Source organism: Argiope bruennichi, chromosome 3 (assembly GCF_947563725.1).
Source record: "Argiope bruennichi chromosome 3, qqArgBrue1.1, whole genome shotgun sequence".
Lineage (NCBI taxonomy): Eukaryota > Metazoa > Arthropoda > Arachnida > Araneae > Araneidae > Argiope > Argiope bruennichi.
Window position 1 is genome coordinate 9,583,007 of NC_079153.1, and position 288,358 is coordinate 9,871,364.

Here is a 288,358-nt window from a genome sequence, read left to right on the forward strand (position 1 = left end):
TGTAAATTTTAATCATTAAACACAAATTATATCTAAGGAAAACTATCTGACTATATCTAAAAAGTCAGTAATAAAGAAAATAAAGATATTTTTAAAGAAATTATTCAAAATCAAATTTCTTTAATTACTTTTTAAGTAAAATTCTTTGATTACGCTTTTGAAATATTTTAAAAACAGCTGTCTTGATATCTTCTTTACAATGAAAGTTTAATAAATGTGAAAAATGAATTTACCAGTTGATTAAGAAACAAGTGAAATATAGGAAGTATAATGGGAAATGTTATGTTTATTCTTTTTATTATAAATAAATAGATAACAAAAATATGAAAAAGGGCGAAATATGAATCAACGGATATATAATTTAGAATATGAAATATTTTTTCTGCTTGTTAATATCTATCTGAAAATGACAGTAATCAAATAAAAATGATTGGCATATTGTTGGTAGTAAATTTTTAAAGATATTAAAAAGGAATTTGATCTAAAAGTAAAAAAAATAAATAAATAAAGCAAAATTTCCTAGTTAAATAAAAAAAATAATTAGTTTGAGATTCAATGGAATGTATTCATGTGAAGTTTCAATCAAAGGGTTGAGGCAAGTAATTATTATGTCTTATCACTTAATTAACTATTCTCAACATGAATTTAAATTTGTGTATGTATTTTATCTTCTTTTGCTATTTTATTCAAAATTCCTTTAAGAAATAGAAACAATTGTTGTTCATTGTTTGTGTATAATTTTGTAAATTAGCAAGATATATTTACATAAAAAAATTCTCAATTTTTCATTTAAAAAAACTTGAAAATCTTAGGTTGAAAAATTCCAAGAAAATTGTTAACTGCATCACACTTCTTACATTTTTCTTAACACGATAAAAGTATTTCTTGAAAAGAATGAAAATGAGGGCTAAAAAAATTTAGTTCCTTGGGAAAAATTTTATTTATTGAATAATTTATAGGAGCAAAGGTAAATGTAAATAATGCATAATATCCATAAGGAATTCAATAAAAACTCCTATACACTTAAAATTATACTTATTTCTTGCCACATTAAACTTCCAGAAAGTTCAATTCAGCCATTCAGACTTAAGGTAACAAGTGTAAAGGAACTAGTAATATAAGTTATCAAATTGGAAACCACAATTTTTTCAAGTGTATCTCAGTATGCTGGCCTTGGAAGTTTAAATTAATTTACTAAAAATAAAGGGATGCTCAATTTAATGAACATTAATACTTCTAATATAAACAGAACCTATTATTTAATAAACTTGACAAGTTTCAGGAACCACTTTCACAAGAATCTAAATTTATAATAGAATTTCAATAATTATAACATCAGACAGAATATGAAGAAAAAATATTTGTTTCAAACGGTGAATAATTTTCTTCATACTGCAAGCAGAAAATGTAGAAAGTGCAGAAAATACAAAATTTAGATTTGCATTTCACACTTTGCTATTTTCTGTGTGCATGAATTGATCACATTCATTTTTTTTTTCAGAAGGGTTTGGAAGTATATTTAAAGAAATGTGATTTAAACCAGAAGTGTTAAAATGTAGATATATTTCAAGATGGATTTTTATTTTAGTATAATGTTTCACAGAAAATTTTTCAAACCGCCCAATCGCGTCAGTTCGATTCATCTTATTATTCCTAAGATACTAAGGAAAGAGTGAAATTCGTACCAGAAGGATAAATTAGAATAATGTATAGAAATTCGGAATTTTTAGTTTTCGCATTAAAGAAAACGACTTTCCTTTCTTTTTGATCCAATTCTTTAGAGGAAGAAAAATGGCAATGATTGTTCTTGGAAATCGTAAACGTAATCCTCCTTTGAACAATGCACACAGTTTTGAGAGGATTTGAGTTTAAATGAGAGACAAATTGTTGAACTTATCATTAGTTTTTTTTCTTTCTTTTTTTTATTATTATTATTCAAGAAGGAATAGGTTGAAGACTACTGATTTTATTCTTTTGGATATTGTTGGTAAAGTTAGAGATTCCAAAAAACTTTATTTGTAGCTTTTTCTGATGAATTTTAAAACCAGAAGGTATATTGTATTTCTGCATAAACACACCCTGTCTTAAAATGTTTCCCTTTTTACCTTATTTTTTTCATGAAATTTCTGCATTTCATTTTCTTGCGACACAGACAGAGACAATTACATTAAACAATAAGGTAGCTGCGTGAGCTGAAAAGGAATACTGTATTTCTCCATTAACAATGTTAATTTGTTTTAAAATATTTCATTATTTATCTTTTTTTTAAAAAAAGTTCTGCATATTTTTACATTTCATTTACTTACGCCGATTATATTAAAAAAAGTCAGTTGCATAAACTTGCACACATATTTTTAAAAATTTAAGGATACCAGACATCTATGAGATCTTTGTTTCAAAAAAATATCATTTTTTTCTCTCTCAAATGATTGATTATTTTCCAGCTTAAAAACTAAAATTTAAACTACTTAAACTTGTAGAAATGAAATCCACTAACCAAAACACATGCAAATGTAACTATATTGCGAATTTTGGATGACATCATTTGAGTTATTTTTAATGCTAAGAATTATCTTTTCAAAATATTGTTTTTCACGTAATTATTTTGAAGGTGCATCAAATTCAGAAGTTTTTGTCTCCAGATCTGCATTCATCTTTAGATCTAATAATTTCCCAAATAATATTTTAAAATATTACATGAGTTTTCACAATTGCTCATAAGTGAGAATTTGAATAGTGTTAAAGTTCAATAAATGTAGTTCTATATTATAAAATCTTATTTATATCTTGGAATTTCTAATTGCACTCTAATATAAGAGGGCACTTTTTGGGCACTTTAATATAAAGATGTTTACATTTTATTTGCAGGTTTTTACTCTTAAACATATAATAAGCATCCTTCGAGGACTATTCGTTTACAATATTTTAGTATAAATTTATCTACATCAAAAATAGTAAAATATACTCTCTAAATTCTGCTACAATTATGTATTTTCTAAATTCTATCTTATTACATATAATTTTTTACATATTATTAATATTGTTAGAAGTAATACGAAATGGTAAGATGTTGCGGTATCTGCTTGATTTGCCTTGTCTATGAATGTTCATGTACGAATTTTTGTGAACTACAGCATATCCCTTTTTGTATTGATTAAACATTTGTAACTCGAGTATCATCTATGTTTGGTAAATTACATCTGATCATAAACTTTTGCACTTCTAATAGTTGATGATTGTGCAATACAATAGTCACGTGATTGTTTCAAACAGGTTTAAACTGGTTTTTCACCAAAAAAAATTCTGGCCTCGAGGGGAAAAAAATCGATTCATTTTGAGTTAATCAAAAACCATCGCTTTTTTAAATGTTGCTGATTGCGAAATATGAATCATGTGAGAACATGATGCATTTCTGTCCGATTGTTACCACGTTATTTGAAAAAAAATATTTTCACATGTTAACTTGAACTTTTTCCACAGAAGAATTAAATTTCTTTTTCTACGTTTTCTACTTTATTTGAATTAGAAGAATTGGAAACTAAAGTTTTAAAATGAAAAAAAAAAAAAAGATTAGTACTTACTTTAATATATCCAAACGCTAAGTAAAATTGATAAAGGATGTAATAAAATCTCTTTTATTACGGAAAAATTAAAGTAATAAATAAGGAAACGCTATCTTTAATATATTTTTTCTCTTACCAAATATTATGTTCCTTATTTCTCGATCGAGATATAAATGACACTTGAAACATTATGAAGTAAATAAATATGACTAAGTGGCAGCAGTTTCGAATTAAAAAGAAGAAATAAATAATATCCAAACCGCAATGCAGCTCTGATTCTTTTGTAGTTCAGAGGGAAGAAACATTTAGCGAGAAAGCAAGATCTCGTATAAAGTCAAGGGCCTCTCGTGTTTCTAGCCATTTAATTTTTTAATGATTTTTTTTCATTGAAATATATTTGATAATTAAGTATCATTGGACAAAGTGGATTGTGTTTTCTATTGCTTTTGCTTTTAAATTATTATTACTTAAAATAATTTAATGCATTAAAATTCTCACTACGATATATAATATTATATTTTATTATTTAATCGTTCGTACTTTACATCTTAAAATATATATATATTTTTCCATTTTGTAGAAATGCTATATTCGACTGGAAGTGTAAAAGTATTCCGCTGCTATGAACACTGTTTGAATTCACTCATCTCCTAAGTGAGATCTAAATTTTATGACGACAAAAAATTCTATTGTATAGAGCCTGTATAAAAACATTTGAATTTTTTAATTGTGTGTACTAAACTTGTAAACTTGTAAATTAAACTTATTTACATGATTGACAGATTATGATTATAATAATATTCATGATTCGAACAGTTAGAAAGGCACAGTCAGAAACAATTGCAATTAATTATGTCTCTCCGTTTAGGGGTGTTAGGTAAATGAATGACCTGTGACGAATTTCAATATAGGTAACGACCAGAAGTTTGAGTTAACTTATAAATATTCATGCTATTGAGAAGAATATTATAAAATGGAGCATTGTCTTGCGATATTGAATGAAATCACTCTTCACCATTCTGTAACAATTTCGAATATTGTATAATTCTAAAGGAATAATTATTATTTTATAAATAATTCATTGGATGGTCATCAACAGACCTCTACTTAAATAAAATGACTATTTTTTTTCTAATTCGTGCAAACCAAAAAAGAAAAAAAATCTACAGAAAGCCTTTTTTGAAAAATTGTGAGAGGGAGTACTAACATATAGCCAATAAACTATTCAGCCAATTTTTTCCATACATCAGACAAATGCAATCTAACTTATAAAATAAACTATTTTAAATACAATTAATTTATTCTGATAATTATGCAGTTTCAATCAATTACGCTTGATTGAACTCTCATTACAATCGAATAAGTATCATTTGAAAATTATTTATATGATATATATTATTTTAAATTTTTTCTTTAAAATTATTTTTGAGATTTTAAATGAATACATAATTCTGTTAAAAAAAATTTTATACTCATTAAACTCTATGATGACAAATATATTTATTTTAGCGACATAGAAAATGATAAATAGGACTTGGCTTTGCTATAAATCATCGCTTCAAACTAAAATATCTAAAATATATTTTCATTAAAAATGAGGAATTTGTTCATCACTTTAAGAACTCATCGTCTGGCCTATAATATTAATCTATCTAATTATTTCGCCTATAACTATTCATCTTTAGTTCTTTATCCATAATGAATCAAATAAAATTATTTGATTCATTATGGAAATAGAATTAAAGATGAATATTTTTTATCTGTAGTTTTTAAATTTTGAAACCATATATGGTTTCTAAAAACAGCTTTTAATAATTGTTATGGAGAAAAAAAATAACTAAAAGTGCCAAATAATATTATTTTTATCATATAACCATGGATTATTTTCTCTATTATTCTTCATTAAAGATAATAAGGAACTGAATCTTGTTATTAATAACTTGAAGTATCGATATCTAATATAGTCCAATTTTAAAAAAAATCTATAGCTGAGATTTATTTTTTGTAGTTACTTTATGTTTAAGAGCCATATAAATATTGATATACATGCTATATAATAAGATTTTATTTTCAGGGCTAGGTTTTATATTTCATTTGTAAAATAAGAATTAAGTAAAAACTGTTTTCTTTCTCGAACTTTGTTCGTTTAAGTGGATTATCTCCTAGATTCCAATGAATTCTGTAGATAACAGCAGTTCATGATTTAAAATTCACTGAAAGCAAACATTTAATTTATTACAGCAGCTATTTCATGTTTTTCTCTCTTCAATTCACTAATTAAACAAAATGTGGGTTTATTTTCTTTCTATGTAAATTGCAGTTCACCGAAATTTTTTTAATTTATTTGCCTTTTGTCAAGATGATAATTAACTCAAAAGGCATTCATCTATGTATACTAATTGTTTGAATGCAACACGTTTGTGTATTAATTGAAAAGAAAGTGTTTCAATGAAAATTGATACATTTTTATAAATTTGTAAGTACATTAAAAGCAATTAAAAAAATTTAGATAAAAAAAATCTTAATGTAATATTTATTTCAAAGCATTTCATTGTTGATATATCTAAAAACTGCACAACAAGATTTCATGGAGAGCGAAAATTCAATAAATAAAAGTAAGAAAACATAATTTTAAGTGAAAATATTTCTTCAAAGTAAATAAAGCTTTATTTATTTAAATAAATCTTCTCATCTTGAGTGGGATTCTTGCATCCACCCGATGCGTTTGCGGCTGTCTATTCAATAAAAAGACGCAACGCTTGCTAAAAAACAGAACAGAATAACTTATTTTAAAAACAACAAGACATACACACATGGAAACAGTTGCTAGGCAACGGCACTATTTAAAGACAACAAAACATATATACATAGAAACAGTCGCTATGCAGTGGTCCAATTGGAAACAATTATTCAATTCATTTCAGTTCCCAACACATATTCACTTGAAAGTCAAAATTCATCCGCATCAATTTACTATATTCATTGTTCTTAATAAAATTATGTTAAGAATAGTCAACTGGTAAAGCATCAGATAAATTAAACCATTTACAAAAACGAGATACTATACTCACTAAAATTTTGCAATTTGATTTCACAAGACAGAATAACACAGTAAAACACATTTGACATCAGTTTTATAGCATATTTTCATCACATCCTTTAATTGAGGATAAAAAGCTTCCTGTATGGTGGTTGTTTCTCGCCCCCCCCCCTCCTGTGGGTACACGAAAAGGTTGGAGTCTGGCTCCTTCCACCGATGATGAGGCATACTTCCTTAAGTAAAGGTTGCACTGCGACCGATGATGACCTTAGGGATCAATCAGAGTTCTGGCCAGTATTGCTATTTCGGTGTATCGGTCATTCAAGTTTTGCTGCTTGCTATGCGGCAAGTGAGAGTAGTCAATTTGTGATTATAAATCCCAACTCCAAAAAGGCATAGAATACTGAAATGGACAGAGTAGTTTTGTTGCACAGCATTTAGACAACAAGAAATGAAACCAGGGTTCCACATTCCTAGATTTACTCGAAATATTTTTTGAAAATTGAGTGCACTGTTTTCCTAGCATTGATGAATATGCTTCAATGAATATATATATATATATATATATATATATATATATATATATAGATAGATAGATAGATATTAGTTACCTATTTAAATAGTGTATATAACAAGTGCTATATTAATATGAGCTACATAAAATTAATACCTCGTATTAGTATAGTATTATTTTACAAGTATCTTCTAAAAATCTTAATTCAGGCGATTTATAGGTAGACGCTAGGTTAAATGTTTCACATAACCCCATTCGCATAGAATATCTTACACTATCACCTATTATGTTTCAGTTTTGTCTTAATATTTCATCGCAGAACACAATATTAAATTATTGATTCAAAATATACATTCGAGTTTCGACTTCATTGCAGAAAATCGAAACGTCCGTTTCTATAAACGCAGATAGAGTTTCGGAGTTCTGCTTAGTGGATATAAACCAAAATGTTAAAACAGATGTAAAAGGTAACGAAATTGAATATTGCTGTCAGTTGTAACTTCATATATTTGTGAATCTCTTATACTTCCAAGGTATACAAGGCTAGGATGATAAACACTGATGATTATGGATTAAAGCATGAGTGACGATTTTCGCGAACATTAGAGCATCCAATTTCAGTCTATTTGGACCTGTGTGATAAATATTTTCCACATATTATATTTAAGAATTCTTCAGAGATTCAGTGAACGGACAAAGAGTGAAAGAGAAAAGTCCTTATTTTTTTTTACTCTTCTCTGCTTAAATGAAGAAAAGTATGTTGGCAAATCATTCTTACAATTAATGCTGATTCTTGATGTATGTAACTTCAAAAGATGTATGCTTTCTTCGTAAAGGATATTTCAAATAAAGGGATATAAATAATTATTTTATAAGACATTCGAATTCTTATTAAAATATCAAAAAAGAAAGATGATAAATGAATGGCTATGAATGGTGTTATTTGTATAAGGAATACACAAAATTTTTTACACACTTAAAGAGAAAACCAGACATGTTGAAACACGTCATTTTTACAATAGTACATGACATAGGAAGCAAAGAGAGGAAGGGGGGAAAGGGTGTATGTTAAGGAATGCTCTTTGTCATTGAATTAGTAAAAGAAAAAGGGGCATGCGAGATATTGTAGTACATAAATTTAATGAAATACAAATTTACATGCCACAATAATCCTGCTGCATGAATATTAACATTAGGAATATCTGATTACGGCCTATCTGATACGATAAAGACGAATATTACATTGTATGTATATTAAACTTTGTTTTATTTAGTGCATAACCAGATGTGGTTTTTGTGACCTTAAAATTCAATCAATTATCAAAAAAGAAATCTTTGGAGTGTTCTAAATAAGTATTCAGAAGAATTTCTGATGGAAATAAAGCGCATTTCGATTGTTATTTTTGGTTTGGTTGGTTATATATCAAATGTAAATTTGTATTTCATTAAATTAGAACTATATACATTCTTCCTGTTCTTCTGAATTCACTGACAAAGTGTATCTTATAGCGTCTCTTTCTTCGCATTTCAAAACGCATGCTCTGTTGTAGGAATGACGAAATTCTTTTTGCGATGTCCTTCCCTACAGGTAACGATATTCATACTATATATTTTATTATAACCATAAGATCAGCAGAATATGCTTGCAAATACTATACGTATTGAGAAAACATCACAGATGTAGAACATGATTTCGACATTTTGAATCATGTTCATGTTTTTGAAAAAAATTAAGAGGATATATATAAATGAATACACGAAACTCACAATCTGTTACTTTATATTTCTGTTTTATTCATGTATATACGAGTACAGCTTTTGAAATATAAAAGCATGATAATTAAAGAGAAGCCATTTTTTGCTAAGATTTTTAAATATTCTGCTTTTATGAAATGAAAATTTTAATTTTCGTTGGTAAAGCTAAAATCTTCTAAAGAAGAAGAAGCACATATGATTGATAAAACATTAAAAAAAAAGGATAATATTAGTTGCAAGTTGAAGATGATTCAAATCATTTAAATCATAAATATTCTGTCTTATTATGTTTAATCTTTTAAACAATATACCATAAATAGTATTTTACGTAAAATTATATTTTAGTATAAAGAAGTCTGAATAATTCAAATGAAGTTGATAATATTTGATGTTATTTAACTCATTTCAAATTATAGTTCCCAAAACATTCGCAGTCGTATTTAGAAGTAACATATTTAAGAAAAATCTCGAAATATATTTTTTTATTTAAGAAAATTCATTAACAAAACGAAGAGATAAATTGCATTTTAAATATATAAAGTGCCAAAAATTTTAAGAAATCCTACACGCTTATTCATTGTACATTAAATATTTCAATCAAAACTTTTGTTTCCACATCATAACTTAAGAACCATCTATATAATTTTCATTTTTAATTCTAGTAAAAAAAAAGTTAATTGTATTGAAAAAAAAGGTAAAATGATATTTTCAAGCTTTATTTTTAAAGCACTTATTGCTAAAAATTTCCACATCATATTGATAATAATTTTTGTTTCAATAGAAGAAACAACTCAAAAAATGCTATACAATTCTCAGAATGTTAACTTCACACACTAACAATTACTTTATATCATTGAGTCCGATCTCGACTTTTATCTATGCAGCTCTTCAAAAAAGCGGTTTCTTTTAAAAATAATTCAAAGGAAAAGAATAGATGCCGTGACATCTATAACACCATCGGAAAGTAAATAGAAGCACGGAAATTGGCTCTCTGATATGGAATGTCACAAATTCTTATAAATTGGCCCAAGAATCATGTTATGTCAAAAACATTCCATTCGAAGAACGGATTTCCTTAAATGCATCACTTGATTTGCAGCAAATAACACTATCTCTGTTCTTCAGTCTCAGCAATGCGTCGACAGTTGCTTTGGATATATTTATAAGTATTTCTCAATCCTTCTTCCTCATGTTGCTCATCCTTCTTAAATCTTTTTGAAAATTTAATGAATTTTCAGAATGAAATGAGTGATCGGGTTGCAGGAAAAAAAGTCTTTAAGGCGAAAGTCACGGATTTACAGGAGTGTTGGTGGAATTTTTATTTGGCTTTACAACTCCGTCAAAAATTTTTCTCAGAAACACAGTCTAAATTCAAGGTTTCATCTGTTTACTATATTCTTTTTAGAATACCTGTCAAAATATTTCTTCCTGCCGTATTTTCTCAATTTTTTTGTTCAAAATTTCATTTTAACATCTACTTTCTTTTTTTCTCTTTCTGTTGATTTCTACTGCATGTATGTGTTTTAAGACTCGATTTGGATACATAATTGTGATTATTTGTATCACACCATTTAATTGTGAAAGACATATTTGGTTTCATTTTTTGCTATAATTTGGCAAATTAAATTTTCCAGAGGTTTATTTTATCAATTGATTCTAAGGTAATCGGATGCATTGTTTTAAACATAAAGTATTATCATTTAGTAAGTCTTGCAAATTCTAAATTTTAAATCTGATTGATATCTGACAATACTTTGAAATATGATACATATATCCCATATATCGGGAAATATGTTCCATGAGTTTAGGTTCCTTTTTCTTTTTTTTTCTATTAAGTTTTAAAGCAACTGCATATTTATTATATTTATGCAGCTGTTTTCCTTGAGCAAATAATAATAGACAAGATGATTTCATTCCATAATTCTTAAGAAACTTAAAAATTTTTCAAGTTTTGCTTGTTATAAAAACTGCAAAGTTACTAGGTAGTTACCAGAATGATCCAATTCGATAATAAGACTTTTAAATTTGATTTAAAATTAACAGAGTGAATTTATAAAACAGTTTAATTTTTATCAGGCTTAATATGTAAAATTAACTTAAATATGTTCTCATTTATTGAAATTACAACATCTTTTTATGTAAAAATAAAAATAAATATTAACTTTTTTCTGGAAAATAAAGATAAATCGTTTCAAAAATGAGTTACACATTTTAGAATACTGTTAACAATTCTCAATATATAAATTATTTAGTAAATATTATATGTCATCAAAATAATCTTTTGCCCAACAGTAGCTGTTTTAGACTCATTAGCATGGTGGAGTATTAATATAATACATGTTCATTACAAAATTACAAAATTTAAATTGTGTCAAATGTTTATTATAGAGAAAAAAACTCAGTTATGTTTTCAAATATTTTGAGAATCGATAATCCAATGTTCTCATTTTTTTCTCAGACGAAATAATTATTATGTGCGTGTTTGCATGGTTTTTTCTCAGGTTCTGAAACACTCCACTTTCTTGCGCATGCGTCAGGAGGAGTTTATTTCGTCAAAAAAGAGACGAGAAGAAAGATGAAAGGGGAAAGTGTTTACAATGAGCAACAGGGATGAATTCAGATTATTGGCGGAGTTAAAATGCGTAATAAATGCTTGCGTACCAACCCTTTGATACGGGCAATCGTCGAATAATTCTAGTCTTGGGATACTGAAAAAAATAATACACAACTTACAAATCCTGAAATAGTGTTGTATTTTTGGGTGAAGAAAGAAAATACGAGTACTATCGAAAAAAATTTTCAAAACGAAAAAGGAACATTTGTCTGATTTGCGTTGTATTTACCTACAGAACTTCTAAATGAAATACTAAGTGCCCTTATCTAAAATCAGCCTGCGAAGCTAAAACAGGCTGTTTGTCATCTTTATATATATATATATATACTTGAAATGGAATTCAAAACTGATAAAAACATCACACACCATTCAATGTACAATAAATCACTTTAAATAAGTTCCAAAACATTGAAAGCCAAGGAAAATCAAAATGCTTGAATAATGTCAGATTCTTTTATAAAGATATTCTCTTTTACTCCACACATTTAACGAGCAATAAAACTCAAATTGCACGAAAGGAGAAGACAAGTCATTTAACAAAAGAATAATTTATTTTAACCTATTTTTTCCCCTTTTCGATATATCTTCTCACTTGATGCTAAATCTTTTAAAAGGATTTTATTTTTTTATGAACATAAATTTAAATCGGAATAAAATGCTTTAAATGAATTTTATATATTGTGATTCTGACAAAAGTCAAATCCATTTGTTAAGGCACTGGTTGTGAAAGGTTGGGTATGCAATTAGAATGCTCAAAATATAAATAAAAAAAATTTAAATATCCTTTTTCACTTCTTAATGCAATCACATGATTATTGAATAATACTAATAAAATAATCGCTTTAGGAAGTAAATAATTAATCTATTTTTAGATATTTTATACACTTTATATAATATTAAAAATGTATTTGACATCTGTGTGTTGAGTCAAAATTAGTAATAATCATTCTATGGTAATAATCATGCAATAGTAATAATCATTCTATATTTTTTCAAATTATAAAATTTTGAAATTCTCAGAATTGTCTAACCGTCAGAGATTTTATAAATATCTTACTTTCTTAGTTTCAGTTATGATATAAAGGTTCAGTTTATAAAATTATTTTGCAGGAATTTTAAAAAAAATGTGAATGTAATTGCATGGTTTCGAAACAGTAAAAAAATCATATCAAATTTCAATTCGATAAATATAGAACTTCGTTACATTATTTGTTACTGAAGACTTCTTTAAAAAAATTAAACTTAGACACTTTCAAAAACGCAAAGTAATTTCAGAGGAAAAAGAATGAAAAAATATTTTCCCAGATGTTCTTTGTTCTTTAAGAGTCATATTTTAATGCATTAGAAATGGTGAAATGCTGCTACTTTTAATAACCATCTTCTTCATAATCTTCCTTTATATGCTCTTGGGAAAAACATCGTGTGCTTAAGGTATGTCATATAAGTACCTACTATATAATGTTAAAAAAGTTATAAAAAATTACTCATTAAGAAATAATTTGAAAATCATGTTACCCGCAAAATATTGGCCCTTATATTTTTCTTAATACCTATTAATTGTCATTTTACTAATTTTCAATAATATATATATAAAATTCTGATGTGTGTGCTCTTGGATTGCAACTTAATTCATTCGATATTAAACCTTAAAGTATGTGCCTACCTTCGATGATTTTGAAAAAAATATTTAAATTTTCAACAAGCAAAAGATGTTTTTATTTAAAATGGAGCATAAAACTTAAAATTTAAATGCAATTTGCATGAACATAATATTAATTTTGGAAATATTAGTAGTTTTTAGTCAAATTTCAGTGAAAAATTACATTAAAATTATTGAAATCTTTAAATTAACTTTAATTAAACTTTCTATTAAAAATTTTGATAAATATATTTCAATTCAATTTCATACAGTACATAAATAACGCCCTTACCTGTGTTATGAACTAAAATATTTGCAAAATTTTGAAAAGTTTTTGAAATATTTTAAATTTTGTATCAAAATTCACTTTTCTTCACAAGAAAAGCAATAAAATTTAAAAGAAATGAAGATAGAGATTAAATTTTATTTCATAAAACAGATAATATATATTTAAACATTTTCCTAAAATTTGAATTCAATATCTTAAATTTTTTTTCATGATGTTTAGTGTAAAGCAAAATATTGAAAGTGACAGTTTTTCAGAAAACACATTTAAAGATTTCAATATACTATACAAAATTTTCTCCCATTTTTCATTCTTAAAATTCACCGTACTTGTGTGCCAAACCCTCTTCAAATTCATTTTGATAATTTTTTTTTAGCTTTCAGCTTTTTTAAGGTCCGTTTAGTAGAGGGCAATGGTTGGTGTTTCGATTTCTAAATGCGCTCATAATCGATTCCTATATATATCTTTAAAGTCAGGGGATTAATTGGAATTTATAAATGTTTAAAAATAATTATTAGTTCTATATAACCATAATTAAACAATATGGCTGGCGTATATGCACCTAAAAGTGTTCTTTTCTACAAAATGTTGTTTAGGTAATACTGGCCACAAGATGTTGTTGGAACTTTCATTATTATTCTGTGTCATACCATGTAAGTATTTTTTTAATAATTCTCATCACAGAGTTCTAAATATGAGGATTTTATCACTTTGATGACAATACTAGGGAGACGTGGTAATTTTTCTGAATATTTTTTTTCTTTGCTCACAGCTCATTGATATCGACACCAGCTGTCGCTCCTTTCTGGACACTGCCTATGCATTAAGATTCTACTGCCAGAACAGCAGTGAAAGATAAAAGCTATAACAGCAGATTGCATTTTTTCAATATCTCCATCATTACTACGGAAGCAATTCCATTGTAGTTTTGAAGTTTATCGATAAATTTATCGGTTAATTTGTCTTTTCCACCGAGTCCTTCGGTTTTCTTTTTTTAATTTCTTACGTCGTGACTCTACTCTTTTTGGTACGTGTCCTCTACATTAAAGTCAGTCAGGTTTAGAGTCACCAACACCAAACTACTCGATGTATTGTACTTTCTATATGTACCTTTCTATACTGATCGTTCGAAATTTCTATAAGCACCAACCGCTTCTATATTTCCCGATGACCCTTTATAATTAGAATATTCATGTTTGCAAGAAATATTCCTTTCACACACTCTGCAGTATTGGGTCATCGCTTCTAAATCAAATATTTTCCCAATATCCATGGAAATAGCTGAGACACAGCCATTTAGTGACATACGGCGTCTCCGTTGCCATGTGCCATCTACAAAAATTCCTCAGATTGTGCTTTTTATTTTCAAATTTTGCACTTTTGCACTTCTTTAGATGCAGATTTCAGGTTTTTCTCACAATGGTACTTCAATGATTCTAACAGTTTCATTCCATCAGCTATAAAAGCCTGTTTAGAAGCATATGGCAAATTTAATGTGGCTAGCAATTTCTTCCCAAAAGAAAATCCTCTGCCAATCAATCTTAATGCCAATTCCAATAAAGTATTCAAAGATGATCTTTTACTCATTTTGGGGGTTGGCGTGAATTCAGTCATAAATCCACATTTACAAGATACTGTAAAATTTGAGTAAAGACCTTCTGTAGAGTCTTCAGTAAGTTTCCCATCAGTTTCAATATAATAGTCAACTTCAGTATTCAAACTTGAATAAAAAAATTGCTGCCAGATTTAAAAAAATAATTTTAAAAATGTAAAAAGAAAACTTTGATTTAAAAGGATGTTGGCATTTATATCGCTTAAAAGTTACAAAATAGTCGGGTAAATGTATTGTTTACAGTTTAGTGTTACTTTAAATTCCCACTTCCGGTGGAAAAAAGATCAACTTCCAGTTTATTAATTAGGCTGTAACTTCTCTGCTAATTAACGTAAGAACAAAAATAAGACAGTTTTGTATCTCAAATGTATAGATTATAAAATGAACACATAAAAAAAAAATTCGACGATTTTCACAGAAACATGGATTTTAGGGTAGGAACATAACTTAAACACAATTATCGCATTGTCGAATCTGCAGCACTGTTTTTAATAACAAATTAATATATATAACTGATTTCATAATATAAGCGAAATATCCTTCAACTCAATTGGAGCTTTCCTTTTAACCAATAAAAGTAAAACTTCTACACCAACCACTATTGGCAAAAAAAAAAAAAAAATAAATAATAATAATAATAATAATAATAATTAACAACAAAACCAATGTTAATGAAAAATAAACACAATGGAAAATATGTAATAAACAGATTATACATTAAGTTCTTTGATTTAATCTTAAAATTTTAATCATTGTCAAAAATTTGAGACATAATTTAGTGAATAACTTAATCAAAAGAAAATATATAAGTTTTGAGTAGAACAAAAATAATTTGAATGGCATCAGTTGTCCAGAAAATATTTTCCCTGCTGAAGCATATGGGAACAATATATAAAAAGGAAATTAATAATGCACATAATTTAAAAATAATTCATTATGTTAAGTATATTTTAAATTCTGAAATAAAACGCAATTCTCAAATAAGAAATTAAAATTTGAATTTTCTGAATATTTTTCTCTTAATATCATTTATCTTACATTCTTTTAGAAATATTTTTAGAGAAAACATCCTTAAAAATGAAGCTACATTTTTTCGTTAACATAAATTAATATAGATTATAATTCTTATTCGATAAATTCTTAGACTGTTGACTTAAGATTTAAGATTTCATGTATGATAATTTTCCTTTTTTATAGAGAACTTTGTTTGAATAAATATGCTAAGAAAATGTTTTCAGATTCTTCCCACGCAATTTTAACAACTTGCGTAAGCTGAACTACATTACACCATATAACAAAAATAACTTAAGTAAACGTTTTAAGACTCTTCTCATGTAATTTTAATAAATCTCAAAATTTAATGTTTTATCTTTTGGAATTACAATAGGATACAGTACAGGATATCTGAAGAAAATTTAAAAGCTCGAAAGCCCCAAAATTTAATAGTTAAAAAAAGATAAGAATTTCAACCCTACATTAATTCAGACTGGGACAACAGATTCATCTGTCAATGGAAGTTATCATTTATGCCATATTAGCTAAATTTTATAATTATTATCCCAAAGGCCATTAAAAAAGTAATGCTCATAATATTTATTATATTTATTACATAATAAGATAGCTATATTATTTAAGTGTTTTAAATCAAATTATTCAGTTTAAAGCAAAACATCAAGAAATATATAGCAAATAATAGAAGCAAATAATTCATTACATGAAAAAATGTATTCACATTGTGTCCAGGGATAATACGAATTCGATATATTTTTCCTCGAAAACAATTTTTTTTCTCATACAGAAGAGAGACAAACTTTGAACAGTACGAGGAAATAGATTTTCTTTTTCAATATCTGAAATTATAAGTTTTAATTATAGAAAGTAACAAAAAAAAGAAAGGAAAAAGCGAGTCTTCTTTCTAAATCTTAAATGCACCTCTACATTTCAAAACAGTTTGTCTCGCAGTAGGAAGTGAATAAAGAAACGCTTATATGGTATGCATCACGGTACTGCATACATGTTAAGCATAATTTTAATCCAAACTCCAATTTATTTGGGAGGCAAATCCAGCATTATAACTGTTAAATTTAACGATTAATTAAATAACTGTTAAATTTAACGATTTTATTTAGTTGCACTTATTTTTTTATGAGAAATCAAACGAAGATTGATTTTTTTACCGCTAGGATGAAAATATTGCTTTATCACATGACGCATCTGAGCCGTTTATTTTGAAAATGGGGCAAGTCCATTTTTTGTTATTGCGAGATATTTAAAGGTTTGCGTTTCAATAAATTAAAAAATATGGGTAAGAATTAATAGATATATTTTTTATTTTTTGTGATACCAGATAATGTAAGTTTCTAATTCAATAGTGTTTACAATGCTGATTTAAAAAAAGAAAAGTTTTATTATAACTAAATGGACTTGCTCCACTTTCAAAATTAATAAATTATTGTAACCGTACATTTAATTGGGAAATATTTCACTTGCATCAGTCTTTTTTTAATAATAAAAACAAAATACTATTCAAGTTTTTATAAATATTTAATAATTTGATAAAAAGTGAAACAAAACAAAGAATATTTTTGTAGAAAATATAACATAACAAAAAAAGCAATTCAGTTTTATTAAGAATTTCAATGAAATTATACATTTTCAGTTTATACCCAGGTATAATTAAATTGAATTTTATTCAGGATTTAACATTTTAAAATGTTCATGATGAACGGGTGGTATGTATGGTAATAAATCCATCATATCCTTGTATTTTTCAGATGTAATAAATCTCTTTTTTTATATATATATACAAGATAATTTTATATTTCTGAAATAACTTGGAATTATTTACCTTCCTCGTTGTGTTGACGAATCGATAATTTTAAATTCAAAATCTCGTTCTATCGAAGTTTTGTTGAACATTTTGTATGGTGCACGCCTTGTAAATCTGATCCAGCATATAATTAATCAATTCACTGTTTCTCCATCGGTATTTTTCTTTTTTTAAAATAACCGCTTTTTCCAGTGGTTGGGTTGAAAATAAATTTCCATGTTTAATTTCTATTAAAAATTTATTATGTTTTTGACAATTTTGTATCATTTTATAATAATCCTGGGGTATATGCAAGGAAATGGTATCTGGATTGAAAAGTTACTCGATGGTTCCACTCCAAAATTACTATCATTCAGTAGAAATGAATGTCCTGACAATAAAAATTTGTGATCAATGATATTTATTTCATTGTCACTGGACTGAATAATAGGTGATGGAAGTAAACATATTATTATCGACACACATAATTAAGATATACTTTTTATTATTTATGAAATACTGTACAACTACCGATTTTCAATATCAAAAATAAATAACTTGAGATTTCAGACATAATGACAAACGGCCATAATTGCTTTACTTTACAGCAACCGGAGCAAACTTTTGCCGTAATATATTTGTTCAAATATAATTTCAATCTAAGATGGACTTACAACATTATCAAAATAAACAGATTTTTAATACTGTTAAGAGTTAAAGCTTCCATCTCCCAAATACTAGAATCTAATTTTTTTTTTTTTTTTTACTATAAAATTTTACGCATAAAAAGATCATAACATGTTTTATCTGTAAGTGCCATTATCTCCATTTTTTTTCAAAACTGGACTTGTCCCACTTTCAAAATAAACTGCTCATTTTATAAATGCAAGAACAGTGAGTATAACTTTTAATAAGTATTTGCTTTAAAAAAACTAATGAAAATTAAAAAAACCTCCATTGAAATGAGCTGCTGTCATATCCTGTCAATTCAATTTTAAAGCAAAGTTGATTTCGTAAGTTAAACTATTATAGTTTTGATGGTAATACATCAGTCTTCAATCTTTATTCGCTGTTTCTTTCCGAAATACGAACAAAAAATGATGAGGGTTTTGGAAAAATGCTGTTTAGATATTTTGCAGCAAGCTATATATATATATATATATATATATATATATATATATCACTTTAGGAGCTGATAAACTTTTTACAGATTATAACCGATACATGGTAAATGCTATAAAGCATTTTAATTAAATGATTTTATTTAAAATAAGAAAGTTTTCCTATATTGGATTTATTCGAATTGAATTCTGAATTAATTAACATAGGCACACTGACAAAAACACCAATTATGATATAACTTCCAATAATTAAAATATAGATTTTGAAGTTATTGATGAATGTTTTCATTCAATTATCTTGCAGTTTTTTCCGATAGGATATTAAGATTCTTTGATTCAATCTTTCTAAATAATTTTTTCTCACTAATTTTCGTAATTTCGCCTTTTTATAACAAAACTTTCCCATATAAAAAGCATTTTTTTTAAAAAATATTTCAAAATCAAATTAATAATAATTTTTCATGAATTATGGCATGTATAATCAATAATTACCATGTCTGCAATGCATCCTACTGTTAAAGTGAAATGCCCAAAAAGAAACATTAGCACTTTTCATGCAGTTACAAAAAAAAATGATATCAACATTATCTTTCTCATTCAATTAAAATATTCTTTGTTTGATTTTTTTCGAAAAAATGAGCACAAATAAATAAATATAATAAATTTACTTCTTAACATATCTTTATTCAGGCTCTAATGATAAAAGAACCGTTTTCATACAAACATTATTGGCATTAAAAACCTGTCTTTCATGTGCATAAAAGTTCCGGAAATTCTAATTAATGTGAGGTATAATCAATACATAATTCAGTTGAACAGACTGCCAGAAGATCGCGAAACCTTAAAAAAATTTAAATACTTTTTCAAAAATTAAATATATGGGTAATTAGTTGTATTAACATTTTAATATCCATTGAACTAATTATTAAAAAAACGTTTTTTTCAATATAATATAATAAAATATAATAATAGAGTTATATTATTCGTAGCAAAGAAATATAAATTTGGAAATTAGGAAGAACGATATACCAAAGGATTGATTTTATTTTTCTATGCAGATCAATTTGCTCGTTAACAGACTTTCACGGAAAAAAATATTTAAAAAATTTAGATAGGATTACACATTACTTAATAATGAGAGTAATTATTTTGAGTAATTGCTTTACTTCTTTATTTCAATTTCATTTAAGAGTAGTAATTTCCATAAAATATAATTTTAAATCGAAATATTTAATTAGAGAAATGCTTTAAGTCTTATTTTATAATTTACATTATTTATTTTCACTTTTCTTAATCATATGACTCTTTGAAATAAAAATTGTCCCCTAATAAAAACTGAAATGAAGAATATAGTGAGTTTACAAAAATAAATGATATTTTGGAAAATTTTATGGAAGTTTAGAAAATGTTTTTAGAATTTAAAAATTAGACCGTTCTATTAATACGTCCTTAAAAAACCTGTTAAGTCACTGAAAAAATCATAATATTCATTCTATACAGGACCTATTTAAAATTCTTATTCAAATTCAATCATGATATATATGTATTACTGTTTCAAAAACGGAATAATTCTTTTAGTAACTAGATGAATTTTTATGAGGATTAATTTTCTATTAAATCAGTGAAATCAAAATTATATACCAGCTGTTGTAAGGATATATTCCGAATCGTAAAATTTGAAAAAGATGGTTAGTTTATTTTAAAGGTAATTTTAAGATAAAAAGAAGATTTTGTGAAAAATATATGTAAATATAATTAACACTACTTCACTTATCATTCTATTTAATAATTTTGTTCTACTTATGTGGCTTAAATGGTTAATTTCCTATTTCATGCGTGATTCAATCAATTTTATTTTCGAATGTTTTTTTTTAAATATATATCTTTTTCCTTGGAAAATGTTGAAACAAAATCACATCAAAGGTTACCCTAATTTCAACATAACGAGTTTTGGCAAACCTTCATTTCTCTCAATTAATCAATTCATATTCCTCCTAAAATGAGCAGCTTCCAGTAACAAATGGTACCCGTTGATTTTGGTAATGGTACCAATACCTCTCACCCGTTCATTTTGCATACGTAAGATAATACTAAGTTAAGTTGGGAAGATCTCTTTCATAGAAACATTCCATTTCGTCGATACCCGGAATTAAATATTTATAAAGGAAGTTTGACGAATGATGTGGATCAATTCAATTGATTGGAAGTGAGATATTACTTAGGAGTTCAATATAAATTCTTCGATTAAAAAGTAAGGAATATTTACCATTACATTCTCGAATAGCAGCCTTAGAAATGGACATCAAAACCCATTCTCTGATTAAACAGATCTGGAACGAAAAAAAGCTTAGAAACCAATACCTGATCTGATAAAGTTTTGAACTCTCATTTCAGAAAGAAAAAAAAATTAGCAGAACGTACTTTTTATTTCTGCAAATTGGGAATTTGGATTTTTATATACAGTAATCGGTTTTGTTATTATTAAGGAAAGGAATGAGCATACAGTGTCATAAGTAGTCATTACTGGTCAAAATTGGTGATTTTTCTCTCTCTGGTGCGAAAAAAAGAGAAATACTTATTTAGTACCATAATTTTCTGAAGATAATTGATTGGTTTACCCAGGCAAACTCCCTGGATTGGTGGATATTTTTTTAATATATAATATATCGTTAGTGAATGGAAGCTCCCTTTTGGCTGCTCAAAAAGAAGAATCAAAGAAGTCCGTCTACGTAATGGCAGCAAGTATTCTTCAGATAACTGAAATAATCTTACTTGCATTTAGATGTTGGAATAACCAAAGATGGGAAATTATGCTGGAATTTAGTGAATAAGAAACTGAAATGCTTGATTAGCTTTCAGTTGGCAATAAAGGTAATTTTACGAGACAAAGCATTGTGGTAATTTTTGATAGTGGAATAGTGTTTGTTGTGTTTAATTAGGTTTTGAAGAATGTTAAAATCCAATTCTTTAATTTGAGTTTCACAACTAGCAAACTGCTGCTATTGAAACTTGTTCTGTTCACCCTGTTAATTAAGATATTTTTCATTTTCATTAATATAAAAAATTCAGATTTGAATGCTTTTAACCTGATTAAATTTCTAATTCAATGTACATTATGTGACTTTTTGGAAAGATTCTCTTTCGCAAGTTCTAGCAAATATATAATGTGATATAATTTAACATTTTCCCTTAGATAATGGAGTCAAATTTTAGAAATATCGGCAATTGTTTTTATTACTTTTATTACTTACAAACATGTTGTTGTGTTTATCTTGCATTAATGCGAAACGTTATAAGATATTGAGCATTTTCGGGAAGAATATATTTTATACAGTATGGACTTATTGTAAATTCAATATGTTGGTAATTTAAAAAAAATTATAAATGTAAGGTGTATATATATATAATATATTTATTGATTTGAGTTTAAGAAAAGTCAGTTTAATTGCTAGTTATTCTTCAATAGTTACTCTTAAATTGCTCTCTAATAATAATTATAGTTACTTTTAAACATCTCAAATTGAATAATATTTTTAATTTGTGAAAAAAAAATGAACAATAAAATTTGACCTCAAGGCAAAAAAATACGAATGAAATATTCGTAATCAATTATATTTTCTTGAATTTTAGTTATTAGGTAGTTAAACGATTATAATTGTAAATTATTGTCAGAAAATATTAGTATACGAACAATTTAAAATGAGACTGCTTGAACTTAATGACTAAAATTCAAAATATCGGATGTTGAACAATTCTAAAGAATTTATTTAAAATTATTATTACAACATATTGAATGTTTTAAAAATTATATCATAGAAATAATTTTTTAGTTACAATAAAATATTTATTAGAGCTGTAGTACAACATTTGAGTCATCTTGTGAAAGCTCTAATACAATAAAAACTGTATTAGAGCTTTGAAGTAATTTTGTTTACCAAAATTTAACATTAAAATGAACAAAAATATTTTGGGACAAAAAAAATCAATTAAAAAACGATTAAAAGGAATGTTGGAATGTTTCAGTAATGCTGATTTTACTTCATTTCTGCTTTTCTGACTCTAAGAAATGAAGAGTATATTCTTCAATTTAATTGATATTACTCAGTCCTTAAACTAATTAAATAAACTATTTAAGTAATGTTTTCTACAAACTCAAGTGCCAGAATGAAGAGCTTATTATTTGAAAAGTGCTTTTTATTTGGAAGAATTACCTAATTTATACAATTAAGCTCAATAATTAATTAATTTATACTCAATTATATTTATACAATACAATTTATACTCAATGGAAATCAAATAATTAAAATCGTATGTTAAGTTTCATGAGTACAGAAGAATATATACTTTGCCATACAATTAAGAGGTATCTCTCTTTTCTATTATCTTAAATAGTTTTAAGAATTTACTTTTTTATGAATTTATTGTACATTAAATATCTCCTATTATACTGTCTGAAAAATTCTTTCTTTATCTCATTATTTAAAATTAACATTTTCATTTATTCAACTTAATGTGTTTCAATTTTAATTTCTTTTAAAGTGTTTATTAACAAATGCCAGCACAGCCTTCACGTTTTGTTTAGAAATAACATTTATAATTATTTGTAGAAATGAAATAAACTAATCTTCTTCACAAATATAGCATTTTTGGATGGATTATTTACTCATTTGTTATGTTTTCATGAAATGTTTACTTGTTAGTTTTAACTTTAATTTGAATACATTTCAGTTAATTACGACAAAATTATACTGTTTTCTGCATAAATTGATATCAGAATTAACTAACTTTTGACTTCTTTGAATAATAAGCTTTTAATTGAATTGCTTTTAAGTTATCTAATTACCATTTAAATACATCACAGTAAGGATGTACATGACAAAGTTCCGTTTGTTTCTTTTATCATTACATTGCTTTATCTGGATACATTGTTGCATATATCTCCTTCCACAGAAGTCAAACAGAATACTTTAAGTTTTATGTTCATTTTGTTTCTTAATAATGGGTGAATGTTTTTTTTTCTTACCATTTTTCATTGAAAACCTTTTGAGTATTGGATTTTTTGGAACATTTGAAATGAACTCTAAACTGTTAATAAAAGATTTCAAATATTTGGAGTTAAAAGAATATGATACTTTCTTATATTTCGTGTTAAGAAAAATATAGAGAAAAGGCTTCGTTATACCTTAAATTCCAGTGATTACTAATTTGTGCTAACATTTTCAATTAATTCAGTTTTCAGAAAATGGAGATAAACTCGTTCTAAATGTCTTTTCTTTTTCAGCCTTTCCGTAGTCACTATTATAAAAATTGAAATTGCTTTTGGGGATAATTTACAAATAAGTAACTAATTAAATAGCTGACATTCAAATTTTGAAATTTCTGCAAAATTTAACAATTTTATATAAATAAATTTGTTAAGACACAAATGTTTTTATGATATTTTAACTTTTTTTGAGAATTACAGGTGTTTTTTGTCTTTCGTATTATCCATTTATAAATTAATTAAAAATTTAAAATAAATTTATAATAATTTATAAATTTAAAAATTATAAATTAAAATATAAATAAAATATACTATACATTATAAATTAAAATATAAATAAAATATATTATAAATTATAAATCAAAACAAATTTACACAATTTATAAATTTAAAACAGTTTATAAATTAATAATATTTTTGGGAATTGGTCAGCATATCATCAAATAGTTTGCTTCTTAATAGGAACTAACTAAATTACATTTCTGTAAATAATGCAATTTCAGTCATAACTTAAAAATAAAAGAATAGTTAAACTATAGTCATTGGTAATTAAAAAGGAAAAGAAAAAATATATATTTTAGGAATATTATATCGAACGTAAATTGATACATGAAATATAAGCAAATGATATTGAATATAAAGCATGGTTCTTTTCACTTACTCATATATTCCTTTTTAATTAAGAACATCATTTATGATATTTGTTTTTTGAATATGGCAGATGTTGTCCCTGTACGACTTTAAAATCTGTACCTCGATGCATAATGGAACATTAAATCATCAAAATCCTGCTTCTTCTTTGTTGAGTCTTTAATTACCTTACAAATAACATAATTTTATCTATTATTTTGTAATAATCATTGAATTTAATAAAAGACATCACGATATAGAATCCGACAAATAACAATCTTTTTGCTGATTTAATCTATAAGTTTCTATGGCTTGAATCTGGGGATGAATTAACCTTCCCATTTATTTAAAATTTTCTTCAGAAAAATTTATTTTCAATTTCTTATAACTATCTTCTAATCTAAAAATTCGGTCAATATTTATTGCATCTTAGAAGAAAATCTATAATTTTCCACATTACCTACATTTATCTAATGATTTTTTTTAGTAAATTAATGTATATTTTAAGTTTTGATTTTTTCCAATTTTAATTAAGTCAGGATATTTACAGAATTATACTATATGCATATATACATATAATATGCATAGAAAAGAAGCATTTCTAAATAGGTACATTAATCTGAAATGCGTATATTTGCATTAAATACATCGATGCCAATCAAAGATGTATTTAACTTTCAAGATTACTACGGAAGGTAAATTTGTGAGATTCGAAAATGAATAAAGATTCAAACATTTTAAAAGTCATAAAGATGTTCATAAATGTCATAAAATCCGGCGATCACATTTCGGTATCATCCTATTCATAATTGACATTTGAATTATTAACTCAAAACGCACTTACGATTTCTTTTCCAAAGAGAAAACTGAACTTTTACTCCCGATAAAAGCAATCCGCTTTGATCAGTTTCGAGTAAACGTAAGTCAAAATGACGAGATCGCGGTAGAAGTTATCAAAATTAAATATTGCTTTCAGCTGCTTAAACTGAAGTGAAGTCATGTACACGAATGTCAGGATGATGAACACCAGAATTATGTTCCAAAACAGGAATGGCAGCTCCCATGGAAAGTTTCAAAATTCAATTTCAGCTTATTTCGAACACTATGTTATAAGTTTTCGACTCTTGATGTTTGAGAATACCAGAGAGAGAGATAGAGGAAGCCTTCATACTTTCCGTTCCACCTCTTCTCGACTTAAACGTTGAATTTAAAACCAGTGAAGGATTTTTCGCAGTTGAAATGTGATTCCAGGTTGTTTCCTTAGTAATACGACTATTTTTATTTATGTGAATCTTGAAAAGGTGAATTCTTCTCCCGGGAAAGGGAACAAAAACAGAAGAAATATAAAAGAATATTGCTCCTAGCTGTACTGGTTTATATTAAAATCAAGCGAAAGAATTCTTAGACCAGAGAGTTTTATTCAAATGTTTCTGTATTGACATTTGGAGTTAAATATATAAAACAATCTATAAATAGGAAATAATTGAAGGAATTATAGGTTTCTGGAAAAAAATTTAGATGTCATTTACAGTCTGACTTTTGAAAATTCTGATTATTGTATACATGTATTGAAGGAAAAAACAGTTCATAGATATTATTATAGAATAACAAAAATATAGATATTTAGAATGCTCCAATTTCTAATGTTTATGATCAAGAATCACTGTACCTTGCGCATATTCTAATAGGAACATAGATCATAAATGAAACACTTGATTTCAATAAATATTTTCCTCCCTATTTTTTTTTTCATTGCCAACAATCGGTAATTCTCTTGTTTCTTTATAAATATTTTCTTCCTAATATCTTTTCTCACTGAGCTCAGACCTCCCAAAACCTCTTGAGAATTTGTTCGAATATAATGAGTGATATGACAGAACGGAGAAAGGCTTAAGGGGGAATGTCACAGATTCTTGGGATGCACGCAGAATTTTCAGTGGCTTTTCCTTGTTGGGTGAATTGCTCCTTGTGAAAATCCAGAGAAGTCAAAATTTCGGTCCCCAGTGACCTTTCTTCTTCTTCTTTTTACTTTCAGCATGAAGTACTGGGGGAGGATTATCTATTTAAAAAGTTTTTCTTTTCATTTTCGTTTGTTTTTATTTAAATTTGGTTTCCACCTTTTTATTCTCTCTATGAAAGGAGATTTTATTCTGTGCTTGATTTTACACTTTTATTTTCATTGAGATTACGAAATTTTTTCCCCTTCATTTTATTTTGGTTGTTACCCACATCTTATCAATTTTATATCTGTTTTTCATTGTATAATTAGCATTTAGGTATAGGGAATGTCCATTTTCAAATAAAATAACTAAGTAAAACTTATAAAGGTATAATTTAAATCTGCAATAATTATTTTAAAATTTGTGCTAACAGCCCCATTTATATTAGTTGAGGCTCTACATTTGAAGCCATTTCTTTAAGAACCTGCATATGTACCAAATATGTAAGATTTGATATTCTCTTTATTATGAACTATTTAAGAGTTTTCATTGAATGGGATAATATGTAAATTGAAGTTAAATTTTAAGCATGTATTCTAATTTAAAAACTTACCTGTTTAATTTTCTGATATCGAATGAAATATCTTATTTAGAAATGTATTGATGCTTTAATTAAAATGATTTCATAAAATTTTTAAGATATTCATGAATTAAATTTTTTTGCATTTAAATATAATAAATTTAATTGGCAATTTCGGTTCATGCGTCCAATTCCCAAATGAAGGATATGTAAAATTTCAGTATTTTATTATAAAATTTGTTATAGATATTAAAATATATTTATAAATTCTGGCATAAACACATGGGCATGAGTTAGCAAAGCGGAAAGATCAGCGGATGATCGTTTATAAATGATCATATTGAGATTACGACAGAAAATAACGATTGCTAAATAATTATTTAACAACTTATTGGTACACAATAATCTAAGCATTATTTAAATAATAATTTAATTCAAAAGCAACAAATGTTTTCCATCCATGATAGTACAGAGTTACAATTATCTGATAACATTTTTGTGCTCTTAATGAGATTCTTGCTCGGTGGAGTCACAGAAACCATCTTGAATATACGTTGTAATTATACTTTAGTCAAGGAAGTGGCAAATAAATAATTGTACATAAATGATCCCACAAATAAAATCGCATAGGTGTTAAATTAGGCTATCCGATTGTTCCACCTAAGTTAGTGCACTTATATGAAAACTCGCTATTTTATCACCGATTCACAACCGTAGAACGGTGATTCTAAGATATATCCTTGTGAAATAAAAAAAAAATGTATGACATTTTTATCATCAGTACAGGTCTGGAATCATCTAGCAAGTGACTGGATTACTCTTTCGGAGATTTCAGGTGTTTCACGCACAGTTTTTGACAACGACTGAAACTTTAGCAATACGGTCGTCATCAGAGTCATTGTAGAATCGGTGAAATTTCATTTTCCCTGCTTGTTTTTATTTACAATTAATTGTTCGGCATACACTTTCCGTTTCAGGCCCCACTTTTCTATACAAAAATACCTCTGAATATATACTTAGCCTTAAACTTTGACATGAATTCAGATATATATATATATATATTATTTGAATATATAAAATGCGTTATATTACTACATATAATAAATCCACTTTATGGTACAAACCATATTAAATCTATTCATTTATAAAATTAATTTATATATTCATTTATAAAAATCTATTTTATCTATTTCATTTATAAAAATAATTCATTTATATAAATTCAAAATTCTAATAGATTAATCATTCACTTTCAATAAAATATTTAAATTGAATATCATTATCCCTTCCATTTTATCATGTTTTGTCTTTGTAATTTATTTCAAATTTCAAAGGAATTATCCTGACTGACAGATGTCTGATGACATGGTATGAACTTGAACTTCAAATTTGGGGCATGAAATATGCGCATCCACCAGATGGCTGGATAATATTGAAAAAACTATCTGAAGTGGATATGACGCTGGAGGGATATTGCGCTGGATATGGTCAGATACGATAAACTTGGTGAAAGGGCTTTGGCCTGTAACAAGCTGTTCTGTTTGAGAAAAAGAAGATTTTGTTCAGTTATCTAAGCAATTTATTTCATTTTTTAAAAATATTTTTAATTAATCGAATCGATTTTTCTATATTTACCACAAAATATTCTTTTTGAAGCTATGAAGACATATAATTAATATATTGTGAAGAAAAATCTTTATCTTTTTCATTATACTAAACAGGACTCTCTCACAAGAAAATAATACATAGATTGCAGGATGTTGTAAAATGACTGGAAAGCCCTGCTTCTCAGCAATTATAGACATTTTTAGCATTTCTAAAGCCGATTTCTTCTACCCACTCTACACGCTAACAGGCTAACTGAAATATTACATCTCAGATGAGCTGGAATATACTCCTTATACTTCACTTTCTTCTGGTTCTAAAAATTTATATAAATTCTTTTTCATCGGAATTTTTCATAGTCTCCTGCTGTATATAAATTCTGATTGAGTATAATTGATAAAATATTTTTTTTAATTGAACGTTTAAAGTTTTTATTGCCAATATTGGTTTGCAGCTTTATATCGCATCATACGTATTGTTTATCTTTCTATGTTTTATCAGACGCTTTTTTTCAAGATATGCATATGCCAATAATAATCAACTCTGAAAAATAAATAAGAAATAGTAAAGTGTTAAATGTATGGAAATATTGTTTAAGATTCAATTTTGAAAGATACTCGCTCAAATCTGGTAAGACTATAAATCAATCCTATGTAAAACTTAAAACCATCATTCAAGCATACATATTAGCAATAACTTGATGTTTTGTGAAAGGATTGAAAAATGTTCATCAGTTATGAGGATAATTTTCGATAAATTAGCGTTGTTAAAGTAAAATTGAAAAATAAAATCAATTACTTTATGATTTAATTTTTTAAAAAATCAAAGGGTACAGTATCATAAAATTAATAAGGCTGATGTATGAAATCAAAACATAAAAAAATGAAAAATACAGAAAATTCAATATTAATATAAAAAAATCGTAAATAAATAAATTTCATAAAGAATAAATGCAAGAATTTTAAAATCTGAAAGCTTACATTTATTAATGCTCATCCCAAAAAATATGAATCAATTTAAAATCACTTCTAGTCTATATTAATTACTTATTCATAACCTTAGTGAGGACACGTGCATAAATATGTTATATTGGTTCTCAACAGCAGCAACCTCAAATATTTTTTAAGTCAATTATGCAATTCATGGGTGTGTATTTTGAATTTTTAAGCAGGAACGCATAAATGAAAAATACAGATGTGTTTTATTTCCTATTAAAATGCCTTCATTTTAATTATATTTTTATTTATTCGATTTGACAAACATAAAATTCAAAAATGCATCGGCAAAATACGTTTACTTAAATAATATGGAATACTTTTTTTTATCTATATTATTTTTTAGCCTATATTATTTAGAAGATCAATTCAATCCCATGTCAAAAAATAAGAATTCAATCGCTACAGAGATATAAAAGTATTAAATCGAAAAGTAAGGAATCGATTTCCACAGCCATTCAACTAAATGAATCAAGTGACTCGATTAAAGTTAGCAGCAGAACAAAGGCGATCGTGTTGAAGAAAACTTGAGTTTTCTCATTTAATGAATGATGGCGGAACAGAAGGCCTAACAAAAGGGTTCACTCATTGCAGCAGGAGACTTTGGAAGCATGGATGGCAGCGAGATCTTTAGCAAAGTTTAAAAGTAAAGGCTGTTAATTATGACGCTTTTCCGTCATCATCATTTATAGTCCTGTCCACAAGCTCGGTCTACCCAGCAGAGAATGACTTACAGGCAACTAGAGGACCATTTTCCCAACTAATAGTGTTTTAAAATCCCCAAGTGCCAGAACTGTCCATACATCGTCCAAAATTGCCAGATCCCTTAAGGTGATACATTTTGGTATTTGGGATATGGGGGAAGGTGGATTTAAATTGAGCGATTGAAGCTGTTTAGTAAAATTACGATGAAAAATGAAGATTAGTTGAACTTGGATGGAATATCGGGCAGTAAATTTCCGTCGCTTAATATGCTGGTCGTTACGGCATAACTTAATCTTTTGAGGTTGCTACAGACTTGGCTGAAGCAGATTGAGAAGAGGTGTTGATATTTCACTCTATTTTTAAATCTTCTGAAACGGAATAAAGAATTGATCTTAAATGTAAGCTATTATAGAATTAGTATATTCATTATCCTAACTCAATTCTTTTTAGATAAAAGTTTCATAAATGAAAGATGTGTATAAAATCTTTTCCCAATGATTTATTATAATTAATTAATACACATCTCCTTATTTTTATAGTTTACTTATTATGATTGTTATTATCCTCATTATTTTTTCAATTTACTGCAGAAATGGAATTATATTAAAGCTATGGTCTAATCTATTGTTTGAAATATGAAACAAAATAAACTTATTACTACTTATATAAGTTTTTTTTGTAGTATATCACTCATATTGAACTAAATAAAAATGACAATTCTATTGAAACATTAATGTTCAGAATCAGGCCTATAGAATCATATTTGTACCTACGACTGAAATGAAGATATTGTATTGAAAATGAGTTTTATGTTTTATTTTTATTCTCGCACATCTACCCTTATATATATATATATATATATATATATATATATATATATATATATATATATATATATATATATATTTGAATATTCGAATTTGTTTCACTCTGTCCCTTCATTTACAATACAATTTCTCACTTCATATTTTTATAATGTCCCTTGGTGACTTGTAAGCTAACTCCATGATATTTCTAAACAAAACCAATTATCTATCTCCTTGTTACCTTGATAAAACTTCCATAAATTCTAAGAAAAAATGCTCAATTTCAAAATATATCCATGGAATTATAAATAATTTTCTCAAGCACTCTGTATTATTAATTTTCTCATTCAACATTTATCCTGTTGTATTGTTTTTTTCTTAATTAAAAAAAATTATTTTTTCATAAGAGATGTTATATTTAATTATGACTTTCATTAAGATATGATAAATAAAGCTGTGGCTTATTAATATGTGTTAATAACTTTCCCTTGGCATCTCTGCAATAATGCGCATTGTTAATTGGATAAGACATCTAATAAATGACTAAAATTTAAACTTTTGTTTAATAGAGTTGAAGAGAACTAAAAAGTCATTTTGTACTCGAAATATGAAAGATTAAAGAGGACATATGAAAATGTTTTCCACTCTTTGTAAATAAGTGTGTGATAAATTTTGGGGTCTCTTTCAAACATCTTCTTCATATCTCTCTTTTCTCACATTCAAATTGAAAAAAGTAAAATTAAAAGTTCTACTGAAAGAATTTTTTATTTTGCTCCAAAAAAACAACAACGTTAGAAACATTTTAATATTTATTTATTTTCTTGTTGTTCATTTCCTTTATATTTGAAAATATGTAAGAAAAGGATTTAAAAATTAACTTTTAATTAAAATTATCAAAATTAGATATTATTTTATATATATTGTTCTCAGTTCGAAAAGCAATTTTGTATTAACAAAAATATATATTCTATATAACTTATATTTTTATTTGTCCTCATTCAAAAGCTTCTTTCTAGGCAAAATTTATAACTTTCTTTCTAAATTTTTTTCCAAACTTCAAAAGGCTTTATTTTAATTAAACTAACCACTCTGATACTAAATAAATAGTTTTGAATCAAAAAACAATAAATTTAATCATGGTTTCAAAAACATTCATATTTACTCAGCACAGAAAATGACAAAACACAAGAAACAAACAGTCAAATATAGCATTAAAGTAAAGTTAATTAACAATTCGATCTTGACACACGCACTTATAAAGTTGGAAACCCACGGGGAATGAAACATGAAAAAAGGGATGTATAAAAGATTTTCAATTTCAGTTTGAAACAAAATTAACTCAACATTTTATCACAATAAAAGCTTAGAAAGTTGCAAAACAAAAAATCATAGAAGACTAAATAACTTTGGTATTTTTTGTATGTATATTCTGATAATTAAACAGAGAGTATATTTCTTTCCAAAAAAAGATTTTTTTTTATTTACAAATAAAAACTTTTATTCCCTTAACTTTTAAGTGATCTATTTATTTTATACTGTCAACTTTCAGGTAAAAGCCGATTCAGCGGGTTAAATGGTTGCTAAACATTTCAATTAAATAATTTGTGCTGTTAGATTTTAATATTTTTTTCCAGCAAAGTATTTTTAAACTTCGAATTTTAATAAATAGGCAAATCGTTCAATTAACAAAAATTCTTATTCTTATTCATTACTAGCCGCCTTTGGCAACCAGCCGGTTCGCCAATCTTAATGTTCGTTAAAATTTTAATAATTAAATATTTTATGCAATTCCTACTTTAATGGCTTCTTCATCGAAATATTTTAAAACTTCACATTTTGATAGTTCATATAATTTACTCATAATATTATAAACGCCTTCAGTCATAACGTAATATGCATCTCTCTAATTTTCTGTTAGCTCCTGTAGAATTTATACTTTAAATTTAAGTGGAAAGGACTAATCTGCAACTAATATAATAATAATTTTTACTGAAGCAAAGTATTTTTTTGTAATATGATTACTGAAACAGTTACTGAGCGTTTAAACTTTATGGGCACTAAAGAATATCTTTCTTAATTTATGTAATATTTCAAGAATTTGTCAACAAAATTTTCTCAGATTCATCATGACCAGATCGATTCATTAACAATGTTTAATTTTAAATGCATCAAACACTAAGAAAATAAAACAAATCGTTTAAAATAATCGGTTGAAAATAGGTTAAAAAAAACTACTTAAAAAACGATGTACTTAATAAGCATATACAAAAAATATATACCTAACATAAATACAATTACAAAAGCATGCAACTAACCTAAAAATTATTTAAATCATCCGTTGATAATGGTTGTCATGTCAACAATCAGAACACATTGCGAATGCATGAATTTTGAACTCCAGTTACGGTAACGCAAATGCGTGAGTTTTTCTACGAAAGTTGGGGTAACACTATGCAGATTAGAAATTTTAATTTCCTTTATTCTGTTTTATTTTAATTCAGGAATACTTCAGAATGAATCTGGAAGATCGATTAATTAACAATGTTTATTTTAAATGCATCAAACATTAAGAAAATAAACAGAATCGTTTGAAATAATCGGTCGAAAATTGTTAGCCCTAGCCTCATTACTGTTGGGGAAAAAAACTGAAGCCTTACTCATTTGGAGTTGGGGAAAATAAAAGGATTTTTTGGTGGGAAAGTTAATTTTTAATTAATAAAATAAATTCTAATTAAAAATTTTAAAAAAGGGACCCCAGGTGCACATTTCCAACCTCTAAGGTATACATCTACCAAATTTGGTAGCTGTAGGTCAAATGGTCTTTTCTGTAGAGCGCCAACACACACATTGAGCTTTATATATAAGTATAGATTATTCCTTTAATGCGAAAAGTAAAAATACCAAATTTCTAAATATTTTTCTAATTTATCTTTCTTGTACGAATTTTACACTTTTCCTGGTGCCTTAGGAATAATAGAAAAAATAGAATTGCCGCAATTGAACGGTTTAAAAAATTTTCTGAGCAACATTATAATAAAATAAAAATCGTCTAAAATATTTCTACACTTTAACATTTCTGGTTTAAGTCACACACCTGTAAATAAGCTTTCAAACCCTTCTTAAAAAAGAAAATTGTGATCAGTTCATGCCCAAGGAAAATCTAAAAGTGAGAAATGTAAATCTAAATTTTTTATTTCTAGTACATTTTATATTTGCTGCTTTCAACATGAAGAAAAAATTTTATATAGACTGAAATTTTTTTGTTTTACATTTTCTCTGATGACATAATTCTTGATATTCCAATATAATTTTTGTCAGAACGGTTTATGGTATTTTTAAAATTTAATTAATATCATTTTTATTTTGCATTAGACATTTTAATATTCTTTAAATTAAGCATCCGTTTTTGGAGAAAAACAGGTGATAATTTGGTAAAGAATCCTGTATTCATTAAATGCGTTTCATTAATAATAATCACACCGGTCACCGAATCTTTTTTCGAAGCTTCTGCGTCCCATAAAAAAAATGTCTTTACCCCGAATAAAATGTAAATTCCCGAGGTCTGCATATAGATCGATATTTGAAAAATTTAATTTTCCAACCTAAAACTCTCTATTGCCGCCTCCTTGAAACTCGTGACTATATTGCTAAATTGTATTTTCTTGAAGTCTACTGATTCAGAAAATATGCATAATTTCAATTGTAGTAGAATTTTTATTGAATACCTGATAGATATTATCCATTATTTATATTTCCTTTTGCTAGAATTGCTTCTATTTATTAGAGGAGTTTTGAATAAAATAATGAATAGAAATTAAGTTTTAATATATATCAAGAAGAATTAGTTAAGTGATCAGATTTAGTAACTTTTTGATCTACCCTTCGACTGAAACTTCACTTAAATTCTTTCCATTGAATCTGAAGCTGATTTTTTTTTTTTTTTTTGATGTGAGACTTTTTTTATTTTCTTCCATTTTAAATATTTTTTTAATATTCTCTACCAATAATATATATATTATTTTCAGTTGATTTTTGTCATTTTCAGATGTTCAGATTCCTATCAAGTTTCCCACATTTCATTTGCTTCTTAATCAAATGATAAATTCATATATTAGGCTTATTTAACTTTATTTTAAACAGGTTGTCAACACACATGTCTTTAATATAATTCGAAAGAGTAGTCACTGAATTTCATTAAAAACGAAATTAAAGAATTTATTCAACAAATATCTACATTTACTCTTTTACTGACTTTCGAAGAAACGGGTGTTCTAAGATACAGATTGAATGTAACGATTGAAATTCAGAGTAAGAGATTTTCTTAGAGAAATAAATAGAATATTCCATTCACATTTAAGAAATTTATTTAATGTAATTTTGGTTTTTGTAATATAATAACGGTCTTAAAAATAATTATAAAATTCAAATTTCTAAGAAGAAAACACACCCGTTTGATGATTTCTGAAAAAATAATTTAAAGAGAAATAATGATTTGCCTAAGACTTAAATTTTTTTTATCAATTTTTAATTTTATCTAGTATTTTTAAATACCGGTTCTGTTATAAATCAAATATCAAGAGCTTAAAATTTGTAAAAAAAATTGGAAAAAAAATGGAAATATTTAAAATAGGCGTTTAAAAATTTTTCTTAGATTTTAGTTTGGGAACAGTGAAGAGAAGTCAGTTTTTAGTTTCAAAAAGAATTTTTAAAAAATCTGGTTGCAATACAACAATATCTCAAGGTGTCGCAATAAACTTAAAATTTTTAAGAAAAATTGAAAAATTATAAACTTTGATATAACATTTTTATGAATTTTCCGTTCATATAATGTTTCAAAAGATGATTTTTAAATACATATATAAGCATTACAATTGAAAAATTATTAATTACAAAGTACAATAATAAGAAATATTTTTTATATCTAATTTTGGGATTTTTACTTCTGTATCCTTAATGATTAAAAATATTACAACTGCAAAATGTTTGTTTCTACTTCATTACCACAATAAAATGGTTTTTTTAAATTAAATTTTGGCATATTCACACGCGAGTCAAATTTTCCTCTTAGGTACCCTCATCTTGCTATTGAACAACAAAAATTTTGAGCCGATACAGAAACCGTTTCACAGTTCTTTCCACTGCTCGCATGTGACAAGGAAGCCGGGGAAAGTCGGAAACCGAGTCCCCTATATTATTTGGTTCAGTTTCAGATGCCCTATGTATAAAATCTTTGAGAAAATCACTAGAAACATCTTTTAGCAAGGAAGGAGGGGGGGGGGAGGTCAGTTACATCATTTTCAAGTCATGAGATGATGTCGATGTAATCCTTTGCATTGAAACTTCTTGACTCTGTTTTTACTTTTTGTTCTTACTTTTAAAACACATCTTAAAGCAAGTTCTCTTTAAATTTTACGTTCGTCACTTAGTATGGACCAAAAGATAATTTCTAAAGCAGCAAAGTACTCATTTCTTTAAATAATCTTATCAATAACGTTCTTGAGATCGCCAGAGAGATAGCGTGAATATGAGATAAGGTTAAAAAGATGTTTGGAACCATAAATACATGAAAATTTAACTTATTATTGGTTGCCACTTTTTGTAAAGAACACTGTTGTTCTTCAGCGTTTTCATTGTAGCCAGTAATCGTTTCTGATGCACTAGTATTTTTTGTCCGTTCTTGATTAAACTTAACTATTATCTGCAATTCTTTACTCTTTCTTGCTTCTTTCTTACTCAAAGCGCTTGTGGTTGCAATATCATTATTAACTATAGCCATTTTCCTGTTAGAGCGTTGATCGTTTAGAACCTCTTATTCCATAACTGGCACATTTTTTTTCCTTTTATACAAGCCAGCAATATCAAATAAACGTCTAGCTTCTTCTCTAAATTCTGAGAGGTTGGAATCAACTTATCTGAACATTTTCTGCTTTTAGACTTTAGTAAATTCCTGCATTTGTATCATAAGCTTTTAACATTTGTGAATTTCTTTTGCTAGAAACAACGGGAATAGGAGCTCTTGACCATATTTATTCTATTATTGGAACAAATATGTCACCTATTTCGCTTACAGAGGATCCTTCTCTGAAGTAATTTGAGGCTATATCTAATATAACAGTTGCACCAGATACATAATTAGTGTGTTCAACTTCAAGAAAATTACTAAATTTTTCGAAAATAGAACACTCCGATATTTGTCTTGTATTCACTAATTAAGATTGAGCCATTTTTACTCACAGAAAATGAATTATATAATACATGGAGAGGTGACGCCAACTCAAATGAACTCGGCAAAGCAATTGATTTGAAACGGACGCAGACAAATCTCTACTTTACCTAAATAACAACCGGTCTGGCAACGACTCAGTGTCATACCAATGCTGTAGTAAAACTGTTTTTATGCTTTTATTCGTATGGCAACGCCTGTTTAAAGCTTTCTATTTCATAATCAAGGCACGCAAAAATCCTTAAAAAGTTGTAGAAAATGTGTTTTTGTTGCGTCACCTCAAAATGCACTCTAATATTTTTATTTGCAATTTTTATTTATTTTATCTATACCAAAAGTTAACTTTTCCGCGCTATTATAAATTAGAAATCAAACGATGATATTTCGTTAAAAAAATTTTAAAATGTAGCAAAAATATCAATTTTATGAAACTTTAACTTTTTTGTGGCACCTCAAGACCTACTCCAATATTTTTCAAATTTATAATTTATTTTATCTATACCAAAATTCAACTTTTTCGTGCTATTACAAATTAAAAAACAAAAAGTGATTTTTTCGTTCCACTATAATGGCGAGTCTAAAAGCTTATATGCGTATGTTTTTGTACGAATTTTGGTGAACCACCTGCATATCCCTTCTTTGTATTGATCAAATTTTTCAGCATTGGGTATCAATTAAATTTGATAATCTACATCTAATCATAAAAATGTATTACTTTAAATATATTACTTTAAATGTATTACTTTAATGTATTACTTTAAATGTATTACTTTATGTATTATTTTACATGTATTACTTTATGTATTATTTTAAATTATATATTACTTATGTATTAATTTAAATGTATTACTTATTATATTTGAAAAAGGTAATAGAGCTTTCCGATTGTTTACCCAGAATGCTAAAGTAGCGAAACTAATTGATGAATAAAATTATCCAAATTATTTCAGTTATTAACCCCTCGAATTGTAATTCAATTTCAGTCTGAACTTTCCAGGTAGATGTAAGATACAGAGAAATAAGGAGTTTACATTTTATATGCCATTAATGCACGCAATCAACGAAAATAAAATTCTTCTTTACTAACCGCTATAACTATAATAATTACTTGATATTGAATAATTACTTGATATATATATATATATATATATATATATATATATATATATATATATATATATATATATATATATATATATGTGTGTGTGTGTGTGTGTGTGTGTGTGTGTGTGCGTGCGTGCGTGCTTGCATGTATTTTCTTTTTTAATTTTCTACTTTTCTAGCTGGGGAAAAAAAAACCCTTCGTTTTTCTGATATTTGACTTTTGCATAATACATTAGTCACGTGATTGTTTTACAGCGGTTTAGATGGTTTTTCAGGAAAAAAAATTCAGCCCTGGAGAAAAAAATATTTAGAATTCAATTCATTTTTAATTGGTCAAAAATTATTGCTTATTTAAATGTTGGTGGTTTAGAAATATGAGTCATATGAGGACAAAAAGTTTTTTTTGTCCTATTGGTACCCTGTAACTTAAAAAATAATGTTCTCAGAAGATAATTTGAAATTTGTGATGGCAGATTTCAATGTTTTTCTTCTTTTTCGATTTCATTTCATTCAAAAGAACTGGAAACAAAAGTTTTAAAATGAAAAAAGAAAAGAATTGTACTTAATTTAAGATATGAAAACACTCTGCAAACTTGCTTAAGAAGGTAATAAAATATCTTTTATTGCGGAAAAATTAAAGTAGTAAATAAGAAAACTCAGCTTCTAATATTTTTTTTCTTACCACATTTTATTCTTTGTACTTATTGAAAGGGAAATAAATGACACCTGAAATGTTATAGAGAAATTAAATCTGAAAGAATGTTTAAGAGTCATTTTCGAATTAGAAAGAAGAATTAAATAATATCCAAACCTCAATGCAACTCATATTCTTTCAGAGCATAAAAAGAGACCACGTGGGTCTCTTCAGAGAGAAAAAAAAACATTTAGCTAGAAAGCAAGAACTTGTGTTTCTAGCCCATTTAATTTTTTAATGATTTTTTTCATGGAAATATTTTTGATGATTAAATATCATTGGTTAAAATAGGTTGTGTTTTCTCCTGCTTTGTTTTAAAATTTTGATTACATAAAATTCGCTTTAAAAAGTTGTATCATGCACTAAAAGTCTCACTGTGATAAACAATATTATGTTTTATTATTTAATCTTTTGTTTTTCTACATGTTTGAAAATATTTTCTTCTTTTTGTAGAAATGGTATTTTCGACTGTAAGAGTAAATCATATCTGATAAATCCTCTGATATGAGCATTGTTGGAATTCATGCTGCTCTAGAGTGAGATTTAAATTTTATGATGACAAATATTTCTACAGAATATTGCCTTGATGAACCATTTGAAAATTTTTATTAAATGTAAAAGTTTTATCTACACAGCTGACAGTTTTTATCTACACAGTTTATTATGGTATTCAATGACTCGAGTAGTTAGAAATGCGCTGCCAGAGACAATTGCAATTAATTATGTCCCCCCATTTAGGGATGTTACGTGAATAAATGACCTGTGACGAATTGCAATATTGGTAATGATCAGAAGTTTTAGTTAACTTATAAATATTCATGATATTGAGTTGCATATTATAAAATTGAGTATAGTCATGCGATATTGAACGAAACCACACAGCACAGTTCTGTAACAATTTCGAATGTTGTATAATTCTAAATTAATAATTATTATTTCACAGTTAATGCATTGGATGATCATCTTCTTAAATGAAATGTTTATTTTTTAATTCGTTAAAAATAATTACGGAAAGCCTTTTTTGTAAAATGGTGAGAGAAATTACTGATGTATAACCACTAAACATATCTAGCCAATAATCATATCTATTCCATTTCTATGTACTTTAAGCAAATGCAATCTAAATCATAAAAAAAGCTATTTTAAAACACAAATTTTTAAATACAATTGATTTATTATAGTAATTATGAAATTTTAACCAATTTTGTTTGATCATATATATATATATATATATATTAAAATTATCAACTAAATTTTTTTTCGTATTTCCATTGAATACCTAATTCTTTAAAAAAGTTACACTTATTAAATTCTATGATTATAAATATATTTATTTAAACGCCATAGAAAATGATAAGAAAATCGGATATGCTTTGTTAGCTAAATTAAAATCTAAAATACATTTTTATATTAAAAAATTAAAGAATTTGGTCGTCATTTTGCTTATTATATTACTCATATTTTATTTGCTTCATTAAGGGTAAAGAGCTAAAGATGAATACTATTTTTCTGTAGGTTTCTTAAGTTTTGAAACCACATACAGTTTTTACAAACAGCTTTTAATAATTCTATGGAGAAAAAATCTAATTAAAAGTGCCAAATAATAATCTTTTTATCATATAACTATGAATTAATTGTTCAGTTATTTATCATTGAAGATAATAAGAAAATGTATATTGTAATTAGCCTAATAACTTGAAGTATCGATATCTTCATATAGTCCAGTTAAAAAAAAATCTGCAGCTAAGATTTGTCGCTAGTAGTTGCTCGTATGTTTAAGAGCCATATAATACTGATTTTGATATGATTTTATTCCCAGGCCGAGGTTTTAAGCATAGTTTACAAAAATCAATATTAAGAAAAAATTGTTTTCTTTCTCAAACTTTGTTAGCTTAAGTGGATTATCTCTTAGATTCCAATGAATTCTAAAGAAAATAGCAGTTCAGGATTTGAAATTCACTGAAAGCAATCTTTAAATTTATTACAGTATCTATTTTATGTTTTTCCTTTTATTTCACTCTATTCAATTCACTAATTCAACTAAAATGTGGATTTATTTTCTTTCTTATGCAAATTGCAGTTGATCTAAAATTGTTTTAAATTATTTGGCTTCCATCAAGAGGATAATTAACTCAAAAGACGTTCACCTATGCGTATTAATTGTTTGAATGCTACACGTTTGTGTATCAATTAAAAAGAATGTGCTTTCAATAAAAATTAATAGATTTTAATATTTTTTTAAGTATTTAGAAAAATAAAATTGGTTTTATTTTTTAAATTTTAGAATTAAAAGATATCTTAATGTGATATCTATTTTCAAGCATTACACTGTTAATATAAGGTAGTGAATGTCTAAAAATAGCAACAAAAAAAAGATTTAGTCGAAGGCGAAAATTCCCCAAATAAAAGTAGGGAAGAAAACTAAATGACATTTCACTAAAGTCATCATCACATATCATCACATAAAATCATATCAAAATCAGTATAGTCAGTCTTCATATAGTCACTTTATCCACATAAATTCAATATATTAGCTGTTCTTAATAAAATTATGTTAAGAATAATTAACTGGTAAAATATATGGTAAATTAAAAAAAAACACCAAAAAACGGGGATTCTACATGGATGCATTACAGTTTTGAGATTTGAGTTCACTGGGCAATATAACATAATAAACTATAATTCGTTTGCCAGCATGTTTTCATCACATCCTATAACTGAGGATGAAAAACTTTCGGTACTGTGGTTAGTTCTCTCCACCACTGTGGGTGCATGAAAAGGTATGAATCCGGTACTTCCCATTGATGACGGGACGTATTTCCTTAGGGATTGGTTGTACCTTGGCCTGTGATGGCCTTTAGGACTCAACCACAGTTCCCAAAAGTGTTGCTGTTTCAGCAGTCCGGTCATTCAAGTTTTTCAGTATGCATTGCGGCAGGACGGAGTTGTCAATTAGTAATTGTGAATACCCATTTCAAAGGGAGTATTAAAAAAAATCGAACCACAGTTCCATATTCCTAGACTAGATATTTCCGTAATGTTCCTTGAAAATTAACTGTATATATATATATATATATATATACACTTGATTGGGGATAATAGTATAACAAGTGCTATGCTGATATGAAGTACATAAAATGTATATCTCATATTATTATAGAATTATTTAACAAATATCTTCCAAAAATCTTAATTCAACTGGTTTATAGATGGAAGCTAGGTTTATTTCTTAGAAAGAAATTTAATGTTTCACATAACCCCGTTCATATCGAATATCTTACAATATCACCGAATATGTTTTAGTTTTGCCTTAATATTTTATCGCAGAATTGACATCTTAAATTATTGATTCAAAATAAACATAAGACTTTCGGTACTGTGGTTAGTTCGTTCTCTCCACCACTGTGGGTGCATGAAAAGGTATGAATCCGGTACTTCCCATTGATGACGGGACGTATTTCCTTAGGGATTGGTTGTACCTTGGCCTGTGATGGCCTTTAGGACTCAACCACAGTTCCCAAAAGTGTTGCTGTTTCAGCAGTCCGGTCATTCAAGTTTTTCAGTATGCATTGCGGCAGGACGGAGTTGTCAATTAGTAATTGTGAATACCCATTTCAAAGGGAGTATTAAAAAAAATCGAACCACAGTTCCATATTCCTAGACTAGATATTTCCGTAATGTTCCTTGAAAATTAACTGTATATATATATATATATATATATATATATATATATATATATATATATATATATATATATATATATATATATATATATATATATATATATACACTTGATTGGGGATAATAGTATAACAAGTGCTATGCTGATATGAAGTACATAAAATGTATATCTCATATTAGTATAGAATTATTTAACAAATATCTTCCAAAAATCTTAATTCAACTGGTTTATAGATGGAAGCTAGTTTTATTTCTTAGAAAGAAATTTAATGTTTCACATAACCCCGTTCATATCGAATATCTTACAATATCACCGAATATGTTTTAGTTTTGCCTTAATATTTTATCGCAGAATTGACATCTTAAATTATTGATTCAAAATAAACATAAGACTTTTCATTGCAGAAAATTGAAACGCCCGTTCCTATAAACGCAAATAGAGTTTCTGAGTTCTGCTCAGTACATTTAAACCAAAATGACAAAACAGATGTAAAAGGGAACGAAATTGAATATTGTTGTCAGTTGTAACTTCATATGTTTGTGAATCTCTTATACTTCCATGTATACAAATGTTAGGATGATAAACACGGAGAATTATGTATTAAAGCAAGAGTGACGGTTTCGCGAATGTTAGAGAATCCAATTTCAGTCTATTTCGCCCGATGTGTTGTATATTTTTGACATATTATATTTAAGTATACTTCAGAGAAGGAACAAATGAACAAAGATAGAGAAAGAGAAAGACAAAAATCCACATTTTTTCACTCTTCTCTATTTAAATCAAGCAAAATGCATTGGAGAATCATTCTTACAATCGATTATGATTTTTTAAGTATGAAAGATTTTTGATGGATGAAACTTCAAAAGAGGATTTCTTGCTTTGTAAGTGATATCTAAAATAAAGAAATATGAAAAATTATTTTATAAGATATTGGAATTCTTATTAAAATCCCGAAAAAGAAAATTGATAAATATATGGCTAGAAAGGGTGCTATATATATTTATTAAAATATTAATTATTAATCTAATTGAAATATGACATGATTTTTTTCAGTTTGGAAGTTATGAAATTACATTCCCAAATTTTCATAATTTCTTCTAAATAATTTTATAAATTGGACATTTATATCATATCTCAAACAAATGCATTGAGATATTTAGGAAATGCCTGACGATTGGCGAATTCTAAGAATTTCAAAATTTTATAATATCAAATAATTTTCTTTTTTATGTAAAATTTACACACATGAAAAATCAAACGAGCTTATTAAAATTAATTCTGTCTCACAATACATCTCTCCAATATATTTGTAATATCATTTAGAAGTCATAAGATGTATCAAAAATTGTTTAACTATTACCTTCTTATGCATATTTCCTTTGGTATAATATCATAATCATGTGATAGATTTAAGAAATAAAGAAAACATTTAAAAATATTTTTATCTATACTTTTAGCATTCTAACTGCGATCCCAACCTCTCACAACCAATGTCTCAACAAATGGTTTACCCTTTTGTCAGAATCATCGCATATGAAATTCGGTGAAAGCATTTTAGTATGATTGAAATCTGTGTTTTTTAAAAAAAACTAAAAACCTTTTAAAATATTTAGCACTAAGTGAGAAGATGTATTGAAAAGGAAAAGAAAATAGGTTGAAATAAATTATTCGTTTAGTGGATGCTTTTCTTCTCCTTTCGGGAAATTGCGTTTTATTGCTCGCCAAATGTGTCGAAGAAAATTGATTGTCCTACATAAAATAATCTGGTAATATTCAAGCATTTTGATTTCCTCTGGATTTCAATTTTTTTGGAACTTATTTATATTGATTTGTCGTAGATTGAATTTTGTGTGATGCTTTTACGAATTTCATTTCAAGTATATGTATTTAAAGATGAAAAACATTTTATATTTGCCTCACAAGTTGATTTGAAAAAATAAAACTTAATATTTCATTGAGAGGCTCTTTTGATAAATGGAGTAGAAATCATGCAAATTCCCGTTTTTCTGTTCCTTTTTTTTAAAATCGAGATTACTCTAAATTTTTTTCAAAAGCCAAATGTTCAATAAATCTAAACATATTTAATTATTTTCAGTTCTGTATTGTTCGTTTCAGAGTCACGTGACTAAAACTCTTCGATGCCTACACTTCTCAATGGGTTCTTAGACTTTCTAATTCTTTTTTATTATCCTTTTTAATTTCGCCAATAACATGAGTTCATCCTTATTGCTCATTGTGAACAGTTTTACCTTTCGTCTTTCTTCTCACATCGTTTTTGACAAAATAAACTCCTCCTGATGCATGCGCAAAAAAGCGAAGAGTTTCTGAATCCAAGAATAAACAGGACTGAATAACGCAAGAATTATTTCATTTGAGAAAAATGAGCAGAATGGAATATCAATTGCCAAAAAAATTGAAAACATTATGGAGCTTTTTTATTCTATAATAAATAGTTCACAGAATTTAAATTTTGCAATTTTAGTCCTTTAACCTATATTGTATTAATACCCCACTATTCTGATGAGTCTAAAAGATCTATTAATAGATAAAACATTAATTTTTGCGATATTAAATATTTACTAAATCATTTATACATTGAAAATTATTAAGAATAATCGAAAATATTTAATTCAGTTCAGATATGATTTATTTTTATTTTCCTAAAAAATAATCAATATATATATATATATATATATATATATATATATATATATATATATATATATATATATATATATATATATATATATATATATATATATATATATATATATATATATATATATATATTCATAGAGAATACTATAATTATAATAATTGAAAACATATCTATTTAAATTCAGAGATCATGCCTGATAAAATTTTAAGAATTCACCCTGTTAACTTTAAATCGAATGCAAAAATCTTATAATCGAACTAGATCATGGTAGTAAGCATCGAGTAACTTTAAAAATGAGCAAAATTTAAAACTCTTTTAAGTATTTTAAGAATAAGGAAACTAATCATATTCCATATTATTATTTCCTCAAGAAAAATACCAACATAACTGTAATAAAAGCGTACTTCTATTATAAACAAATGAAAAAACAAAGTAAGTTGAATGCATAAAACATGTTTTCCTATATATGGCATATATGTGCCATATTTAAATGATTTGTCAGATATCAAACATGTTTAAAATTTAGAAATAACAATACATTTTATAAATGCTTAGCCAATACTAAATGCTAATATTTTATGTTTAAAACAATAAAAATGGTATCCAATACCATTAGAATCAATTCATAAAATAAACGTAAAATTTAATTTTACAAATAATAGCAAACACTGGGACCAAATCTGTCATTTACGGTTAAAAGGTGTGGAACAAATATTTAGAATTATATATGCAAATGGAATATTCAAATCTTAGCATGCAGTAACAATTGTCATAAAGGGAGAAAATAACGAAGGTAAGAGAGATGTTAAAATGAAATTTTGAACAAAAAATAAAATTATAAATACAGTAGAAATACATTTTTGAAAGGTATTCTATTCTTTCAGACATTTTGTGTCTGTGAATTTGGAGTGTATATCGGAGAAAAATTTGTAACGCAATTGTAAAGCCAAATAAAAATTCTACCACATTCATATAAATCAGTGGCTTTCTTTCTAAAGTCATTCTTTTCTGCAAAACTATTACTCATTTCATTCTCGTAAATACTGAAAAGATTTAAGAAGGATGAGCAACATGAGGAAGAAGGACTGAGAAATACTCACTAAAAATACCCAAAGCAACTGTCGACGCATTGCTGAGACTGAAGAACAGAGATAGTGGTATTTGCTGCAAATCAAGTGATGCATTTAAGGAAGTCCGTTCTTCGAATGGAATGTTTTTGACATAACATGATTCTTTGGCCAATTTATAAGAATTTGTGACATTCCATATCAGAGAGCCAATTTCCGTGCTTCTATTTACCTTCCGATGGTGTTATAGATGTCACGGCATCTATTCTTTTCCTTTGAATTATTTTTAAAAGAAACCGGTTTTCGGAAGAGCTACAAAGACAAAAGTCGAGATCGGACTCAATGATATAAACCATCAGCTATTATATGAAGTTAATGTTCTGAGAATTTTATAGCATTGTTTGAGTTGTTTCTTTTATTCAAATCAAAATGAGTATCAATATGATGTGGGAATTTTAGCAATAAGTGATTTAAAAATAAAGCTTCAAAATTTCGTTTTACCTTTTTTTCCATTATAATAAAGTTTTCCTCTGTTTTCTTTGGTAGAATTAAAAATGAAAATTATCCGATTGGTTCTTAAGTTATGAAGTGGAAGCAAAATTTTTGATCGGAATATTTAACATACTATGAATGAGCATGTAGTAGCTTTTAACATGTTTGGCACTTGGTATATTTGATATGTAATTTTTCTCTTGGTTTTATCATTGAATCTTAGTAAATAAAAAATGATTTTCTAGATTAGTTTTAATTATATTTATGATTCTAAAGAGGATCTAGAATGTTTTAGAAACTATAATTCCAAAATCAATAAATAGTATCAAAATAGCATCAAAAGGAACTAAAAGATTCAAAATACCTTTATTTGAATTATTCAGACATTATTACGTTAACATATCATTTTATGTAATATATTACATATAGCAAATCGTTGAATAGCTTAAAAATAATAAGACGGATTATTTAGGATTTCAATGATTTGAAATATTTTCAATTTGTGACTAATATTAAATTATTTTTAATTCTATTTTTTATTTCATCACTCATATTTGCTACTTTTTCCTTAGCCGACTTTAATTTTACCAATAAAAATAAAATCCGTAATTTTGTAAAAGCTAAATATTAAAAAAAATAATCATAATAATAGCATTACTTTACTCATTAGCGTGCTTTCATACATTCAAAGCTTGTATTAATATATATATAACTAAACCAGAAAAGACAGAATACAATATAAAATAATAATTATTATCTAGATCTGTATAGAATCTATTTTTTCCACAGATATCAAACTTTTGAAATAATGTTCTATATCTATAATATTTTCCTTATATTTATGATATTTGAAACATATTATTCTGGTTATCTTATGTATATAATAAATAATCTAGTACGATCATTGTCTAAAGGTGAATTGTAGAGAGAAATTACTCCTTCCTGCAATACAGCATGCAATCTGAAGCTTAAAGAAATGAATGTTATAAGAAATTATTTAAGAGTGAATTCAGTGAGAAAAAAAGGATGTATATAGCTCAGATTTAATGACATGCAAATTTATATCAGATATACAACCTAGTTTTACAAAATCGATGTGTATTATTTCAGGCAGAAATTTTTCTGAATGTTTATTTAGACCAGTACAAAGATTTTTAAAAGTAAATTTCCAATGTATTATCTGTATCATACCAATGACCGTCTAATCCTTTTAAAAATTTTAAACAAAACGGTAAAAAAAATGGTAATAATTTGAAAAATAAAAAAGGATTGATAATAAAAATAGACGATATTATTAAAATAAACAATAATTTTACATGGGATGATTGCTGATCATTCATGAAATAATTTATTTTATTTACACAACTTTTTTGCATTAATTGTAACTAATGATTTTTTAAAAAAAATAAATGAATTCAGATGCTTTCTGAAACACTAATTAAATTCAGAGAAAAAAAAGATTTTTCCCAAGTGGTATTTAATAATCATACTATTTAAATACTTTAGAAATCGGAATAAAACGTTTTTGCAATAATTAATGTTAGTGGAATAATGTTTGTTTGGATTTAATCAGGTACTGAAATGTGTTAGGATTTAATTCTTTATTTTGAATTTCAGGGTGGACAAACTACTGCTTATTATTGAAATAGCATTTAATTTACATTAAAAGTTATCAAATTTTTCATTTTTATTCATTTGGAAATTTCAGTTGTGAATTTTTGTAACCTGATTAAATTAGACCTGAAGAATCTTATATTTTAAAATTTATTTTGTCATTTATAGATTTAAATGAAAAATAATTTTTAAAATATTCATTTGCAGCAATCCGTTGCCTATCAAGTGGAAAAGAAATTAAAATATATTTACGTAATATAATATGATTAATTAATAATATTTTAAAAATTGTTAATAATGTACATGATATTAATTTATAAGCTTTTCTTTTGGAGAGATGTTATTTCGCAGCTTTTAGGAAATCTGTCATGTGCTTGATATTAGTATTTTTCCCAAGGTAATAGAGTCAATTATTAGAAATATTGGCAATTGTTTTTTATTTCTTAACATACAAACATGTCGTTTTGCACCATCTTGCAATAGCGCAAAACTTTTTACAATATTGAAGAATTTCGAACAGAATATATTTTATATGGCTTTGGGCACTTGGGTTATATTTAATTAAATGTATTATTAATTTAGAAAAAAAACTATAACAATAAGTTCTTAATATTGTAAAAGATGAAAGAAAAGCGTCAAATTAATTCATAATTGTTCTAAAACTGATCTCTCAAATTGACCTCTACTGCATATATACAAACAATTTAAGATGAGACTATTTCAATATAGTAAATGCAATTTAAAATATTGAATTATGAACAGTTTTAAAGATTTATGCTTTATTTCAACAAAGTCATTAAAGCATATTCAGATTTTAAAGATTATTTGATAGAAATAATTTCTTAGTTATAATAAAAGCCGTATTAGAGCTATAAGACAGATTTTGAGTCATTTTGTAAACGCTCTAATATAACAAAATGCTGAATTAAAGCTTTAGAGTAGTCCTGCTCATAAAAGTTTCACAATAAAGCGAACAAAAATATTTCAAGACAAAAAAGATTAACTGCAAAATAAATAAATAAAATTGCAATTTGTAAGTCTGTTATATCATTATTTTATATCATTTCTTGATCTTCTGACTCTAAGAATTGAAGAGATGTTGTTCCATTTAATTGATTTTCCTTAGTCATTAAACTAAATAAATAAACTAATTAAATTTTGTTTTCTACAAACTCAAATCTCAAAAAAAAAGAAAACTATTATTTGAAAGATACTTTTGAATTGGAAGTATTATCTGATTTCTACAATAACGCATTTCAATGGAAATCAATAGTTAAAATCGTATGTCAAGTTTCATGAATACAGAACAATATATACTTTGCTTTAGCAAATCAGAATACTTTGTCTTCGTTATTATCGTAATTAGTTCTAAGAATTTGCTATTTTATGAATTTATCGTACATTGAATATCTGTTATTATATAGCCTGAAAAATTATTTCTTTTTCTCACAATGACATTTATTCTACTTATCTACTTTATTTTAGATTTTATTTAAAGATTAACAAAATTACCAACACATCTTTTGTTTTGTTTAGTAACACCAATAATAATTATCTACAAATAGAAAATAATCCACTTCACTAACATAGCATTTTTAGGTGGATTATGTCCTCGATTTTCTCATTAAATTAAATGTTTAGTAATCAGATTTAAATTTAATTCAGATAAATTCTTATTTCATTAAGACAAAATTCTATTGTTTTCTCTCTAAATTGATATCAAAATTAACTAATTTTTGAATTTTTGGGCAATAAGTTTTAAAATGAATTGCTTTTAATTTATCTAATTAGCATTTGAATATATTTCGTTAAGGATGCACTTGACAAAGTTCCTTTTGTTTCATTTATCATTATACTCCTTTATCTTGATACAATACCTCCTTTCACAGAAGTCAAATAGAATATTTCAAGTTTTACGTTCAGTTTGATTTTTAATAATGAATGAATGGTTTCTATTTCTTGCTATTTTCCATTAAAAACCATTTGAGTATTAATTTTTTTAACACTTGAAAAGAACTTTAAACAGCTAATACAAGATTTCAAATATTTGAAGTTAAGAGAAAATGATACTTACTGACATATTTTAACTGCATAAAGAAAAGTAAGAGAAAAAAGCCTCGTTATGTCTTACATTCCAGTGATTATTGAATTAGTTCGGATATTTCCATTTTATTCAATTTTCCGAATATAGAGAGGAAAATAGAGAGATAAAAGATATATAAATATCTTTTATTTTCAAGCATTTCGAAATCATTATAATGAAAATTAGATATTGTTTCTTGAGATAATCTATAGATACGGGAGGAAATTAAATAGTTGACACACAAATTTCATTTAAAATTTTAGTAAAAATTAAAAAATTTATAAAACTAAATGTGTTAAGAACCAAATGTTTTCATGACACTTTTTGCTTGTATGAGGTTTTCTGATTTCTTTCCCTTTCGTATTAGACATTTATAAATTGAAAATAAATTTAAAGCAATCTATAAATTCATTTATAAATTTAAAATAAATTTAAAAAAATTATAAATTAATTTATAAATATTTATTTATAAATCAATAAACTATTCGAGAATCGATTAGAATATCAATAAATAAAGCGTTTGCTGGTTGGCAGCAATCTGTAAAGTACATTTCTATAGATAAGGCAATTTCAATCAGAAGTTAAAAACACAAGGTTAACAAGAGTCATTAAAAATTAGTAATTAAAACGAAATAAAAATGTTATATCTTAGGAATGTAAGATCAAGCGTCAATTAATTATTGAAATATAAGTATAGAATATTTAATCTAAAGCATGGATTTCCTCAATTAATCATACGTTATGTTTTATTTAATAATATCGTTTATAATATTTGTTTTTTGATTGGTGCAGATGTTGTGCCTGTAAGGCTTTAAGCTTTGTACTCGGTTGCACAATGTAGCATTAAATCATCAAGATCCTACTTCTTTTATTATGCTTAGTCGCTGAATTACCTTACAGATAACATGATTTTTATAATAATGCTTCAATAATCAGTGAATTTAATAACAAACTTAGCTATAAAGAATTTACCAAATACATATTTTATTTTTCTGATTTTTTTATGAGTTTCTATGACTTGACAATGAAGATCAGTTAACCTTCCCATTTATTTAAAATGTTCTGCATAACAATTTATTTTCAATTTCATTATAACTTTCTAATCTAAAAATTCGATCAATATCATCATTGAAGTTTATTTTAGAATGAAAGTTATAATTTTCATCATAACTATAATTTTTTAACGATTATTTTAATAAATTGATATATATTTTCAATTTTAATTATTTCATTTTTTATTTCAGTATGGAAAATTTACTTCATTGTTTATATACATATAATATGCATAGAATAGAAGCATTTCTAAATAGGTACATCAATCCTAAATGCGAATATTTGTATAGAAGAGAATTGATACCAATCTAAGATTTATTTAACTTTCAAGATATCTGAGGAAGGTAAATTTGAACGATTCAAAAATGCATGAAGATTAAAACTTTCTAAAGTAACTCTCAAAAGAGAAATATCATAAAATCCGGCGATCGTATTTCGGTATCATCCTATTCATAATTGACATTTGAATTATTAACTCAAAACGCACTTAAGATTTCCTTTTCCAAAGAGAAAACTGAACTTCTATTCCCGATAAAAGCAATCCGCTTTGATCAGTTTCGAGTAAATATAAGTCGAAATGACGAGATCGCGGTAGAAGTTATCAAAATTAAATATTGCTTTCAGCTGACACGATCTCTTAAACTGAAGTGAAGTCATGTATACGAATGTCAGGATGATGAACACCAGAATCATGTTCCAAAACAGGAATGACAGCTTCCACGGAAAGTTTCAAAATTGAATTTCAGCTTACTTCGCCCACTATGTTATAAGTTTTCGACACTTGATGCTTGGGATACCAGAGAGAGAGAGGAAACCTTCATACTTTCCATTCCACCTCTTTCTCGACTTAAATGTTGAATTTAAAGCCATTGAAGGATTTGTCCCAGTTGAAACGTGGTTCCAGTTTGTTTCCTTAGTAATACGACAATTTTTATTTCTGTGAATCTTGAAAAGGTGAATTCTTTTCCTGGGAAAAGAAATGAAAATAGAAAGATATAAAAGAATATTGCTTCTAGCTGTACCGGCTTATATTAAAATGTCGAAAACAATTCTTAAACTAGAGATTTTTATTTAAATGTTCCCATACTGACCTTTGGAGTTTAAAAGCTATATCAATATACAATTAGGAATTAACTGTAGGAATTATAGGCTCCAGGAAAAAAAAGTTATATGTCATTTACAATTCTAAATTTTGAAAATTCTGATTACTGTCTATATATCTGTGGTAAACCATTTAACATTGTTTCGGAATAATTTCCTGCAAAAAGCAGTGAATAGATATAAAAAATAATTTGAAATAATTGTCCACGTATTTAAATAATACTAAGCTCAAATTTGAGTGTTTTGTGAAAAAATATGCATCTATTTAAACACATATACTAAGTTGTGCAAATCAAATGTGACGGAAAATTTATGATTTAAAATGTATTACCCCATGGAATCAAAAGCTGGTTCTTATGGAATATAAATATTTAAATAATAGTATATTTCACCACAACTTATTCTTAGTGAAAGAAATCAAAACAGTTTTTTTTTCTTCTTTTAAAAGTCATTTAAGAGAAAAATAATATTTAATATATTTATAAAAATCATCTGAAAATATAGAAAACAAGTGTAAAAACTGATAAAAAAATTATATGATCGGATTGCTCTGAATTCCAATAATTATAGCCGAAGAATAGCGTTATATCGCATAATTTCCATTCAAGAACGGAGTTGAATAATTTACGATTGGAAATAAGATGTATATATTTTTGGTGTTGTTTATAATGGCACCTGCCATGGACAAGCTTACTGACGAAGTTAGCGATTTTAAGCCAAGGGAGCGTCTCTTGTCTTAGTAGCGTCAACTAGGGCCAAGAGTACGTCTTAGTTACTCACGCATCACATTCGCTTGCACAACCCTTTTTTACAGAGGGACACATTCACACATCTCACAGGTAGAACAGATGAAGAACAACCATGCCCGAACTCGGACTCGAACCCAGGACACCCAGCTCACGGGGAAGACGCGGCGGATATATTATTGATAATATTGATCTTTGGATCAATGTATATATATATATTTATATATTATAGAATGACAAAAATATATATATTTAGACAACTTCAATTTCTAATGATTAGGATCAAGAATCACCGTACGTTCCGCATACTCCATTAGGAACATGAACCATAAATGAAACACTTGATTTTAATAAATATTTTCCTCCCTATTTTCCATTGTCATTTTATATACATTTTTCTCTCTAAAATCTTTTCTCACTGAGCTCAAATTTCTCATAATCCCTTGAGCATTTGTCCGAATATTATGAGTGATGTCACAGAAGGGAAAATAACTTTATGGGGAATGTCACGGATTGTTGGGATGCACATGGAATTTCCAGAGGATTTTCCTTAATGGGTGAATCGCTCCTCACCGAAATCCAGAATCAAAATTTTGGTCCCCAGTTAGTTGTTTTTTTCTCTTTACTTTCGGCATGAAGTGTGAAGAGAGGATTATATACAAAAAATTTTTTTGTTTGTTTTTGTTTAAATTTGATTTCCTCCTTTTTATTCCCTCTGTGAGAGGAATTTTTATTCTGTGCTTGATTATATATTTCTTTTTCATTGAGATTACGAATTTTCCGCCTTCATTTTCTTTTAGTTTTTACTCATATTTTATGAATTTGATATATCTTCTTCATTTTATAATTAGCATTTAGGCATAGGGAATGGCCATTTTCAAATAAAATGACTAAGCAAAACTTATAGAAGTAAAATTTAAATCCGTAGTAATTATTTTAAAACTTTTGTAAGCAGACGTATTTAATATTAATTGAGGCTTTACATTCGAAGCCATTTTCTTTAAGCAGCATACATATTTGCAAAAGATGTCCTCTTTGTCATTAACTATTTCTGAGCTTCCATTACATTAGACAATACCTAAATTCAAATGAAACGTTATTTAATTTTTAAGCAAATAGTGTGATTTCTAAATTTATCTGCTTTACTGAATAGTTTTTCTGGTATCAGAGGAAATATCTTATTTATAAATGTATTGATGTTTTAATTCAAAGAAAAGTTACAAGAATTTTTGGGATATTTATAAATTCAAAAATGATTTTATTTAAAAATAATATTTTTAATAAGCAATTTTAATTCATGTGTCCCATTCTCAAATAAATGATATGTAAACTTTCAGCTTTTTATCATAAAATCCGGAGAGCGGAAAAATCAGCGGATCATCGTTTTTCAGGAATCATATAGGAATTACGAAAGAAAGTAATGATTGCTAAATAAATAATTATTTTACTACTTATAGATGCAAAAGAATTTAAACATTGAAGTAATAACTTAATTCAAAGGTTACAAAGTTTTCTATCTATGATAGTACAGAGTTGCAATTATCTGATAACACTTTTGAACTCTTGATCAAGTTCTTGTTCGGTGGAGTCACGACTACCATCTTAAATGATCTTTTGCAATTAACTTTAGTCAAGGGAGGTGTCAAATAAACAGTTGTATGTAAATGACGCCACAAATAAAATTAGTGATTAATATGACTGGAGCGTCACATTAACCCTTTGCACTCCTATGGCTCCTCTCAGTTACCATTCAAGACGGTGTATCATTTTCAGGTTTTATGTATTTATTTAAAATTTTGATTGTCAGTAATACCTACAGGGTGGTAAAAAGATGCAAATTATTTTTTTGTAAGAATTCCAATTAAAACATAATTATGCATAGAATTACTTTTCGGAGTGCAAAGGGTTAACAGCATATTCTATACTGTTTTTTAGCAACTATAGAAACTTCATTTATCATTTCCTCTAACCACTCTACACATTAAAAGATTGGCTGAAATATCAAGATATTTATGCCTAAAGATGCCCCGGAATCTACACTTTATTCTGCCCTATCTTTTCGTTTTAAAAATAATTACATTCTTTGTTAATAGACCGATTCATAGACTCCTACTGAATATAAATTTCTGATTGGCTGTAATTCATAAATGATTCTTTTGGACCTGTACATTAAATTTTTTTACTATTAATAGTGGATTCTAAGTCGTATCGTACGTATTGTCAATAAAAATAAACTGAGAAATCCGAAATATGAAAGTATTAAACGCCTGAAAATATTAAGCAAAATTCCTTTTGAAAAGTATTGGTCTAATCTGGTAGGATTATAAATCAGTACAATATAAATCCTCAAACATCATTCAGGCATACGTATTAACCCTTAACTGGGGAGGTGCGGTCGGTTAGACAGCTAATAATAGACTTTTGATCATCCTTATTCTATTTTTAGCTCAATTGAATCGACTAACCCTGCAGCTTCCTGTTTCTTTACTTCCACTACATATATACTATTTTAAAAAGCGAATGCTTTTTAAAATATTTCAGGTATTTCTTTGAACGATGTCTGTAAGACCATGCCTATCTTTTAATGTTCCAGTATTGTACAAGGCTTAGCAGATAACTCTAAAACTTAGTCCTCGAAATATCATCCAATATACTGATCCTCTTATGAAGAAGAGCTCCAGAGACTTTTAAATGAAGCAAAAAGTGATTTTATTGATGAGGTTAATTGTATAGAAGATTTTTTTCGATGAAAATTTGCATCGACTGATTGTGATATATATGTTCAAATATAATTAATTTTCCTAGTGATAATGTATTAAAAAATTAAGTTATATTAATATACCAAGTGAAATATCTACAGTATGTATAGACTGATTTTTATACTAATTCTTAACCTATATATTTAAAATGCATCGGAAATCGTGCTACGAAAGTCACACAAGCCAATTAAAAAAAAGTAAAATTTAGTCATTGTGAATTTTTTATTTATTTTTTTTTCATATAATTGTTGAATTTTCCATTAATTTTTTTTCTATATACCTTTATATACTGGAAAAATACATATGATTTAAAAAGTAAAAGGTAATATGTTTCTTCATGAGCATTATTTATTGTAACATCCAATTTGAAAAGAAAATGTATGCTCCAACGCAATTTTTTTTTTTTTTTTTACAATGTTAATATATTTTGAAAAATTTCTAAAACATATTTATATATCAAGAAAATTATTTGCAGAATACATTGCCAGATTTTCATAAAAATATATTAATTAGAAAATTTAATTTGAAATTAAAGAAAATGCGGTTTCGCTATCGCATCTTCCCAGTTAAGGGGTAGAAAATATAAAACAATAAAAATCAATAGATCGCATCTCCCCACTTAAGGGAGAAAAATAAAATATCAAACAATAAATTTAATTTAAATTATTAATAAAAATATTGAAAAATATTAACAATACATTTCTAAAAAATTGTGTTGTTAAAGTGAAAAATAAAAATAAAATTAAATATAAGAGGATATATTTTCAAAGAAAAATCAAAGGTTACAGTATCATAAAATTGATAATGAACGCATTGAAAAAAAGAAAACAAAAATAGAGCTCACTATTAATGCAAAAAACCGTAAATAAGTGGATCTTATAAAAAATGAAAGAAAGAATATTAAAATCTGTATTGCATTAGGAGTTTGTATATATTATTGCTCACCGTAAAACATATGGATGAATTTAACATCTCTTCTATATTAATCAGGCATATACGTCCCTAGTGGAGACACGTGTCTTATATGCTACATTGTCTGTCCTCAGCAGTAACCTCATACATTGTCTACATCAATCATGCTATTCCTATGTGTGTATTTTGAATTTTTAAGCAGAAACGCACAAATGAAAAATGCAAATGTGTTTTCTTTCGTATTAAAATGTCTTTGTTTTAATTATATTATTTATTCTATTTGACTAATATAAAATTCAAGAATGCACCGTCAAAATATGTTTAATTAACAATCTCACTTAAATAACCTGGAATATATTTTTTTTTAATCTTCAACCTCTATTATCTAGATGATAACTTCAATCCCATGACATAAAAATAAGAATTCAATCTCATACAGAAATATAAAAGTACTGAATCGAAAAGTAAGAAATCGATTTCCACAGCCATTCAACTAAATGAATCAATTGGGTCGGTTAAAATTAATAGCAGAACAAAGGCGATCGTGTTGGAGAAAACTTGAGTTTTCTCATTTAATGAATGATGGCGGAACAGAAGGCCTAACAAAAGGGCTCACTCATTACAGCAGGAGATTTTGGAAGTATCGATGGTAGCGACATCTTTAGCAAAGTTTAAAAGTAAAGGCTGTTAATTATGACGCTTTTCCGTCATCATCATTTATACTCCTGTCCGCAAGCTCGGTCTACCCAGTAGAGAATGACTTACAGGCAACTAGAGGACCATTTTCTCAACTAATAGTGTTTTAAAATCCCCAAGTGCCAGAACTGTCCATACATCGTCCAAAATTGCCAGGAAGTGTAAAACTAAAGGAGACCTATTGATACATTTTGGATTGGAGAGACGGGAGTAGGGGGAATTAAAATTAAGCGATTGAAGCTGTTTAGGGAAATTACGATGAAAAATGAAGGTTAGTTGAACTTGGATGGGATATCGGGCAGTAAATTTCCGTCGCTTAATATGCTGGTCGTTATGGCATAACTTAATCTTATGAGGTTGCTACTGAACTGGTTGAAGCAGGTTGAGAAGAGATGTTGATATTTCACTCCGCTTTTAAATATTCTGAAACGAAATGGAGAACTGCTGAAGTTCTGCGGAAGTATAAAAAACTCTCCTTTATGTGTAAGTTAAGATATATTTAGTGTATTCATTATCCTAACTCAGTTCTTTTTAGATAATGATTTCAAAAATAAAAGATGTACATAAAATGTATATAAATGTAAATCTTGGCACAATGATTAATTACAATTAATTGATAGAAGTCTAACTATTGCCATGATTCATTAATTGTAATTTTTATTATCCTAGCGTATTATTATTTTCAATTTATTGTAGAAGTAGGGTTATTTTCTCTTTCTTGTCTTAATCCATTGTTTTGAAATTTAAAACAAAGTATTCTACTAATTATATAAGTTTCTTTATATTATATCACTGATATTGAATTAAATAAAGATAACAATTTTATTAAATCATTAATATTCTAAAACATTTATTCTATGGATCTATATAATGATATTTGTTCATATAACCGAAATGAAGATACTGTATTGAAGAAGATTTTTATGGTTTATTTTTGTTCTCCTTCTTCTACCTTTATTTGGATATATTTGGATTTGAATTTATTTGGCCTTCTCTGTTGATTTACGATACAATTTTTCACTGTGTTCTTTTATAATGTCCTTTGGGGATTTGTAAACTAAGTGTATGATATTTCTATACAAAACTATGCATCTCCTTGATAAAACTTCCATAAATTCCAAGAAAAATGGATAATTCCAAAATATATTTATCGAAATATAAATATTTTTCTCAAACACTCTCGATTACTATCTTTGAGGGTGATATAAATTTTATCGTGTTGTATTTTTCGTTGTTTAGATTTTTTAAAAAATTGCTTTTTCAGAAGATATTTTACATTTAATAATTAATTTCGTAAAGAGACAATAAATATAGTGATGGCTTGTTAAAATGTGATAATTACTTTGCCATAGCATCTCTGCAATAATGCGTGTTGAGACATCTAATAAATGACTAAAATCTAAACTTTTGTTTAATAAAGTTGAAGAGAATTAAAAAGTCATCTTGTACTCGAAATATGAAAGACTTAAGAGGACATATGAAAGTGTCTTCCTCTTGCAGTGAGTAACTGAGTGATAAGTTTTGGAATCTCTTTCAAACATCTTCTTGATATCTCTCTACTCTAACATTCAATTTGAAAAAAGCAAAATTAAAAGTTCTACTGAAAAAAGATTTAATTTTACTCTACGGAAAACATTAAAAACATATTAATAATATATTTTTTTTTATTTTCCTGTTTAGTTCCTCTTTTTCTGAAAATATGTAACAAAAAGCTTTAAATTAAAATTAGCTAGAGGAAATTTTCTTTTATATATTTTATTCATAGTGTGAGGGCGCTGCGGATGATTAGAACCAGAAAACGAACTGAAGGGAAGAGTGTGGAGAAGAAGGACGGAGGGAGAGACGGTGCCGAGAGAGGAGAGAGATGGATGTTCGGAGTTCTATGATGTTCTCGTCCTAAATTTTGTAATAGTGTTCATATATGTTATGTTTCGTCCTACGTCAATTAAATGTTGTCAAAAAATTTAAATATGGTGTCATGCCAATTATTTTCGTTTACATTTATTTACTAAAAGGGCAGTCTTTGCCTTATTAATTTTTCTAATGAGAAATAAGAATTAATAAAGCTCGGGAGCGCCGACACATAGTTCGAAAAGAAATTTTGTATTAAATAAATAAAAATATATGGTCTATATTATTTATATTTTTATTTGTTCTCATTCAAAAGTTTCTTTTCAGGCAAAATTTATATAAACTTTCTTTCTATTTTTTTTTCAAACTTAAAAATTCTTTCTTTTGATTAAATTAACCAACCCGATACTAAATAAATGGTTTAGATTCTAAATGCAATAAATTTAATCATGGTTTCTAAAATATTCATATTTACTTAGCACAGAAAATGGCAAAACAACAGAAAAGAAGGAATAAGTTAATTAACCATTCGACCTTGACACACACACTTATAAATTAGGAAACCCACCGGGAAGGAAACATTATGAAAAAAGGTATGCATAAAAGGTTTTCAATTTCAGTTTGAAACAAAATTAACTCAACATTTTATTACAGCAAAAGCTTCGAAAGTTGCAAAAAATTAACAGAAGTCTGAATAACTTTTGTTATTCTTTTGTGTATATATATTCTAATCTTTAACCCGAAAGCATATTTTTTTAAAAAATAGATGTTTTTTAAATTTACAAATAAAACGTTTTTATTCTCTTGATGTTTTAAGTAACGTATTTATTTTATATTATCTGCTTTTAGCGCACTCTCGGTTCCCCGTGTGAAATGGTTGCTAAACATTTCAATTAAATATTTTACATTGTCTGATTTTAATGTTTTTCCAGAAAAATATTTTTAAACTATGCAAAGTGTTGAACTTATTATTTTAAAAATACACAATTCGTACAACTTTAAAAATTCATTGAAATTATATTCATTGATCTGATTCACGTAATTTTCTGTCTTCTACTCCTTAATAATTTTAAGAGAAAATTATTAAATTAAAAAACATAATTCTTTACAGAAACTAAACAAATTAGGTTTGTTAAAAATATTGGAATAGAAAGTAGATTCGTTCAGCATTGAAATTTTAAAATCTTCCATCATTGCCTGAAGTTAAACCTGAATCGCAAGTACAACAAAATTTCGAAGGTTTTGTTCAAACCATAGTTTAAACAGAAAATAAATCATAACTGGAAAATAAACAGTATATTGTTATTTTCGTCTTCAACAATGAAAATAATATAACTATTTTTAGAAATTAATGGAGAAAATCTCTAATCAAAAATTACTATTATTGGAAAGACATTTTTTTTTTGTCGCTTAAGATAGGCCAAAATGCCAACATTACTTTCGGTATTGTGATCAAAATTTTGTTTACTTTATAATTAATCAAAATTCCAAAAAAAGAAATCGCTCTTAATAAAATATAATTCTAAGTTTAACGGAACGTCTTACAATGTGCCGACGCCATACAACCATTCTATCGCTTAAATGTAGCAGAGAGATCATTGTAACAATATTTATGAATGGAAAAACTGTAGAGCATATCATATTCTACTTGCAATCAAGAATTCCTTTTCATACCACGAGAAACATCCCTAGGCTTTAATTCCACCATACTTTAATCCCCAGACTCCACCTCTTCTAAACTTTAATATAGGCACAAAGCATTCTGGTAAAAAGAGTTCTGTTTGTATACCCAAACTCAGACTCTGCTATCCGACTGGCAGAGATTAAACCTTGTCCCCAATCCAGAGAACCTGTTTCCACTCATCTACGGACCGATTTCCACGTGCTTTGCACCACCTCAACGGAGTAGCGCAACTGCATTTTGTAGTCAAAGGCTTATGGGCAGCAGCTCGATCATGGAAACCAAGCAAATGTGCTTCCTTGCGCATGGTATTATCGAAACAACAGTCCCGGATGCTTGTTAGAATTCCTTGAATGTATTGGCCATCAGTTTATTGCGATTTTTCCAAATTCCTTTGGGTTGCACTCGTAGGTCTCCATCTCTTAGTTTCATGGGTCTGCCGGGTTGAAGCACATTTCAGCAATCACTACTCACCTTCCATTTCTGAATCACAAAAATCACTGTATATTTTGGAATGTTTAAATCATTAAATATGTCTCTTAAATATTGGATATCATTCTATGCTATCCTGTCGGATAGCATAGAATTTCTTTCTTTGTAATAATTATAATTATAAATATAAGAATTATAAATATAAATATAAGAAATATAATATTATATAATTCTTTCTTTATAATAATTATAATATTTTATAGTTACATAATATTTTTATAATTTCTTTCTGAAAATATTCTTTTTGTGAAAAATGCTTTACATCAAAAATATTTAAGAGTTTTTTTATACCAAAAGTATTGAAAGTTTTCGTTATCAAATAAATTCATTTTTCGTGTATGGGTGCAGAAAATGTGTAATATAAAATTATTTTTTCTATATCCATAGAATAAGCAAACACTCTTCTTGGCATAAAATACAATATATGTAAAAAAAAAAAAAAAATCTTTTTTTGCATACAATCGTTTTCTTTACCCCATACATACCAAATACACATCAGGCAAAAAGAAAACTCTAGGATTTCCAGGCAAACATACGGTTTTCCAGCGCTTTTACGAGAGCACTGACTTAGTCTTTCTTAAGTGATGAAGAAGGATTTTCCTCAAGACAAAAAGAAAATGGCGATAACACTTCAAGTCATCACTCTAAAGATTTTTTTCTAGCTACAATCCCTTCATACTGTTTTTCAAAAATAATAATAAACCGATGCCTTTTACGTCTTTCCTTTACAGAATTCGATGAAATATCGAATATGCGAAGGTCAAGGGGAATACAATTGTTGGGATATTGTAGTGAAATACATAAATTTTTTTTCTCAGAATTTAGCGATGATTATTTTACTTTGCATGTCGTTTTTAAAAGGAATGTAAGTTCTAATATATATTTTTTCATTCATGAAATATTTTTTAGCCTGTATCTCAGGGAATTTTAATTTTCGTCTTGGTTTTGATGTCCCAAAACCAATAGCGTGACAACCGCTATATATCTTGTCAAAAAAGATATATGGCGATTCTCGCCCGATTGACAATTTTTAAATTCTTATTTCATAATCGGCAAACATTATCAATTTTATAAATCTTATAACTTTAAATGAGCAATTCTTACTTATAAATAAATTTATATCGTGCATCTCAGAAACTATTCTCACAATTTGGATCAAATTTTATATTTAGATAAGCTTTTATTTTTTTACCTCATCTATATAGTTGTCTTTCTTGAAAAAACGCAATTTTAGACACACAAAGGACAATTTTATAATTATCTATAACAGCAATTTATTTATCTGCTCTCATGCTGACAACGTAGTATCTCGTAAATAATTGTGGTACTTGTATTGTTGGCATAGGATGTTAACTTACTGGCACCTCAAAATTTTGTGAAATGACGCTATACATTGTCCGAATGCAAATGCGTTCGACTCATCCAATAGCAACAAGGCCATTATTATGTTCACAAATTCGAACAACATGTTAAACTAAGTACATTCAAGTTTTTTTTTTATTTAAATTGACAGTTATGTAGGTAAGATTCAAAAATATTCATTTGTAATAGTATATGATTTGTATCGAAATATTTTCTACGAAATAATACGATTTGACAGCAAAAAAAGTGCCCCTTGGAGTTTGGTTTTCTGGTATTCATATTTAATATGTATTTTCAGTTAGAGCATTTGTGATTATTTTTTTCGAAAATGGTGTGATGGTTCGAGGTACTAATAAATCATAGACATTAGTTCGAAGGCATGAACAAAAAACTACCGAAATGCATCCAGTAATTGTATTTGAGAACTAACTTTGTAGATTTGTCAAGTATTTTAATAAATGAATATTTGACTTATAACACAGCCAATAGTAAAATAATAATAAAATTTAAACACTTCACCAAGTCAAAATTTCTCTTAATTTTTTTTCCAGAAATCATCAAAAGGTTTCGCTTTCTTCACACAAATTGAAATTTTCTGATTATTTTTAAGATCGTTATTTTATTACAAAAAGCAACGATGCAAACAATACATTTCTTAAATATGAATATAAAAAAGAAATAAGTCATTCAATTATTTTATCTAAAAATTATCTCTTACTATGAATTTTAAAAGTAAAATTCAAAATATATCTTTAAAAAAAATAAAAACGTTTCTTTTGTTAGTAATAAAGAAAAATGAAATATAAGTTAAAGAAACTATTTAAATATAATTTTTAATTGCACATACAATAAAATTCAGTAATTACTCTTTGAATTGTAGAAGATCAATATATAGTTGTAAAAAAATTTTTCACTTTTTCATTAAAAGAAACTCCAAACGAATTGCTAACTACATCACAGTGATTACATTTGTCTTATTAAATTAACAATTTTCCTATAAAGGAATAAAAATATAAAACATATAAATTCAGAAGAAAAATTTAATTTATTGGTTCATTTATAGGAACAAAAGGAAATGTAAATAACGGATAATTATCCATTAGAAATTCAATAAAACCTCCAATTCAATTAAAATCATACTTATATCTTGACGCAATAAACTTCTAGAAAATTCATTTCAGCCATTTAGACTTAAGGTAACTAGTGTAAAGGAATCAATAACAGAAGGTATCAAGTTGGGAATCTCATTTTATCATATGTCTGTCAATACGCAGACATCGGGAATCTAAAACTGATTCGAAAGTAGAAAGACATTATCGCTCAAGTTAACGAACATTGAAACATCTAATAGAAAAATAAAAAAAAACTTGCTATTCAAGAAACTTGACAAGAACCCTTCACAGAAAATTCTTAAATTTATAATGGAATATCAAGAATTATGTCATCAAAGAAAATATAAAGCCAAAAATATTTGTTTCAAACGGTGAAGAATAGTTGTGCATTCTGGAAGCAACAATTGTAGAATGTGCCGAATATGCAAAATTTAGATTTACATTGCCCATTTTACGATTATCGTGAGCGTATGATTTGTTCGCATTCAAACTTTATTTTCCTTAAGAAGAGCATATAAAAATATTTAAAGAAATTTGACTTAAACCAGAAGTGTTAAAATGTAGAAATATTTGGTATTTTTATTTTAGTATAACGTTTCACAGAAAATTTTTCAGACCGTTCAATTGCGGCAATTCTATTTTTCTTATTGTTCGTAAGGTGCCAGTAAGGAGTAAAATGCGTACCAGAAAGATAAATTTGAATAATATTTAGAATTGAGGAATTTTTAGCTTTAGCATTAAATTAAACGAGTTTCCTTTCTTCTCGGTCCAATTCTTTAGAGGAAGAAAAATGACAATGATTGTTCTCGGAAATCGTAAACGTAATCCCCCTTTGAGCAATGCACATAGTTTTGGGAGGATTTGAGTTTTAATGAAGGTCGAATTATTGAAATTCTCATTTTCTTTTCTTTTCTTCCTTTTTTTAATTCAAGAAGGAAAAGGCTGAAGGCTACTGATTTTATTTCTTTTGATATTCTTGGTATAGTTAGCGATTCTGAAAAATTTTGTTGGTAGCCCTCTCTGATGAGTGTGGAAACCAAAAGGAATATTGTATTGCTGCATAAACACTGTAGATTTGTCTTAAAATGTTTCATTATGTTTTTCGTGACATTTTTGCATATTTTTGCATTTTATTTACTTGCGACAAATATAATGAACAAAAAGATAATTGTATTAACTTGAAAACATATTTTTAAAAATTTAATGATACCAATTTATTAAGAAAATGGTGTTTGAAAAACATTTCAAATTTTAATTTTTCCCCAAAATGGTTGTTTTTCTGTTTAAAAATTAAAATATAAACTATTTAAACTTGCTAAAATGAATACCACTTACCAAAACACACGAAAATGACAATATATTGCAAATTTTGAGAGATATCAATTGAGGCATTTTAATATAAAATATATATTATTGAAATACAGGGGTTTTTCTTCAACATATTGCTTTTTACAAAACTGTTCTGAATGTGCATCAAATGCACCAGGTTTTTTTTTCTTTTCTTTTTTTACCAGATCTACTTGGAAGCTCTGATTTAATAATTTTCCAAATAAATATTTTAAAATATTACATGAGTTTTCGCAATTGCTTTTAGTTGAATAATGCTGGAGTACAATCTATAGAATTTTATGTTATAAAACTTTCTTTATATCAAGATTGGTTTTTCTTATTTGCTGCACTCTTATATAATATTTTAAAATTCTATTCACACTTGGTTTTATTCAAAGAAAAATAATGAGCAGTCTTCGGGGACCATCTGTTCGTTTATGACATTTTTAGCATAAATTTATCTACTTCAAGAATATTTTTAATCTTTCAATGGATCGGTGGAAAAAAATACAGATTATATAAAAAAAAATATTATAGACAAATATCCTAAAAAATATATTATAAACATGCTCACAAATATATTACAGATAGATATCGTCAAAAAGATATTATAGACTTATAAAAACGTACTACCTTAAATTATACTTAGAGAGTATACTTAAGGCATTCTAATTTTTTAACTATTTTGGTAAAGTAGCGAAACTAAATAAAGAATAAAATTGTCAAAATTATTTCCGTTATTAACCCTTTGAACTGCAATTTATTTTCAGTTCAAAGTTGATTAGGTGGGCAATTTAATTTTCTTATTTTTGACAGAAGTAATTGAAATAAAAATTAAATGTTTTCTTTCATAGAATAATAAATACATTTATAACAATCTTCACTTGCTATTCATTTCTGGCTAGAAGGAATGAGCTCAGCTCATTTTAGTTCAAGGGATTAAGTTCAAAAATGTGTTAAAAAATGTAGCATCACTGAAAAATGGAGAACGTTGGCCAGCAACCAGCACTAATGACGTATTTAGAAGTTCATAAGCATTCTCCATAGAGCATGTACAGTGAGTGTATCGTTTTCAATCTCTTCCAAATGGAAGGCGAAGGACAAAAAGGAAACCATTGAAACCTGAGCTTCTATATGAATTAAAATTGGTGAAATCGGTTGGATGGTTTTGGTTAAGGGTTACTTATTTTTTCATTTACTTTAGACATATAGTTAGATTATTAGAAATTCAATTACTTATACTGTGCTTACATTTTAATCATTTGATCAAGGCTCATTAAATTGCATGTTACCATCATGTGCAGAGCCTGGTATGTTCCACTATTCCCCTTCATTTAATAAGCTGTTAAGATGACGGAAATTCATTACAGTATATAATATTTTTTTCAAATATCTATCAAAGATTCAAAAACTAAATATATATCCATGAATTTTGATTAATAAGTTTTAACAGAAAATAGATTTATAAAAATTTAAAATTGTGTGAATTTACATTTTATATATTATTAATGAGTCTCAAATGATGAAAAATTATTCTTCATTGTTAATTATTATCACTATAATAATTGTTTGTTATTGAATCATTATTTATTTCCTTTCAGACCTTAAAAAAATGTTCTTTTATATTTTCAAGATGGCTGAGCTAAATCTTTTTAAAGTTCTAGAATTTCAAATTATTAATTTGAAGGAGTTAAATTTAGAAAAAAAGATAATTCATCATAATGAGTTGTTTCCCTTTTCATGAAATCAAAAACATCATAAATAAATTAGACTAAATGTTTTGGTGTGTATATTTATTTCTCAGATTCTATTCAAAACCTCTGAAATGGTTTCTTTATTTTAGCATGGTTTAGAATAATCGAAAAAAGAATGTAATCAATATCACAGTTTAAAATTTTCAATAAGCAATGAAAAAAATCCCACAGAATGATTAGAAAAAGTAAAAACAGCTATAATAATGATTGGAAAGAAGAAGTAAAAAAAAAAAAAGATAAAGCAAGAAACAATTTTAGAGGATCAAAAAAAAAAAAAAAAAAACTTGACATCCTAATAAAGGATTTGTAATAGAAGACACTTTTTTTTTTCTAATCAGACAGATAGAAAGGGAAACGTAAACACTTTAAAACAAATTCTTGCACACAACGCGCGATATTTGTTTTTTATGTAATGTCAATTTGACTGAAGTTGCGAATCAGAGTACACTTCTACCATTTTTTGCAAGACCTTCACCAACTCTACCTCCTCTAATTCTGAAGAAATTAGAACAAGACTATTGACCAGCACAGCAAGAGGATTGTTGAGGATTTTGAAGGACTTTTCTAAACCTCCTCGAGAGACTTAGACTGCTTTTCTAACTAGACCTAAATCGTATTTCAAAAGCGAGATAGAAATGTTTTTTAATATATCCACAAATAAATCGATGGTGAAAACACAGCTGCCATGAATAACACATTATAACGAAGGGCTTCTGCTAAAGAAATTTCGCAGCCCATGAAAAATGGCTACCTCTTAGCATAGGATAATTGAGTTCGAAAATGAAAGACTTTACTGAAGTGCTCAAAGAGGTTTTTCGATAGCTAGTTAGTTTACGAAATTCAATACTCTTTGATGCCTCGTTGAGATCACATCTCTTTACGATTCTTTATTGAACAGTATTTATTTATATTTTTTTCTTAATTATACTTAAAGAAACAAGTTAAAAAAATGTTAAAATATCGTTTTTTTTTTGTTTTTGATATGTGTGGTTTATCATGTTTAATTTGAATAGTGGAAAATCTTTTTTGTACAAAATTGCAAAATTTAAATTCTTTGGGGGTGATATATTACTTTATTTTTTGTATATTGTGATTCTAATACGCATGATCATTGTTATTAATTATTTACTCTTAAACGCCATGCAGGGGAATTTTTTAGTTTGACATTATTTGGATAGTAAATTTTGCTTAATCAATAATAGCGCACAGTTAAATAATTTCCAAACAATCATTTGATAACTAAGAAGGTCGACACATAAGATAATTTTCATTTTATTGACTATTTATATTTATCAAATTTGTGTTAGTGACCCTATTCGTTAATTATTTTTAGCTAATTTAAAAATACTTCCGAAATTCCACTGTTCCAATTACACATGATTTAAAATGTTATCTATGTTATAATCGCGTACCTATATCTACTGCAATTATTATACACTTTTATTATTTTAAAAATATTTTTTTCATGTTACAGTATAATTATCTTGGTTGCAAATATGCTAAAAGCTAAATTATATTATAATGAGACAAGATTTTCTAACGATAATTTATGATTACTTTTATGTCATGTATAGAAAAAAGGGTCATTAATCAATTTCTCAATTTTATTTAGAGATTGAAAAGGAACAAAAGTAAAAGAAATGTAGCATATTCATTCATTTTTCTAGCTCTTCTATGATTTGATGAGTATCCTTATGATAGTCGCAAATATATAGTAAATAATTAAAGTGTTTGGGAAGAATAATCGGAAGATGCATATAAAGTAATTTATAATCGTTCTTTCACGTTTTGACAAGTCAACATATTACTGAATCCAGATTAACACGTACATATCATTTATTCCTCTATGCATTTTCTACTTCCTCGAATATGAAGCATAGACTTGATAGACAAATATAACAAGATTACTACAAAACGAAGTGAGCTAGATGGTTGATATTCGGTACACATATTTAACATCTATAATATAGACATCAATAAAATTTGGAGCCAAATTGATTTCTTCGTGTACTAAGTAAATCTCATGAAATATTCCTTCTTCATCTATCTTGACAGGATTGCAATTTCCAGTACTGTCTCTAAGTACTCCATTATGGAAGTAAACCTTGAAATTCATATGCAGAAAAAGGAAAAGATGCGGAATTTTATTTCTTATAGCAGACACAAATCTAACTAAAGTGGTCACAGTTCCTCTTTCGGTGGAAGTTATTTTTGCAATTAGTTTCAATCCCCTCTGAGCTATCACTAGGTAAGTTTTTTAAATAGTTGAGATTCATGTCTCATCCATGTTCCATAGGACATAAATTATATTTGTGATAACACTTAATCAAAAGTTTAAAAAAATTGCTGTAACGTTTGTTTTATTAAATGATGTAGCTTTACTGAGGTCCGTTGTTTCATGTCTTCTAACGGGTATTGAAGAATTTCTTTTTAAAAATAAATTGAACAGTCCTTGCCTCTTGTCAATTTTCCTCTTATGAATCAGACACTTGTTTCAAGGAAATAGCAAATTGGTAAGAACATTTGCATACTTCCATCGGACTGAATCCGCAATAAATATTTACTGTGCATTTTATGTATTCTGTTAGATATGATTCCTTCTGACAGGCGCCACCAGCTTTTAAAGCTTTTTAAAATTTAGGGACCTCAAAGATATACCATACTTTCCAACACCCTTTTTATTTAACAGCTTTTTTTTATGAAATTTGTTTAGGAAACATTTAACGCCTCCACAATGACATCCCAGAGAGCGAAGCTTGGTTTGCCGTTCTTTTTCCGTTTCGAACTCTGGCTGTGAAAAAGAATATTGGATAATACCGTCATGATCCAAAACATAGAGTCAAACTGTCCTTTAGTACCAATGTACTGCTCCTGGATTCAAGCTGACACGCGCTGTCACCGTATTTTTATTTTGAGCAAAATTCTTTTTCGGAAATGCTAAGCCATACCAATATTGAAAATACATCCATGAATGTCTTAATATTAAATATATAAAGCAAATAATATTCATTGCCAATATTGTTTTCTCTAGAAGAAAGTCAAGTGAGTTACACATATTTACTTTTCAAAGAAAAAGCAAAATTTTAAATCTAAAATTTGTGGATTCATTTGAAACTAGTTAAAAATTTCTGAGCATATGAAGTCATACTTCCTGTTCACTTTGTTCTGATTTCAACTGCCATCTAACGGCTTTAAACTAAGTCATTAGCAAACCAAGGTGGAAACACGCCTTTACACTAAAGAACATATCTCCTCGGCTTTTACGAGAAAGTAAAGATTAAATTCTTAAATATGAACAGGGAAAAGTGTTGATAAGATCAATTACTTTACTTCTGCATTAATCAATAATCTTCAATCAGAGTTCCTGCAACTTTCAATTTATAATCGCAATAAATTCTAGAATATTATATATATATAATATTACATTTTTTTCTAATATAATTATAAAATATATTTGTATAAAATAATGATATATATTTTTTATATAAATTAAATTCATAATTTTTAACTATTAAGTTTTAACAGAACAAATTATTTTCAAGACAAGACACAGGCATAGTTGGAGAAATATGTTAAACTAAACCCTTAATTGAAACTGATTTCAATTTTAATAATAAACCGTAGTTTATTATCTTAAAATATTACACATGCTTTTCAGCTTTAATAATCCTTTATTCCACTGTAAAAAGTTAATGCGTTTATCAGAACCCTAAATTCTACTATAACTGTCTTTCCCTTATAACAACAGCATCAGATAGTCAGAAGTTTGCTCTTTAAATTTATTTACTGAAGTCTGTTTGCCTTAAAACATATTGGATATATTTTTATTTTTATTCTAAACATTGAATTTAACGTTCCATTGAATGTTGATCACTCTTAAATAAAAGCTCATCTGTAGCTTATTAAAATGATCTGAGATAACATCATATTTACTTTATAAGTTTAGCACTTGTGAGGCACATCGGCAAAATGCTACTATAAACTAGGAGAATCCTTCTAGAATATGATGTCTTCCTAAGAATTTAAGATTTCCATAGGTGTATATCTAGGTCTTTACGTAGGGAGAGACCTGTGACTGGAAACGGGGCATCGTTATTGGAGACTAAATGATTCTCCAAATCGAAATGTATTAGGATTTACCGAAGCTACTATGTATGAATCAATATGGGTATAATGTGATCTTCCATCTTGGATTAAGATTGAAATAGGAGCAGGATAAATAAGCACATGGAAGAGGATTTTCACTATGTATAAATGAAATGGCTTTAGCACATTTTGAAATCGTCATTCTAAATTGTTAACTCATATACATCAGAAAATGCATCAGTAATTCCAGATGCGCCTTCGCGCAGTTTCAACAATATTATTATATAGGGTGATGGAGGGATTTAATAAGTCCTTTCAATTCAATAGCTAGGGAAGTTACACGTACTAAAACAAAGTGACTAAGCTGGATTTATTGAGACGGGTTGAAGCCTCCCTGGTGGCGAAATAAGTAAGAAAGAGTAACCAAAAAAAACCCCAAAGGGAATTAGGCACAAAGTTCATTAAGAAAATGTACAGTGCATCGTAAGAAAAAAACACTGGAAAACATTTCATCGATTTATCTGTAAAATCGGCATATATATTTGCGATCCAAATTATAAACTATTTGGGACTTGTAAAAGGGTTCGTTCAACATTGAAAAGAATGCAGTCTTATTCTGTCATAAGCACATTTTTTTTAAATCTACCCAAATGTTTTTGTGTAACTAAATATTGTATTTTTAAGACCCAAATTTGCAAAATGAGAATTTTCAGTTTGCTAAGAGCCTCTTTAAAAATACCTCTGTTCTAGACTTTTATATAGACATCTCTATAGATTTTTAGTGACTATTTTTTTCATAATAAGAAGAAATCCATGCAATAGAAAATAAACAAATCGAAGAAAACTGAAAACAATCCTCTCCATCGGATAAAATCAAATCAAAATATAAATTTCTATAAAATGACTCTTAAAATCTTTTAATGCACTTTAAATTCGATATCCTACATAATTTGAGACAAGGCGGTTGCCCCCATTCTCTTAATTTTCGTTAGGAGTAAAGAGGAAGTTGTAAGAGAATCTGTATTATTTTATTCTTTCTGTTCCAGCATTCACCTTGTTATACTAATCTAGCTTCTTTCTGCTTAACTAAATTTCATATTCTCTTTATTTCGTTGCTAATGAAAGAAATGATACGCTCTGCTTTAATGAAAAAAAAAAATGCTTAAAAACTAAGTCTTGCAGTTTTATACTTTAATTGCTTTTCAAAGATGTAAAATCAAGTTTTATTGCCTTTGCTGATAGTATGATGAAGATAAGACAAATCTTAACATTTTTTCCAATTGAAATAAACCTTTTGTATTGTTTTCTATTAAATGAAACGATACATAAATTAATTCAACTGCCTCAGAGATTATTCAGAAAAATCCAGTAGATTTCTTAAATTCTAAAATCCAACATTCTAATTATAAATAGTTTACTATTTAAAATTTATTGGGTTCTTTCAGTGATGGCAACAAACTCTTTATGAGCCTTAAGGAATAATCTAATCTTGGAATTAATATTACTTTTTTATGCATTTTAATTTCATTCGATATAAGTGGGCATTCACAAATAAGATCTTACAAATATATTATTCAGACTTTCATGCAGGCCAGTTCAAGCAAAATTATCTTTCCAAAATAAAGCATAAGCATACGCAGTCTGATTTACAACAGAAGTAAAAATAGAATGTATTGTTCATATCTTAAATGATCTAGTTAGGACATTCAAAGAACAATTCTGAATTGTGTTACCCATAAAGAATTTTTAGGTATTCTCTAAGCAATCAATCCAAGCACAGTACTGTTGCAATATATCTCATTTTTTCTTCATGTTAAGAGAATACTGCTTCACAGTGTGATATGTTATGAGCCTAAGAATTTAGTTTCAAACCATCTTTCCACCATTTCTTTGTTTTAATAAAGTAAAAATGAGCAATTTGATTTCATTAAAAAAAACTCTTTTTTCATCTATAAAATTATAATGCTCATTTTAGATTTAAAAAAATACATATTTTGAATGTTGTAATTATTCTAGAACATCAAGCCAAAATCGTCAGTCAAGGAATCATGCAGGGAAATATGGCATTTGAGTAGGTCAAAACGATTTTGATCAGTTCAATACTAAAGTAAAATTTAAAATTTGCTACCGTAAATGAGAAATAGATTAACTTTCTGGTAGCTTTTAAGGTTATGTTAACCATAGCATTAAGATTATGTTTATTTTCTGCATTATTCTAAGCAAATACATGAAAATCTTTAGTAAATAACCCGGAAATATTAGCAGATACGATGCATGACAGAAGTTGGTGCATAGTCGTTCAATCTAACGGCTATTGAATAAAATTTGATGGCAGAACTTAGAACTTTCTCAGACTCTAGTTCTTTAGCAATGCCATGCCATAACTACTTATATCAGATGTCAGTAATAAATAATATACACATGGGGGATAGGATATATTTTATTTGAAAAACCCATAAATTGCGAATTAAAATTATATTAATTTTGATTATTTACTTAAATGTTTAATGATTACTTACTTAAATGATTTGATTACTTACTTCTCACACTTTCGTTCAAAACAAGAGACATTTTTTTCACGTTTTTAAGAACCGTTAAATAAACGTGAAAATGGCAAATTCATTCTTTCATAGTGCCATGTTTCCTTTCCAAGCATTTTAGAAACTGTATTAGAAAGTTCAGCAATTACTGTAAGTTTATATTTTTAAATGATGTTGAGGATTTTTTCTCATAAGCAGTAATCTGAAATAAAATTTCGTCTAGTTATTATTTGATTTTTATTTTCAACCTATGTTTACCATCCTATGGAGAAAAGAGCTGCATTTTCTGAATTTTGAAAGGATATATCGCCAGCATGATTGAAGTACTTTATTTTATATTTGCAAGTACCCTAGATGATAATATTATATCTGATATCAATGCTTATCATGAAGCCGACAGACGTTTAACAATGCTGACATCATATATTATTTCTGCGTTTTACATCATCTACTCTTTGACAATCATAACACAATATTGCTTATATTTTAAGTTTAGTTTTATGATTTTGTTCTCTCATTTTTTAGCCCAGCAATCATTATGAGAAATACGTCGTAAAGATAAAAAGAAACAAAATTGTTGATTTGGGGTATTCAGTTATGATTAAGGATTAATAAGATATATTTATTTTAGTAGCACAATGATAAGAATACGAAAACAATTTATTATTTATATGTTAGTTGAACATGTAAACAACATGTTATACAGTCACATGAGCGCATTTTTCGCCTGTGAATAACGTCTATTTTATTGCAAATATTAAAATGTCAGCATTTTTGTTTATTTCACTAAGAATATCAATGAGTAATATTTGTAATTTAGAATCGTTTCCATTTAGACATTTCATTACTCTTCTTGATTGAGCATATTCAGAATGCTTTTCGAAAAAGTATACTTTGAATTATACCTGAGTCTTTTTGATTGTTTGCCCGTATATATGTTTCTTTCTTAGCACATGCATGTTTATATATTTATCTAAAACATATGAATATGAAGTTTTTTCAAAGGACAAGTTATATTTTCTTAACAATTCTAAGAAGAGCATACAAAACATCGCGCTTTGAGGGAGAATTTTGAATATCTTAATCGTTTTATTGCATTGAATTAAATAATTAATACTTTATTTATTGTACACAGATTTATTTGCCTGCTATTGTATGTTTAAATTCTTGAATATGTGAATTAAGAAAAAATTACGATAATATTTATATTTTAAGATAAAATTAAATGTAAATAGTACAAAGTTCCAAAAATGAAATAATTTCTAATGTTATTATATTATAATAAAGTATATTTATTTTAGAAGAATTATTACCATTTTCTAGATAAATCTTTAACATTAGATAGATGTAATACTCTTTATTGAGATCAACTCTATGATTTATACCTCTAATATCGTGAATCTAGGATTTATAGTATATTGGTCGGGAAAAGAAAACTCGTTGCTTTCGTATTTCTAAATAGGGTTTCTTTTCTAAATGTCATCCCATATTAAATCCATAATGATCTTTGCGCTAATCACATTATCGACATTAAGAAAATTAAATCTTTTTATGTCTCTTGTGCTCACACAAACCATCCAGCTGTGTTCAGTATTGTTATATATATATATATATATATATATATATATATATATATATATATATATATATATATATATATATATATATATATATATGGAGAAGCACGCATTATTTACAAGCAGGAGCGACGAGCAACACACAACTCAGAAAGAAATGAGGAAAAAGCTCTTGAACATTTTATCCCTGGTCTTATAAAATCTGAGATATTGATAGGAAAATATTTCACCATTGTACTTATATACAATGAGATTTCGATAGGGATTTTCGCTACAGGCGCCGGCAAGGCAGGGGAAACACAGGAATCTTTTAAAAAAGAAGTTGTCTCGTCAGTGATATTTTGTCCCTTCACTCGGAGTGTGGAAAAGTTAGGCTTTTAGCCCATTCAGTAATTTTACAAAGCTTCTCTTGAATTATTTAATTAGTGAAAGTAGAATTGGATCAGGAAATAAGAATATATTTTAGAATGAAGTTACTATGGGCTAAATTAAGATAAAAACTTGGAAATAAATTAAATTGAAATTAAAGTTAAAAAATCATTATATACATATATTATATATATAAGGAATGCTGCTTTAAGCCAAATTATATAATAGGTAATTCATAAAATGAATTTCAAAAACAATGAAAAAAAATTTCAAAAACAATTAAATTAATGTTTTATAATAACTATATGCTTGTGTAATATATGGATTTTATCGAGTTTTCTTTTTGGTTAAAAAAGATTAAAGACATCTCAAAGAAAGCTATTATATATTTATATATTAAAGATCTTAAAATTTTCCAATTCAATGGACTTGTGAATTCATTACATTTATGAATGAAATATAGTCAACTATTTATTTTGCCTTTTCTTTTACAGTATTATTTTAAAACAATTAATTAGAATTAGACTTTTGGAAATTAATTAAAAGCTTCTACTTGTTTTCATAAATATTTGTAGATCGAATCCAAATCTAATTTTTAATCGCAAAATCTGAATTAAAAGTCTAGCATTTTAAAATATTTAAAGGAACTTTAATTTATAAAAATTTAAATAAAAATTGAATGGATTGCGAATAATCTTGATATAATGCGAACCCATTTGGAATTAAAAAAATCTTGTAAAATAAACCAGACAATAATAAAAATGAATGTGTGTGTGTGACTGAATGCGTTCAGTTTGCTTATAAAATGAACTCGGCTGTACACATTCAATGCAAGTCAGGGTTTCAATGAAAAGGCTAGTTCTAAAATTAAGAGGGAAAAAATGGCACAGGCCTCCGTAAGCAAGACGTATTATCCCTGGAAACCACAAAGAAAACCTCGCACAAAAACTGGTCAGAAGTATGGAAAAATGATGCAAGTCAATACATTTGCCTTTTAATATCTCGGCAAATTTTATAGGTAGAAGCCAAAAAATTTGTTTCCTTGTCGATAAATTGAGGAAAAATGTTTTAATCATTAACATTTTTCCTCCGTGAGGGGGTCTATGAAAATTGTTTTTGTGAATATATATATATTGTATATGTATGTATGTAATGATATTTTAAACTTTAATTTCAACTTAATTAATTCCCAAGATTCTATCTTAATTTAGCCCATAGTAACTTCATTCTAAAATATTCTCTTATTTCGTGATCCAATTCCACTGTCTCTACCTAATTAATTCAAGAGAAGCTTTGTTAAATTGTTGAATCAGCTAAAATCTAACTTTCCCACACTGCGCTTGAAGAGATAAAATACCGCTGATCAGGCAAATTCTTTTTTTAAATCTCCCTGTGTTTCCCCTGCCTTGTCCACGCGTGTAACGAAAATCTCTATTGAAATCTCATAATACATTAGCACTGTAAAGAAATATTTTCCCTAACAAAATCATAGGTTATATAAGACCAGGGATAAAATGTCCAAGAACTTTTCCTCATTCCTTTTCTGTGTCGTTCTGTGTGCTCATTGCTTGTACATACGCCTGCTTCTTCAAAATGAAATAAAACGACGTCACGAAATTAAAAGTACCTTCACTGTCTTCAAACTGCATTCTGCTTTACATAAAATAATGCTTACATATTAAAAAGCCGACAGGATTCCAAATATTATATATATATATATATATATATATATATATATATATATATATATATATATATATATATATATATATATATATATATATATATATATATATATATATATATATATATATACAGTAGACTCCCGATTATCCGCGGGCGGGTTATCCGAGGTGCGGATCATCCACGCCTGCCGCACAAAGTTTTTTTTTTTTTTTTTACTGATTTTTTCAAAAAGGTGCAGTTTTACAGTTATGCCTTTGTAATTACATAATACATTACAGTATTAAAACAGTGCATATGTATTAATTTTTCTGTGCATCCTTGACGCCTCTCGTAAGTACAAAGCACTTTTCTGTTTTCATTAACAAAATGCATTTTAGGTTAGTTTTGAGTGATATACTAAAATATTAAGCGTTAGTTAAACATTTCCTGCTGTTTATTGTACGTTTTATTGTACATAAAACGATTTTTCAAAGTTGGAATGACTGTTTTCTTTTTTGCTATACCCGTTTTTAGCTTTTTTCGGATTATCCGCGATTTTTGTTATCAGCGGCGGCCGTGCCACCCAATTCCGCGGATAATCGGGAGTGTACTGTATATATATATATATATATATATATATATATATATATATATATATATATATATATATATATATATATATATATATATATATATATATATATATATATATATATATATATATATATATATATATATATATGTATATGTATGTATGTACACTCATGTCCAAAATTAAGGTCACAAACATAAAATCTGAGAAAAAGGAAAACGTATACCACGAAATTTGACACAGAGGTTTACTACAAGAACATAGACACATAACAACATGGAAAAAATTTTAGTTGGGAATTAAGAAACAGGGTATATCAAAAAGTGTTACATTATGAATCACAGATAAAGCATTTAATTGTGAAAAGCCTGTCTAATATGGAGTGTGACCACCGTGCATTGATATACAGTCTTCTCAACGAGCTTTCATACTGTTTATGAGGTTGTCGATAAATGCTTGGGGCAACAAAGCCCATTCTTCCAAAAGCGCGGCTTTTAACTCTTGGAGGGTATTAGGAGGGTGCTTACGAAGTGCAATGGCTCCTCCCAGACCATTCCAAACATGTTCAATAAGATTGTGATCCGGAGACCTCGGGGATCAGTCCATATGTCAACTTCCTCAGGAAAATAATCAACGATCTGGGCTCTGTGTGGACGCGCGTTAGCGTCCATAAACATGAAGTCTGGGTCAAACGCTCCCCGGAACAACATCACATAGGCTTCAAGGATCTCATCTCTATAGAGATGTGCATTGACAGTACCCGCATCGAAGACGTGCAGTGGTGTACAACTGCCCAACATTATGCCACCCCAGACAAGGATTCCTCTGCCATCAAATCTGTCGATTTCTTTTACGTAGGAGGGATGATAGCGAGCTCCTCGCTCTCTCCAGATGAAGATTCGACGAGTGTCACTCTGTATGGTAAATCTCGACTCATCACTGAAAAGAACACGCCCCCATTCTTGCTGTGCCCAAGACTACTGTGTTAGGCACCACAAGAACCGGGCTTTTCTGTTAGATGCAGTCAAAGGGACGCACTCAACTGGTCGCCGGGCATAAAGGACCCTCTCTGCTAGACGTCTGTATACTGTTTGTCTGGAAATTCTTATTCCAGACGCAGCAGAAAGGTCAAGAGCAAGTTGAGAAGCCGTTGTCAGCCAATGCCGTCGTGCACTTTATGCCAAATAGCGATCCTGTGCAGGCGTCTTTTCTCTGTGACGGCCTTGGCCGGCATTCCTGGGTACAATACCACTTAATTCGAATTGATTCCACAACCTGGATACCACTTTCGGTGTCACTTGTAATCATCGAGCCACCTCCGCTTGAGACTGTCCAGCAAGCCTGCCAACGGCTCTCCATCTCATTGAATCATCTAAACGATTCTGAGAATTCATTCTCACTGGAAAAATGTTAATTTTTTTGTTTTAATTCAATATTCACAAAATTGCAGACAAAACTCCCAGATGCCTAAATAGCCTAATTTCAGTAGTTCCTCAAAACCTAATGCTAAGCAACATTTTTTCCCACAACAAAGATAATGTCATGTTGCCGGTCCTTCACAATATATAAAGTATAATTTGTTTTGATTACTAAAGATATACAAACTGCTATATTAAAATTTACATCAGATGTAATTCTTTTTTCAATTAAACACTAAATTCCACTTTCATTTGTGTCCCACACTTCTTCGCTACCTAATTCTTGTATTTTCCTTTGTCCATCCGAGATTAGGGAAAGGTGTTTACTTTCCTACTTACATAAAGTGAAATAGAAATGTTATTTTCATTTTTTACGTGCATTTTCGATAAATTAGATAATTTTAACTGTCCATAGAAACTCTAATGACTAATCATACTTGCAATAAATATTTATATTTATATCCATAGAATTCCTTTAGAAAAAAACTTTCACTTTTAGCCCCCAATCGAAATTCCTGTGCTTGATTATTGGCGTATATTCGATTGTTAACATGGTAATAATTATCATCGCATTTCAATTGTTATCGAACAAAAAAATATTTCAACAGTCACTTTTGTTGTTATTGTCAACAGCAATGTAACTGTTTAAATACTCACCAAAATTACAAGAACCAAACAATGTAGCAGAAGGAACAATGAAAGCATACACTGTTGCTTTCTATTAAAATTCATTTACTGTTTTGCAACCGATCGTTGAGTGTTTTTTTCTTGTTCTGAGCAATGCTTAGTGCGTTTCTTGACTGTTTCACTGTGGCTACGGCCGTCGGTGGATTCATTGTTTTTGTGACAATTTGGGAATGGATAAAATATTCCCTATTTCCCCGCTTACCATCTTCTGGGGATTTTGTTTCTGATCCTGATTTGGATTCAAATGCGGTAGTACTATCTCCACCGCCTAAACCACGAGTTGCCGTGGCGCGTTCGTAAGCCGTGTTCCGATTTTGCCAGGCATTGGACATTTGAGCTGAACTGGCTAATACTCAAGTGCAGAAAGCTGATGCACCGGTAGTGAAATCATACACGGTTTATAAAATATGCTGTGGATTGAACTTGCCGGCCCGATTGATTCCCATTGGTGTCCCAGTTGTGGAGTCATATGCCATCTGTCAACTTTGCTTGGCTCTGGATTTGCCGGTGGAATACCGACAGCTCTAAGAGGCAGTTTTCCGAATACTGTTTTTGGCTGATGCAAAGATTCTGTGTCGCCAAATGTTCAAAGACTGCTCCGGATACTGATTCAAAAACTGTCACGTGCTTCTGGAAGCTGTTTAATATCATTTTCAACATCAAAAACTGTCTTCGGCTGTCATATAAAGTTATGAAACAAGCATGTTATCAACATCTTAATGCTCAATGCTCAAAAAAAAACTTTTGCCGGCTGCAGCGATGAAGGGAGGGTCGGTGGGTGGGGAACGAAAGTAGCCCACCTCCACGTGGTGTTCCCCGGGCAACGGTGCAGTTCACTGGAACTGCAACGGCTAAGAGGCTACTCAAACGTGTAATAACAATAAAGATCCTTTATTTCGTCTTTTAAAACTGCTTAGATATCATTTTTTAATTCTTTTTCATTATCTTGAATTTTTTTTATAGGAAACCAATAATTAATACTTGAACATTAATTTCTGCATTTTTAACATGATAATGTTTATGCATACTTTCTACAAATAATTCGAGCGATATGTATATCATTAAGCATTATTCAAAACTTCACTGTAAGTCGAATATTTCATCTCAAGCTGGAAAATTCAGAAGAAGGGATGTGGGCTTACATATACCAGATTACTCGAATCACCTGACAACATAAAAAGCAGAGGCAGTGGTCATTGCAAATCCCACTCACGCGTTCTCTAATAAAGCTGATATTCATCTCACCCTGCATAATTACGTGCAACTTTAATTAAGAAATATATATCATTGGTGTTAATTTAACATTTGTACTGAATATAATGCGGGGAGATATATTTTCGACGTCCCCCCCCCCCTGTTTTTGACGTATTGTAACCACAATTTGACACTCGTTAATTATTGCGCTAAAATGCATACAAAAATACATAGAAATAGACAGTCAACCCTTTGAAAGATTTGGGTAGATAACATTTTAGATACTAAATATGCGTACCAAATTTTATACATCTGGCTATTTATGCTTTTTAGTTGTTACCAAGCTCGTTTGCACTCGGTGCAGCTGGAATGATACTTTTCCTTTGAAGGGATTACTTTCAAAATTTTATAAATATCTACAAATGTAGAGTTATGAAAATTTGAATATGACTAACTTATAAAATTACAAGATCATAGGCTAATTCATTGAACAACTTTAAGATGGTACGCAAATCAATGCCCAGACTTTCTCTAAGACTGATTGACGTAAAATTAGGAATTTTACATCAATCAGTTTTAGATTTGATTGTTCTAAGCACTTATTCAAAACTTCGTAAATGGGTTAGATGTGTTCGCAGAAGAAAGAAAATATTATTTTTAGTTTCTGTTTAAATTTTACAGTGTCAAGAATATTTCATTCCATAATTCCTTAAGATTAAAGATTTACGAAAGATAAAATGCTGGCTTCCTAACATTTTCAGCAGTATACTTATTGACTGAAAGGGAATAATATATTATTTTTTACATTATTTAAATCCATAAAACTAAAACTGTATTTTTATGGTGAATAAAAAAAATTTTTACTGATTTTTTTTTGAGAATTTGCATAAATCATAAAAAAAAAATATTCTTTAATAGAAATAAGATTTAAATGCTGAATGAATCTATTTTCTATTTTCATATTTTTTTAAATGTTTAGATTCAACAAAAAATCTTTTAAGATAAATTGAAAATTTATCACTCCCTTTCTATCGCAAAGTTCACATTTTACAGGAATTGACAAAAAATTAGAAAAGTTCTTAGTAGTCTTAACACAACGAGATATGGCTTCTATAATAGTGAGTTATATGACTATCAAAATTTTAAACTTACATATATTTTACCGAAGGAAATAATTATAAAATATTTAATTGAATATAATTTATATAAAATATTTAAATGAACATTTTAGCTACCATGAGCACAGCGATCCAGCTGGTCTCCGAAGGTCATTAGTTAATAATAAACATGAATACGTGTTTGTATGTGAAAGAGTAGAAAGACAAAAATGGATTTTTTTAACTGCATAGGAATGTCTTTTATTTTATATCTAGCTGATATCAAGCTCATTGTCAAATGGTGTGGTTAGTATAGAATTGATATTTAAATAAATTAATCAATTAACTGACAAGTTCTGAAAATATTTTTTAAAAAAGAAGTGTATTGCTTTCGATATCATCTGAATGTACAAAAATTCATATCTCTGGAACTCGAGGGAGTGAATTAAAAATGTATTAACAATTTCCTAACATGAAGCAATTTAAGTAGAAAAATGCCATGCTGTTAATGTAACAGTCTCTTTTCTTCATACCATGGGCCTTGGCGCATCTCTGGCTCTTGTGTCATAAAAATCCAATCCAAACAAACCCTTTCATTCAGTTATTTTATGAAAGGACAATTTCAAAACTTCAAGGAACATTTTTGTAGAGGATAGAAACATGGAAAACTCTTAATTCAAAACTTGAAAGTTTGAAATTATTTTACTCCAAAAAGATCTTCCACTTAATTTTGAAACTGGAGACCTACAATCTCAAAGCTAAGGCTTCACCATGAGGCCACCACACTTTTGGTAAACTAGGAACAATGAAAATGTAAGTGTACATCGCGCTGCTTTTGTCTGCGAGTCAAGTAATTAATTTTAAACTACTAAATAGTAAATATTGAAAACAATTGGCTCGAAAACTGTTCACTATGACGAGCCCATTATTTGACTGACTTGCATACTTATTTATTTGAGTAGATTAGATATTAGAAGGAAATGATTGTTTTATCACGTTTCTTCCATATTTTGATATCGATGACTCATATCTACGAACTCGTTCGAAAAAATCACCCTCCGTACACCATGTTCCTCGCTTGTACGAATCCAATCAAAATGACTGTAGTAAGGAGTGTCATTCTAAATATACATTTTAAAATATGCCTCAATATCCAGCTCAAATAAATTCATAAGCCAAAAAGTGAAATAAAAGGATAATTTATAGAAGTCTATATTTTTCAAAAGATGCAAGACTGCTCGCTGTGATAAACCGTGACTCCTTCAATAGCGAGCGCACACACACATCAAATAGATGCAGTCCATACTTGTAGTCTTCTCTGTACATTTACTGCCTCCAAATGGATATACGTATCCTTGTATCCTTGTTTAGGAATGTTCGAACAGGATGAATAAAATCTACCAAACATCAGAATTCGTAGATTAATTGATAACAACATCAAATTTTGAACCGAAATTCTCGATTGAAAAAAGACTAAAATGAACATTTCGTTATCCTTAGTTGAAGATGAAACTACGCACAAAAAGTCTGTCATTTTGTGGATGTAAGCGATAAAGTCGAAGCGAGTATAGTATCTCTAGTTCATCTTATGACATAAAATTATACATAAAAGTTAAATATCAATGTTATGATTCTATAGAGCATCATAACATTGTCATTGTAATATCCATGCCAGTAGTCTGTCAACTTCGAAATTAATCAAATAAAAGGGATTTATTATTTCCTACACCTGAAGGTGATACGTCCAATTAGAAATTAGAAGAGAACAAATATTTTTGGGAATTCAGAATTTAATGGATATACGAACCTGTAATTTGCATCATGATAATGCTTTAAGACTGATTCGCCTAGATTTATATTGTAAAGTTAGCTCTTAATTTTATGTATGTACAAAATTAATAACGTCGCAAAACTTCCAAGTAATAAATCCAGTTTGTAAATTAAAAATGAATATCGCTGTAAAGCATGTTTTTAAGTACTCATAAAATGCATTGAAATTAGAAAAGTAAATGGTTTTGAATTAAAACTGATGGTATTAAAAGGCTTTCATTTTTTTTATTTTAAAGCGATTCAGAATCAGGATTTGTGCATTAATATGTTCCGATGAAAATGAAAAAAAAAATTAAAATATTGATTAATATTAGACTATTTTGGAACGGTGAATTTTATGACTTGCTATCATGAACGAATGCATAACATATTATAAGATCGCTTTTAGTTAAAATAAAACAAAATGCAAGATTAAAGTTCATAGGAAATTATATGCATGTCTGAAATACAAACGCAGTGTCTGCGACCATGATATTTTATGTTTCACTGTAGAACAAACTTTATGAATCATATTTGCTCATATTACACCCTCCCCTTCAATTACAAATTATATTTGCTCGAGGTGCAATGCTGTTCATCCCTTTCTAGCCTCATAAAATCTCATATATGAACTTTTTTCACTAGCTGCTGTTGGAAACGAGGGCACTGATTGTGCAGGAGATGAATCTTGGGATAGACTTGAAGATCTGGCGTCTGAAAGTGAAACAGGTGACGAATCTTTTAGAAGATATGTCAGGTCTCTTGTTATGTTATAAGGTAATTGCCTAGGAGGTGGGCGTATGGAAACGGTTATTTCGGATGATAGCTATAGAAATAAGAATGAGTAGCAGTGCGCTTTGCTTTTATCCTTTCATGGGATCTTTGATCTGTAATCCAAACAATTTGTCTTGGTTCAATTTCTTGAATGACTTTGTTATGTGATATTTGTCATAATGTCATAATTTACTCTTTATTTAAATAATTTTTTGATATCTGCTGTCTCTGGAATTTTCAATATTAAATTTTGTTTTGTCATAAGCATATTATTAATTTACAATCCATCAGGAGTTCGGCAGGACTGAATCCATTTTCTAAAGGTGTTCTCAAAACTAGCATCATTATATAAGGATCATCAACCCATTTTATAAAATGATTTCGTGATCATGTTTTTAACAATGGAACCAATGAATCTACTCTTATGAGAATATTTAAAATTTGATTTTACAACAGTCAAACCACGTTTTTTAGAAAACAACCTATAAATTATAATTGTCTCGGCAGTTGTTGAGAATTGAGATCCGCCATCACTTCAAACCATTTCTGCCATTTCACAATTAGAAAATATGGACTTCACGTGATTAATAAAAGTTTGTGCGTTTTGATTTTCTTGCAGTGCCGTTTTAAAGAATATGGGTAACATTGTAATAACATTGCATGACATTATAAACATGCATAACATTGCCTTGAGTAAAGCTTGGAATACTTTGCATAACATAAGTGGCATAGTTACGAAGTATAAATCTTTGATGTGAATCTAGCATTTTACTGAATCTATCAGGCAAATTTTGTTAACTTAGTAGGTATTAAATTAGACTAAAAAGTATCAAAACATTTCTTTATTTTCTCAAAGAACAAACTAACTTTTAGTTGCCAACTGGGCAACTAAAATATTATATGTAAAATATGTATGTAATTATTAAATATGTTGGACGCTTTTTTGCCGACCATTTAAAACCAAAATTTGACACGGAATTATAGTTCTAGTCACAAGGTAACTTACCGATTTAAGTCACTGCGTTTGTGAGTTATCACATTTATATGTTTGTGAATGCACAGAACGACAGAAAGTCACCCTCCCCCTGAAATGATTTTGTTCCAAATTTGATACGAATGAACCTTTTGGATGTTAAACCTCTTTAAAATTTTACCTATCTTGCTGTTTGTGTTTTGTATTTATTGAACTCACTTGTACTTGAACAGACCGACAGCCAGAATTTCTCGGAATAGATTTCGTTCTACATTTCACTGAAAAATTGAGTCGTAAATCCATATACACATTTTTTTTCATCGAGCTCAAAGCGTTTTTGAGTTATAGTGTTTACATGATGCTCAAAATTTGAGCAACAAATTTGGTGTAAAGACCATATGCCAAGTTTCATTCGACTAGCGCAAAGCGTTTTAAGTTACCTATGACAGTGACAAATAGATATTGTATTTCCTGAACTTAGGGAGATCTGTAACGTATAAACTAGTCAAAATTTCAAGTTAAATTTTTTGATAATTACAATAGTTCTTCGTATACGAGAAAGTAAAAAAGAGCCATTTGTCATCATCTCGAAACTTAAAGTTTGGCAATTTACCTTTCTCGGTGTTAATCATTATCTCAACTTATTCAAAACATGTGGCTTTGAATACTTACTCAATTATTCTTTTATTTTTTTATTTAATATTTTTGCGTCGTACCAGTTTAATGAATGCTCCAGATTTTCACATTATTTGTAGATCTATTTTTTCTCCGTTTTTGTATAGATATAAAACTATACACATTAAAATAAAATTTTAAAAAATGGTAGAAAAAAAAAGAGAGAATATGATGATTATGGAAGAATAAGAAAAGAGTCAAAACACCCTCTCAATTCCAGCCGGGCGGATTGGGGTTGTTTGAGAATTTACCCTATAACGTCGAAGTGGGTTGGTTTGGGGCGGCTGCTAGCCGTTTTAGGGGAGATGGGTATTAAAAGCGGCTACTCTACTAAACATTCCAGGTGGTGCTCGTTATCTTCAACAATCGCGGCTTTTTCACAGTAGTTTCCCCTGTGCCTTAGGGCGGTAGGGGTTGAGGAGGGATTCAGTAAATAGGTTGTGGGAGTATATTTTGAAAGGGTTTTAGTTTGTATTTTCATGTGTTGTTAGTTCCAAATTGGAAAGATCTTATAGCCATTAATTAAAAATTTTCCACTGAAGTGCTCTGTTAACGATGAATAATATATAAGGATACCGACAAGTTGTTTATTTTTCGGAAAAGCATCAGACGCTCTTTTCAGTATTAAGACTATTGTAATGATATAAACACAAACTATTGCATTATCACTGCGGCCTATTCACACCGCACTTTTCTCACAAAATGTGTGGCGCCTCTTGTTACTGTAGATGGAAGTCGTTTTACACTCCAAGCGTCTTATTCTGTCATCAAAGGACTGTGAAATTTCTGAGGGCAAGTACAAACTACCGCTTTCAAAATAGCAATAAAAGACCAGAAAATTGGGAGTATTCTTTATTGCCCCTTCACAGAGGGAGATAAGTTATATAAATACTGAGCTCCTCTTCCAAATGCTATTCTGAAAATTTATCTTCAGTTGTGAATTGCTACTCTTTATTTTTCGTACTGTGAATCTGGTTTTTGGATTTTCAGAATAATTTTTGTATTGAAACGCTTATTATTTCTTCATTATGAGTAAAAGAAATCGTGAACACATTGAAGAAGACATTAAAGCAATTTTACTTGCTTCTGATGAAAGTGACTGTGATGTATCACCGAAGATGAAGGTTGGTCAAAAAATAATACTTTAGCTCATCTCTCGTTTACTCTAAACAAAGAAGCAGGAGTTGAAACTAACGAGGATTAGATGAACGAGAGAGATGGAGATGAGGAATCAAAAAATGTTATATAATTTACTTTTTATCAAAAATTTGCAAATGATTCCCTCATGCGTAAATATGTAGAAATTAAATATGAAGCTTTCGTTTAAAAATTTATCTTGACTTAACAATACTATAGAAAACTTCACATAACGTTTTAAAATCAGAAATTCATCCTGACAGTTTATACTAAAAAAGTAATATTTATGATGAATGTAATATGTGTTTATAATTTTTATATGTGTTTATAATAATTATGTTAATATAATATTTATGATGAATGTAATAAATGTGTTAAATCCTCATATTTATGTGTAATAATGATGAATGTTTTAGTAAAATGTTCAGGCTGAAAACTGAAGGAATGTATTTTCAAAATATATTTCGCTGAGTAATTTTTTCCCCAAATTTTATTTCATAAATGTTTGTATTCAGTATTAAATAAAGTTTAAAAAATAAGTTATCACATCTATCGATTTGTTCCGATAGATGAGATATATAACGTTTGACGTAATATATTCCCTTGGTTAGACAAAAATTTTAAAAGTTATATTTTAAAAGATTAGTAAATATCAGATTAGTAAAAAGATTTGTAAAAATTTTAAGTTATATTTTAAAAGATTAATAAAAATGAGTGGCAAAATAAAGATATGTTTAAAATGTATATTTACTATATATTTTATATAATATGTATATTATAAAATGTAAAATGCTAAAGATAATTAAAAAAAATCCTAGCTAAGTGTTAAAGGAGCGTATTATTTTCGAAACGTCAACAAATGTTTTTATTTTGGTATTAAATGAAGATTTAAAACCTTATCTCGTCTATCAATGAATTGCATTGACATCTATACTATGTAAAAAAAATGGACTAATTGCATTGATATGTGCACAATGTATGTTCTGTAGAATATAAATTTTTACTAGGTAAAAAAAAAGTTTACATGCTAATATATGACATATTATTTAATTTTGGCAAAAGAAAAAAAAATATGTAACGGCCTAATGAAAATTAGATGAAAAGATGTTTTGAAATTGCTAGCAGAGCCAGTTTTTATTTAAATGGTTTGGAAGCCTAACATAAAACTTGAAATTAAAAAAAAAACAAAAAAAAAACATATTTTTCAATTATAGAAAAAATTTCATATTTTTTGTAAAAAAAAATGCCCCACAAATACGAGAGCGAAAACACACTAACAAATATAAATACATTAGAATACAACTCTTGAGCTGATAGAAAATGATTCTCGTTGTCGAAAACCGCACGGCAATTATTCAAAGTAGAGCGTTGACAGCTTTATTACTTCGGAGGGGGGGGGGGGGTAACTGCCCCTCAGCTTGGAAGAGTCCATGTCTTCCAGAGACACGCTGAGAAAGTCTGGATGTACAAGGGAGTGCCGCTTGAAAAGTGCTTAAATGTTAAAGAGTTAAATGGGATTAGAATTCTCAAAAATATGCCATGTGGCTTAAAGCTTTTATTGTAGAAAATTTCAAAATGCATTTTTTTCTGAATTACGGATAGAGGCATAACTATACATGATTAATTATTTAAAGAACAAACGCATATGCATATAGGCAAATGCATACACTTTTTTATTAATAAAATAACGAATTCATTCATAAAGCTAAAGAGAAGTTTGTTAACTCCGATTTATAGCAGTGAAAATTTCACAAAAATCTCAAAGGCAGGAACATTTTAAAATTAAAATGAGAAATTTTACTATCTACTAATTTTTTTAGTAAATTAATTTATTAAAATGCTTTCAATGCAATTAGATATGATAATATCCTTTTTTTTTTACCAAGAAATAAATCAACGTTTAGGGAGAAAATATTTTTAATTTAGGGTGCTAATATTTTTTTTAAACTATTCTCATTAGAAATTGAAGGCACTTGTTTTCAGAAATTATTTTATATCGCATATAAAGTACAGATATAAAGGAGAATGGTATACATTTATTATTCTATTTGCACAATGAACTCTGCTACTTTCTAGAAATATTACACTATATTAAAAATAAAGCAGACAATTAAAATAGTCGAATTAGTTTGACAAAATAATGTGAAAATTAATTAAAAATTGCAGCATTATTAAGAACCGAAGTTTTTAAAAAAAATCAAGCAGAGAATAGAAATCTTTTCAGAGAAAACAAACTTCGAAATGTAGGTAGAAAATACTTGATAGACTTTATATCTGATAGAATGAACAGATATAAAGCTGAATGGTGCATATTTAATGTACTATTTAAATAATGGACTCTACTATTATTTAAAAAAAATATTTCTCTGTTTAAAAATAAAACAGACAATTAAAACAGGCGAATAAATTAAAAAAAATGAATATGAAAGACCACTAAAAATTGAAGCAGTATTAAGAACCAAAGCTGGAAAAAATTAACCAGAGAATAGAAATCTTTTCAGAGAAAACAAACTTTGAAAAGTAGGTAGAAAATACTTGACAGACTGTGATCATTCTGTCAGATTGAAGCTGAGAAGGAAAAAAAAAAAAAAAAAAAGGTACCGGAGAAAGAGAATTTAGCTTATGATTTCGGCAAGGAATTTTCTCAACTCAATGGATTCAAAATTCCGTAGGTATCCCAGCAATCCGTGACTTTCTCCTTAAAGCTATTTTTTCCTCCTGATAGATCACTCATTTTATTCGGGTAAATGCTCACGAAGCTGAGGGAAGGAGTCGATTTATTCAGGGGGGAGGGAGAGAAAGGAAGGTGGCAGATGATGAGAAACATTTATGAACGAAAGACGGAAAAATTGTTGTCACAGTCGAAGAATAGGGATGGAGGTATTTACTTCAAATCAGGTGATTCATTTATAAAAGTCCGTGCTTCGAATGGAATGTGTGAGGAATAACGCGATTCTTGGGCCTATTGATCAGAATTTCGGACATTCCAGATACTAAAGCTCTTTTTCCGTCTTTCTTATTCTTTTCAGTGATTGTAAAGATGTCACCGAGACTTTTTTGTTCTCCTGATTTATTTTTGGATGAAGCCAATTTTACGGACAACGACGAAGGCAATGGTCTGAATCAGTATCAACTGTATGATTTAGAGGCTTTTCTTAAAGGTTAGTGTTAATGGAAACTTTTCCGATATTTCTGGTGTTAAATTTCCAGAAGTCGAAAAATTCATCAAAAAGTAAAGAATGGTAAGAATAATGATGTCAAAATGTAAATTTCCACTGTATCAGAAATAATATATATATGCAAAAATTAATCTGGACGAACGAGAAGATGAAAACTGGAATCATTAATTTGAGTTGCAGATTCGGAATCGAAGATTTAGATTGCATACTATTAATAAACATATTTAGAGGTTCCATTACAACTGATAGAACCATCAAATTATTTCAAATTGAAAGTTTCACTGTAATTTAGTGATCCATGGACTTAACATACTAATGTACCCAGTGTGAAGATTGCTCAAAAATGGTTTAAAGATCAATGACTAAAGCGAACAACTGAAAAAAAGAGTTTATGCAAATAAATGTGCTTAAATAACGCTGAGTTCATAACGTTGTGACTGGGAACAAAAGTTAATAATAATTAAAGGAATGCGAATTATATGTACCATGCATTTTAGATTTTTTGGGAAAGTTAAAATACAGTACACTCCCGAGTATCCGGTTCATGATTATTCGGCTTCCGTACTATCCGTATTATCTCTCCTTTATCGTAATTAAGTCAACAGAGTTTTCATTTAAAATTTTTAACTTCTGCCTTGAATATCAAACCTCTGCATTTACTATCATTTTTAAACTAAGGAACGAATGCACATAAGCCTTTTTCTTGATTGAACTACGTTTTTTAAAAGTAAATAACACATTTTTAAAGCAGAGATACACATACACAGCTTTTTATTTGACATAACCGAATTTTGCTACTTTGAAACGTTTTATAAAGATACAGCTGTTTTTAATTCATTTTGATGTGAGATGAACATTTGATTCCTGGTGTTTAAACTCATTATGAGAATATCGGACTGCAATAATTAGAACTCCTCTTTTAGATTTTAATTTAAACTCAATACTTCAAAGCTGAATGTCTTGTTATTACTAGAATTTTATTCACATTCTCAAAAGGAAGATTCTTTTTCCAAATCCTGTAAAAAAAAAAATGAATTTCATTTAGAGGAAACAAGCAGGAAGTATATTTTAGCAACAAGAAATCCTTTAAGGACATAAAACTGAACATTTTAAGTCGAGAAGAGTAGAAATAGCAATATGATGTCTTCCGTTTTCTCTGACTTCCTGAAACATCAAGTGTCGTATGTGTACCGTTCTGAACGAAATGGCAATAAATTGAATTTTGAAAGTTTAAGCCGGAAATGTCATTTCTGGTTTGAAACAAAATTCTCGGTGCTTATCATTTTGTTATTCCTTGCCTTCAAAGTTTAAGAGATTATGTCTGCTGAAAACTATATTCAATTTTTAGTTACCATTTTGGTTTGCGTGCAGCTTTCGGAAGATATCTAGTATTTACTATGTGCTTCAAAATTAAAAAAAAATATTAAATTTTACATTTTTGTCTTATGAATGTAATAATAAAATATGAACCTTATTTCTTGAAATATTGTTGGTTTATGAATTACTAGGACGTGTTTCAGTTTTCAGTGATTTTTAAATTACAAAGAAATCAAGCTTTTTTAGAACTTATAAGGTGGCTACTAAAAATTTAAAATTTTAAAAAACTCATCTATTCTAAATTTTTAGTCATTTTTATTTATTTTTCGTAAGCATTAGAATCTCATTTGAAGATTAAAACCGGGATTATACCGGATTCCAGTAAAATATCTATATTTCTTACTATCGTTCACCAGTGTCACCTTTGAGGCGTTACCCAAGGCTTCCAATTTTATGCGGAAGAAGAAGAATGGTTTCTTTATTTGAAAGTACGCAAGGGAGATGCAAGGAGATAAATCCCACTACATTTCAATACCATTACAAATACAGTAAACAAATATACAAAAATAGCACTGAAGAAAACAGGAAATTGTTGTTCATTTTCTTCTACAATGTATCAGCCTTTTTTAAAGAAAACATAAGCTTCTTAGATCACTGAGGCCTCATCTGCACATACAATAATCATTGCTCCCAGTTGCCCTTTCTGCAATTACATCTTCAAATAAAAAAATTTTACTAATAGGAAAAACATCACAAGGTGCTGCAGAAAAACCTGGACAAGCAATTTTTAATATATATTTATTAAAAATAAATTAATTAACAAAATATATTAAATAACAATAAGAGCAGACTTTTATTAATAAATAAATTTAATTTGTTTTAAAATGGCCGCTTTTTGTGATGCAAAGGCGCAAACGTTTATTAAAATTTTCAGCTATCGACCCCAAGTCTTTAGTCCAAGTCAACCTTTAATCTATCTCATTACCACCGATGTGATAGCTTTAGAGAGTCTAAACTTTTGTGTGGCTTATTGTAAGCCGTAGACTCCAAAATAGATCATAGAATGTAGTAATCCATGGTATTAAGATTCGGCAAGTATTGTGCCCACTCTCCAGATTATATCATGTCCATAAAATGCACCTTGCACCAATCTTGTGTCTTTTCGGCCTTATGAACTGGTGGAGAGTCTTGTTCAGACGTCCAGTTTGCATTGTCGAAGTGGGTTTTGGCCCACGGAAGCACAACTGCTTTGAGATGTCCCTAAATATACTTTTGATTTATTTTACACCCTTATTCACAAAAACCAGACGTTTTGCCGCTTGCGCAAATTCGCACTAGACCATGATTGACTATGGAAAGTCCCACAAATGCTAGGGTATTTGGAACCTCTACAAACCAAATCTTACCGTCCTGGGAATTACAAGCTTCTTGAACGGCACATAGCTTTTCGTTAGTGAAAAGGAATCTCTCCCAGCACTGACTTGCGCCCCGTCTCAAAAATATTTGGCATCTTTGGAACAGCACGAAAAGGTGAAACTTTTAAACCTGTAAGGTTTCAGTTCAATATCTATTTTTGCCATTCGCCTCTCTGATTGGTCAATTATTCTCAGTTCACAATCAGTCGTCCTCATGGAAACGCTCGGATTTCGATGAACTTCTTTTTTGATGGTCTTGTGGTTATGAAAACGTTCGCCATAAATTTTCTTCTACTTTCTGGGCTTCGACCTCCATTGCTAAGATTTTTGAAATGGCGTATTGCATAAGACACTGTTTGCAATGGCACATTAAGCAAAAGAAGGATTTAATATTGTCGTTTTTCTCGCTTAAACAAAAATAGCAGATCTTTTGCTTGACATTATAAAACTGCTAAAAAAAACAAAACAACCCGTAGACCAAGAGATATATCATAAAATATTTTATAATTGAAGTGGTAGACAAAAAGTAATTTCACACAATTAAAAAGAAATGAGTTAAAATCTATTCTATTATGCAATGATTTTGTCCGAGGTTTTTTGCAGCACCTTGTATTATAAATGGAAATTTATTCCAGTCATTTTTATTCCTTTGAAATTTCTAGTTACATTTTTGTAAAGTTAAAGTAAATGAAACTTGTTTTCCAGTTTTGTGAAAATTTGAGCTTTTACTATAAATAAGATTGAGGAGCACCCGGTTAAATTAACTTTTAACTTTCAAGCAATATAATAATTTAGAAATAGCTTTTCCAGAGACTTTGGCGAATAATCTGAAAACTATTGTTCCATTATCAGGAAAAGAGGGCCGCATATATCCATGATTGACTGAGAAATTATTATTCGTGTTTTCACTCATAATATATTGAACTTGTCATCATACATGGATGATTGCGTAGAATAAGAAAGCAATATGAATGATTAAATATTTCGAGAAGAATAGCAGTTTACTTGAACTAATTTAGAGAAATATTAGTAGCTTATTGGTATAATTATTGTAGCAATCCTGAAATGAAGATAAAAAGTTTAATAATGCAGTATCTGTATCGTTTTAAGAAAAAGGTGAATTAACCATTTTGACGTGGACCTATGTTAGTCTGTTATCTCGATTTTATGTGTGAATATTTCTATCATACAAATCACAACGAAATATGCTTCGTAAATATTCACATTGTGTACATTTATTTTGGCGTCGTGATTGTAACATCCTACTTCTGATGCATGCAAAGTTTGAAAAGAGACTGCCATTCACGTGCCGTCTAAATAGTTTGATCACATTTAAAAAAAACGAAGTCAATAAAACATATTCTTTGAGTTAATTCCAAAGTGGGCGTTAATATAACTAAATTAAACTTAAATATTTTGACCTCGATTTAAATTTGTAAAATAGCCTCGAATAATAATTTAACACTGATATTTTATAATAGTATTATTGTATTTTTATTTTATCATTTTCGATCACTGTCTTCGATGTTTTCAAAGCAAATAGTGGAATAAATAAAATCACTGGACACATATAACATACACTGGTCCTATATACAAAGCATCTAAAAAGATAAAAGAAATTTCGAGAATAAAAAAAAGCAGCTAATTGGAATAGTTCAAAACTTGATCAGTTGGACCAATAAACGTGATATTTCATATCATTTCATTCCATGCACGGTCTTCCTTAAATGATCCACATGGTTTGCAGTACAGGCATATTTAAATTTTTTTCTCAATTTTTTTTTTCGAATGATTTAATTATTTTTATATATCTACTAGTATTATTTAAAATTACGAAAGTTATATGACCACATTCAGTATTACGATATCTTTCTTAAAATTTCTCTAGAGTTGCTTCGAAAAGAAATATAAATATAATTTAAACTCAAGGGTATCTTTTTTGCTTTCGTAAAACATTACTTTTCTATTTTCGGAACGAATCTTTCATACTCAAATATTTCAATAAAACTCACTCGATATAGAATCCGAGATTACTTCAGATACGAATACCATAAAGCAATTCGTTTATATTGTTCTATTTATATTTCCATTTTGAAGAAAGAGACTTTCAGCTATAAATATCACAGAGCATTTGAGAATTCTGTTGTAGAAGAAATATTAGAAGTGCACATCAACGGAGGAACATTCCTCATTGTTTTAAAGTCAAAAACTGAAATTGAGAATAGTCACAATGTGAATTTGAAATATCCATTATCTTCCAGTAACCTTAATGGGAAAAATGAAAAATATAAAACATGGTAGATGATTTAGGCTGAAATTGAAATATGAACTGCTTCGCGGAAAGTGTCACATTTTGTGAAAAACCCGTCCAGTTATATGAAATTTTGAAGTTTTGGTATTTAAGAAATCATATCAGACGAAAGAATATTAATTATGTTTAACACTATTTCGAAAATACATGACATTTACAGGAAGGAATACTGCAATTATTCATTTAAAAATTCATCTATGAAGTGCGTTTTTAAACAATAACCTGGTATGCTTATTATGATTTGTGTTATTTTGATAACATTTCATTGTTACCAAAACATTTCTAATTTTCTTTGAATCTCAGTATTCTCTCAATGATTGTGGATCTTAAATATTTAGAGGCAAAATAGTAAAATTTAAGGATAAAATATGTGTTTTGCAATCGAGATTATATAAAGTAAATTTAATCATACAGTAAAACAGAACCTTCAGTGTTTACATTTAGTGCTGAAATATGCAACGAAACATATAATCCGCAGTTAAAATTTCTTTGTTGTTTGCTGATTTAGAAACTGGATGAAACTGGAAAGAAACCGCTAAATATATTGATCAGCATGTCATAAAATAACATTATATTAAAATACAAATTTTTTGGTGTTTTATTAATTTTATTTCTAAACTTTTTACACCTACAGGGATAGAAAATAAAGCTTAAATTGTGGAGCCAGGGCGTTCTAGTAAATTCATCAAAATTCCTAATTTTGTGCATGTTTTCAAAATTAGTCTGAAGTAAGAAGAAGATTGTACCTTAAATAAATTTGTATCTATTTGTTGAGTTATTAAATTATTCAGAAAAAATTAAAACATAAAATGGTTTAAAATTAATTAGCAACCTAATTCCAAAGGCCTCTTGTTTAAAATATTTACATAGAAATGCAATGTAGATAGCAAAACTTATATTGTAGGAATATTCCTCCAAAGAAAATCACAAGTTTATCATTTATAGAGGGGAATACATATAGCATATTCTTCAAATAAAATCAAACTATTCACTTGTTTTCATAACACAAATCCATCTTTCTTCAATCAGTCAATCGAATACCGATTATTTCTAAACCATTTACACATTGTAATAAAGTGAATTAATTTTGGAAAAATTTGGATCTTAACATAATATTTCTTTTTAAAGATAAATTTTTAATAACAATGAATGTAATTTTTATTTTTACAAGAACATAATAAAATTCGCCAATGCCATATTTTAGTAACATAGTATATATATATATATATATATATATATATATATATATATATATATATATATATATATATATATATATATATATATATATATATATATATATATATATATATATATATATATATATATATATATATATAATTTCTGTAATGCATTAATATCCTTCATTAAAAATAATTTAATTAGTACTGATAAAATATTTCAAAGTATACAAGTGAACTATCAGAAGAATTTAAAAAGATTTTTCTCAGAATGTGAAAGTAAAAAAATGATTGAAATGATCTTTTATTAAAATTGTGTGAAAAAATTATAAAATCAAGCATTTTGGAATCTGGATTGCTTAACAATCAGCGATGTCTTCAACAGCTTAATTATTTTGATTTTCATTAGCAAGCCATTGTCGATTCATATCACATTTAATAAATGTAGATAATGCCACAAGTTTTCATGCAGTTAAGTGAAAATGTGGTCTATATTATTTAGAAAACTCAATTATATTATTTCAATTATTTAAAAAAAATAGTATTCTTGTGTATAATTAAATGACAATGAATTATCACTACTAACACCATATCTACCTACCAAAATTTCTACTAATATCATATATATCTATCGAAATCTCTACTGATACGGTTAGATGAAATTCCGAGATAAGTTTAATGCGCTTATGTGTCTGAGACAGTTAAGTCCCAGATCGTCTAGCTGATCAAAATTGTATATTCAGCAGATACAAAGTGTAGTTCTCATCCGACGTATTTATCTCACATAATGATCTACAAAGCCTTCATAACAGAAATTATCTAGAGGATTTGAAGTTTCTAATTCCCGATGTTCTTATCGATTTCTGTACAGTTTTCAGATATGATGATTCCAGAAATGAATGATAATTTCTTTTGCAGGTGTAGAAAGCAAGAAAACGTGTATAATTATCTACTCTTCATCATGTAACGTTTGTGTACACTGTTCGTAGAATAGGCTAGATACAGTTATTCAGCAAATGATAGTAAATTACAGCAATTTTACTTAATAAGTGTTACATATTGCAATGGACAAACATAATGCATATGTATCCTCTTTGTCACTTTATCAACAGATGAAACGCTGTGCAGCAAAATTTAAAGCATACGAATAAAATTGTTCCATTTACAATATTTTAAATAATATTCATAGTGCATATACAATTTAATCAGTATTTTCAATTCTAGTTATTTTAACCATGATCTCACATTTAAAAAGTAATTTAAGAAAAACTTTTTTCAAAATCGAATTTTCTGAGCTTTCGAAAAAAACATCTTTATTCTTTTTTTTTAATGTTTTAGTCTTATACATTTTATAATTCCTGGTAAAAAAGAATTTAGAATTAAAATACGTAAACAAATTCGACAAATTCATTACTCTGACTGAGTAATTGAGTACCGTTCCTATAGTACGGAACCAAAAATTAATGAAATTATTCTATTGATTGATAATTATTACCACACAGATCGGTATAAATAGGCGTGGCTAATTTGACAGAGCATCCGTTTTTTCACTAGTTATTCTATGGTTTGTGTCCCAACTACGATATTTTATCCAAACACTGGGATTTTTTTTATTTAAAATGTTATCTATTGCTCATTTAAGATTCGGAAGGTTCTATATCACTCTTAAATATTCAAATTGGATTGTTCTCGTTCTACATTCTATATGTGTTTAAAAGCTGAGTCCCATCATTGATGGGTAAGTTGTCAGTCTCGTCCTGTTGCGAGTTGCTTCGTTCTAATAAATCTAATTGTTTGTTTCAACACACACAGACGTTCTTTTTAACTTCTTTTTTTATTTTTTAGTCTTATAATTTTATATATCCTAGTAAAAAAGAATGTAGAATAAAAAAAATATTGGACACATTTATTACCAGTGCGAAACGAAAATTTAACGAAACAATGCGATTGAAGGATAATTTTATTATGAAGATACTGAAGTCGTTCTATAGTTTTCTAAAATATAAAAAAATAATAAAATACAAAATGCAAAAAAAAAAAAAATCCTAAACAGCGTTTTAAAGTCAGAATAAAAACAATTTACATAAAAAATTTCGCCTTAACGAATAGGAAGCAAGTCAAACAAGAATATATATGTATTTAATTAAATAATACAAAATCAAAATTCTAATCTTTTCTCACGCAATTCTACTGTGATGCATGCTTATTTTGATTAAATGGAATTCCACGTTGTGTCCCCTTGTTCTATTTCCGCCATCTACTTTCTTTCAGATTTCTGATGTCTTGAGCGATATTGTTGTCAATAAAGGTGTCAATACAGTTTTATATTGTTACGAATCTGTAATGCTGCTTCCCCGCATAGTTGGTTCCACCATCGGAAAGAATGTTTTACAGTCATCGGTACTGGGCGGAGTCCGGTGTCGATTTGGAGGGTCCCGGAGCTTGGCGACAAACTTGGTGACCATTTGGCGACTTGGCGACTTTGGCGCCAAAATAGATTATACCCGAAACATCGAGAATTTTTCCGATCCGTCCAGTAGGAACGGACGTTCCTGATTGGTTAGAGGCGTCTAGCCCCGCCTTCTGATCCTACTGATCCATAAGCGGAGCAGCGACGGAGTGAAGCTAGTGCTGAACTAAGCTGTGCGCTACTTTCTGTTTGTCTTGTTATATGCTGCTGTGTATGCTGTTATTGCTGCACGTCTCGGCTGAAGATAATCGTCTTCTGTGCTGTATATAGTTGTTGTCATTGTGTCGTCCTATGTGTCTTCGTGTAAATAAACGTCGTTGTTTTATCTTCTACTGCCGACTGGTGATTGAGCGTTTTTCACACCATATAACATCCACTATCCAAACGAACCCCGGAAATTCCGTAACAATATTGTAATAGCAATTGCGTGATGGACAGAAACTCTTGCAAGAGATACTAAAACATTTCATTCGTATAATAGATAATCAATACCAAGAAAGAATAGCATTTGTTAAAATATAATTATTATATTTTTAAAAGTGTCAAGATATTTGTGTAAAGTGTCAAGATATTTATGTAAATATTATAGACTATAAAGATTTTAGATATATATTATAGATATCAATTAAACCAAATTTATTTGATATTTTCTATTATTAAAGATTTAATTTTACACAATTGTGAAGTACAATTAATAAACAATTCTATTATAGTAGCTTTAGCGAAAAGAAAAAAAAACATACAGATCATGGTTTTATATAAAAGATATTTGATAAATAATTTTTGTGGAATTTTAAACTTTTAGATAAACAATGAAAGAAACTCAAATGGAAAAACTGGGTTCTCATTAATATAAGGAATTAAAATATTTCAATTAGTTTATAATGTGCTCTTTTAACTAATAAATTATAGAAAAACTTTCTAAGTTTGAACTCATTCGTTACTTTTCGTTTCTTTACTTTTAAACATTTCAAAATGAATAAAAAAAATTGAAATATTATAAATTGTCTTTTCAAAAATTTAAAGAATTCATGTACAGGTTTTTATTTTTTTTAAATATGATAATTTTATGAATGAACATTGTTTTGTATTTAAAAAAATACAAATTTTCTTTTCAAAAGTTTTAGATTAAAATATAATACTGAAGCGCAGGCAATACACAAGGATGATTTGCAACGCAACTAAAACGCAAAAGACATTATTGTAATTTTTAAAATATAAAATAAATCTAAAGTACTTTCCAATAAATTCTTGCTCATGCATAATATTCAATCAAAAGTATGCTTTAACTTTATAAAGAGAAAAATAAGATTAGTTTAAGAGAAAGGAGCTATATGCGATAATTTTAGAACATATTCAAGATCAAAAATTAATTTTCAATCACCATTACCGTTTAAATATAAAAAAATTATTAAATATTCAATTTGAAAAGACTAATTATTTCATTGCAATTATTTATTGTCTTAAAATAACTCTCAACAAACGATATTTTAAAATCAATAATAGGATAATAATGACTTATTGTTCGAATTCCTTTCAAAAGATATTAAAAGTGAAGGGAAACACTAGATACAAACTGATTGAAAGAGAGTTCCATTTGGTCAGATTAATTCCTAGAATTCTAGTGCGTAATAAGCTTATAAAATAAATCAGTTTTAAAAATAAACGGCTTTGAAATATGAAGAAAGGTATCTCGCATATGTACGGATATAATAAATTCTTTAATATCCTTGAAATCCAACAGAAGTGTTTAATTGCATCATTTAAGTAGCTAAAACGCTTTTTTAGTGATCGGATATAATTTCAAAATTATCGAGAATCTTTTTAAAAAAATGATCAATTTGTAATCTTGAACCATAAATTTATTTAATCTGAAAAAATATTCTTAGTTTTGCAGATTAATTCTTTAAAAATACAAGTAAGGAATAATTATATAATTATTAAATTTGTATTAAAGGGATCGAGTTTTGGATTTGAAATTTTATATACAGTCTTGGTTTCTTCGAAAGCGTTTCCTCGAAATAAATTCAAACGACATCATTCAACTTATAAAACAAACACCATGACTTTGGAAGAAAATAATCATTGTGCATGTTAGATAATGTAAGGAAAACTATGTATAAAGCATTTCATTGGAGGACAGAGATAACATATATGGGAAAATGTATAATATCTGTAAAAAAGTGTAATATTTTTCTTCAAGCCTATTCATAAATTTTTTTCTTAAATCAAATATTTGAAACGAAATAGCGAAATCAATTTGGGGTTTTGCTTTTCTATTTGAAGGATTTATTTTAAGATATTATTAAAATCCAAGGCAATCGTCTCATGACAAATTTCAGCGATCAAACCTATTGAGATTTTTCTATAATTTTCACAATAAAAGAAATATGGTTCATAATTAAAATAAGAATTTTCTGGGATTCAATTCTAAAACATAGATTCACAATTCTTGTCATATATATATATATATATATATATATATATATATATATATATATATATATATATATATATATATATATATATATATATATATATATATAAAGGAAGAAAAAGACAAGAGGCCTGTAGAAAAGAGGCAATTTATATGGAGAAATGTGTAATATATGAAAATAAGGGTCATATTTTCCTTTAGGTCTTTTCCTAATTTTTTTTTCTTAAATCGAATATTTCAAACCAAATAGGGAGAGAAAATTGGGATTTTACTTTTTGCTTTTCTATTTGAAAGATTTATTTTAAAATGCTAATACACACACACACACACACACACACACACACACACACACACACACACACACACATATATATATATATATATATATATATATATATATATATATATATATATATATATATATATATTACTTTAATCAGTTTTCAACAAATTTAATATATATTAAAAAGCACTGTTATCTTTATTAAGATTTCCGAAAATAAATTCAACACAGAGCATGCAGTTCAAACCAAATTCAAAACCTGAATAAGGCATTATCGTAAATGCACTGACATATGTAATTCAACAATAATATTCACTTTATTCCTCTGCTCAAAGCTAATGGGCATATCGGAGACCCATCTGCTAATTTCGAACACAATGGTCCATTCTTAGTTATTCGAGTTTGAAATAATTAGAGAATTACGTTTTGAAGCCCCTTTCGGAAGTTTGTATGCACGAGAATATGACGATAGCAATTCCTTCCTTTATAATCTCCGACGTAATGCTGTTTTCAATGGTACCCACTTCTATGTAACAGCTCATTTCCAACTAACTGAATAGAACTCAGAGCATCCACAAAATTTCCATTATAAATCTTAAAACTCGAAAATTCACCTCGGCGGAATGTCTCTGTAAAACAGGAGAGCCATTACAAACGATGAGGTTTTCCGAAGAATTCAAGGTTTATATCAGCATGTGTATATATATATATATTCCATTTTTAGGTGCAGAAGAGAACGATATGAAAATTCCAGTAATCTACAAGTGAAAAGAATAAAGTTAGTTTATAGTAATAAAAAAATTAGAACTAATATTTACATAATATATTCATTAAGAAAAATTAACAATAAAACATGATTTATTCCTGTATTAAATAAAGTTAACATTATGTATACAGGATGGTTTAAATTAAACCGATAGGTAGGCACTTTTGTAGGGGATATGTGAGCAATTTCACCCACATTTCACATGCATTGTTTTTTTGAATATGAGATTTTGCTTTCTGATCGAAAAGGATAGTTCTTGCTCTAGACACAAGGAAAAGAAATGGAGCTGTGAAGCAAGCCGTTTTCATGTTTCTTAAAGTGTCTAGTAATAATGTTCACTATATGGAATAAATATTAACTATAGAAAAGTATTTTAACATGCAATCACATGAAATTAGACAGTTTAATAAATAACTGATTTGTGGAATAAATTTATTGCTTTTGCTCGTGAAGCCATGCTATTATAGATATTGCTCGATTTATCCTTTGTCTCATTTGTCTTGAAATTGTATTTGAGGCGCAATTCATTCTACCTCAGAATGCAAATTTTTTGACTGGAGGCGCCATAGAGCGAAATTCTGTCTACGCGTGGAACATTGGCTTTATTTAATCATCATTCTTCGATTTGATTTAAAGATGCCTTATCCTTTTTAAAATAATTATTTGGTACTTAGGGAAGAAACAAAATATCCCAAATGTTTTATTTATTCCTAAAATAAATTAATTAATCCGTTAATAAGCCATGAATCAAATTAATTTCATTTACCAATTATTTATCAGCAAATAATCCATGACATTTATTCGGATGCATAGAAGTCATATTAATTTTTGGAAACTTTTCTGCCTCCTTATAATTTAACGTCACATACAAAAAGCACGAAATCTACAAAAATGCGATTGTATCATTGAGCATTTGACAATTCCCCTTCTAATCGTAGACATCTTAGAAAAGAAACAAATCAATCATTTTATTATTATAGTAAGACAAAAGAAATAATAATATCACTAGAACAATTTTTATCATCTATTAATGAGGAGTTTTTTTATGAATTTTATTTATAAATAAAAAAAAAATAAAAGAAAAAGAAAAATGGACATTAACCAAACTTTACAAATTTGAGCAGAATCCAGCTCCTTTGACTAGAATCTAATTACAATATAGATTTTCATCAAAAGAAGATAATGCTTTTTAAGATACAAAAGAAATTTGATAGGCTCCACAGTTCGATCAGTCTCGATTTCTTTAACTATCTCTATTTTGTGAGCTTCAAAAGAATGAAATCAAGTTATGCTAGAAATCATACTCTTTTCTGTTTCTATTTCGTCTCCTCTTTGCTTCCTACCCCCCCTTTTTGTGCTTTTTCTTTATTCCAAATAGAGGGAATTTTTAGTTCTAAAAGAAACAAATAATACATTGAATATAATAACAAATAATGTTAAAAATAATACATTAAAATAATTCAGTTTATTATTATAATTGTATTTTTCAGTATGAATGTAGTAAGGATCAGTAGGAATGGATTTCTTTCGCATTTAACTAAGAATACCAGGAAGTGAGAGTTAATACTCGATAGTTTATTATTTGTCTGAATTAATTATTTCATTCCAGTTTTAATGAAATGAATTCAATTAAAATTAAATTAAATCTTTGAAAATGATTAGAAGGGATTCAGACAAACTTCACGTACTCAAATTTATAATTGCCTATTACACAAATAATGAAATATATCGCAATTTATTGTGTGTTTTCACAGATCAAAAACTAATTTACCATGCTTAGATTAAGCATCATTTATCTGACATATGTAATTAAATAAATTTTTAACCAAATTTTGAAATAAATCTCAGATTTCGCTAAATAAATTTCTTCTTTGAATTTGAGTTCGTATTATGAAAGATTTTAATTGAAACGTCATTAAACCTAAAACAGCAATCATTGTTGCTTTTTATTTGGATAAAAAAGATTTTAAATTGCTGTGCTTATCTTGTTTGATAAATAATATAACGTGCACTAATTCAACAAAACTTCCACTTAAATGAGATAAAATAAAAACTCGGTAAAGCAAATTTTAAATTAAATCCAGAATAGAAATCTGCACAAGAATATTTCGATTAGAAAAAAAAGTTATAAATTGGTTAAAGAAAAAAAAATGTTGAAAGGATAGTTGAGAGATTAGTTTTCACTGTAATCTTTTATTCATTTGTTTGACACTTTTACTTAAATATAAATATATCAAAAGAAAAAAATAAAACTCACTTGACAACCAAAAATGAGACTACGAATTTCATCGAAGAACTTTATGTTTGGAAAATCATCCAAACTCTGGTTGAAAATTCAACCTAAAGTTTTGAGGGCATTCCTGCAATCCGTTGACATTCACTTTAATGCCTTTCTTCTGTATATTAGGAACTTCATTATCAATTCATTACTCTCTTTTTCAATTCCTACAATTAGTTTACAATCTCCCTATATATATTTATATATCTTGTTCAAATTTTCTTCGTTAATAAATTAATTTTTATTCATTCACTCAAGTTCAAATACATTTTTTTAAACTTGTAGTGGATGACACATGATGTTAATACAGCTTTTTCAAATATTAATTCGTTAAATAAATTTAGTAATTTCTTAATACATTGAATAGAGTTTTAGCAGTTGATAATGAAAATTGCAATCAACAGGCAGTAAGTAGCTCAATCGGTAAAATGCAAGGACTTTAGTATTTTTCACGTCAAGGTGAAGAATGCGAGTTAAATTCTTGCAAAAATCAATAAGTTTTTGATGCTTTATATTTTTTCATAATTATTTAATAAAAAGTAACTGAAACAAAATTTTTCTTTCTTGACCTTAGGAATTAAATTAATTTTTTTTATATTCCTTGTTATTTAGGTAAATATCTATCGGCGTACTATCGATGGGAGGGTCGAATGTAAAGAAAAACCAATAATAATAATAAGTAATTACTGAAATATGTATAAGAAAACGAAACTGTCTTCACACTGCCGGAAAAAAACATATACTTATATCTAATTAATATGCATGATTAATATTATAATGTAAGAGAAAATTTAGATTCAAAATTGCTGTTTAATGTAATGTAAAGAAAGGCAGACCTCCGTCATCATATGAGCAAGAAAAGTCATTTTCTTTTGAAATGCATCAGAAAAGCAAATGTTTCATGGAAATCCCTTATATATGTTTGTCTGCATTGTGTTTGTGGAGTTTGTATATGTAGAAGTGGGAGAAGAAAACGACTCGAGACGCATTCAATGGGAGTTTCTTCTTATTCTGTTTTCCTTTTAAGTGGTTATAATTCTTGAGTCTCTGTTTGTATTTCAAAAACGGTTTGTTGAAGAGAAAGAGAAACTGTATCTTTTTGAAATTTCAATATTGTTGGTGTTGTTTCTCTTCCTTGGGGAAGTTCTTTCATGTAGGTTTTATATGTTGACAAACATGTTTAAAGAAAGTTGTTATTTTATACTCTTTCATACTGGAAAAAAAATAATACCTTTAAAAACATCGAAATATTTTGAATTGAAAAATGCACTTTCGAAAATATTTAGAATGGGAAAAAACTCACATGATATAAAAATGAGTTTTATTTTGAATATATATGATAGTTAAAAACATTCCACTCGCAGAAAACAAAATTATATTAATGGCATATCACGATTTCTGAAAAAAAAATGAAAAAGATTATTTTAAAGAAAAATGAAATCCTAAGGAATGTTGCAGATCAAAGAATCTTGTAAACAAGATTTGAAATATGTATTTAAAAATGAATTTAATAATTCCAAATTTAAGTTATAAAAATTTGGTGGGATAACTGAATAAAATTTTAAATAGAACACTTTGTCGTTCTGAATTTTTCTGTGCTTATAGATTATCTAACAATAGGTATTTAGAAAACCTATGCAAATGAGGATACCTGCACGCCTTCTGATTTTAAATATCTTGTAGGAAAAAGCATTGGCAATAGTCTCATGCAAGATGCTACAAATTTCAGAGCTGCCTGACTTCGAGAAATGAGTATTTGAGCCGTTTTTTTTGAAAATAAGGCAAGACCATTTTATTTTTTTTTATCATTGCGAAATATTTAAATGTTTGCACTTCAATAAATTTTAAAATATTGGCAAGAATTAATAAATATATATTTTTTTGTATTTTGTGGTACCAGATAATGTAAGTTTATAATCCAATAGTATTTGCAGTGCTGACTAATAAAATAAGAGTTTTATTATAACTATATGGACTTGCCTCACTTTTAAAATTAAGGAATTATTGTAAACGTTCATTTAATTGGGAAATATTTCAGTTGCATCAGCCTTTTTTTTAAAATAAAAACAAAATACAACTCAAAAATTTATAATTATTTATTCATTTGATAAAAAGTGAAACAAAATGATGAATATTCTTGTAGAAAATATAACATAACTAAAAACAATTCAGTTTTGTTAGGAATTTCAATGAAATTATACATTTTCAGTTTATACCCAGGTATAATTAAATTGAATTTTATTCAGTATTTAACATCTTAAAAGGTTTATGACGAACAGGAGGTATATATGGTAATAAATCCATCATGTCCTTGCATTTTTCAGATGTAGTAGATCTCTGTTTTTCATACATAAAAGATAATTTTATATTTCTGAAATTACTTGGTCTTTCTCGTTGTGGTGGCAAATCGATAATTTTCAATTCAGAATCTCGTTCTATCGAAGTTTGTAGAACACTTTGTATGGTGCATCTCTTGTAAATCTGATTCAGCATATAGTTAAACAATTCACGGTTTCTCCATCGGTATTTTTATTTCTTTTTAAAACCAATTTCTTCAGAGGTTGTGTTTAAAATAAATATCTGCGTTTCTTTTCATGTATTAACATTTATTATGTTTTCGACAATTCCGTATTACTTTATAGTAATCTTGGGGAATATACAAGGAACTGGTTCTCCGGATTGCCAGTTCTACCACTCCAAAAGCACGACCGTTCAGTAAAATTGACAACATGTGTGATCAATGATATTTATTTCATTGCCACTGGACTGAACAATCGGTGTTGGAAGTAAACATATTATTATCGAAACACAAAATTAAGATATACTTTTTATTATTTATGAAATACTGTATAACCACCGATTTTCAATATCAAAGATTGATAAATAGAAACAGCCTAGATTTCAGACATGATATCAAACGGCCACATTTGCTTCACCATACAGTAAGCGGAGCTAAATTTTGCAGTAATATATTCGGTCAAAAATAATTTCAATCTAAGATGGAATTGCACCACTTTCAAAATAAACAGATTTTCAATACTGTTAAAAGCTAAAACTTCCACGTCCAAAATACTAAAATCTGATTTTTTTTTTTAACTTTAAATTGTTTTCTCATAAAAAGATCATAATAAGTTTTATCTATAACTTATTTCCATTTTTTTCAAAAATGGACTGGTTCCATTTTCAAAATAAACGGCTCAGTTTGACGGATATCATATTAATGATCGATACTTAAGAGGCATAATGCATTGGGCCTATAATAAAGTTTGGTAGAAGTGGGATTATAGTTTGGGGTTATTTATCGTGGTATGGACTGGGACCATTGATTCCAATTTTGGTTGGCTCAACGCCGACTCCTACTCCACTATTTTAAACAACAATGTGCTTTCTAAGCTATAGCAATTTTACGAGTTGGTTCATTGTTATTTTGAGTTTGACAACGAAACTTGTGAAGTTCGAGTTTCATCATGTATTGGTATCATGAAAATGACCGACTGAACTGGTCTGTCCATAGTTCACACTTGAATCCTACAGAATTTTTTTAGCAGAATTAAAAGAGTTGTATCACCGAATAAAAGGGCGAGCAACCATTCAGAATCGGTGAAAAAACTTATGTCTTTTGAAAGTCGAATGCTAGTATCACAGTCCATTATCCAAACACTTGTGGAAAGGTTTAGGTTATAATTGGCTGAGATGGAGGCTTTGCCAACTACTTAATATGAATAAATTGTGTTTATCTCTTTTATGACAAGTGTCCAATTACTTATTGGTAGATAGTGTATTTGGATGCATTAATAAGACAGCGATGACTAGTGATACGGTCTCGGCAAGAGACCGAAAAGTTCTAAGGTCGCGACCTACTACTACTTCCATCTATTTTGCCACCTGGTGAACTCTAAATGTGATGTGGTAACTAAGTTTAGAGAAAGGATGCCTGTTTAAATAGTGTCACAATATTAAATATGAAAAGGGATATATTTTGTAGTTTTTAGTGCAACTTTTTTATATTTAACATTTATAAAGCGCATTACGTATTGAATGTTTTATATGCATAACAGTTCTTTCTATTCTGAGATTTGTGATCTATTTTTTATTTAATAAATTTCAAGCACATTTTTTGAGTTATATATGTTTAAAGGTTTATCGCATTTGGACCAATAGAATGAATCCTAGAAACCTCCGAAGCGGGGAAATTTTTCTTGATAATCCTCTACTTGCATTAACCTTTAACTGGGGAGGTGCGATCTACGAGACCGCATTTCATTTACACTCAAATTAAATTTCCTAATGAATGTATTAGTATGAAAAATTGCCAATATATTTTACAAATATTTTTCTTTATATATAAATAGGTTTTAGAAATTTTTCAAAATATATTATCATTGAAGAAAGTAAATGCGTTGGAACATACATTTTCTTCTCAAATGACATGTTACAATAAATAATATTCTTGAAAGGGCATATTACTTTTTACTTTTTAAATCATATTTATTTTTATAATATATGAAGGTATATAGAAGACAACATAATGTAAAATTCAACAATTATATGAAAAATAAAAAAAAATGACAATGGGTAAAATTGGCCCTTTTTTTTATCGGCTTGTGTGACTTTCATAGCATGGTTTTCTAGGGCATTTTAAACATACAGGTTAAGAACTAGTATAAAAATCACTCTAAAAATTCTGTATATATAAATATTGGTATATTAATATATTTTATAATTTTTTCAAAATACATTATCACTAGAAAAATTAATTATTTTTGAACATGCATATCAAAATCAGATGAATCCGAACTTGAGTTGAATCCGAACGTAAACACTCTTCTGTACAATTATCCTTATCACTAAAATCGCTTTTGTGATTCATTTAAAAGTGTCTGGAGCACTCCTTCATAATAGGATCAGTAAACTAGATGATATTTCGGGGCCCAAGTTTTAGCGCCATCTGCTAAGCCTTGTTTATAACTGGAATACTAACAGGGAGATGCGGTCTTAGAGACCGCGCTCGAAGAAGTAACTGAATTATTTTAAAAAGCATCTGCTGAAATCGGTTGAAAAAGTGCACGTGTATTGAAGGTCACAAAACAGGAAGCTACAGGGTCAATCCATTCAATTGAGCTAAATATAGAATAGGGGGTGACAGAAAATCCATCGTTAGCGATCTCACAGACCGCACGTCCCCAGTTACGGGTTAATATCTTTTCATGTTCCATAAATGTAGGGTTCAATCCTAGTCAACTAAAATTTAACTATGCGTCAGTTAAATAAATAAAGGCTAAAATTCTAAGTAATTCCACAATATTTTCAAAGATTAGAGAAATTTAGAAATTAATACGCATATTTAAATGTAATACTGCAACAACTCTGAAGTAAATACATTGCTACTAAAGTTTATGATATTTCATTTTTACTTTCTCGTACAAGAACAGAAAATATAGCAATTATGAAAAAATCCGAGCTTTAAAATTTGACACATTTTCACATTTAACGGTTCCCTAAATACAGAAAAAAATTTGCAGAAATTTTTTTGTCTGTCTGTGAAAATGACAGCTCAAAATCATTTTGAGCTCGATGGATGAAATTTGATATAAAGATTTTACATCAAATTTGTTGATTTTTATCAAATTTTGAATGAAATTTGTTCAGAGGAATTATGTTTGTGCAGGTAATTGAATGCAATAGAACATGCTAATTCGACAACATAAAGAATTAGACACTGAACATAGAGTTTGGTACCCTCGCTGAATACTTAAATAAAGTTTAACAATTCGTAACAATTTGAAATTTGCCAAATGATTAACCGTCTGTCAATCTGTACTTTCGCATACATGTAAACGTAATAATTCAAAAGCAAACCGCTAAAACAATTAAAATTTTATAATCTTATGCCAATTTTTTGGTTTTAATTGGCAGGAAAAAAGAGTCAAAAATACAATTTGAAATTCTCTCACTTTGTGTATGAAGCACATACTAGCGATTACTCACCAGAATTCGTATGCTTGCATTTGTAAAAAACTAGATCCGAATCGAAATTCGATATTTCATAAATACTTTTCTTTAATACTATGAAATTAATATACAAATCTCAAATTTCTTGAATATAGAACGAAATGCAGAATGCATATGTGTGGGATTTCGAAAATAAAAAATCTAAGCACTGATGATAGCATACATTTCCCATTCGAGGTGGAGGGTATGTGGATAACACATGTATTAAATATTATGTTAGAAAATTTTGAAAATCATTCCAGGTGTTTGTACAAAGAAAATAACATTATTCCCTTTAAAATATAAGGGATTCTTAGATTTCTAAGGAAATATTTCTTGAAATATCAAGAACACGGAAATGATAATGAAATTGAATATTACTTTCCTAACATGAAAGGTAGATTATTTGCAATGTGAATAATATTTGAAAATCAGAGTGATAGTTCCATTGGAATGATTCAGAATTCAGTCTGAGGCTATTGAGCTTTCCTCTCTATATATTTTCAACATGAGATATTTAAATACATGGGAAATATCTGAAGCCGCATACATCTCTTTTCAACTTATATGTTGAGTTTTAAGAAAATAAAAATTTTGCAATCTTGATAACCATTTTCAATTTGTTTTCTCAGCAACTAGACATTTTTGATCTGTGAAATTTGGAAAGAGGCATCTCTCCTTTGGGATTGGAAATAGAAATGCAACAATTTTAAAGAATCTTGCTCTTGAGTATTCGGGTTTATACTGAAATCTACAGAAACCATTTAAAATCTTGAAATTTGTTATAAAATATATTAGAATCAAATCCAAGCTTTCAAAAGAATAGAAGTATAGGATAGGTAATTGATTGTGATATTTGGAAATATGTGAGTGCAAATGTAGAAGTTCTAAAATAAATCTTCAGTTTTAGCATGATTTTGGTCACAAGTAAAGGAAGAAAAGTATTAAAAGTTTTGTTTTTAAAGATATTTGCACAAAGGACATATCTTGAATAGTAAGACTTGTATGCAGACATTTCTGATATTTTAAACATCACTTTAAAAAGGTTTTTGAATGAAATGTAAAAACTGATTATATAAACAACAAAGAAAAAAAATACTTAATTAAATATCATAAACAGTTCATATTGAAATATAAGCTTAGCAATAATATTTAAGTATCTTAACTATTGAAAGCAAAAGAAACAAAACAAATCAAACGACTTGCTATTTGCAATTATAAAATTTTAAATAAAAATTTTATGTTTTATGTATGTTTTAAATAAAAATTTACCCTGTTAGTGCTTAAAAATAATGATCTAATACATTATTAATACCATTCCTATCTGATCGGTTTCTAAATTTTTGACACATTCTTATTCATGATAAAATCTAGCTTTGAATTTAACTCTATTTTAAGTAAGTACTATTTTAATAAAGAATTTAACTGATAATTAACTACTAATTTAAATAAGAAACTGAAATTTTTTTTTTTCGATCACAGTGATTATACAATATACCGTATGGGCATACTATAACCTTGTTGACATACTAACTCAGAATGGCTTCAACTTCATCAAAAGCTCATAGATTTCAAAATCATTAAAAATCAAAATTATAAATTGCGTTCCTATAGATTTCTGTTAGCCAGTAAGCTATTAAAGTACAAAAATCCGAACGCTATTATTTTACCTTGTAAACATAACCACTAAAGCTTGTTTTTTGCTCTCTTTTCAATTTTTTGAAAACAATTTTTTAAAATTTTTTTTTTACATTCAGTCATTTTTGTAAGATTATTGTTAGTTTAAAAAAGTTAACATTATATTTTGACAAAATTATTTCATAAAAATATCTGCATATGTCATGATGCTAATATTCTATTTGTTTTCATATTTTTTTCAAGAAAAAAAAAAACTAGATTTTGCATAAAATGTTTAAAAAAATTGTAAAGTACCCATCATTATCATTTGTGTTTACTACAGTAGTTCTTATATCAGGAACTGAAAGTACGGCAATATATTTCAGATAGTTTGATTTTTAGATTTAGATAAATGAACGTGATTCCGATTCATTTAATTGATTTAAAACTAAACTTCCAATCCCAATACATATGATAAAGCGAAAATTAATCGGTATATTTTTATAAAATATTTTTTTTCTCTGAGTCGAAAATAAGAATTAGTAGATTTTAAAAAAATGTTGGAGAATCAGAAGTAAACGAAGTGTTTTCAATAATGTAAATATACAATCAGATAACTAGAAAGTTGATTCATACTACACTAAACTTATGGTTTAGTATGTTTCAGGACAATAGACAATTTTTGTTTAAGTTTCTTTTTTCTATTATTTAATTATATTTTCAAACAATTTCATGAAAGATATTATAATAAATTGAGTGAAACGTAATTCTTATCTAGCATGTTTCATCTAGAGTTTTCAATTGAATAAATGTACTATCTTGAGTTCTGAAAATTCAAATCAAACACCCGAGAAGATAGGATAAACATTAACATTTAATGATATTGTATTCTACTTTATCCTGTTTGGATCAGTACTTTCGATCTTCTTCCAAAATTTCTTTCTTTCAAAAATGGCTCAGTAGAAAAATAAAATCACGAAGATACATGTATAAAATAACAGAAAAATATAAGAGAGGCGTGATTCTGCGAAGAAAAGAAGATTCAGATGCAAGGAATATCTATTATAATCTGTTATAATTTTTGCTCTATTATAATCGCCGCATTCGAATCACGGACTTTCATAAATGAATCACTTGATGTGCAGAAATATATCAATCCTTTTTCTTCAACCGTTACTGGGTATCGAAAATTCTTCCATTCCTCCTTCCTATGTATTTCCCGATTATGTAATCTTCCTATCAATAGCTCATTCCTTTCCATATTCCTATGAGCGTTTAGTAAAATGAAATGAGTAATCTGGGAACAAGAAAAACAGTTTTTAAGGAGAAGGTCAAAAATTGATGGAATGAATGTAGAATTGGTGTAAAAATTTTACCACGCAAACTTCAGTTAGATTTCCTAACCAATTGATTTTATTTTTCTTTCATTCTCTTCACCTATTTTAGAGAAAAAATTTGAATAAAAGATTACAATTCGGAAAGGATATTCTATTTTTCTATTTCCATTTTTATTTTCTTGCTTTTATTTAGAAGGTTATTTATCAGTTCCATTTTTCCCTTTTTATTATTTCAGAAAGCATTTTATCTCATGTTTGATTTTAATAATTTTTTTAAAATTCATAGATTGATATGCTATTCATTCCTTTGTGACATTACATATGCATATATATATATATATATATATATATATATATATATATATATATATCGATTATTTTTTAATTTTATTTGGCAAAAGCATAATCAAAACTTTCAAAACATTAACATTTTACTTTTGTTTTGTATTGCAAAATTTTATATTATAGGTTTTAGATAGGTTGAAGAATACAGATACAAATATATTTGGCAGTTTAAACTTTTTAGACTTATCTTGACAATTTTCTACATTTGAAACTTTAAAGGAAACCGTTTGTTTCCATTAAAATTCAAGTTCATGATTTGTAAATAAAATGTAGAAATATGCGAATTCCAAAATTATATATTTTTGAAAACATATTTATATACAGTTATGAAAATAGTTAACAGTTGAAGAATATTAAAATATTTTAAATTTCGTTTTCTAATAAAATTTTCAAACACATTTGTTTTAAAAATAAAATTTGTCCAGATAATAATTTTGCGTTGATAATATAATAAAATAAGAATATTTCATTTTTTTCTTGAAAATTAAACACGTGTTCTTCATCCTTATCTGTAATCCTTATTTGTAATAATTAAAAATAAAAAAAATAATGTCTTAATCTTTATGTGTTATAAAAATTTAAAAAAAATGTAATAAAACGGCTTTTTTATCCTCCTCTGTAATTTATATATTTTGATATGAAGTAATTAAATATTTATCAACATGTAATTTTAAGCAAATTCTAGGAAGAATTTTAATAATGCAGACAGTATTCAAAAGTAAAACATTTGGTGAATAAAAGCCAAGAGAACATTTTCCATTCATTTTTGAACAGTATTGTTTTCATTTCCAAAAGAAAAATAGAATATAATTTATTCATTTTGAGTTTACACTTCAGGTAACATGTTTAAGCTATTTTGCTCAGATTCGAATAACAATATTTTGCTTTATTCTAGAAATTACACAAATACTTTGTTAAAACACACACACACACACACACACACACACACACACACACACACACACACACACACACACACACACACACACACACATATATATATATATATATATATATGGTAAAAGTATATCTCACATAAAGTTATATACAGATATGCTGTAATATTTTCAGTAAAATTGAGCTAATACTAAAAATTTACACAGTAAATATTTTCTTTCGCCGTCGTAAATATTATAAAACTGAAGCTAACTAGCAAGGAATATATTTTTATTTAGATTCTTTAATCAAAATATAACTATATCATTTCCTTTCCGAAAATTCAATTCATATAATGATAACTATATTTACTTCGTATATATATTTTTCATTCTTGTCAGCATATTAAGTAAACTTAGAAACCTTTTAAATAACCGTTTAGTTTTTCAGTCTGGTAGGAAGAAAATGCGTTTTTTGTTCATGCTACTAAACAAAACAAAAATGTCATAATTTTTTTTATAAAAATTACATATACTTATTTTATGACATAATTCAAAAAATACATAAATTTATCAATGTAGGATTATTTCTATACATACAAGGTCATATAATGTGTAATTCTAAGATTCTATTGGGTTATAATTTCTTCGTGCGTGAGCCAAGATAACTTCTTCATCTAGAAATGCATCTACCATTCTCTGATTAAGATATTTATAGAATTTTTATGTTCTGTAGCAAACATTACTTTTCATGCAGAATATAATTATATTTTCCCTTTCCTCCGAAGATATTCTACATGTATAAATACAAAATAAAGCTCGAAAGTAAATTAAAATAAGCCTGTATTACAAAAATTATATAGATGTTTGGAAATGGAATTAAAAAAGAATCGAAGCACAGAAAGTATATGATATATTAATTAAAGTACGGGTATTCTAGCGCACACGAATTTATAAAAGGAGAAAATGACAAATTTCATTTTGGCAAAATAAATGAGTTTCAGAAAAAAATTATGATAAATGGTATCTAGACACAACAAAAAAAGTATAGAGAGAAGGTTGAAATTATTTCTTATTGCTTGAAATCAAACATATAGTATCAGAAGCATTCGACAGTAACGTTGTGGAATCAAAGAGGCATTAAAATGAATTCAAAAATTAGTAAAAGTTAAAAGTTCTTAAAAAGCACATTTTTATCCATGTACTAAAATGTAATAAAAAAGCAAAAATTATAAGTGTAGGGATCTGATAAATATACTCTTATAACTTCGGACTAATGACACTATTCGTAATATCTTTTGTTTAATTTTTTTAATTAATATATAAAAACTCTCTTGTTTTTGAAATTCTATGGAGCTTAAGCTTTGAGTCCTTATGGATAGTTTATCCATGACTTGACTTTCAGATTTGTGATAGAGAATTATTTTCAATATTTTAGTTATCTTACAAAATAACTCTTCATAAAATCATTTTTTCCTTAATAAAATTGCTCCTAATTACCATTTAATGTGTTTCATTGTTATTATCATTACAAAATTATCTAATGATTTTTTTAATTTCCTTTCTGGCTCTCTGATATTAAATGAAAACTAAATAAAATAACCATTCAATTCGTTATTTGTTTCTAAAATTTTACTAGCATTAGGAATATATAACATAATGGAATTTAAAAATAAAACCTATGATTATTTTGTTGCTGTTTACAAAATCTCTTTGTTAATCAAATGACACCATTTTATTTATATAAAAGAAAAAAGGAGTAAAAAAAGAAAAGAAAGAAGAAATCGAAAAAAAAAAAATCTTTAAAAAGTAAAACACAGAGAATAAATGTTTACGGAAGAATATTTCGAAATCATATAAAATTTAAAATTATAAGTTTTACATCCAGAAATATTCTAATATGTAGAAGTCATTCAATAAAATACTTCTTCGTTATAATTGTTAAGAATTTGATGAAAAGTTCTGTTAGCGGCCATTGAAATGAACGGCCGATTCAGCAAAAAAAAGAATGCATATGCAGATATCAGGATCAGGACGTTACAGCAAACGGAAGGGCACATCAAATTATACAATTCATGCACATAGAATGAAGAAAGAAAGTCATATTTCCAAATGTCCATTTCAAGTTAGAAGGAAAATCATATGCTTAAAACTGTTACAAAAAACTATATCAGGATACCTTTATATGAGGTATATGAGATTGATTGGAAAACTGTAATAGTTTGAAGAAAGTTGTTAAGGGCTTAGGACGGACAAAAGTGAATGTTCGGGCTTTGAAAGTATTACAAAGTATTGGTACACCTTTGATAATGATTAGTGATGAATGACGAAGGAAAAAAAATCAACAAATACATTTATATCGCCGTATTGGAGAAACGACACTTAAACCAGTGAGTGCATAATATCATTCAACATTTGCCTGTGAACGAAGCAACTGTACGAAGAATGCCCTGGTTTACTTAAGACAGACTACCAGGTTTATAATAACCAGGCAAGTTACCTTTTCAACAAGTGTTCGAAATGAGGGATGCCATGAAATGTTCGAAATGCGAGAACACCGGTGGTGCTGTTTTCAAAGGTGTATCGAACACAAAGGGATCTCATTTATGGAATTTTTTCTGTTTTATTGTTTTTGCTGCACAAACGATTCATAACATCATTTGTAGGAATGATTTTCATACCACTTCCATCAGGATGATAAGTCATTTAGAGGGGGGGGGGTTCAGGTATGCTTGTGTTGAGAAGCAGAATGATGATTGGAATTAAATTTTTGATTTGTGTTTATAAACGTATGAATAAAGGCACTTTCATATCTTCTGGAAAGTGAATTTAATTATTATGTTTTTAATTTTACTGAGAATGTTTGTTGTGCTTTGGGAATAACTCTGGCAGCAAGGTCGATTATTTGAAGCCCACAAATGCTCATGAAAGAATGTATAATTCTAGCATCATTGAATAATATACTTTTGAGTATGAACAAACTATGGCACACAACAGTTGCAGTTTATATTTTTATATATGTGAAACATCCAGTTCTTATCCACATTATTTCTTGATATTTTAGGCAATGAAAAGCAAATTTCGACTTTCGAAAACCAGGAAAGCCATTTGCATCGGAATGGATTAAAAAATGTATCGCTCACATCTGTGAGTAGTCTTTTTCGCACTTTATGGTGTTTCTTTATGAATATGAAAAAAGCTAGGGACATCTTAACATAATTCAAATTGTTTCTCATGATAAAATGCAAAAGAAGTAATGCTTAATAAATTGATGCAACTTGAAAAAAAGCCCGTTATTCATTTAATATGTTCAAACAAACATGTTAAGATACTGCTAATGTGATGTTTCTACTGTAGGATCGAATAGTAATTTCGTTTCTGAATATTTGTGTTTTATGCACTTGTTAACCTTTTTTGTTCACCAGTTATTATTTGAACTACCAAATTTTACTAAACTCAAAGAATCTCATTTAACAATGACATAGAAAAATAAAATATTTCAAACATTCCTGCCTTAATCAAGTCGAATTATTCCAAATTTTTGTCACCTATATTCTTCAACGAATTATCTTATTTAGGTGTATAAATCAAAAATCCAATGAGAAATTTAAATAGCAATAATCAAAAAGGTCAAAAATTAAAAATGGATTTTAATAATTTTGAGATTAAATGATTAGATTGCAGAAGCGAAATACAATTTACAGCAGAAAAGGCAAATAGGCTTGAGCAAATTTGAACATTCTCATTTATTAAAAGGTACTGGCACAGACGCTCCAAAAAACGAATCGCTCAATACATTTGGACATTTTGAAACCTTAAATGATACAAACATCTTGGTAAAATTTAAAAATAAAAGATGATTTTAAATTAAGATGCTTTTACGACATCAGTTTTAATACTCCCTTCACAAGTTCCTCCAATCCATTAGATTAGATGTTTTAGAATGCAAATGTTTTGGCAAAATGTTTAGAATATGTTTTAAATGTAAAAAATATTATTATTTGTAATATTTTTCAAAATTAAAAAAAATGTGGATAATAATAATAAATTGCGTTCAATTAAATGAAAAGATAATTAGACATACTGTATTAAAAAAGTCAATAAAAGTTAAATTTTTTAAAAAAATATATAATTTTACTAAATAAAGCTTATTACCTATTCGTAATTTATTAATTGCTAATGGCGAAAAAGTAATGACATTCTAATTTTTTTAGATTCGAATCTGATTTTCGAACCTTAGAAACCAATTTGTCGATTTCATTTTTGAATAAATAAAAGTTATAATCTTTTAGTCTTCTTGCACTGTTATAAGTGATGGAAGGTCATATTCAATCTGACAGAAATTCATATGTAACATGGTTCCTAAAATGTTTCACGCATTTCAGTTTGCAATGTCATGTCCTTATCCAAATAAAGACGCTCAGTTTTTCTTTACAGTATTCCCCCGTTTTCTTCCAAGATACATGCCTATGAAAACATTAAATTCTAGAGAAGAATTTTTCTCATGTAATGACTTCGGGTTCTCGAATTGAGATTTATAATGGAAATTCGGTGGGTATTTTGGATCTATTAAGTTCGTCGGAAATGAGCTGCTACTTAGGAGCGGGCAGATTTCTGGTCTACATTTCTTGAGTAGAAAGGAAATAATTATTTCATTCATATCCCTTTGCACTAAGATTTTGAGCAAATCTATGACGATTTAAATGATTAATAAAAGATTGATAATTTTAGGAAGAACATCGGTCCTTAATTTATTCATTATTTTTGGGAGAATATAAAATATTACAAGCTTGATCTTAGATTTTTATGATAATAACGAAAATCAATTCCGATGGGAGATTTTTCAAATTTGTTAATAGAAATAATACGGAAATTAAAATGATTAAATTAGTAAATTAAAAGTGCAGATAATATATAAACATAGCAGAAGATATATGTTCCCATTAGATTTCTGAATATTATGTGAGCAAAATTAATATTTTAAAAATTTCATATGTGATCGGAGTTCTTTATCGGGCACTCATAATTCCGAATTAAAAAGTAACAAAGCATTATAAAAGTATTAAAATAAAATCACATCAAATTTAAATGTAAATTCAAATTCATAAATTTAAATTTAAATTCATGTTGAAAAGGTCTTGAAAATTGATCTATATGTGAAAGTCTCAGTAATTAAAATGTTATATATCATGGCTTCTGATATTAGAGTTAATTAGGTTTATATATAGTTTATTGGTTTATATATATATGGTTTAAATCCTATTATAGTCTGAATATTATTATGGGGGATATAGATTTAATTAAGAAAAAATATTTCTATCTAACAAAGCAATGCTAAGTAAGAATATAATTTTAAGTTCCACTGAAGAAAAAAAAATCAAGAAGAAAAATCTGGCATGTTCTAATTTAATTTAAAGCGAATACCCTTTGATTACACCGCATTTTTTTATTTCATTCGTTTATTAGTTCTTATTTCTTCTATTCCTTGCTATATTTTTGATTAAATGAAATTTCTTGCCCTTCAACATTAATGTCTTCAATGTATTCATATAGTTTTTTTTCAGTAATTTAACATAATTCATTTTCAAGAAAGTATGTAATTGTATGATTCCTATTGTATGACCTATTCCTATTGTTTAAATTGTATATGACAGCATTAAGTCTGAAATAAATACAAGAGTTGTAAATTTCGCACTATAAGTTGTAACAGTATGCCTACAATTTATGAGCTCAAGTCAAAATAAATGTAAAAAAGTATCATTTTAGATAATGATAAAACTAAAACTAAACTAACTTTAAAAAAATTTATTTGAAACGCTAAATAAATTTTTTTATAAATAATAAATAAATATAACAACAAAACTTTTAAGTTAATTGAAAAATTAGCGTTTTTCAAAATTATTTATTGCATCTCAATTTCACAAATTGATCTGGTATAAAGTAAATTTATTTTTATAGTTCCTTATGAATAAAAAATTACATTCTTCTCATGTATTAAAAATAATATTTTTTTATGACTCTGCCATTGAAATTAATTAAAACTTAGAGAAAGGTTTTCAGAAGCTGGCTATACTTCCTCTTTCTATACTTGATAAACGAAAACATAAAACGGATGATAGTCCTCCAGCTGTTATGATAAAATAAATGTCGCTTATTTCTGCAAAACATATTACTGTGGCTGGCAAAACATCGCAGTATGTTTTTTATTTGATTGATATTTTACTGCTGTTTTCTTAGAAAATAAATTCTTAACCATAACTAGAAAAACTGAGACAACATTTTTATTTACATTAAATATCAAAAATTGTGATGTGATGAGAACTCAAAAACAGAGTTCTGGAATAAAGTTTCATACCGTTCTTAGTGACTTCCCATTCTGAAATCAATAACGTTTACTTCCTAAAAGAAAACTGAAACCATTCCGATTCCTGGTGGGTTTCATTTCGTGCAATTGAAAATATTAAATATGAGTGTTTCAATGTACATCAGATTATAGTTTTGATTCAGATGTCAGGATCTTGCTTGAAATCAAGTATTACTTTCCGGTGAATATCTCTAAGTAATATATATTTTTCCATAAAGCTCCCATATTGATATTTTATTCCAGATATATGTTTTTGAAAATGGCACGTCTCACATGAATATATATATATATATATATATATATATATATATATATATATATATATATATATTTGATATTTGAGAATAATATTGAAGAAAAAAAAACATTCTATTTTCCAAATGTTTGCAGAAAAAAAAAAAAAACCTATAAAAATGGCATTTTGTCATCTATGAAAAAATGGCATATGTCTTTGTGATAATTATTTTTCATGCATATAATCGTAATCACGAAATCTGTTACCAAATTTTATATGAGGAGTCGTTTCCGTCACCATGGAAAAGACAGTGAATTAATTGGACAGTGGATATATTTTTCCTTTATTTGGAAGTGTATCAAGTTTTTCAATTCTTCCATATTTTTCCATCATATTACCCTGATCAAATGGAGACGATGTACCGTATCAGTGGTGCTTCTTTTAAATGACATATTTTAAAGTTGCAATTGATAGGAATATTTTTTCACTGTAAAAGGAAACGGTGGTATGATAATTTTAAGAAATATTTCCCTACCAAACTCTCTATATGATTCAATTGAAGAATAATGGAGCATTCAAGAAGCAATTCTGGCCACGGAATCTACATATAATAAATTTATTTTTAATAAAATCTCAGCTTGAAGAAATGTAGATTAAAAATTTCACACAATCTTTAAGTTTACATTTAATGGATTTAAAAAAAAATTAATGGTACATAAATCGAAGTGCGTATTTAATTAATTCTATTTTATATTATATCTTCGTATTTTATTTCATAAAAAGCAGATGATTTATCAATGTAATTTCTTTTAATGTAACTACTGGTAACTTTTCATTTAACATTTTGATATAACGGTACTTTGAGGCTTTTTTAAGGGCTGAATAATAATACATCTTCATCGACCATTTAATTACGCTAAGCCTTGTAATTAAGTGGTAAAACAGGAGTTGTATATTTTGGAAAGGTTTTCTTGTACTGTATGGAACAGCAGATTTTTGTAAAATGAGCCCAAATGTGTAAAGTTGTTCTGAGGTTAATTCAGTACTCATTATCATAAAATTTTCATTGAATTATAAGTGCCAAACAGTACCAGATTTCGAGGCATGAGAGTGTCTCTAGGGTCTCTAGTACTTGTTCGAAAAACCGCTGCTGCATATATATCTGATGCTTTTTCAACAGCTGCATTTATGTTAGACGTCTTGAGTTTTCATTTTTATATAGTATATAATTTTTACGGAGATGCTTTGTAGCATAAATGATTTTGTCAATTCTTTCAAATCCACCAATTCTACAAAGCAATTTGTTGTTAAATTTTAATTCAAAAAAATGTTTAACTTAAGTACATTATCAAAATGTATTATTATCCAAATTTTATTTTATTCAGAGTATTCTACAAAGTCCTCTAAATTTAGCAAGTTATATCTTACTAGTACTGTATTAAAAATAATCAATGTTATTTTTATGCCGGTGAAAATTTTAAACACATAAAAATGCCATTTTTTTATTTACCAAAGTGCTGTTCACTTCCAAATCTACGGTCTCTATCTTTTGGATAGTTGTACCCTCAGAGAGATGAAATTCAGCGATTGAAATGTGTATTCTCAGAATTCTTCTTTGGAATATTTTTCTTTTAGTTATTTCATTTGTTTTATGCTGAATTACGTTTTTGCATTCAATAAAACTATTTTGTTTCAGTTTGTGCCTTGTATAATACTTCCAAATGTTGCTTAGATAGATTTTCCCCATCTCCACATTATTTTTGTGAAATCAAAGTCAACCGGAAATCAAACAATCGAAGGCTTTCAAATTTGAAATCATACAATGCACACATTAAATTATAAAACATGTAATTACATCTTAAAACGAGATTTATAATTTAAAAACACCAAATTAAATTAGTTTTATCTATTCTGATCTACAGAAATTTGAGTTAATTTAATGAGTGTATTTAGTATTTTTTTGAGTTCATTGATTTTTCATTAACAAAAAATAGGGAAAAAACTTTTAAGGAACAGTTAATTAAATGGCTTGTCTTATATCCATATACTTCGCTAATCTACAAAAACAGATAATAAATTCTACATTGCCTACAGTGGAAAACACAAATAAAGAAGTAAGATAGTTGAATTTTATTATCAAAGATTAATATTGTTTCGGCATTTTTTTAATGTGGATCCAATTGCATTTTGTATGTTGAAAAGCAAATAGAAACAATTAATTATAATAGCCAAGCAAGCTCGGCGATGGAATATTTAGAGAGAACAAAGAAAAAAAAAGCAAATTTTGATCGAAACATAACTTTCATTCTCTTGCGGTTGAAACTTAAGACAAAGAAACGAGATTGCGATCGAGTTCTTGAAGATATTAAATTTTTTATGCATTGCAAATAATTTAAGAAGTTTTTTTTTGTTGGAATGGATATGGTAATTAAATTCAGCTATGTTTCAGGTTTTTTTTCTTTATTATTTTTTATTGTTTCAAATCATAAGAACGCAACAATAAGCAAACTTATCAGCATATCTGGAAAATTATTTTTTACACTCTTTTTTTATTCATAACTCCAGTAATAGGATTAGTCCTATATATTATCCAAGACCCACTATTCAGATTGAAAAAAAAATAATTCTGCATAGACAAATACAGTTTCGGAGAATTATCCTAGTTCTAAATATGATTAAAATAGGATGATACAGAATTTTATCGGAATATTTGAATTGTTTGCTGCAATTCAGATTTCATCCGATTTTTGGTGGACTATTTGATCGTGTTTGAATATTTTCCATTTTTAACTATGCGAAACAAAACATATTTAGTTCGGATGATGCAATTTTGAAATCAAAATATCCATTTTGGATATAATTTATTAAATGAATGAATTAGTTAGGGGCTTCGGTTTCTCATATAAATGTTCATATTCATCCTTCGAATGAAAGATAATGTTATTATCAACGGGATGTCAAAAATATACATGAGATTATTAATGTTTAGTACATGTTTGAAAACATAAGATGCCTGAGGTACACATATGTGTCGAACCGAAGGAACATTTTCTGTTTTAAATCAATTGAAATTTTGAAGTAATTAAAATATTTTACAATCACAAATGATTTAATTTGATTTCCGAGTCACACACGTTGCCTGTGAATTTTCAAGTATGAATTTTGGAATTAATTTTAAATTAAATTTGGAATTAACTAAATTTGGAAATAATTTTAAATAAAATTTGGAAATAATTTTAAATTAAATTTGGAATTAACTAAATTTGGAAATAATTTTAAATAAAATTTGGAAATAATTTTAAATTAAATTTGGAATTAACTAAATTTGGAAATAATTTTAAATAAAATTTGGAAATAATTTTAAATAAAATTTGAAAATAATTTTAAATTAAATTTGGAAATAATTTTAAATTAAATTTGGAAATAATTTTAAATTAAATTTGAAATTAATTAAATTTGGAAATAATTTTAAATTAAATTTAAAATGAATTAAATTTGGAAATAATTTTAAATTAAATTTGGAATGAATTAAATTTGGAAATAATTTTAAATTAAATTTGGAATGAATTAAATTTGGAAATAATTTTAAACAGACATCATAAAAACCTGGTTTATTTATTATTGCTATTCAAAAGGTAAGAACGGAATTAATTTTATTTCGGAGTGTAAACTTAAATTGCTTTTTATGAGAAATTTCATAAAATGTTATTCCTTGTTTTCATGTGAAAACGTCTTCCATGTGTGTAGTTACGCGGCATCTATTTCCAGCATATCCAGAGATTGAAGATCCCATTAAAACCCTGCACCCAAATTCCTTTCAAGCTTCATACATCTTAATTTGCCGAGTCATGTTCTTCCTCCAGTAAAGACGAGCAGTTTCAAAATAGTTGGGCTCTCACCTCCTTTATTCCCAGATATATCGCTACGTAAATCTGAAATTCTTGGAGAGACTTCATCTTCCGAAATGGGGCGCCTATTTCATGGTAATGTTCGTATGAGGTGATCTCTCGAGTTTAAGATTTATAATGGGAATTTAGCAGCTTTTGAGGATTTGCTTAGTTGGTTGGGAATGACCTGTTGTTTTAGGAGTGGACGCTTTCAAAATAAGGTTACATTCTCAGATTAGAAAGGAAATAATTATTGCCGTCAAATCTTCGTGGATGCCGAATTTCCATAGAAATATGAAAGCCCAATTCTCAGTTTATTTAAGGTTGGAATAATAATAGCAGAGCAATTGGGTCAGGAAATGCCAGACGGGTCTCTGATATGTCCGATTGGAGTTGTGTGGTTAAATAGAGTAAATGGGTAATAGGAAAAGTTTTTGTGAACATTTTCATATTAATGGGGTACAATTTATTAAGTTTCGACGGATCTGAAATTAGTTTGAATTTCATGATTTAGTTTAAATTTTGTTTCTGAATCGAATTCCATATGTCATGTTGTTATTGATTTGTGATTTTATTGATTTGATCTGTAGTGATAAAAATAAATGTACTTCATATTCATTCTTTATTTCAAAATGCTTTATGTTTTAATAAAATTAATTACAATATATTTCATAACTTTCTAATTTATTCTACTATTATTTGCATATTGTTCCGAAACATTTTTGAAGCAATGTCAGATGGTTAGGATGACGCCAAAGACTGCACTGTCATCTCCCTAAACTTTAGAAGCACATCAGTACAAAAACATTTGCTCCTGATGGGTTTAAAATTCGTCATTTCATTTACGTCGGTTTTTCTGTTCGTTTTGGTTTGTCTCTGAGTCCAAGGTTTAGATCTTATCCTCAGGCCGAAGTATCCTATATCAGTCCTAAGGTAAATTAAAGCAAAATTTATTCATAAATATAGTGCCACAGAAAACAATGAGTTGTTATTTAAATTTACTCCCTTAGCACAATATATATTTCCAAGTACAATGAATCATGAGATAGATACAAACCTGTAAAACTTGATTCAATAAATGCTCTAATAAATAACGAATTTTTGATTTTACATGAAGCTTCTGCTGTGTAAATCATGATTAATAAATTGTTCTTGAAACACTAATATTTTAAATAAAAAGAGTTAATTTCCAATCAACTAAATCAATCACTTAAACTGACTGATTTATGAAAATTTGAATATCACTATTCAATAAAAAAGGATAATTTTAGATTTTCCATCGATCGTTTAAAAAAAATACGCCAATCAGCGCGCAGGTTTCTCAAGATTAATTAGCCTAAGAATATGAAAATGTTGAGTTTTCTAAATTTTTAACATTCAAAACTTCATATATAAGTCTTAGTTGATCGTGGAAAATAGAAATATTCATTCATTTATTTAAAATTTGGTGTGTACAGAATATTTCTCAGAATAAGATACCTTATTGCATTAAATTTAGACTTCATGATTTTTGAAATATATTTATAGGCCGGAACAAAATATTATTATTGATTTCATTTCAATCCTATTGAAAGCAAAACTAAAAACTGAATTTTATGCTGAATCTGAGAAATTTTTGTTGAATTATTCTTTGAGATGTTACATAAATTATGAAAAATATTTTGTAGTTCACATAAGACTTATATACCGAGCGATTCTGTTTGCAATACTCATATTCAATAATAGTAATAATAAAATATATAATAAATAAATAACAATAAAAATGATAAATAAAATTAAACGCTTGGTTTTATTAAAAAATATCTTTATATTAATTGCAATTTCATCATTTCCACTTTAAATTAAAGTTGAAGTTTTACCGGAAATGACAGCAAATTAGCAAAATATATATAGTAAATTGAACGAAACGTTCTAAACAACAGTATAAGTTTGGTATGACTATCAAAATTTGAAGATTAAAAATGTTTTGTTTGAGAATCTATTAAGAGACCAATTACTTAAAATATTTAATTGAAAATTGTAGCGAGCGGTAATACTGGCGAACCGGCTGGTCGCCAAAGGCGGCTAGTACATAATAAAATTACTTAATTGTTTTAACCATTTCAAATAAATATTTACGAATAAATCATATGAAATATTTTTTCTTTACATTTGATTGAAAGTAAATATAAAATATTCTACATTACTCAAATAAAAGCAAAACGCTCCCGTTAAGAAATATCTAATACAGGGTAATTAATACATTTAAGCTAGTGACGGGTATTATTGCCATAAAATCAAATATTTTTAAACCTTTTTTTTTTAAATTCGTTTACAATACAATATCAGGTTTACAACTATTACTCTGTAATTCTTTGTGAATAATAAAGTTTTAATTATTAATACTAATTACACTAAAGAATACAGCTTAAAATATTAGGGCTATTCGTAAGTTAACAGTTTAAAGAATAAATTTTATAATTAAATATAAACAATACATTCCTCTGGGTAAACACAATCATGAAAATTTACTTATGTCAGAAAATAATTATACAATTCAATATTCAGTAGTCTAGATTGCAGCTACTAATTAAGAACTAATAGAATAAATTTGCCACTTACTAAAGAATCAGAAAGAGGTATGATTTCAAAAGTATTCAAAGAATGTTGAAATTCCTCCGTCCACTAACAAGCTATCGGAAGACCTGACAAACACTTCAGATCTACTCCTTGCTTTGGAACTCAATTATCTTACGTTAGAGACTTTCAATTTTTATCTGGTTACTTCAATTTCCATAACAGAAACATGTCATTATGTTTTAATAGACACTGTAGAAAAGTTTATCATCGATTCACTTATTGCTATATTAAGAAGCAATCCCATACTCCCTTTAGAAACGTGGTTTATTTCGTCTCAAATAACCATTCAAACATCTGAAGGAGCTTCAGAAAAGTCCTTCAAGACACTAAAGACTCCTCGTCAATAGTTCCGTGGGGGAAATTTCTTCTAAGGTGTTTGCGAGTGAAGATGGGAAGAGGAAGAGGGGAATTACGCTCCTTTTCCCACCTTTAGTCGAATTGACACTCCATAAAAAGCAATTTTCGCACACCGAGTGCAAGCATTTGCTTGAAGGGTTCACTTTTTCCGTTCCATCTGTCAGGCTGGGAGACATAGATATCTTGTGTTACAAAATCCTTTATTGGATTTTCAAATCCTTTTATAGTTTGGGGCTCTTTAAAAATGCTTTCGGCTTTATCTTCTTCTAGCTTATTTTTTGCTTTCCTCTTTTTCGTTTTTTTTTTTCCACCAATTTTAAAAATGATCAAACGCTTTCTTCGGTGGTACGGATCGTCTAGCAAGGAACCCCGTTCAATACCTGCTGAGGATTCTAAACCGCGGAATCGATTACCTTATTGTTCGGGTTTTCTTCTAGCAAGAGATTCTGGGATCCGGCTGAAAGGTTCTGAATAGAACTTGGGGAGAAATTTATGCATTAAATAGAATTGGTTATCAAGTTAGGAATGCTTTTGATGGAAAATGTAAAACGATTCTATCTGTCAAAACATTTTTCGATTATAACTCTAGGTCACTTAAAAAGCTGATGAGATTTATTTTGGAGTTTGTAAAATATTAGCTTATCCATACAATTAAACTCAATTCGAAAATGAAACCTGAGTGGTTGCTGTTTTTGTGAGTGTGTACGCTTGTATAATTAAGTTTACAGACATCTGATCTGCAAAACATGAAATAATTTTTATAAAAGTCAACAATAAGTATAAAAAGTCAACAAGCGAAGGGGAGAGTTCATGTTGTAACTTTCTAAACCAATTTCAAAACTTTCCTTTCTCACTGTTTTAAATTGTGGACTTAAGGTAAGGCTGCGAAAATTTTTCCTGACTTTGTTAATTGATAATTAGGAAACATACATTTTTTTAGATGAATTTATTATAATTTCTTAATCTATTTAAGGATTGCAGATAGTTTGACTACGTTTTTGACGACTGATTGATTTGACCCATGGTGCTACTGTTGTTGCACTGTGTTCACAAAATAACATACCGAGTTTCATTAATTTTTCATTGTATTTATGAATTGTTACTTTTACAAGCATACAAAATGGCTTTGGCCCATCGTTAAACCATTCTATAAAGTAATGTATATTCGCCATAGGTTTGAGATATTTCTTCATAACATCAGATTTTTGCAGCGTTCAAACGATTTTAATCCATAACCGATGGTCAATTTTTGTAAAAATAATTTAGAGCGATAGAGCAGACGGTCTATCAGTCAGACGGTCGCAGAAACTATCCCTTCTCCGACTTTTTTATGTACTCTATACGAACTACCAACATAATACATCTAACATGAATAAACTACAGAATATCACCAATTTGTAGCTCCGATATCTTGCTTGTAGTATATTAGTAGCGATTGTAGTACACATACCACAAGGGCTTTGAGAAAGAAAGAAGCAAGAAAGAGTAAAGAACTACAGAGAAAAGTTAAGTTTAATCAAAAGGTCAAAAAATAGTAGTTCATCAGAAGAGATTACTAGCGACAATGACAACACTGAAGAACAACAGTGTTCGTTCCAAAAAACAGGCAAACCAACCAGAATCATCAAATAGACAAGAACAGATAAAACTACCAGGTGCTTGTATGGTTTAATATTAAGGTAAAACCTTCATGTACTTATAGTTCCAAACATTTTTTAAACCTTTTCTCATATTAATGCTATCTGTCACAATTACAAAAACGTTAAAGATTAGATGATTCAAAGAAATGGATACTTTGATCCAACAGAAAATATTATTTTGTCCATGTTAATTGATGAACGTAAAATTCAAAGAGAACTTAGTTTACGATATGTTTTAAAAGCAAGAATAGAAAGTAAAGACAGAGTCAGGAAGTTTAATGTTCCAAAGACAAACTTCGATGCAAAGGTCGACATGATCTCATGGCTTGCAAATGACATAACTAAATCTCTCTTGTTAAAACATGTTTCCAGTGACTCTTTGAAAGACTTTATACGGAAAGCATCTGAAACTGAACCAAATAATATAGGGTACTTGGTTATCGACTTTCCTGTCTTCCTTGTCTCACACAAGCAGTGGAAAGAACTGTGAATCTGGTGGCCGAATCGGCTCAAAATATCTGTGGTTCAATCACAAGAGAAGGATGCATAAGAGCAGAAACTGACTCACGTGTGAATATGCTAAAATCTAATGTGGGAATGAAGTAGAAACAAATATTTTGCAGTTGTAACATTTGTAATCGTTAAGGATACAGAAGTAAGAAACGCTAAATTTGATATAAAAATATTTTTTTCCATAATTATACTTTGTAATTAATAAATTTTTCCAATTTTAATACTTATATATGCATTTAAAATCATCTTTTGTAACATTGTGTGAACGAAAAATTCATAAAAAATTTTATCAAAATAAATAATTTTTCAATTTTTTTTTCAAATTTTAAGCTTTTTGTGACACATCGATATATTATTGTATTGCAAAAAAAATTTAAAAATTATTTTTGAAGCTAAAAGGCAACTTTTCAGCACTATTACCAAACTAAAAACTAAGAAACCCATTTTTAAAATTTCCGTTTTTTTCAATTTTTGTACAAATTTCAAGCTCTCTGGGCACCTCAAGATAATGTAATATTTCAACCAATTTTTTAAAAATAGTTTGTGAACCTAAAACGCAGCTTTTCTGTAATATCACCAAACTAAAAAAAAAAAAAGGCCATTTTCGTTTCCTCCTATTATAAATGTCTTGCAACTTTCCGAGCTATGTTGCCACTATTTTATTTACTCGTATTTATGTCATAGTTGTCATAATTTAATAAACGAACAAAAGTTCGCAATTCTGACAAAAAAAATGTATGATAAATTTCTGAAATGTTATAACATTTATTTAAAGCATAATAATAACTACATAATTCTACGGCAATCACGACTTTTCTACCTTATAAATCAAGAAGCTCTAAGAAAAAAGAATACGTAATACCGTTATTTTATATGTGTTTAATGAGCTCAAATCATCAAACCGTGATCTGCATAACTGTTCGTTTTATTTTAACATTATAAAATATATTCAAAAAATATATTTTTATAAAAATCTCTGTTTATACTATTTATAAAAAAATAATTTTATTATAAAAGTATACGTGCAATCCTTATCCACATACTTTTGTACTCTTTTTGAAATTAACTAGGTATTTTATTCCAGTTAAAGGACAAAAAATGTTGAAAAAGCCAAGAAAAGTAAGATTACTTAAATTTTCTAAAACAAAGCGTCAAGTTTAAAGCAAAAAAATGAATATCAATCCTTTTTTTCTATATGATCATTCAAAATAAAAATTCTGATAGAGCTTTTCAAAACCTCTTGTCATTCTTAAGACATTCCGAAAGAAAGAAATCAGCACTCTTCAGCATTTTCTTTCTTGAATTTAACAAACCTAATCATAAATTCAACCAAAGAACAAAACCTCCTTCATTAAAAATCAAATCCCCCTCAAAAATATGTGCATTGCCCAACGGGAGATTACGATACGATATTTGAGAACAATCATTGCCCTTTTTCTTTTACAAACGAATTGAGTTGAGAGGTATAGAATATCACGTTTTCTTTAATGCTAAAGCCAAGAATTCTAGATTTGATAATATTGCTTCAATTCAATTTTTCATAACAAATTTTGCTGAGCTCTGCACGTTAGGAATAATAGGGAAAGAAGGATCAGTACAGTTAAGATAGAAGAAAAAAATTGGCGTAATCTTACTAAAAATTGAAAATCAATGCGGTATATTTCCGGTTTTTGAAAACTGGTGTTTTAAATATAATTCTTCTCTTATGACTTCTCAGCTTGTGTTATGAAAAATACAATATAGTATTCTTGCATTTAATTAAATGACAGTATATTAAATATCTACTAATACCGTATATATCTATCGAAATCTCTACTAATACAGTTAGATGGAATTTCCAGATAAGTTTAATGCGCTCAAATGTCTGAGATAGTTAAGGCACAGATCGTCTCGCTTGTTAAAATAGTTTATTCAGCAGATACAAAGTGTATTTTACTTCCCACGTATTTATCTCACAAAATGATCTACAAAGCCTTAATAACGGAAATTGCCTAGAGGATTTAAAGTTTCTAATCCCCAATGTTTTTATCGATTTCTGTACAGTTTTCAGATTTGATGATTCTAAATATGAATGATAATTTCTTTTGAAAGTGTAGAAAGCAAGCAAAAGAGTATAAAAATCTACTCTTCACCATACAGCGTTTTTGTTTACACTTTTCGTAGAATATGTTAGATGCAGTTATTCAACAAATGGTAGTAAATTACAGTAATTTTATATTATAAGCATTATATATTATTATGGATGAATGTAATGTTGCATACATATCCTCTGTATCCCTTTATCAACAGATGAAAAGTTCTACAGCAAAATCGAAAGCATGTGAATAAAACTATTCAATTTGCAATATATTAAATAATATTCGCATCGAGCATATGCAGCTTAACCATTCTTTCCAATTCCATTTATTTTAAGTATGATCTCACGCTTAAAAATGAATTTAGTGGAAACATTTTCTCAAAACCAACTTTTCCGAGCTTTGCAAAAATATTTTTTTTTCAATTTTAATTCTTTTTTTTCTAATTTTTATTGTTATACATTTTATAATTTTTTGTAAAAAAGAGTGTAGAATATCAATAATTTATTACAACACAAATTCATTACCAGATAGTGTTCCTGGCTAGTTATGAAAATGTAATGAAATAATTCAATTGGCGGATAATTATATCATGAAAATAATGAAATTCTTCCCAGCCTTCTAGAATATAAAAAAAAAATTAATAAAATGCAAAAATAATCATGAATAGTTTTTCAGAGTTAAAGTAAAAGAAGCAATATAAAAAATTTCGTCTAAACGAATTTGAAGCAAACTAAATAAAAGTATAAAGTTCTTTAACTAAATAATAAAAAACCAGAATTCCAATCTTTCATCACACAGACGTATTATGAGGTGTGCTTGTTTTGATTCAATGCAATTGCACAATGTTTCCCTTTGTTTTATTGCTGCGGCCCACTTTCTTTCAGATTTCTAATGTCTTGAGCTATAATGTTGTCAATATTATACTATGAAGGAAATTGCATGATGGGCAGTAACTGTTGCGAAAGACTTGCTAAATACGTCTTTCCTTCTTCTCTAATCAGAAGAGCAGTAGTAAATGATGCAACTGCTGACTGTTTTTTCTATGAATCTTCTATTCATTCTTGCTTATGTGATCGTACAATGTTGTATTTCTTTTGTGCTTGTGGTTAATAAATGTGCTTTTATGTGTCACATGCCTCCTTTTTCGATATATAATTAATCAACAACCACACGACATCGGGTAGATGTGAACCCACTGATATTTTGAAACGAATTTCTGTTAGGTTTCATTTCAGTAACTCTTACAAGAAATATGTAAGCATTTCATTCTCATAATACATTCATGTCCAAAATTAAGGTCACAAACATAAAATCTGCGAGAAATGAAAAACTATTCACTGTGTTGCCACGAAATTTGGACAGAGGTATATTACAATGGAAGAAAGAACATAAACACATAACAACATGGAAAAGATTTTAATTGGGAATTATGAAACAGGATATATCAAAAAGTGTTACATTATGAATCAGAGATAAAGCATTTATCTAAGGAAAAGCCCGTCTAATATGGAATGCGACCACCGTGCACTGCTAAACAGGCTTCACAACGAGTTTTAATACTGTTTATGAGGGTGTCGATAAATGCTTGGAGCAACATAGACCATTCTTCCAAAAGCGCGGCTTTTAACTCTTGGAGGGTATTAGGAGGGGTGTTACGCTGTGCAACGGCTCTTCAGAGGCCATCCCAAATATTTCAATAGGATTTTGATCCAGAGACCTCGAGGGTCAGTCCATACGTCGAATATCCTCTTCCTCAAGAAAATCATCAACGATCTGGGTTATGTGTGGAAGCGTGTCTTCATCCATAAACATGAAGTCTGGACCAAAAGCACCCCGGAACAACCTCACATAGGCTTCAAGGATCTCATCCCTATAGCGATGTGCATTGACAGTACCCGCATCGAAGACGTGCAGTGGTGTACGACTGCCCAACATTATGCCACTCCGGATAAGGATTCTTCTGCCACCACTCTGTGTGGTAAATCTCGACTCATCATTGAAAAGAACACGCCCCCATTCTTGCTGTGCCCAAGACTGATATATTAGGACGCGCCTTTCTGTTGGATGCAGTCAAAGGGAAGTACTCAACCGGTAGCCGTACATAAAGAGCCCTCTCTGCTAGACGTCTGTATACTTTTTGTCTGGAAAGTTTTATTCCAGACGCAGCAGCCAGGTCACGAGCAAGTTGAGGAGCCGTTGTCAGCCTATGCCGTCGTGCGCTTATTGCTAAATAGCGATCCTGTGCAGACGTCGTTGCTCAATGATGGCCTTAGCCGATCTTCCTGGTTACAGTACCACTTATTTGGAATTGATTCCACAACCTGGATACCGCTTTCGGGGCCACTTGTAACAATCAAGCCAATTCAGCTTGAGACTGCCCAGCATCGAGCTTCCCAACGGTTCTCCACCTCAAGCCATCGTCTAAACGATTATTAGAACTCATTCGCACTGGAAACAGATTAAATTTTTTGTTTTAATGCAATATTCACAAAATTGCAGGCAAAAATCCCAGATGCCTAAATGGTCTAATTTCAGTAGTTCCCCCAAAACTAATGCTAAACAACATTTTTTCCCACAACAAAGGTTAATATGGTGTTAGCGGTCTTTCACAATATATAAAATATAATTTGTTTAAATTTTACTGGTAGCCATTTAGAATTACTTTGAAAAATATTTTTTGACCTTTATTTTGGACATGTGTAGATAATCAATACTAAGAAAGAAACATTTGTTAAAATGCAATTATATTTAAAAGTAGAGTCAAAATATTTATGTAAAATCGTTAGATCGCTAAATATTATAGATGATAAAGACATCATATATATATATATATATATATATATATATATATATTCAAAACCTGAAAAAAATATTATCATAAATGCACTGACATACGTATTTCAACCTTAATATTCATTCCTCTGTTCAAAGCTAATAGGCATATCGGAGCCCCATCTGCTAATTTCGAACACAATGGTCCATTCTTAGGAATTCGAGTTTAAAATAATTATTGAATTACGTTTTGAAGTCCCTTTCAGAAGTTTGTATGCACGAGGATATGGCGATAGCAATTTCTTCTTCCATAATCTACGAAAGTAACTCTGTTTTAAACGCTACCCACTCCTATGTAACAGCTCATTTCCAACTAACTGAATAGACTCAGAGCATCCACATAATTTCCATTATAAATCTTAAAACTCGAAAGTTCACCTCGGCGGAATGTCTCTGTAAAACAGGAGAGCCATTACTGAAGATGAGGTTTTCCCAAAAATGTGAGGTTTATGTCTGTGTGTGTTTTCCCACGAAATTTCCCCAAGAATTTGTGGTTTATATCTCCTGTCCTCCATATATATAAATAGAGGAAGTTATAATTGGAATATTTGTATGAAATTGCTAAATGTCTGTGAATATGTAAATTGAAATGTCTGAAGTATTGGAGAATCTTGAGTATGCATGGTTTCCTGTCACTTTCCACTTCTGGGATCCCAGAAGAATGACACATGTTATATAAATGGTTAGATTTAAATTCCAATAATCTACAAGTGAAAAGAATATATCCATTTTCTAGTTTAAAAAATTAGAACTAATACTTACATAAACTTTAATTAAACCATACTTACATATCGTTTGAATAAAATTAACTATAAAATATGATTGGTTCCTTAATATAAAATAACGTTTAAATTATGTATTTAGGGTGATTTAAATTAATCCGATATTTAAGCTTTTTTAGAGAAAACTATAGTGCCAATTTCACCCAAATATCGTGCACATTCTCTTTAGAATATGAGGTTTTTCTTTTTGGAAGCAAAAGAGAGTTCTTACTTTATACGCTAGAAGAAGAAATAGATTTGCTAAGCAGGCAGTTTTTCCATTTCTTTAAGCGCCTAATAACTATAGACAAAGTGCACTATACAGAATAAATATTAACTGTGCAAGTAACTAACATGCAATCACATAGTATTAGCAACAAATTAAGGAGTTTGATCGAAAATGATTTGCGTAATATGCTTATAGCTATCGAATGTGAAACCACGCTATAATCTCAGATACTGCTCGATTCGTTCTCTGTCTCATTTCTCTGGAAACTGCATTTGTTACGTCACGGTAGAGTGTAAATATCTTCGTTAAGAGGCAGGATATATGGTGAGAAAATCTTTCAAAAAACAATTTCGTATCATTGCCGTCATAAACACCATTTTTAAATTTCTCCATCGTAAAATGTCAAGCAGTTTTAAATGGGATGGCCAAGCCAGCCAACTTTAAAATCTGAACTTTAACTTTAAGCACTTTAAAATCTGAAAAGTTTTACCGTCTTAACTATTGAATAAGCAATGTGATTTAACGGTTTTATAATCTTAAATGTTTGGGATATGAAAATAAGTTCTCAGTTGAAGTTAAGGAGTATTTATTAATACATATTTAGGGTCAGTAACAGGATGTACCATTGACCATAGACCAAGCTTTCTTCAAAAAAGTAAGACGCAATGCAGCGAAGAATGAGGTGAAACCACATTACACCGTCACTGGAAAACGAAATTTGTTAATGATCATTGGAATTTGTGTCAGACAAAATATGGCATTTACGTGTATTTGCTGATGTGGTATCTCTCCTTATTGCTACCAGAAAGAACTTTCTGAGTGTGGGGCATCTTTAACTGAAAAAAAAAATACAAGACATTTCTCAGAACTAAATTAACGCATAAATTATTTACCGGCAAATAATCTAGAAGACGTATTAGGTTACATTAAAAGTCTGCATAGAAATAACAAATATTAATATTAAATTTTTTAAACTCTTCTGCCTTCTTAGATTTTGGAATCACATAAAAATATCATTAAATCTACAAAAACTGTGTTTGTGGTAATAGACGTTTGACAATTGCTCTTCTAATCGTAGCATTCTGGAAAAGAAACAAATTAATTCTTTTAAAGTTATAGCATAATAATAATAATAATAAAAGGAAAATTATTTATCATTTATCAGCGAAGAGTTTTATCTCTATGATATTTGTCACTGATACATAAAAAATAAAAATAAATAATAATCAATCTTCTGAAATTTGAATAAAATTCTGTCCCTTGGACTAGAATATAATTGCATTACATATTTTTATAAAAAAGAAGCAAAAGCCTTGTAATGATGCAAAAGATATTTGATATGCCTCATAGTTCCATATAAAGTTTCAATTTCCCTTGCTATCTCTATGTTTTGAACTTCAAAGAATGAAAATCATATTACACTAGAGAATAAATTCTTTTCTACTTCTATTTCGTCATCCACCTTTCTTCCTATCTCCATTTCTGTTCTTTCTGTATTCCAATTAAATGTGATTTTTTTCGAAAAAGAGACAAATAATGCATTAAAAATAATGATAAATAATGTTAAAAAATAATATAATAAATTATTTCAATTTACTATTGTAATTTTTTTTGTATGAATTGAATATATTTATTTTCTTTAGTATTTAGCTAAGAATATGAAGATTTTAGTGCTAGTACTCGACCATTTATTATTTGTCTGAATTATTTTTTATTCTTCCTGGTTTAATAAACTAAATTCAATCCAAACTGATAAGGAGAAATCCAGATGAATTTCGTTCAATCAAATTTTTACCTAATTTGAACTATTCTAACTAATGCAATTATTGCAATTTATTGCGTGCTTTAAGTGAACAAGAAAAACTTTATATTGCCTGGCATAAGTATCATTAATGTAAGATATATAATTCAATAAATTTTTAACTAAAATTTAAATTAAATGTCATGTCTCAAAGAATTAATTTCCATTTTTGAATTTCAGTTCGTATTATTAAAGTTCTTATTAAAACTCCTTGAATTACAGAACAATGATGGTTGTTGTCCTATAAGTTGATTAAAATATCTTACGATGATGCTCTTATTTTTTTTCTTTTAGAAATATTATAGTGCGCCCTAATTCAATAAAATTCTGCGAAGATTTCCATCTAAATTTGACAAAATAAAAACTCGGTAATATCAGTGGTAAGGAAATTTTAAATTAAATAAAGCTAGAAATCTGCGCAAAATCGTTTGGAGTTAGAAAAGTAGTATAAAATATAGAGAACGAAAATTTTTAAAAAAGTTGAGAGATTAATTTTTACTAGATTTTTTATTAGTTATTTTATTAGTTAAAAAATTATTATAATATAACGAGAAATAAAATTAAATATTTTAACACTGACAACCAAAAATGAGACTTTGAATTTCAGAATCTTTCAATGCTTGAAAAATCAATCTGTAATTGATAAACCAACTTGAAGTTTTGACGGCAATTCTTGTAATCCGCTTCTGTATACTTAGCACTTAATAATCAATTCTACTCTCTTTTTATTTAGGTAAAGATCCATAGGCCTATGATCGATGGTAGGGTCGATTGTGAAGCAAAGCAAATAATAATAAGTTATTAAAATATGTACAAGAAAACGGAACTGTCTTTGCACTACCGGAATAAAACACAAACGTGAGGGCGCGCATATATATATATATATATATATAACCAATCTAAAGTAAGAAAAAGTTTGAAAACGAAACAAAACAGTTTCGAAATCGCAACTAAAATTTATTACCTATTTAAACTAAAACCAAAAAGGAACTTCATAGTATTTAGAGAGCGCAATTGCAGCTACTTCTAAAACACAGATGAATTGATACTAAAGTATTAGAATCAAGTTAATAGGAAAAACAAAAATCAAATAAAAATTAAACCAAAAAAATTATTAAAAAATATTAAAAAAGAATCCGGCCTGAAGACTTTTTCAAGGGTCACCCTCAGGCAGGGATTCAAATAAAGGGATTTTTTCTGTGAGGACATACAGACATAAGTCTAATAATGATTCCTCGTGACCCGAAAATCCCCTGAAATTATGCTCAAGAGATATACCATTTTAACAGAAAGGAAATACAAAATAACAAATTAGAAAAAAATAACCACAAAGTAAAAATACAATAAAAACAATAACAATAAAAACAAAAACAGCATTAAAATTAAAATTAAAATTAAAAACGAAAAGGCCAGAACATACCATCCAACAGTGAAGGAAACTTTAAACAATCGTTTGTGATTTCCTGTTTTAAAAAAAGTTAACGGTAAATTATGTAAACAGAGGTAGGCACCCAGCGCCATCTATTGAGTGAACCAATATGCAAGTAAAGTTCTATTTTTATTTAAGCCAAAAGATTAATCCCAAACCATAACTTGTTTAATTAAAAAATTGACATTACAGTAATTTCTAGGAAAATCATTTTTAATTAAATTTTTAAGGAGGATATTTGATGCTTCAATATAAGAATTTTTATTATTGCAAACCCTTTTGATCCTGTTAACTTGTGAGAAAATTAGATTTTTGAAAATTTTAGAGTTTAGATTGGAATGGTAGTTACATAGCTTTGTTATTTTAAAGTTGAAATCATCCCTTTTATCGTATATACCAACTATTGTTTTATCATTAGCAATTTCGATTTTTAAATCCAGAAAGGTAGCCTCAAGTTGATTTTTATTTGTATCTTTTAGAATTAAATCTTTTGGATAGCAATTAGTAATAATATTAGTATTGTCGAAGTTAATCAAAAGTAGGTCATCAATATATCTCCACCCGTTTATTAAATTATATTTAATTATTTTTTTCTCATAGTAATGCAGGAAAATATTAGCTAAAGCACTTGAGAAAGCTGTCCCCATTGGAATGCCCTTGACTTTTTTATAAAAATTAATACCATTAAACACGTAATTTTCAGTAATATTAAAATTACATAACTCAAGCCAGTTATTTTTAGGAATGATATTTTCATTTAAATATTCGTCATATATAAAAGTGCAGACCTTTATTAATTTTTCATGAGGTAGATTAGTGTATAAATTTTCGAAATCAAAAGTATTAAGTTTATTAATGTTGTTATCTTTAAGAAAATCCAATACTTCTTTGTTACTAGAAATAATAAAGTTGTCTTCATTTTTTATTTTGTCCAGGATAATTTTTAAGTATTTAAAGAAATGTTTACCCGTATAGTAATTATAACTACCAGTGCTACAGGTTACGAATCTGAATTTTAATGGATTTTTATGAAATTTAACTGTTGGGAATAAATAAGGATAGTTAAGAGAGCAAGTCTTAGTTTTGGTTTTTTTTGCGAAAGCTAGCATTCTTTTATCTAATTCCTTTTTCCCGGTGTTCTTTAACATATAAGTTGCATTAGAGTTATATTCATTAATTAAAAGTTCTTTATAATAATATTTACAAATTAAACAGAAATTATGTGCTGATTTATCTATTACTGTAATAATAAATTTTTCTTTTAAATTTTTTATTTCATTTTTTAATGTTTTACTAAAATAAATCCCACGTTATTTAGATCTGTCAAAATCAGTATTCAATTTTATTTTAATTTCCTTTAAAATTCTCACTTTTCATTCCCCGAAACCTTCCGCAGGCCAGTGGTATTTTTTTTCATTTTTTAATGTTTTACTAAAATAAATCCCACGTTCTTTAGATCTGTCAAAATCAGTATTCTTTTTTAATATTCTTTTTTAATATTTTTTTAATATTTTTTTAATAATTTTTTTGGTTTAATTTTTATTTGATTTTTGTTTTTCCTATTAACTTGATTCTAATACTTTAGTATATATATATATATATATATATATATATGTGTGTGTGTGTGTGTGCGTGTGAATTACTAAACTGACTCCTCCCCAGTAGCGTTTTGAAATTTATACTAATTGAAATCCTTTTATGATGAAATATAAAAGAAACGCTATTTTTTATATTGCAGTTTTTAATTACAATTTAGCAAAATCAGGTCTGAGCTTTATTTATTTATTTTTATAAACAATAAAATTATGTTCTATTACTATTATATAGAATACATTAATATGACTGATATGATGGCTACATATATGGCAGATCGCTATCACTAAAAGCTTTAAGAAAACGATATATATGAGAATAAAGTTTTCAGTTCATTTTCCATTTATAACTTATTTTATTAACTTAATTCTTTTTTATGGTAGAATTAAATTTATTAAAAATGACATAATATTAAATTAAATATTTAAGTTAAAATATAGTCGAATACAGACTTGATTTTGAAAAAAATAGCAACATATTTTTCATATTAATATTTTTATTTCATATTAATATTTAATATTTCATATTAATATTTTTATCATATTTTTAATTACTAATTTTAAAATAACAGATAGAAATCTTTTTCTGTGTTGCTTATTTACACGAAAGGGTCGATGATAACGTTTGTTTTAGTATTATTCCTATTTGAAGCAATTACAGACTTTGGAAATAAATATATTTTTTTTATCAAGATTATATTTATTCAACCAGAGCATAAAGCATTTTTAAAATGCATTAAAGTAGTTGTAATCACACTCAAAATATGGATACATTATCAGATTATAATATTTGAAAATATTTCTAAGTATAATGATTATAAAGTTTATACAGAAATTTAAGCGTCTCACCACATTCTGAAGTTCGTAAGGAATTTTAAATGTCCTATCAGATTATGATGCTTACAAGAATTAGCAACATAATTCGGTTAAGTTTTTTAATGTGCAAATGACTTAAAGTATACAGCTGCACTATATGTCAAAACCATGATTCTTTTAGAAAATGCGGATTAACCTTATTTTTAATTAAACATTATTATTATTATTAACATATAATTAAAAAAACATGAATATTCTTCTCCGAGAATTTTTGAAAATTGATAGCTAGAGGATACTAGAAAAATAATCTTTAGAACAGTTTTGCATTATATTTCATGAAGAGTATCTACAATATACTGGCTTAAAAACCTTTAAAAAAATTTCATTTAATTAATATTTTTTCAATTAATAGTATGATGCATCAAACTGGTGAATCATTTTAAATACAGCCATTAATAATATATATGTCATTATCAAAAAGAAATCTTCTATCCAGATTCCCACCAGTCTTATCCCACTTTAATGTCACATATTCGATTTTCTACCGAATTATCAAAAGAGGAAACGATACAAGATATCGGTTTGCAATCATTTTCAACCTTTGCGAAAAAGAGATAATTGCCGGAAAAACATTCAACATGAATGCTTCAAATGTTATCGTCTGTCTCATTTTACATCGGGGGTGGTCCTCTATCATCCCACTAGCAAGAAAAAGTTTCTCTTGTAAATGCATCGGAAAGGCAAATGTTTTTTAGTAAAATCCCTTATATCTGTTTGTCTGCATTGTATGAGTGGAGTTTGTATATGTTTGTGGAGAAGTGTATATGTTGTATATGGGGGAAAAAAACGACTTAAGACGTATCCCATGAACGTTTCTCCTACTTCTGTTTTTCTTTCATGTGGCTACAATTCTTGAGTCTTCCTTTATATGTTTGGAAACGATATGTTGAAGAAAAAGAGAAACTATATCGTTTAGAATTTTCATAAAGTTGGTGTTGTTTCCTTTCCCTGTGAAAACTTTTTCGTGTAAAATGGCTTTACACGTTGACAGGCACGTTAACAGAAAGATGCTTGCTTATACTTTTTGATGTTTGAAGAAATACCATTTTTCAAAACTTGAAAAGTCGAAAATAAATTTCTTCATTAAATTTGAAAACTCTTTAATACTTTCAAAATACTAAAGTTTTGACTTTAAAAAAATATCTTGGTTTAGGAATACCATAAAGGTGCCATAAGAATTATTTGCTAAATCTCGATGCAGCAGTATGGAAAGTGTTTGTAAACATACTTGAGTATAAGATACATGAAATAACAGTATTTTGCATGATAAAAAATGCTCAAACGTGAAAACTCACGGTAATAAGAATAGAATTTATTTGGAATATCTGTGATTCTTCAAACCTTTCCACTTGAAGAGCACAAAATTGTATTAATGGCATATCATGACTGTTAAAAAATAGAAAAGTTAATTTAAAAAGAAATGAAATCCTCACAGATGTTACGAATCAAAGAATCTGGAAGCAAAATATTAGAATCTATATTTGAAATTGAATTTCATAATACCAATTTCAGTAAATAAAAAGTTGATGTGATAACTGAATAAAATTATATTTATAGCACTTTGTCCTTCTTAATTTTTCTATGAAGATGCATTAACAAGTCCTCTATCACCCTAGTGATAAAGTCTTGGCTAGAGGCCGAAAAGTTCTAAGTTCAAGACTCACTAAAGTTCCATCTAGTTGGCCCTCCTGATATATTCTAAATGAGATGTTGTGGGTCAAATATCTTCGTAGCATTTTTCATCATGAAGGGAGATATATTTAGTAGGTTTTAGTGACACTATTTTATATTAATATTTATAAAGCATATTAAATGTTTTTTATGCATAACAGATCTTTCTATCGAGACAGTTTTATACTTTTTTTTATTTAATGAATTTCAAGTTCCTTATTTTGAGTTATCTGTGGTTCAAATTTTATCATATTTGAACCAATAGAATACATTCTAGAGCCCTTAGAAACTGGAAACGTTTTATCTTTTATTGCTAATCCTGTACTTGCATTAATGTATTTTCCTGTCCTTAAATATAAGTTTCAATCCTAGTTAACTAAAATTTTATAATCTTTCAGTTAAATAAATAAAATCTTATATTCTAAGAAATTCCAAAATATTTTCAAAGGTAAGAGAACTTTAGAAATGAATGCACACATTTAAATATTATAGTATTAATGTTGCAATAACTGTGAAAGGAATGCCTTGCTACTAAAGTGCATAACTTTCATTAGATTTGAAAACTCTGAAAATTTTACTTCCACGTCAAGAAAAGAAAATGTTGTAATTAAGAAAAAAAATCGAACTTAAGATTTTGACATGTTTCCATATTCCACGCCTCCCTGAATAATACATAAAATATATTTTAAAGAAACGTGTCAGTCTTTGAACACGATAGATGGATGAAATCTGATATAAAAATTTTACACCAAATTTTCAGATTTCTATCAAATTTTGAACGAAATCTATTCAGAGTAATACGGTGTGTGCAGCTGGCTGATTACATGTGAACATGATAATTTGATAACATAATGAGTAAGAGAGAAAAAAAATTTGGTACATTTGCTGAGTACTTAAATGTAGATTCGTATCAAATTTGTTAAATGATTTACATTCTGTCGATCTGTACTTTCGTATACGTCTAAACGTAATAATTCAAAAACCAACAACTTAAATAAATGAAGATCTGTTTTTCTATGCCAGTTTCTTGGTTTCGACCAGCCGGAATAAAGAGACAAAAATATATATTCGAATTTCTGGTACTTGTGTATTAACCACATTCCAGAGATAAATCGCCAAAAATCGCATGGTAGTATCAGTAAAAATGCTAGAGTTTTCTTTAATACAGAATGAGGCACACCATTCTCATTTGTGGGATCATGAAAATAAAAATGTGAGCACTCATGATAGCAACACTTTTCCCATTCGACGAGGAGGGAACGTAGATAATACAAGTATTATAATTATATGAGAAATACGGAAGGCCATTCCAGCTGTTTATAAAGAAAAACTAACATTATTCCCATTTAAATATAAAGGATTCCTAGATTTCTAAGCAAATATTTCTTGAAATATCAGACAGACATTATCAAGGGAAAAGATAATGAAATTGAATATTGCCTTCCTGACTTGAAAGGTAGATGATTTGCAATGGGAATAATGTTTTCAAAATTAGAGTGATAGTTCTATTGGAATGATTCAGAATTCAGTAGGCAGCTATTGTGCTTTCTGCGATACATATTTTCAATAGGCGATATTTATGTGCATAGAAAATATCCAAAGGCTTATACTCCTTATTCATAGCTTTTCGAATTTAAATGTTGAATTTTAAAATAATATAGATTTGTAAATCTTGATTACCATTTTAATTTGTTTTCACAGCAAGAATACTTTTTTTATCCGCAAAATTTGGAAAGAGGTATCGTTCTGTTGAGATTGGAAATAGAAATGCAACAATTTTAAAGAACATATATTACAAATCAAATAAACTATATAATCAAAGAAACTATATTACAAAAAGTCTTTAGTATTTAGAAATGCAATTGAAACAATCTCAAAGGACACCAAAAATATATCATATAAGAATCCAACTAAGAGTATTCTTAGGCAAAAAAATTCATAAAACGGGAAAATGACAAATTTTATTTTGGCAAAATGAATTAATTTCGGGAAACAAATATAAGAAAGGTTATCAAAACGCAGTAGAAAAACTAATGCATGGATAAAATGTTTTCTTATGATTGAAATCAAAGCATATAGTATGAGAAGAATTCAATAGTAACGTTGTATAATCAAATAAATATTAAGGTGAATTCAAAAATTAGTTAAGTTAAGTGTTTTAAAAACATACCCATGCACTAAAATACAAAAAAAAAAGTGTGAGGATCTGATAAATATATTCTAATAACGTTGCACTAATTATAATACTCGCAATATTTTTTTAATTTAAAAAAATAGCAGTTTTCTTGCTTTTGAAATTTACTGGAGCTTAATTTTTTTATTATATTTTTTGTCTGTCCTCATGGATCGACTATTCTTAATTTGACAGCTATGTTTTTTATTAAAGCATACTTTATGAAAACCTTTTTCAGTTTTAGTCCTTCGTAAACCTTTAATATATTTCAAACTTCTCTATATTATTATTAAATAATTTTCTAATATTAACTAATATTTTTTTAATTTTTGCAATATTAACAGCTAAGAAATAGTAAAATAGGTCAGTTAGTGATCATTAAAATGAACAACCAACGCAGCAGAAAAAGGGCGCATATGCAGATATCATGATCAAGATGTTACAGGAAACGGAAGGACACATCAAATGGTGCATTCAACGCATTCAGTGCAAGACAACTTAGAATGAAGAAGAAAAGTAATGTTTCCAAATGCTCATTACAAGTTAATAGTGAAATCATACTCCCAAAATTGCTACAAAAAATTAGAAGTATACCTGTATACGAAGTAGAATGATCGGAAAACTCAAGGAAGCCCTTACTTTGACTAGAGTTGTTGTAGAGTTTCGTTTTGACAAAAGTGGAGTTTCACGCGCTTTGAAAGAGTTTCAAAGTCCTGGTACACTTGTGATAAACATCTGCGCTGAATGGCCAAGGAGAAACGCATCAATAGATAACAATTATATCACCGTATTGGATAAAAGTCATCTAAGCTGAAAAGAGCGCAATTTTATTCATCATTTGCCTGTAGTAACCGGATGATGAGTGCCCTATTGCACTGGTTACTAAGCCAAACGATCAGGCTTACAATAATCATGCAACTAAAGTTCGAAAGATGGGATTCAATTGACTGTAGAACTTTGGTGGCGCAGTTTACAATGGCGTATCAAACACAAATATCGATAATACCTTCCATGTTGTCATTTTCGTTCTACCGAATTTAATCGCACAGACAATTCTCAACATCATTTTATATGGAACTAGGTAGAGATGATTTTCATCCCACTTACATCAGGGAAAAAAGGCATTTGGGACGATTATGGTGTGCTTGTATGGAGACGCATAATGACGACTGGAATTACATTTGTGTTTATTGACGATAACGCATGAGTAAAGGCACTTTCATATCATCTGGAAAGTGAGTATAATTATCCTGATTTTAATTTTATTTAGTATGCTTGGGATGCAAGGAAAAGTAAATTTTGATCTTCTAAAACCACGAAAATTATTTGCAAAGAAATGGATTCCAAAATTTATCGTTGACATCTAAGCTTATATTTTTTCACACTTTATGATGTTTATCATTGAATATGAAAAGATATAGGGATATGTTAACATAATTCAAATCGTATTTCGTACTAGAATACAAAATGAGTAATAACAAATTAAGAGGACTTGAAAAAATTCCTGATAGTCATTTAAGAAAATCAACTGAAACATGTTAAAAGGTTATTCATGCAATTTTTCTACCGATTGAACGAGTAGTATTCCGTTTCTTAACATTTGGGTTTTTTGAGCTTATTACGTTTATCATTTTTAGTTCTCCAATTATCCGTTGAGCTTCAAAATTTAAAAAGCTTAAAAAGTTTCATTTAACTATGCTATAGATCTCACCTTAACCACGTCGAATGATTCCAACTTTCACTCACCTTTATTCGTCAGTGAGCCACCTCAGTTAGATGTTGTAAATCAAAAATATTGTATCAGAAGCTTAAACACTAATCCAACAAGTCCAAAAATTAAGAAATTGATTTTAAAAATTTTGAAATTAAATTATTATATTAAAAAAGGTAAATGCTGCTCACAGAAAAAAAAAAGAAGAGTGTGTTGGAGAAACTCAGAGCATTCTGATTTAATGTATGATAAAGATTAAAAAATGGTATTGGTGCAGCTATCGCAACAAACTGCGTCATTCAATACAGATGGATAGTTTGAAAGTGTAAGTGTAAAGACATGTTTCGTAAAATTTAAAAATGATAGATTCTTATAAATTATGATGCTTTTCTGGCACCAGCATTAATATACCAGTCAAAAAGTTCCGACGATCTGTTATAAAATTACTTGTAAGAAGTCAGAGATGGTTCCCTGATTTAATAGAATTTAAAAGTTCTCAAGTGCCAGAACTATCCATAAATCGGCCAATATTACAAAGTAATTTAAAAATAATTGGGATCCATCAATCAATTGTGTCCCGAAAGGAAAGAGCATGACGAGCTTAGAAAAATTATGACGAAAGATTAAGATTAGTTAAGTTTGGATGGCATTTCAAAGAGAAAATTCCAGTAGCTTAATGTAATGATTGTAATGGCACGATTTAATGCCTACAAGGTCGTAGAAAAATCAATGAAAAACGATAGAATTGTTAATAACTTTATGCTGTTTTTTGTGATTTGAAGTTTAAAAAATTTTAAAGCTAAAAATATTATTATTTGTAATATTTTTCAAAATAATAAATTAAGTTCAATTAAAGGAAAAGAGAATCAGAATACTAAATTAAGCAATTCGATAAAAGCAAAATTAATATATATACGTATATTTAATCTCTCTGAAAATATAACCCATTCATTATTTGTAATTTATTAGTTATTAAGGGCGAAATAGTAATGAAATTTTATTTTTTAGGTTCGAATCCGATTTTAGAACCTAAGGAACAGAGTTATCCATTTTTTTATGAATGACAAAAAAAAAATCTATTCTTTTAGTCAATCTATCTTCTTCTGCTCTTATAAGTGATAAAAGATCATATTCAATCTGACTGAAATTCATGCGACTCATGGTTTCTAAAAAGTTTCAAGCATTTCAATTTGCTAAGTCCAGCTCCTCTTCAAATAACTACGCTCAGTTTTCCGTTACAGCGCTCTCTTCCCCCCTCCCTCATTCCTCCCAAGATACATATCCATGAAAACATTAAATTCTAGAGAAGACTTCATCTCATGTAATGACTTCACTATTTCAAGACAACATTCCTTGAAAGTGAGTTCTCGAGTTCAGATTTATAATGGAAATTAGATGGGTGCTCTGGATCCATTCAGTTCGTTGGGAATGAGCTGTTACTTAGGTGTGGGCAGAATTCTGGGTTACATTTCTAGATTAGACAGGAATGAATTATTGCATTTGTATCCTTTCGCACGAAGGGTTTTGTACAAATCTACGATATTTAGAATAAAATAATAATAATAATAAACTGATTATGTTAGGAATTAGCAGATTGATATTTCATTTATCAATTATCTGTTTAGGAGAATATTAAATAATAACAACTTGTTCTGAGATTTTAATGATAATGAAGGCTTTCTTAAATCTCATAAGAATTTAAAATCACTTCCTATAAGAAATTTTTCAAATTTAACTTTACAAATATTAAAGAAAATAAAATAACCATATCGAGTAAATAAAAATGCAGATAATATATAAACATGTTAGAAAGCATTTGTTCCCATCAGAACCTGGAATATTATGTAAAAAAAATTAAAATGTTTTTTTTTGTTTTTTTTTTTTGATATGCGGTCGGATTTCTCTGACGGGCAATTATAATTCTGAATTAAAAAGTAACAAATCATTGTAAAAGCATTAAACTACAATCACATCAAATGCAAATGCGCATTAATAATTCACAATGAAAACGGCTAGAAAATGCATCTAGTGTAAAAGTTTTAGTAATTAAAATATTAAATATTCTGACTTTCTCTCATTATAACTAATCATAAATATTTTTTTATAGTTGAATGATATTGAAGTCGGATTATTATGGTGAATATGGATTTAATTAAGAAATGCAACGGTACAAATATAATTTTAAGATTCACTTGATCAAAAAAAAGCAAGAAGAAAAATCTTTTTCCTAATTTAATTTATAGATAACAACCCTTAATTGCATCGCTTTTCGATTTTCTTTTTATTATTAGTACTTATCTCTACTATTATGATAAAATTAAACCTCTTGTTTTACAACATTTATTTATAAAGTTAGCTCAGTAACATATTTTTAATGAAAGTATATAATTCTATGATTCCTCAGGATGAAAAGCAATACCGTATTATTTTTAAAGTAAATACGGAAGCTGTAAATTTCGAACTATAAATTGCAATCTATGAGTCAAGTCAATCTAGAATGTATGAGTTCAAGTCAAAATAAATCTTAAAAGTAATACCATTTTTTGGTAATAATAAAACAGAAAATATTTTATAATTTTTTTTGAAACGCTAAGATAAATATAAATTTCAGCTAAACTTTTAATTTTTAAATTAATTGGAAAAGTAACATTTCATAAAATTATTTATTGCATCTGAAATTTCAAATTTTTTCTGTATGAGAGTATATTCTGTATGTATATTTTGCTTTGATTATTCTTTATGTTTATGAAATTTCTTGTGACTAAATTAATTTTTACTTAAAATTAATTAAACATTTTTTATAATCATATCTTGAAGAATTAACAAATTAATATTGGAAACTTTTACATCTATCAAATCTTTTATTAAGAATATTTATTGCTGCTGTAATAAAGTATTTTCAATCTGATATATATTTTGGTTTCTGAATTTCTTAAACAGTTGATAAAATATCTTTATGCCATATTTTTAGTCTCAGGATTGCGTTTATTTTTTTCAGTACGGTTTACAATTCCTTCAGTTTTCTTTCAAGACATAAAATACAAATATCATATATTTACATTTTGATATATTTAAAAATGATTTTAATATTTCAAAAACCATATACTCAACAACTAGTCTGACAGAATTTATTCAGAGCTAAACTTATAACATAATTCTTAATTAATATCATTGATCCCTCCTTATTCTTTGCCTTTATCCTTAGGGTGAAACTGACTACTCCATTAATGCATAATTATAAAGAAAAGTTTTGTTATATCTATAGATATGTTGAAAGAATAACAAAAGTGAAAAAAAGAATCAAAGGTGACTCAAATATCAAAAAATGTCTATTTTTCTGATGAATAGGACCAAGAATCGTATTTGACCACACAAAGTCTATTTTAAAGATTTCCACTGATGAATCATTTGCTTTACAATAAATGAATCTGTTCTTATTTCTCAGTTCGGTTTCGAAGTTTATCATAAGTGTTTCCAGAACCACTGCATAATTCTCATTGATTTCTCTCATTTACAATCCCACCACCCAATACACTCATGTATATTTTCCTAAGAAAATAAGCGATGTGCAGAAAACAATCAATACAACTTTATATGAAAAGTCACAATTTCGGTATGTTACAAGAATTTTCCACAGAGTTAGAATTTTCTCGTTAAATTTCAGATTCCATTTGACTCCAAGTTGGAATTCTAAAAGAAATATAACGGATGTGACAATATGTATCAAGAAAATTCAGTTTGGAATTTTTAAACTTTGTATTTAATTTTTTAAAAAAAAATATATCTTTCATACTTATCCACAGCTTGTCTCTATGACAATATCTAACTATTTATATTAAATTTCTTATATTCTAAAGTTGTCCTTTCACGGAATATTGCATTTTTTCTTCATAGTATTGGTTTTTTTAGAAAAATAAGAGATAAAATCATGTAAAGAATACATTTTTTAATATTGTAATTTTATTGTGATTAATCACTTTACTTATTCGCTAATTTGTAGAATTTATAATTCAATATCACGCATTTTACGGAATATTTTACTTTTGCAAAATTATGAAATTCCGATTTTAGTTCACCATCAGTGGGAAGAAATATTATATAGTCAATATTTAGTTAAATTAAGTAAAAATAAAAAGAATACTCATTTTCTAAAAGTATAAAAATAGCTTATTGGCATCGTTAATATACAAATTTATAAAACTATAAAAAGCTAACAAATTAGAGAATAATTGAAGAATTAATTAATAAATCCCATCTATGCAAGAAGAAAACATAATACATTTTTTTAAGAATGTGCATTTAACTATGCGCTTGCAGTGTTCCCAAAATTTTGTAAAATGTTTATGCAATACATCGATCTATTTTGTTTATGAGAACCTAATTTTTTAGAGAAAAGAGGAACAAAATATAATATAAACAAATTGCAACATTTCTTGTCTTTTCAAGTTCTTTTTTTAGTTTAAGATTTTTTCGTTAAAGAAAATGATGAAAATTTATGTGAGAAAAAAATAAGTTTTTAGATAAAATAATTTCGAAAGAATACGCGACCCCGAATTTTGCTCATTTTTCAAAGTGTTAATCTCTTAATTCTTTAACTAGAAAAAAATAATTTTTTTCCAATTATAATGAAAATGGGCTCGAGATTTCGATATTTTTTATTCTATCCTCGTCACTTTTTTCTACAATTTGGGCCAATATGAGCATGATGGATCTAAAAGTCTAAGCCAAATTTATTTATGTGGATTAAATAAATAAATGTTAGACTTCTAAGTACATCATGTTCATGATATATATTAAAATATACAATTATATCAGTAATGAAAAGGCTTATGTATGAAATTTTAACTAACAGTTATTATTTTATTCATATTTTTTTAACTTACTAAATCTTGAATTCTACTTAATAATTAATTTTTTCGCATAAATCTTTTTGAAATAACTTGTGATCTAAAAAGTAAAATTGACTTTATAACTGCGTGCATTAAAATCTAGCTAAATTTATCCCTTTGTACAAATTTAGTAAAAGTACTCTTCCTACTCATATCCTTTAGAGAATATGCGTTTTCACTGAAAAGAATTATCTAAATTTTGATCAAGACTCATTCCAGCTCATCTAGATTTTGAGTGAATCCTCTCAAATGCACAAGTAATAATAAGCATACATCCCTAAACATATTTGATCTACATCATACATTTATTTCGTAGAACTTTTAAGTAAAGGCCATACCCAAAATTATATTATGTCCGTTTCTGAGATTTCATATATATGTGCAAGAAAACTTGGGGTAAAGCTTATATAGCGAATTTCATCCGTCGTTCATCCATCTTAAAATGTTCGTCTTAATAACTTAAAATATACATGAATTAAAAAGAGCATTATTTTTTATTCTGCCATGGAGATTAACTAAAATCTCGAGAAATGTTTTAGAAGATAGCAATACTTCCTCGTCCTATACATCATAAAACGAAATTTCAAAACGGATTACAGTGCTCCAGCTACTAGGATAAAATGAATGTGACTGTTCAATAGACGTAATACACCGCATTGAAGTATTCTTATACTTGAAATTCTTTTTTTTTATTAAAAAATGAATTCCTATTCATAAGTAGAAACTTTAGGACAACATTTTTTATTTGCATTAAATATCAAAATGTGTTATGTAAGGCGAACATTTCTCAAATACAGAGTTGAGGAATAAAGTTCTACCTGTTTTTATTTACTTTCCATTCTCAAATTCATTCCTTTTACTTGTTAAAAAAAACGAAACCTTTCCCAGTTCTTAGAGGTGTTAATCTCCTGCAACAGAAAGGATTAAATATTAGTGTTTCAATGTATATCGGATGGTAGTTTTGATTCGAATGTCTGGGTCTAGCTTCAAATCAAGTATAACTTTCCGATGAATATGTCTAAGTAATATATACTTCTCTATAAAGGTCCCATATATATTTTTTTCCAAACATATGTTTTTAAGAACAGCACGTCTAGCGTGAAAAATTTAATGTTTGAGAATAATAATGAAAAAAAAAGTATTTTATTTTCCAAATTTTTGTAGAAAAAACATGAAAAGTGCCATCTTGCAATTTTTCTGTTTCAGAAACTAATCTAAAGAAGTAACATTACTTTCCTTTTCACTTGAATATGGTTTTAACTTTGAAAAAAATATGTTTTGTTTGAAAAACGTATTTTAGAAATAGATGTCTAAATCAAGTCTAATGGGTTTCTAAATGTGTAATGGGTGTCTCAATCAAGGTCGAGAAGCAGATTATTTCTTCGTAATTTGATATGATTGGACAGTTGCTTTGTTGTAAGCAGCTTCATGATTTATGCCATAACATTTAATTTTTTATAACCTACTCATATGTTAATGTTTATATATTTTCAATTGACTAATGAAGTTTCTCTATCTACTAACAGTGATTTTTATCTATTTATTTTAGTACTTCATGAATATAATCGTAAACAAGAAATTAGCTAGAATTTTATATGAAAAATCATTCATCATCTTGGAAAAGACAGTAGTTTTTTCACAGTTGGTGGCAAGCATATTTTTCATAAATAAATATAACATCTCAAGAATTAAGAAAAGATGTCTTTGTTTTCAATGCTTGAATAATTCCCATAGGTGTTGAAATTCATTCAGTTGAAATGTATTTAATTATGGAAATTTATTAATTATTAATTATAATTTATTTAATTATCATTCAGTTGAAATGTATTTAATTATCAAATGGTGACAATCCGTCATTTCAACTTTGCATTTTTCAACGTAAATGTTTTTACGCTGCAGTTAATAGAAATATTTTTTTTTTCTTGCAAAAGAGAACAATGATGTGATTATTTTAAGAAATGGTTGCTTACTAAATTCTCTGCATAAAACATAATAATTTGAGGAATAATGTAACATTCAAGCAGCAGGTCTGAACACGAAATATACATAGAAAAAAGATGAGTGTTTAAGACTAAACTTATATTTAATGGGATCTTAACTTGGAAGAAACTTTGATCTTAAAATTTGACATAATATCCAAGTTAACTTTGTCTTAATGAATTAAAAAGAAAAAACTAATGAGACAGAAAACAAAATAGATGTTTAAATAATTTTTGTTTATATAAGATCTTTCTTCATTATTTCTTGAGCAACAGATGATTTGTCTCTAGAAACTCTTTTAATGTACTTGCCGATAATTTTTCAAGCATCATTTATATAGAATTATACTCTGAGTCTTCTTTAACGTACATATAAACACGTCTTCTTAACTGTTCTAAACCATGTCATTCAGTGATCCAACAGGAATTGTATCTTTTGGAAGTTTCTTCTTGTACTATATGCAATAGCAGATTTTGGTGGAATGAGCCCAGAGGCTCAAAGTCGTTCTAAGATTGTTTCGATATTCAGCATCTTAAAATTTCCATCGAACAATCATTGAAACGTACATCGAATAGTTTTCAAACCCTCGTCCGAGGTTTCGAAGTAGGTGAGTATCACTATTGCCTGTACTAAAAGCCGACGCTAAATATATATTTGATGCTACATCAAAAACTTTATTTATGTTAGACATCTTGAGTTTCCATTTTTAAATGGTCTATAATGTTTACGGAGATGCTCGGTAACAGGAATGATTTTTCAGCTCTTTCAAATAAATAATATTGATATTACAATGCAATGTGTTAGTGAGTTTGGATGCTAAAATGTTTGATTTATACATATTCAGTGCATCATCAGAAATCCTTATTATGAGAATTTTATTTAAAATTTTGTAAGCTATATCTGAATAATAGCGTATTTAAAGAAACCAAATATCATCTTCAGGCTTGAAAAATTCAAAGCTCATGAAAATGCAACTTTTTCAATTCAACCAAATGCTGAAAGCTTGCAAATCTCCCATCTCTAACTTTTGGATAGTTGCAATCCACAAAGAGATCATGTCCAGAGATTGAGAAGAACATTCTCATAATTCTTGTGGAAATTTTTTTTTAGTCATTTTATTGTTGAGTTTGCATTTCATTTTGTAATTGAATCAATCTATTTTGTTTTAGTCCAAAACTTGTGTAATGTTTGGAGATGTTCTTTAGAAAGAAAATAAAGTTTTTCTCCATCTTTCCTTTATTTTGGTTAAATCAAAGTCGACTGGAAATCAAACAATCGAAGACTTCCAAATTTGAAATCAGATAGTACATACATTAAATTATAAAATATGTAATTATTTCTTTAAAGGAGAGTTATAATTTAGAACTTAAAAAGATTATATTAAATTTATCTATTCAGATCTGGAGAAACTTGTGTTAATTTAGATTGAATTTTCATTGACAGAAACAAGAAAACAAATGTTCTTTTACGAATGGCTAACTAAATTGCTTTTCTTATATCAATTTACTTCGTCAATCTACAAAAACAGATAAGATACATTACATTCTGTGAAAAACACGAAGAAATAAGGTAGTCAAATTTTATTAAGGCGTATTAATAATGCTTCATTTCTTTTTAATGTGGATCCAATTGCATTTCATATGTTGAAAAGCAGATAGAAACTGTTATAGTCAAGCAAGCTCGGTGATGGAATATTTAGGAAAAAGAAAAGAAAAAAAAAACAAGTTTCGATCGAAACATAATTTTCGTTGTCTTGTGATTGAAACTTAAGACAGAGAAATGAGACAGTTATGGAGCTCTAGAAGGTATTAAATTTTTTGTACATTGCAAATAGTTTAAGATTTTTTTTTTGTTGGAATGGATATGATAATTAAATTTACCTCTGTTTCAGTGAGTTTCAGTTTTTTTTTGCATTATTATATTTATTGTTTTAAATCAAAAGAACGCAACAGTAAGCAAACGTATCACCCTATCCAGAAAAACTTTTTTTGCCTTCTTTTTTGGGTTTATAACTCCAGTAATAGGATTAATTCTATACATTATCAAAGATATTTAGACTGAAAAAAATAGAAATCTGCATAAATAAATGCAGTCTTAGAGAATTGCCCTAATTTTAAATAAGATTAAAAATGAGGATACAGAATTCTTTCGTAATATTTGAATTATTTGCTGCAATTGTGTTTCAGACTACATGCCTTTTTATACGGATATTTGATCATGTACGAATATTTTCAATTTTTGATCGAGTAAAACAAAACATATTTAATTTCGATTATGTATTATTAAGGTTAAAAGTTTTATTTTTCGTATTTTTTGGTAAATGAATGAATTGATTAGATACTCCAGTTTTCATATAAATGCCCATATTTTTTTTAGAGCGAAAGATATTGTTGTTGTCAATAGTCTTCCATGGGGAGCACATCGAAATTGAAAATGAGAAGCTCCGGGCATGGTGGTTGGTCCTCGCCACCCTAGGGGGTACAGGAAGAGGTGGAAGTCGACTCCTCCCATCGATACTTTCCAACAGAAGGGTTGTGCCGTGGCCGGTGATAATCCTTAGGACTCAACCACAGTCCTCTCCAGTGTTGCTGTTGTGACGGTTCGATCATTCAGATTTTTCCATGTACTTTCCGGGGGTGTGGAATATCCGGTTTAAGGTTATTATCAATAGGATAATAAAGTATATGCATGATATTTATCGATATTTAATACGTGTCAGAATTATTAGGATACTGACGTTCATAGATGTGTCGAACAGAATGAGAATTCTTTTCTAAATCCATTGAAATTTCAAAGTTGTTAACAGTTTCATTCTGACAAATTCCGTAATTTGATTTCCGAGTCAGACAGGTTGCTTGCAAGGTTAATAATAAATTTTCAAATCAAATATAACATTTATAAGGGATATAAAAGTTTAAATACTATGGAATTATTAATAAAAGAATTAAAAAAATTATGAATTAGAAAATTTTATAAAATATGTGGTTTATCGAATATTACTTATAATATATAATGAATATATAATATTCAAAAGGAAATAATAGAATTGATTTAATATCGGCAATAAATTTTTATTATTTTTATATGAAAGTTCATAAGATGTTATTCCTTGTTTTCATGAATAACTGAAAATCTTTTCCATATATGTAGTTACGTTGCATCTATTTATAGCATAACCAGAGATTGAAGATCCCATCAAAACCATGCGTAGTTTCAAAATAGTTGGGCTCTAGCCTCTTTTATTCCCAGATATATCGCTACGTAAATCTTAAATTCTAGGAGAGACTTCATCTTCCGAAATGGGTCGCCTATTTCATGGTAATGTTCGTATGAGCAGATCTCTCGAGTTTATGATTTAAAATGGGAATTTAGCAGCTTTTGAGGGTTTGCTCAGTTCAACAGGAATGACCTGTTGTTTTAGGAGTGGACACTTTCAAAATAAGATTACATTCGCAGATTAGAAAGGAAATAATTATTGCCGTCAAATCTTCGCGGATGCCTAATTTCCATAGGAATATCAAAGCCCAATTATTTAAGGTTGGAATAATAATATCAGAGCAATTGGGTCAGGAAACGCCAGACGGGTCTCTGGTATGTCCACTTGGAGTTGTGTGGTTAAATAGAGAGAATAGGAATCAGGAAAAGTTTTTGTGAACATTTTCATATTAATGGGGTACAATTTATTAAGTTTAGACAGATCTGAAATTAGTTTGAATTTCATGATTTAGTTTAAATTTTGTTTCTGAATTGGATTATTTATATGTCCTGTTGTTGTTGAGGTAACCCTCTGTCATAGTAAAAATAAATGTAATTCTTATTCATTTTTAATTTCAAAATTTTTTATTTAAAAAAATTTTGGCTTTTAAAATTAATTACAATGTATTGCATATTTTTCTAATTTATACTAGTATCATATACATATTATTACGAAACATTTTAAAGCAATGTCAGATAGTTAGGAAGACACATGAAACGTCACCATCACCTCACTAAGCTTTTGCAGCTTGGCAGTGTAAAAGCATTTCCTTCAAATATATTTAAAATGCAACTAGTCTACTTACGTGATGGTTCTTCTGTGCGTTTTCTAGTTCAGTCCTAGTTCAATATGTTATCCACTAACCAAAGCATCCTAATATGGTAAATAAGAATAAATGTTATTCATAAATATAGAACCACACTGAATCATGAGTTATTGGTGAACGTTACCCTATTAACATAATACATACATATATATATTACAAAAAATTATGAGATAGATACATCTGAAACTGCTATCCTGAACAATATTTTTTTTAAATTTATAGCGAAGAGACTGCATTTTTAAAGATCAATAAAAAATACTTTTATTATTTTTAATTAATTTATGTTTAAATTGATAAAATTTTTAGTAAATTATGTAGACTTTCTTTTCTATTGAATTAATTATTTGTGATTATAAATATTTCTTATGTTTATTTAATTCATTATTTTTTTTTATTTCGAACTGTATCATAATTCGATTTTTATTATTTTTCATTATATTAATTTATTAATTTGTTTTACAATTAGGTTTATTCGATGCATTGGTGTATATACTCTAAGAATGCACTAATGAATCCATTACAAGAATATGCAAGAAGGGCATAAGAATTTATACCATCTGATGAAAACAAATAAACAACGGCAGAGTGGAAATCAAATGAATAAAATTTATCGAATTATTATTTTGAAGTAAAATTTTATAAAACGTACCAGTGCATTCTAAAAATATGAGCACCGTAAAATATATGGCATTTCATTGAATATCCACACATTTTTGCTCTCTATATTTTTTAAACAAATAACTTTTTCTTTTGGAAATGTGTTGCCATCTTAATTCACTTGAGAGTATATAGAATATTAAAGATGATTATGGATTCATCTAAATCTTTGTATCCAAGTACAACTAGGATTAAAATAGTTTTAATTAATTAAATAAACTTTTAAAATATGATAATTTTATGCATATGATCTACTAATTTGGGAAGCAATTAAAAATTTAATTTTATATTGGGAAAATGTTAAGTTTTTAAGGTAATGAATAAAGTCCTTGGTCTAACAAGGATGAAGTAAATATCAAAATATAACAGACTACTGAAAACTCTTTGCCAAGGATAATTTAATGACAAAATTTTTAAAAAAGTAAAGCTAACTGGCCGGCTGAGCATATATTACATCATTCTTGTCAAAATGCAGTAACTTTGGACCAACTCATGATTTGTTTTCTATTTAAATTTCATTTTTTTTTGGTTTATTGTAAAATAAACATTTTTCTAATTGTATTAATATGAGGAAAATACCCTTAATACATTTTAAATTGCAATCTATATTATTAAAAATAAATATAATTGCATACAAACTCAAAGAGAATCAAATTGCAGTGATTATGTTAATGCAGTAGATGCTTAATTTCTTTTTTAAAAATATGGTTAGAATAATCGTTTCTTGAATTTTACATATTCGGGGTCTTATTATTATACTAATTAAATTGCAATTACCTACAATTCAAGTTATATGATATTTATTTTTTTGTAGGTTTTCCTTTATATTCAAGTTTATTTTCTGCAAATGCAACTTATTATTATAAGATTTTTCTATTTATTTGTGAATTTATATTTATTTAACTTAGACCTATAAATATATAACTAAATAAAATTTTCTGAATGGAAATTTTTTTCTATTTAGGAACCTCAATTCTGTCTAGAAAGAGAAAGGTATAATTCTTCACTAACAATAAAAACTTGCATTTATTAAAAATGCCTCTCATATAATTTTGTACTAGTTCATGCAAAACTTATTTCTCAACTTAATGTTATCATGACCGATCACAAGAAAATAAACTTTTCATAAAATAATTAATATGTTCTAAATTTCTGGACCACTTATCGTTTTTTTATAGAGTTTCAAACTGATCAGCAATGTAGATTTAAACATAATTGGTGTAAATTCTCAAATTACTATGCATAAATTTTCATGTTTACTATTTTTTTCTTGCATCTGGTTGTATATATTCCAATAATTAGAGTCAAAACACGTATTTATTAATAATTAATTAAATACATATTTATATATTCACACTGCTTCATAATTTAATGGGTGTTTTTTTTTTTTTAACTTTGAATTAATATCTCAATGTAATGTTACTTTTCATATATTTTGAAAAAAAAAATCTTTCGCGTTCTACATATTTTTTGTTTTTTATTAAAAAAATAATGAGTTATATTCTTAAATCTTCCTTTGGATATATGAAAAAAAAAATGATTAATTTTTTTCTTAGACTTTTGGAAGAAAATAATTGCAATATTTCAGTCTTGTTTCTAAGAAGTTTGTGCAGATGATCGATTGTGGCAGTTGTCTGAAACTAGAAACTATTATTTAGTTGAACAGCGAAAAGTTGCTAACATAATGTAATGGGAATTCCTCTTGATTAATCTTCTTTTCGAAAGATTTCCAGATTTCGAAAGATTTAACCCTTCGAGTTCCAGTCAATTAATCTCTTCCATATAAGTCATTTTTTTTGTTTATTGCTTTATAATAAGAGTTATTACAGTAAAAAAAAATTGATGTTAACATTTAAAATTACTTATAACTAAGTGAGTAGTTGATAATTATCTGTAATTTAAATTTAAATGATAATAATTGCGGTATAATTATATTGTTAACTATTGTTTTAACCATTTATCTCAGTACATAATTTTAGTTTTGAACGCATTTTACCTCTAATTTTTTAATAAATATAAGAAAATAAAAATATAAAGATTTTTACACAATTTTCTGTCTAATATTTGTTTCAGTATCCTGAGATGACCACTTTTCAACGATTCTATCTCACTAAGGGGTGTGACGTGGAAAGATAAGCGCATTTCCAGAATTCTTTTCATTCTTTGACATTGATTCCTTCCTTATTAAATACTCTTTCCTTCAATTTCACTTTTCTCTTGTATGTGAGTATCGAGTAGTCTCTGAACCTTATTATATCATTTTAATTTATTCTGCGAGTAATCCGAGTTTACTTTATTGTTAAATGTAAACATCTCTTTCCTTCATCTTTCCTCTCACCCTTATTTTATCATCCTATCAGCAAAAACGCGGAGTGTTTTAGAATGCTTACACAAACAATAGACATTTATTTCCACACGTTTCAATGGAATTCCTTCGCCTTAATTTATTAAGACTACTCAATCTTTTCCAGTATTCAGATCCCAACATTTCAAAAAATAGGTGTAAAGATACAATTTTCATAAAATCTTTTAAGAAGATAAAAAGTTTCTTATTAAATGAAAATAGAACACCAATATCTAAATATTTAAATAGTGTTTTATTGTAAGCATAATTTAGCATTTAGAATTCTGTAAAGGAATAATTCAAGGAAATATCTTCGTCTCGAATAAAGTGAATTATATTAGAATTAAAAAAAAAATAACTTCGATCATGATTTCAATGAATTCACCGAAACTTTTAACAAAATTGACCGAATTATTGCGAATTAATTAAACAGAATTTTAACTGTCCCATAAACAGTTTCTTAAGTGTGTGGAAATTAAAAGCTGATCCGACTTTTTTCAGTCTAGTACTGAACGGAAGTAATATTTAAAGATGAATTTGTGTTATTTTCCGCCATTATAGTTAATTATTTACTTGCTGTTGGATTTTACAAAAAGAAATGCAATAAATTTAGGATTTTATGCCATTCATTTTTTTTGGTAATATGTGTGTAAAACCCATCATAGCTTCCTACGACAATTTCAGAATTAGTCAGAAACAGAATGTACTAACTGCTGTACGATGTTATCAGTCAGAATACTCTGAATGAATTGCACCTAGAATATTTATTGAAATAAAAAATAATAATGGGATAGATTTACTAAACTTACAACAATTTCGAATATATATACGTATAACATACATATTTTTTCAAAGGTAGAAAATACATTTAATTTATGTTGTAATTTTTATACCTGAATAAGTATACCTTGGATTAATTTTTCTAGACACATTGTATCATGCTTTTCTTTTGATTTCGTTATTTTAATTTTTCTAGTCTAATGATAATAATAATAATGTTATTTTTAATGAGAAAGAATGTATCTAAATGCACACTATTGTATTTCAAGCTTTTTTATACATACTTTTCTTTTCTTTTCGTCACAGCATATCCCCGAACTTAGAATCTCTAGATTCCCTGTCGATTGAATGGATATATTTATTAAGAAAAATTTAAAGTTTACGTATAATATACACTATAACAACTAAACACAATACAATACAATAATGAACAAGAGAGTTTTTGGTGGAGAATATGAGTTAAAGGATTTTAATGCAGTTAATATTTCTAGAAGAAGGGCCTGGTTGAAGAAAGCTACAAAAAATTTATTCAGGGCTTGGGTCTGGGAATATGTCATATAGTAAGAGGAAGTCTATTTAAATTTTAATTATAATTTTATTAATTAAAACTGAGGTGAAATTTTGGGCTCTTTATACGAAAATTTACAAAAATACCTCAGCACAAAAATGTTTTTTACATCATCTTCAAGTTCAAAAATCAATCTTTTCAAAGGTGTCATTGTTTTAACCTATGAATTAAATTCCAATTGGTAATAATGATTTTTTTAAAAAAATGTTTAAATCATTTTTCAAAAATTTATTGCGAGTAATTTAAAAATAAAATAAAATTTAATTAATTAAATTAATTAATTAAAAACAGCTCATCGAACCAGTCAACACTGCACTATGCGTATGCTGAAACTTGTGGGTGGCCCTTTATTCACATCCGTAGCAATTTTAAAAAGTGTTGAACGTTTTTCTCATGAACGATTCTTTTCACCCGTTCATGCTCCTTTTATATCAAGATCATTTTCCGGTCACACCACTGTCATAGATTTGAAGTTGTACTGGAAACTTGAAATTCGAGGCACATTCTTGAAATGATCGTGCGCGAAAAATCCAAATTTCATCGCTACTTCGGAAACGATATGCTCCTTCTCTCGTGTGCCGGCGACTAGTCCTCGTTGAAAAATAACTTAAATCTTGATAACCTGCCATTGTAGTAGCAAGAAACGATGTAATAACCTTCTCAGATATCTATTGTCTTATATACGCACTGCATCATATTACGCTGTTTGGTTGGACACCTCTATTATTTGCATCCGGTGGTACTAGTTTTTCTGACTCTTCAATGTATACAGGATATCCGCTCTTATCAGGGTCCAATAGCTAATTCATAAACCTTTAGTAATTGACATATATCTGCTAAAATTAGTCAAAGTGAAGTAAATTATTATATTTTATATAACGTGAATCAATATATGCTCTTATGAATTAATGATTTTTAAGTTTTTTTGTAGATCTTTTGTCTTATGAAAGGTCGTGCTTTGCATATTTAAATATCAAGCTGTATTTATTGTTTGAAGCGAATATAAAACATTCTACTCTTATAAAAAAAATTGGAAAAAGCTTTCACTAAGAAATATCTAATACAGTGTATTTAATACATTTAAAAAAATGGATGGTATTATTGTCATCAAAACAAATATTTCCTTAAAAATTAATTTGCAAAGGAAAATTAGGTTTACTAACATCAATATGTAATGTGCGGTGACTTATAAACTTTTAATTAGTAATACTACTAAAATTAAAATAGTATTAAAATAAAGTAATAAAATAGTAATAGTAATAAAACAGCTTGCAAAATCGGGCTGATTATTGTTAACCGTTTAATTTTTTTATATATAATTAAGTACAAACAATACATTCCACAGGGTAAGCTCAGGTATAAAATTTTACTTTTATAAAAAAATAATTATATAATTCCACACTATGTAATTTATATTGTAGTTGCTAATTAAGAATATCACAAATTTTCCACTCAATAAAGAATCAGATAGCTGTGCGATTTCGAAAGTAGTCAAATAATGCTGAAATTCCTCCGTCCACTAACAAACTGTCGAAAGATCTGACAAACACTTCAGATCTTTGCCTTGCCCGAGACTCTTATCTTACGTTAGAGGCTTTCAATTTTTACCTGGTTACTTCAATTTACATAACAGAAGCATGTCATTATGTTTTAATAGACACTGCAGAAAAGTTTACCATCGATTCACTTATAGCTTAATATTAAGAAGCATTTCCACACTGGCTTTAGAAATGTGATTTATTTCGAACTACACAATCATTCTACACATCTGAAGGAGCTTCAGAAAAGTCCTTCAAGACACTAAAGACTCCTTGTTACTCGTCAATAGCTCCGTGGGGAAAATTTGTTCTAAGTTGTTCGCGAATGAAGGTGGGACGTGGAAGAGGGGATTTCGCTCCTTTTCCCAGCTTTAGTCAAATTGACACTCCATAAAAAGCAATTTTCGCACACCGAGTGCAAGCATTTGCTTGAAGGGTTCACTTTTTCCGTTCCATCTGTCAAGCTGGAAGACACAGATATCTTGTGTTACAAAATCCTTTATTGGATTTTCAAATCCTTTTATAGTTTGGGGCTCTTTAAAAATGCTTTCGGCTTTATCTTCTTCTAGCTTATTTTTTGCTTTTGCTTTCCTCTTTTTCGTTTCTTTTTTCCCCCTCCAATTTTAAAAATGATCAAACGCTTTCTTCGGTGGCACGGATCGTCTAGCAAGGGATCCCGTTCAATACCTGCTGAGGATTCTAAACCGCGGAATCGATTACCTTATTGTTCGGGTTTTCTTCTAGCTCGGGATTCTGGGATCCGGTTGAAAGGTTCTGAATGGAACCTGGGGAAGAAATTTATGCATCAAAAAGAATTGGTTATCAAGTTAGGAATGCTTTTGATGGAAAATGTAAAACGATTCCATGTGTCAAAACATTTTTCGATTATAACTCTAGGTCACTTAAAAAGCTGATTGCTTGATAAGATTTATTTTGGAGTTTGTAAAATATCAGCTTATCCGTACAATTAAACTCAATTCCAAAATGAAACCTGAGTGGTTGTTGTTTTTGTGAGTGCGTACGCTTGTATAATTAAGTTTACAGACATCTGATCTGCAAATCATAAATATTTGCTTGTCAATACAATTAAGATCAGTCCGAAAATGTTTGGAGTTGTTGTTTGTGTGTGGGTATATAATTACGTTTATATTCACCTGACTAGAGAAACATAAGAGAAAAGTTGTAAGAATAAACATTTGAATAATATATTAAAAATTATTAATGTCTTTTTGATAATCAAACTTTGACATGCCACTACTGTTTTAAGCAAAAGATAACATACCGAGTTTCACTTATTTATCTTGGCATTTATGAATTATTGCGTTTACATACATGTGAAATTCATACCGACCAAAAGTCAACTATTATATTGACCTATGGTCAATCTGAATTTGATATTTATTTCATTTTAAAAATTTGATACTTATCTACATTTTAAATGCAAAACTTATTGCCATTTAAAATGTTGATATACCACCTATTTAAAATAATACCTAATTCTTCGTATTTTATAGTTATCGTATTCAAATCGACAGATTTCTGAAGAATGTATTTTATTTAAAATTTCATAGATATCCACATATTATGTCGTAGAATCGTAACCAAATTTCCTCCGTCTATTCAAAATACTTTTATTGTGTTCAGGGACAGACATAATACGTTTTTTTCGAACTGAAGAAGTTTGAAACACGGATATCCAGCAGAATCTGGAATAAAATTTTTTTCATTCAATGCTTTCTCTTTATTTCGTATATAAAAAAGTAAAGGATTTTCATCTTTGTTTCGCTTTACGGTATTTCTGAGTAAAATGAGTGTATGCAAATTTTATTTTTATGCTTCTTTCCCATTTTTTATAATAATTAAGTTGTAAGATTGCTTTCTAATTGATGCTTATGAGTTCGTTGATAATATTTGTTAAACATTTTGAGATATTTCTCCTAATCATGAAAAAAAAATGTAGCACTTTAACCGTAGCATCTCTTGCATTTTGCAATTTAAAAATTGAAATCTTAAGAATTTACTCAATTCTGTGTTAAGTTGGTAAATGCTTTAAATATTTAACAGGGCAAAAATAATGTCTTTTAAATGCGACATGAAAATACTTAATCGGGATATAATTAACAATGCAAAAAACTCAAAAATAATATTTTTTTATATAAATGACATTTTATTTTAATTATTCCTAAAGATTAAAATTTTTAAATTAGAGCTATTGAAATACGTACGAGGATTGTAAATGAAGTAATGCAATATGCATGGAAGACATTTATTTAATGGATGTAGAAGCAAAATGACATTGCATCAATATAATTACTAATAAAACATTCTACCTTTTGCAGATATCAGGAAGCCGTAGGATATCATTGTCAAGTTGTAGTGTGTTGATATCAATGATGGAGCTCTCAACTGATAGGCTCACAGTCAGTACGTCAGAAAATCGAATGCTTCGAAGAGGTTATTTAAATTTAGAAAAGAGGTCTTAGTCCCAAGGAATCGTGTCAAGTGAGTAGAGATGGTGTTCTATCATCTCCCATCGCCGTAAAAGTTCTTGTGCAACATTATAATGAGTATTGTCATTCCAGAAGTTAGAGAAGTGATCTCACAATAAACATAGATATTTACGCCATATAGAAAGACCAGATGTGTTGCAGAAATCGGCAATATTAGTCTGCAATGTGAATGTGATGTTGAGGATTTACAGCGAACACGTATGGTGGAAATCTGCAGTCGCAGTCTTACCTGACTTAAATGTTTTGACTCGTCGTTCAATCATCCTATACAGTAACATTTTCTCATTATAGGTTTGATATAATTCTTAATAACATTGGGATGAATTTTTTTGCCACGTGCAACCTTGATTTTAATCCATGATCGGTTTTCCCCTTTTATAAACATAATTTAGAGAGGTAGAAACGACACTATCCATTTCAAAGCTTCGCAGTAACTATCCCTTCTACTGGATCGATTTTTTATGTAGTCAACAAATAGCACTACCTACATACTTATATACCTAACATAAAGCACTTACACAATAGAACCACTTTGCTGCTCCGATATCTTGCTTGTACATGTCTCGCAACTTTCTGGGCGATGTTGCCATTATTTTATTTAAAACTTCAGTATTTATGCCATAGTTCTGATAATTTAATAAACCGATAAAAGTTCACAGTTGTAACAAAAAAATGAAAATCTGTGACAAATTCTGAAATATTAGAATATTTATTTAAAGCATAGCATTATAAGTACATAATTCTAATAGGTAATACTGAGTTTTCTATTTTTTAAATAAAAAGTTGCTAAGAAAATGAACATGTAAAAGCATAATTTTATGTGTTTTTAATGAGCTCAAATTATCAAAACAGGCAAAGCAGGTTATCAAATGATGACCTGCATAATTTTTAGTATTATTTTAACATCATAAAATATATTCAAAAAATTAAATTTTAAAAAGTTTATGATTATAATATTTATGAAAAATTAAATTTGTTGTTAAAAATATACGTCCAATCCTTATATACATATTTTTTGTACTCTATTGAAGTTAACTATGTTTTAACAAACAAATGTTGAATTAAAAAAAATGTTGAAAAAGCCAAAAAAAGGAAGATTTGCTTAAATTTTCTAAAACAAAGCGGCAAGTTCAAAGCAAAAATTCATTATTAATCTTCTTTTTTTCGATTTGATCTTTCAAAATAAAAATTCTGAAAGAAATTTTCAAAACCTCTTATCATTTTTAAGACATTCGAAAAGAAGGAAATCAGCACCCTTCAGCATTTTCTTTCTTAAATTTAACAAACCTAATCATAAATTCAACCCAAGAACAAAACCTCCTTCATTAAAACTCAAATCCCCTCAGAAATATGTGCATTGCCCAACGGGGGATTACGATTACGATTTTCGCGAACAATCATGGTTTTTTTTTCCTTTTACAGACGAATGGAGTTGAGAGGTATAGAATATCACGTTTTCTTTAATGCTAAAGCCATGAAACTCTAGATTTGAAAATATTGCTCGAATTTATCTTTTCATACCAAATTTTACTTAGTTCTGCACGTTGAGAATAATAGGTAAAAAAGGATCAATACAGTTGAATTCGAAAAAATTTTTGGTGCAATCTTACACCAAAATGAAAATCCATGTAGGATATATCTAGATATTTAAAACTGGTGGTTTAAATAGAATTCTTTTCATATGGTTACTTAGATTGCGTTATAAAAAATAAAATTTGTATGCCCAAGCCCATGCGATAAACATAAAATAATAGGAGCTTATCCAAATTTTGAATAAATTGATCACGATTCCTGCCGCAAGCGCAAACAAATGTCTTTGCTATTTCAAATAGAGTTTTCAAATAACTAATTCATTTATCATTGTAGCATTTAACTTTCTTGTTCCGTTATACATTCCAAATCATTTCGAGTTTGATCAGTAATATATATTATTTATATTAAATAATTCATATTCACTAACAACAATAGAATAAATAACTTAAATTGCATTAATTTTTGTTTTTCTAAAATTTATAATGTGTTAAACTGCTATATAAATTACTTATTACGTTATTTTCATTGTTGAATTTTAGTTTCTTGATTGATATATTTTTGTTGTTTTATTACAATTTTCGTAAACCAGTGTGGATAATAAGCTATTTCATTTCAATAATTCCGCTAAAAAAAATATGCATTAAAACTGATATAAATATATGCAATCATACTGTTTAAAAATCATCCTTCCAATTTAATACCAATGCATTTAATATTCAAGACTAGTACGCAGTAACTTTATAAATGCGTTTGTGCTTTAATCTCTTTCAAAGTATGGTAGTCAAAAGTTAAATAATAATACAATTTTTTTCTATTCAAAAGGCTTTAAAAGTGTTAACACATAATCAAAGGGCAGCGTTATAGGTTAAATGATAAACACATGTCTTTAGTGATGTAATTGAGTAATTAGTTACATATTGTATGACATGCGCAATTTTGCTTACCGTTTTGCTCTAACATCATATGAAATGAATCGATAAAGATTGACTTTAAAAAGAATTACAACACTTTTCAATATTTTTTCATAAAATATTTTTGTAATTGTCAGTTGTAATTTATAATGCTAATTAAAAGAAATTTTAAAAAGAAGAAATGCAATTGAAAATGTTAAAAAGATAATTAAAGAAAAAAAGATAATTAAAAAGCGTCTTTTTTTATTTTATTCTCATTCTAAAGTTCTTGTTTATTATTTATTTACCTTTCGTAATTGCCATTTTTCAGAAGTTATTAAAAGAATTTTCAAAATAATAGCAATTTATCAATAAACCATAAGGGGATCTTAGAAAAAAGACATTTTATATTAATTCTGATGATTAATTTCCATTATGTTCTTATTCAAATCACCTGACTGCCAATATTGCCTTTGAAAGAAAAGACTTTTCTAAAAAGATTTAAAAAATTAACTATTAAAATTCACAGCAAGACTATTTATGACAGCGAAAAAAAAATCATAATTTGTCGCAATTAAGTTACATTCATATTTAAGAAATTTTATTTTAATGTATCTTTTATGTGAAATTGTTACGGATAAAAACCATATGTCAAAACTGTAACCGAATTCAACTTTATTATGAAAAATGTTTTTAATGAAATTTTGAAACTGAATATAAAATGGATTGGTTGATGAAAAATATCAAAAACTAAATTAACTTGAATAAGATATTTCTAAATTAATTAATATAGTCGATATTATAAACCCAAAGAGTTCATTTAGGAATTTTTCAATTTAAAACTGATTTGCATTGTAAAAAAAACCATAATTAAATTACAATTACCAATTAAAAATATAAATTTAACTTTTAAGAAATATATTATTAAATATCTGCATCCAATTAGAAAGGAAAAATAGAATAAGTTAATACATGGGAATTAAAAAATGCGTATCGAAGTTATTTCTTAACTAAGATTTTATTTCTTTAATTACGTAGAAGTCCAAATGTTATTCTTATGTTTTCCTTCTTTCCTTCCGCGATGACGAGAACTTCTGTAGCAAGCAGGATATAATGAAGCCCAAGAATATGAATTTCTATTTTTTTTAAAGATAAATTATTGAGAAAGGAATTATTCAACTCTAAATAGGAACTGCATAAAAGTTGAAGAGCATAAAATTATATATAAATCCAATTCTAGTGTCAAATACGATGATGTTCAATTTTCAAAACTTCTTGACAGTTGAATAAAAGTTATATATACAGGATGAATTTCATTCAATATAGCAAAGAAAGAGGATGTCAGAAGAGCCCATGTGGATCACAAAACACTATGACAACTCTGCCCTTACCATTTGCAAGTTATACTGCTAAAATGATTATGCTAAAAATATAAAAAAAAATATCCAAATTTGTAAACGTCTTGAACAATCTGCACCTAAAATAAGCAAATGTTTGGAAATAGCAAGAAATATATTACGATATTACACTATTTCTATCAGGATACTTGGATTTAGAGTCTAGTTGCAACGCCAAACCTTGGCGAAATGTAAAATCTGGTTGTCATCAAAAGGTTTAATGTTGGATATCGCAAATAGCATTTCATTTACATTAGACCAAATTTATTAAGCACCTATACATTTTGTGAACTATCGAATGAATGATAATAAACCATAACAGTGTTCTAACTCAGAAGAAATTGAATCTTCCGTTTAAAATACATCATAGAAATCGGCAGTTTCCAAAGTAGACATTCGTTGGAAACTCCGCATAATGAAATGATGATGGGAAAGGAAATGAACGCAAATCTGCCGATATAAATTTTTTCAGATACAAAAATGTCTGTTGGTTTCTTTTCCCATTGTATTTCGGAATTAAATGCTACTTTTCTTATTTGGCTTCAAAATTTTCTTTCTTGTTCCTAACCCAAACAACAAACCCAAGGTAGACAGGAAATTAAAATCAAAAGCGACAATGGTCTCTCACGATTTATCATTTTTGACGAACGCCGATTTCAGCAATGACATACTAACAAGAGATCAAAACTCTAATGCACTAGAACACTGGTGTGATTTATTGGAAGCTCATTCGAAAGCTAATGAAATGAATAAATATTTGGCAAATTTGACATATTGTAGATAGAATTTGGAGGTAGAATTTGGCGGTAATTCAGTTTTGCATCTTGCCGAAAATTTGGCAATCATTGGTATTCTGATGAAAAGGAAACCATCTCCGAAAAAATTTCTAGATATTTTATAAAAATATCTAGAATATATAGAATCTTTATATTCTAGAAATATTTTATAATATTTTATAAAAATTTCTAGATTTATATTATAATCATGAAAAAATGTCATCGTGAAAAAAGTTTTGGATTTGAGGTTGGATTCGGCTTTAAACCTTTTGGTCTCAATTTCAGTTTCTAAAGATTATATATAAATTTTAAATAAATTGAAGGTATAAATGTATATAGAACGATAATTGTTGAAAAGTCAATTTATTTATTAAAAGTTTTAAGTAATTAAATAAATGCAAGAAGTTCAGTTTATTAACTTAACATTATTTGTCGAGGAGTAAAATTATTACTCAGATACATATCAATCGTCTAGGATTAAACACCAAACTTTGACGGCATTTAAAACTATTTCCAAACCGTAAATTAAAAAAAATCGAAACTTTTAAAAATATACAAAACAAGAACTCCATTAATCTGAAAGCAAACAATCAACTGATAAGTTATTCCAAATCAAGAAAAATACACAGATTAATAGATTTCGGCTAACCTCATTCCATTTTATTGTCACATCGCGTCGAAATTCATCAGTTTATCATCATTTAGACATCTAACAAAAAGGATGGCTCCAAATCTCACTGCTTTCCTCTTGCATAGGGACAGTTTGTCATCACCTGCTTTTCTAAAAGCATCAGCTGGTATTTCCCGTCTTGTTGAAAGTTTTTGGTCTCAAGACAATACTTTGCCTAGAAGGATAAATATTTTTGTTTTATGTTGGAATGAATAACTGCACTCTATTTTTTGTGCATTTATACATATAAAATGCATTTGTATAAAATTTTATTCTTTTTTAACTTATTGTTTCTTTATTTCTTATTTCCATTTTCTCTTATACAAAGAATTCAAAAAAGATTATCAAAATATTTATTTCGAGATGTTGACAAATCTTCCTCTTTCAGATTTCCATAAGATACCAAAAAACACTTTTTTTTTAATTGCATATGTCTATCTATTGCTTTCTCTGTCTGTCTGGGAACAAAATAACTAATAAAATACTTTGAAATTTAATGTTTTGGTATATAGAATTATGATAAAAAAATGTAGATTTCTATCAAAATTTGGATAAAATTCTTCGAAGGGTAGTATATACTGTATTTCCGTATACAGTTTAACGCATTAAATAAAAAAGCAAACAATTGTACCAACAAATTTTGGTGTATATATATATATATATATATATATATATACATAAAATTTTGGATTATAATCGTCAAAGGCATAGGTATATTTGTGTGTACAAATACAAAACACAACTACATTGTTAAGTAAAATTTGGAATGCATTTTCATCCACAACATTACAATGTTGTCAACGGAATTTCAATGGTCTGTTTGGAATTTCAGGTTTATTAGCAGATAAAGAAAGCGAACAAAGTTTACACCCAATTTTCTTCATTATATTACGAAGAAAAATGCAAAATATTTTTTTTTGTCATACGCTGAAGTCTGAAAGGATAGGATATGTTCAGGGGATGCAGAAGAGGATACAAAAAGAACAGAGAAGAACATGCTAAAATGCTCATTAAACGAAAAGACATGGGGAGAACAATGAGCGTGATTCTTCTTCGCCCATATTTTTGAAGAGACCTTTTCTCATATAAAGCAATTTCTTTTTCGTTTCCGTTGTTGTCACAAATTATTTCATTCTCGATATTTAAAAATATCATATTATTAAAGTTACTTTAATTTCATATATTAAAATAATTTTTCACTTCAGTTTTGATAAAATTTATATGGAATATACAGTTGATTATTATTAGGTTCCATCTTAAGAAGGATAAATAGTTTCAAAAATGTACAGCAATTTGAATTTATCCTATGAAAAATGAGGATGAAATGTTAAAGGATTAAGAAATGTTTGAGGCTCTAACTAAAAAAAAATTACTTTGCAAGTAAAACACATTAAAAAAAAATTTAATAGAACTAGAGACATCAAAAATCCTAATAATCTTTCCATTTTTATCCTCAAAAATATTTTTAAAAATTTAAGACAAAAGACTGATTTTGTTAGAGCTTTCCGCCGGCAAGCAATTTCATTTTCTTAATTTTTATGCAGAAAAATTTAATTGAATTTTAATCACCCGCGATCGTAATAAGCAGGATTATATTGGGTATTTTATTTTCTTTAATTTTCAAATAAGTGAAATGCATATTATCCAGAGTTATTTGTATGCTACTATACAAATTTAATAAATGGTGGAGTTTGTTTTATTTATTAATTATTTTTTATTTTGAAATACAAGGATTGCAAAATTCCTATCTTCCACATTGAAGAGAAATAAATAATTGAAACATTTGCTTAAAATTTGTTTGAGGATATTTATGTTTAGCAATTTATTTCCTTAGCGAAGTCAAAGTAAAATAAATTTGAGTTATTACATTATTTTTCTTTTTTTAGTATTACGCTTTGTTCTTTCATATTCCAGTTCCATTAGACTAAAATATCATTGCGTTTATGAATTTTTTTCTCTCATCTCATTTAAAACAGCTACTAAAATTTGGTTCATGTGTCTGTGAAATTACATAATATGAAGATGAAAAAATGCAATTATGCATTAATAGATTTATAGCAGTAATATCGCAGGCAATTTTTACTTGCTTCTTAGATTTTTCTTCTGTAAATACTTTATTAATTATTGATCATTGTAGAATATCAACACATGCACTGTAAAATCGAATTTAGTGCTACACAAACAGCACTTTTTGTGAAAGAAAAAATATACTACTAAAAATACAGCGTCATTCTTTTCTTAAAAATTGATAAAAAGAAGTTTTAAAAAGTTATTCAATAAATTCAAAATGTATATATAAATTAAATATATGAAGGATAACAAATAATTATAATAAGTTCAAAATATTATGCTAATAATTTTTTTTATAAATATTACGAAATTAATACTCTTATTCGTGAATATTTCAAAATTAATAGTGCATGAATTTTATTTTTCAGATGCAGTACATTTAATAATTATAAAAAAAATAAAAAAAATGCAAAAAAATTTTAATTCTTATGGGAGTCACTCATCATATTTAAGGCGTCATAAGCACTATTAAGAGAACTACTATAGTATCAAAAGATGGAATACTAACGCTGAATAAATTTTAGAGGACTCTTAACACAATACTAAAAATATCTAAAATCATATCAAAAAGATATGGTCCAGGAAAAATGCTTTAACTACATAAATTAATTTATTTTTAATAATCGTTGAGGTAATTTGATTCATAAATTTAAGCAATAACAAAAACTCAAATGACAATAACATAATCTAGATAGGAACCCTACGAAAGGAATTACATTATTTAAATGTTTATATATCAAATAAAGTTAAAGTAAATCGAACACATGCGCAATATTGAAATATATGTACATATTTCCATATTGGACATCTATTATATATTTAAATATCAGTTTATCATTATATGAAATACTCAGAACATATTCAGACTTTCTTTCTTTTCTTTTGTGACATTTTAATGCTTTGAATTCGTTAAATGTCTAGTATACCATGTTTCAAACAGAAACTAAGAGCTCTTTATGCATTAACATTTTTTTTTTCATAATGTCTATTCTCTGTGGATTTCATTACTGATGGGCAGAAGTGTCAAGGTCAAATGGTTAATTAACTCGACTCCAACGTTACATTTGACAGTTTCTTTTGGCTGGTTTTGTCATTTTGTCTGCAATGTAAATATGGACTTTTTAAAGTTACGGTTAAAGGTATTAGTTTTTGAAACAAAGTTTGGAAAGTGTTATTTCTATGGAAAGAAGACGCAGTTTAAAAAATAATGTTTCGTTCCAACTTTTTTCAAAAGGGAGTTTAATAGTAATATTTTTATCAAAAGATTTTTGCTTTTCAGTATGGGATGCAGACATTTTTATAAAATTAGGAACTTGCAAAGAAATGTTTTTTGTGTGTGTGTGTGTGTGTGTGTGTTTCTTTTTTGTGTTTATTATTGAAATGTTGCATTACACTTAAAAAATGAAATATTTTGAAAACAATCTTAAGTAAATACAGAGAATGAAAACTGATTAATATTTTGTGAATATAAATTGCTTAAAATTTAATTTTAGCCGGTTTATTGCTCTAAATAAAAATTCCCTGATTAGAAAGGCCCGAATATTATTTGAAAAGATAAGGTTATGAAATAAAATTTTATTTGAGGAAGAAAGCAGTTTCTTCAAATAAACGGTTAACAGTTGGATCGTTGTTATAAAAGAAATTCACAAACGAAAAATAAATTTCGAAAGGAACGTCCTATATGAACTTGCCAAGCCGTACGAATGTTGTTTGCCCCAGGAAACAACGGTCTGATAAAACATGTCAATAGTACTATGAAACAACAAAATTCTTTATGATAAACAAATATAAATCTTTTAAGAAAACCTTCAAACATTTACAACATTGATAAAAAAAAAAATATTTTCTCAATTGTTTCTGAAGCGATTTTCCTTCACTAAATAAAATAATATTACTTGAAGTGAGGTCAATTTATTCTTACCAATGCAACTAACTTTGCATCATTTTAAAATCGTATTACAAATTCCAATCAACCTTTTCATAAGTAAGAATATTTTTAAACTTTTCCAGCAATATCTGCTATTTGATGAACTTGTACTTTCCAAATTTCTATCGATATTAATTTATCTCTGTGGCTGTCAATTAATAAGGTCTCGATCAGGGTTGAGGGTTTTCAAAATCAGATTCCATTAAAATAATCACAGTGTAAGCGAGCTTGGCTGACGAACTTGGCAACCCATATGATGAAATCAACTTTGAAAATGAGAATCTCAATTTTGTAATAGATTACAATTTGTTACTGCAACTTTTGTAACTGTAATCTTTTGCAATTTGTAATTTTTGTAGGTGATACAATGATAAAATTATTTATTTATTTTAATTAATTTAAAATACAAAAACTACCTGTTCCTCATATATTTGATTGAATTTCAATATATATTTTCAAAATTCATCTTCCGCCTATTATATTTCATTTGATATTAATCAGTTCCTTAAAACATTGGGCATGCAAACTGAGATTTATATCTAATTAAACGTCTAATACAATCAAATGTTTTTTAAAATTTTTAATGATTATTACATTTCTAAAAGCTTATTTCATTTAATATTAGAAAATAAAACACAGAAAGTTTATCTAAATTACCGTACATATAGTCTTTAAAGGAAAATACATCTCACTTAAACAATGTGAATGCATCATTTATAATTTTTTATAATATAATAATTTTAAAATTTAATCACTTTAAATGTATAAGCATTACTAACTTTCTCAGAAACCAAATTCAAAATATAATATTTAATTCACATCTATTCAAATTATGTCTAGACTCCATCAAATTGTATACTATCATAAAAGTAATGATATTGTTTTCATTCTTTAATATATGTAAATCTGAAACTTATGAGCAAATCTCTTAACATCAAAAAGTCTCTTAGAATCTGAAAATTCCCAACACAATTGCTACTCTTTGTTATTTTAAACTCAAATAGTCAGAGGATGTATTTTGAAGTCACCAAGGAAATTTGAACACTAAAAGAGATAGCATCAATTCTTCCTCCATTTTTAATCTATAGATATAATTTAAATGTGACTAACTCTCATTTCTAGCCTCTAGATAATTTCAAAAAGATCTGACAAATTTCTGTTATAAATGATCTCATCTGCTCGATAAAATGTTATCACAAATTATTCGAGCTATAACAGAACATGAGATCTTCTAAAGAATTTCATATATATAAACTTTGGAATAGAAAAAAAAAATGGACTAACAACTAGGAGAATGAACATCATTGTTAGAAGAGAAACACGATTCTACTGAATGAAAGGTATGTGGAATTAGAGTAATCTAGATGTTTATGAATTGGAGCCGATTTTAATATGGATTTTCATTATGGGTTAAGGTGGAAGAAAACTGTTAATGAAAAGTTTATCGTAGAATTTTAGACGTGTAAGAGTGAAATGAGTAGAATTTTAATACTTGTAGGTGACGCTACAGTAAAAGCAATAGACGCACCCTTGGCTTTAAATCACTGACTTCTAAAGTCAGTGGGATTGTCCATGACGAGTGCCATTAGAAACAACAAGTTTTAAGGGACACCATGTTCTATCTAGTCATGTTATTATAATCATCCAGATGAAAGAAATGAAAAGGAAATAATATAGACCTATTCCCGGCTTTTATTGTGGTCTAATGGATAATGTGGGATGATTAAACTTTTCTATAGAGCTAATGTTAGTAATATTAGCACAAACACGGAATTACTTTGGTCAAAAATTGTTAGGATATTAATCCGTATTTCATTGATTCCTAAGAAAAACTTTATCCTTAATATTTGAACATATTTTAGCAACATAAGATATTTTGTGATGCAAATGAAATTTAAATCAAAAATATTTCACTTATGTTTGTATGTATGTAAGTGTTTCTCCATTATTCAATTATATTAATTTCATTCATATAAAAAATTTTATACATAAAAATTATTTCTTCATACTTAGAAATAATTAAATGAAAAAAATAACAATATTACTTATAGTTTGAATTTCCTGTCATGGCCAACATTTGAAATGAATACAAAATGAATTGGAAACTCATATAATCCCACCCCGCCCCAATAAGCAATGAACTTCTCTTTATTTTTGAATCTTCTTTTTAAAGCAGTCAGAAGTTACGGGAAGCAGCAATTGAAGATTTTTAGAAAATCCAAGTAAAATGAAATTATGGGTTGAAATGACCTCACGCGTGTTCTTTAGTGTTATCGAACATATTTTCCATATCGGCACGTATTACATGCAGATGTGATTGATCTATGTAGGGCACGTTTTAATGATAACAGTCGTGTAATGTCTCTAGAATTCGTATCATCCTACGTGGTAGTGGCTTAAATGCACATATAGACTCTAAACGGGTCCAGGCATTTATTTTTAGCTTTTTTTTTCAATTTCTGGAGAATTACGAATATGTATGGAAAATTATCTTTATCTTATACAGCATCTCTCACCTGGATATTTGTGTTTCAACGAAAGCGACATTCCTTATCCAAAAGCGATTTTTTTCCAATACAGGAAAAATTATTTTGTATAAAGAGTTATCTTGATCAACGTCCCGTTTTATACCCAAACTACTGTTATCTTGAAAAAGATCTTGTCATTTTTATGTAAAGTCATATGTAAAGAACAAAATTTATATATCTTTATATATTTAATAACCTTACGAAACAGTACAGTTCAGTTTCTAAGAAAAAATACAGAATAAAGTAAGAAAATATACTTTTAATGTGTAATTATGTAAAATTTCTCAATCTTTTTCAATGCATCTTAAGCATTAGAAAAATTTATTTGCATTTAAAATTTTGTATAAGTGATGCTATTTAATAATAATAATAATGCATTGTAAGTTAATAATTCCAATTGAGATAGATAATAATACAGATAAAAAAGAATTTTTACTGTCAATTTGGAATAAACTTATTCTAAAAATGTAGACCCATTTAAAGACGAAACCCATTACAAAGATGAAATATTTGGCATATGAAGGTTTATTTGCAGAAAATGAATTTTTCTGATTTCGTTCCTGTAGAGGTTACATTCTACATTGGGTATGTTGAAATTTTTGCACCCATATGCCTCCTCTCACACACCATTCTAGAAGATGCATCATTCTGAATTTTGATAATTGCTTTAAAGAATTCAAAACATACTTACAGAGGACTAGGAAAATTCAAGCTTTAATTTTATTAATAAAAATAATACCCTTATATTAAGTAATTTAAATTATTTATCCAATCACTTTTCAATATGCAAATGATTAAAATACCATTATTTTATATTGAAATCAGATTCTATCAAATGAAGGAAACGATGATAATTTGATATGTTATGATTAAAATTATTATGCAAATTGATATATTACCACTAACAATAATGCACTTTTAATTACATACATGCATACATTATTTCAAAAATATATATCTAATAATTGTCTCAGTTATCGTGAATTTGCAACGTATTATATAATTTTAAATAATAGCATCGTCTCTCGCACAATGAAAATGAAATATATTTTGTTCTAGGTTTCAAAATGAATAAGTCGAAGTAGATAAAATCTCTTTATGTTTACATTTTTTTTCGACGCTGCATTTCTAATCTAAGAATCTTCTAACGGGATTGAGAGTTCTATATTCGAATTTGATCTCGAAATTTTTGATGTGAGGCGATCCGTTCTCAAAACCAGGCATCTGGAATAAAATTCTGCTTTCCTTTATTTACATTCCATTCTCAAGATCATTCCATAAACTGAAAAAGAAAAAAAAATAGCCTCTTTTGTTGTTCCAATCTCTTATAAAAATAAGAATTGGATTTTAAGCAATCGAATTGCATTGGATGAAAGTCTTCACTCATAAGTCATGATTGTGCATGCAATCGAAATTGTGCAGTCTGGGAACATAAATATTCGAATTCTGTTTGTTTCCCTGAAAGCCATAAACGAACAATAAAATTGCTCTTAGTTTTAAAATATTCTCTTTGCTGGATGGTTAACATTTTTTTTTTGTAAATAAGTAAGGAAATAATAGAATATATCTAGACAAGCATAAATCACTACAGAATACTTGGAAAGTCGAAACCAAGGAAAAGCAGAAACCAAACAACTAACCCATTTGAAACAAAACCTAGGAATTTAACAACTGAAGTACCAGAAAATGGTTCTTTCAAGAAACAATGAGAAATAACATGAGAGGCTTTTTAAAATTAATAAAATTAAATATATTTTAAATAGTATATATATATATATATATATATATATATATATATATATATATATATTAAAAAACGAAATCTATCCTTTGAGATTTTGGATACATTTATATTAATTAGCTTGCAGTTTTGTATAAATTGAGGGAAAAAATCTGGCAGTTATCAATTGATAAATCTTAATTTTATCTGAAATTTTTTTATCTGTCTCTTGAGAAGTAGAGGCCGTTTTATTGTATATTCATGAATATTGGGGTTTTTCTAGGATTCATGAATATACAACAATTGATATATTGGAGAATTGATTGCCGTCTTTACAAATATGAAACAAAGCATGTAAGCCGAAAAAAATGAATTGATACTTCAATAGAGACTTCATTAAAAAGCAATGAGCGAGTAAATAAAAATAAGCAAATATACTTTCCACGTTTGAAAAAAATAAATAAAGTAACACGATTCACATCAATCATGCACTAAACAATCCTCTTATTTCATTTCATTTGAAAAAAAAAAATCTTTCACAAATTTCTGCCAACATTATTCCAGTTTATAGTCTCATATTTGATATCCCAAAGGACAAAGTTCAGTTTATTATCATTTTCGGCATCTAGCAGAAAGATATTCTAGCAGAAGAGGCTGGTATTTCAGAAAATTCTTCGGCTTGATGACTTCAAATATTGTTTCTTTTCTCATCGTGCCGCAGGGGTGAATACCAGTCCTTCATCATATGAATATGAACAAGTCGGTGTTCTTGTAAATGAATCGAAAGCAAAAGGATTTCTTAAAAATTTATAACTTTCACATTTCGACAGTGCATGGGGAAATGAAAACGATTTGTGTCTTATGTAAAGATTTTTTTAATTAATTTTTTTCCTTTTATCTTTATATCATTGGTTTGAATTTTTTATGATGTATATATTGAATGATGTATTGTGCAATGTTGTTGAAAAATAAGGAAAATTGAATGTTGCAAACAGCATAAGGCTGTTAGCATTTTCCCCATTTTTTTTATTTTTTGAGGGGGAGGGATGGTGTCGAGAAAGGTTATTGTTTATTCTGTTTGGTATCTGAAGAGAGGTTTAATAGTACATGTTTTTCACATTTATACATGTGAAGTATATTTGCTCATTTAAAGTGAAAAACTGTACTTTACTGTAAACTGTTTATACTGTATATTAAGTGTTAATAAAAATATTTTGTTACGCATTTTACTATCAAATATACTAATTAGGAATGGATATTATTATATTATAAAAAGTTAATTATCTTGTAACATAAGTATCTTAAAATACACAAGAAATTTAAGATTTTATTTTTTTTATTTAAATTTCGATTATTGATTTGTTGCAGCAATGTCAAGCTATTTCTGATGAATTATGATGGTTGATTTCCCTCTAAAATAAAAGACACAGTTTCGTGTAAGATTTCTAAAATACAGATTTAAAATTGATTATAAATACCAATTAACAAAGAAAATTGTTAAAATCAAATGAAAAAAAAATGATTTTAAAAACAAAATAGTTTAAACGTCATGACAACCATACATTTATTTTTAAAATCCATGGTTGCTGTTGCTTCTCGGAGTACAATAGCTAATTTACATGCATTGTGTTCACACATTTTTCCCCGGTTTAGATGCAGACTTACCTGAGGGAGCTAAAAATATTTGTATTAGTAATATTAAGAAAAAGACGCTATTTTAAACAATATCAGAAATTTGGTTCATGAATATATAATAAATAGTATAATTCACTGATACATTTGCAAATGGATTCAATGAAAAATATTCATTGAAAAGGATAATATATTTCATCTTTGTTCGAAAAGGGAAAGAGTATTTGGCTGTGATTGAAGCGAACAGACATGCAGTTAAGGAAGTTTCTCTTGTCATTCTTTTTATTTCTTACAAAAATTGTAGATATGGCTTCTCTTTTGTACGTTTAGTTTCATTAGGGCATTCCGGAAGGGTAACTACATACGTCTGCGAACCGCACAGTTTATTTCCCATACCAATAGATCATTCAGATTTCAATATCCTATTTTTACTTATCAAATCACTCTTTTCTGATCACTTTGAAGACATTCTTTCTTTTTCTAAGTATATCAGGCAGGGTTTAAAGAAAGATTTATTATTAATGAGGAATTCAAGAACGGGGAAATCCAAAGGAAGTCTGGGATGATTGCATGTCTTATGTTCCATTTGACTTAAAGTAATTTTTCAATTTATATGATTTCATGAACAGTTCGTGTTTTATATTAATCTTAGTAGTCTAACACACTTTTTAATGAGAATAACAAAATGAATGTCTTCTGTCTTCTTTTAGCTTAAAAAATTTCACTGCATAGATATTAATATAATACAATAACTACTGAAAGGGAACTGATTCCTGTCTTGTGTTCAAGACAAAGAACATTAAATGAAACACACCTGAAACTAAGCAAATTAAATCCTCAATTAATAAATTAACTTTAAATCCAAGAGCTCATTATCTAATTAGTTATTATTGTTCCAATTTCTCGATGTCTTTATTATAAGCAGAATTTGTGCTCTTCAAAGTGCGTTTTATTCCATTGTAAAAGCTGAAATAGAAAGAGAATGTATTAAAATTTCAAAGCAATTCTTCTCTAGATAATCCCATGAATAAAAAGATTAAGAAGGGAATTTCATTAATATTATGTTGTATAATTGCTTTAATGAAAACCAGCTTTCACATTTAAAGCTGTATGCTTTACCTGATCCTAAAGTATTTTAGAGTAATATGAACTCATTTTATATGTGTTTTAATTAGTTTAGTTTAGTTGGTAGAAGTTTTTATTAACTAAGACAGCTTATGCATTACTACCATAATGTAAATTCATATTTATTACTGGCATTTTAAACTTAGATTGAAAGTTAATTAATGGTTAAAATAGAATGTGAAGCTGGAGATGTTTTAAAATTAAACCCGTTATTTCTTTAACATATTTATAAAAATGGAGATCATAGAGCTAATATCAGATCGTCATTAATTTGTTACAAATTGAACTAGAATTTCAAGAATTACAGATTCACGATTACTCTAAAAGAATAAATCCTGATATCATAAGATAAATATCTAAAATAAGCGAACACAAAACAAGGATAGGAAAAGCATTCAAATAAAAAAAACATGCAAGATTTATATCTTGCATGTTTGGTTTCTTTTGGTAGAATCCTATGATATTATTGTTTTAAGTTGATCTTTCAAAAAAGCATTTTTAACATTCTCAAAATAATTTCTGATGAATATTTCGTTGTATAATTTTTAAGACATCATTATTTATTGACAATTAGTTTCTCTTGTTTAGAGCTCAAAAGGTAGCTTTTATAAATTAATACTCATGATTAAATCTTCATATCTTATTATTTATTGTTCTAACCTATTTGCATGGTCTCTTTCAAGAACTGATAATCATAAACTCTAGGTTTGATTCCGTCCGATACACTGCGATGCATCATATGGATTGAAGAGTCCAATTGTTTCATAGTAATTCAACGGAAGAAGCTTTAAGAGTGTATCTGTTGTGATCTGAATATGTGTTGTCATTCTACTATGTAATAAAATCATGAAATATGTCACAAATTAGAACTCCTTTAGTATAAAATTGAGGGCTTCTATAGAATGAAAATGAGAGCACCTATAGTTAAAATAATTTATTAATCGATCATTCATAAATGTGCATACCCCCCCCCTCCCCCGCAAAAGATAAGCAGACAAGTTGGCATGACTGCACAAATGAAATTGATTGAAACGAGATTTTGAATTATAACTTCAATATTTGAAATTCAACCTTTACATTAGCATACATTTCTGTTTATATTTGCTGAGATCTAATGATTCATAGACATTCACCTAATTCCAATCTGACCTTGGAGAGAGATATACTAATATAAGGGCCGATTTTTTTGATAAAACACGGATTACTGACACCATCTGATAGAAATCACTTCGTTTCCAGTGGTACAGAGATTCCAACATAAATCCATGTATGCGTCGTTCGAAAGGGAGAAGAATCCAGCGCAAATACAAATATACGTCGTCCCTTACAAAGGGGATAAGTATCAGTTTTTTTTTAAAGTAATTTCCGTATATAAGAGAACATTTTAAACAACTGGCGTCAGAAAATTCATGTAAAATATATATTTACACTATTCTTCTTTGGATTGAAGATTAACGGAAACACCGCTGAATCAAAGTGATATTTAAGAATGTACTTTGCAAGCATTAAAACATAATTCAAGCTACCAGTGTTTGTTTTTTACCAGGGCTACCAGTATTTTATTTTATAAAAAGCCCCATATTAATGTGAGGTAGCGTTAGTGAAGTTATATATATCTTGCGTATTTGTCAAAGATGTAAAATGTCAGACTTTACAGGCTTTCAAGCTGGCCATATTATAGGAGTTGGCCCGGAATAGGGACCCGATTCCAACTGACAGGCATGGATGTTGCTCTTTCATGATCGTGTCGTAGTTTTAAGTTGGCTCACTGGTAACCTCGGAAGGCAGGATCATTGGGGAGAAGTATAGCGAAGTTTTATAAGACCAGATTTCGTATGTAATCATTGTTATTGCAGGAGATGGATAGGATGATAATGTTCCTATTCATGCAACGGGAACTGATCTATAGCGGTTTGATAAATACGAGGATGATGTGAAATGTATACAGTGGCCCGCACAGTCGCGGGACCTCAATAAAATCGAAACGTTATGTTGAGAACATCTGTTTCAGAGATACCAATTTAGAATCGATATCTTCCAAAGGTATCTTTCCTGAAATATTCACAATTTCTCCATGAAGAATATCTCTCTAAATATTATTAAACACTTGATTCCATTCCCAGGTGAATCCAACATGTATTACATGAAAAAATACATCCTTATTACTATACACCCCTATGCCTTATTAATAAAGATTTTTGCATTTTTTTAGGCTATTTCCTTAATTGGATAACCACTTGTATAATTTATTATTGAAATATTGGTAGTTAATAATTATCATGTATTCACTTTTTAATCATATTAAAAGAGCTGTTTTATTTATGAATTAAAATATTAAAGGAATATAATCACTTTATTCTGAAATATAATAAAATGCATTGTAAAGCAAAAAATATAATTCCAGTTAATAATAAAAGTATAAGATACATATTTTTTACAGACAATTATTTATTCTCTTTGAGATATTTCAAAGCACTTAACTCAGTAAAATGTCGAGTTGAACTTTCTTCAGTCTGAAATTTAAAGTCTGTCTGAAATTCATTTTTTCCATAATGAATATTCTCTGCGGATTTCGCTTTTGCTAGGTGTTGCTTCAAGGTCGAATGATTAATTAGTTCTACTCTAACGCCGTATTTGACAGTTTCTTTTGGCTGATTTTTACATTATTTTTTTGTTATATAATTTAGATTTTTTTTTTTTTTGAATTTTCAATTAATCTATTTGTATTGAAAATTTGAAACTTTTATTGAAAAAAAAATTTATCCTAAAATTTTAGCGTTATGGGATTACTCTTTCAAAGAAATATAAAATTCATTGAAATAATAATTATTATTTTTACTAATAATATAAACAGTAATAGCAATTATTGGGATAAAAATTAAAACATTTATTAAAATACTTATGTGTTGATGACACAATTAAAAACATACTCATGGAATTAAGAAAATAGTTATCTGTATTTATTATTTGTATTTTTATATTGTATTAATTTTGGAATGAATGCATTAAACTTTTCTTCAAACGTAAGCAATACCAAATGTAAGCAATAAAAAAAATGCCAAAAAAATTATTCCTCGCATATTTTACAATCATATGTAGATCTTAATTTTTATTGAATAAATATCCTTAAACATTTATTTGCTATGGTTGTTGAGATGCAACTTGTGTTTTCATTGACTATTTTAACTCAAAATAATTTATATTAATGTTGTAAGCACAATTCATTCGCAGACATTTTTTACAATAATCAAAATTAATTAAAATAAATGCCTAAGAGTTAATTAAACTGAAATTAATTAATTAAAATAAATTTGTAAGAACTAATAAGTTTTTATTGCAATTTTTCATCCATTGCTTATTAAATGTGTAATATGACCATCTGTTTCCACACCCAGCGTATTCCTCTTCATGTGTCCTCTTCAATGTAAACAAACGTCAAACTTAAAATATGATTGTTTCAGAATATATATTTTATATTTAAAAATGAATTCCTTTAAAATGTTTGTATTCTGTAAATGGAATATAAGGATTACTCCGAATTGATTTTTAGAAAGTGCATAATATTTAACAATCTGTTATGTTCATCTTTACTTACATGCAATTGAATATTAATTTTGTAAATGACATGACATGTAAAACACTTAAGATAGGACTGCCTATTTTATACTCGTTAACACACGCGTGATAGTAGATGCGCATACAATGATAAATGGAAGAAACAATTCAATTCGTACTGAATCAAAGAAATACAAAAATATGAAGAGAAGAAATGTGAAAATATGATTTTTGGTCTTTTTTTCTCTGCTTATTTCAATTTTTTCTCTCTTTAAATTACAAATACGTAGGATTTTAATTTCGTAATTTATCTACCTTGTTGCTGATATATTTCAAATCAACATAAATGGGTTTAACTTTTGATTATAATATAACAAAATAAGTTTCTTTTCTCCGAATTTTTAGATTCCTAATTTGTATTTTTTTTTTTTCCTTGAATTCCAAAAATATTATGCCCTTTCTAAACTGATGTGAATTATTATATATGTAATTCTCTTCAAATAATTTCTCATTTCTTTCTGGTGAACACCATTTTATTTTCGGACACATTTTTTGTGCCACTTCATGTAGACTGTTACAGATTAGGACACCTCTCACAGTTGGATGCCTCGTCTCCTCACAGAATCGTTCTTACACACTCTACGTTCTGATACAAAAAAGGAATTAACAGAACTTTGTACTCGACAGATACGCCATCTATCGGCGTGAAGCTGTAACATACTCCCCACCTTGAAACCCCAGGGTTTCAAGAGATTACAATGTTCAATAACATAAACAATATTACAACTTTTACACAAATCTAGTAAAAAATATTCATAATAATAAATATCTCTAAGAAATAAGAATCAAAGCTTACAAATTTCAACATCAAATATTACAAATTAATTATGTTCCATAGGCAATACACAAATTTTAGAAATGGCTCTTTTACAAATACTAGACTGTGTTTTAATCTTAACAACACGAATTTTCTTATCATCACCATAATAAATTTTAATTATCCTACCCATAGCCCATTTATAACAAGGCAAATTATCTTCAATTAATAACACTAAATCTCCTAATTTTACATTATTTTTGTCAAACATCCATTTAGATCTCTGTTGTAATTGACTTAAATAATTACGATGCCAAAATTTCCATATATATTGTACAAGTCTAGTTACCTTTTGCCATTTCTTCAGATGACTTTCTTTTAAATTTGTCAAATCAGGCTCATTCAAAGAGGATAAAGACCTATTTATTAAAAAATGTGCAGGAGTAAGAACCTCAAAATCGTCCTCGTTAGCTGACAAGGGGCAAAGTGGACGAGAATTCAAAATTCCCTCAATTTGCACAATTACCGTTAAGAACTCTTCATAAGTTAAGTTTATTCCCTTAACAACTCTTTTTAGATGGTATTTAAATGACTTTATAGCTGCCTCCCAAAGACCGCCAAAGTGTGGGGATCTAGGTGGAATAAATTTCCACTCAATGCCTTCTGCAGCTAAATATCCTGCCAGCTTTTCATCTGGTTTTCTAACCATTTCATGAAGTTTTATAATTTCTCTATTAGCTCCTACAAAATTCTTAGCATTATCTAAAAATAGTTTCGCACATTTACCTCTTCGAGCCATGAATCGTTTTAAAGTCGCTATAAAGGAATCAGAAGTCAAATCTGAAACAATTTCTATATGAACAGCTTTAAAACAAAAACATACAAAAATACAAATATAAATTTTTTGTAAAGCACCTTTACGCTGAGCCTTATTCTTAATATAAAACGGCCCACAGAAATCGGCACCAGCACAATTAAAAGCAAAATCTGGAGATACTCTTTCCTTGGGCAAATTGCCCATGATTTGAGAAGGTGCAATTGGTTGGGCTTTGAAACAAATGATACATTGATGAACGATTTTTCTGCAGCTATTACGTCCATTTAGAGGCCAAAATTTTTCTCTAACCAGATAAAGCAAGGAAGAAGCACCAACATGTAAATATTTATTATGAAAATGTTCTATTATAATTAAAGTTAATCTATGGCTTTTTGGCAAAATTATTTGATGCTTTTTATTAAAATTAAAATTACTATTACCCAACCGTCCTCCGACTCTTAACAATCCTTTAGAATCCAAGAAAGGATTCAAAGTTTTTAATTTACTACCAGGAGGCACACAGTGGTGTTTTTGGAGACTACTGACGTCTTTGGCAAACTCTTGGATTTGGACATTTTTAATTAAAAATGTCTCTGCATAGTTCAATTCCTCAGCATTCAGTGGACCTGTTGTCTTCACTGCTTCTTTTAGGTTCTTGACAAACCTGAAAACATAACTCAAAATACGAACAATTTTACTATAATTATTACTTATATCTAATATGCACTGTAAAAAACTAGGAATATTACAAATGGAAAGATTAATCATAGGATCATTATTCAGTTCAGAGTTCTTCGCAGTTCTTTTCACCTCAAGAAGATATTCATCATCTGAGACACCAGGATAGTCATTGAAGTTTGGACAGCTACTAGATGAAAGAAAAGACGGTCCATTCCACCAAATGTCCAACTGTTGGATCTTTGAAGGGAAAACTCCTCGTGATATCAAGTCCGCAGGATTCTCAGAAGTATTTACATAATGCCATTGGAAGTTCTTAGTATACTCTTGAATCCTAGCGACTCGATTAGCCACAAAAGTTTTCAACGATGTAGGTGGAGTTTTGATCCAAGCAAGCACCACAGTGGAGTCCGAGTACAAATGTACTCCATCAATGTCTAGTTGCAAGGATGACAGAACCTTAACGGTAAGCTTGGAAAGCAAATCCGCTGCACACAGCTCCAAACGTGGGATACTAATTTCTTTGATGGGAGCTACTCGAGATTTGCTGCATAAGAGTGACACCTTTATCTCACCAGACCTTGACAAAGACCTGGTGTAGACAGCACAACCATATGCATTTTTCGAAGCATCTCCGAAGCCTATCAGGTCTACTTTCAGAACTTTAGAACATACCACATGACGATCTATGTTTACATTTTTCAATTGACTCAATTCAGAACTAAATTTTTCCCACTCTCTATTTAAGTGTAAGGGAACTTCATCGTCCCAATCAATTCTCAAAATCCACAACTTCTGCAAGAACATCTTCGCTGTGATTATCAAAGGTCCTAAGAGGCCTAAAGGATCAAACAATCTGGATATGTCCGATAGCATTGCTCTTTTTGTTGCAGGTCTCACAATTTTTTGAACACTAAAACTAAATGTATCCTTTTCAGGATTGAATTGTAATCCCAAAGTTTTTAAAGTAGCTGAGTTGGGGTTATCGAAATTGTATTCTCGGTCCGACGTTGGGACATTTTGTAACAAAACAGGATTATTTGAGCTCCATTTGTGAAGCTCCATACCAGCTGATTTTAACAAATGTATTAACTGGTTTTGTAGTTCAATGGCAGAAGATAAATCATCGGTACCACTGAGTATATCATCGACGTAAAAATCTTTGCCAGCAGCAGCGGCTAAAGGATAGTTGTCCTGCTCATCACAGCATAATTGTTTTAGTACTCTAGTTGCCAAGTAAGGAGCGCATTTGGTTCCGTAGGTAACAGTGAGCAACTTAAATACACGTAATTTCTCTTCCTCTAAATCTTTCCATAAAATACATTGTAAATCACACTGATCTGGATGTATCCAAATTTGACGATACATCTTTTTTATATCGGCGGTGAAAACTATAGAACGTTTTCGAAACCTCAACAAAATAGCAAACAAATCATCTTGGACAACAGATCCTGAATACAAATTATCATTAAGCGATTGTCCAGATGACGTTGCCTCTGATGCGTTAAAAACAACGCGCAATTTTGTAGTACTACTTTCTGGCCTAAAAACGCCATGATGAGGCATAATGTACCTTGGAGTTTCGCAAGTTGCCTGCATATGCCCCAAATTCTCATACTCAGTTAAAAATTCGCTGTATAGTTGCCTATACTCTGGTTCTCTCTTCAAACGTTGCCAAAGTGAATTAAATCTTTTAGTAGCAATGTGTTTTGATTCGCCTAAACATGAGGGGTCTATTTTAAACGGCATTTTAACAACATAGCTTCCATCGTCATTTCTGAAATGTGTTTTCATGAAATGATCTTCACATATTAAACTCTCATCATTTTGTAATTTATCCCCCTCAACATCTTCAATTTTCCAAAATTTCCTTAAATTTGCATCCAAATCTTCTATTACCAACCCACAATGAACAGTAGTTTCGTTTTCTATTGGAACACTTCCGGTAGCAACAAAGCCAAACACAGTATTTTGAAAAACAATGTCTGTTCCCGGAAACCTAATTTGACCCGATCTTAAAAGTTCATAGAATATTTGGGCACCTAATAAAATATCCACATCTCCAGGTTCATTGAAACTCACATCCGCTAAATTGAAACTATCTAATTCTAGCGTATCAATGTCAAATTGTTTGGAGGGGATACAATCTGTTATATGCGGTACTACCAATAGCTCAATTCCCTTTTCAAAGCTTCTGCTAACGTTCGAAATTTTTGTCTTTACGATCCAGTTAATAACAAAAGAAGATTGATTTAGTCCAGAAACCACAATGTTTCGTCTTTCTTTTTTCAAATTCAGTTTATCGGCTAAACGTTTTGAAATGAAATGACTCATACTACCAACATCCAGTAACGCACGTGCACTCATAAACATTCCTACATTATTTTGAATCATTACATTTGCTGTACTTAATAAAACCATTTTGTTTAGATTTAAGTTGGTAGCAGTGAATGAATGCGTACTGTTCGCAGGTGACTCATTCGTCAGTTGTGAAGAATTATGACTAGGATTTTCAATTCGCGGAACGAATACATTTGACCTTGGATTTAATCCCGCGTTAGCATTTTGCGAGCGAGTTTCAGTTTCGCTTTGAGTATTTCCCAAGTGCAAAAGAGTGTTATGTCGTTTTTTGCAAATGGAGCAACTGGATTTTGAATAACAGTTAGCAATTTTATGGTGATTTAAACAATTAAAACATAATTGCTTATTTTTAACGACCTCAATTCTCTCATTAACAAGCATATTTTTGAAAACAGGACATACATTCAGGGAATGATTTTCATTAGATATACAAATTACACATTTCGGAGTTTTAACTTCCGATACAAATGCTTTTTGTGGACTGTATTCTTTACGATATTTTTGAGAATGGTTTACAATTTGCGGTCGTGAAAACACATTATTACTATCATTTTTGAATTTTGACGATACATAAATATCGCAAAGCCTGGCCAAATCTGATGGCACATACCAAGATTCTCCTTGTTTCACGCCAATATGAATTTGTAGTTCACGATCTAATGAATCAAATATTTTTTCGGAAACCATGAGTTCACAAACTCCCTTAAAATCATTTACCTTTCTTAACTGACAATAATAATCAAAGGCTGCACTAAGTCGCGATGCAAACTGGATATAGCTTTCGTTTGGGCGTTTTTTCGCTTTACGGAAATTATTTAAAACTTCTTGTGGGGTGGACTGAAATTCTTTTAACACTAATTCTTTTAATTTGTCATACATACACAATTCTTCTTCATTTAAATATATCATTAAATTGGTAACTTTTTCGCCTAAAATATTTAATAGGATTTCTGATTTGAATTGTTCTGGGACATTTTTGGTTTTGAAAGCTCTTTCAAGCGATTGGAAAAATAAATTATACGACTCTGCTCGTGTAGGAACTGGCATAGTTAAAGTTTTGACACTTTTTATCAAACTTTCTAAGCTAAAATTAGAATCAGAATCGCTATTTGTCACATTAACCTTTTGTGTTACATCTTTTTGTAAATTCGCAAGCTCAAGTTGTTTTTCTAATTGCGCGAGTTTAAGTTTTTCCAATTCTAGTTTCTGTGCTTCATTTTTCTCGTAATCTTTTTTCCTATCAATTATTGACTCAACTACAGTTTTTACGAATTCATAATTATATTTATAGATCTCGCTTTTTTCAATTAAATCTTTAATAGTAACTACTTTGGCACCTGCAGGAATATTAATTTCTAGTTCCTCGGCAACTTCAATTAATTCACTCTTTTTAAGTTTTGAAAGCATTTTGAAAAGAGAACTCTGAATATATGCAACTCATAAAAACGAAACTAATACATAAATTTGGAAAACTAAAGTATACTCACAGTTACCCTGAAACCAAAACGGACACAATAATCCAATCATCGGATACTCCAATCATAGGAATTTACACTTTATATCTATTGAAGATCACTCTAAGGATTCAGAATTCACTGAGAACAATATCAAATAAACACACGCGGCAAAACAGAAGCACTTGCCGACTTCTCAAAACTCTCGATGGTTCAATACTGCGTAGTCGACGGACCACTTAATGTAATTCTCTTCAAACAATTACTCATTTCTTTCTGGTGAACACCATTTTATTTTCGGACACATTTTTTGTGCCACTTCATGTAGACTGTTACAGATTAGGACACCTCTCACAGTTGGATGCCTCGTCTCCTCACAGAATCGTTCTTACACACTCTACGTTCTGATACAAAAAAGGAATTAACAGAACTTTGTACTCGACAGATACGCCATCTATCGGCGTTAAGCTGTAACAATATATATATACGTATGTATTGGTACATGGCCATTATTAATTTTAAAAATAATTATTTTCAATTTCACGATGAATTCTGCCAAATGAATGACTGGGTACAATACTATTTTACAGTAAATTTAATATATATAATAAGAACTTCAATTGCTTATTTTAAGGAAATCAAGTCATTGGAAAATGAAATAAAGTTTTAATCTTTAAAATATTCAGATAGTATTATGTTATTGGAAATTCTTGATAAAAATTTAAAACCACGTGGTATGTTTTTAAACTTTTTCAATTTTGTCTCACTTCAGATATGCAAACAAAAAAAAATGTAAACTCAAGAATTTGTCCAAGTCTGATTTCATAAATCAGCAAATCTTGGCAGGCTAAACTGGGCCTAAATAACCAGCACATTAAGTTACGTAATTTATTACCAGATATACTATCCCATTTCAGCTAGCCCTAATTTTTCATCGTAATTTTACTAAGTTGTTTCAATATCTAAACTTCATTTCCTTGATCCCATCTTTCCAGCTTTAGATTGATCAATGGATTCCAGATAATTTATAAACCTTCTGTTTGTTTTAGAGCAAATTGGCGCTTGTGTATTTTGAAACAATATTAGTTTGATACTTTCTGTACATCATTCTCTGATGATTAGATTCAACTTGCGAAAAGGAATGTAGATGATGGCATTATTGTAATTAACAGTTATTGCCGAAGATATGGCTACCATCGCTGCTTTCAGAATCATTAATTATAGTGAGCGATGCATTTTGTTGTGCATTTAATTCTGATATCATTCATTAAAGAAAATAACCACTATTCCTTTCACACGTTCGATTCTTTTTTCTATTAAGTTTAACCTCCCCCATTGGATCAGTTTATTAAATAACTAGAGAAATCTATTCCTAATTCTTCGATTCTATTCGCTTTTAAATGTTTACCCTATCGAATATTAAATTAATGGTACAGGATAAATGTAAAGATCTAGTAGATTTGGAGATAAAAGATGCTGAGAATTGTTTTAAGATCTAAAAACAAGGTTGTTCAGAAATGAATACTTTTACGATATTTCCTTGGACTTAAAACAATTAGTGACAACAGTTATTAGTTAAATAGTGACAAAGTAAATAAAGAAAGTTAAAGTTAAAAGAAATGATTTAATGTAGACGAGAAATATATTGCCCCCTATATCTAGTAACTTAATAATGTGCTTGTATAAAAAATATTGTTTCGCAATTCATAATTATGTAAATTTATGTATGTGAATGTACAGTAAATCAGTTAATAATCTAGAATTATTAGTGTATGGTATGAAAATATATTAATAAAACCTATGTCTCGTGTTTGGCATATAAAAATACGCTTTTAATGGGCATCCTTACAATCTTATTTTACTCAATATCTGGAATTCTTTTTTTTAATCTTTTTTCTTTAGATCAAAATATTAAATAATATATTTCATTTTAACTTTTCTTCATTTCATTTCGCTTGGTCTTTACATGCTTTTCTTTTCTTTTCTTTTTTTTTTTTTTTTTTTGCTTTTTGATTATTTATTTTGTGTCTTCCGCATTTATTTTCCTCCAAAATAATTCAGATATTTCAACACTTCCAATTTTTAAATTCTTGAATTTTAGTAATATTTAGAAATATCAGGTTATTTGAAAGTATTTGCTGAATATAGATCTAAAGATGCATGTGCGTTTGCTTTTAAATTTATAACTAGTTTTGTAAATTTAAAAGGAATTGGTACGTCGTTGAAAAGTAGTGTGGCAATCTTATAAAGGCACTTTTAAATTATTACAAAAAGATATATTGAAATTAAATGATGATGCTGAGCTCATTTCATAAGTTACCTTTCAAAAATTTTAAAATAACTTAATTGAGAAAAAATGTTGAAGCTTAAGTATATTTTGAGTGTTTCGAATTTTGATTGCCCGCAGTATATACGTTGTAAAAATTCTATACATAATCCAAACTGGGGGGTTTTGAAGACATTTTGAATATTCAGATAGTTTAAATCCTATTTTGAATAAGTTTTCTGCTCAAGATAAAAGTATAATTAGTGGATATTTTTCTATCAAATCTAATTTAGAATACAAGTTGTCTAATAGAAAAAAAACCCCATCTGAAGACAGAAATAAAGTACCTCTCTAAACATAAAATTCCCAAAAATATTCAGAGATGCCCTCAAAACATTGTATGGTATTCAAAATATTGTGCAACAATTTGGAGATATTCTACTATATCTGGTGATATCGGAACTTTACAAACTAAAATTCGCCACACTGTTTTAATTGTAAATTTCATACAACAATCAGAAGAGCAGGATTTAGATATGTAAAAGTCACATTAATTTCTAAAATCCAATCGAAAACATATCCGTTAAATATTGAGGAGGGAGTAAAATATTAGGACATTTTATAAAAAAAATATGGTAAAAAGAATTAAAGCAAAAAATACTCGGTGGGTTGGTAGTGTGAGATTTAATGATGCAAAAATCCATATTGAGCTATACTGCGCCAATCAGGTGGTAAAATTAGAATGGATTTAAAAATACATTTATCAAATTATGAAATACTGGCGTCAAAATAAAATACCCTAAAATATGACAATTAAAATAAAATGTGATTTTAGCATTTTAAATTATAAAATAAAAAACAAATTTAAACAAATTCAAAGAAATTTAAAAATTTAATACAATGTAGAAACATAATGAGAATCGTTAAATGCCAAATGGAAAAAAAAATTGCTAAATAAAAGTGAGAAAAAAATCTTTTTTAAGATTTTAAACATATTTGTGTAGGGATACACGGAGACAAAAGTTTAAAAAAACTATAGAGATAACAGTTTATTGGATTGCAATCTTGCAATCGTATCGAATATATCAATGACTCCGATCACTTATATTATTCCCGTATGAATAGTTTAAACAATCGGAAAAAGGATCACCAATTAATGTAAAATTAACTTGGGATTTCGACAAATCAACTTTCAATATTCCCCGGGCTTTTCAAGAATCCGTGACTTTTTCTTTCAAACCATTCTTTCCTACAGGCAGATCACTCATTTTATTCGGTTAAATGCCCATGGGGATTTGGAAAGGGCTTGTCCCATTGATGGGAGCAGGAAACCAGAAATATATATGGAAGAAAAAAATGAACTTCCGACACACTGTTGGCACCTAAGAATGAGGATAGAGGTATTTGCTGCAAATCAAATGATTCATTTATAGAAGTTCGTGCTCCGAATGAAATATCTGTGGACATAACATGATTCTTGGCCTATTGATCAGAATTTTGGACACTTCGATTATACGACTCAGTTTTTCTGATTTTTCCCGACTTTGTTTGCTTTCTGGTGGTCTGTAGATGTGTCGAGATTCTTTTGCTCTGTTGATTTATTTTTCGGAGAAGTCAGTTTTCCGGAAAGTGGAAAAAAGGTGCGATGAGGCGAGACAAATGTTATTGTAAACGGTTTGTGAAAAGGAGAAATTAGTGAATTCTGTAGGTTGAAATACAAGTATTAAAATAATGACTTCCGCATAATAGGGGCTTTAAAGAACATTATATATTAACTAAAAGATTAAATTTTACCTAAGAAATTGAACGTAAACTTATGAAAGAAATAGGAATATTAAAACTGACTGAAATTTATTTTATAGTGTTTATTAAAATTTTTCCTTTATAATATTTTATTTATACTTTTGATTATTTGATTATTTAAAAAAAATTACCACGTGATCATTTAGTGAGTATCAAAACTCTCTTTTCATTTATTTCTGCCACCTTGCCGTCCTTCAAATTATTATTAAAACATCTTCCTTTTTTTAATAATGTATTTTTTCTTGTGATTTGAAACATTTGAAATTTATCAAACACATTTTCTTTAAACAGGTAATCCAAAACTGAAAGCTCTATTATTATAATAATTATTGCAAATCGCATAGTAATAATTTCAAAATATTCAACAGAAATTTCACAAGTAATGTTTATTTTAGGGTACAGATATTAACAAATATAAACCTATTGGAAAATTAATGAAAGCAAGTGAATTGCACATTATTTTTTTTTAATTTGATTTATACGTGGGGCGATCCAAAAAAAAGTTTACAAGGCAAAGAAAAAAATGCTTTATTAACAATAGAAATAATGGTGATTAAGAGACATATGTCGAGGTCACTTCTCTACATAATCACCAAACCTGTTGTGGCATTTGTCACACCGCTGGACCAATTTGTTTAACCCAGCTTGGTAATAATCAGGTCTCTGGCTATTGAACCAGTTTTCGGTCCTTTTTTTAACATCACCGTCTAATATGAACCTTGCTTCGGAAAAGTGTTTCTTCAATGACGGAGGAAGGAAATATTCACTGGGAGCCAAATCAGGGCTGTATGGGGGATGGCTACAGACCTCCCACTTTGGTTTCACGCAATTTCGTTAAGGTGCTAAAATAACGGTTGACATTAATGGTATGATCAAGCTCCAGATACTCGATTAGGATAAAAACTACTCGTATCCAAGAAAACGGTTACAATAACTTTGCCGGCAATGGGTGTCACCTTAAATTTCTTCCTCGTTGGTGATTCAGTGTGCTTCCGCTCCATCGTGGCTGTTTTGGATGTTTGGAGTGAATTGTTGGCAGCGAGCGTTGTATCACTGAAGAAATGTGAGGCTGCATATCATTCGAGTGGATTTATGCTCCTCAGATAATGCACGTGGAACCTAACGGGCACAAACTTTGGAATACCACAACACATCCGTAACGATATGCTGAACGGTACCATAGCTCATTCCAAGTGGTGCGGCGATCTCATGCATGATTATTCGTCAATCCCCTTGGATCATTTCTTCAACAGTGTCGTGTTCATTTTGAATGTTTCAGAAGTTGGACGTCCGCTCGCTTCCATATTGCGGTTTCCCACTTGCTCTCTGCCTGCTTCAAAATAACGACACCATTTCGCCACCTGTTGTCTACTCATTGCTTCGCCCCCGTACTCTTCAACGGTTTGCCTGTTAATGTCCGATGGGGACACATTCTTGGCCCATAGAAATTGTATCACGGCTCGCATCTTCGTGTGAGACCACTTCTCTAGAAGTCTTGCCATTACTGTCGCTGTTACAAGTCTCAAACACTACTGCTAGCGGTCTAAGACAACTAGCGCCATCTGTCCTCACTCACGGTAACAATATTCTCATTCACAGTTTCTACTTTCCAAATACTGCTGTTTGTAAACTTTTTTTTTTTTTTTGGATCACACCTCATATTTAAAATTTAGATTATTATTGTTCAAACATTTTATACTACAAGGTTCCTTTTTGTAATTATTATAATTCATCCAAGTTATCATTACGGATTTAAATCCTTTTTTTCTTTGTTTACATGTTCTCTTTCACATGTTTCGTTCATTTATTTACAATTTTAGAAACTTTGCTCCTTAACTGTAATATTTTTGATTTCAATATATTAAGTAATCAAATGCAAATGTACATAATCTTTAAATAAAAGAATGGAATGAAAAAAATTATATGAAAACATTTTTTTTATAAAAATATTTAAAGTTTACTTTAACCATTTTCACTTCTCTGCCTGTGCTAAGAAAATCTGCTTATTCAAAAATTCTTTTCACATGGATTCTAGATTAACTTCAAGAGCTCTAAGATAACACACTTATACCTTATTTTTTCATTGTTACATGAAAACCGAAATCGAAGAATCGAAACGAAACCGAAGAAAAGTATGAAATTATTTGAATGATATCGTTGGATTCGGTTTGGTGTTTTTTAATTCTGCCCCAGAGCAATATTTCCATTTTCATTCCCACTTAGCATGATAACCCTTTTCAATTGTCAGAGGAGAAAAGTTTTTTTTTTTCTTTTTTGCTAAAGTAACGAATTACAAGTGCATTTCAGCTTAGTGATTCAATCGGCATTTTGTCTAATTTGGTTTGACCAAAATCTCACTTTAAAGCAATAAAAAGACAAGTTTAGGGTACATCTCGTGACTTCAATCTGCGGTTTGACAACAAGAACAACTTCGGATAATTAAATATTTCTCCAAATTTCATCTCCTAACCACAGCATTAGAATGATGTCCGTTTCCTGTGCATTTTGCGCTCTCTGCATACATGTTGCTACAATATAAATTTAGGCCTTGATCCTTTAATTCTTCAATCTAAATATCGAGAATTTATAGTTATTTTTGATTCCTTTTCATCATAAATGATAAATTGACTTCGGAGCCACTCTGTGCTGAACGAACTGGTTGGAGTTTAATTTAATTTTAAATCTTGTTAAAAGTATTGCGACAGAAACTATTTTCTTTTCCAGATAGTGAAATATTATTGCAAAATATTAGCAATATTGTTTTTAGAAATTCTTCGAAAGTAGTATTAAAAATACAGAATTAGATTATTCGCTTTCCACCATTTCACATAGAATTTAGAACGAAGAAATGAAAGAGTTAAGAATACAGAATGGATGATTCAACTGTTCTAGAGAAAAGATATACAAATGCAGAATCTAAAGCAATGAAACATTATTTAAAATTCTTCAAGCAGTGTATTGTTTGGTATAACGTGGGAGTGGTGAAATAATTTAAGAAAAAAAATGAATATTTGTACTTTAATTGTCATATATTTAATTGCCCTTTTTAAACAAAAACTGCAAAATTACAATTTATATATATTCTATTGCTTTTGTCTTATGCTTTTAATCAAATTGAAGTAAAGTTACAACCTTTAATTATATAAAAGTTTGAGGATATAAGATTAATTTAGTGTTTAATGAATACTATTGGAAAAATAAAATGATATCCCTTGCTTTTTCCTGCTGCTGATGTTGACAAGAATTTAAAATGTTTTCGCAGAAACCTGAGTTAATTAATTACAAGCAAATATATTTTAATTAAAAGTTCTCCAACAATCAATAAGATTTTGCTCCCTATATATGGATTTTATTCATAATAGGAACTATTTAATTTGGATGGTGCTTTTGAATTAAAAATTTCCAAAGTAGAACAATGAATTGACTGCTTAAAACAAAAGACATTCTTTTGATGAACTTGCACTACAATAATAGAACTTAGCAAAAAGACTGCCTAAATTACTACATATATAAAAATTAGCCTCACTTTCCGAGGTGTTGCTGGTAAATTTATGGGAAAAAATGGGACCAAAAAATAAGAAATTTATTAGTTTAATGTATCTAATTGCATCTTCAAATAACCACACTCGGTACATTAGTAAATGAGTGGAATATATTTAAATTAAATTATGAACTGGTAAATAATTCTAAAATATTAAAATATGGTCCTGCCATAGAGAAGGTTTAAGTATAGAAAATTTCAATCCTCTAGAACAGCAGGGACGAAGTAAAAATTCCATTGCGAAATCTCATCTTCACAAATATATAGCAAGTTCAACACTTTTTTAAAGAAAAGATTTTGTAGCAGGAAGTTATTTTCCTCATTTGTTGTTGGGGTATTCTAATCGAATTTTACACCTTGACGATTAAGTTAACAAATAAATGACCTTCTGTTACGATATTAATGGTGTTTTGATAGGAATAAATTCCTTGATTGTGAAACAGTCAAGTCTCAATATGCTAATTGTGTCAGTTCAAACATTCTGCTCTAAAATAAAAATTAAAAAAAAAAAATGTTTGAAGCATCCTGTATTTGTTTCCTTTACCTTTGTTAATTGCTATTATTTAATTTCATTATTGATAAATGTAATGTTGTTGCCTTTTCTAAAAACTTAAATTGATATTCAGCATTCATTTTATATTCGGTATTTATTGAAACTAGTTTGCAATCCGTTAAATGCATAAGTCGAGTTCTTTTCTTCTAACGGGGAGATTAATTTTTATTTCTTAAAATCTATCATGACATTCAATTTATATTATTGTTTAACATTTTTCCAATTCAAACGCAAAACATCATATTAAAATTTTGCGAACATTTATATCTGAAGAATGGTACTTCCAAAAAAATTTAAAAAATATATATGATGCTGTAATAAGATGTTACACGCTTTATTGAGAAAAAAAAACATAATTATTTGATAGAAAGAGAATATTGATTCTAATGGATTCTAATGATTCTAAACTCTTTTGTGTTCTAATGGAAATTCCTTTATATTTTATAATCTCTATATGTGATATTATTATGCTTGCAAACATCATGCATAAATTATGATAATATAAACAATATTTTTTTTATGTATAATAATTTTATTTTTTAAATTTATTAAGATAACACAGTAAATTTAAAAAATAAATACATCCCTTAAGTATAATAAGAATTATGCAGCATTCCATATAAATAATTAGCTACATAACAGAATATTAATTTATACAATTCAAATATTCAATAATGCACAAGAATTTCAATAAAGTTGTAATTAAAAGATTATGTGAATTAAACAGATATTTCAGTCCCAGGACGAGAATAAAAAGAACTTTATCCTTTTAACTGTAAAATGCGTAGGATCAATGTTTATTAGAAGAATTTTATTCATCAGAATCAATTATTTCGTTTCTAGTTTATGGCAGAGTTTCTTTTCAGAATATATTCTTAGAATAAGCTGGGATATGTGTTGTTTAACGATATTTTACGTTATATATACTAAAATAGATTAATTCTTGAAAAAATTGACATGAGTGTTTCATTAATTCTTTTCCATTGTATAAATGCATTTGTAGAAATTAAATGTTATTTTAAAATAACGCTAAAATATCAATAAACCTTTCATTTTGAAACAAGCGTGACACAGATGCAATTAAATGTTTAATGGTTTTTAAGTGTTTATTGTTCCAAATTAAAGAATTTATTTTCATATTAGAACAACAAAATTGAGAAGAAAAAAACCCCAAGAAAATATATATATTCTCTCATTTGGATTTCATTATATTTACTATGTTAATCAAATGGATTCGCAATGACTACTACGTTCTGGAATTGCAAGCTCAAGTGTTTGAACAGAAGAATTACGTCAGATTTACTAATTTAGTATTGTTCTAAATCGGCATTATTAAAGAAAGAAATGGCAGATCACTATGCGTTTTAACAATGAATTGTTCGCTATAGTTGGACAGGACGCAGAAGGTTTCTTCGCTTCCATCGCAACGAAAAAAATAATTTAGGCAAGTATTCCATTTAAATTCTTCAGAATGTAACTAACCATTAGGTACTGAAGTTAAAATCAGAAATTTAACAAATATCAGATTTAGGCATCTCAAGGGCACATTAACCAACATAATATTTCACGTTTCCCCTTATCATGGCCAATCCATTCAAGAATTTGATACTCATGTTCGACAATTTAGCTTGCATTCCAAATCTAAGATACGCAAAAATATTTTTTTTAAAATATCTATAGCTGTTATTATGAACTGAAATCTTCTGAAAAGAGGGCAATTCCAGGTATAAAGTACTACTCAGATTTAAAAAAATATTAAAATCCCATATATATCAACTTTAAAGCAAGCAGTATCCTAACAAATTTATTTCCAAGAATTTAAATATTTTTTTAAAATCCTTTCCACTGATTTCCATGAAAGACGTCTGTTTCATCACTCTTCCGAAAATTTGCCATGATTTCAATAGATGAGAGAAAGTGGCAATCATCTGAGAAATGTTCGCCATGGTGGTTTCAAATATTGACTATTCTCTTTTTTTCACCTCGAGGTTGATATTGCTTCATTACCTCAATATGAATAAGTCGTATGCTCTTCTAAATGCAACGACAAATTATATGTTCTCCTGAGATTCCATTATCTTCAGATTTGAACAGTTAGTAAGTATGTTTTGGCGAAAGAAAACATTCTATTTTTTTACGTAGAAAGATCTTTCTCTCTTTATGAGGATACAATTTATGTATGTCGAAATACATATTTGGGACAGGGGTAAATGCGTTGAAGGATAAGAGAAACTGAATCTTGGAAACTGCACAAAGCCAGCAACATTTTTTATCGCTATGAATACCTTTTATATGTGTGATAATTTCGCTCCAAAAAAGATGCTTGCTGTTTTTTTTTTGTTTTTTTTTTTATATTGAAGGAGATATTTAATATTATATATTTCCGTACTTAAAAGGGGAAAATGAAAGAATTTTATTTGATTGCAGGAGCGCTTCAATATTTTTGACTACTGTATTTCTTTTTGCTTACTATTATGAAATATGATTGAAATTCATAGAAATCTTAGAAATCTTTAGAAATTTTAGAATTTTATGTAATTCTTAAATTTAAAATAAAATCTTTTGAAAAAAAATATCTTTCTGTGAAACCATTATCACAAATTCCCAACAACCTCGAGTTAACAGCCAGTCATAATAATTCCTGTTTATATGGCTTAGTTTTGTGGTAAAGGCCTGATAGATGAGGGTTGTAATTAAAAATTAAAAAAAAAAAACTCGTGCCATTTTATGATCGTTTATGTCATCTCGCGTCGTACTGTTATACAGAAAAAAAAAAGATAAAAGGCATCAGTTTATCATCATTTTCATCACTTAACAAGAGGAAGGGGTCCTACAAACATGTTCTGTGTTGCGGATTCAAATATTGCCTCTATCTTCCCTTTATCCATTTAAATTTTTTCTTCATCACATGAAATAATATATGTATAAATAGACATTCTTATGAATGTATCAGATGATCAAATGTTTTCCTGCGGATCCATGTTTTTTAATTACCTTCTGAATATGAGAGAATTTTGTATGTGTGAGAAAAACAGACTCGTGATTTATGTAAAGAACGATTTTTCACTCTTTATATGTTAACAAATTCGTGAATTGCTTGAAACATGCTTGGAAAAAGAAACAATGTGGCGAAGAGTAGAAGGAATTCGATCTGTGAAACTGAATGAGATCTGATGTTTTTTCCCCTTCTATATGATTTCTTTCTTTATACTGCGCTGTTCAGATGTTAATATTAGTTTGTAATGCTTTATATATGATGAAACAGCATTTTTCGTTGCTTTCTACATTTGCACATGCAAAACGTATCATTTCGTCAGATTATTTTTTATACTATTGCAACAATATTTCATATGAATATGAATAATTTCCAATGAATACAGAGCTAAACCAGTCAGTGAGACAGCAACGGATACTATTCTTTACATACGTAATGATGTTTTATGTATTCACCACTTTGTAATTTGCAATAAACGGCAGAAACGTTTAAAAATGCGCTTTTGTTTTGAATTTCCTGAAAACTGAAAAATACTTCTGAATATACATATTTACATATAAAGAATTCTGAATATAGATATTACAATTCTTACATATTCCGAATATTATATTACATATTCTTACATATTCTGAATATACATATTACATATATTCATATATATACATATAAAGCTGATGGAAAAAATTTTATTTTGACGAATATCTATAGTATTTCATTTAAATAATTTATAAACTCCAGATATCACTACATTTAACCATTTAAACAATGTTTTATATTACTTTTGTATGCTTTCAAATGTTTTCAAATGCAATATTGACGGCGTTTGAAAAATCTGATTTCCAAAAACGATTCCACAAATTCAGCTAAGCTAGATTTGGTTTACTTTAAAATTGAATTATTGTAACGCCTATAGTCAAAATAGATGAAAAAACACCGGAGGAAAATAAACCTCGGAAAGTGAAAAATTCTTATCTGATGAGCTTGTTGCAAACATGACATTTGCAGCTGTTTCAAAAGCGTTTTTTAGGAATTCACATTTTTGATAAAATCTATACGTGGATTCAAAGAATAATAATGTTTTTATTTATTATTATTTTTATTTTTTATTTTTAGGAACAAAAGAAAGCTGATTCATGTACTTTAAATTTAGAATTTGTAGTATATCCTGAAATATCTCAATGCGACAGTACTATTTTTTTTTGTTTACAAAAGAGGTGCAGCATTTAAAATAAATAATTATCATTGATAAATAAATAACTGTTCGTTTATAATTTATGTCCAACACAAATTTACGCTGGAAATCTTTTATTTATTTGTAACTTTCTTATTTTCAATCGAATATAAATACACAAAATATTATTATCACTCCCCATCTATGGGAGATAAAAAATTATATTTGAAATATTTAAAGTATATTGAAAGTATTGAATATTAGTTTCTGAATTTATATAATATCTTCTATTATTTTGTGGGAAAACAGCATATTTGCTAGATTGTTTTTTTATTAATAAACTTATAATAAATAAATAAAAAAAATTGTAATTATATATTCCCACTTTCCAAATTCTTTACCCCTAAATATGTTCTGCCTATGCATATAGTATGCTATACACACGCATATACTCTTTTATTATTATTAAAAATATCTTAAATATATATTTCATAAGAATATATATTGAATTCTTGAATTTATCTATTACATAAGTCACATTATTAAGCATCAATTGCAAGTTAGCGTTTTTTTTTTAATTAGTCACTATCAAAGATCTGTGTATCTGAGACCAATTTTTTAATCTATTGTTTATAGAATTTCTTTTACAAAAGCTAATAATTATAATAGTCAACGTATACAGTTGTTTATTTTAAGAATTTTCTCAACATATATGAATAGTTTTTTTTTTGCATCTAAATACTATAGAAAACCGTTATTAAGTGACAGAACAATAACATATTCAAAATATATATCCACTGACAATCTCTTTCAGGTTCATGGACTATAAGGGCAAATTATTCAAGCATAATAAGGCAAACATTGAAGTATGTTACTTTTTACGTTTTTTTCTATATATGTTATAGTTAAAGCTCGGAAATATAATAAGCTCGTTAAAACTCAGAATTACTGATCTGCTCCGTTAAAGGGTGGAACTAACAATTTTCCACATTTTAACTAGATAAAGTGCACAATAGCAGTTTCCGTATCGTTAAAGTTCAAAAGTTTATTTCACTAGGTAATATTCGTAAGGATGGGTTTTATAAACATGTTAATAAAACAGGTATTTTAGAACAATTGTGTACGAGATATAAATCCAGTGTTTCCAAAGAGAGATTTTAAAGAAAGAAAATGTCCCTGCTGTAGAAATATCTTTAAGTCAAGCGGCAATAAAACAATCCCTTTGTATCGGGTAGGGTTTAAAAAAAGTGATTGCCAATCTAAATGTACCAGAAATAGGTGCTCTTGTCGCAAAAACCAATTTCTTACAATTCAAAGTGTCGCCGATCTTTAGATTGCATTAATAAGTAAGCATAATTTTATACATGTTCCATAAATGCATTGCTTTAATCGTAATAATATGTTAAACAGTTTGTTTCTTTTATTATATATTTTTAATTGATTGATGATTGATTCTATCAACTAATTTGTTACTGATCTCCTGTATTAACTTGATTCTTTAGATATCAAGAAATAAATATACACCATTTAATTTAAGCGTACTTAAACGTTAGTGTTGTTCCAGCAAAGATCTTATTTCCACTTTAAGAGTACCTATTAAGAAATGTGTAAATTATCTAGGTAATTCGCAAAATATCTAGGTAAATTGAGAAATGAAACAATTTTCCGCATTTAATCGAGTCACACTAGTTAATGGGCAGATTAACTAATTTCTGCACTTTAGCTAAAACATATATATTTCTAAATGTCGTAAATATTGCATTTCTCAATAGATAGAGTGAATAGATGCAAACTGTCGTGCATTCAGCAAAAGCATGAGCTCAGAAAGATATTCACACTAAATAATTGTTGCATACACAAATATGAATAAAAGGTAGGAAATGTAATGATTCAGCTTCTTCCCTGGGTGACCACTGTGACATTCCTTTTTCCCACACTCGATAATTTACATTCCGGGCCATTCTTCATCAACGAAACTCCCACAGTGTTAAGTGCCTCCAGATTGCCAAATGAAAGACCCTCCTTTTAAGTACGGTCGTCTGGCCAATTAGTGCTAATCTAGATAAGGAACCATACGTGCGTTTCCCAGGGAAATAAATCGTGTCTTCGAAAGACGAGAGTGTCAAACACTCCAGATGTCCAGATGTCCTTCATTTTTCCCATTGTGGAGGGTGGATCATCAATGGACATTTCCCACGGGCGACCAGAGACGATTCAGGTTGTTCTGAACGGTGATTGGGTAACAGGGAGTGGACAGGAAAGGTGGAGTCTGAGAGAAAGATAAAAGGTGAGATTTTTCGGAAGAAGAAGGAGGGAGGAGCTTGGTATGAAGTGGACTTCTGAGAAAAATTCAACCCGAAGGAAATTCGGTGGATTCCTAGAGCTAACCCTGCAGTAGCCTGAGACGCCAACCGCCTGTTAGTTGTTCTTGTGAAGGCGTTTTCTCCAAATTTGTTCGAGGAACTATTCTTGTTTAAATTTCGTGCTATAAATAGCATCATTCATTTAACCTAGATGAGAACGAGTTGTTTTTATGCAATAAAGCTGTAAATAAAGAATTTGATCATAACGCTACCTGTTATTGGATAGAGACTTTACAGAAAAAGTAGGCATCAACAATTTATTAAATAATTTTCGTTTGAAACACAAATTTGAAAGAAATGAATTATTATAAAAGAAATATTAAAAACTTCGTTTTATTAATGAATAGCATCCGTGATCAAAAATATATAAAGCAAAACAAAATAATACAATCAAGGCAAAATATATAAATAAAAGTAAATTGGAAATGTGATTATTTTTGTAACATGGTTTTAATTTTCTGAAAGTGTTGAGGTATTTTTTTCCTTACAGAATTATTTATGATTATTTGTGTCTGTATTATTTTGCTCCAAACCATTTTTGAAATTGCTTTTAGCTTTTATAGTTTTAGAAAAGAAAATATTTGGCTTTCTGATACACTAAAAAAGCATAACCGTGTATCTTAAAATATTTTTACAATTCTTACATTTTCATCTGCAATACATCATTCTCAAAAAACTTTTTGAAAAGAAGTATTAAATTTCGGTTCAAAATCTATTACAATACGACGTTCTCAGTTTTAAAATTCATTGAGTGAAAGATGAATTTTGAAAATATCGGTCTTTCATAACTGTTCAAAATTAAAGTATTGTTGAATATCAGAAAGTAAAAGGGAAATCGATTGCAAAATATCATTTTACAAATATCAGCTGAATCAAGTGAAATAAATACAGGGAAAAAGATGGTTAATAATATAACTAATTTTAACTCATAATTCAAAAAAATTGTTACTTATGCTTCTCTGCTTTTTAATACTCACAGGAATCGCCAGCTCTTAAAAGAAATATATCGGTGCTGACAGAAAAATATTAAAAATTAAAAGGTTAATTTCCACCACATTAATAAAAGATAATATATTCATGAAGGTAATTAGATGAAACTCGCAAAGTTAAATAAATTTAACTGTCTTTTATTACACTTAGATAAAAATAGATGTACGAAAAGCAATTTTCATATTTTCCTTCCTATTTAAGCTTCATTTTGAAGAAACAACAGAAAATACAGTCCATCACTTTCTAAATAATTTTGATCATAAATAAAATTTAAGCTATCTGTTATAAATTTCAGCTATTTCTCAACTAAGGCAGCATAGAAACGTTTAAATCCGCCTCCAAAAGGTTATATTAAATTATATTCCATAAATAGATGATGAGATAAAATTAACTTTACTTTATAATTAGCTTAATGAAAATTACCTTCGTGTACAAGTTACTACACCTTACCTAGAATCGTGCTAGATAATTTGCTTATGGCAATATGCAATTTCTAATGGATTAGGAAAAGTGCTTTATTAATTATACCTTATAATTACCTTAATGAAAACCTGCCTTCTCATATAAATGTCTGTAACGTTCGGCAAAATGAGTGTAATAGTTTGGGAAAGATATTATATACTCATTTTATATGTGTCTTAATCACTCTAATGGTTGGTATTAGCATTTATTAAACATGTGATTTTTTTGAAAATGGCTATTTTAGTTAAAGATTAGAATTTAAAGAACTTTGTTATAACCTCGAAATTATTTACAGAAACTTGTGGTTCGAAAATGAAGAATAAATCTTCTTGATTTAAACTTTACTATTAATTCTATTATTCTAATTTTAGAAATATTTGACAAATCTATAAGAATATACGGAAATACAATATCCTACAAACAGGCTAAGCCGAAGAGTACTTTCTATGTAATCACATCATAAAAACAACCAATGTATTTCTACAAGCTCTTTTGAAATGATCTCGAAACATACGCACTTTATATATTTTCTATATAAAAAATATTTTTTCCAAAAAAAAAAAAAATTAAAAGGAAAACCCTGTTATTTTAAGAAACCAAAAAGTATTTTTTTTTCTAAAATGATACAGCATGCATTATATTTTTTTAGATTGATTTCATGTGTTGTAACAGTCCACTTCGAAACAGAAAGACATGTTTAATTGTGTGGAAAAAATTAAAATTCATGAAACATACGGTTACAATGAAAGCGGAATTTGAGTGATTGGGAAATTATTTTTGCAATGAAGATTAATTAGAAATTATTATACATATATTTATATGTATGTGATAAATTATTTAAAATAAAATAATGCTTTAAAATTTTAATATATAATCTTCATAAAATTTTCAGATTCTTCTTTTGAGTTTAAGAGAAGTAATAGCAACCAATTGGTAGTCATGAGCCATCTGGATTTTGACAATTTTTCAGGAAATTTATTAGAAAGGCTTTATGAACTATGGCATAAAATAATATCCACTCAATATCTCATATATTTTTTGGTTCACATTAAAATTATACCTCAGATTTTTTTTTCAATTTTAGGAAATTTTTATTAGTTGCTAAATGTTCACTGTTATTTAACATTTTGTTAAATTACCACATCATGACTCAAGGTCAATTGTTATCTGTCTAAACGTTCTACTAAATATTTTGAAGGAAGTTAGAATGAAGTTGATACATCATCCACAGTAGGGATCTTGTAATCTATTTTTCGAGAACGAATATAACGAGTCCGCAATATCTTTCATTCGAACCCAACTATTAGAATTTTGGATGCTTGGTTAGTGAATAAAGACAACATAGAAGTTTTATAATTTTGTACTTATACAGAAAACGGCAACATTTTCCTATTGCACCCTTTACTAGGGATTTGAAGAACTGGATTTTGAAGGTCTTTTCCATCACCAAATTCTTGACTATATAACTGTCCAAGTAAATATTCAGAGTCCTCCTACATCTTCCCACAATGATTGTTCCTGAAAGTGAATGTCTAGGTTCCAGTTTTTCCCTTCGGAAGTTAATTATGGCAATAATAGTCTGAAAATATTCTTCGACTGCTTTTTCACAGTTGAGATCATAAAATTTATTGAGACAAGGCCGAGGCTGAACGATTGACACTTCATATATGTCAAATGTTTTTGCAAAATGTTATAATTTTAGTCTTGTTCCAGAAGTAGAACATATAAGAGTATATTTGTCAACGACAACATGATGATACAAATTTTCGCATTTTCTTCCCTTTCTTAAAGCTGCTGAAATGCTAAAGAAAGGCCTCATTTTTAAATATGATGTTTAAATAGTTTTTTTAAGACTTTTAACTCCATTATAAATTGTTACTTTTAGAGATTTTTTTTTGTGTGATTTTCATATCGGCATTATTTTTTTTTCTCTGGAGTCATTAAATTTACTTTGAAAGTTAAAATAATCATTTCTGTCAGAAAGAAATTCAAATAGCTTTAATAATTTTAAAACTGTCTGTTTTTTATTTATTTTTTTAATTTTAATTTTATTTTTTTATTTTTATTAAAGTCATGATGGCACCTTCATAAATTTCAGTCAGTTTTGATTTGTAATCGCCGAAGTTGGATTCTTAGCTCTCTTTTCACTTCCTAATCAACTATAGTAGCGCAAGGTATCTCCATATATTGATATAAAATGCAGTTGAGTTTTTTCAATTGTTAATAAAAGTAACATTTAATCTAGTTTTTAGTCAGAACCATAATTCCATTTATAAATAAATTTGAAGAATCATTAAGACAAAAAAATTAATTATCTGAAATTCAAAAAAAAAAAAAAAAATATTATATACATTCTGGAATACTCGATTTGGTTTTTGAGCTTCCCAATACTTCTGAAGACAAAATTGGAAAATACTCCTACGAATCCAATTTTAAACTGTCATGATATCTAAAAAAATTGTCATTATCATTAAAGTCTTGAAATAACCTTGTACCATTTATTATTTTCTTACCAAAAGATAATGGATAAATCAAAGTTCTTTCTGCTAATTTCAAACACAATCAATCCTTTATTATTCATGTTTCATCTGTTTCAGATGATTATTTGTTCAGAATTAACTCTTAGAACCCTGTGGATGTAATGATTATTAGCTGTGTAAACAAGAATGTTACCCACTCCTAAGTAAGAGCTCATTCTCAACAAACTGAATGGATCTAGAGCACCCACCAAATTTCCATTATAAATCTGACCTCGAGAACCCGCTTTGGAGGAATGTTGCCATAAAATAGTGGAGTCATTACACGAGATGATATCTTCTCTAGAATTTAATGTTTTCATAGGTATGTATCCTGGGAGGAAACGGGAGAGAACTCTAAAGGAGAACTGAGCATCTTTATTTGAAGAAGGAGATGACTTAGCAAACGGAAATGCGTGAACCTTTTAGAAACCAGGGGGCGCATGGATTTCAGTCAGATTGAATATGACCTTCTATCACTTATATGATCAGATCGTACATATTGGACAGGCTTTTATTTATTCACAAATGAAATGGATAAATATGTTCATTAGGTTTCAAAATCAGATTCAAACAAAATTAATAATAAATAAAAGTTTCATTATTAATAAATAATTAACAAATCACGAAATATGCATTAACTTTTTTCAGGGGTATTATATTATTTTTTTTTTAATTTAGCTTTTATCAATCTTTTAAATGCAGTATGTCTGAAACCCTAATCATTTAAGTGATTTTAATTTATTATAACCAATTCACAATTTTTTTTTTTTGATTTTGAAAAAAAAATCAAATAATATTATTTTAGCACATCTGAATGGAGTTTCAGTTGCACAACAAACGGACATTAAACATCATTTGATCACTTATGCTTTTTAATATCTTTAGCACAATGTATATAAGAAGTATCATAGTCGCAAAAAATTCTAACTCAAGATTTTGACCAATCTCCATATTTTAGATCTCCCTGAATTCGAAAACACATTCTTGATATTATGTCTGTCAGTTTACCTGTGTGAACAGGATAACTGAAAACTGCTTTGAGCTAGACTGATGAAATTTTGCATATGGATTTAAGCCAAAAATTCCTGATTTCTGTCAAATTTTGTGTGGAATCCATTTGCAAGAAGTTTGCTTATTTTTCTGTTCGATTACACTCGTACTATTTGGGACACTCGTTTTGTATCTAAATTATAGATTCGAAACCAAATATGTCAAACACTAGACTGTTTGAGTTCTTATACCTTCACATACGTATAAAAAAAAAAATTATATACGAAATGGTTTAAATAAATGAACTTAGGTATGCTATGTTCTGACTACTACTGTAAGTCCGTGTCAAATTTTGGCGTCATTCTAGAATAAAAAAAGAAAAGGCGTCCAAAATATATATTCTCACACAAGATTCGATAAAAATGCTGGATGTATGCCAAATATCTATATTTTGTAACTTTTGTTCACCAAAGTAACTTAAGTTTTATTTAGTAACTTTTGTTCACTTTTGTCATGGAAAGTACTTTCGGCTATATCCAAAGTTCACAATTTTAGATGTAAAAATATAAGGATATAAAATGTATTGCAAACTATGCCTGAAAGTTTTGGAGAGACCATTCCAGTTGCTTCTTCATAATGACTATTTCTTTATTTAAATCTTTCTTCTTTATTCTTAGCATTAGTATTATCATTTGAATGCGGTATAGAATATTAAGTTTTGTTGTGTTGTATATGAATAATTCCAGAATATATTTTTAGATATCTTGAATATTTCTGCTTTCAAAAAAAATGCCTTATGAGACATTGTTCTGTATATAAGCAATTTTAAATTTCGACAGTAAATACCTCAATTTACCAATCATCTTATTCTATTTCAGAGAAGGATAGAGGAATACCTTACGGTACGAAACGTGAAAAATAAGTATATTTTTCTTTGTACTTATTATAAACTTATTAACTTTTATGAAGACTTTTATCTGCTTTATATTCTTAAAAACATATGTACATATAAGCAACCACAAGCAGGACATGTGCAAATAAGCGCATTCTGTAATACTAAATGAGCTTAATTATATAAAAAAATATTAACGGGACATGAATGACAAAATTTCTCAGCACTTCTCAATAAGCACTTTTCTTCTAAGATTAAATATTTTTTATCCTCTGATTTATTGTATTTACTTGCATGGAATATAAGAAATTCTAAATCACTAATTAGCATTTTCAATTATTTAAAAATATTTTATTGGACTATAAAAAATATGAACTAAATGGAAATTCTGATTATATTCAAGTGAAAAATGAATCCCACTAAACAATATGCAATCTAATGCATATGTCATAAAAATTCCATACAATTCGTCTTAATTCCATGTTTTCAGAATACAATGCTTGTGTTTTCAAGAAATAAGTATAAACAATTCTTTTGGAATAAGAAATTAATTTTTTAATATACAAATTTCCGAAAATTTAAATTTACTAATTTTAACATTTTCTAGTGACTAATAGATTCTGGTATCTCAAGCTGGTTAATTAGATTCAGATAAAGAACATAACTTACCCTATACTAACATTGCTCTTCAACAGGATGAATTCAAGAAGTGATGGATAATTATGCACTTTAGCACTGAATTGTTCGCTGTGATAAGACTGAATGCTGAATATTTTTTTTCTTCTTCTTCTTCATGAAACACAATTTTCTCTGGTATACATTGAAATTATTCCAGGAAGGCAACAAATTCCATTATAATGGAAATAAAGTCATATTTTTAACACACTTAATTCATTGGCATTCGAAGGCCTCTTCGATCTCAAAAACTATCGCAATTCCTTTATAAAATGGGATCTCAATTTATGCTTACGTCAGTTACGTTAATCTAACTAGTTGGTAGCAGTGAATGAATGCGTACTGTTCGCAGGTGACTCATTCGTCAGTTGTGAAGAATTATGACTAGGATTTTCAATTCGCGGAACGAATACATTTGACCTTGGATTTAATCCCGCGTTAGCATTTTGCGAGCGAGTTTCAGTTTCGCTTTGAGTATTTCCCAAGTGCAAAAGAGTGTTATGTCGTTTTTTGCAAATGGAGCAACTGGATTTTGAATAACAGTTAGCAATTTTATGGTGATTTAAACAATTAAAACATAATTGCTTATTTTTAACGACCTCAATTCTCTCATTAACAAGCATATTTTTGAAAACAGGACATACATTCAGGGAATGATTTTCATTAGATATACAAATTACACATTTCGGAGTTTTAACTTCCGATACAAATGCTTTTTGTGGACTGTATTCTTTACGATATTTTTGAGAATGGTTTACAATTTGCGGTCGTGAAAACACATTATTACTATCATTTTTGAATTTTGACGATACATAAATATCGCAAAGCCTGGCCAAATCTGATGGCACATACCAAGATTCTCCTTGTTTCACGCCAATATGAATTTGTAGTTCACGATCTAATGAATCAAATATTTTTTCGGAAACCATGAGTTCACAAACTCCCTTAAAATCATTTACCTTTCTTAACTGACAATAATAATCAAAGGCTGCACTAAGTCGCGATGCAAACTGGATATAGCTTTCGTTTGGGCGTTTTTTCGCTTTACGGAAATTATTTAAAACTTCTTGTGGGGTGGACTGAAATTCTTTTAACACTAATTCTTTTAATTTGTCATACATACACAATTCTTCTTCATTTAAATATATCATTAAATTGGTAACTTTTTCGCCTAAAATATTTAATAGGATTTCTGATTTGAATTGTTCTGGGACATTTTTGGTTTTGAAAGCTCTTTCAAGCGATTGGAAAAATAAATTATACGACTCTGCTCGTGTAGGAACTGGCATAGTTAAAGTTTTGACACTTTTTATCAAACTTTCTAAGCTAAAATTAGAATCAGAATCGCTATTTGTCACATTAACCTTTTGTGTTACATCTTTTTGTAAATTCGCAAGCTCAAGTTGTTTTTCTAATTGCGCGAGTTTAAGTTTTTCCAATTCTAGTTTCTGTGCTTCATTTTTCTCGTAATCTTTTTTCCTATCAATTATTGACTCAACTACAGTTTTTACGAATTCATAATTATATTTATAGATCTCGCTTTTTTCAATTAAATCTTTAATAGTAACTACTTTGGCACCTGCAGGAATATTAATTTCTAGTTCCTCGGCAACTTCAATTAATTCACTCTTTTTAAGTTTTGAAAGCATTTTGAAAAGAGAACTCTGAATATATGCAACTCATAAAAACGAAACTAATACATAAATTTGGAAAACTAAAGTATACTCACAGTTACCCTGAAACCAAAACGGACACAATAATCCAATCATCGGATACTCCAATCATAGGAATTTACACTTTATATCTATTGAAGATCACTCTAAGGATTCAGAATTCACTGAGAACAATATCAAATAAACACACGCGGCAAAACAGAAGCACTTGCCGACTTCTCAAAACTCTCGATGGTTCAATACTGCGTAGTCGACGGACCACTTAATGTAATTCTCTTCAAACAATTACTCATTTCTTTCTGGTGAACACCATTTTATTTTCGGACACATTTTTTGTGCCACTTCATGTAGACTGTTACAGATTAGGACACCTCTCACAGTTGGATGCCTCGTCTCCTCACAGAATCGTTCTTACACACTCTACGTTCTGATACAAAAAAGGAATTAACAGAACTTTGTACTCGACAGATACGCCATCTATCGGCGTTAAGCTGTAACAATATATATATACGTATGTATTGGTACATGGCCATTATTAATTTTAAAAATAATTATTTTCAATTTCACGATGAATTCTGCCAAATGAATGACTGGGTACAATACTATTTTACAGTAAATTTAATATATATAATAAGAACTTCAATTGCTTATTTTAAGGAAATCAAGTCATTGGAAAATGAAATAAAGTTTTAATCTTTAAAATATTCAGATAGTATTATGTTATTGGAAATTCTTGATAAAAATTTAAAACCACGTGGTATGTTTTTAAACTTTTTCAATTTTGTCTCACTTCAGATATGCAAACAAAAAAAAATGTAAACTCAAGAATTTGTCCAAGTCTGATTTCATAAATCAGCAAATCTTGGCAGGCTAAACTGGGCCTAAATAACCAGCACATTAAGTTACGTAATTTATTACCAGATATACTATCCCATTTCAGCTAGCCCTAATTTTTCATCGTAATTTTACTAAGTTGTTTCAATATCTAAACTTCATTTCCTTGATCCCATCTTTCCAGCTTTAGATTGATCAATGGATTCCAGATAATTTATAAACCTTCTGTTTGTTTTAGAGCAAATTGGCGCTTGTGTATTTTGAAACAATATTAGTTTGATACTTTCTGTACATCATTCTCTGATGATTAGATTCAACTTGCGAAAAGGAATGTAGATGATGGCATTATTGTAATTAACAGTTATTGCCGAAGATATGGCTACCATCGCTGCTTTCAGAATCATTAATTATAGTGAGCGATGCATTTTGTTGTGCATTTAATTCTGATATCATTCATTAAAGAAAATAACCACTATTCCTTTCACACGTTCGATTCTTTTTTCTATTAAGTTTAACCTCCCCCATTGGATCAGTTTATTAAATAACTAGAGAAATCTATTCCTAATTCTTCGATTCTATTCGCTTTTAAATGTTTACCCTATCGAATATTAAATTAATGGTACAGGATAAATGTAAAGATCTAGTAGATTTGGAGATAAAAGATGCTGAGAATTGTTTTAAGATCTAAAAACAAGGTTGTTCAGAAATGAATACTTTTACGATATTTCCTTGGACTTAAAACAATTAGTGACAACAGTTATTAGTTAAATAGTGACAAAGTAAATAAAGAAAGTTAAAGTTAAAAGAAATGATTTAATGTAGACGAGAAATATATTGCCCCCTATATCTAGTAACTTAATAATGTGCTTGTATAAAAAATATTGTTTCGCAATTCATAATTATGTAAATTTATGTATGTGAATGTACAGTAAATCAGTTAATAATCTAGAATTATTAGTGTATGGTATGAAAATATATTAATAAAACCTATGTCTCGTGTTTGGCATATAAAAATACGCTTTTAATGGGCATCCTTACAATCTTATTTTACTCAATATCTGGAATTCTTTTTTTTAATCTTTTTTCTTTAGATCAAAATATTAAATAATATATTTCATTTTAACTTTTCTTCATTTCATTTCGCTTGGTCTTTACATGCTTTTCTTTTCTTTTCTTTTTTTTTTTTTTTTTTTGCTTTTTGATTATTTATTTTGTGTCTTCCGCATTTATTTTCCTCCAAAATAATTCAGATATTTCAACACTTCCAATTTTTAAATTCTTGAATTTTAGTAATATTTAGAAATATCAGGTTATTTGAAAGTATTTGCTGAATATAGATCTAAAGATGCATGTGCGTTTGCTTTTAAATTTATAACTAGTTTTGTAAATTTAAAAGGAATTGGTACGTCGTTGAAAAGTAGTGTGGCAATCTTATAAAGGCACTTTTAAATTATTACAAAAAGATATATTGAAATTAAATGATGATGCTGAGCTCATTTCATAAGTTACCTTTCAAAAATTTTAAAATAACTTAATTGAGAAAAAATGTTGAAGCTTAAGTATATTTTGAGTGTTTCGAATTTTGATTGCCCGCAGTATATACGTTGTAAAAATTCTATACATAATCCAAACTGGGGGGTTTTGAAGACATTTTGAATATTCAGATAGTTTAAATCCTATTTTGAATAAGTTTTCTGCTCAAGATAAAAGTATAATTAGTGGATATTTTTCTATCAAATCTAATTTAGAATACAAGTTGTCTAATAGAAAAAAAACCCCATCTGAAGACAGAAATAAAGTACCTCTCTAAACATAAAATTCCCAAAAATATTCAGAGATGCCCTCAAAACATTGTATGGTATTCAAAATATTGTGCAACAATTTGGAGATATTCTACTATATCTGGTGATATCGGAACTTTACAAACTAAAATTCGCCACACTGTTTTAATTGTAAATTTCATACAACAATCAGAAGAGCAGGATTTAGATATGTAAAAGTCACATTAATTTCTAAAATCCAATCGAAAACATATCCGTTAAATATTGAGGAGGGAGTAAAATATTAGGACATTTTATAAAAAAAATATGGTAAAAAGAATTAAAGCAAAAAATACTCGGTGGGTTGGTAGTGTGAGATTTAATGATGCAAAAATCCATATTGAGCTATACTGCGCCAATCAGGTGGTAAAATTAGAATGGATTTAAAAATACATTTATCAAATTATGAAATACTGGCGTCAAAATAAAATACCCTAAAATATGACAATTAAAATAAAATGTGATTTTAGCATTTTAAATTATAAAATAAAAAACAAATTTAAACAAATTCAAAGAAATTTAAAAATTTAATACAATGTAGAAACATAATGAGAATCGTTAAATGCCAAATGGAAAAAAAAATTGCTAAATAAAAGTGAGAAAAAAATCTTTTTTAAGATTTTAAACATATTTGTGTAGGGATACACGGAGACAAAAGTTTAAAAAAACTATAGAGATAACAGTTTATTGGATTGCAATCTTGCAATCGTATCGAATATATCAATGACTCCGATCACTTATATTATTCCCGTATGAATAGTTTAAACAATCGGAAAAAGGATCACCAATTAATGTAAAATTAACTTGGGATTTCGACAAATCAACTTTCAATATTCCCCGGGCTTTTCAAGAATCCGTGACTTTTTCTTTCAAACCATTCTTTCCTACAGGCAGATCACTCATTTTATTCGGTTAAATGCCCATGGGGATTTGGAAAGGGCTTGTCCCATTGATGGGAGCAGGAAACCAGAAATATATATGGAAGAAAAAAATGAACTTCCGACACACTGTTGGCACCTAAGAATGAGGATAGAGGTATTTGCTGCAAATCAAATGATTCATTTATAGAAGTTCGTGCTCCGAATGAAATATCTGTGGACATAACATGATTCTTGGCCTATTGATCAGAATTTTGGACACTTCGATTATACGACTCAGTTTTTCTGATTTTTCCCGACTTTGTTTGCTTTCTGGTGGTCTGTAGATGTGTCGAGATTCTTTTGCTCTGTTGATTTATTTTTCGGAGAAGTCAGTTTTCCGGAAAGTGGAAAAAAGGTGCGATGAGGCGAGACAAATGTTATTGTAAACGGTTTGTGAAAAGGAGAAATTAGTGAATTCTGTAGGTTGAAATACAAGTATTAAAATAATGACTTCCGCATAATAGGGGCTTTAAAGAACATTATATATTAACTAAAAGATTAAATTTTACCTAAGAAATTGAACGTAAACTTATGAAAGAAATAGGAATATTAAAACTGACTGAAATTTATTTTATAGTGTTTATTAAAATTTTTCCTTTATAATATTTTATTTATACTTTTGATTATTTGATTATTTAAAAAAAATTACCACGTGATCATTTAGTGAGTATCAAAACTCTCTTTTCATTTATTTCTGCCACCTTGCCGTCCTTCAAATTATTATTAAAACATCTTCCTTTTTTTAATAATGTATTTTTTCTTGTGATTTGAAACATTTGAAATTTATCAAACACATTTTCTTTAAACAGGTAATCCAAAACTGAAAGCTCTATTATTATAATAATTATTGCAAATCGCATAGTAATAATTTCAAAATATTCAACAGAAATTTCACAAGTAATGTTTATTTTAGGGTACAGATATTAACAAATATAAACCTATTGGAAAATTAATGAAAGCAAGTGAATTGCACATTATTTTTTTTTAATTTGATTTATACGTGGGGCGATCCAAAAAAAAGTTTACAAGGCAAAGAAAAAAATGCTTTATTAACAATAGAAATAATGGTGATTAAGAGACATATGTCGAGGTCACTTCTCTACATAATCACCAAACCTGTTGTGGCATTTGTCACACCGCTGGACCAATTTGTTTAACCCAGCTTGGTAATAATCAGGTCTCTGGCTATTGAACCAGTTTTCGGTCCTTTTTTTAACATCACCGTCTAATATGAACCTTGCTTCGGAAAAGTGTTTCTTCAATGACGGAGGAAGGAAATATTCACTGGGAGCCAAATCAGGGCTGTATGGGGGATGGCTACAGACCTCCCACTTTGGTTTCACGCAATTTCGTTAAGGTGCTAAAATAACGGTTGACATTAATGGTATGATCAAGCTCCAGATACTCGATTAGGATAAAAACTACTCGTATCCAAGAAAACGGTTACAATAACTTTGCCGGCAATGGGTGTCACCTTAAATTTCTTCCTCGTTGGTGATTCAGTGTGCTTCCGCTCCATCGTGGCTGTTTTGGATGTTTGGAGTGAATTGTTGGCAGCGAGCGTTGTATCACTGAAGAAATGTGAGGCTGCATATCATTCGAGTGGATTTATGCTCCTCAGATAATGCACGTGGAACCTAACGGGCACAAACTTTGGAATACCACAACACATCCGTAACGATATGCTGAACGGTACCATAGCTCATTCCAAGTGGTGCGGCGATCTCATGCATGATTATTCGTCAATCCCCTTGGATCATTTCTTCAACAGTGTCGTGTTCATTTTGAATGTTTCAGAAGTTGGACGTCCGCTCGCTTCCATATTGCGGTTTCCCACTTGCTCTCTGCCTGCTTCAAAATAACGACACCATTTCGCCACCTGTTGTCTACTCATTGCTTCGCCCCCGTACTCTTCAACGGTTTGCCTGTTAATGTCCGATGGGGACACATTCTTGGCCCATAGAAATTGTATCACGGCTCGCATCTTCGTGTGAGACCACTTCTCTAGAAGTCTTGCCATTACTGTCGCTGTTACAAGTCTCAAACACTACTGCTAGCGGTCTAAGACAACTAGCGCCATCTGTCCTCACTCACGGTAACAATATTCTCATTCACAGTTTCTACTTTCCAAATACTGCTGTTTGTAAACTTTTTTTTTTTTTTTGGATCACACCTCATATTTAAAATTTAGATTATTATTGTTCAAACATTTTATACTACAAGGTTCCTTTTTGTAATTATTATAATTCATCCAAGTTATCATTACGGATTTAAATCCTTTTTTTCTTTGTTTACATGTTCTCTTTCACATGTTTCGTTCATTTATTTACAATTTTAGAAACTTTGCTCCTTAACTGTAATATTTTTGATTTCAATATATTAAGTAATCAAATGCAAATGTACATAATCTTTAAATAAAAGAATGGAATGAAAAAAATTATATGAAAACATTTTTTTTATAAAAATATTTAAAGTTTACTTTAACCATTTTCACTTCTCTGCCTGTGCTAAGAAAATCTGCTTATTCAAAAATTCTTTTCACATGGATTCTAGATTAACTTCAAGAGCTCTAAGATAACACACTTATACCTTATTTTTTCATTGTTACATGAAAACCGAAATCGAAGAATCGAAACGAAACCGAAGAAAAGTATGAAATTATTTGAATGATATCGTTGGATTCGGTTTGGTGTTTTTTAATTCTGCCCCAGAGCAATATTTCCATTTTCATTCCCACTTAGCATGATAACCCTTTTCAATTGTCAGAGGAGAAAAGTTTTTTTTTTTCTTTTTTGCTAAAGTAACGAATTACAAGTGCATTTCAGCTTAGTGATTCAATCGGCATTTTGTCTAATTTGGTTTGACCAAAATCTCACTTTAAAGCAATAAAAAGACAAGTTTAGGGTACATCTCGTGACTTCAATCTGCGGTTTGACAACAAGAACAACTTCGGATAATTAAATATTTCTCCAAATTTCATCTCCTAACCACAGCATTAGAATGATGTCCGTTTCCTGTGCATTTTGCGCTCTCTGCATACATGTTGCTACAATATAAATTTAGGCCTTGATCCTTTAATTCTTCAATCTAAATATCGAGAATTTATAGTTATTTTTGATTCCTTTTCATCATAAATGATAAATTGACTTCGGAGCCACTCTGTGCTGAACGAACTGGTTGGAGTTTAATTTAATTTTAAATCTTGTTAAAAGTATTGCGACAGAAACTATTTTCTTTTCCAGATAGTGAAATATTATTGCAAAATATTAGCAATATTGTTTTTAGAAATTCTTCGAAAGTAGTATTAAAAATACAGAATTAGATTATTCGCTTTCCACCATTTCACATAGAATTTAGAACGAAGAAATGAAAGAGTTAAGAATACAGAATGGATGATTCAACTGTTCTAGAGAAAAGATATACAAATGCAGAATCTAAAGCAATGAAACATTATTTAAAATTCTTCAAGCAGTGTATTGTTTGGTATAACGTGGGAGTGGTGAAATAATTTAAGAAAAAAAATGAATATTTGTACTTTAATTGTCATATATTTAATTGCCCTTTTTAAACAAAAACTGCAAAATTACAATTTATATATATTCTATTGCTTTTGTCTTATGCTTTTAATCAAATTGAAGTAAAGTTACAACCTTTAATTATATAAAAGTTTGAGGATATAAGATTAATTTAGTGTTTAATGAATACTATTGGAAAAATAAAATGATATCCCTTGCTTTTTCCTGCTGCTGATGTTGACAAGAATTTAAAATGTTTTCGCAGAAACCTGAGTTAATTAATTACAAGCAAATATATTTTAATTAAAAGTTCTCCAACAATCAATAAGATTTTGCTCCCTATATATGGATTTTATTCATAATAGGAACTATTTAATTTGGATGGTGCTTTTGAATTAAAAATTTCCAAAGTAGAACAATGAATTGACTGCTTAAAACAAAAGACATTCTTTTGATGAACTTGCACTACAATAATAGAACTTAGCAAAAAGACTGCCTAAATTACTACATATATAAAAATTAGCCTCACTTTCCGAGGTGTTGCTGGTAAATTTATGGGAAAAAATGGGACCAAAAAATAAGAAATTTATTAGTTTAATGTATCTAATTGCATCTTCAAATAACCACACTCGGTACATTAGTAAATGAGTGGAATATATTTAAATTAAATTATGAACTGGTAAATAATTCTAAAATATTAAAATATGGTCCTGCCATAGAGAAGGTTTAAGTATAGAAAATTTCAATCCTCTAGAACAGCAGGGACGAAGTAAAAATTCCATTGCGAAATCTCATCTTCACAAATATATAGCAAGTTCAACACTTTTTTAAAGAAAAGATTTTGTAGCAGGAAGTTATTTTCCTCATTTGTTGTTGGGGTATTCTAATCGAATTTTACACCTTGACGATTAAGTTAACAAATAAATGACCTTCTGTTACGATATTAATGGTGTTTTGATAGGAATAAATTCCTTGATTGTGAAACAGTCAAGTCTCAATATGCTAATTGTGTCAGTTCAAACATTCTGCTCTAAAATAAAAATTAAAAAAAAAAAATGTTTGAAGCATCCTGTATTTGTTTCCTTTACCTTTGTTAATTGCTATTATTTAATTTCATTATTGATAAATGTAATGTTGTTGCCTTTTCTAAAAACTTAAATTGATATTCAGCATTCATTTTATATTCGGTATTTATTGAAACTAGTTTGCAATCCGTTAAATGCATAAGTCGAGTTCTTTTCTTCTAACGGGGAGATTAATTTTTATTTCTTAAAATCTATCATGACATTCAATTTATATTATTGTTTAACATTTTTCCAATTCAAACGCAAAACATCATATTAAAATTTTGCGAACATTTATATCTGAAGAATGGTACTTCCAAAAAAATTTAAAAAATATATATGATGCTGTAATAAGATGTTACACGCTTTATTGAGAAAAAAAAACATAATTATTTGATAGAAAGAGAATATTGATTCTAATGGATTCTAATGATTCTAAACTCTTTTGTGTTCTAATGGAAATTCCTTTATATTTTATAATCTCTATATGTGATATTATTATGCTTGCAAACATCATGCATAAATTATGATAATATAAACAATATTTTTTTTATGTATAATAATTTTATTTTTTAAATTTATTAAGATAACACAGTAAATTTAAAAAATAAATACATCCCTTAAGTATAATAAGAATTATGCAGCATTCCATATAAATAATTAGCTACATAACAGAATATTAATTTATACAATTCAAATATTCAATAATGCACAAGAATTTCAATAAAGTTGTAATTAAAAGATTATGTGAATTAAACAGATATTTCAGTCCCAGGACGAGAATAAAAAGAACTTTATCCTTTTAACTGTAAAATGCGTAGGATCAATGTTTATTAGAAGAATTTTATTCATCAGAATCAATTATTTCGTTTCTAGTTTATGGCAGAGTTTCTTTTCAGAATATATTCTTAGAATAAGCTGGGATATGTGTTGTTTAACGATATTTTACGTTATATATACTAAAATAGATTAATTCTTGAAAAAATTGACATGAGTGTTTCATTAATTCTTTTCCATTGTATAAATGCATTTGTAGAAATTAAATGTTATTTTAAAATAACGCTAAAATATCAATAAACCTTTCATTTTGAAACAAGCGTGACACAGATGCAATTAAATGTTTAATGGTTTTTAAGTGTTTATTGTTCCAAATTAAAGAATTTATTTTCATATTAGAACAACAAAATTGAGAAGAAAAAAACCCCAAGAAAATATATATATTCTCTCATTTGGATTTCATTATATTTACTATGTTAATCAAATGGATTCGCAATGACTACTACGTTCTGGAATTGCAAGCTCAAGTGTTTGAACAGAAGAATTACGTCAGATTTACTAATTTAGTATTGTTCTAAATCGGCATTATTAAAGAAAGAAATGGCAGATCACTATGCGTTTTAACAATGAATTGTTCGCTATAGTTGGACAGGACGCAGAAGGTTTCTTCGCTTCCATCGCAACGAAAAAAATAATTTAGGCAAGTATTCCATTTAAATTCTTCAGAATGTAACTAACCATTAGGTACTGAAGTTAAAATCAGAAATTTAACAAATATCAGATTTAGGCATCTCAAGGGCACATTAACCAACATAATATTTCACGTTTCCCCTTATCATGGCCAATCCATTCAAGAATTTGATACTCATGTTCGACAATTTAGCTTGCATTCCAAATCTAAGATACGCAAAAATATTTTTTTTAAAATATCTATAGCTGTTATTATGAACTGAAATCTTCTGAAAAGAGGGCAATTCCAGGTATAAAGTACTACTCAGATTTAAAAAAATATTAAAATCCCATATATATCAACTTTAAAGCAAGCAGTATCCTAACAAATTTATTTCCAAGAATTTAAATATTTTTTTAAAATCCTTTCCACTGATTTCCATGAAAGACGTCTGTTTCATCACTCTTCCGAAAATTTGCCATGATTTCAATAGATGAGAGAAAGTGGCAATCATCTGAGAAATGTTCGCCATGGTGGTTTCAAATATTGACTATTCTCTTTTTTTCACCTCGAGGTTGATATTGCTTCATTACCTCAATATGAATAAGTCGTATGCTCTTCTAAATGCAACGACAAATTATATGTTCTCCTGAGATTCCATTATCTTCAGATTTGAACAGTTAGTAAGTATGTTTTGGCGAAAGAAAACATTCTATTTTTTTACGTAGAAAGATCTTTCTCTCTTTATGAGGATACAATTTATGTATGTCGAAATACATATTTGGGACAGGGGTAAATGCGTTGAAGGATAAGAGAAACTGAATCTTGGAAACTGCACAAAGCCAGCAACATTTTTTATCGCTATGAATACCTTTTATATGTGTGATAATTTCGCTCCAAAAAAGATGCTTGCTGTTTTTTTTTTGTTTTTTTTTTTATATTGAAGGAGATATTTAATATTATATATTTCCGTACTTAAAAGGGGAAAATGAAAGAATTTTATTTGATTGCAGGAGCGCTTCAATATTTTTGACTACTGTATTTCTTTTTGCTTACTATTATGAAATATGATTGAAATTCATAGAAATCTTAGAAATCTTTAGAAATTTTAGAATTTTATGTAATTCTTAAATTTAAAATAAAATCTTTTGAAAAAAAATATCTTTCTGTGAAACCATTATCACAAATTCCCAACAACCTCGAGTTAACAGCCAGTCATAATAATTCCTGTTTATATGGCTTAGTTTTGTGGTAAAGGCCTGATAGATGAGGGTTGTAATTAAAAATTAAAAAAAAAAAACTCGTGCCATTTTATGATCGTTTATGTCATCTCGCGTCGTACTGTTATACAGAAAAAAAAAAGATAAAAGGCATCAGTTTATCATCATTTTCATCACTTAACAAGAGGAAGGGGTCCTACAAACATGTTCTGTGTTGCGGATTCAAATATTGCCTCTATCTTCCCTTTATCCATTTAAATTTTTTCTTCATCACATGAAATAATATATGTATAAATAGACATTCTTATGAATGTATCAGATGATCAAATGTTTTCCTGCGGATCCATGTTTTTTAATTACCTTCTGAATATGAGAGAATTTTGTATGTGTGAGAAAAACAGACTCGTGATTTATGTAAAGAACGATTTTTCACTCTTTATATGTTAACAAATTCGTGAATTGCTTGAAACATGCTTGGAAAAAGAAACAATGTGGCGAAGAGTAGAAGGAATTCGATCTGTGAAACTGAATGAGATCTGATGTTTTTTCCCCTTCTATATGATTTCTTTCTTTATACTGCGCTGTTCAGATGTTAATATTAGTTTGTAATGCTTTATATATGATGAAACAGCATTTTTCGTTGCTTTCTACATTTGCACATGCAAAACGTATCATTTCGTCAGATTATTTTTTATACTATTGCAACAATATTTCATATGAATATGAATAATTTCCAATGAATACAGAGCTAAACCAGTCAGTGAGACAGCAACGGATACTATTCTTTACATACGTAATGATGTTTTATGTATTCACCACTTTGTAATTTGCAATAAACGGCAGAAACGTTTAAAAATGCGCTTTTGTTTTGAATTTCCTGAAAACTGAAAAATACTTCTGAATATACATATTTACATATAAAGAATTCTGAATATAGATATTACAATTCTTACATATTCCGAATATTATATTACATATTCTTACATATTCTGAATATACATATTACATATATTCATATATATACATATAAAGCTGATGGAAAAAATTTTATTTTGACGAATATCTATAGTATTTCATTTAAATAATTTATAAACTCCAGATATCACTACATTTAACCATTTAAACAATGTTTTATATTACTTTTGTATGCTTTCAAATGTTTTCAAATGCAATATTGACGGCGTTTGAAAAATCTGATTTCCAAAAACGATTCCACAAATTCAGCTAAGCTAGATTTGGTTTACTTTAAAATTGAATTATTGTAACGCCTATAGTCAAAATAGATGAAAAAACACCGGAGGAAAATAAACCTCGGAAAGTGAAAAATTCTTATCTGATGAGCTTGTTGCAAACATGACATTTGCAGCTGTTTCAAAAGCGTTTTTTAGGAATTCACATTTTTGATAAAATCTATACGTGGATTCAAAGAATAATAATGTTTTTATTTATTATTATTTTTATTTTTTATTTTTAGGAACAAAAGAAAGCTGATTCATGTACTTTAAATTTAGAATTTGTAGTATATCCTGAAATATCTCAATGCGACAGTACTATTTTTTTTTGTTTACAAAAGAGGTGCAGCATTTAAAATAAATAATTATCATTGATAAATAAATAACTGTTCGTTTATAATTTATGTCCAACACAAATTTACGCTGGAAATCTTTTATTTATTTGTAACTTTCTTATTTTCAATCGAATATAAATACACAAAATATTATTATCACTCCCCATCTATGGGAGATAAAAAATTATATTTGAAATATTTAAAGTATATTGAAAGTATTGAATATTAGTTTCTGAATTTATATAATATCTTCTATTATTTTGTGGGAAAACAGCATATTTGCTAGATTGTTTTTTTATTAATAAACTTATAATAAATAAATAAAAAAAATTGTAATTATATATTCCCACTTTCCAAATTCTTTACCCCTAAATATGTTCTGCCTATGCATATAGTATGCTATACACACGCATATACTCTTTTATTATTATTAAAAATATCTTAAATATATATTTCATAAGAATATATATTGAATTCTTGAATTTATCTATTACATAAGTCACATTATTAAGCATCAATTGCAAGTTAGCGTTTTTTTTTTAATTAGTCACTATCAAAGATCTGTGTATCTGAGACCAATTTTTTAATCTATTGTTTATAGAATTTCTTTTACAAAAGCTAATAATTATAATAGTCAACGTATACAGTTGTTTATTTTAAGAATTTTCTCAACATATATGAATAGTTTTTTTTTTGCATCTAAATACTATAGAAAACCGTTATTAAGTGACAGAACAATAACATATTCAAAATATATATCCACTGACAATCTCTTTCAGGTTCATGGACTATAAGGGCAAATTATTCAAGCATAATAAGGCAAACATTGAAGTATGTTACTTTTTACGTTTTTTTCTATATATGTTATAGTTAAAGCTCGGAAATATAATAAGCTCGTTAAAACTCAGAATTACTGATCTGCTCCGTTAAAGGGTGGAACTAACAATTTTCCACATTTTAACTAGATAAAGTGCACAATAGCAGTTTCCGTATCGTTAAAGTTCAAAAGTTTATTTCACTAGGTAATATTCGTAAGGATGGGTTTTATAAACATGTTAATAAAACAGGTATTTTAGAACAATTGTGTACGAGATATAAATCCAGTGTTTCCAAAGAGAGATTTTAAAGAAAGAAAATGTCCCTGCTGTAGAAATATCTTTAAGTCAAGCGGCAATAAAACAATCCCTTTGTATCGGGTAGGGTTTAAAAAAAGTGATTGCCAATCTAAATGTACCAGAAATAGGTGCTCTTGTCGCAAAAACCAATTTCTTACAATTCAAAGTGTCGCCGATCTTTAGATTGCATTAATAAGTAAGCATAATTTTATACATGTTCCATAAATGCATTGCTTTAATCGTAATAATATGTTAAACAGTTTGTTTCTTTTATTATATATTTTTAATTGATTGATGATTGATTCTATCAACTAATTTGTTACTGATCTCCTGTATTAACTTGATTCTTTAGATATCAAGAAATAAATATACACCATTTAATTTAAGCGTACTTAAACGTTAGTGTTGTTCCAGCAAAGATCTTATTTCCACTTTAAGAGTACCTATTAAGAAATGTGTAAATTATCTAGGTAATTCGCAAAATATCTAGGTAAATTGAGAAATGAAACAATTTTCCGCATTTAATCGAGTCACACTAGTTAATGGGCAGATTAACTAATTTCTGCACTTTAGCTAAAACATATATATTTCTAAATGTCGTAAATATTGCATTTCTCAATAGATAGAGTGAATAGATGCAAACTGTCGTGCATTCAGCAAAAGCATGAGCTCAGAAAGATATTCACACTAAATAATTGTTGCATACACAAATATGAATAAAAGGTAGGAAATGTAATGATTCAGCTTCTTCCCTGGGTGACCACTGTGACATTCCTTTTTCCCACACTCGATAATTTACATTCCGGGCCATTCTTCATCAACGAAACTCCCACAGTGTTAAGTGCCTCCAGATTGCCAAATGAAAGACCCTCCTTTTAAGTACGGTCGTCTGGCCAATTAGTGCTAATCTAGATAAGGAACCATACGTGCGTTTCCCAGGGAAATAAATCGTGTCTTCGAAAGACGAGAGTGTCAAACACTCCAGATGTCCAGATGTCCTTCATTTTTCCCATTGTGGAGGGTGGATCATCAATGGACATTTCCCACGGGCGACCAGAGACGATTCAGGTTGTTCTGAACGGTGATTGGGTAACAGGGAGTGGACAGGAAAGGTGGAGTCTGAGAGAAAGATAAAAGGTGAGATTTTTCGGAAGAAGAAGGAGGGAGGAGCTTGGTATGAAGTGGACTTCTGAGAAAAATTCAACCCGAAGGAAATTCGGTGGATTCCTAGAGCTAACCCTGCAGTAGCCTGAGACGCCAACCGCCTGTTAGTTGTTCTTGTGAAGGCGTTTTCTCCAAATTTGTTCGAGGAACTATTCTTGTTTAAATTTCGTGCTATAAATAGCATCATTCATTTAACCTAGATGAGAACGAGTTGTTTTTATGCAATAAAGCTGTAAATAAAGAATTTGATCATAACGCTACCTGTTATTGGATAGAGACTTTACAGAAAAAGTAGGCATCAACAATTTATTAAATAATTTTCGTTTGAAACACAAATTTGAAAGAAATGAATTATTATAAAAGAAATATTAAAAACTTCGTTTTATTAATGAATAGCATCCGTGATCAAAAATATATAAAGCAAAACAAAATAATACAATCAAGGCAAAATATATAAATAAAAGTAAATTGGAAATGTGATTATTTTTGTAACATGGTTTTAATTTTCTGAAAGTGTTGAGGTATTTTTTTCCTTACAGAATTATTTATGATTATTTGTGTCTGTATTATTTTGCTCCAAACCATTTTTGAAATTGCTTTTAGCTTTTATAGTTTTAGAAAAGAAAATATTTGGCTTTCTGATACACTAAAAAAGCATAACCGTGTATCTTAAAATATTTTTACAATTCTTACATTTTCATCTGCAATACATCATTCTCAAAAAACTTTTTGAAAAGAAGTATTAAATTTCGGTTCAAAATCTATTACAATACGACGTTCTCAGTTTTAAAATTCATTGAGTGAAAGATGAATTTTGAAAATATCGGTCTTTCATAACTGTTCAAAATTAAAGTATTGTTGAATATCAGAAAGTAAAAGGGAAATCGATTGCAAAATATCATTTTACAAATATCAGCTGAATCAAGTGAAATAAATACAGGGAAAAAGATGGTTAATAATATAACTAATTTTAACTCATAATTCAAAAAAATTGTTACTTATGCTTCTCTGCTTTTTAATACTCACAGGAATCGCCAGCTCTTAAAAGAAATATATCGGTGCTGACAGAAAAATATTAAAAATTAAAAGGTTAATTTCCACCACATTAATAAAAGATAATATATTCATGAAGGTAATTAGATGAAACTCGCAAAGTTAAATAAATTTAACTGTCTTTTATTACACTTAGATAAAAATAGATGTACGAAAAGCAATTTTCATATTTTCCTTCCTATTTAAGCTTCATTTTGAAGAAACAACAGAAAATACAGTCCATCACTTTCTAAATAATTTTGATCATAAATAAAATTTAAGCTATCTGTTATAAATTTCAGCTATTTCTCAACTAAGGCAGCATAGAAACGTTTAAATCCGCCTCCAAAAGGTTATATTAAATTATATTCCATAAATAGATGATGAGATAAAATTAACTTTACTTTATAATTAGCTTAATGAAAATTACCTTCGTGTACAAGTTACTACACCTTACCTAGAATCGTGCTAGATAATTTGCTTATGGCAATATGCAATTTCTAATGGATTAGGAAAAGTGCTTTATTAATTATACCTTATAATTACCTTAATGAAAACCTGCCTTCTCATATAAATGTCTGTAACGTTCGGCAAAATGAGTGTAATAGTTTGGGAAAGATATTATATACTCATTTTATATGTGTCTTAATCACTCTAATGGTTGGTATTAGCATTTATTAAACATGTGATTTTTTTGAAAATGGCTATTTTAGTTAAAGATTAGAATTTAAAGAACTTTGTTATAACCTCGAAATTATTTACAGAAACTTGTGGTTCGAAAATGAAGAATAAATCTTCTTGATTTAAACTTTACTATTAATTCTATTATTCTAATTTTAGAAATATTTGACAAATCTATAAGAATATACGGAAATACAATATCCTACAAACAGGCTAAGCCGAAGAGTACTTTCTATGTAATCACATCATAAAAACAACCAATGTATTTCTACAAGCTCTTTTGAAATGATCTCGAAACATACGCACTTTATATATTTTCTATATAAAAAATATTTTTTCCAAAAAAAAAAAAAATTAAAAGGAAAACCCTGTTATTTTAAGAAACCAAAAAGTATTTTTTTTTCTAAAATGATACAGCATGCATTATATTTTTTTAGATTGATTTCATGTGTTGTAACAGTCCACTTCGAAACAGAAAGACATGTTTAATTGTGTGGAAAAAATTAAAATTCATGAAACATACGGTTACAATGAAAGCGGAATTTGAGTGATTGGGAAATTATTTTTGCAATGAAGATTAATTAGAAATTATTATACATATATTTATATGTATGTGATAAATTATTTAAAATAAAATAATGCTTTAAAATTTTAATATATAATCTTCATAAAATTTTCAGATTCTTCTTTTGAGTTTAAGAGAAGTAATAGCAACCAATTGGTAGTCATGAGCCATCTGGATTTTGACAATTTTTCAGGAAATTTATTAGAAAGGCTTTATGAACTATGGCATAAAATAATATCCACTCAATATCTCATATATTTTTTGGTTCACATTAAAATTATACCTCAGATTTTTTTTTCAATTTTAGGAAATTTTTATTAGTTGCTAAATGTTCACTGTTATTTAACATTTTGTTAAATTACCACATCATGACTCAAGGTCAATTGTTATCTGTCTAAACGTTCTACTAAATATTTTGAAGGAAGTTAGAATGAAGTTGATACATCATCCACAGTAGGGATCTTGTAATCTATTTTTCGAGAACGAATATAACGAGTCCGCAATATCTTTCATTCGAACCCAACTATTAGAATTTTGGATGCTTGGTTAGTGAATAAAGACAACATAGAAGTTTTATAATTTTGTACTTATACAGAAAACGGCAACATTTTCCTATTGCACCCTTTACTAGGGATTTGAAGAACTGGATTTTGAAGGTCTTTTCCATCACCAAATTCTTGACTATATAACTGTCCAAGTAAATATTCAGAGTCCTCCTACATCTTCCCACAATGATTGTTCCTGAAAGTGAATGTCTAGGTTCCAGTTTTTCCCTTCGGAAGTTAATTATGGCAATAATAGTCTGAAAATATTCTTCGACTGCTTTTTCACAGTTGAGATCATAAAATTTATTGAGACAAGGCCGAGGCTGAACGATTGACACTTCATATATGTCAAATGTTTTTGCAAAATGTTATAATTTTAGTCTTGTTCCAGAAGTAGAACATATAAGAGTATATTTGTCAACGACAACATGATGATACAAATTTTCGCATTTTCTTCCCTTTCTTAAAGCTGCTGAAATGCTAAAGAAAGGCCTCATTTTTAAATATGATGTTTAAATAGTTTTTTTAAGACTTTTAACTCCATTATAAATTGTTACTTTTAGAGATTTTTTTTTGTGTGATTTTCATATCGGCATTATTTTTTTTTCTCTGGAGTCATTAAATTTACTTTGAAAGTTAAAATAATCATTTCTGTCAGAAAGAAATTCAAATAGCTTTAATAATTTTAAAACTGTCTGTTTTTTATTTATTTTTTTAATTTTAATTTTATTTTTTTATTTTTATTAAAGTCATGATGGCACCTTCATAAATTTCAGTCAGTTTTGATTTGTAATCGCCGAAGTTGGATTCTTAGCTCTCTTTTCACTTCCTAATCAACTATAGTAGCGCAAGGTATCTCCATATATTGATATAAAATGCAGTTGAGTTTTTTCAATTGTTAATAAAAGTAACATTTAATCTAGTTTTTAGTCAGAACCATAATTCCATTTATAAATAAATTTGAAGAATCATTAAGACAAAAAAATTAATTATCTGAAATTCAAAAAAAAAAAAAAAAATATTATATACATTCTGGAATACTCGATTTGGTTTTTGAGCTTCCCAATACTTCTGAAGACAAAATTGGAAAATACTCCTACGAATCCAATTTTAAACTGTCATGATATCTAAAAAAATTGTCATTATCATTAAAGTCTTGAAATAACCTTGTACCATTTATTATTTTCTTACCAAAAGATAATGGATAAATCAAAGTTCTTTCTGCTAATTTCAAACACAATCAATCCTTTATTATTCATGTTTCATCTGTTTCAGATGATTATTTGTTCAGAATTAACTCTTAGAACCCTGTGGATGTAATGATTATTAGCTGTGTAAACAAGAATGTTACCCACTCCTAAGTAAGAGCTCATTCTCAACAAACTGAATGGATCTAGAGCACCCACCAAATTTCCATTATAAATCTGACCTCGAGAACCCGCTTTGGAGGAATGTTGCCATAAAATAGTGGAGTCATTACACGAGATGATATCTTCTCTAGAATTTAATGTTTTCATAGGTATGTATCCTGGGAGGAAACGGGAGAGAACTCTAAAGGAGAACTGAGCATCTTTATTTGAAGAAGGAGATGACTTAGCAAACGGAAATGCGTGAACCTTTTAGAAACCAGGGGGCGCATGGATTTCAGTCAGATTGAATATGACCTTCTATCACTTATATGATCAGATCGTACATATTGGACAGGCTTTTATTTATTCACAAATGAAATGGATAAATATGTTCATTAGGTTTCAAAATCAGATTCAAACAAAATTAATAATAAATAAAAGTTTCATTATTAATAAATAATTAACAAATCACGAAATATGCATTAACTTTTTTCAGGGGTATTATATTATTTTTTTTTTAATTTAGCTTTTATCAATCTTTTAAATGCAGTATGTCTGAAACCCTAATCATTTAAGTGATTTTAATTTATTATAACCAATTCACAATTTTTTTTTTTTGATTTTGAAAAAAAAATCAAATAATATTATTTTAGCACATCTGAATGGAGTTTCAGTTGCACAACAAACGGACATTAAACATCATTTGATCACTTATGCTTTTTAATATCTTTAGCACAATGTATATAAGAAGTATCATAGTCGCAAAAAATTCTAACTCAAGATTTTGACCAATCTCCATATTTTAGATCTCCCTGAATTCGAAAACACATTCTTGATATTATGTCTGTCAGTTTACCTGTGTGAACAGGATAACTGAAAACTGCTTTGAGCTAGACTGATGAAATTTTGCATATGGATTTAAGCCAAAAATTCCTGATTTCTGTCAAATTTTGTGTGGAATCCATTTGCAAGAAGTTTGCTTATTTTTCTGTTCGATTACACTCGTACTATTTGGGACACTCGTTTTGTATCTAAATTATAGATTCGAAACCAAATATGTCAAACACTAGACTGTTTGAGTTCTTATACCTTCACATACGTATAAAAAAAAAAATTATATACGAAATGGTTTAAATAAATGAACTTAGGTATGCTATGTTCTGACTACTACTGTAAGTCCGTGTCAAATTTTGGCGTCATTCTAGAATAAAAAAAGAAAAGGCGTCCAAAATATATATTCTCACACAAGATTCGATAAAAATGCTGGATGTATGCCAAATATCTATATTTTGTAACTTTTGTTCACCAAAGTAACTTAAGTTTTATTTAGTAACTTTTGTTCACTTTTGTCATGGAAAGTACTTTCGGCTATATCCAAAGTTCACAATTTTAGATGTAAAAATATAAGGATATAAAATGTATTGCAAACTATGCCTGAAAGTTTTGGAGAGACCATTCCAGTTGCTTCTTCATAATGACTATTTCTTTATTTAAATCTTTCTTCTTTATTCTTAGCATTAGTATTATCATTTGAATGCGGTATAGAATATTAAGTTTTGTTGTGTTGTATATGAATAATTCCAGAATATATTTTTAGATATCTTGAATATTTCTGCTTTCAAAAAAAATGCCTTATGAGACATTGTTCTGTATATAAGCAATTTTAAATTTCGACAGTAAATACCTCAATTTACCAATCATCTTATTCTATTTCAGAGAAGGATAGAGGAATACCTTACGGTACGAAACGTGAAAAATAAGTATATTTTTCTTTGTACTTATTATAAACTTATTAACTTTTATGAAGACTTTTATCTGCTTTATATTCTTAAAAACATATGTACATATAAGCAACCACAAGCAGGACATGTGCAAATAAGCGCATTCTGTAATACTAAATGAGCTTAATTATATAAAAAAATATTAACGGGACATGAATGACAAAATTTCTCAGCACTTCTCAATAAGCACTTTTCTTCTAAGATTAAATATTTTTTATCCTCTGATTTATTGTATTTACTTGCATGGAATATAAGAAATTCTAAATCACTAATTAGCATTTTCAATTATTTAAAAATATTTTATTGGACTATAAAAAATATGAACTAAATGGAAATTCTGATTATATTCAAGTGAAAAATGAATCCCACTAAACAATATGCAATCTAATGCATATGTCATAAAAATTCCATACAATTCGTCTTAATTCCATGTTTTCAGAATACAATGCTTGTGTTTTCAAGAAATAAGTATAAACAATTCTTTTGGAATAAGAAATTAATTTTTTAATATACAAATTTCCGAAAATTTAAATTTACTAATTTTAACATTTTCTAGTGACTAATAGATTCTGGTATCTCAAGCTGGTTAATTAGATTCAGATAAAGAACATAACTTACCCTATACTAACATTGCTCTTCAACAGGATGAATTCAAGAAGTGATGGATAATTATGCACTTTAGCACTGAATTGTTCGCTGTGATAAGACTGAATGCTGAATATTTTTTTTCTTCTTCTTCTTCATGAAACACAATTTTCTCTGGTATACATTGAAATTATTCCAGGAAGGCAACAAATTCCATTATAATGGAAATAAAGTCATATTTTTAACACACTTAATTCATTGGCATTCGAAGGCCTCTTCGATCTCAAAAACTATCGCAATTCCTTTATAAAATGGGATCTCAATTTATGCTTACGTCAGTTACGTTAATCTAACTAGTTGGTAGCAGTGAATGAATGCGTACTGTTCGCAGGTGACTCATTCGTCAGTTGTGAAGAATTATGACTAGGATTTTCAATTCGCGGAACGAATACATTTGACCTTGGATTTAATCCCGCGTTAGCATTTTGCGAGCGAGTTTCAGTTTCGCTTTGAGTATTTCCCAAGTGCAAAAGAGTGTTATGTCGTTTTTTGCAAATGGAGCAACTGGATTTTGAATAACAGTTAGCAATTTTATGGTGATTTAAACAATTAAAACATAATTGCTTATTTTTAACGACCTCAATTCTCTCATTAACAAGCATATTTTTGAAAACAGGACATACATTCAGGGAATGATTTTCATTAGATATACAAATTACACATTTCGGAGTTTTAACTTCCGATACAAATGCTTTTTGTGGACTGTATTCTTTACGATATTTTTGAGAATGGTTTACAATTTGCGGTCGTGAAAACACATTATTACTATCATTTTTGAATTTTGACGATACATAAATATCGCAAAGCCTGGCCAAATCTGATGGCACATACCAAGATTCTCCTTGTTTCACGCCAATATGAATTTGTAGTTCACGATCTAATGAATCAAATATTTTTTCGGAAACCATGAGTTCACAAACTCCCTTAAAATCATTTACCTTTCTTAACTGACAATAATAATCAAAGGCTGCACTAAGTCGCGATGCAAACTGGATATAGCTTTCGTTTGGGCGTTTTTTCGCTTTACGGAAATTATTTAAAACTTCTTGTGGGGTGGACTGAAATTCTTTTAACACTAATTCTTTTAATTTGTCATACATACACAATTCTTCTTCATTTAAATATATCATTAAATTGGTAACTTTTTCGCCTAAAATATTTAATAGGATTTCTGATTTGAATTGTTCTGGGACATTTTTGGTTTTGAAAGCTCTTTCAAGCGATTGGAAAAATAAATTATACGACTCTGCTCGTGTAGGAACTGGCATAGTTAAAGTTTTGACACTTTTTATCAAACTTTCTAAGCTAAAATTAGAATCAGAATCGCTATTTGTCACATTAACCTTTTGTGTTACATCTTTTTGTAAATTCGCAAGCTCAAGTTGTTTTTCTAATTGCGCGAGTTTAAGTTTTTCCAATTCTAGTTTCTGTGCTTCATTTTTCTCGTAATCTTTTTTCCTATCAATTATTGACTCAACTACAGTTTTTACGAATTCATAATTATATTTATAGATCTCGCTTTTTTCAATTAAATCTTTAATAGTAACTACTTTGGCACCTGCAGGAATATTAATTTCTAGTTCCTCGGCAACTTCAATTAATTCACTCTTTTTAAGTTTTGAAAGCATTTTGAAAAGAGAACTCTGAATATATGCAACTCATAAAAACGAAACTAATACATAAATTTGGAAAACTAAAGTATACTCACAGTTACCCTGAAACCAAAACGGACACAATAATCCAATCATCGGATACTCCAATCATAGGAATTTACACTTTATATCTATTGAAGATCACTCTAAGGATTCAGAATTCACTGAGAACAATATCAAATAAACACACGCGGCAAAACAGAAGCACTTGCCGACTTCTCAAAACTCTCGATGGTTCAATACTGCGTAGTCGACGGACCACTTAATGTAATTCTCTTCAAACAATTACTCATTTCTTTCTGGTGAACACCATTTTATTTTCGGACACATTTTTTGTGCCACTTCATGTAGACTGTTACAGATTAGGACACCTCTCACAGTTGGATGCCTCGTCTCCTCACAGAATCGTTCTTACACACTCTACGTTCTGATACAAAAAAGGAATTAACAGAACTTTGTACTCGACAGATACGCCATCTATCGGCGTTAAGCTGTAACAATATATATATACGTATGTATTGGTACATGGCCATTATTAATTTTAAAAATAATTATTTTCAATTTCACGATGAATTCTGCCAAATGAATGACTGGGTACAATACTATTTTACAGTAAATTTAATATATATAATAAGAACTTCAATTGCTTATTTTAAGGAAATCAAGTCATTGGAAAATGAAATAAAGTTTTAATCTTTAAAATATTCAGATAGTATTATGTTATTGGAAATTCTTGATAAAAATTTAAAACCACGTGGTATGTTTTTAAACTTTTTCAATTTTGTCTCACTTCAGATATGCAAACAAAAAAAAATGTAAACTCAAGAATTTGTCCAAGTCTGATTTCATAAATCAGCAAATCTTGGCAGGCTAAACTGGGCCTAAATAACCAGCACATTAAGTTACGTAATTTATTACCAGATATACTATCCCATTTCAGCTAGCCCTAATTTTTCATCGTAATTTTACTAAGTTGTTTCAATATCTAAACTTCATTTCCTTGATCCCATCTTTCCAGCTTTAGATTGATCAATGGATTCCAGATAATTTATAAACCTTCTGTTTGTTTTAGAGCAAATTGGCGCTTGTGTATTTTGAAACAATATTAGTTTGATACTTTCTGTACATCATTCTCTGATGATTAGATTCAACTTGCGAAAAGGAATGTAGATGATGGCATTATTGTAATTAACAGTTATTGCCGAAGATATGGCTACCATCGCTGCTTTCAGAATCATTAATTATAGTGAGCGATGCATTTTGTTGTGCATTTAATTCTGATATCATTCATTAAAGAAAATAACCACTATTCCTTTCACACGTTCGATTCTTTTTTCTATTAAGTTTAACCTCCCCCATTGGATCAGTTTATTAAATAACTAGAGAAATCTATTCCTAATTCTTCGATTCTATTCGCTTTTAAATGTTTACCCTATCGAATATTAAATTAATGGTACAGGATAAATGTAAAGATCTAGTAGATTTGGAGATAAAAGATGCTGAGAATTGTTTTAAGATCTAAAAACAAGGTTGTTCAGAAATGAATACTTTTACGATATTTCCTTGGACTTAAAACAATTAGTGACAACAGTTATTAGTTAAATAGTGACAAAGTAAATAAAGAAAGTTAAAGTTAAAAGAAATGATTTAATGTAGACGAGAAATATATTGCCCCCTATATCTAGTAACTTAATAATGTGCTTGTATAAAAAATATTGTTTCGCAATTCATAATTATGTAAATTTATGTATGTGAATGTACAGTAAATCAGTTAATAATCTAGAATTATTAGTGTATGGTATGAAAATATATTAATAAAACCTATGTCTCGTGTTTGGCATATAAAAATACGCTTTTAATGGGCATCCTTACAATCTTATTTTACTCAATATCTGGAATTCTTTTTTTTAATCTTTTTTCTTTAGATCAAAATATTAAATAATATATTTCATTTTAACTTTTCTTCATTTCATTTCGCTTGGTCTTTACATGCTTTTCTTTTCTTTTCTTTTTTTTTTTTTTTTTTTGCTTTTTGATTATTTATTTTGTGTCTTCCGCATTTATTTTCCTCCAAAATAATTCAGATATTTCAACACTTCCAATTTTTAAATTCTTGAATTTTAGTAATATTTAGAAATATCAGGTTATTTGAAAGTATTTGCTGAATATAGATCTAAAGATGCATGTGCGTTTGCTTTTAAATTTATAACTAGTTTTGTAAATTTAAAAGGAATTGGTACGTCGTTGAAAAGTAGTGTGGCAATCTTATAAAGGCACTTTTAAATTATTACAAAAAGATATATTGAAATTAAATGATGATGCTGAGCTCATTTCATAAGTTACCTTTCAAAAATTTTAAAATAACTTAATTGAGAAAAAATGTTGAAGCTTAAGTATATTTTGAGTGTTTCGAATTTTGATTGCCCGCAGTATATACGTTGTAAAAATTCTATACATAATCCAAACTGGGGGGTTTTGAAGACATTTTGAATATTCAGATAGTTTAAATCCTATTTTGAATAAGTTTTCTGCTCAAGATAAAAGTATAATTAGTGGATATTTTTCTATCAAATCTAATTTAGAATACAAGTTGTCTAATAGAAAAAAAACCCCATCTGAAGACAGAAATAAAGTACCTCTCTAAACATAAAATTCCCAAAAATATTCAGAGATGCCCTCAAAACATTGTATGGTATTCAAAATATTGTGCAACAATTTGGAGATATTCTACTATATCTGGTGATATCGGAACTTTACAAACTAAAATTCGCCACACTGTTTTAATTGTAAATTTCATACAACAATCAGAAGAGCAGGATTTAGATATGTAAAAGTCACATTAATTTCTAAAATCCAATCGAAAACATATCCGTTAAATATTGAGGAGGGAGTAAAATATTAGGACATTTTATAAAAAAAATATGGTAAAAAGAATTAAAGCAAAAAATACTCGGTGGGTTGGTAGTGTGAGATTTAATGATGCAAAAATCCATATTGAGCTATACTGCGCCAATCAGGTGGTAAAATTAGAATGGATTTAAAAATACATTTATCAAATTATGAAATACTGGCGTCAAAATAAAATACCCTAAAATATGACAATTAAAATAAAATGTGATTTTAGCATTTTAAATTATAAAATAAAAAACAAATTTAAACAAATTCAAAGAAATTTAAAAATTTAATACAATGTAGAAACATAATGAGAATCGTTAAATGCCAAATGGAAAAAAAAATTGCTAAATAAAAGTGAGAAAAAAATCTTTTTTAAGATTTTAAACATATTTGTGTAGGGATACACGGAGACAAAAGTTTAAAAAAACTATAGAGATAACAGTTTATTGGATTGCAATCTTGCAATCGTATCGAATATATCAATGACTCCGATCACTTATATTATTCCCGTATGAATAGTTTAAACAATCGGAAAAAGGATCACCAATTAATGTAAAATTAACTTGGGATTTCGACAAATCAACTTTCAATATTCCCCGGGCTTTTCAAGAATCCGTGACTTTTTCTTTCAAACCATTCTTTCCTACAGGCAGATCACTCATTTTATTCGGTTAAATGCCCATGGGGATTTGGAAAGGGCTTGTCCCATTGATGGGAGCAGGAAACCAGAAATATATATGGAAGAAAAAAATGAACTTCCGACACACTGTTGGCACCTAAGAATGAGGATAGAGGTATTTGCTGCAAATCAAATGATTCATTTATAGAAGTTCGTGCTCCGAATGAAATATCTGTGGACATAACATGATTCTTGGCCTATTGATCAGAATTTTGGACACTTCGATTATACGACTCAGTTTTTCTGATTTTTCCCGACTTTGTTTGCTTTCTGGTGGTCTGTAGATGTGTCGAGATTCTTTTGCTCTGTTGATTTATTTTTCGGAGAAGTCAGTTTTCCGGAAAGTGGAAAAAAGGTGCGATGAGGCGAGACAAATGTTATTGTAAACGGTTTGTGAAAAGGAGAAATTAGTGAATTCTGTAGGTTGAAATACAAGTATTAAAATAATGACTTCCGCATAATAGGGGCTTTAAAGAACATTATATATTAACTAAAAGATTAAATTTTACCTAAGAAATTGAACGTAAACTTATGAAAGAAATAGGAATATTAAAACTGACTGAAATTTATTTTATAGTGTTTATTAAAATTTTTCCTTTATAATATTTTATTTATACTTTTGATTATTTGATTATTTAAAAAAAATTACCACGTGATCATTTAGTGAGTATCAAAACTCTCTTTTCATTTATTTCTGCCACCTTGCCGTCCTTCAAATTATTATTAAAACATCTTCCTTTTTTTAATAATGTATTTTTTCTTGTGATTTGAAACATTTGAAATTTATCAAACACATTTTCTTTAAACAGGTAATCCAAAACTGAAAGCTCTATTATTATAATAATTATTGCAAATCGCATAGTAATAATTTCAAAATATTCAACAGAAATTTCACAAGTAATGTTTATTTTAGGGTACAGATATTAACAAATATAAACCTATTGGAAAATTAATGAAAGCAAGTGAATTGCACATTATTTTTTTTTAATTTGATTTATACGTGGGGCGATCCAAAAAAAAGTTTACAAGGCAAAGAAAAAAATGCTTTATTAACAATAGAAATAATGGTGATTAAGAGACATATGTCGAGGTCACTTCTCTACATAATCACCAAACCTGTTGTGGCATTTGTCACACCGCTGGACCAATTTGTTTAACCCAGCTTGGTAATAATCAGGTCTCTGGCTATTGAACCAGTTTTCGGTCCTTTTTTTAACATCACCGTCTAATATGAACCTTGCTTCGGAAAAGTGTTTCTTCAATGACGGAGGAAGGAAATATTCACTGGGAGCCAAATCAGGGCTGTATGGGGGATGGCTACAGACCTCCCACTTTGGTTTCACGCAATTTCGTTAAGGTGCTAAAATAACGGTTGACATTAATGGTATGATCAAGCTCCAGATACTCGATTAGGATAAAAACTACTCGTATCCAAGAAAACGGTTACAATAACTTTGCCGGCAATGGGTGTCACCTTAAATTTCTTCCTCGTTGGTGATTCAGTGTGCTTCCGCTCCATCGTGGCTGTTTTGGATGTTTGGAGTGAATTGTTGGCAGCGAGCGTTGTATCACTGAAGAAATGTGAGGCTGCATATCATTCGAGTGGATTTATGCTCCTCAGATAATGCACGTGGAACCTAACGGGCACAAACTTTGGAATACCACAACACATCCGTAACGATATGCTGAACGGTACCATAGCTCATTCCAAGTGGTGCGGCGATCTCATGCATGATTATTCGTCATTTAAATTCCGAAAATTTAAATTTCCGAAAATTTAAATTTACTAATTTTAACATTTTCTAGTGACTAATAGATTCTGGTATCTCAAGCTGGTTAATTAGATTCAGATAAAGAACATAACTTACCCTATACTAACATTGCTCTTCAACAGGATGAATTCAAGAAGTGATGGATAATTATGCACTTTAGCACTGAATTGTTCGCTGTGATAAGACTGAATGCTGAATATTTTTTTTCTTCTTCTTCTTCATGAAACACAATTTTCTCTGGTATACATTGAAATTATTCCAGGAAGGCAACAAATTCCATTATAATGGAAATAAAGTCATATTTTTAACACACTTAATTCATTGGCATTCGAAGGCCTCTTCGATCTCAAAAACTATCGCAATTCCTTTATAAAATGGGATCTCAATTTATGCTTACGTCAGTTACGTTAATCTAACTAGTTACAGACCATCCTTTTACCGAATCTAAACGAAAATATTTCATCAAATATCTACAGCGATAGTTACAGATTGAGAAATTACGTAGATTATTTATTAAATTAATCAAAATGATAGGCTTAAATTTTCTCATGAAGTTAAAAAATATAACGTACCATCTGCAGCAACCTAAAAGAATAATAAAATTCCTCCAATAATTTTTTTATGATATAAAGGTATTTTTTAAAAACCCTTCTTTGCAATATTCTACTTTAACGCTGCATTCGATATGGTGTCTAAATTTCTATGCAGGCGAAATAAGGTAGTCGCCTAAAAAATCTCTATCGTATTGCCTTCAAATGTAGTCTCTCCTCTTTTCTCGCCTCGAAGGTGGCCTTCTTTCATCATCTCACCATGGGTAAGTCGTACACTCTTCTAAATGCAACGATAAACCAAATACACTCCTGAGATTCCCGGTTTCTACGTTTGAACAGTGCATGGGCGGTGTTTGTATGTGTAAGGCAAAGAAAACAACTTCTGCCTGTGTAAAAGAAAATATTTTCCATTTTACATGAATACAATTCTTGCGTGTGGAGATGTGTGTTTGGGACAGGGAACGATGCGATGAGGAATAAGAGAAATTGAATTTTGGAAACTGCATAGAGAAAATGCCACTTTTCTTCGCCATGAAGGTCTATTTTTTGTATAATAATTCTAAAAATATTCTCTTTGATACTGGAAGAAATATTTTAATATTGCATATTTTCGACATTTATATGAGTGATTTGTGTGAAAAATATTATAATATAAAGACTTTTAATTATATTTTCTTTAAAAACTTTTTTATATAAAATTGATATAATTTGTATGAATATATACTATTCAAAATCTATTCGATCGGAAATGTATCGAAAAATATGCAGTCAGATTAAGATGAAATAATAAATCAACAAGCCATCTTTACTATCATGTAAATTATCTTCAAAACCATTATCATAGCTTTCCAACAGCCTTATACCATCTAGAAGTAATTTCTGCAGATTCCTGTTATACTTTCTATAGAAGAAACGATAAATGTAACGGATAATTCATAAAGCACCAGCCGTCATTTCAATGCAAACAATTGGCGCCATCCCATATTAAAAATAAAGTCCTATAAAATGAATAAATTATGAAAGTGACAGAATGCTTTTAATAGTATTGCAATTTAACTTCGTAATGTTGGAATAATCATTTTGTTTAAATAATAGTAAATGAATTAATAATATATTTCGATATTTATGATGCTAATTTTTCAGCAAATTATATCATCCGCTTTATAATTTAATGGGTATATCGTGTATTTCTAATCTCTTATAAAATTCAGTATAATTAGTAAATCCTTCAATTTTGTAGAAAATCAATTGAAGGAAAGAAAGAGTCATTTTACATTTCTTAATGAAGAAACGAAATTCATCTCATTACAATTACGATATTTTTATGTTAATAATAATGAACAGTAATTTTTATATAACTTGTCCAGAAATCATATAAACATGTTCTATATTTCGGAGATGTGCAGTTAAAAATATTTCCTAAAAATGCTTATAAATATTCAAATATTTATAAAATTCACCTAAGTTTTATTAAACTTCTTTAATGATATTTTGGTACATATTATGTAAGTTTTGTGAAATTCGATTGAAGACATTTAATTATAAACATACTGTAAAATTTAGGGTCTCTAATAAAACATTTTTCACTAACAAGTTGAGAACTATTTTAATGAAATTGTTATAAATGTTTTAAATAAAATTATTATTGAAAGCATCAAATGATTTTGTTCTAACGGGTTGAGCCAAAATACTTTTCTTCTGCTTCAATTCCTGATTTATATTCTAAAGACCCAAATGACTTCACAGAAAAATGTGGCTTGAAGTATATTTTACACATGGTTGAAATTCAAATATAATGAGTTCTGTGTCTCTAGAGGAATTCCATACTCTCCAAAAAAGCGTGCACACAAATATGTTGGATATTTTTGACCACATCATGCGCATTTGGTACGGATAACGATAATTTAACGAATAAGAGGAATTATTTTCCTTGCACTTGTCTGCATTTATTTCCACAAGTTTACAAGATGAATGCTGTTTATTTTTTTGGACATTAAATTATAAATTTGTCCACAAAGACTGCATTTGTTCAATTAATTTGAATTATATTGTTACGAAATTTCCTGGGTTCGTTTGGATAGTGGGAGTTATATGGTGTGGAGAACACTCAATCAGCAGTAGAAAATGAAACAACGACGTTTATTTACACGAAGATACACAAGACAACACAAAAACAACAACTATATACAGCACAGAAGACGATTATCTTCAGCCGACACGTGCAGCATACAACAGTATACACAGCAGCTCTACTCCGTCGCTGCTCCGCTAGTCCCTGGAAGACGAGTTCTTCACCGTCGCTTCCGACTACTCTTCGACTCCACTGGTCCACGACTCAATTCCCAACAACAACTCGGCAGCGGCAGGACTGCTTCCTTTTATAGGCATCAGGAGGCGGGGCAAGAAGCCTCTCAGCCAATCAGGAACGTTCGAGGCGTAACCCCGTTCCTACTGGGCAGATCGGGAAAATTCTCGATGTTTCGGGTATAATCTACTTTGGCGCCAAAGTCGCCAAATTCGTCGCCAAGTCGCCAAATGGTCGCCAAGTTTGTCGCCAAGCTCTGGGACCTCCTATGGAACCAGCTATGATTTGAAGCCGTATCACAGTTTCGTACAAATATTTTATATGAAGAAAAATATTTTCGTCTTATGTTCATAAATGCAATTGATTGAATAACGAAGAGAACCCGAGGGTTAACAAAACCATCGTTTATTTGTACAGTTTTATTCTATGTTTATCGTTGCATAATTTATCAAAAATTGTATAAAATTTACAGCTACGCTTTTTTTAATTAAATGAATATCACCAAAATCTCATCTTAAATTTTTCAATTAACATGATATAGCTGTAGTAACATATTTTTTTTTCTTTTAAAAATTTTCTGTAATATTTTCTTACACCTTTAAATGAGCTCAGTAAAGCAAAATTATGTATATTAATTTTTCCATAATTTATTGTACAACTTAAGTATACATTGGATTTTCCTTGTTTTAAAATAAAAATATTATAATTTTCATTCCAAAAGTATATTTGAAAATGCAGTTAAAAACAAATCTTAAAATATAAGAATTTCTCATATTTATAATTAATACTAATCAAATTAATGAATTAATATTAATTTAATAGTATTAATTAATTAATATTAATCATCGCGTTCAATGATTTGCTTTTAAATTTTGCCCAATATATGTTAATAGTATCTGAATGTCAGCTCAGTGCATAATCTATTTAAACTGTATCGTCAAAATGCCCACTGTCATTGGAACAATTATTATGAACCCTTTGTATACATTTTTTTTAAAATGTCAATAATTAATATTAATCAAAAATCAATGAGTTCAATGACTTAATTTAAAGATTTGCTCTATGTAAAAAAATTATTAAAAATTTTACAGTTTGCTCTATGTTGGTAGTTATTCTCTACCTTAATGCATAATTTATAACATCTCTATTAGGGATTGCAATACCGGACCAAAATTTCAATACCGGTATTCGGTATTTTATAGATCTTAATACCGGGATACCGGTTTTAATACCGGTATTAGAAATTTTAGAAAAAGAAAGAAAACAAGGTGTTTCTTTGTTTTATTTGCCAGTTTTATAAAAGAGTGTAATATCACAAAAAATAATATGGAACTTATAAATTATAACAGTATATAAAGAATCACAAAAAAGTAAAGAAACAACTTATTTATTTAAATCACAAAAAAAAATTGTAAATATCACTATTCAGTCTGTGGTACTAATACAAATTTTTGAAATATGATCTTAAAAAACATAATGCATCAGTTGTACTGTCATTAAAGCTGAAAAGTAATTTTGTGTAAAAATTACCAGCTGTCGTAAACGCTCTTTCTGCATCTACGTCTACGTTCTTCAGATAGTGATTTGTGCTGTTCTTTCATGATTGCAACATGAAATTTATTGTTGCATTAGCTGTTAGTAAATTAAAATCTCTCCGACATAATGCCTCTATAGTCAGTTTTATTGGAAGTAGAACTGGTATAGTTCTGGATATTCAGACGAATTCACTGTCTGAAAAATTAATTTGCAGGTTTAAGTTGATTATTGCTTTTTGGATTGGATTTCTAAATTTCAAAAACCGTTCCATCATTAGGAGTAAACTGTTCCAACGTGTCTTAGAATATATTATTGACATATATTCTGTTTTATTTTCAGTTAGTATATGTATTTTTAATATGAAATTTTTTGTAGGGGAACGTTTAAATATCTTAACAATTTTTCGAACTTTATAAATTATAGGAAGCAATTCTTGATGGGTTAATATTTCATCCTCATTAGCAATATCTTCTTCCACAATTACATTGTCATTACCTTTATTGTCAATATCACTCTCACTCTCTTCAATATCGGAATCTGAAGTTTCTATATCCACAATATTTGGATTCTTCCATTCTTTATTTTTTTGGTATATTTGGTATTTGGTATTTACTCCTAATTGAAATCCATAAGCAAAGCACAATTGCTGATTTGCACCAATCAACTTTCCAAATTTTTTTCATAACTGTTGCTCTATGACTCGTTATAGATACACTATCTTCTTTCAGGGATAATCCATGTTTCGCTAATTTAGATTTAAGCAATTAATTAAGCCATTCATTAGCTAATTAATTTCGCCAGTTGGGGAGACATAAAAACAAAAACGTATACTATTTTGCTATGTTGGCGATCCCTGTGGAGACAATTTAAAATATTTCTAGTAAATACCGAAAAACCGGTATTTAAACTTGTAAATACCGGTATTACGAAATTGTAAAATGGCTCAAAATACCGGTATTCGGTATCCCGGTATACCGGTATTGCAATCCCTAATCTCTATCTACAAAATATCTACAATGGAATAATTTGCATAGTCCCTTTCATGTTTATAGATTGTAATGGTGCATAGCTCAAAGCCAATCAGTCACTGATTGAAGTATATTGTCAGGTTGATATTATATACTCAGTCACATATATCACAACAAATATAATTCTCAACTGCTAATGGGAATAGGTGTATGCTTTCATGCGTTTAGCAAAATCCTGAAACATAGAGAGATATTCAGTTGCACACAGAAATGCAAATCAAGGAAATTCTAATTATATAAATTGTTCATTCTGCTAATTTTCATTGTAATAATTAAATCGATTTAATGGAATAATCATGAAAATGCTTTAAAAAATAGTTTTTATTTTTGTAATATTATTTAAAACCTCATAGTTTTTAAGAAAAGTATGGAGATTAAAATAAAATAATTAAATAAGGAAGCGACGATAAGAATCTACTGAATAAATTAGAATTTGCCTGTAGTTATAACGTTTTTTATTTTTAAAATAAGGTAAAAACTTTATATTCTGTGATATTCATTGCAGTCATTTTTTTTCCTTATTTTTTCCCTTTCCGAACACATTTGAATTTTCTCTTAACTTTCATATTGTAAAAATTTATTCTCTTTTTCAATTTACTAATAATCACATAAAATGTATTTTTTTTAAAACATTTTATTGTTACTATTTCTTTATTTGGTCATCTTTAATATATTTCATATTTTATTCTCACAAGCATTTTTAAAGATTATTTTTTTTAACATTCATTGCCAGATTGCATTTCATTAATAAAAAGAATAATTAAGAGTATTCGATTAATTTATAAATGAGTTTAGAAATTATTGTGCACCTGAATCTCCCATAACTGTTCTAAATATCGCCATTGATGAATATCTTAAAGTGAGTGAAAAATTGATTATAAAATTTCATCCTATGTTGGATGTAATTTCCTATCCTATGTCAATGTAAATACGAGCAAGTGATCAAAATAAGATCTCATTTTTACTTTAATCCATCAAGTATGTATTTATGCTTCTTTCTTCTTCATTGCGTAGCATTTATATAATTTTTTTTACAAAAAATATTGTCAAGTAAGAGGAGTAGCCGATAAATTAAAAAACAACAACTTAATTTTCATTAAAATGGCAATATATAACATATTCGCTAATAATATTAAATGGGTCCCTTAAGTTCCTTACCCTAATTTCATTTTATTTAATTACTTTAATTTCATATTTCACTTTTATTTAATTTCATTTATCATTCAATTTTCGCCTTCAGTTTTATAGCCAATTGATTTAGTGTGTGTTTGTAAACCGAAAATGGCAGATAAACATTATACAACTATAAAGCATTCGGTACTTTCAAGAACCTTTAAATATAGACAATATTCATGCTATTTGTTGTATATTTTAAACATTTGCTAAAGTGAGGGGACATTGAAAAGTTTAAAAGTTTGCTTAAATCTTCAAAGCATTTTATTAAATTATAACTCATATACTTACGAAAGAGGAAAAATGTTATTTTGCTTAATAATTAGCTTAATGAAAACTAGCACCCGCATATAACTTCTAAACATTACCTGACACTGAGTGAGGTAATTTGTTTAAGATAATATGCTCTCATTTCATTTGGATTAGGGAAAATACTTAATTAATTATGCCTTATAATTACCTTAATGAAAATCAAGCTTCGCATATGAAATTCTGTATCTCACCTGAATATAAGCTAGGTAATTTGGATAGAGTGTTATGCACATGATTCATACATACTTTAATTTTTCAAGAAGTTGGCGCATGCCTTTATTAAATTGAAATGGTAATTCCTTAAAGTCGGAATGCGTGATTTAATTGTAACTTAAAGCTTAAGGCGTTTTAAAATAATGTTGAATATGTTCACAGAACTTGGATTGAAAAGAAATAATACATCATTTAAATAAGGAGAATAAATTAGATTTTCCAAGAAGTATAAATTCGGAAAGAGTCAAAATCCAAACAAAAAATATTAGATAAATATCTAATAATTGTGTTTACTGAGGAAACAACTGCTGCGTCCTTCTGTCCTATCTTTCTTTACATTTATTTGGCACGTTATCATATTCTTCTTTGGAAAAGAAATACATTAGGAGAATTATAAGTTTTTCTAGAATGGACAACCTCAAATAGTAATAAAAGCATTTTGTTTAATACATAATAGATCCCATTAAGTGCGTCATAGGCACGTATTCTTTCTTCAAAAAGTATGAATCTTCTTCAGGTTTGGGATTGGTAACTAGATGACAGCCTCATGTTGTATCTAGGGATTGCAACGCCGGTATACCGGGATACCGAATACCGGCATTTTGAGCCATTTGTACAATTTTGTAATACCGGTATTCACAAGTTTAAATACCGTTTTTTCGGTTTTTACTAGATATTTTTAAAATTGTCTCCACTATATGATCAGGGATCGCCAACATAGCAAAATAGTATACGTTTTTGTTTTTATGTCTCCCTAACGAGCGAAATTAATTAGCTAATTAATGGCTTAACCCTCTCGATTCCAGCGGGGCGGTTTGAGAATTTACCCTATAACATCCACGTGGGGCGGTTAGGGGTGATGGGTTTTAAAAGAGGCTACTCTACAGAACACTCCAGGAGGTCCTCGTTATCTATGACAATCGCGGCTTTTTCACAGTAGTTTCCCCTGTGCCTTAGGGCGGTAGGGGTTGAGGAGGAATTCACTAAATGGGTTGTTGGCGTACATTTTGTATTTTGAAAGGGTTTTAGTTTCTGTTTTCAAGTGTTGTTAGCTCAAAATTGGAAAGATTTTATGGCCATTTATAAAAGAAATTTTCCACTGAAGTTCTCTGGTAACGATGAATGATATATAAGGATACCGACACGTTGTTTATTTTTCGGAAAAGCATCAGATGCCCTTTTCAATAGTAAGACTATTGTAATGATATAAAGACAAACCATTGCATTGTCAATGCTATTCACATCGCAATTTTCTCACAAAATGGGTAGCGACAGTTGTTACTATGGAAGGAAGTTGTTTTACACTCCAAGCATCTTATTCTTTCATCAAAGGACTGTCGGAAATTCTGAGGCCGTTTACAAACTACCGCTTTTAAAATAGAATTAAAAAACAAAAAACAAAAAAAAAGATTGGATGTATCGCCCTCTTCAAAGAATGAGATAAGTTATATAAATACTGAGTTCCTTTTTAGAATGCCATTCTGAAAATTTTTCTTCAGTTGTGAATTTCTGAATCTTTATTTTATGTACTGTGAATCGGGTGTTTGGATTATCAGAGTAATTTTTCTATTGAAACGCTTATTATTTCTTCATTATGAGTAAAAGAAATCGTGAACACACTGAAGAAGAAATTAAAGCAATTTTACTTGATTCTGATGAAAGTGACAGTGACCTATCAACGAAGATGATGGTTGGCCAAAAAATGATACTTTAGCTGATCTCTCGTATATTCTAAGCAAAGAAGCAGGAGATGAAACTAACGACTGTCAGATGAACGAGAGAGATAGAGATGAGGAGTCAAAAAATGCTATATAATGTACATATTATCAAAAATTTGCAAATGATTCCCTCGTGTGGAAATTTGTGGAAATTTAATATGAAGCTTTCGTTCAAAAATTTATCTTGTCTTAACAATACTATAGAAAACTTCACATAACATTTTAAAATCAGAAATTCAGCTTGAAAAATTCAACATGATAGTTCATACTAAAAATGTAATATTTATGATTAATGTAATTTTAAATGTGTTAAATCTTCATATTTAGTTTATGAAGAATGTAATGTTTTAGTAAAATGTTCAGGCTGAAAACTGAAGGAATGTATTTTCGAAATATATTTCGCTGAGTAATTTTTCCCCCGAATTTTATTTCATAATTAAATGAAGTTTTAAAAATATGTTATCTCATCTATCGAATTGTTTCGATAGATGAGATATATAACGTTTGACGTAATATATTCCCTTGGTTAGAAAAAAAAAATTTAATAGTTATATTTTAAAAGATTAGTAAAAATGAGTGGCAAAACAAAGATATTTTTGGAATTTATATTTACCCTACATTCTTTTTCGATTATTTAATGTAAAAGCAAGAATCCGTAAGGTTTTGGAAAAAAAAAATGTGAAAACTTCTTTAAAAATTTAATTAAAGTTCAAAAACTTTTCTCTTAGTATCACTATCGAAAATGCAAAGTAATATTTTATATTTAAAAATTCAATAAAGATAATCGTTTATACTAAAAAAATGCTAAAGACAATAAAAAGAAATCTTAGCTGAGTGTTGAAAGAACATATTATTTTCGAAACATCTTTCAAAAAGAGCAATAACATTTTTTTTTTATCCAACGATTGTTTTTATTTCAGTATTAAATGAAGATTTAAAACATTATCTTGTTTATCACTGGAAAGCCTTGACATCTATACTATGTAAAAAAATGTACTAATTGCATTGATATATGTATAATGTATGTTTTACATTACTATGTAAAAATTTTTTACATGGTAATATATGACATATTATTAATTTTTGGCAATAAAAAAAGTGTAAAAGCCTATTGAGAATTAAATGGAACATGAAGATGTTTTTGAAATTGCTAGTAAAGCCAGTTTTTATTTAAATGGTTTGGAAGCCTAACATAAAACTTACAAAAAAAAAATTAATTATAGAATAAATTTCAATTTTTTTGTAAAAAAATATACCCCACAAAGATGAGGAGAGAAACACTTCACACTAAAAAATATAAATACATTAGAATAAAACTCTTAAGCTGATGGAAAATGAATCTCTTTGTCGAAAACCGCAAGGCAACTATTCAAGGTAGAGCGTCGACAGTTTTATTACTTCAGAGTGCGGGGGGTAACTTCCCCTCAGCTAGGAAGAGTCCATGTCTTTCAGAGACACGTTGAGAAAGTCTGGATGTTAAAGGGAGTGCCACTTGAAAAGTGTTTGGATGTTAAAGAGTTAAATAATTGCTTAAATCTAAATGAGCGAAACATGGATTATCCTGAAAGAAGATACTGTATCAATAACGACTAATAGAGCAACAGTTATGAAAAAAGTTGGAAAGTTGATTGGTGTAAATAAGCAATGGTACTATGTTCATGGAATTCAATTAGGAGTAATAGATGTATTATACCAAAAAATTAAAGAACAGAAGAATTCAAATAATGTGGATACAGAAACTTCGGATTCCAACTTTGAAGAGAGTAAGAGTGCTAATGATATTGACAATGAAGATAATGAGAATATAATTGTTGAAGAAGATATTGCTAATCAGGATGAAATATTAACCCATCAAGAATTGCTTTGTATAATTTATAAAGATCGAAAAATTGTTAAGATATTTAAACGTTCCCCTATAAAAATTACTAAATATGACATATTACTAAAATACACTCATGTCCAAAATTAAGGTCACAAATATAAAATCTGCGAAAAAATGCAGAACTATTCATTGTGTTGCCATGAAATTTGGCACAGAGGTACACTAAAAGGGAAGAAAGAACATAGACACATAACAACATGGAAAAGATTTTAATTCGGAATTAAGAAACAGGATATATCAAAAAGTGTTGAAAGCTGAGTGTTGAAAGAACATATTATTTTCGAAACATCTTTCAAAAAGAGCAATAACATTTTTTTTTTATCCAACGATTGTTTTTATTTCAGTATTAAATGAAGATTTAAAACATTACATTGTGAATTTACATGTGAACAATTACATTGAACAATTACATGTGAACAATTACATTGTGTTACATTGTGAATCAGAGATAAAGCATTTATCTCGGGAAAAATCTGTCTAATATGGAATGTGACCACCGTGCACTGCTATACTGGCTTCAAACGAGCTTTCATACTGTTTATGTGGGTGTCAATAAATGCTTGGAGCAACAAAGCCCATTCTTCCGAAAGCGCGGTTTTTAACTCTTGGAGGGTATTGGAAGTGGGGTTACGCTGTGCAATGGCTCTTCCGAGACCATCCCAAACATGTTCAATAGGATTGTGAACCGGAGTCCTCGAGGGCCAGTCCATACGTCGAATATCCTCTTCCTCAGGAAAATCATCAACGATCTGGGCTCTGTGTGTAAGCGCATTTTCATCCATAAACATGAAGTCTGGGCCAAAGGCACCCCGGAACAACCTCACATAGGCTTCAAGGATCTCATACAGATAGCGATGTGCATTGACAGTACCCGCATCGAAGACGTGCAGTAATGTACGACTGTCCAACATTATGCCACCCTAGATAAGGATTCCTCTTCCACAAAATCTGTCGATTTCTGTTTCGTAGTATGGATGATAGAGAGCTCCTCGCTCTCTCCAGCTGAAGATTCGACGAGTGTCACTCTGTGTGGTAAATCTCGACTCAACACTGAAAGGAACACGCCCCCATTCTTGATGTGCCCAAGAATGATATGTTAGGCACCACAACAACCGGGCTTTTATGTTGGATGCAGTCAAAGGGACGCACTCAACTGGTCACCGGGCATAAAGAGCCCTCTCTGCTAGACGTCTGTATAGTTTTTGTATGGAAATTCGTATTCCAGACGCAGCAACGAGGTCACGAGCAAGTTGAGGAGCCATTGTCAGCCTATGCAGTCTTGCGCTTAATGCCAAATAGCGATCTTATGCAGACTTGTTTGCTCTGTAACGGCCTTGGCCCGGTGTTCCTGGTTACAGTACCACTTGTTTGGAATTGATTACACAACCTGGATACCACTTTCTGTGCCACTTGTAACCATTGAGCCACCTCCACTTGGGACTGCCCAACCTCAAGCCTACCAACGGTTCTCCATCTCAAGGCATCGTCTAAACGATTATGAGAACTCATTCTCACTGGAAGCAGGTTAAATTTTTTTATTTTAATGCAATATTCACAAAATTGCAGGCAAAAATCCCAGATGCCTAAACGGTCTAATTTCTGTAGTTCCACAAAAACTAATGCTAAACAACATTTTTTCCCACAATAAAGGTTAATATTGTGTTAGCGGTCCTTCACAATATATAAAATATAATTTGTTTAAATTTTACTGGCAGCCATGTAGAATTAATTTGAAAAACATTTTTGTGACTTAATTTTGGACATGAGTGTATATACTGACTGAAAATAAAACAGAATATATATTGATATTAGATTCTAAAACACTTTGGAACAGTTTACTCCTAATGATGGAACGATTTTTGAAGATGTGAAATCAAATCCAAAATGCAATAATCGACTTACACCTGCAAATTAATTTTTCAGACAGTGAATTCGTCTGAATATCCAGAACTATACCAGTTCTACTTCCAATAAAACTGACTATAGAGGCATTATGTCGGAGAGATTTTAATTTACTAACAGCTAATGCAACAATAAATTTCATGTTGCAATCATGAAAGAACAGCACAAATCACTATCTGAAGAACGTAAACGTAGATGCAGAAAGAGCGTTTACGACAGCGGAAATAGAAAATGTCTTATGGTATTTACATAATTATAAGGATTTTAAAAATGAAAAAGAGAAAATGAGACTAACCAATCCAAATCTGATCAAGTTTATAATAAATCTTCTTAAAATTTTTTACGCACAAATCTATCCACCACATTCAGAAGAATTCGGTTCAGTTGACTATTCGGTTCGGTTGACTATTCGGTTCAGTTGTGATGACTAATGTCAATAGTGAAAAGGAATTTTTCCTTGAATAAAAATTAGAATTGGCGATAAATAAATAAATAAAAATCAACGAACCAAAATACAATACAGAAATTAGCTATATCCAAAACCATCCAACGAGAAATCGATTTATTTGAAGATAAGGATTTAGAGGTAAATACTTGGAAAAAATATATCGCGTATTGCTAGCAGTACCACCAACTAGTTTAGATGCCGTAAGAACGTTTTCGACACCAGTTAATTTTTGCACAAAATTACTTTTTAGGCTTAATGACAGTAGAATGGATGCATTATGTTTTTTAAGATCATTTTTCAAAAATTTGTAATAGTAGCACAGACTAAATAGTGATATTTACACATTTTTGGGATTTAAAAAAATAAGATGTTCCTTTACTTTTTTTGTGATTTTTTATATACTATTATAATTTATAGGTTACAAATTTTTTCTGTGATATTTACACCCTCTAATAAAATTGGCAAATAAAATAAAGAAACACCTGTGTTTTATTTCTTTTTCTAAAAGTTCTACCCGGTATTAAGTTCTAAAAAATACTGAGTACCGGTATTGAAATTTTGATCCGATATTACAATCCCTAGTTGTATCAATAGAGAAAATCAGAAACTTGCTTACTTAGGTGGAAATTTCCCATCCTTAGACAAACAATTATCCTATTTCTGAAAGATTACCTATAGTATGAAGAAAATATGATCTGAACAATTATTACAATCAGAAATAAGTGATTTATTAGAACAAAGAAACGAAAAATCTGTCACAATTTGCCTCAATTCGCTTATTCATTTAAGATGATATACTTGAAAATACACTTTTTCTGCATATTAAAGGGTCTAATCTTTAATCTTTAACCAAAATTAATTTGTAAATATTTTAATCTATGATGTGAGAAATTGCATTTATCTTCATATGGATGACCTTTTTATATGATGTCATTTTCCATAGAATTCATTCATATGGCTTTGAACAATCCCAAAGAAATAAGATTTAAAATTGTTAAATAGTTGCAATATACAACTAGAATAAAATTGTTAACCTATCTTTCTTATTTGTGCATATTTGAATCACGTGATATTATAATACTGTATATGCACTTAAAATAATTTTCATTAATGATATCATCTTGTTACTTTAATTTTTAAGTCCATTTAAAATGATATATTGGTTTCAAACATAAAGAAAGTCACTTGTTCGAAGATGTTTAAAAAGTGGTCAAACGGTTAAAAAAAAAAAACTGATAAAAAGAATAAAGGATTTCAGACAATTTTTCCTCACATAGTTAACAGCTTTTGCTTCGTTTATGGATTACATAATTTATTTATTTAATATTTGTTTACCCAAAAATATATGAAAAACTGTAACTTCATTTTTATGTCGTCTTTGAACAGTGATAGGAAATCAAGTAGTTAAATAGGTGTAGAAACAATATGAAGACGTAACTTTCATTATACAAATAAAAATATCATAAAGAATTATGATAAAATTATAATATATTTTGACCAAATAAATAGACAATAGAAACAAATCAAGCCACAACTATTTGTGTCAATAAAAACATAGAATTATTTTTAAGATTAAGTTGTTAAAAACATTTTCAAATACTTTTTTGAAAATTTTGTTTCATTTCTAATTAATTAAAGTTTTAATTAATTTTCAAAACAATTTTCCAGATTCTCAATACGAATAGTCAGCCCTATAAGTAGCCAATAAACAGAAGCAAGCATTAGCTCTTATTAGTATTGGAAATAGCAATTATCTCTTTATATGAAATTTTTTTTCATATAAAGAGATGTTCATAAAACTCTTTTGATTTCTAGCCAACTTCTGTTTTGGTGTTTGATTTGTTTTTTGTTGTGCGAATACTGCATGTGAGCGAACACCAATGTGTTTATGAGTTATCCTATAGACAGCACTTCCTTTTTTTCCTTTTCTCCCATTCATCAATTATTTTTAATTTGTGTTTGATAATGAATATTTTCTATTACTAGATAGTTGTTTTTAAGTCAGTTTAATGGCCAAGTTTTATTTAGTATTCTTGAACCTCATACAGTTATGAAATCGTAAGCTTTAGATTTATTCAATTTTTTAAGCTGGATTGGGGCACAGACTAATGAGATGAAGTCTGTTAATATTTTCTTTCAATTCTATTAATATTTTATACCGTTGCATTTCAGCATTTTCGAAATCGAATTTCATCATTAAAGTAACATTCGTCCATTTCCTTTTCAATCCATTCCTTAATTTATTTCATTAATTTTAATAACTATACAATATTCTTAATACCTTAAGCCTACTTTACATCAATTTACTCATTTTATTGTTATTTTAATTATATTAAATTTACTTCTCGGTGTTATGTTCGGCAGAAATAAATTATTGTAGGAAATTCTCTTTGTTCCATGTATGAATGACATCTGATTTCTTTCTTGTAGTGGATCACAAATTGTTTTAAACCGATTTTAGCAACTATTTTTGCTTCGATTGCTTTTCTGCAATGTGGATGGATACGATCCGAACACAAAGAAGCAAAGCTTTTAATGTTACTATATATTTACATCTAAAGTGTGCTTTAAATAATAATCTTTTTTTAATCTCTTAAGCATTTTGCCAATGTGCATAAGATTTTCTTTTCACAGTTTCCATGTGTTAATCTGTAAAAATCCAACGTGTATGGAATTTTCTACTGCAATTTTTGTTAGTTATTCTGTGTTAATCATGCCTGAGACATGACTACATGGATAACAATCCGTCTAGACGAGAACATCACTTAGTGAAAAAATAAAACACTTTATTTAAATTCTGAAATATCAGAGTGATAAAAGATTTGCTATTTAATTAAAAAAGTTTATCAGCAAGGAAAAAAGTGTTTGCAGGTTAAATGGTAAAAATTGTTTGAATAATACTAGATTTTTTTCTCCTATAAATGTCAGTATTATTCCTACAGAAAATATTCAATATTTTTTCGTTTAGAAATGCCAAAAATTTAATTCACAAGCAGATAAGGTTTTTCAACTGTTAGAAAATTTAAAAAATTGATTATTCATCCACCAAAGTATTATTTCAATAAAATAGCCAATTTAAAAAAATAATTATTAAAATATTATTTAAATAATATCATGATTTATGGGAAAAAATTTAGACAAATTTTCACCCATTTTGCATTTTTCTATATAATTTAGTAAATTTATAATAAATGCGGATCATTTAGTTCTTAAAACTCTTCATATGGAAAATATTTTTTTTTTTCCTTGAAGAATGAAAAAATATATTATTTCTGAATTTATCGGCCAAGCACAATGATTTCAAAAAATTTGAAACTTTGATTGGTAAAACGTCTGTATGGAAGCTAACTAACGAGGAATTTCTATGCGATACTATAATTTTTCCAAACCCACTCCTTCACAAAGCATTGCTCCTAACTAATTATATAGTCTGTATATTTCATAACTATTAGAATTTTAAAATTAAATAAAACGACGAAAACAGTCCAAGACGATGCATCATATTACTAAATAAAATGCAATGGTTTTGTTTCATATTACGATTCTGGTTGTCCATACAATATGGATGGCAATTCCTATGTGTTCTTTTGCTTTTCATATATTTTACTTTTTAGCAGTAAATTTTTTACTATTTTTAGCAGTAAATTTAAAACAGTTATATAAACAGAAAATCGTTAAAGGAGACATTTGTATTTTAAGTATATTTCTATTTTATTAAAAATTATGACCGTTAACATTAACATAGTAAATTATATATTTACTATGAACGCTGAACATTGAAAAAAAACATGAACATTGAATATTGAAAAATAAAAACAAAAACATTGCCAACGCTGAAAAATACATTAAAAAAATTTATTGAAAAATATATTTAAAAAGTACATTTAAAAATACATTTAAAAAGTATATTTAAAAATATATTAAAAAAATTCTCTTATTTAAAATGTTCTCAGAAGATATCGGTTTGCAGAATATTCTACGTGAAAAGATGAAACTTCTTCATGTAAATTGAAGATCGTCTAGTATTTTATATTTGCAGTTTCTCTCTTAACAAGTTTAGCTAGAAACACTAAAAGTAAATTCTTCTACTGAATTCATCAATTGTACTTTATCAACCAATATTATATTGTGTAAATATGTCTTGCACATTTAGTGCAGTAATTTACTGTCATGCATAACATCCAACCTTCATCATTCTTCATCAACTGTCTTCGTAATTTATTACGATCTTACAAAGTATCTACAATCAATTAGATCAATTAGTTTCAAGAATTTGGATACATTCTTCAAGCACCAATTGATCACTGAATTCCACTTAGTTGTTGCGTCAGTGGGCAATTTCGAATGATGCACATTTCTGGTACTTGTTGAATAATTAAATGCCATTTCTTCGGTAAAGGTCAATGACTGGTTATCAATCTTTCTCTATTGAGTAGAACAGGCGTATAGACAGGATATAGACAAGATAGACTGAAAAGCGTCCTAATTAACAGATTGTGCTTTTACAATTTATCAAAGATGTCGCAATCAACTATGCTTGCAAAATCCCGCAACGGCTTATGTTAGCTATTTTCTTCGGACCCTTTTATTAAATGAGACTATTAATATATTTTTTTAATTTCTATTATTATTTCTTCTATTATTTAATTTCTACAATTTACTGTCTAAATAGTATCATTTTGTTTAATAATTGACGAAATCTCTTTCTTTCATTTAGAACCATTGATTAAATGCTTCGTAAATTTTCTTCTAAATGAGTTCAGAAGAAATTGCAATTCAGCTCAATTACAAAAAAGAAAGAATAACTTCTTTGAAACACAAAATATGTTTTAATTACACATAATAAATAATTTTTGAGACTTGATTTACGGAATTTTCATTTTTTTAAGACTACACGAAATGAGATTTTTATTATATATTTTTTTATAATTATGTATTATATTTTTAAGTAATATCATTATTTTTATAAAGAAATTTTTATTAAGAATATAATATTTAATATAGTGTATATACTTGCTTATTCATGTTTTCAATGTTTTTATATTTCGGCAATCAACTGTACTAAGATGTATCACTGCAAAGTTAGACCAAGCTCATACGGAGCTTTATTTGCCAATGCTATTCTTGAGAAAGTAAGATTTAAAATATTATTTAAATGCCTCATTAAATGTATTACGAAGACACTGAATTTATTTTAGTAAAAATGTTCTATTTGGAGAAGTCTTCTTCTTGTTTCCTGAAAATTTAAAAGAAATATGTGCCTTTTTCTACATTTAGCGATTCAGTCTCGAAGATTATTACAAAATCATAATTTTTCTACTTTTTTAAATACAAATACTTCATCTCTTCCTAGATCTTTCAAACGATTATTTCGGATCGTTTATTAACATTTTTATATCGGTCTTTATTTCCGAGCAAAAGGTCTGAGCAGAACATTTAAAACAATCTACAAGACCTAGTCATGATCAGAAATTACATGATGAATAATTAAAAATATTGGCAAGTCTGGTCGATTATTTATACATAAATTTCCCCGGTTTTTCGGGATTGATAATTCCGATGATGACGCAAATTTCAAGTATAAATGGAATTTTATAGGAAATTTGTTACAAGCATTATTCGAAAAGAAATATAAAATGGGAGATTCTGTATTTATTATTTTTATGGTGGGTTGTATTTTATTATTTATAAGAATAGTATAGGTAGTGATATGCTGATAAATGCGTTTGTTTTTATATTCCAATTTAAATTTTAACTTTAGAATTTCGAATCAATGCTAAAAACGAAACAAATATCAATTTTCAATAAATGCATAAGCTTTCCCGGATTCAATAAATACTGGATATTTCATTAAATGCAGCCTCAAAACGCAATAAAAAGTATTTACAAATCTTTTTGTCAACTTCCGAGTGCTCTATTTGAAGGTTTCCTTACAAACTTAGGAAAAGAGTAAACCCAATAGATAATTGATCATTGCTCACAAATCCTGTATTTTAAAAAAATGAAATCTGCTAAATGGACTATATATATATATATATATATATATATATATATATATATATATATATATATATATATATATATATATATATATATATATATATATATATATGTATACGAAAAGTAAAAAGTCTGATATAACTTGAGTAAACTATAATAAAACTTATAAAATGATATGAAGCAATGAAAATCGACATAGAGAAAAATTGTCATTCCCTGCTAATTCCTAAAGACAGCGATTAAGGAAGCAGGTCTTTCAACTTTATTAAGTGATTTAGTCTTAGTGCCATGGACATAAGACACTTGCAATATAATTGTTAGGCTTAAATTGCAAACCCATTGAATTTTATTTCCTCTATTTCCGTAATTTCCCAATGCATAAATAATTGCCTGGATGAAATTCATAAATCCATATCTTACTTTTTTTTTAAATCGTCTTTCTAAAAAGTAAAAAAGGATATAGATAAGATCTTTGATAAATTCTACTCTTTCAAGAATTTTATTTGACGAAAGTAAGCAGACGGAAGGAGATAAATACCGTCGAAGAGTGAAATTTTAAATATGGATTTCGAGAAGAGTTTTTTTTTAATAATTCCGTAGGAAAACCAATTCTAAATTCTACGAGCATTCCGGAGATCCGAGATTTTCATCTTAAAGCCATTCTTACCCACCAATAGCTTCTTCATTTGATTTGGTTCAATTCTTTTGAGATATGGGTTTTCCCAAGTGAAAAAAAAATAAGAACTAAAGTTGGAAGAAATCCTTGACACCCGGTTTGAAATGAAGAAAGAAATGAAGGTATTTGATGCACAGCTAGTGATTCATTTATACAACTCTATGTAGTGAATGTGTGCTATTACTTAATTTTTCAGCCTATTGATCGGAGTTTTGAGCATTTCAATTGAGCAAGTGTCTTTCCTTCCCCTTCCCCCCTATATATATTGCAACTATTCCTTCAACCTAGTTTATGTTTTGATTTTTTTTTTTTTTTTTTGTCAGAAGCAAATTTCTAAAATCTACCAAAACAATGCCAGCGCAAAACATCTACAGAATGAAATAATTCATTTTGTCAAAGTTTATTGTTAAAGAAATCTTAATTTCTTATATAAGCAGATATCGAAATATATGTTACGTCTGCATCCATTATGTTATTTATGGTTTATTATTCCTATTTTCATGTCTCCGTTTGTTACTTAAATTTATTATGACGAACATTTACTATATTTATAAACAACGAAATATTTTGTTTTAGGTCAGGGCTACTTTGAGGAATATTACAACTAAGGTAAAAAAAAAAAATATTACCCAAATTGCAATTATTAACAATTTTATTCAAAAAAATTATAAGAGAAAAATTTTCAAAAATCGAAAAACTAAAATTGACAAAAAAAAAAAAAATCCAACTTATTAAGTATGTGCGAAGCTTTTTCATTTTTTTTTCTTTTTTCTTTTTCGGATATTTTTCAAAATTAACAACAATTTTCGATACTTGGTTGCATTTTATGAACTGCTGACTATTAAAATTCTTAAGATACTGTTTATAGAAACATAGATTTTTAATAAAGTAACAAAAAGATAAATTTTATAATTAAAGCAGTTAAGCATAAAATTATTCAAAAATATTGCTTCATTTAAAAAGAAACATGTAATACTAATTTGTCAGAAAAATATCAATTTAAATGCATCAATCATAGTTAAGAGTCAAATTCAATAATTTTCATTGGTTGATAAGTATAGTGATAAATATGAAGATATCACTGTTATTATTTTCAAAACATCATTATGTTTAAATATTCAGAGATGATGATAAAAATAAATGACACTATTCTCTGTAATATATATTTCAATAAGTAAATTCTTTAAAATATTTCTTAATTTTGGTTATATAAGGAGGTAATATTTGTTTGCCAAAAAAATTGTATGTAGCGAATAAAATTCAATTATAATATATAAAAATGATAACAAAATGATTTGAAATTTGAGTTGTTATTAGTTTAAAATATGTATTATGAAATATAAAACTTTTGTACCGAAAAGTCTAATTAGATTTCTTGTTATAGAAACTACAATGTGCAAATTTAAATTAAGTTATAGAATTGATAGATTGATTTGAAGTTAATAATTGAAATATTATTTTTTTAAATGTAAATGTAAATATTATTTTTTAAATGTAATGAAATAATTTTTTTTAAATGCATTGATGAATTTTCAATTTGTATCTATTTTAAAAGTTTATATAATGTTGCCACTAGATTGAATTATTATTAAAATCAAAGAAATGTAACATTGTATGTGTGAGTTGTGTTAAACGATTCGAATTAAAAAAAAATGTTTTCTTTTTTTGAATCTTTTATCGCATTTATATTAAAATTAATGTAGTATTAAAAAGTTGAAAATTTGATTTCAAATGTAGCGGTTGTGTATTTATGTCTAAGAGATGTGGCAATAATTCATATAAACACATTTCTCCATACTTTGCTCGTCACTGTAATGCATAAATCTGTATTTGCAATTCTCTATAAAATATAGGTTTTAGTGATGTTTTATATAACTTGAAAACTGATTTCACTGAATTTATCAGTCTTTCAGAATTTATCTATTTTCATTACTGAAGTTTGATAAAACTTTTACAGACCCCCTTTTTCATTATATTTTCCTTTTAAGCAATAATTATTTAAATATTTTTATTTGAAAAGGAATGAAATTTATTTGATTTAATATGAAACGGAAAATAATAATTCTATGAATTTCTTACAGCTATTAAAAACATGTATTTTTGAAGAAACAGGGAAAAAATCATTTCATTGCAAAAATAACATTATGGTATATACTTCTAGTAAAAGGACTCCATACGTCTGATTTTATATAATTGAATATATTTTCATTCTGATATAGAACCTCAAAAAATTCTTATAAGGATTTTGGTTTTATTCTGAAGGATGTGAGGGAGACTAAGAAAATAATTATGATTGGAAAAAGTTAAGAGTTTCAATATCTTTCTTGTAAAATTATTTTAATTAAATATACTGCTAGTGATACATAATTTTCGAAAAATGTATTTTATAGGAATTGAATCAAATGCAGATAGGAGAAAATTTAAAAATAATTGAGAAATCTAGGATACAAATTGTACATATTTTTCTATGTAGTAAAATAATTTACAGGCAGAAAGATTCAGACAAAATTAGAATAAAAAGTATCATTATTAATTTTCTTTAAATGTAAAAATGTTATCAATTAAATATCAAATCGACTTATATTGAATTTTGCTTTCATTTTTTAAATTAAAATGTTAACATTTTTTTTTTATTTAAATTATTTTTAATTAATTTATTTTTTAATTTACATTATGTTAAAGTTTTTATCTAATTTATTTAAGTACTTCGCTTCTTCAATTAGATCTTAAATTCTACTGCATTTTCATTCTACTGTAAATTTTTTAAAAATATTATTTGAATTTTACCGCAGTTACGCAGAAAAATTTATATCGAAATATTTAAATTCTGCACAAACATACTGTCATATTAATATTTTTCCATGTATATTTGCACTGCAAAACATTGTTTTTTCTAAACTTTTTTATAGGAATTATAGAATTTTATTGGAATTCTAGAATTTTCTGAATGACGCAATTACATTCTACTTCTCTTCTATTATACTTCTATTGGCTGATCTCAGTATCTGAATAAAACTCTTAGATTTAGAATTGTTTGTAAGATTTTAATATAAACCCGGATACCCCAAAGCACAATTCCTTTATATCATTCCTTGTTTCTGTTCCCAAGAGTACGATACCCCATTTTCAAGTTGCACAGAAAGAAAGTAATCCTATTGTAGAGGAAACAAACTGGGAATACATTTCAGCTACGGGAAATCCTTTACTGGCTTTAAATTCAATCGTTTAAATCGAGAAAAGTCAAAATGGAAATATGATGCTTCCGTTATCTAGTATTCTTAACATCAAGAATCGAAAGAAAGGTTGAATGATAGGTGAAACAACCAAAATTGAATTTTAAAGCTATCTTCGAAATATGTCACTTCTGTTCTAAAACATAATAAACTCGATGTTTATCACCCCGACATTCGTATTCATGTCTTCACATGCTAAACAGGTCAGACGAGCTTAAAACAATATTATGTTGTTGTTTTTTTACGTTTTACCTTTATCTTGTCAATTTGGTTTTTGTTTACTTTACATTCGCAAAGACATACTTGTGTATTCAAAGGAGAGAACGCCTTGAACTTGGAAACTGTATTTAGCATTTGAACTCTTTCACTTTAGAAGGTTTCTTTTTATATTTTGAAAGATATTGCTATATGTTTTAACACGTTTGTTATAAATTGTTTCTCTTCATCTCAGTGAATTTTCTAAAATATTTTAAATGTCACCTTAGATTAAATAGGATATTTGCATTACCTGGTAAACGATGAGAGTTTAATTTCTTCGCTTTTCAATCTTTGATTTTCATGCCAGTCATTTACGTTAGAAAACGTTCTATATTATACGGAGCAATCATTTTAGTGAATGAAAGTATGTAATTTTAAATATTATCCATCAGTATATCATGAATTTCAAATTACACCATTTAAAATATAAGTAGTTTAATAAAATATTCAACTGCACATGAATAATTTCTTCTCTGCTAAATAAATCGCAATAACGTAACTTAGCAATATTTTTAAGTATCACAAATGCCTTTTCATCCTAAAGAAATCAATCATTCAATTCAATGGTAGCTTTCAGCATGATATTCAGAGCCTCCATCGCAATTTCAAAAGATTTTCAACGTAATTGGATAATCCCATTTGAAGTTATGAGATGGTTAATTTGCGTCAGATGTTTTAATTTTTGAACAGCCATCAGATAATAAACACGAAAAATTCAATTCCAATGAATGGTACTAGAAGTGGTGTAGCTTTAGAGAAATCTACTCAGCAACCCAAGATCCTTTGGGACGTTGCATGTAAACTGGTAATCAGTGACTCTTTAAGAAATCTCAGTTACTGTTTCTTGATATACCTTGGTATATTTAGGTATTAAATGAAATTTACTTGGTGGATTTCGAGTTGCTTGATATTTCTCAAATTGATCAAAAATGAAGAAATTATTACAGAAAAACTTATACATTATAAGACAAATCCATTCTTTTAAGTGAGAATGTTATTATTTTTTTTTTAAATTATCATTTTATTAATTTTGGAACTAACGCTTTCCTTAAAGTATCTGCTGAAGCACAGGATTTAATAGTATATCCAGCAGATATATAAGAATGATAAATTTGCTTTCGGTCAAAAAGTGACAAACAATAAGGAAAAATGAGTTTCAATAATTTTCTATTATGTAAATAAGTACATGTTTCTGAATTAATAAAGAAGTAATGAAGACAATATGATTAAAAAGATGACGAACATCGACGACATCTCATAATTAGAATAAAAATTTATTTTAATTAAATTGATAGTCGATTGCTTGTGTTTTGTATAATTAATCAAAAACAAGGACATATTGCAATTATTAATTGCAGCAATGCAAATTATTGAGGATTACCACATATTTTCATAATCATGAACAAAGAATATAAAAGAACATTAGGGAATAGATTATTAATGTATCTAATTATAATTAAACTGTCTCTTAAAATGCATACAAGATTAAGCCCTTCACAAATTAAACATTATTTCTTTTCTTTTAGCTAATTCTGATATTGCAGTTATATTAGAAGTAGATTTGGAGTGCAATGAATAATCCCGAAAAGATACATTTCTAGAGAATGAATAGTTCACAAAATATTTCACAATTGCCTTTTTTTAGTTTTCTCCAATTCTGGTAAGAAAGTGTTATTACATTCCGTTGGCATAATTGCAATTTCAAAACAGAAATTTATTAATGTTTCAAAATTTATCAGGTTAATATACAGCCTCTTCTGGAACTTAAATACTTCAATGAATAACAATTACCAAAAGCCTAAATATTTAAGAATGCAGCGGATTTAAATGTTTTTTTATTTTTTATTGATGAATATAATGAATATAATTATGTAATTATAAAATGAGATTAAGCAATTTTATTATTATCTTCTTCGTAAATAAAAGTTCCATTTGTCAGAGCATTGTCTGACAATGTCTGTATGGCTATTCTGCTAATATAAAATGTTTATTGTGGTGAAACACATCAAATGCATAAATTAATAAGAAATGTAGACTGTAAAATAAATTCAGAAGAATATTTACTGGAGGGGAAGATGATCTAAAAGAAACAATAAAAATCAAGGGACATAATTAAAAATTTTAAAATGTAATCTTTCCACTTTGCTTACTGTAATAACGTTTTCCTAAAGTGCATTGAAATGAGAAAATAATTTATTTTACGAAGAATAAATATCTGAAGGAAGATTAGGAAGTTGTACGCAAATAAATAAAAAGTAATTAAATATACAATATTTTCTGTAGGCGTAAAGAATAATATGATTTAAAAAAAATTAAAAAAGTAGTCTTATTTTGAATGGTTTCTCTTACCAGGGGTAAAAATCAAGTAAATATGCATTTTTGGTTCGATGACTTTTGCTTAAATATTTATATATCCATAAAATGACACTGCCATGATTAGAAATAAAATTTCTTTCATTTAGCTTATTTTCTTCTTTTCAGCTCTGAGTGAACACGGATACAAATTAAAGCACATAGATAAAATTCTAAAAACATCAGTATAGATTCAAAATCTCGTCAACAATTCTTTCCTGACAACAATTACTCTGTGTAAATTCAAATGGCAAGAAAATCATTCATTTAAACTGAGGCTTAAAATATCCATTTTGATTCTTATAGAAAGGACACTGAATAGAGCCAAACGAAAATAAGGAATCGCTTCCATAATACCAACTTTTAAATGCATTGGATTTAAATATTTCTTTCTAATTTTTTGAACTTAATATATAAAACAAAGACTCAATTTGGGACCGATTCTGGATAAAATTCAAGGAATCATTTGTGATAAACATACATTATTGGCCCAAGCTTTTAATTCTCTGTACCTCTCAACACACATTTAAAAAGCTTATGCGAATATTTAATTACTTTACAACTATGATTTGCTCGCCATTAATGATTTAAATTTCAAGCAAAATTGTATTTTGAATATACTTTTTTACATATGCGAATGCAACTTCGGATGTGTCATTATTCCAATATGCGGCACATTCTTTAATAGCATCCTATTTCCATCTATATGAATAGATACAGAATATATGTTCATGTTTCACTCAAAGATTTAGTCTCTAAAGATAACCTCGGCGGAAATTTCCATAAAATAGAGGAGAAAACATGTTAGAGGAGATTTTCCCAAGAATTTAAAATAATTGTATTTTGAGTATACTTAGATAAGTCTGCTAGTGTTATATGAAGGTGGTGGCTTTCTTCCCTTTTGTATTTCAAAGTAATTTTGTTCCGAATTGCTGTCCTTTCCTTAATAAGCAACCCATTTCCAAGTATTTAAATAGCATGTACATATATTTATAAAGAGTATCTGTTTATTTTCCACTCAAAGACTTAGAGTCTAACGATAGCTTCGATAGGAATAATAGAGAAGACATTATGGGAAATGAGGTCTTCTCAAGAATTTAAGAGAATCGCGTTTTGCGCATACTGACGTAAATCTTCTAGTACAAAATGTAGGTGCCATTCTTCTCTCTTTAAACTTCGAATGTAATTTGTTTCGAATTGCGGCCAATTCCTTAATAAACAAACCATTTCCACTTATATGAATAGATACAGATTATCTACTTATATTTTACTTGGAGACTTTATCTCTAAATATCTCCAAGGAGTAATTCTCCATAGAATAATATATGAGATGAGGTCTTCCCAAGAATTTAAGAGAATTGTATTTTGAGTACATTTATTTAACTCTGCTGGTGTGATATAGAGTTGGCTTTCTTACCTTTCATAACTTCGAATGCTGTCCATTCCTTAACAGTAGCTCATTCACACATTTCTGAATAGATACAGAGTATCTACTTATGTTTTACTATAGGACAATGACTCTAAAGATCGCCTCGGCAGAATTCTCCATAAAATAGAGGAGAGAATATGGAAGATGAGATCTTCTCTAGAATTTAAGATATCCATAGTTACTTTCCTCAGGATAAATGAGAGGAGGAATCTTTTGCTGGGACTGAGCTCATAACTGCAGGAGGAGCATGCCTTCTCAAATTGAAATACATGACAGTTTAGAGGTACTAGGATGTGTATGAATTGGAAAAGATTTTGGTAGGACCATTAGCATTAGTTATAACCGAGGAACGCATAAGTTTAATTAAGCTTTTCTCGTTGAATTTTATTCATGCAGCAACGAAATGGATAAAACTTTTATGCTTGCCAGTTCAGAATTTAAACTGATGCATTTGGAAGTCTAAGTGAAATTCCATGAATTATATTAATGGCAAGCAGGCACGATTACTGGTAAAGATTTTTCGATAATTGTACTTTAAAAATATCATCATTGTTATTACTTTTTTCATTCATCGGCACACTTTCAAACATAATTATACCAATAACTTTAATGAAACAGTTACTTTTTCGCAGCATTAATGAAATAAATAATTCATCATAAACCTATATAGATATTTTTGGAACGGGATTATAAATCAATCTCTCATTTATGAATGTATAAAAAATATCTTGCCTATTAACTTTACTACACTCGATAAATATGGTTGTTTGGCACAATTTAGTTTACCGTGCGGTTTTGTTTTTTGTATTTTATTTCAAAACAAAAAATCACAAAGCTAACAACAAATTAAATATTTTTCATTTCTATGATAGTTTTAAAAACAAGCAATAAAATTGTAATTTCTTAAAATCAAAAACGTAGTGGGCGAATAGAAGCCAATAGCTATATTTACACTTGTTTATTTTCATCAATCATCACACAGAGAATGTGGTACTGACCAATAATCTCCCATCACACACATATTGTGTGAATGGATACTAACAGTTGTTTCGGCTATCATACACATGTTGTTTGAGCAGCAATTAAAGAAAGCGAGAAAAAAATTAAGCATTAAAAATATAATAACTGCAATAAAATTTTTTTCTCTGCTAAATGACAAATTGATTTCACTAGAAAATATGCAATCTAAAACAAAAATTTCTGCAATAATTCCAAATTTTATATCCCTTCTATTTTTAATATTATTTAATAATGTCATAAAATCCTCATCACTGCCCAATCACTTGGGAATATTTTTGTTATAGCATCCAATATACTATGCTGGATAAGGAATCGAGTTAATCCTCTTAACGTTGTAGCAAATCGAAAAAGAAAAATCACAACAAAAAGCTAGTATCGGTGTAGAAAGACTTTTAATGTTTGTAGTAATCTCTTTTTAACGGAAAATCAAAATTTGTGCAGTAAATATAACAAAACTAATCAAACCAAAAAAAAAAAAAAAAAAAAAAAACCATGGCTTCGCATAGAATTAAATTGCCACATAATTTCCTTCAAAATGAAATTCTTAAGCTTTTTGTAAAGTGCAAACGACTCGAAATTCTTCATAATTTTCTACGAGGCCTCAGTTTCTGTCATTGTTTCGTAGTTTTATTTCAAAGGAATTAAGACAATGTTGTACTTGAAATTTTATTTATTCATTATTTCTTATCATCCTCTTACATTATTCCTATACTTATCAACTTTTGTTTGTTCATTACCTTTTAAATTTAATTAATTACTATTTGAAAAAGACTTTCAAAAAATAAAGAAAAGAATTTAAAAATCTCATGAAACCAAACCCTTAAACAAAGTATTTTCAATATAGTTTTTTCCGCTTATTTTGTTCTCAAAACAAATATCAATGGTTTGCAAAATGGGACCTTTCCTGTAAAGGAGTTTCGTTAATTACTTAAAATTAGTTAGAGTTCATTGTTGATTTACACAATTACCTTTATTTAATTTAACTTTATAGAACGTGGCATTTCAAGAACGTAATTGACTCGAATTTGTAATTAGAGTTACGTTTTAGCTTTCAGTAAAAAGCAGACTCCTACTTCAAATTGCTAAATTTCAGGTGAATTTTATTTCCATTTGTGTTTCTTATTCATGTTAAACAGTTTTGGGGACACTTACTGGCATGAGGTCAAAATATTGCTGGCAAGTTAATTTGAGTAAGAAATTGAAATTAATCGACATAGTGTGTAGCGATCAGCGGGTTTATCCATCCGCTGTTTATTATTTATATAAAGCATATCAATAAATGCTTATGAGAGTAAAAATATGTTTTATTTATTTGTATCTATTATATAAAAGAATTATTGATTAATTTGCATGAAAATGTTGTGGTTTTACAGAGTATACCTAAAAGAATTCGAGATTTAGCAAGGACAACAAAAAGTAGAAAATTTTGGGATCAGTGCCGTAGTATATTCAGAATATCGTAGTTATTGTTTACTCTAGTTGATGTAAGACATGTGACTTACAAATATTATTTATTCAAGTCTCTAATAATTGACATTTCATCACGTAGCGTTTCTTCTAGTTTATGTTAAATGGAATGGAATCGAAATTAGCTGATGGATTTAAAGATAATGCAGTCTCCTAAAGGTGAATTGCCTTTTATGCAAGCAAATTTAAGCTTTATAGTTTATTTTGTCTATAAAAGTAGTGTATCATAAATATGTAGGCTTAAATAGAATTTGAAATCAATACTTTGTAATTTCATCAATATATGCACCAAAACAATTCATTAATAGTATTAAAATTTTATTAATTGAATCAAAATGAAATATGGTAGCTTTTCCTCTTCTAATTGAAAACCACTTACATTATGAAAATTCATGTGTTGCTCTTTATAATAAAATCTACAAGTAATTTGAAGAAAAAAATTATTCTAAAAGAAATAATAAATGGCGGGAGTCTAATTAAAATCATTCTTTTGGGAAGGTAGTATTTTTCAGAAAAGAAGTAATTTTAATTCAAAACCTATTGACTTAAGTTACCATGAATCCAGTTAAATCGAATATTTATAAAATAATAGAGTATAGCTTAGTTACTTTATATCTTTCAGATTGTACGTTTGATCATATTTGTCTGTAGTGGCAACTGACAACCAAATTTGAATTTCTTTGTTTGATACTAGAAAAAATATATTTAATACTCGAAAAAATCAATTAATATTAAAGGAAAAAAACCATTTAATACTAGAAAAACCCATTTTACTTAACTTATTGTTATTTTAAAGAAATGCTTATTTTAATGAATAAAAGGTATTATCTGATTTCGCTACTAAAAAGTAAGTATTACAAGCATAACATTTTGCATTATAATTTTTTATAATAATCAAGAAATGATATTAAGATATGCTAATAATCTTATTTTATGCATACTCTGTTTTTGTTTTATCTCTAGCTGAAAATCAGTTATAGAGTTTTAAATAGAAAACAGCACCTTACTGCACCTTTCACCACCATAATGTAATAAAAGTTGCAATATTTCTTATTTAGAGGAAACAAGAAATAGTATATCCAAGATAAATTTCTAGGATTGTGATGTAAATGGTAATTTGTGTAAGTTATCTTTATATCACCCCTGATCATATGACCTATCTCAAACGATTTTCATTCCAGTCTCAAAAACAATCGCATTGATGGTAATTAAATATGTCTCATGAATCTGAGGTAATTTTTTCCTTCCATTTATCAGTGAATTGGAAGTTTACTCTCAAAAGAAATATTATTTCAAATATTTGTAAACATACTTTAATCTATAATCAGATATATTTTATTTTTCAGTGTCTCAATTCTGAGAAATTTAATCTTGTGATTAGTTTTAGTCAACGAGTTTTTGGATCGAGATTGCTTTCTAGATTACTTTGAGATCTCGAGATTACATTAGAAGCCTTTTTTTAAATTTTTTAACTACTTTATCTATTATATCCGACCAAATTCTGAAACACCTGCTCTGCTTCACCTTGGTAACTAAGAAACTCACTCAAGTATTCCTCTTATTGAAATGAGAAAAAAATGTTGCTATGAGTATGATTTTTTTATCCTCACAAAAATCATTGAATTCTTTCTTTTGACAGAAATATATTTGATACTTCAAAGCCAAGCAATTTATAATCCACTGGATATTAACACCGTATAATAGTGGTAAACCTGTTACCATATATTATGTAGCAAGATTAGTTTCTTAAACCTGTGATAGCAAATAATATCATGGAAAGGTTAAAAGTTATTGGTTTTATTTCCTTTAATAAGAATATTTTTACTGCCGTTATATTCTGCATTTAAATGTAATAAGCTTACAGGACGATTGTTCATCTAGATTTCATGTAAAATTCAATCATTGCAAGTTCGTGAACATAGACCCAATATATTGTCAGTTTAAATATATATTGATCTTTTCAGTTATATCTCCAGAAAATGTAAGATCTTCGCAGTGTCTCAGCAAAGAGTAAGAAAAAGTAAAGAAAGGCCAAAAGTTAAATCAAATTTTATCACACAGTCTTGAAAAATTAGCCTTACAGGCATTCGAATCAAGAAATGCCTGCGAAGCGTAAAAAAAAAAAAAAAAAAAAAAAAAAAAACTATAGAAAGGTATATAAAAAAATTCTGCTTATTTAACAAAAAAAAATGTAAGAAAATCTGTATTTTGGAAGTAGTGCTAATTTTTTTATATAATATAATTCTTTAAAGATTTTCCTCATTCATTAAATAAAAACGTAAGTAATATATATAAATTTTAAAGGGAACAAAGCTTTTTAAAACTACGGTGTTTTGTAAATAACTTTCTAAAGTACAAAAAGAGGTTTAATTAAAAATAACAATCTTTTCTTTTTATATGAATATATGAATAAAATTATTTTTCTGACTTGAGGTTTTTTTTTTTTTTTTTTTTTTTTTTTTTTAAATAATAAACGCTGGCAAACTCCCCCGATCAAAAGTGCAACACTATGTTGTAGCAATGAATATCGTTAAAGATTTCTTTAAAACATAATTAAAAATGCTAACATTAAGAATGTTACTTTTTTGAAAAATTTAATGAATTTTAAACAGATCAAAAATTGCTATAGAATGATTAACTTACATATAAAGATAATGAAAAATAAATTGTGAAAATCGGTCAAAGGCACAGCATCCTCTCCAACTGATGTTGTTGACCTTATGTCGGAGTTTATAGAAAATCATAATTTTAAACATTTCCATATTTTTCAAATGTAAAAGTATAAAATCAAAACAACAATTTTAAACTTTAATAAAAATATGACATGAAAGTCCTTAGAAAAATTTTGTGTGTGATATTTTTTTTAAAAATTACCGAAACATTGCAAAGTATCTTGTAAAGAAGTGCACAAATGTAAAAGAAAAGTTTTAAGAAAGTTCAGAATGAAATACTGGAATTTTGTTATGGAATAGAAAAATATTACTATGAAAAGAACCGAAAGACATTGAATTATAACATAGAATTTCATGAAATGGGAATTAAAATTAGAGTTTTCAGAAGAAAATATTGAGTTTTTCGTGAACCAATTGATTAAATATTAATCTTCAAAAAACGATTAGCCAAATATACTAAGATCTATTAGCAGTTAAATATGAAGGGAGTACCAAAATTAACGCAATATTTGAATTTGCCAATATTCGTGCAGCAAAGTAATAGCGACTCTATTAACAATTCATTTTACAGCTGATAATTTAGGATTACTAAAAATTTGTTGAACAATATTTCAAAAATAATGAAAGTCTGGTGGTCACAGTTCGAAAATTTAAGACTTGACCTCCTAGACCATAAGATCATTAACACCATTGGATTTCTTTTTAAGGGGTTATTTGAAGTCAAAGGTCTATTCCAACAAACCTTGAAGCACGCGTGCTTCGAAGGAATAAATTCAACGCTGCATTTATGCAAAGAAAATCAACGAAATTCAGTCACATTTATGCAAAATGGCCATGGAAAATTGCGACAAAAGAGTGCGTATGTGCCAGCAAAGCCGTGGAGATCATTTACGCTATGTGTTATTCCATACATAACCCAACTCTGCATACTTTATGATTCAATAAAAATATAACAATTTAAAGAAAAATAATTGAATTTTTTATTACATGTTGTTTTAGCGTGCAACGCTCCGTTTTTACTATCCCTAAACTATGAGCTGTCAGAGTTTTTTTTTTTTTTTTTTTTTTTTTTTTTTTTTTTTTTAATAAGGATGTCATCACTTTACTGCACGAATGTTGGCAAATTCAAATCGTGCGTCAATTTTGGGACATCTATTATTACCCTTTGTTTGGAACACCCTTTATTAGAAACCACTTATCTATTATATTAAAATCCCAATCCTGCAAAGGAACAGGGACTAAACAAACAAACAAAATCCATGCTATTAATACGTAATTATATATTTTAATCGGAATTTTTAATTTCATGTTGCTGTAACAGCTGATACTATTTAACCAATTCAGAAATAACTGAAACTATCGGGTTGAAACATGACAAAGTAATGGAACATCTTCCGCATACTCATTTGTGAGTAATGAAATTATTGGTGTAAAAGATGTGATTATGTATACAAACGCAGCTGGTCCTACTAATCAACCAAAGCTAAGTGGAACTAAGGAGTTGAAACATGACAACGTAGTGGAACAGCTTGCACGTTATAGTTTGAGAATAATGAAATTATAAAAGCAAAAGATATAATTTATATATACACTATAATAGAATACAATGAAGGACGAATGATCCATACTTCTTTAAAAAACATAAATTTTATAAGTTTGATTAAATTTTGTGATTTGCTCATATTCAAAATACAATACACTCCCGAGTATCCGACTCGCGACATTCCGGCATAATTTAATTATCGTAATTAAATGAGGAAAACAAGGCGTTGCATTAGAAACATAGCCAAGGCATTGTATGCACGTGTCTGCTATGATCCTCCTAAGTGTTGTGTGGAAAATACACGTTATGATAAGAAAAGAGCAACGCTCTGCTGGTTGTTCATAGTTTCGTTCAGTCTGTAACAGACATCAATTGTTTCTGCTGTCCCTGATTATAATTGCACGTAAGAGTATTCGTAAATTGTTCTTGGGTTGTGCTTAATGCTTTTTTAAATATATACTGTATATAAATATATGTAGTGAAGATTACAGAATTTATGTTAAAATGTGAATAGTTAAAATCATTTAACTTACTTTTCCTCTAATAAATTTTTGAAACGCGCAGTGCAGTATATAAACTACCTGTACAGAGCTTTCTATTTTAACTCTAAACGTTACCGGCAACTACTTCTATGATTTATAAAGCCGTATCAATGTTCACATTCTACGTGGCTTGAGATAAATGGAGGGGTTAGTAATCAATAAGAAGTGAGAAAATACGTATTATATACGTGCAGTGAGATTTGGTATAAAATTTTTGTCCGGTCTATCGTGCAATTTTGTTATCCGTCTCGGTCTTCCGCCACATTAAGCTGGATACTCGAGAGTGTATTGTACCAATACTTAAATACTAAACCAAGATTCAAAACCTTCTTCACATAATCGAAAAAATGAATATTCAAAATACAGATACCTAAATTTCTAAATGAATGCATGTACTCTAAATAATATGTCACATTCAGGCATAAAATAAGTAAGATTTTCCATAATTCTTAACACACGATTTCACATTGAAGAACGACTTTCTGCGAATTTAAAATGGAATGCTAACTGCATTCTCTCTTCGGCAGGGAAAATAAAATTGCTTCTATTCGGTCCTTCAAGATGAAAAAATAAAGAAGAAAAGGCAGATAAAAACATCATAGTTGACAGGTTTATTTTTTCAATAGGCTGCATTTCCTCCCCAAAAATTTTTGAAATGGGATTGAGAAATTATTTATTTGCACTAGACATCTAAATTTTTGAAGCGAGATGAAACGTTCTTAGAATCAGATATCTGGAATAAAATACCGCCTCTTTGTTTCCCTTCTCAAAATCATAACCATAAACTATAGAAAGAAAAATCCAGTTCTCCCCTGCTGTTTTTATCTCGTGCATGAGCACGGATTGAATTGTAAGCAATCGAGCATAAATCGATATTTCTCATGCAGGAGTCTAGACATTGTCTGAAATTGTGTATCCTTGCACATTCTGACAACATGTGCACATACATTATTCTTATCCATGGACTGTTTACTGCACAGTTCAGACAAAAATGGCTTGTCTTCTTATAAAATAATCTCTATAAATATATGTGAATTTTATTTGGAAAAAGTTTATATATATATACATTAACAAACTAAGGTTTGACCAGAAACTTCACTATATAGTTTCGAAAAATTACTTGGAGAAATCGTAACAAGTGACTCTTAGCTCTAGTTATCTAATGATCCACACATTATATCTATTTTATCTAGTTTTTATCTAATTTTTCTAGTTTTTATCTAATTTTTCTAGTTTTTATCTATTTTAAAGCATTGCAGACATTTTTTTAAATTTTATTTTTAGTTGGAAAGCAATATGTCTAAATTCCACCTGTTTAAATTCTTTAAAGCATTAACTCTCAATGTTCAATGCAATTTAAAAATTTGGTTAAGTTTTTAAAAAAAATAGCTTGAATGCATATGAAAACGTATCATATTATAAAAACGAATGATTGTGAGCATTTTAAATGTAGGTCATTAGATGAAAATTTCTTTCAATATTTACTTTTTAGTATGCAAATTATATTTTTTACTCAAAAAGTTTATTGTTTACTCAAAAGAAAAGTTTTTACTCAAAATTTTGGCGAATCTTTACTTTATTGTATATGCGTTCAGTTAAGATGCTTATTGAATTCCAAAATCGGTGCCTTTTTAGATATTTATTTATGATAACATAGATATATAGATACTAACTAAATTATTAGCATAGCTTAACGTTCATACAACTCCTCCTAAATTCCATCCGTTGAGTTTCGTGCCTGCCACTCAAATCTTCGTTCTCAGGGGTGGCTGTTGAAAAACACTATGTAAACAACAGGCGGAAACGCCATCTGTGCACAGTCCGCAACACACATTTTAAAACTCCCTGAGTTCAAAAATCACATTTTTGACATTATGTTTGTCTGTTTGTCTTTGATTAGGATAACTGAAACACGCTTTGAGATAAACGCTTGAGATTTGATACATGGACTTTATAATGAATTTGTAGATTTCAATCAAGTTTTGAGATAACCAAATCCGTCAGTGGTTTGATTGCACGTCGGTCTATACTTTTACAAGCATGGAAAGGCGAGAACACCTAAACGCAATGGCTTAAATCAATGAAATTCGGCATGTTATCTTTAACTACTACAATAATTCTCTGTAAATTAAGTTTTGGTGTCAATAGGTTGGGTCTAAATTACATATTCTCAAGATAGATTCAGTAAGGATACTAGATACACGACTAAGATTTATATTACCATATTTATTGTTCACTGATGTTCTTCTAAGTATTCACAGCCTTATCGTAATTCGTTATCATTTCAATAGTTGTTCACTGCCAAATTTTTATTTCATTTCGTTGGAAAAACTATGTCTGAAACACAAACTCATATTCGTGTATTTTTAATCACACACCAGGGATTAATATCCAAAATATTGTCATGGACTACAAGATAGTTTTAGCATAAATGCTAAATTCATACTATAGATCAATATTTTGTAACTATTATTTATCAATGCTATTCAATCCATTTGCGGCCTTACTCGAGGTCCACAATTTTATGTGGGTTAATGCTTAATAGTATATTTATCAGAGAGTACGCCAAAATATTTTGGAGTGGCCACTCCCATTGGTGATTTTCCTTCTCCCTTTCTTTCTGTAGAATTGGTTAATATAACTGCTATGAACTATAAACTGTTGTCTAATGTTAATCATTGAATAATTAAAGTAATAATTTTAATTGTTAATTAATCATTGTATGCATATCCTAAAATCTATAATAACAGTGCTAGATGCTAATTGCTGCTGAACAATGAGTTAAAAGGAAAAACAAGAAATTTGACGTATGTGAAAAAAGTCAGCTGTTACAAGATTTATGGTTTCCTCTTGAATAACTAAGAATTGTTAGAATTGTTACTTCTGCTGCTGATTCTGTTCTCTTGCTTATTTACCAATTATTTTTAAACCATTCGGAATCATTTTTACTTGAATAGCGAAATAACTAGTTAAAGCTTAGAGTGGAACATAGTTGCATTTAGAGAAAAATCAAATATAATTGTGCATGTGATGGCTCGTCATTTTTAAGTATATGGTGGACTAAAACGATTTACCTGATTACTTTTGTACATGGAAAGATATATCAGCTATTGGTATGGTGATTACGGTTGACAAAATTCTATTTAATTGTTTTTTCAAACACGCTAATTGTAGATCGATGCATCAAAATAAATCAATCTCTTATGATATAGTGTCATAAACCGAATTTATATTTCAAACTTTTAAAGAATCATGCACTATAAAAAAGTGTCATGATATAGAAAAGTCACTAAATGTCGAAATAATGCAATAAGTTAACCTAAAAGAGCATTTTAATAAAAGCATTTCAAAAATACACACAAAAAATAGGAGATACAACATAAAATCACAAGAACAAAACACTAAACCTAAGAGGTTACAATTCCATATGGTTAGGAAATGAATAGTTTCTCAAGCTGTAGGAAGACAATCAAAATGGCGTAGTTCATGACGATTTCTTCGTTTGAAAACGCCAAATCCGTTATGAAAAAAATTGTGCCTTCATTCCCGATTTTCTCTAAGAATTGCAATTAGACATATATAAGAGATGATAGCACTGTGCCACTCATACCATGATCATTAAATTGATCACCGATTGAAAACTATTATTAATTAGGTTCTCAAATCTGATGGCTGCATTCAATAATTGAAGAGGTCTAAGAAACAAAGCCAATATATTTTCCCTTCTTCTCAAGTTTTCCTTCTTATAAATTTTGCACAATATTCTTGAAATATTGTTATTATTTAATATATTAATATTTAATTTGTTTATATTTTTGTTCTTTTATATTAAATATAAATATAAAAGAACAAAATATAATGCTTGCATCCTCCTATTTAAAATTTTTTCCACAAATTTCTTGTTACTCATAAACTGGAGATGACATTTAGAGCAATTTTGACATTGCCATCATAATATACAGTATATTAGAAAACTGAATAAACTTTTATCAAAAATATATTACAGTTAACTTTCAATAACATTGGTTGCAAGGAGATTAAAAGACATCTCTCTATTTTTTATATTTTTATTTTTATAATTTTTAGCATTTTCATTGGTCTTTATTTTCTTTTTCTATTGGAGATTTCTAAAGATGTCTATTTTTTTATATTCCGTAAAATGCTGCATACCATATGTAGCATACTGTTGTTTCAGTTTCATATAATGTTCCTTTCAAATTTGTATTGTTAATAATTAGTTTTAGAGCTTTCAATTAACATTTGCGCATACTTATCTAATCAGCAGAGAACCTATATGCAACAGGAAAATACGCTGGTAATAAGAATGAGAGTTACTTCTTAGTCTACACAAAAGCATATGAAATGCTTCTTGTTGTTGAATCTTACAAAAAATTTAGCTGGAAGCGTATTGATATTTGATAACAAAATTAAATCTCCTTCATCTACATTCTCACAACCAGAGTTACTTGCTTTATACCACCAACCCAATATTATTGCTTTGATTCGAAATTCACAATAGTATAGTAGTTATAATTTAATTTCTTGCCAAGAAATGAACGGAAAAATTATGTTGATATAAAACATTTGTTAAACTGCTTCTTATTGGTCTCGAAAATTAAAAAAATGAATTTTAAAAACAATGAATTGTCAATTTCTCTTCAAAAACGTTATGTTATTTATGTCGTGAAAAAGAATACTAATTACCATGTTTGGTTTTTATCTATTTTTAAAAGAATGAAAATCAATATAATTACACTACTTACAGAATAATCTATGAAACATTAATATTTAAATCATAAAACATTTTTATATTTCCACAGAGAGCTTTACCTTTGCCTTCTTCCACTGAAAATGAGATTCAAGAATCATTTTAAGAAACACGTCAACAGAAATCCAATAAGAAGTAAATATTAAAAGTATTTTTTTTAATCTTTTGAACATTTTGCTTTTCGGATAAGTTTTTCCAGAAGGATTTCCCCAAACAAAGCGGTTTTTATTTTAGTTCTATCAGAACAGAAGGACATGTAACTCACTTTAGTCATTTTATCAGCCTACGGGTTGAAATCTATGACCACATAAGCGTAAACACTATACCAGATTTAGCGACCCGCTTCGAAATACATTTCAAACTCTGACTCAAATAAATTCAGTTTTGGAGAAACGGCTTTTTTCCCTCTTTCGTGCAATTGCCCACTCCATGTATATTGAGAGGAGTTGAATGCCATTTATAAAAGGATTTAAAATTGGATCCAATAGAAACAATATTCACGGAACTTTGATTTCGTTATTGTCTTTCGTTATTTTTGGAACCATTTCATCTTGTATAGTTGTATACAATATCAAGTAAGCAAGGATTCTGAAACATGTAAAATCTATTTTTATTATAAAAATATAAAAATAATTAAGGTTTTACAGATTCCTTCATTGCTTTCACATTTCAATAAAGTGCTTAAACCATATTTCGCAGAGTGTTTAGAGTTCGATTTTAAAGTTAATAAAGATGTTGCTGTTTAATTTACTGTGTTATATTAAAATTTCTTAATATTTTTCACATTTTATTAGAATATATCTACGTTTTATATTTCCCCACTTTGATTTTTTTAATACTAAACAACATTCACTAGAATGTATTTCAAATATTTCTTACAATATGTATTATCATAATAATACAAGAACCAAATTTGTTCTTCATTGCATTAAAAGGTGAATTTAAATGTATATTTTTTCCAGAAAGCTAATAAGTGTATGCTGGCATAGAACTGATTTTATTTTACAAAGGATTCAAAACTTTCAATTCTTCTATTGTACAACGGAAGCTAAAGATTCAAAATTTGCTGGACTAAGTCTAAGGTGTCTTGCTCTTTGCCTAACATCTGCAGTATGTTATCTAGTTTTGTTATTTCCTGCTATATTAATAAAAAGTTCGAGATTTTTATTTTTTTTATCAGTTGAAAATGAATTATGGGATTTCCCTGAGAACATTCGAAGAGTGCCATGTGATCGATTAAACAGAATATATTTCATTCAGTTTAATTACATGAAGGACCTCATCTTTGTTCTTGGTTACAGACACTGGAAATTTCCTACCTTAAGAAGTTCAAGCCTTATTCGTACCATCTTGATGAGGCGCCGATTCATGGAAGCTTTAGAGTGTCATCCGATAAAATATTACATTCTTGTATTGTCAGAATTATCTCATGCTTCTATAAGATTCTTTTGAAAAGAGAATATACTTAAAAGGCAACAGTTCTCAAATTCTAATAGAAGACTTATAGTCCCTATTTACATATCATATGAAAGGTATCTACAATGCTTAGTTCTACAGCTACTTTGGAGTGAACAGAAAATAAAGAAGATCTTCTCCATTCTTTGACAATAAAATAAATACCGATACTTTTTAAAAGGGGATTTATTGTTCCCGTAAGCGCTTTAAAAATGATTGTAACAGAAGGAAGATGAGCCAACATTTAAAAGAAAGCATTGCAAATTATTTTCATGCAAAAATAATGCTATTAAATAAATATTATTCAGATTTATTTTTCAAAATTGCTTATCAATTCTAAATAGAAAATCACATACTTATTCAGCACATTTGCTTTAGCTGAAGTAGAGATAATTGATTATCTTCCCTAATGCCATATTTTTAAAAATATTTGGATGATACATTGGTGTGTGTATGTGTGTGTGTGTGTGTGTGTGCGTGTGTGTGAGAGAGAGATGTTATAGAATTAGCGAATGCTCAAAGAGATAACTCAGTATCAAACACAAATTGTGGAATGCTATTAAAAAATTAATCTTCTAATCTATGCAGTAAGACTTTAAAAAATAAAGGTAAAATAACTATTTGATGCAAGATAGAAAATATTTATTACTTCGAATTAGATTTAATTACAGTGGAACCTACATAATCCAGATTCCTGAAATTTAAAATTTTGAATTAACTTATCTTCTTCAACGGGTAACATCCATGTGTAATAGAAGATCTGACAAAAAAAAATTACATTAATCTTCCCTTGGAATGATCTTCATCATGATTCATGCTTTGGAAACATTTCCATATGAAAAACATAATGAAATTTTCTAAAAGAATACATTTTCTGCCACAAAGCAGTCCATTCCCAACGTATCAACGTAATATAACAATGTCGACTTTCGATAATAACGCAACGCATGTAATCCAAATGAATTGAACATTGACTTGACCCGAGCAAACAAAAGAGCAAGTAAAAAAACTCCATCACTTTTGACTATATAAAATCTTTTTGGCGTAAGTTATCAGAGTAACCGTAATTCATTTCTGCTCAAAGTCATTATCCTTAGTGGTATTATGCTAGTTTATTTCAGCACATTTATGAAATGGAGAATAAAGTCAAAAATCCAAGCTGTCCCAACAAATGTTCTTAGGCAACTAATTTGCCTTTGACTCTACAGTGAAGTGTGAATCACTACTTTTTTTCTGCTGTCTTACGCAGGAATATCAAAACTAATAGTCTTCTGCCTTTATATATTAAAAGTAATTTACTGGATTTCTTGGAATATAAGCAAAAGAAAGCCTCAACTAATTTGAATTCTCAAAGCTGCATTGTATGTCACTTTATAAACTATTCATTATACAAAAAAAATATTTTATATTAATCAAAAATTCCTTCTAAATTCTTGAAACCTAATTTTATACAGCAATGCTTTTGCATTTATACATATAATTTACATTAGCGGAAATCTGTTAAATATGCTTAAAATTTCATCTTCTCTTATACAAATAGAAATTACAACAAAGGTTAAACTAATGCCAGTGAGAAAAATTCGAGACTTCTGTGGATATAATTTTTTTTCGGCAATGCACAAGGACAAAAAGATGAAAATGAAACAACATATACATTCTAAGAAAACCGTCTTTTATAATAACAAAATATTTCATACATTTCGCAGAAACTCGCAAAATAGACAAAAATTAAACAAATGAATAATTAATACCTTTGCTTTAATGGCAAGATAGGTTATTTTTCTTTAGTATCATAAATACAAAAGTTTTCTTTATTTTATTTCCCTGCACATAAACTAGTGAGAAAAGTAACGATGGTATTTGGACTAATATTAGAATATAAAGAATTTATTCTATTTGAATTGATTTCGGTGAAACTTTTAAAATAGAAGTAGAGTCGAAGATAAATCTAATATTTGTAAAATATTTACTAATACTTTGCAAGAATTTCTGGAATTTTCAGAAAGAAATGCATTTAAAATATAAATTTTTTTTTGATAAATTTGAAAGTGAAATATTTTAGAACGACAAAATAAATCAATAAAAAGTTAAGGCTCCAATTTTAAATAATTTATAGAAATGCAAAGTAAAAAAACTTTTAATTTTTTGATTAATTAAAATGTAATTAATTTTTCCATTGATTTGTACATTAACACATTATTTCCTATTTAGAAATTTTCTGTTATCTCTCTCTCTCTCTCTCTCTCTCTCTCTATATATATATATATATATATATATATATATATATATATTACACATCTAAACTACAACATTAAA

At 28.3% G+C, this 288,358-nt stretch overlaps 1 protein-coding gene across 1 annotated transcript; it reads right to left on the reverse strand.

The window, feature by feature from the left end:
- Positions 1 to 14,776: 14,776 nt before the first annotated feature.
- On the reverse strand, positions 14,777 to 192,338 carry LOC129962539 (uncharacterized). Its single transcript, XM_056076296.1, has 4 exons — positions 190,352 to 192,338; positions 190,010 to 190,141; positions 189,444 to 189,958; positions 14,777 to 15,148 (listed from the first exon to the last, which is right to left on the reverse strand). Exons 1-4 carry the CDS (start codon positions 192,336 to 192,338, stop codon positions 14,777 to 14,779), a joined length of 3,006 nt encoding a protein of 1,001 aa, XP_055932271.1.
- Between the last annotated feature and the right edge of the window lie 96,020 nt (positions 192,339 to 288,358).

Excerpts from the sequence above, each read along its gene's own strand:
- LOC129962539 (XM_056076296.1), bottom strand. The coding sequence starts at position 192,338 with ATGCCGTTTAAAATAGACCCCTCATGTTTAGGCGAATCAAAACACATT. Across the intron at positions 190,142-190,351 it reads AAGAGTCGGAGGACGGTTGG|CCCAACCAATTGCACCTTCT; the intron begins GTAATAGTAATT and ends TTTGTTTCAAAG. Across the intron at positions 15,149-189,443 it reads ATCTGAAGAAATGGCAAAAG|CAATTTTTTTATTCAAGTTT; the intron begins GTAACTAGACTT and ends TAAATCTGGCAG.